General features: G+C 39.5%; 2 protein-coding genes and 1 long non-coding RNA gene across 3 annotated transcripts; 1 reads left to right on the forward strand and 2 right to left on the reverse strand.

Annotated features, from left to right (window-relative positions):
* Positions 1-42,151: 42,151 nt before the first annotated feature.
* On the reverse strand, positions 42,152-43,498 carry LOC129456765 (uncharacterized). The gene is made up of 3 exons (XR_008648925.1): positions 43,410-43,498; positions 42,798-42,881; positions 42,152-42,214 (listed from the first exon to the last, which is right to left on the reverse strand). It is a non-coding gene; the product is annotated as an uncharacterized LOC129456765 (long non-coding RNA).
* A 1,011-nt stretch (positions 43,499-44,509) lies between these two features.
* Positions 44,510-46,835, reverse strand: LOC129456756 (CD209 antigen-like protein D). The gene is made up of 6 exons (XM_055226196.1): positions 46,746-46,835; positions 46,164-46,247; positions 45,836-45,898; positions 44,919-45,058; positions 44,718-44,818; positions 44,510-44,642 (listed from the first exon to the last, which is right to left on the reverse strand). Exons 1-6 carry the CDS (start codon positions 46,768-46,770, stop codon positions 44,510-44,512), a joined length of 546 nt encoding a protein of 181 aa, XP_055082171.1. The 5' UTR covers positions 46,771-46,835.
* A 53,614-nt stretch (positions 46,836-100,449) lies between these two features.
* zgc:172282 (leucine-rich repeat and fibronectin type III domain-containing protein 1-like protein) lies at positions 100,450-235,598 on the forward strand. The gene is made up of 9 exons (XM_033977052.2): positions 100,450-100,545; positions 131,499-131,715; positions 135,198-135,349; positions 137,395-137,648; positions 138,912-139,155; positions 142,536-142,693; positions 144,929-145,312; positions 221,279-221,919; positions 235,338-235,598. Exons 2-9 carry the CDS (start codon positions 131,523-131,525, stop codon positions 235,343-235,345), a joined length of 2,034 nt encoding a protein of 677 aa, XP_033832943.1. The 5' UTR covers positions 100,450-100,545; positions 131,499-131,522; the 3' UTR covers positions 235,346-235,598.
* The last annotated feature ends 52,760 nt before the right edge of the window (positions 235,599-288,358 follow it).

The following is a 288,358-nucleotide window of genomic DNA, read 5'->3' on the forward strand; positions in this document are numbered from 1 at the left end:
CCTCCATATCTCCCCAGCCCTTCGTGCACCCTAGAGCGTTTGCACCCAGGAGCCAGGACTTTTGTGATCGTCGTCTTGTTATGAGAATTGTTAGAAAGCTGTGGTGTTAAGTGTGATTTTCTGGTTTCTGGCTGTGGCACCATACCGTTTTATATTCTAACCCAGTAAATATGCCTTTAAGATGTCCCCATGTTGTCCACTACAGTAGGGGTTTAAACGCTCCCAGTGCACACATGCCTGCGTCGAGTGCTGGCTTTCTGTGTATCGCAACAGATGCAGGTTCAGTGGCGCAATCCCACCTCACCAGGGAAGAGCCGGCGAGCGAGGCAAGGGAGCGAGGGGGGAGTGAGAGAGGTATCGCAGGCCGTTAGATGAGAGCAAGAGGGAGCCAAGGTTATGAGCTGAATGCTAAGGAGCAGGCACGAAGAATACTGCTGTGTCGAGTAGGGCTCAGAGACTTTGGAAAAAATAATGAATTGCGAATTTTCGTCTTTGTGATTACGGTTCCATTTTGATTCGATTTTGAAATTTATGGTTTGAAATTTATATTTTGAACACGTCCAGAAGATTTAACATTTTAAAGAAATCTGAATTAAAGGAATAATACAAGAATCCTATGCCTACTTAATAATAATAATGATGATGACAATAAGAAAATGATAATTATGTGTACAGTAAAAAATATAATAATAATGACAATAAAAATATATTAATAATGACAATAAAAAATATAATAATAAAAAATACAATAAAATGACAATAAAAATATAATAATGATGGCAATAAAAATACAATAATAATGACATTAAAAATATAATAATAATGGCAAAAAATTATAATATAACAATAAAATATAATAATAATAATAATAATAATAATAATAATAATAATGACAATAAAATATAATAATAATAATAATAATAATGACAATAAAATATAATAATAATAATAATAATAATAATGACAATAAAATATAATAATAATAATGACAATAAAATATAATAATAATAATAATAATAATAATAATAATAATAATAATAATAATGCTTTGTCTTACATATGCATTATTCATTCATTCCATACCCGTAAGCTACTGTTTTAGCCACTACTGCCCTGGGACAGACTGCCAAAAGCGAGGCTGCCAATATGCACCATCAGCCCCTCCGACCACCGACACTCACAAATTTCATACTAAGTAATGTGCATGAAGTGTTTTGCCTAAGGACACAGAGCCAGTTTTTGCCACTGGCGCCCCACTGTGGCACCTGATTTTTCCTCGCGGGCTCCCGTCCAAAGTACTAACCAGGCCTGGCCCTGCTTAGCTTCTGAGATCTGACAAGATCAGTCTTTGACAAGGCCACGAATACCTCCAAAATCAAAACCTATTCTTAAATTCTTGTGTCAGTAGATATATTTTCTTTGACCAGAGACAAATCTAGTCACTGCTGGAGTTTTTTGCTGTCAAACTGAATTTTAAAATGCATTGTGACTAGTCTGCAAAAGAAAGTGATATCGTACAGCGAGAATCCAGGCATGAACATCACAATAGGAGGTGTCTGTGGTTGTAGCTATGGATACCACAAACACTGTGGAGTAATGTGGGTTTCTATTTTTACTGGCCTATGATCTACCTTTCGGAGATGACTCGTGTTTAGCAGCAGCAGCCCGCTCCCAATGTTTTTCGACTAGGGATAGAGAAGTGTTGCTTTCGGATTAAATGTGTGAAAACTTTTGAGATCTGCTAAATTATGGAGGGCGGCATAAAAAGGCTTTGTTTGTCATGTTTTATTTTGTGCATGTGATACTGAACAAACTTTGTACAAATACACAGCTAATTACCAGAAAAAGAAACAAAATCATGACCTTTGCAACTGTGTGTAATTACTTTTCATTTAGAAATATTTGAAGATTGTTTGCCGTGGAGGAAGTCTGGAGGAGCTGAGACCGTCACCTTACTTGTATTAAAGATATTGAGTGCAATGCAATGTAGTGTGAAATTACCTCTCATAGATATTTTAGGACTCATATTCAGCTATTTACAAATCTAAACACTACATTTTGGTGCATGCTGCGATCCATAAAACTGAGCTCTGAAGCAAGCAATGTTTTGTTTTGCTAAAAGACTTAAGGTGCGCTATGCTTGTCTCCACAGATATTATTGCTTTGAATAGAATGTTCCACAGTTTGACATTAAGCATCATCATCTTTATGGAGGTAAGGCCGTGACACACATCGGACCAAGTTACAGGTCTGGCGGGAATTCGGGAATTCTTAATGAAAGTATACGTACAAGACACAACACAAACTTCCATAAATGTTCAGGAGTTTTAGGACCGTTTTGCTCAATTCTATGCAAAGTCTTTTTATAGATCACAAACTTACCGTGGTACGTCATCGACCCCTCCGACCACCACCAATCATTCACGCACACCACTTTAATACTAGGCAATGTGGGGATCTTGCCTTGTCTATCACTGAATGTTTTGTTCCAGGCCTGTAACCAGCTCTGGACACATTTTCTGGGATAGACTCCAACCAACCTTGACCCCAAACACAAAATGATGAATGAACACGTTTTAATTGTTAGCCATTATTGACAGATAAGGACACACTACACAAAGGTCAATTGATCTATGCAAATGTATCACTCCCACAACCTGCACAATGCCAAGCCTTTTCATTTATGAAGCTCTAATAGGAGAAATACTTGTCTGTGTATGAATTTTACATTAAGCCATTACCATTCACTTCATTTCCCACCTTCAGTCATTTGTCAAGCGTGATTGCTGTGCAGATTGCCAGTGTGGGTGCTAATTATCCATCATTGCTTTCTAAATACCCAAATGAATGAATATGGGGACCTTAACCAAAACATTACCCATGCCATAGATTTCTTAAGATCTCTAATAGCCGTTAACTAGTCAATGGCTGGTGTCTCTCTGTAATTACATCCATTTCCTTTATGGATCCCGACACTGAGGCAGATGCGCTGAGTCTGTGCTTGTATAGTGCCTGGCAATCAAGACAATCTGTGAGAATGGAAGCGGCCGACAGAGTGTGTTTAAATATTAACCGTGTTGACACAATGCTTAATTCTGGATATTACATAAATAAACTCATAAATTATGCAGTAATGCCTGTTATATTTTGCCCCCAAGAGGAATACAGTGTCCATTCACTCCTCTCTAGTCTCTGTGCGTGGCTCTGCTCATTAGCGTCTGCGTGTACCGGTGTAGCCTATAATTGTGGCGGTCTGGAGGTGACAGAGGAGGCGAGCTCTGATGGCGCGTGCAGATAGATAAGGGAGGAGTGTCTGCTCTCCTCTGTATCTCTCCTGATCTATTACTCGTGTCTGACAAACGCAGGCCCACATGATGGATGGGTGCCGAGCGCGTCTCCCTCCACTCCGGACCCTGTCTCTGTTTGCAGTTCACTCTCTCATTTCTCATCTCAGCTTTCATCTTGCAGTCACTTCCTGCTCTGGAATTGTGTTATGTCTTTTCTTATAGTCTTTCCGAGTGTCATTCATTTGATGGGCTCCCGTTGTCAGGAGTCTCTCAGGTACTTTAATGGGGGCTGGATCCATTTGGATTCAGTGACCAGGGAATGTAACCAAATGCGTTTTATTGGTTCGTATAGTGTTAAGGTGCTGACTAAGGGTGTGGTCACACTTGCAAAACCCCAGATTACAATTGGAACTGAACTGGGACCAAACCTGGAACTAAACTTGGGTTAGGTCAGGACTTAACCACGAGTAGAACATGACCAAACCAGGTCAACATCAACTAAACTAGGACTAAACTAGGACAAGCATGCACGCAGACGAACTTATATATGTATCAATTACAGTTGTCCCTCACTATAACGTGCTTCACCTTTCGCGGCCTCACTGTTTTGTGGATTTTTTTACTGCAGTTTTACATGCTTGTTTACAGCGTATGAACGTGCATTGTGTTCTGCGTCCTGATTGGCTAACGGACTGTAGACCATTGTCAATTAGTCTCCTCTGTGCAGTGTCTCTTGTACAGCACAGAGTGCATTCAGGCAAATTTTCTTAAATGTTCGATCGTAGTGTGACTCTGAAGTGCTGTATGTTTGCTCTTGGAAAAAGACACCTGCAACAAAGGCCTTCAGCTGAAAAAGACGCTACAGCGGAGCGGCACCAGGATGATCAGAGGAACTGTGAAATACGAATGAGTCACTATGAATAATTTCTTGTGTGTCCAACATCGTAGGTTGATCATTAAAATTAAATTAGCTAAAGTATTTCTAAAAGCTATCATTTTTATTTACAGTATAGGAAAATGTTTATATTTTTATTTCTCAAACAAACAGCAACAAACAGCGGAAAACAGTTTTGGTTTCATTTTATAATACTATACTGTTCTGTATTTTTTCAAATCTATGGAGGTTTGAACTTTGACAGTGTTTAAACAAAAGAGAAATGTGAGAAAATGTGAATGCTTTTCTGAGGAAAGTGTATAAAATGTGTGGGGAGGGGGTTTTTACAGCCTTAAAACATATATAATAATTGTAAAAAATAAAGCTGACTACTATTGTGGGTTATTTTTAGAACGTAACCCCTGCGATAAACCAGGGACCACTGTATAATTAGTTCAATACTATTTCTGTTTTGGTCCTTTATGTTACCATTATTGGCATTATAGTTTGTTCCATTGACTCATTCAAACACGCTTGGTGGATGAAGTGTTTTACCTGAGGACATGAGGACAGGGGTCAGAGCTGGAACTAAACCTCCACCCAATGTACCATCTGAACTTTCCATTGATGCCCCATTACCTCTTCCCTCCCTGGACAACATTTATGCAGAGATATTGTTATTTTCAGATAGTCAAAATACTCAGTCTCAAAATAGTAGTGGACATCATTTTGAGATCACACTCCATTCTCTTTCCTTCTAAATGGGTATTTATTATATCGGGCTAGAAGGATACAACCTGCTGAGTTGAAAAGCTCCACTTGATGTGCCTGATCGTGTGTGCAAGATGGCGTGGGAAATAATTGGACTTAAGGGGGCAATCCATGGTAATTATGCTCTTAAGTCCAACACAGTAGTACCAGCAATAGTAATGTGTACTCAACAGTAGATCAAACATATTGCATTCTTAGCAGTTATCAAACGCTAGCCTAAGTGAGTTATGTAAAATGTGTACAATGAAAACTGTTCCAAATGCCTAGAATCCAGAATACACACTTTCGGTCATTAGTGAACCTCCCCGAATTCAGATGGGCATGATTGGTAGGTGGTCCATATCAAAACATATATGGCTGCTTATGAGGAAAAACAGAAGGAAAAAATATCACAAAGGACTGAAACATTGTGGATTTCTGTTGGTATTCAAAGTGCTTTACAAAATAAAGACATTAAAATCACAATACAAACAAATCAACACAAAATCATCTTAAAATTAACTGCACTAAACATGCATCACTGAAATAAACAAATCTTTTTTTACACCAGGACTGACCAAACTATGGCCCAGGGGCCAAATGTGGCCCTCAGACCAATTTTTGTTGGCCCTCATGCCTCCTCCTAAACTGGCCCGATTGATCAGGAAGTTTTTTGTTTTTTTTTTACTACAAATTGAAGATATTCTACCTCTATAACCTGAATTAACATCACATTGCATTATGACACAGACCAAAAAATAATCTTCCAAGTCTTATTAACGCTACAATGTCTTAGTCAAACCTGTGTGAGATGCATCATGTGACTCCCTGTTTTGATACTGGTCTGTGGCGTCTGGAGGACGTGGGGATCGGACTGACATTCCAGATTTACTAGGCAAGTATCGCAAAGGACAAGTAGCCAATAAAGCAAATTGATTCTATTTCTACTAACTAAACTAACGAATGAATGACGTGTTATTTCAAGGACACATACCATAGCATTACCTATTTATTACAGTAAGTTCTATAGTACTAATTGCAATACCATTCCACTGTAGGAAGTACCTGTCAATGTCTTTAACTGCATTATCTGATTTTTTTTCTTCCTTCTGGCATAAAGTTTAGTGTTAGATCAATGTGCATAAGCAGGTTAAAGAATCCATTACACTCTCAGCAAAAATTCAGTGAAATTGATTACATTTTGGCAGCTTTTTCCCAATATTTTCTACTATCTTCTTTTATTTCCGTACCTTTCGAAAAAAGTTAAGAACGCAGCAGTCCAACCAGAGCTGAGAGAGTTGAGAACAGTCAGATACGTTTACTTTGAATGGAGATGCAAGACTATGAGATTCAGTCAACTTTCCACTGAAAATTGTCTTAACATACACTCAAAACGCACTCCCGATCTCTGTAGACGATAGATTTAAGAGGTGTACGTGAACAGAGGGACAAGTTCACCGTGACAACATCTCCTGGCGCATTTTTGATCATTATTGGACTGGCAGTTGCAGAGACATTGTCGGAGCTTGGCAAATGGTAGGAAAACACTGGATTTTCCCAAAAGGCAGATAGTAGTTTGCGTAGACTGGCAGAAAAACAGATTCAGAAGCGGAGTACCTTGTATACAAGGCCTTGGTGTCTTTTATCACTGCAAAGTCACGGGGCACACCGCTTATCCCTCCAGAGCAGGCGTGTAGAGCCGCTGTCTCTGTTCCACCGTGAGCTCTAGGCTTCAGCCAGATTACTTGTCCCGGAGTAGACTTAAGGAGTTGAACAGGAAACAAAGTCATATTCTTGACAGAGGTGGGAGTTGTGTGCAAAAATTCATAATGCCGCAGTTGTTGTTTTGGACATATAAAAAAAAGAATATCGAGTTGAAAATGAAAAATATTACTACTACTACCACTGCTACTAACTACTACTAACTACTACTTACTACTACTTACTACTACTACTTACTACTAACTACTATCCTAAAAAGAGATCTACCAAACAAGGGTACAAAGTAATATCTCTGTCCTTTTGTAGTACTTCTACTTCTTCTTCTACTTCTTCTAACTCTTCTACTACTTCTTCTACTTCTTCTACTTCTAGTCCTTCTTCTACTTCTTCTTCTAGTTCTTGTACTTCTACTTCTTCTAACTCTTCTACTACTTCTACTTCTAGTTCTTCTTCTACTTCTACTTCTTCTTCTACTTCTACTTATTCTACTTATTCTTCTTCTACTTCTTCCTCTTCTACTTCTATAATAATAATAATAAATAATAATAATAATAATAATAATAATAATAATGTTTTCTGCATGATGATTCTTCTTCTGAATAGTCTCGTCTAGTCAGTCTAAGCTGGTGAACTCGACCACTCACGCCCAAGACACTCCCTCCAGCGTGTTCAAGGAAATCACACAAATTACAGGGCTTTAAATTCAGAGCTATGATTGTCTGAGACGACTGATTGGGGAAGTGGAATGAAATGGTGTGGGAGTCAAGTGAGAGGAGGATGCAGTGAGCAACCTCCTCACCAGTTGTTCATTATGAATTAAGTCTTTGTTTATGTTTTATTAAAGCTAATTAAGGGGTAGTCATTATGCATTGTTCAGTGGTGGAGTGTAACAATCTAAAAGTTATAAAGTACTGTACTTAAGAAGGTATTTGTACTTTCTACTCCACTACATTTTTTTTTTTTTACTTGGCCGATAAGGTTTTTTTTTTTTTTTTTTTATTGTTTGAGACCTACTGAAACTGTACTTAAGAAGGTATTTGTACTTTCTAATCCACTTTTTTTTTTTTTTTTTTTTTTTACATGGCCGATAAGTAATTTTTATTTATTTATTTATTTATTTATTTTATTGCTTGAGACCTACTGAAACACGTTCATAATTTGAGCAAACAAACATATACAAATAAAAACAGCCAGGCAACAAAATTTAACACATATCTTTATCAGAATATCTACATTTGATGCTATATTAGACCTCAAAATCTGCATGAAATACTTTTACTTTTTACTCTCTTAAGTACATTTTTAAACCAGTACTTAAATACTTTTATTATTACCTGAGTATGTTTTTGCTCTGGTATCTGTACTTTTTCTTAAGTACAAAATTGAGTTCTTCTTCCACCACTGGCAGTATTAACCAACCATTTTAAATCAATTTTTGTGTAAACTTCCAATATTTGCATAACTCACCATGACGCTACAGTTAGTCACTAGACACCTCCTGCACTGTCTACATCTTTGTTAATCCAAATGAGTGTGTTATAGTGGAGAAAAAAATGGATCCTGGTGCTAATAAATTAGAGAGGAGCTCATTAACTCTTTATTGGACCACTGCTCACTAAGATCTGACATCTGTTCCGAGCTCCCCACCAAGACTGCTCCGTTTCAGCTAAACTCACAGAGGTGCCCAAAGCTGCGAGCTGTTTTCCTGGGAAGAGCCAAGCACTTCATAAATCAGGTTACAGAGAAGCGCAAACTACTCCAAAACTGCCACGGGCTACGAGCGCAGAGCCAAAATGGCCGCTGTTAATGACTACAGTGTCCAAATGAACCCTGATCACTCTTGATTTGTGTAGGATTTCTTGCGTTATTGCATGTGTCCGACGTTTGTTTTGTTTTTTCTGTCTGTCTCTCTTTTCCCGTCCCATCAGTTCTTCCTGGATGTGCTTTAGTCCGATGGCAACCAATACAAATGAACTTGATAGTGTGTGGGATACTTTGCACATGTATGGCATCTGGAGTCCTGGCCCCAGCTGTTGCCAATACGCTGCCAAGGCAACAGCGTGGCATCTGTTACAATATAGTTGCAGCGCGCCTTATCTGTGCCATCCCAGAATAATCCACTGATGCGGTCGTACATATACTCCACTTTTATGGCTAGCATTTGTTCTGGCTCGCGTGTTTACACCTTGTTGGTCCATTCTGCAGCTTGCCAGGAGGATTGTAATTATATATTGACTCATAAAAATCTTTTAATTGGCGTCGCACCCCCAAGGACTGTGAGTAATGAATTTAGCATGTTATATAACCAATAAATAGGGCAGAATGTGGAGAAAGCAAAGTGCTGTTTAGAGGAGGAGGTTTATGTGGTTCATCATGCTAATGGTGAACCACACGGTAAACCACCCATAATAAAACTGTAAAACTGAAAAATTACTGCCACTACTGCCACCTCTACTACTGTACTGCTACTACTACTACTACTACTACTTCTACTATCACTACTACTACTACCACTACTACTACTACCACCACTTCTACATCACTACCACTACTACTACTACTACCCTACAGCATTACTTACTGCACTACTATTACTACTGCCACTACTACTACCATTACTACTACCACTGCTGCTACCTCCACCACCACCACCACCACCACTACCACTACTACTACACTACTACATTACTTACTGCAGCTACTACTGCTATTACTACTATTACTACTATCACTACTACCGTACTACTACCACCACCACTACTACTATTGCACTACTACCACCACTACCATTACTACTACCACTACTACTACCACTACTACCACCACCACAACCATCACCATCACCACTACTACTATCACTACCACTATTGCTACTACTAGACTACTGCATTAATACTATAGTAGTAGTACTACACGATTGAGTCAAGGCTCATGGTTTAGCGTACCTCACTAATAGGGTGCACGTGTACCATGTGTTTGGTGCCTGTGCAGTGTATTGTATTTTAATCAGGATTGAGATTCCATAATCTCAGATCATCGATTATGTCTTTTTGTTTCATTTTTAATCAAGATCTACACAGTCAAATCTTCTGGCTGTGTGTGACTGTGCCATTACTTTCACTTGTGCGTACCACTTTAATATTTCCTAATGTTGTATCCAGGAGTTTGTCTCTGTCTGCTTTCACAAGGTATTTAAAACAGCTGTTTTTTTTCTCTGCTGGTTACCCAAGCCTCGTCTAGCAGTTGCCTAATTGTTCTTCCTGTACCTGTGAGATGGAGTGACAACAGTGTGAAAAGCAGGTAGAGGCAGAGATTACATTCACCACAAACCATTTCCCCTCTTGTACCTTATATTAATCTTGTTCTGAGTGGATTTACTACTGCCCCATGGTCCACTCATCCACCTCGTAGTTTGCATAATCCCAGAGAGAAGCAGACAGACTAATGCATCACTAGTGGACTGTGAGGCATTCGTATTATAATCTCCCACAGTTCACACTTTAATTAATGCTACTGAGAATATGTACATTTTTAAAGCCCCTGTCTTCAAATATGACAACTGCGAGTTTTTGACATCCCAGTGTAATCTAGAAGCAGCAGCTGTAAGTATATATGTGTATGTATAGAAAATGCAGCCAATACGGTGATTATTTACCATTTAAGTATTTTAGTATAGGGATTATCCATTTGATTTAAATTGCAGTTGATGGTCTTGGATATATTCAACCAACCAAGAAATTTGATTTGTTATTTACTTGATTGTGACCTTAAAATGTGTAGTGGTATTTGTCAAATTAAACTGAAGAATTAAAAAGCAGTACTCTGATGTTGTTGAGGTAGAAGCAGAACTGAAGCAAAGATTGTTCACAGTAGGAGCAGTATTAGTAGTAGTAGTGGTAGTGGTGCTGGTACTAGTAGCAGTAATGGTGGTAGTAGTTGCAGTAGTAGTAGCAGCAATAGTGGTAGTAATTGTAGTAGAAGTAGTGGTAGCAGTAGTAGTGGTGGTGGTAGTAGTAGCAGTAATGGTGGTAGTATTTGTAGTAGCAGCAATGGTAGTAGTAATGGTAGTTGTAGCAGTAGTAGGAGCAGTAGTAGTGGTAATGGGTAGTAGTAGTAGCAGTAATGGTGGTTGTAGTTGCAGTAGTAGGTGTAGTAGCAGTAGTAGCAATAGTGGTAGTAAGAGTAGCAGTAGTAGGAACAGTGGTAGTAGTAGTAGCGGTAGTAGCAGCAACAGTAGCGCTAATAGTTGTAGTAAATGTATAAAATAGTTACTTGTTGATACATGTTTGGCCCCTTTAAGTTGAACTAGTAAACATCTCATTTTATTGTATTGTAGATGGACAAGTTTTTTGGATGCTGCTGTACTTGTACTCTAAGCCGGTACATGTGTAAGTGGAGTATTGCACAGTTTGGTGAAACAGCCACAGAAGTGCTGACGGCAGAGGCTGAAGCTAAAGCACTTTAACTGGACAACAGTAAAGGCTTTAGCGGCTGTTTCCTGGGCCAGCCATGTTTTAGTGTAAGATTTACATTTATATTAGAAAGAAAATGGCCTGACAGTTAACACCTGCTTGTGTGCAGTGGAGCCTTTGGAGGACCACAAAAATTGCTCTAGTTCAGATCACAGTTTTGCACATCCAATCTTCTCTCCAGACACCAGTCCCAGGGGCCGCAAACTACCACCGTTTTTTGTTCCTGTCATATAGCATAAAGAAGCCGGTCTCTCTGTTACTTAACATTTAAATCCACTTTCAAGATGAAAGTCGCAGCTAAGTGTTCATTCTATTCCCAGTGTGGCTTCCTTTTAAGAACATGAATTTTGCAGCATTTAGAAATATGTTTTTTCTTTTTTTTTTAACCATCAAACTTATTAAAGACAGTACTCTCAATGAGCCGCAGTTGAATGGGGAATTTTAAATGTACAAGAAGCATTATGTTTCTGTGGCCATGATTAAAACCATTATTAGCGCCAGGGTAAATGCTAAGAAATTGTAACTCACATTAGAAATAAAATCGCAAATTAGGACCAAATGTTTGTAGAAGAAATGTGTTGTTTTTTTGTTTTTTTTTTTTGTCTACAGATGCTATAACTCATTGACATAATTTAACCGACTTTGGTAACCCTAACCCTATTTATGGTATTTTACATTTTTTATTTTAATAGATTCTTTTTCCAGACCATGATTTAGTTTGTTTTCATACCTAACATTTTTGACTGCTCACTGGCGGTAAAATACGAAAACGTGCCCACGGGACTATAAACTGGGACAAAGGGGCCTTTTCACTCTCACACACCTGGGATACTGCCCTGAAGAAGTCGGACTGTAGATGGCACTGTCGTCTTGCCTCCACCAATAGGAAGACAGCGCCAAAACTTGACACGTCACAGCAACACCATGTGACCACTCTGAGGAAAACAAACTAAACCTTGGTCTAAAAAAAGAATCTATTGAAATAAATTAACGGAAGACCATATGGACCTCATTGGGCCTTTTTGTGGTAAAAAATCAATTAGTCAAACCAAACTATCATATTTAATTACATTGTTGTATGTTGTACTTCAGAATAAAATTATGGTAAATCTGGTAGTACATTGTGCTGGTTTCAGTAACACATTATATTAACTACACGTTAATTACCCTTAATAAAACATGAACATGAACAAGACTTTCATTCATAAAGATTATTTATTCTAATCTTTATCTTTATAATTATTATTATTTATGATATTATTTATTTAATGGGGCAACTTTTCTGATAGGGGCTAAACGTGCTAAAATGTTATTGCTTTGCCTGGAATATTAACCAAAATGACATTAAACATATCCATCTTGCATCTTTATTCATTTACAGGTGTTTTGTTTAAAAAACAAAAAACTTGAAAACCATTGTTACTTCTCCACAGATCTGACCTGTAATATGGCCTGTTTGTGCCATCTACTGTGGAGTATTCTAGGGAAAGCAATAACATTTTAACAGGTAGCAGACCTTTAACCAGAAAAGTAGTTCCTGAGCCTAAATCATTCTTAGTAAACTATTAGTTCATTATGAATTAAGTCTTTGTTCATGCTAATTAAAGTGTAAATATAAAGCAAAACAGTTTAGCTTGCATCACCTTGTTTTTCGTTTCATCCACACAAACTGGACAGCCTTGACAAACTTGACCTAATCTTCCCGACTAATTGAATGACTTAACCTGCCCACACAACAAGTACGAAGTGTACCCCGCTCTGCTTATCTCACATCTGTGTTTACGGGATATATTTTTCAGTGTAAGACGCGCTCCAAATATTCGCTTCAGGTGCGAAAAGATAAACCAAAGTAATATGGACTTTAGGGAGCGAGAGAGGGAAGGTTATCTCTGAAACCAAGGGATAATTATTTTATTTGGGAGATAAAAAGTCTTAAGGCAAAGCTGTATATATGTTTATCCGCATCTCCGCTGTGTATATTCTGATCCTGTTGTATCTTTCCTTAATGAAGTGTATTCTGCAAACAGTAATTAACCTTGAGTCATTAGATAATGCTTGGTTTTCATGAAATTGCAACTGTACTACAAAAATGAGACCTTCTGATGGATGATTCACCACCTGCATGGGATTAAACATCTATATTGCATTGATTCAGTCTGTTTTATTGTGCAATACCTCGAAAGACGTGCCTTTTTACTGTGACTGGGCTCGCCTCTCCACGAATCTGACCTGTAACTAGGACTTCATAAACAGGTTTAATGCCATGTGGAATATTCAAGATAAAGCAATCTCAACATCTCAGTGGAGGCAAGCAAGTGAGAAGTTGCATAGTAGACCTTCAAACAAACTGTGGACATTTTGAAGTTCACCTTTCGCAGTCTCGCTCTTTTGCTGTTTCATTCTATAATACTGCACTTATTTTTTTAAATCTACGAAGGTTTGAACTTTGAGAGTATTTAAACAAGAGCGAAATGTGGTAAAATGTTAATACCTGCCTGAGAAAAGTGTATAAAGTGTGTGGTGAGGGGTTTTACAGCCTTAAAACATAATAATCGTAAAAAATAAAGCTGACTACTTTGCTAATTTTGCCTATTGCGGGTTATTTTTAGAACATAACCCCCGCGATAAACGAGGGACCACTGTATATCATTTTTAACTCGGCGGCCTTTGAATGCGTCATGGTTTTCTCTAAAGTTCTGCTGTGGATACATTGGCCGAGGTTTAACTTCATTTCCATCGTCGGGCTGTTCTATAATGAGTTGCCAACGCAGTTATTGCTATAGATAAATCTTCCAAACAAGTTGCATACACAGAATCACAATAGACGACTTTGAACAAAAAGTTAGTTCTGATAAGTTTGCGTTGGACGGTGACTCAAGTGTCACTTAAGGACGACGCGCCAATAGACGAACGCCAATGTACAGCACCCGTGGGAATGCGAATGGGCTTCGGTAATGACATATTTGTCTATCAGAGTTGTTCGGCTACTGTTTATCCTTAAGGCACTGTCTCGTCTCGGGTAGATAGCACCGATCAATCTTCAAAAAAACAAAAAAACTGTGACTCTGGCTCAGCAGTATTCGGCAGGAGTAGTCTGAAGTAAGAACTAAGTATTCGTGATTTATCATTCGTCACTGTATGAATGAATAAGATGCTGCGTTAGGGCTGAAGCGTTTCATTTATGCCTGAAGGAGTGTTTTTATCAAATGTATGAAGTAGTGATGAAATGAAATGTGGAAACGCTCGTCTAACTATAGAGGTATGGATTTTGAAATGGAAAAAAAAAAAGGCTTGAATGTTGTATAAAGTGGCGCTGCTGATGGTCCAATAGTGCGTTATGGTAAAAACATTGTACAGGCCAGTTTAAAGTGTCTGTCCTGTGTTGGTTCATGGATTGAACACTGGTCAATACTAAATTTATTGTCTAAGTTTTTTTTAGCTGATTTAGGTTCATTTTGATGTGCTGAATCCAAAAATCACATTGGTTTTGCTCAATCAGGTCAACCTTCTGAACTAAGCTACATATTTGTTTTCTGACAATTTTGTTTACATTTATGAGTATTTGACTTATGATGCAAAATTCTGTTACATTTCTCGCTATAAACAAATTCCAAAGATTTTTTGCATGTGCCAACTTATGACTAATTGTTTTATATTTATATATATATATTACAAGTAAATGAAATGGCTTCGACTAGAACAGTGGTTCTTAACCGGGGTTCGATCGAACCCTAGGGGTTCGGCGGAGATCAAGACACGCACCCAATATGATTCGGGACATTTGGGCGTGTCCCAATTCAACAAATGCACCCTTCAATATGCCTATCAAAGTACCCGCCCGACTTAATTTAATGGCGCATTTAAGGACATTTAAGGGCCCTTGAATTGAGACACGGCATGAGACACGGCCAGAGTGATGCCCCGGCATTGACTGGGAGGTGACCAAGATGAAGCTTGGGCGCCACACATGGTATGCAAGTCATGCACCGAGCATCTGTGTCAGTCGACTAAAGGCAAGAAGAGTTGTCTGAAGTTTGGAATTCCCATGGTTTGGAGAGAACCGACAAACCATGTCACTGACTGCTACTTCTGTACTATTGATGTGACTGGGATCAACAGAAAGAACCGAAGCAGCCTCAAGTATCCTGATCTTGAATCAGCACGTCGTCCTGTAGCTCACTGTGATGAAATTCCAGTACCTGTCTTTGGAGAAGTTCCTGACATCAGTGTTCCTGAAGAAGAAGTGTTTTTTAATGATGATGCTCCACATTCTTTTTCCGAAAAGGAGATAAATGTTCAGGTTTCCTGAGAATCTGGGATCACTGAGTGATGAGCAGGGGGAGAGATTCCATCAGGCAAGGCAAGGCAAGGCAAGTTTATTTGTATAGCACAATTCGTACACAAGGTAATTCAAAGTGCTTTACAGAATAAGAAAGACATTAAAATCACACAAATCAAACATAAATAATCACAAATAATCATCATAAAATCAACATTAAAAGAGAAGAGTGCAGAATAAAAACCTGTCAGTCATATGCACAGCTAAACAGAACTGTTTTGAGTCTGGATTTAAACATTGTCAAAGTAGAGGCCTGTCTCACATCTTCAGGAAGACTGTTCCAAGTTTTAGCTGCATAAAATTTAAACGCTGATTCCCCATGTTTAGTCCTGACTCTGGGCACCAGCAGGAGGCCGATCCCTGAAGTCCTCAAATTGCGAGATGGTTCATATGGCACTAACATGTCGGAGATATACTTTGGACTTAGGCCATGGAGAGACTTATACACAAGCAGAGCTGCTTTAAAGTCTATTCTTTGAGCTACAGGAAGCCAGTGCAGAGACCTGAGCACAGGACTTATGTGCTCATACTTCCTGGTTCTAGTCAGGACCCGAGCAGCAGCATTCTGGATGTACTGCAGCTGTGTTAACAGCTGCAGTACATCAGGACATAAAAGAGATGGAGACCAGGTATCAGGGACGCTGGGATGCAGTCATGATGGCTGATTACTGTTGGACTCTGAAGAGAGACATCCCTGCTGCTGAGCATTCAAGGGGTTCATAGAAACAGAAGTTCACAATGATAACGTAACGTTCCAATTTACATGTACTTACCTTTATCAATTAAGATAACGTAACAACATTCTGTTAGAAAACTATTTTACATTTTTTGGATGAGAAATATTAAAGAAAATCAACTGATAATGTCACAAAATTGTAATCAATTTAGTCAGAAGATTGGATTTTTCCAAATCAAATTAGCATAAAAACCTGACCTGATTGAGAAAAATTGATATCATTTTTGGATTCAGCGGTGCAAAATTCAGTTGAAAAAACAGACAACTTTCAAAAATGTTTTTTTTTGTAACCCAGTGTAAACAGTGCAGCATGTAATTTACCAATTGATCGTCATCAGCTTCCATATGTGAAACCTTCTCCCATGTCCATTTTTCCACATTTTCATCGTCTTTTGCTATTACTTTTTATTGTTGGTCTATTATGATGTTTGAGTCATACACTGAACTGAACAAAACAATTCTAAAGTAAACCTAAGATGTACTTTTCAAGGTCTACACCTTTTTATATAACCTATTTTATTACGTTGAATCAAGAAATTCAGCCTCTAGTCAAAACAAGGAAAACAGTCCTTTGGCAGACGCGGCCCTGTTGTATTCTCACACTTTATTTAATAAGTTAAAATATCTAAGTAAAGCTTATTTATTCCCAGACTATGGAACAGCGCCCTCTGCCTGTCAGGTCCTCTCAGTCTTTAACACAGTTTAAGATGAAATTGAAAGCCCACCTTTTCTCCCTGGCATTTAATACTAGCTAGACAGGATATGTTGGTGTTTTATTGTACTTTTCCTTTGTATAGTGTGATCTGTATTGAGCTGAATTGAAGTAGTCGTCCTGACCAAACTCTTCAGATGAGTGCCCACTGCTCCTGACAGATTTGATACTCAATACTGACTCCAATACTACAATGATAATTAAAAAAACACTCTTTCTTTAGACAATAAAATGTAATTTTCAGTAAGTTTCTTTTCTGTTCCCATGTGGCTTTATATCTGTGTAATCCAGTTGGTGGTTCCATAGTGGCAGTAAACTAGTGTGGTCTTATACTTGTTCTGATACAGCTCAAGATCATTCTACAGCTGTTCAGGAAAGATTCATTTCTGTTCTGTGAATGTGACATTTTTAAATACCTGCACAAATGAGTATTTAGTTTCGATACTAGTTGTAGCGTCTATCAGTGTCTGACTTTTGATACTTTTAACCCTAATACCTCATAATTATACAAAACAACACTTTTATTCTCAAACAAACTTTTATTTTTAATTTTTTCAATGCTCATCAAAGGTAAAGATGGTCTCTGTGTGTTTACGTCCTCTGCTTCTTGTCGTTGGAACTCTGAGACCGGTGAGAACAGTAAGAGAAGGACTTTCTCTGCTGGAGGATTATTCCTATTTTTACAGCCTTAGCAGCGTACCAGCCTCTTTCATCCTCAGATAGACGGTCCCACTGTGGAGAACACATGCAGATACATTTGTTAATATAATTTCATGCATTTCTGCTCCCTCCAAGTTTTGCAGTCAATGCACTTTGAAAGTGGGACTAAACACCTAAACTCCACCCACAACCACGTTTCAAACAGAGCTGAGGGTATAAGGAACAGGTGTGATACAGGAGTCCACACTTCAAACCTCGCTCCTGCAGAGAGGTGTTTGTAACCAGACACTCCTGGCATAAGTGTTTAGATCAACTTTAAAGGCCCTGTACCTGATTCTTTTCATGTATTAGAGCAAAATTCATACAGATATATTGTTTGAGCAGCTCTTGAGGTCAAAATAAGTCTGCTGTCTACTTATCTATCTGCATCTAATTATAAAGCATTATATTATCTGTTAATCAGGAAGTACACAGTACACATGCTAGTTGTTGTTACCTTAACTGTGATGGTGAAACTCTGCTCTGGTCTCTGAGAGTTGTGAAAAGCGGGTATAAATTCATCGTGGTGAATAATTAGGATGTTCAGAAAGTATAAGGTAAGTGAGGAATAACTTTGGATCGCTGCAAACTGTTTCAAATGAATTAGTTCTTTTTTTCTTGTTTTTGGACAGTGAAAATCAGGTACAGCGCCGTTAGCATTTGTCTTTAGGTTAAGCTTGACTCATCACATTAAGTTTTACATAAGGCTCTTCAACACTTTGAATTATTTTGTATTAGCATGTTAGCATTAGCAAAGGCATTTTATAGGAAGAACATAGAAAAGACTCTTTCTTGCAGCACAGCGTTCAGGACCATTGTGTTTTTGGTTCGGAGCTCAGTCTTGACCCTCTCCCACTGCTGCTTTTTGAACACATAAAAGGCTGTGGGGGCCTCAGCAAGAGGTGTGGGGCCCATGGATGCAGGAGCAGGGCGCTTGAACACATTAGCACCACCCATAGGAGCAGGGGCTGGGCGCTTGGAGTCCAGCCGTGTGGGGTGGGGAGGGGTGTGAGGCATAGAACCTGTGGGCTCCAACGCAGTATCAGGGGCCTCATACAAAAAGCCAGGCTCCTCAAACATAAAGTCAAGGACCTCAAATCCAGGGGTCTCAAACACAAGAGTAGGGTCGATGGACAGAGGAGTGGGGTCCACGAACACAGGAGGAGGGTCGATGGACACAGGAGTAGGATCCACGGACACAAGAGGAGGGTCCACAGAAGAGATGGCCTTAAACATAAAGTCAAGGACATCAAATCCAGGGGTCTCAGACACAGGAGTGAGGTCCATGGACACAGGAACAGGTGGAGCAGTAGGTGGAGAAGATACATATGTAGCCGGACTGTCCTCTGTACGTATGGCCATACCATTTCCTCTATCGTCCATCGCTCCTCCTCCTCATCAGCAGGCGTAGTGGTAATGCGTTCCAACCAGGCCTCTTCATCCTCGTTAAGGTCTACCCATGGGTAAGCTACAGGAGTGTATTTAGTAGCGCGGAAGATGTCAAGCAGACAGTCTTCTGCCACCTTGGGTTCGGCCAGTGGTACCTGAACATAGTCAGGTACCGGGTTTGGTTCTGGAGGACATGGGGACCGGAAATCACGGTCCACCTCAGCTTTGAGGGAGTCCTCGATGTCCAACCAGTGGTCCAACTCTGTGGTGGACTCAGTGTGGGCCATTTCTGAGATGAGTTCATACTCTCGCGGGGCACTCAGGAGAGACATGATCTCTAACCTCAGGTTGAAGGAGGCCATGTTGGGCTCTTTGAGTGACAGACAGAGGTGAATCTGGAATGGAAACAAACGCACTTTAATACTATGTTTAAAGTAAAGACGATGTTGATGTGTTTTGTGCTGTTTTAAGGTCAAACTAGTCGTAGTTTATTCAAGTTTAAGTTAAGTTAGGGCCAGGCTACAGTTAGTCCTTTTAGCTTTAGTGCATCTTTTGATCTCAACTTTCTGCAGTACTAGATTACTGTAAACTAAGTGAATTTTAATGAAATGTACTGCTATGAAATTCCTAAAACCTGCCTAAAAATGTGCTCACAACACTGTCAACAAAGTTAAAATTGATTTGGCAAAGAAATATCTGAGAAATTTGCATTCACGTCTTCGGTACACTTCAGATCATGGTTAACAATTTGCACTAACTCAACGTGTCTGTGCATAAACAAATGCAAAAATCATATTCACCTGTAGTACTCAAAAATCTGTTTAGGAAGCTGAGTAGTTTTGGAGGAGTTTTGAACTAATGCTGTGTAAAGTCAGGAGCTGACAGAAAAGGTGCGTGCAGTTCGCAGACTAGTTGAGAAATGAGCCGAGTCCGTGCCTTTTACTGACTAACTGACTTACTACTCAACTAGGATTCTAAAATCCCATGTCACTACTGAACCTGTGACACACGCACATCACCATAGCAACCCCCTGACACGCGTGTGACATGGGTTTTACATGTTTACACACACACACATGCGCACACCCACGCACACACACACATATATATAATCACACACACATATATAAACACATAAAAAAATGTGTGTGTATGTATGATTTGAATGATTTAGATTTTATTTGAGAACAGTGGGGTGCAATTACACCTGCTTTACAGACACCAGAGGAGGCCAGCTCTATTGCCTGAAATGAAATATGCTGATTTGTGTTGACAGACAAATGTTGACACGCCAAACTGCAATATTGTGAGCTGATTTATTTTGAAAACATTGCATAGAAAGCAATATTTAAATATTACACAGTTTTATTTGTTACATGACATTTGTGGTGGAGCATTCTTGTAGCGTAAATTGTATTAAATAGAAAGAAAACATCAGGTGGGATATGAACTATTCTTGAGTTTCCTTAATGAGTTTAAAGATGCACTACGTAACGCTTTGGGTAGAAGGTCACCACCTGTATTGCTTTGCCTGGGATGTTTCACAGTATGTTTTACTGTAGCTTCCCTTCACTGGCTGCCTGGGTGTTTTAGAACTGATTTTAAGTTTTTACTGATAACTTTTAAAGCTCCTTTAGGTCTTGCAGCAATTTTCATTTACACAGTTTATTGGCAACCAGAGAGTATACAAAATGAAAGTACAATAAAAAAGTCCATATTAGGTTTTCTGAATCACCACAGGGGCTAACTACATTTAAACTTGTTTAAAACAGCGAATCAAACATGGTAGATGGAGGGGAAGCGCTCGCAGCCATATAAGACTATAAATGAACATGTTAAGTCAGCGCCTCCATCGAAGAACTTAGCACCTGCATAACTCCTCCAACCAAAAATGTCTGGCGCCGCCCCTGCCTGCGAGCCCTCCTGCAGCTTTAGATCCTCAGGCAGGTCTCTGTAGCTGTTCCAAAGTCAGATTTGAAACAATCTACCTGAGGAGATGAGGCTTGCACCATCATTATCATGTTTTAAATAACTTTTTAAAACTCACATTTATTGCCAGGCCTTTTTATAAATTGTCCGGTTTTATGTGTGCATCTTTTCTTTGTATTTCTATGGTTTGTATTTTATTTTCTGGGTATGGATTGTGTTTTTTTTCATTTCGCCATGAAGCCCTTTATAACTCAGCTTTTTTGGGATGAGACGAAGCCATTGACGACTTGGCCGACATGCAAACTTGTAAGATCACTCCGACGTGCATTCATCCTTAATTACTCATAATAAAGGCAGTAATGATAGCACGCAAAACATGATCGTATCCATCCCAAATCCTTTCATGCATTTTAGATTAACAAGTCTTATGTTTGCCACGTTCATTTACAACCCAGGAAAATAATTAAATAAACCCTCAAGCTTTTGTGTTATGACAAATTGCGCGACACTGGGAGACTCCCATGGCTGAGGTTACTACGGATTAACAATTGCCATGTCTTGCGTCTAATTTATTAAGATTACTTATGCAAATGTGTTGTTTTTCAATTACAATAGTGGAGGCAGCCCTATAACCCCGCACAGGGACGAGTTATCAGTGCAGAAGAGTGGTGACGGGCACATGATTTCCCATAACGTTCAAGTCATAGGCCAGTGATGAATGGTTGTTCTAACACCATCTGTCTGGAGTGGGATCTGTATTACAACAAACAGCCGATCAATAATCACAAAATAAGTCATGGATATTAGCTTTGAATGTCACTTGGCATTTAGCTTCAATTGTGGGAAAATAACTTCTGCCTGCCCTCATTTACTTTTTGTTATTTGTGTAGCAAAGTCTTTGAATAAATTAAAAACAGAAAAACAACATCAGTGGATATGACAATGAGTCTTATCGCACGCACACAGAGGAAGAAAATAGGCCTGCTTAGCAATCCTTAAACGAGGCGATGAAATAAAGCGCGTTCATGGATGGATTGTAAAAACACTCTTAAAAACTGTATAATGCTGTGGTTAAATCTATTCTGAATTGCATGGGAGGGATGCATCTGAGGGGCGTATTATTTCAGTTTTATTGTTGAGAGTTAAACTTCCAATAATGCGTTGGACCTGTCCTAATTGATACTTCGCAGCTGAGGTCATCGAAGTTCTCTGGGGGTGTGATGCTAACTGAAGGCACTGCTCTGTTTGAAGCTCTTACTCGAGTTAGACTTTAATGTGAGCTTTGTTTTAACACAACCTGACCAGAAAGAAATGATTTAGTCGGAACTACAACAGATGAGCTGATTTCTGCTGTTAAACAAGTCCTTCTCACATAATATTACGCAGGCTAGCTAGCATTAGCCAACTGTTTTTCAGTTAGTCACTCTCACCTTTTATGAAACACCTAAATGGGACCATGACTGCTCATATCCGTCATAGGCTAAAAATAAATTTAGTCTTTTTTCTTGAGTTTCCAGACATGGATATTAAAACTTATTTGGCTGTGTTAGCGAATATGCGGCTTGTGTCACCATGGTAACTGCTGAACATTCCACCGTAGACATTCATGCAGTACACCCTCAGCATGATGTCACTGCAAAGTATCAATACAGAATCCGCAGAATCATTTGTGGTTTTAGTTTTTTTTTTCCCCATTTCCTGATTTGTACTATATAAATACTGTACCTCTTGGTCGACCCTGGCTCAGGTGGTTAGCGCACTCATCCATTATAGGTTTGTTCCTAGTTTTGTTGTACTCTTGAGCAAGACATGCCACCCAATTTGCCTACGTATGAATGTCGAGGTGTTTGTGGTGATCAGTGGTCGATGGCGCGGGTTAGCAGCCTTGTCAAACACAGAAAACAAAGCAACTAATGATCCAAAACTTGTGAGATGGACGTAGTCAGTTGGTGAAGGAGAGGGTTTTTAGAATTCAAAATATCTCAAACTCTTCTCTCGTCATTAGGTGTTAAATTGCACAAACATATTCCATTTAGTGATAAGCCTGTTTCATATTTATTGGCATGAAAAAGCTGCTTTTATTAGTCTCTTGAGTGCAGGTGAAATTGCTAAGATATGGATATGTTTTATTGGGGAATAAAGTGTGTCCTCGTGAAATGAATATTGGTGTTTGGGACATCTGGGACCAGGCTGTACCGGTTTATTGGATTTTCTCCAAATGATTCTGCATCTTCTGGGACAAACTGTAACAAAAACATTATGAAAGGCATTTTAGCATTTTAAATGATTGCAACAAGCGAGACGAATAGTAGGCAATAGTGTCAAAAGTTGGACCTTAAAGTACAGAAGAGGATAGGTGAATGTAAGTAAAGTTTGATGTAGTTTCAGATTACTATTTAAAGTCCCCCCACACAAATGCCAAGCTAAAACTGCAGAATTCTTCCACTGAATGCAGTAAAGAAGTGAATATAGGTCGTATGGGTTACTCAGTGGTGAAATAGAAACATAGCAGGTCCCTAAAGAAAACACTGCAGTTACCCAAATATTACTCAAAATGTACAGTGTTGAAAAAGGTATTTGGAACTATTTTTCTGTCATTTTTGGTTATTTGGTAAATTTATGTTTTCAATAACTACCTCCTTTGGTCACAAATAGGCCTATATAAGTAGCAATATTGACGCCAACAATCCTACACCTTTATTTGTTGCACAATGGGGAAATTACAGTGCTGCAACACAAAGGTCAAGAACAGCAGGAGAATAGGAAGCATGCAGTCAAACTCAAAAGACTCAACAATAGACATAAAATATAAGCTATAAGGATGCTAATTGTATGTAAAATAAGTGACCATGAGTGTGGTTATGTATATGGACAAGAACAAGTAGTAATTAAAGCGACTGCGTGGCTATGGCTTTGACTATCAACATCGTTAACTGTAATTTAAACCTTGGCACATTTAAAAAAACACACTGAATCCAAGAACGTTTGTCTGTGCTTTTTACCCCACGAACAGCCTGTGGTTGAACCTAGTCGTAATGACCAGAGTTTTGTTCCAGTGTAAACTCTAAATGTTTCATATATTTTATGCCCTTAAGCAACTGCTTGAGGTACTTTGGCTATAGTCTAACCATATGGCCTGAAGCGAAAATCTGGTGAACTATCTGAGCCTAATGTGTTTTAAATGTCTTGTGAAATGTAAAAACAAGTGTTTCTCCAATTGTTTCTTCCACTTGTGTTCCAGATGAAGCTGCAAAGTATTCATATAATGTTACCGTAAGTAGTCACATACACTGGTGGTCTATTGTAAAAAGAGGATGTGGGTGTGGGTTTTTTGGGTTTTTTTTGGTACTTTTCACAGTTCTCTAGGACTTTTGGGTTTCTATGACTCAGACATGGGACACCAGCGGTTATATCTTTTGCCTGCACAAAATCGTTGGAGAAACCCATCTGAAAACAGGTTTTTTTATGCACAATGAGGTCTTCGAGATGTGTAACCCTTATACCAAGTTTGAGTCATGAGTTTATGCCCTATGTTATGTCATTGGGTGATGTTTTCTGTATTCTAATTAGTACAGTTGATAATACGGGGCAGGATATTGTCAGCCCACTGTACTGTCCCATAAACTGTCCTTATCTTGATGGCCTCTTTGTTCCAGTCTTGCTATGTTGTGTTGTCCCCAGATGTGATTCTTTTCTGGCTTTGTCCTACTTCATTATTGCGTTTCCACTGTCAGTGATTTCAATAAGCCTGCTTTTGTAGTTGCTGCATTAGCAGTTTCTTTTGTGTATTCCTTTGTTTCTGCAGTCACGGCAAACTACAGTACGTTACTCACAAATATTTATGAACATGTAAATGAAGTCTATCTCCGTAACATAACATGAACGTGTCTGGATGTAGGCCGCAGATGCTCAGAATATAAAGCCGTCTTCACACATGATCCTGATTTCTTTATGTTGTACAGCTGGTGTTCTTTTGGGCAATCTCTTCATCTGTGTCAAAGGCACAGATATAGTTTGGGCTGTGCAAATATGATCAAATTATCAAATCGCAAACACTGCAATTACTTTGATAATGGAGTGCCGCCCTTTTCATCGAAATATCTTGTCTTACCTGTAGCTTTATACCTCTATTTTCTAAAGTTGATTGGATTACAAATACATGTGCACTCTGAACAGGATCATTTTTAAACTTGCATATATTGCAAATCGAAACACAATTGCAATACCATTCCGTCCCATCCATTTTCTTCTGCTTATCCAGGGTGGGTTCGCGAGGGCAGCGGTCTAAGCAAGGACTCCCAGACTTTCCACACCCCAGACACTTCCTGCAGCTCCTCAGGTGGGACCCCAAGATGTTCCCAGGCCAGCCGAGAGAGATGGTCCCTCCAGCAAAAAAACAAAACAAAAAACAGCCCTAGTTTTAGTACATTAGTGTGTTATTTGCCAAAAGAGCATTCTGCGTCTTTCAATCATCTAATATAACGATTCACTGTTATGGGAAGTATCATTTGACATAACATTAACTCAATGAAATGGCCCATGTTCCATATCGCAGAAATGTGTTTTGGAGTAAGTACAATAACCTTTAATGTTGTCTCTTAACAGCAAAGCATCGCCATCATTTCTAACCACAAAGTAAAAAAAAAAAAAAACTTTGCTGCTTGGATGAATATCATGTTTATTCTTTAAATAATTATTTTTGACACCCCCTAAAGAGGCGCTATGAGGAAAATTGCTGTATTTATTCTGCTTCACAGCATGCTCCTGCTCGCCAGCAACATTTAGAGGCGCCCCAAACTATAAAAACACACATAACCATCGCTTCAAAAACATGCTTCTCAATATCAGCTTGAGCTTCGTCACAGTTGAGCTGGTAGGACTACGAGCTGACCAAAAGCGTTATGTGTCACTGTATTTCTCCACTGTTAAAGACACAGTTAGTGGCCTGGACATTTTCCCGCTGAGCATTTCAAACCCAGCCCAGTCGATGGTGAAGAATAGGCCCAGACGTCGATACTAGAAGCTGCGGGCATTGCTCTTATCGCGTTGATGTTCTTTCTTTCATTCTTTCTGTTCTTAGCTCTTTTTTAATGCCTCAGAGTCTATAAATAACCCCAGTGTGTCACCATCTGGCTCCACAGCGCCAGCTCACCTCTGCGGGTTAGTCAGTGTGCTGTCGGGGTGTGCTCTGTCATGGGGACTGGGCTGAACCCGGGAGGCGGCAGCTGCTAATTTAGACCTGCTACTGTCACAAAAGATTCTCAGTCTTGCTTTGTATAACTATTCATGTTAATTTTTCTATTTTTTTTTTTAAGCTGAGGGGACTGTTCGTTCTGCTGCTGCAGTGATGAGGGATTTAGTTGGCGTAGTACAATAACAGAAGGGACAGGGCTTGAGAGGTTATGGATTGAGGGGCTATGTCAATATATAGAGCTTCATAATAGTAATGCAATGCAATGTGAGATAGGGTCAATGCCATATATTTTAACAGTGTCTGTATCTATACTCCTGTTGCTTTTTGCACACACTAAGTTGCTACCCATTATATTTGCTAGATGTTAAAAGACGAAGTTTAAATCTGTCAACTGGACAAATCGTAGGAGTGAAGACATTTCACTGCTCATCCAAGCCGCTTCTTCAGTTCTGGTCAGATCGCTGGTGGACACTGCCTTATATCTATCTGAAACGAGGGGCTAACTAAACTGAAACCTGTAAACAGCTATTGTCTCCAGGTTCGGCTTTAACGACCCTATTCAACCTGTAATAGTCCTCATATTGTTCTGTTTGTTTTTTGTTTGCTTTGAGTCTGAGGATGGAATCATAGATCTAGGATTCAACATCGAAACATCTTCACTCCTACAACGATTTGTCCAGTTGACAGATTTAAACTTAGTCGTCCAGGTCTGATCCATAACAAAAGACGGAGGAGTTACACAGACATTTTTGCAAGATGAAACTGAACCACGCAAGATCTACCCAATTAATTATGGGTGTTTTAATTGCACTAAAATACATTGAAAAACATGTATCATTATTCTGAGCAGGTTTGCCTCTCCACAGACATGATTCAACTTGGCCAGATGGATTGTAGCTTGCTGAATGCCTTCACCGAGATGTTAGATGCTGAGATGCTTTACTTGAAATGTTCCACAGAATGGCATTAAAATGATCACTGCAATTAGAAATGTTACCCGGTGCTGCTTTAAAAGATACAATCCCAACCAAATACTGTCACTGTAGCCTGCTAAAAATTGACCCTTATTCCTACTCAAATGTTCCAACCAATTTATTTTAGTTTGAAAACTTCCACTTCGGCCAAACAAGCTTGTGCCTTTTTCTCAGTCCTCGGGTATTTGGCAACTTCATCCAGTAATGAAAACAAGGTGAATGGAGACCTCTGACGTTGTTGCTATTGAGTCTGGGCTTACCTGATAGTGTTGCAGCAAATCATCGGGTGCAAAAACCAAAGCAAACAACTTTTTTCAAGTTTTGGATTTGGCAGGATTTCATCTGGTGAATAGGTACTTCTTCCTCAGCAAACAGAGACCTTTGTCGTAATCACAAACTACCAAAACAGGATTTCGAATGCCCATTTTCCTCAGTGTACTCTAAAATTGCATATGGCAAGTTTTGGTTTTGGGGGGACAGTATCTATGGTATACGTTCATGGTACTTTGGATGAAAAGTTGAAAACAAAATTATGAAAATTACACGTAGAATCCGTCTATGGTGTCAGTATTCAAATATCCATCCAAAAATTAAGCCAGTTTCTGTTAAGTATGTTTAAAGAGCCAAGATTACGCTCTTTTCTGATCTATGTTATGTTCTTTCCTCATCACAAACATAACATGACATATCTGGAGTTGCGTTTTGTTTCATTCACACATTTTTAACACACAATCCTGCATATTTAGGCTGAGTTTAGGCTGAGGCTCTCAAACAGAAAACACTCTGTTCCACCTTGTGATGTCATGTGGTAATACAGGAAGTGCTGCACTTTTAAACTCTGTGCAGGAGTTCACTAGAATCATTCAGATAATTTCAGCCCTGGAATTGCCAATCTATACTGAACTAAAAGTAAATGGTAGCTGTTAACTTGAAAACTACAACTTCATGACATCACAAGGTGGAACTGAGCGTTTTGAGCTTTGGAGATGTAGACAGACTAAAAATAAACATGTGTGAATGAAACTAAATACAACTCGAGGTATGTTTTTGTGGAGGTAACAGCATTAGAACATGGCTTAAAGCTCACAATTTCGTGTAATATAGGACCTTTGATTCCAGTTTTTGTCAATTATTTTTAGCCGTTAGCCGTTTGGCCCCTTCTTTATATTATTTTTGCTAGTTGCATTACCTTTATGTATGTCATCTCTACTGGCCATGTCCAACCAGGAAATAAAATTACAAACTTAAGATGTTAAAGCTAGGGAAAACTAAGTAAAATCTTTAGCAAAGTCTTGTTGCTTGTATGTATTTAATGTATTGTCTGGTCAAACCTGTTACACATTACTGTTCTACTCAACACTTGGTGGCATCTAATAATAATAATAATAATAATAATAATAATAATAATAATAATAATAATAATAATAATCATACATACATACATTTTATACAGTCTATTCCAACTAGCTCAAAGACGCTTTACAAAGAGCACATAAAGAGACAAAAAAAACAACAACTTTATATACACCGGTAATTCTTTTCTCAATATTTAACTGACAAAACCTTACAGTTCTGCGACTCTTTTGGGATTAGCCCTGGCTCCGCTTGGCCTAGGGTTAGTGTGTCAGAGATGTGCTGAACACGGGATTAAGCTAAGCACACCCAACAGTGAAACAGGTGAAATAGATGGCGGGATGAAGAGGGTGGGAGGATAGCGAAGAGGTGATGGAATTGTGTTTTGGGATTAACACCACAACGCCCTGAATGTTTCGCGGAGTGCTTTATCGATCCATTTCCCCGCCCATTAATTCACCTGTCCAGTCAAGTGTGATGTCTTTTTTCAGGACGCCAAATGAATGGGATGCACGGGACAGTTTTAGTGATGGGACAGTCGATAGATATACATTAGTAGTCATTTTTCAGTCTCCATTGATGTCAAAATGCAATCGATCTCGGTTGTGGCATTAGGCGTGCATTAAATTCAGATCCAAAATAGAATGGGCTATACTTCGCCATCGGAGTACGGGGACAGATAGAGGTTGTCGGTAGGAGGAGGTGAAGAGAGAGACAGTTGCAAAGGCTGAAAATAAAACTGGAGGACAGGGACAGCCAGGCGAGACAGGCAAAGAGGGTGTTATGTAGCCAGCTGTTACCCCATGATGATCCCTTGTCTTGCCAGCCTGTCACTGATACTTGCAAACAGTATTTATCACTGCAGGACCAGCTATCATGCTAACAATAGTCACCAATTGAGGAGGTCTTGAAGAATTGGCTTTAATTCTATGGTATTTCCATGCTACCTGTTGGGCAAAGCAAGTTTGAGATTTTGTGTTTTCAGATCGCTTTTCACGCAATCAATACGAGGTTAAAATGAAGTCTGATTGATTTTGTTTTAGAAGAGAAGGTGTTTCATCCATCATCAAAGAGGTTTTGTCAATTGTGAAGAAAACTCATCAAAGTTTGGCTATTTTTTTATGTCTATGTCTGTCCAGATACTAAATCCTATTGTCAGCGATGCAGTCAATAAGTATTTGTGTGTGCTGAATCAATGACCTTTAGAATAAATATAATTATAGGACAGTTTATTGGTTCTTTTCACATGGCAAGTGTCAGCCAATCACAGCCTATCTTTTTCTCTCAACCACTCACTTATTTTTGACAATTTTAGCTGGGAACGTAACAGTCGAAAGTCAGATACTTATCAATACTAAAACCATTAAAATACAGTTGTCCCTCACTATATTGTGGTTCACCCTTCGCGGCCTCTGTGATTTTTTTTTTTGCGCAATTTCGCTTTTTATACAATATGTTTGCAAGATTTCTCCCTGACAAAACCCACAATATCGATGAAACTTTCTGCACCGACAAAGGCGCCTACGAAGGTTTGAACGTTGACAGTGTTTAAACAAAAGAGAAATGTGAGAAAATGTTAATGCCTGTCTGAGAAAAGTGTATAAAATGTGTGGTGAGATGTTTTACAGCCGCAAAACATATATAATAATTGTAAAAAATAAAGCTCACTACCCCGCGATAAACCACTGTATTCCACAAACATGACCAAATGTGAACTTTTTTGAACAGTTTCAGTGAGAGTAATCTTAAACTTTATCAACACCAGTCTGGAACCACATGGTAACTCCATTGTCTGACTTTTTTTTCATCATTGTGGTATCGCAATTGGTATCAAATATCCAACCTTTTCCTTACTATCCAGTTTGACAGTTTGAAATTTTAGTATTGTGACGGCACTATTCCCAAACCTCCTTCATCCATCTTTACCGCAGCAGCAGAACCATCAGCTACTTCAGCCTCTCCATCACCTCTTCATATAACTCTAACGTCAAGTCCCAAGGCAGCAAGGGAATATACATCACCACTCTGTCAATGCCTTGCGCCGTTTGTTAAATTTATGACAGCTACGTTGTGAATTATCCACGTCAAAGCTAATTTCTAAAGCCACCGCGAGTCCTTCCCCTGTGTTCTTCTTTCATTTTTGTTCTGTCATCAATTCCATTTGCTTTATATAGCACTGTTCTCTCCAAGAATGTGCAGTAAAGGATGGGGACAGTTAGGGCTGAGCCTGAAGAAAGATCTAATTTAGCTGGTTCTGCTCTGTTTCTCAGTATCTCCGAGGTGCTTCGCGATGTCCTACTGGGAGTGTGGAGAGAACAGCTATCATATCAGCTACGTACACACAAGCTAGCTCTGCACACTTTAGGTCAAGAGCCAAAATAGCCACGGATCAGTCCCCAGAGTCCCTGCCCCTGAGTGTGCCGCAGTGCTGTAACATCTCTTATATTCAAGGGAGTACTGAACTTCTAATTGGGAACTTTACCGCAACTTTTCAAATGACTTTATTAGCAGAATTAGAGCAGAAATAATGCTGGAAGTTATAGTCACATCTTTCTTTCCCGATGCCAGATGTGTATTCCAATGTATTACAAAATGCAGTGGCTCAGTTGGTAGCGTTTGTCCGTTGATCCAAAGGTCTCGACATTAACATCATCGGTAGAGATCGGTCTGATCCGCTAATCGACAGGTTGGCGGTGCGATTCCAGCTACCACGGATGAATGCCGTCGTTGTGACCATGGGGAACAGGGCCTTCAGACGCTCTGCCTTCCAGCTTTGGAACTCTCTCCCTCCTGATCTCCGCAACTTAGACTCTCTCTTCCACTTTTCAAACCCAGACTCAAAACTCACCTGTTCAGACTGTCCTATCTCTTGTAACCAATCACACATCTTTTATCAATCAGTTTTTGTCATGTTTTATTGTATTTGTATGTTTTTATCAAATTTTTATCTTGTTCAGTGTCCTTGGGTGTTTTGAAAGGCGCTTATAAATAAAATGCATTATTATTATTATTATTATTATTATTATTATTATTGTTGTGTCCTTGGGCAAGACACTTAACCCACCTATCTCCCAGTGTCTGCGTAAACTGGTGTGTGAATGGGTGAGTGGTTCCTTGATGTAAAGTGCTTTGAGTGTGACCATTTACCATGCCTTATCTCGCAATCGTATCAACTAGAGTTTGTTTTGTTCATGGACAAACTAAGCATGGATTATTGATGAGTTATTTGGACGTTAAATTGTCGGCAAATTACACCAGTTTATGTACAAAACAGGTAATTGTAAACTAGTTTGTTAACATATAGAAGTATATAATGTATTCAGTGACTCATTGTAAATTATGTAACACTAAATCCTCGACACCTGACTGGGAAACAGGTGCGTTGGAGGAAAGGGACTTGACTGGCACTTGGTCTCTGAACTACCTGAGGAAGGTCAGCGGAACTTAAACGTTGTACTAATAAAAGTGAATCAAGAGTGAGACATTGTGCGGGAGGTTTCCTAAAACCTTTCAGCGTATAAGAACTGCCCTTAATGAGTCAACTGAAACACTTTCCTATAGTTATAAAAAACACTACTGCCCATTTGGTAGACACAAGTAGTTGACTGGTATTAGCATGATGTCTTCTATATTGTTTGTACTAGGTTAAAAGGGTGTAATCATATTTTTATTACTCCTTAAACGACCCGTTTTATGAGGTGAACTATAAAACCGAACTATCAGCCCCAACCTCAAGCAGTCTCAAAGTAAAGACATCATCCCCACAATTACTTACAGCTATCAAACTATCCACAGTGAAGCGGCACCAACTGAAAGATGACACCCTCCTTCCAGCTTGTACCAGATGAGTATATATATTTTTAAAAGTACATCTGTGATAAAGCTGTATTGCATTTCATGGCTTTTCAACTTTTCCAGCCGCTAGAGAAAAACACATTTGTCAGCTAAACAATGGTGGCAGATGCGGTTTCAGACAAAAAACAACACAAAAACAAAACAGATCAAATCTCTGAAACATTTCCCTGCAGCCCGAACGGTGCGACGCAGCCTGGATGGACTCCTAAATTGATATGATCGCAGTTATTTTTAATCTTTGTGTCAGATGAGAGTTGAAAAACTTCGGAAAACATTAGTGTTGTTGTTGGGTATACTCACTGCTGCTGGGTCTGGAGCTCGACAAGTTGTGCTTTTTAACGCAAAGATGTGTTGTTGTGCTGGAGGACACTGAAGGAGACTGATCTGGTTTATTCTCAAACATAAATATAAATAAATATAAACGTTTGGGAACATCTGGTCACAAGACAAGTGTTTTTGTAATACTCATTTTTATTTTAACATCGGCTGAACTCTGCATTGTTGTTTGCTCCCTGTTCACTGATGACTTATTAATGTTGATGGAAGTCATTGTCTGGTCAAGGCACAGAAAGATGATTTGACAATACCAAAGCATGACAGGGCCACTATGTTACGCTGAATAATTTACACAATATACAAGTGGGAATGAGCACGATGTAGGAAGTCATTAAAAACATCAAAGTTCAATAAGAGGTTGGAGAAGTTATTCCACACTTATCTTATGCATTCCGAGCATCCTAATTATTCCTCGTGATGAGTTCATAAGCGTTTTTTCACAACTATCAGAGACCAGAGTGGAGTTTTGTCTGTCACCGTCAAGCCTAAGCCCAACAACTAGCATGCTAACACCACACTTTCTGAATCCCGGACAATAAAACGCTTTATATATAGATGTAGACTGTACACAGCAGAATTATTTTGACCTCAAGAGCTGCTTATGCAATATATCTGTAATGGGGCAAGACAAATTTTGCTCAAATGCACATACAAAGCACAAGGCCGGTTAAAATGCCTAGAAAAGTATTCACATTTACAGTCTATTTTCTGCTCTTATAAGTTTGTGCATCCTCAAACAGGATACCACTATTTTCCTGAGATGTATCTATATCTCTATATCTATTGCTGTTGTGTCCCTGAGCAAACTTGTGCCAATCTGCTCCAGTGTGACTGTGTCTATAGATACATTTTTCCACTGTATTGATCCAACAGAACAACCAAGCAACAATCCTACCAGTATATCCCCATTCATCGAACCTAATTATGACTATTGCACGCCATGCAATTACATATACATTGTTTTTTGTTTTGTTTTTTCTTATAAATGCATTGCAGTTCGTAGTCTACGTTGCGCGATCAATTTTAGGATTTAATTTTGAATACCACCAAATGAAAGAGTAACTGTACCGGACTCAAAGAGCATCTGGATAGGTATTTCCGGTATGTAGAAACTGTCCATAGGTAGTAATAAAAATAGACTATGTCATATGGGAAACGTGACAGTGAGATGCCAGCTCATTCTAATGACTTTCACTATGGAACAAGGAGAAAAAGCAAAACAAATAAAACCGGTGTCACGGCAGCACGGCCCCGCAGGCGATCACGTGGTTGCTAGGGAGAAATGACATTTTGTGTTCCTCTTACTGTGAGAGAGGAGGGAGAGATGTCAGTTGCGTCTTCACTCAGAATGCAGTCTGGCAGTGCATATTTAAATAATGCACACACTCACACTTGAGCCAAATGACACACTGGAACTGTCAACCTCCCCCGCTCAAACTCTGTCCCTCAGCTGCACTGTAAAACATTACAGTTACATTCATTACAATGTGTTAAACTGGAATTACACACGCCAAGCCTCTCGTTAGTGTGCAACATCATCCACTTACTATGCCACTGCCTTGTTGAGGTACTTCTATACTTGGAGCTGGTCTTGAGAAAAATGTAAGAAACAATAACTCTAAGAACTAATATTTTTGCTCTTTATTAGTAGTATTACTGTACACATTGTTGAAAGACAAACTGAATAGTTAAATGATCTCAAATCAGTTTAATTAATCTCTTGATGACAACACTTATTTTCTTATCTGTAATATTTGGACCAAGTCTTCTAAGAACCGAAACATGAACTGTACGTAGCATGCACTCTTACAGTTTTGGTTTTTTTTTTTGGGTTTGTTTTTTTAAGGTACTACAATCACAACTGAACCTGGGTTGGGTTGCCAGTGCCTAAACCTCCACATAGAGCAGTGGTCCCCGTACCGGTCTGTTACACATTTGCTACCGGGCTGGACAAAAACAGTAAATAATTCATGAGCGACCGCATCTTCTCCGACGTAACTTTCACCCGTCCCTCATGACGCGCTAATAAGCTTGTCCGTAGATATATAATGAAAATCCTGATAGGAAATCACCACAGAAATCCATTATATTATATCTGTGCTGGATGTATCACGTATAAGGCATCAGACATGTCGCAACAAAAGTAGACCCACAAGCTAGTGAAAATTAGCCAGAAAAAAAAGTCTTTGGAGCACTTTTTTGCAAAGCGGAAAAGGCCAACTGAGGAGCCAGAAGACGAACCTACAACCACCAAGAAAAAAAAGCTAAATTTAACAGACAATACCAGGAGTCCTACTTAAAATATGGGTTTGTCGCTACAAGTGACTCTCACACGCCGAGTCCGCTCTGCGTAATATGCGGGAAAAGCAAACGAGGCAAAACCTTTAAAACTGCTTTGGCACATGGAGACTAAGCATCCTGGATTAAAAGATAAGCCTTTAGAGTTTTTTGAAAGAAACAAACGTGAACAAGAAGAAAGAAGTGCAAGGTTCCCATTGATTCAGCGGTATAGAGAGTTGTATATTATATTTAAAAAAAAAAAAAGAAAATTTAAACCATCTGCCACGCATAGGCCGGTCTGTGAAAATAAAACCTACATTATTCCGGTCCGTGGTGCAAAAACGTTTGGGGACCCCTGACATAGAAGACACGTACAAGTTTTAGGGTGCACTCACACTAGCCCAATCAAACCATGCCCAAGCACGGAAAGCCCCTAAAGCGGAGTTTGTTTGTCTAGTGTGCAAATGAACCGAGCTTTAGTATACGAGCCCTGTCAGATGCACTGATATTACTCATATGAGGAAAACGGCAAATAAACTCCACTCCAAAACACAGGCTGAATCCACGCTTACCTCCAATAAGGACTGTGGACAGAGACAAAAGTTTGCAGCCTCTCGCCTCCAGTTGTCCTCACTTTTCCGTGCCGTTATTACATCCATAAACTCACGGAGGAGCGTATCACAACAGGACTCATATCTGTCTCACTATTTTATAAATACTTCATGCCGCTGGACTTATTTTCACAGCTAAAGCGATAGAACAGCCGCGTGACATGTAAACAAATGACAAATACGGGTTTTGTGATGACGTCAGCGGGCCGTCGTTTGGTTCGGTTGTGCAGGTCTGAGTGTGGGCGTCGCAGTAGTGGTTGAGCGCAACACGGTTCAAAATCCCTAGTGTGAGTGCACCCGTAATCACTTTATGAAATTTAAAATCAAAATCTGACATACAGTTCATTTAAGTGTGTAATATAATAACAAAAATGCTTCTATCAACTTGATGCACCTATAAAAACGCTTACTGCTAACTTTTAAGACGTATCCTTTCTTAATAATGCACCATAGTGTCTGTCTAGTTTTCACTCGCTGCCATTCTAAGCACTTCTACATACTTACTGTCCCACTCTCACTTCCACTGCTTGTCTCATGGTATATTACACTGACACAGGAGATGGCAGCTCCCTCAGTGGCACTAGCTCTGTCTTTAAATCTTCTGGGAATTGGGTCATTTTAATCGCCATGGTGACAGTTTTAACAGCTGTGCCATAGAAACCCTTTTAACACATTTGAAGTTCTATCAAAGACCTAATTAGCCACCAGTAAATTCAGCAGCTCGCCCCATAGACGGGTGGGTATGAGTAATTGTCTGCATGTTGTTTTGCACCAGAGGACTTGGCACCATTTCTGCACCAGTTAAGTTAAAATACACAGTTAAGCCGCGGAGAGCTTTGCCATATTCTCCTTGGATGAACACTGATCGCATCAATTTGTGTCTAGTTGTCCTCCAGGAGTCCCACATTAATGTGATGACAGGCGAAGAGTTCATGTTTTGTTTTATTTTTTTTCTTTTTGCTACGGAAAATGCTTAAAGCTGCAATGATTCACCAGTGGAAATGTAATATTGGGATGAATTAGTGTATTTGAAATTTTGCTAAAGGCAGAACCCATTTTTGTTCCAGTAATGGTGCACAAAATGGCTTGAAAGCTTTACCAGGTTTGGCAAATGGGCAACTACACCTCCAGAGCCGTTTTACATAGCATTTATCAGATGACTCTTCAAGGCAATTATACAAAACAGTTTACCATGTTACACCAAGACAAACATATAAAATGCAATGTTATCCTGTAGTTGCTATAGTATTTGTACTTTTAGCTTGCATTGTATACTAAACTGTCAGGTGTAACTCAAATCACATGGTGTAGATAAGTAAGTAAGGCGTTTTGGAAAGGATTACACACCAATCCCTCATTTACAGTTTTTAATTAACCATAAGTAGAAAATATTTTCTGTAACCACTGAGCACAGTTACCATTTTGAGATGGAAACTAGGCTTGCTTAGGTACTGTAAACTGCCTTCTGCTTGTACATCCCATAATATCTCCACATATTGCCATGAGTACATGTACAGAAATGGTGCCCTCTATAACTGCTTCCTGATGTTCAAAGGCTTACTGTGGCAGCTTCATCATAGAGATGATAGAGCTTAGGAAAGTGCTGATTTAAGCCCTTCTCATCTCACTGTAATTTAATGTAATGGCCCCTCAATATTTCATATTGCATATGTTGTGGGCTTTAACACTGGGGGATTTGATCCTGCAGGTCATCAGCTGTCCCCCTTCTGTTTCTGTCCCTGCATGTTTACCCTCTGACCCAAACGGACTTATCAGCGTCAAAACCTGCTCTCACAAAGCATTGTGGGTACACAACTAAATGTTGCCGAGATTCATACATGTACTGTGGTAAATGGATGTATACAGAGGGCACAGCTACGCCCCTGGAGAAACAATGCAAGTGTGTTCTATGAAGAAAATATGAAGAAAAGATCCTGTCACAATATAACATTATGTGAATGCTGTTTAGTGTAGTTAGTTAAAAAATAAATAAATAAATAAAATTAATAAAACATAAAACATTGGAGTTTGTCTTTACACAAAAATGACCAAATCAAATGAAGAAATTAATACATAAAAAAAATATTTATTTATTTTTACATTATTTTATATTTCTTCAACATTTACTATTACTACTGCTCATTACTGACATGAGATTTCACAAAGCATAGTGATAGCGTCACTGAAAATAAAACATCCAAATACTATAACATTTAGGATTTGGTCAACTTGAAAGCTTGATTATTATTTAACAAAAGTAAAGTCTTGAGTTGTGGGTGGAGTGCAATATTTAACCATGACGATGGAGCTCACAGTGATTCATTAAGGTGGGCTCTGGACCTGTATTGTTGCATTACCTTCTCTGTCCACACCCCCGCTCTCTTAACGCTGTTTAATTTTTCATGACTGCATAATCAAGACAAATACGTAGCATACGCACATATGCACATATTGCTAATTTTAAAAGGAGCTAACCAATAATTCATTTACCTCCGCTCTGCCTCACCCTTTGCCTCTGCTATAATGACGACAGCACAACTCATTATAACACACCTGTCCCACCACTGCAACTCTCACTGGGGCTGTACATACATTTAAGAAGTTTTGTAATTTTATTTCTTTTAATTGTCTTTATGAAATACACAAAGAGAAGTCCAGATTATGGGATTTGAATTTAAAATTCCACTGCCTACCTTGATTCATGTTTTTGGATAATTGCAGGTCTAAAACTGGAGCTGTATAAAGGAGTATGATACATACATGCCGTACATGCAGGACTTACAGCAGAGGATTAAAAAGATTCATTTCACAGTCTCAGGCAAAATTTGAATCTTGGCATAATTTTTCAGTAGGATCCAGTTTACTCAGATACTACATGAAATATCTCAAATCCACTCTGTATAGTTCTTGTATCAAATGTCAAATGAAGCAAGACATTTAAACCTTGTCCTGTCCATTTTTACACATAAAATTGCTTTTTTAGTAAATGATTATTAAATCTGCTGTATTAGTGATATTTGAATGATTTGGGATTACAAACCTTAATTTAATGTACATTTTCATGGATGGATGGATTTTGTATCAGCCTTTATTACAGGATTTACAAATTTGCCGCCATTATGTTCTTTTTTGCCCCTTCTTTGCCCCTTTCGGACAGCTGTAAAAAAAAATAATAATAATAATTTTATATATATATATATATATATATATATATATATATATATATATATATATATATAGTACTACAGCTAAACCACAAGAGGTTTTTTTATGTTTTGTGAAGGAGCAAGGTTTTTTTTTCTGATTTCCTGCCTGATGGTTTGTGGTTTAACCTTTTTAAAAGTAAAGTAAATGCATGATATCTAGTTCACACACCATAGTTTCCCCATGCTCTTTAATGGGGCTCTCAGGACGGGTGTGTACGTGACCATTTTTAGTAAAAAAAAATACATAGGAAAACGTGTACAAAAAGCACATTAAAAAATATTTAAAAACAGCCACATAGACAAACATTGAACATAAGTTACAAGAAATAGGGGTGGGGATATATGGTGGTGCTATTATCTTTGATATATACATACATTCAGTTCAGGGCAAATGAAAGCTATTTATTAAAACATTGGGCATTTGTTGTGGAGTATATGCAGGACTTACAGCAGAGTGTTAAAAAGCTTCATTTCACAGTTTCAGGAAAAATTTGACATCAATTTTCAGTAGAATCAAGTTTACTCAGATACTACATGAAATATCTCAAATCCACTCTGTATAGTTCTTGTATCAAATGCCAAATGAAGCAAGACATTTAAACCTTGCTCTGTCCATTTTTACACATAAAATGGCTTTTTTAAGTAAATGATTATTCAATCTGATTGTTTTTGGCTGTATTAGTGATATTTGGATGATTTGGGGTTACAAACATGTAACATTTTGTAAAAAAAAAAAAAAAAAAAAAATATTTTAAATTTTGTATAATCCTTTATTGCAGGATTTACAAATTTGCCGCCATTATGTTCTGTTGGGGCCCCTTTTGTGCCACTTTTTGACAGCTGTAAAAAAAAAAAAAAAGTTTTTTTAAAAGTATTTTTACAATTTCCAACTTTTTGCCTACATCAGCTAAACCCCACATCTGTCCAAAAAATTCCAAGAAGCAATAATGCAGGCACAGAAGTTGACCAGAAAATGAAACACAAACCAGACAGAATATGCAAAAAAATAAAAAAAATAAAAAAAAATAATAATAAATTAGCATCATTTCAATGACTCTCTATTGATCATCATCTGCCCCTTCTCCACCAAACAGTCAGCAGGGTTTTTTATTTTTTCCTACCTGGCCATTTGTGGTTTACCCTTTTTAAAGGGTGTAAAATGTGTGATATTCAGCCCACACATCATTGTTTCGCCATGCTCTGAGGCAAACATTGAACATAAGGTACAAGAAACAGCAGTGGGGATATATGGCTCATATAGTGGGATTAATTTGTCATTGATATACAAACATTGAATTCAGGGCAAATGAAAGCTATTTATTAAAGCATTGGGCATTTGTTATGTAGCATATGCAGGACTTACAGCAGAGTGTTAAAAAGCTTCATTCCATAGTTTCAGTTCACAAATACACCCAATTTTTAAAGAACAGGGCATATCATTCCAGCGTTTAGGTTTAGCCAAATTTCCAACACAGTCTTCTTTACCATATTCATCATTTGGTTCTCCAGACCTCCAAAAACTAAAATAAAAAAAAAGATAGAAATCAAATAAAATAAAAAATTAAAAAAAATAAAAACGATAGAAATCATTAAAATGCTGTGTAAAACAACAAAATGGCAAAGGAAGTTACATAAACCTTATAGTGAGTGGGGATCCATCCACCCATTTCCAAACTCCTTCAGTCTCACGATCACTCAGTCCAATCCATTTGTCATCTTCAGATAATTTAACAAACTCCTGTCCAATGTCAAAACAAAATTACTGGTAATCTTTTTTTTTTCTTTTTTTTCCGTTTGGCCACTAGTATTTGCCATAAACTGTAGTTGTGTAGGACAAACCTGCTCCTCTTTGCTGTTAATGACAATGAGATCACCCCCGTATTCCTGACAGTAGCTCCTGCTCTCCTCCCAGGTACGGTTCATCTTGGAAGCATAATAGAAGCTTCCGCTGAAGTATGCCGCTTTCATGTTCTTGGCATCTAAATGTATCAAGAATAAACTATTAAAGTATATTTAAAAAAACACACACACAAAAAAACACATGTTGTGTAGGCTACTTACCAAAGTGATGCAGTTTGGCGAGGAGATTTCTATTCTCGGTTTGAAGGACTAAGGAAGACAACAGCATACATACACTTAAAGGTCCTACACGACGCCAAAGTGACTCACGTGAACTTGTCATGTTGGAATGTTGTTACCATCAGGAAAAACATTCTTGGAGTTGAGTTTTGTTTCATTCACACGTCCTGAGACGAGAAAGCTCAAAAGGCTCTGTTCCACTTTGCAATGTCATCTAGTGATACTTTTAAAGTTCACTAATTTGAGATATTTTAGACATTAACAACTGTGAATCACTATCACATTTATTGGCAGATTGAGAATAGACCTGCAGTAAATGATCATGATCTAACAGCATAAACATGAAGACATTTTGTGTAACTCGCCTCTTTCTTCAGGTTTTGTTGACTCATGTTAAGAACTGTCAAAACTGGCAACGTGCACATGTGAGAAATGATTATTAACTGTGTCAGGTCCATTTACAACACTTGAATTATGCCGTTTTCTGATATATCTTTTAGTGCTGTTTCTTCATCACAAACATAGCTGGAGTTGTGTTTTCATTCCCACATGTTTAAAACACAAATCCTGCATATTTAAGATGAGTTCTTCTCTCGAACTGAAAACACTTTGTTCCACCTTGTGATGTCATGTAAAACAGAAAGTGCTCCAGTGTGTTTTTAAACTCCATTCACTTTTACTTTGTTTTAATAGCATTGTTTACTAATCTGAGTCCTTTTTTTTTTTTTTTTTTTTTTTTTTTACAATTTTAGTGTGAATTATGTAAATCTGTAGCTTTGTGTTAAAAAAAAAAAAGTCAAAAACTGAGTGTTTGCTTTCTCCTGTGGCCCGTGCAGTTTCAAGTACTATGTGACATCACACAGGACTTTCCTGGTTAAAGCCAGGTGTTTCTGATCACAAACAAATGGCTGTAGGGGTGAAGTTTGAAGTGTGGGTATCCATTAGACCAATCACACTGATGTCCTTATAGACCCAGAGTTCTCCAGGTACTGCTCAGTTAAGCAGTGGGTGGAGTTTAGGTGTTTAGTCCCATTTTTAATTGAAAATATGGGAGTTGCAGCTCTTTTTGGAGGCTAAATGTCATTATTAGCGATAGTGGCAACACTGGCAGAGTGTTTCATACCAGCTCCAAATTCTACTCTGTCCTTGGGCAAGACATTACACATTTTTGTTACACTTTCTACTCACTGGAATTTAATGTCTGTAGTTAATTTTTCTCTTTTAGCAGATTTTGGTTGTTAGCCATTACGACTATGAAAAAAAAAGTATTAGGCCTCTGTCACATGTGTAAAGATTAGAACCAAGATCTATTGTAAATCTTACAATTTGCACAATGTCATTCAGTTGTACTCACGTGAATACATTTTGTGTAGCTCATCTCTTTCTTCAGACAGGTTTTGGTGACTCATGTTGAGGACTGTCAAAATTGCCAACATGTACTTCATTAAGTGTAAGAAATCAGCAATCATGATCTACACATTGTGCAAATTTGTATGTTCATATTATTTATTTATTTAGGCTTCAAATGTAACTGTAACTGCTGCTCATTTCTGTCTTCGGACAGGTTTGTTGTGGTTTCAACGACTAGGGCTGACACCATAAGGCAGATTTGTCAAATACATTTTCACCAAGGGCCACATCAGCAAAATGGCTGCCCTTAAAGGGCCAGATGTAAAATAAATCTAACTACTTTTTTAACAAACTTTTTTTAATTAACCGTTTCTGTATTTATTACTTCGTTACAAATATTGCATATGCATTTTCTTAGATGTAAAAATATGGCTGTGTCAGTGCGTAACTCCTGATAAAATGACATTTCAATACCATCATACCTTTTAATTTACCCTGTCAAGGGCCACATAAAATGATCTGGAGAGCCACATTTGGCCCGCGGGCCTCGAGTTTGACACATGTGCCATGAGGCTTTCATTATCGTCAATGACCGAAATTAATTGGAATATTTATGTAAATCTTTGTTCTAACATTTAAAGAGTACTCACATAGACGTAGACCGACATTGAGAGACGCTTGTAGCATGCACAGGACTCCGAAGCTGACTATGACCAGTGTGATCGCTCTTCCTCCTGTGAATTAAATTAAATTCCATAAACATGGCCTCACTCTCCCCCCAGATATAATGTAAACATGTTCAAATATAGTTTTTACTCCTAACAACTGTAATACTGGTTTATTTTTAATTACAATAAAACAATGAACATGATGGCCAAGTCACATTTATGTTATAATTTCGTGTCTTGCTTCTCAAGACAATTATTATTATTAATTAATTAAAAAGCAAAATGTGCCTCACATGAGTCTCATTTGGGTTGCAAGTTTCAATGCTGAAATTCAGTTAATTTAAGTTTAATGTTCACTCCCTAAACCCCAGCACCATCAGCTCATCATTAGTGAGTGCTAGTGCAGCCTCTAAGCTTTCACATGAGCCATGGTCATGTACTTAAAATGAGAAAAACTTGTATGTGTCCTCTATCTGCAGGTTAAGGCACTGGTCATCCAGGTTCAGCTGTGACTGTAGCACCATTTTTCTTAAAACCTCAAGAGTAGAGGCTACATACACTTTAATAAAAATCCAAATCTGATTTGACTCTGACCTGTGTCTGCAGCGTTGGTTCTCATGGTTCCTCTGGATCTGGTTCTAAATGATGTTTCATCCTTTTGGACACACTCAAGTGTGTCTTCAGTGACATCCATCATTCAAACTGCAGCTTCTCGTATGCCTTCCTTTTTAAGTAGTAGTTCAAGTATTTCTTTTTTTGTTGGTGCAGTTGTCAAAAATAGATAGTTGATCTTTCAGGAAATGTGATGTCCACACTGACAACATAAGCACATAAAACTAATTTGGGTCATACAATTTCCTCATAATAATAAGGTACAAGCAAAGTTACTGAAAAGTTATAACATTTCTCAACCAAATAGAAGTTAGTGTATTAGATATATTTTTATATATTTGAAATTTTCTATCAACCTTTATTGCAGGGTTTTCAAAGTTTGAAATGCCATTATGTTCTGTTGTGCCCCTTTTTGAAAGCTGTAAAAAAAAAAAAAAAAAAAATATATATTTTTATATATATTATATATATATAATATATATATATATATATATATATATATATATATATATATATATATTTTTATATATATATATATATATATATATATATATATATATATATATATATATATATATATATATATATATATATTTTATTTTTTTTTTTTTTCAAACTTTATTTGCCGACATCAGCTAAACCACAAGAGTTTTTTTTTAGGTTTTGTGAAGGAGCAAGTTTTTTTTTTTCTGATTTCCTGCCTGGTGGTTTGTGGTTTATCCTTTTTAAAAGTAAGTAAAATGTCTGATATTTAGTTCACACACTAGAGTTTCCCCATGCTCTTCGATAGGGCTCTGAGGACGGGTGTGGATGTGACCATTTATAGTTAAAAAAATACATGGGAAAACGTGTACAAAAAGCTCAAAGTGCACAGTAAAACATATTTAAAAACAGCCTCATAGACAAACATTGAGCAGAAGTTACAAGAAACAGCGACGGGGATAAATGGCTCATATAGTGGCATTATCATCATTGATATACAAACATTCGATTCAGGGCAAATGAAAGCTATTTATTAAAGCATTGGGCATTTGTTATGAAGTATATGCAGGACTTACAGAAGAGTGTTAAAAAGCAAAATTTCAAAATTTCAGTTCACAAAGACACGGCTCTTTTTTATCACAGGGCAAATCATTCCATTTTCTAGTAATAGCCAGAATTCCAATGCAATCTTCATTATCATTACCATCATTTGGTTCTCCAGACATCCAAGAACTAAAAAAAAACAACAAAAAAAAGCATTAAAATGCTGTATAAAAAAAACAAAACAGAAAAGGAAGTTACATAAACCTTATAGTGAGTGGGGATCCATCCACCCATTTCCAAACTCCTTCAGTCTCACGATCACTCAATCCAATCCATAAGCGACCTGGAAATATTTTAACAAACTCCTGCCCAATATCAAAACAAAATAAAACTGTTTTTTTTTATTTATTTTTTTTAAATAGCCACTAGTGTTTGCCATAAATTGTAACCAAGTGTAGAACAAACCTGCTCCTCTTTGCTGTTAATGACAATGAGATCAGCCCCGTGTTCCTGACAGTAGCTCCTGCTCTCCTCCCAGGTACGCTTCATCTCGGAAGCATAATAGAAGCTTCCTCTGAAGTATGAGACGTTCTCATTTACGTTATCTAAATGTATCAAAAATAAACTATTAAACTATATATAAAAAAAGAAAAAAACACACATGTTGTGTAGGCTACTTACTCATTTTCTTCAGTTTGGCGAGGAGATTTCTATTCTCGGTTTGAAGGACTAAGGAAGACAACAGCATACATACACTTAAAGGTCCTACACGACGCCAAAGTGACTCACGTGAACTTGTCATGTTGGAATGCTGTTATCATCATCAAAAACATTCTTGTAGTTGAGTTTTGTTTCATTCACACGTCCTGAGACGAGAAAGCTCAAAAGGCTCTGTTCCACTTTGCAATGTCATCTAGTGATACTTTTAAAGTTCACTAATTTGAGATATTTTAGACATTAACAACTGTGAAAATAACAGTTCCACCACATTTATTCCATCACAAACATAGCTGTAGATGTGTTTTGTTTCATGCACATGTTTAACTCACAAATCCTGCATATTTAGGCTTAGTGCTACTCTCAGACTGAAAACACTCTTTCCCACCTTGTGATGTCACGTGACAGTTCAGAAAGTGCTCCAGTGTGTTTTTAAACTCCATACACTTTCACTAGCACCATTAGGATGATTTTAGCCCTAGAACTGACAAAAAAGGTTACCTTAAAAAATATTGCTTCATGACATCACAAGGTGGAACAGAGCATTTTGAGCTTTGGAGATGTAGATAGACTAAAGAAGCAAGATTACAAACGTGTGGATGAAACGGAACAACTCCAGGAACGGTTTTGATGAGATAGCAACATTCTAACATTACATAAATTACGTGAATACATTTTGTGTAGCTCATCTCTTTCTTCAGACAGGTTTTGGTGACTCATGTTGAGGACTGTCAAGATTGCAAACATGTACTTCATTAGGTGTAAGAAATCAGCAATCATGATCTACACATTGTGCAAATTTGTATGTTCATATTGTATTTTTTTAGGTTTCAAATGTAACTGTAACTGCTGCTCATTTCTGTCTTCGGACAGGTGTTATGGTTATGGTTTCAAGGACTAGAGCAGACACCATGAGGCTTTCATTATCGTCAATGACCAAAATTAATTGAATATTTATGTAAATCTTTGTTCTAACATTTAAAGAGTACTCACATAGACGTAGACCGACATTGAGAGACGCTTGTAGCATGCACAGGACTCCGAAGCTGACGATGACCAGTCTGATCGCTCTTCCTCCTGTGAATTAAATTAAATTCCATAAACATGGCCTCACTCTCCCCCCAGATATAATGTAAACATGTTCAAATATAGCTGGTTTATTTTTAATTACAATAAAACAATGAACATGATGTGAAAGTTATATTTATGTTATAATTTGATCTTTTGATTCTCAAGAGGATTATTATTAATCAGAAATCAGAATGTGCCTCACATGAGTCTCATTTGGGTTGCAAGTTTCAATGCTGAAATCCAGTTGATTTAAGTTTAATGTTCACTCCCTAAACCCCAGCACCTGCAGCTCATCATTAGTGAGTGCTAGTGCAGCCTCTAAGCTTTCACATGAGCCATGGTCATGTACTTAAAATGAGAAAAACTTGTATGTGTCCTCTATCTGCAGGTTAAGGCACTGGTCATCCAGGTTCAGCTGTGACTGTAGCACCATTTTTCTTAAAACCTCAAGAGTAGAGGCTACATACACTTTAATAAAAAGTCAAAATCTGATTTGACTCTGACCTGTGTCTGCAGCGTTGGTTCTCATGGTTCCTCTGGATCTGGTTCTAAATGATGTTTCATCCTTTTGGACACACTCAAGTGTGTCTTCAGTGACATCCATCATTCAAACTGCAGCTTCACGTATGCCTTCCTTTTTAAGTAGTAGTTCAAGTATTTCTTTTTTGTTGGTGCAGTTGTCAAAAATAGATAGTTAATCTTTCAGGAAATGTGATGTCCACACTGACAACATAAGCACATAAGCACCCAAAATTTGGGTCATACAATTTTTTCGTAATAAATAAGGTATAAGCTAAGTAATTTTTTCGTTTTTACTTACCTCCCCGTAAAAAAAAAAAAAAAAAAAAAATCCTAGCTATGCCCTTGCTTTTGCATCCTCAGGCCAATGTCTCCTAAACTATTTATAAGTATCTAGCTTTGAGCTTCCCGAGATAGTCATTTTACAATAGTGGACACTAGTCACCAGTAAAATAAAGCATTTTATATCATGCAAACTGATAATACTGAATTCAAAATCATTGTACTCTTAAACAGTGTTCTTTATGTGGACATCACCCCATAATATCTTGACGTCTTGACACAACAGCTACGTGGACTCATACGACTGGAGTCATCCGTTATTTGTTGAGTGAACATTTTTTTTATTGGTTTTGAGTTCTATCACTTTAAAACATATTAGCTCACTGTACTGTTCAGGTTTACAGTGCATAGTGTTTGGCTCCAGTCAAATGAAGCTCATGGAGGCTAGCAGTTATACGGCAAATTTGGAGCTTTGGAGCTTCCCTTTTAGGAATTCCGACCACGAGTATCATAGCAACCAAAGAGCCAATCTGGAGTGAGGCTGTTGAAGGTAACGCCCTTTCCTGTCCTTCCTTTTAGCATGGAGCAGGCTGTCAATCAAGCCTGCTGCTAACGCTAGAGGAGCAACCTCGGGGAAAGAAGGCGTCTGATTTGTTTGTTATTAATGTTCATATCTTGATTTACAGACACAATACTGAAATAAAAATAGCAGGATCATGTAGAATGGGTTAATATGGACATTTTAAGATAAAAAAAGAGTAGACAGCGAGAAAGCAGCAGCAACAGTTTTTCAAAAGAAAGAGTCAGAGCCGACGGAGCCTGAAGCACGCCCATGATCACTTATCACCTATTTGGAACGCTGTGGCTAGCAGGTTAGCTATGTCCGTTTATATGAAGTCGATGTACGAAATATCAGAAATAACAATTATAAGTTGGTGAGCTGCAACTATTTGAGAGGTAGTGCTATACAAGGACAGCAAAATATGAAATTTAACTTAATCAAATTGTGAACTTAACAACACTGTGTATTTATTATCAGTTATGTCGAAATATTGTTTTATCTCGTTCTTGTCGACCAAATTTCATGTCTTGTCTTGTCTTGTAGGAGTTGTGTCTTGTCACGTCACTAGTTGTTATAAATGCTAATATGGCTTATAAGTTTTTAGGATGCAGTAAACAACAACCTTTTTGCTTGACTAATGATATTTTGAAGGGACAGTTCATGGTATAGTATCAACTCAACAATAAATACATTTAGATATTAAAGCCCTCATTACGCTCCTTGTGACCTACTTTTGGTCAAACCCACAAGTTGAAAATCACTTCACTGAAATAATCCATGATAAATATACAGCGCAGTAATTGGCTGCCTTTATTGATCTGTTTGAATCTGACATCAATATGCCCTGGGCTTTATGGACATCAAGGGCACCATTTTTTATCTGGAAAAGTAAAGTTGTTTTTGCTGAAATGCTGATTTAGCTTTGACTAATCTGCTCTGATTAGAAGCCTGTTTTGTTTTTGTCAAACCTTGCCATTTAAAAACAGATGTTCCGCGAAGCTACAGTGTCCCCCACAACTACTTGAATTACTGTGTGTTTATTCCAAGTCTATTTGCAGGTTTGTTTTTTCCCAAATATATAACTGTAGCATACTGTACCAACTGGTCATTTTTTGGAAGCCAGAAGGGAGTTCTGTTAATTGCAACCTCCTGAGGTAATATTTGGCTTCCTGAGTACCACCAGATATAAACCCGTACTGCATAATGTCCAGGTCAGGCAAACAAAAATGCTTAGTTTGCATTTACCCCATATTGTTGCGTCACAGGTAAAACTCTTCTGTCCAGTTTTTATAAGCCATTTCCGTACTCTGTGTTAATGTTGGCTTTATGAGTATAACCATGTTTTCTAAGGTCTTCATTTGTTTATTTCTCATCGTTTATTCCAGTTGCTGACGGCAGAGGAAGCTGCAACACCTAAATGACTCATTGGGAGCAGAGGTGAGAGGAGTTTGTACATTGTGTTTTCCAAATGTAGACATTTCAAGTTATAGAATGTGAAATGATAAACTCAAGGTGACCAAAAGCATGTTTAAAGGGGAATTAATAATGCATAATGTGTGGTCTTTAACAGATGAAAGTTACTCAAACAGCAACACCAGTTGTATACACACTTCAGTGTGAGAAACACTGGTTTAGTCTATAGAGCAGCTGATTGATACGCTTTAGTTCAAAGCATGTCCCTGGCACTTCCAGCTCTTTTGGCCTGAGGTAGTTTGCCTGCTCCGTGTACAGTCAGGTTTAAGTGTGTACTTTACAGATTTTGGCCAGATGAAGAGTAAACTGATTGAGTGGCCCATCAATCCAGAGTGACCTTGTCCAATGCCATCTTAGAGCTGCACACTGTCAGAGAAAGTGAGGGAGGAAGAAAGAAGGAGAGAGAGAACGATCGAAGGAGAGGAAGAGAGCGCTTATGTAAGTGGTGTCACATTCAGACAAGTTAAAAGGCCTAGTTCTGATGGCACTTGTCTGTATGTATTGCTTGGTAGAGAGGATTCCAAGAACACCTGGTTAGTTTGAGAAGTTATTGCCAAAACTGTTTAAAAAATGTCTTACTATTGTTTGTTGTCGTGCCCTTGAGCAAGACATTTTATCCACACTGTATGCACGTGGTGTGGAAAAAAGCTTTATTGGCAATGTTAGTAAGCAAAATTCAGAAACTGTGCTTTGGCAATATATATAATTAATAGTATTAGTAAAATATGATAAAATAAAAGGGATCCATAGAATAAGTTAGAAATAAAATAAATATGATTCCAAAATAAACTGTATGAACAGAAAGACAATGCAAATAGAGCAGCTACAGAAGCTTAGTTTACCCTCACATAGTATGGTGAGTGAAAGAAAACTGCCAACTAATGTGCTCATAGTGTTTTAATGGTCTTTATATAAATTAAGGCATTAATATATATTACTATTGTAAGTTCAATCATTGTAAAAAATAAAAACTTTCTACTTTGCGGATTTTGCTGGTTTAATTTTTTGGAATGTAAACGAGGGAACACTGTAATACATATGCAGTATTGTGGCACACACCGAATGTTGGCACACATTTAACACACATTATGCATTATTTGTATTGTTGGCCTTGAGTACTTTTGGTTTGGCATTTTGTGTTTTTGAGCTTAAAGCAGACCTATTATGCAAAATTGACATTTTAGAAGTTTTAACCATGTTATAGTTGTTTCCCCTTCTTATGTACTTTCTAAGTTGTGTTTGGAGTGATTGGTGCATGTTTGAACAATCTTTAACCGCTTATTTTCAAAACGCCATATTGCTGCTCAGTCCCTGTGTGGCAGTGTCAAGTAATTTTAGATGAATATTGCAATCTAAAATGTGCAGATTATAACATAATAATCCAACATCCAACAAAGTTAAATACAATTCCAGATATGTTTTTGATGAGGGAACAAAAGTAAAGTTTGCACAATATGCATCCTTTAAAACAAATGTCCATTGTGCTTAAAATTAACACTGAAAATATCGTGCCAAAATGTGAGGCCCCACCTGTCTGTGCCTGTCTGTTTGTGTGATAAAACCCAGAGAAGCTGAAGGACACCTGGTTTGTTTGAAGGATTGCACATGCTCCGCCGTATGATTCATTTTCAGGGTTTGATGGAGATGAGTTTCCAAGCTGCCTGTAGACATGAAGAACCGCAAAGACATGTGCATGAAAAAGGGGAAAATGGAGAGACAGAGATGGCGGGGATGGCATCTAATGTGATTTATTTGTGTTTGTAAAATGGTTTCCCTAGACCAACATCTTTCATGTGTATAGCTTTGGGTTATGGGTCCACAATGGTGTTTTGCTGGTTCTGAGTAAGTGACTATCGTTTTATCTGAAAGCATTTTGGTGGTGTAGACTGAGCCAAAGTGAAATGTGAATTAAGATACGCAGAACATAATCAGACATAAAAAAAAAAACGAAACAAAATTATGTAAAACTGTAATTACCATGTACGCACAGGTTTTGTACAGTGCCCTGGCCATATTTACAAAAATGTCTTAAGCAATCCTAAGTAGAGCCTGCCCACTAACTGAAAGATCGATGGTTTAATCCCAAATAGCACCATTGCAAACTGTTACTGTGTCCTTGGGCATAGCACTCCAACATGCCTTTTTAAAACGTTGGTGTGGTTGGAGTGGTTGATGTAGCAGAATGGCTGTCAGTCACGCCTGGTACAGCTGTGATTAGTACAAGTATAATTTACCACCAAATTTGACTGTGTGATATCCACCTTATGTTCTATGTTCACCGGCATTTCAACAATTCACCCTTTGTACATCCTTTTTTTGTCCGTATATAACTTATTTGCTGTTGAGTTTGGCAGCACTGGGCAAAACCGTACAACCACTAATTCAGAAAAGCTAATTGTCAAAGTGTTCAGCTAAAGTAAGGCCTTTCTAAATCAAAAAAATGTTCTATCTTTTAACTCCCACTGCATTTTCTAGGAGGATTAAAGCAGGCATCTAAGGACACGACAGGTGCTGCTGTGCCACTGTACTGTACGCAGTAGTATTTTGGGGCAGCTTAGAGCCAGAAAGAAACAGAAAAGCAATTTAAATGTCTACATCTGTTGTGTCTTCCTTGGTCCCAGTGTACGCACATGCAGGCTGAGTCACAGGTCTTAATGTGAGCCCGATTCTCCTCTCTTCTCTGACTCTCCGGCATTAGCACGGCCTCCTGCATGCATTTGTCACAGGCACGGAGCCATGGGGAGTGTGCGATCTGCTAGCCGTTATTCATGTACACAACCTCGAAACGCACCTGATGTCTAGTTTGGTTATTTATTTTAACTGCACTGTCCTTTATAGAAAAAAAAACAACAAAAAAAAAACAAAAAAAACCATGGGGGTATAGAACATGGGATTGTGTTATGTCATACTGTAATGGATATTTAAATACTCAAAAGCTAGCGTAGCCTGAAAGGATTCCGGCAGTGTGACGGATGTATTTACCAGTAGTGACTAAGAAGTTAAAGCTACCATCTGTACGTTTTTGTTTTTTTTTTGCAATGTTACACAGGCTTGCAATGTGTATAAATCATTTTAGTTTCTCAATATTTCATACTGAAGTGTACACGCTGGGTATTAAACAGTCACTTGCGAAATTACATTTGAATTATTTAAGTTATGTCCTGTATAGAAGTAATGATTTAAAACATGCATGTGGTGTGGGCAGTTCATTTCCAATTATCTCCCCTGCATGCATTCATTTATAGGGATATTGCTTTAAGAAATTGGTTGCATGTCATTATTTGGCCCAAAGGCTGCTGTATAGGGAGACCAGCTTGACAACACAATGTTACTGCCACTAGCATGGAATAAATAAAATATATAGTGTACTCATGACTCGCCTCTGCCACGTATTAATGTTAGAACCTCATTAGTGGGTGTTATAACATAGTGCCAGATAAAACAGCAAATCCTTAAAGCCTTTATAAAGAATGGATCATACTATGGGGACATGAAAGCTAATAAGAGTTACCTTTCTGTTGTTTTTCGAGCTGAATATACATTTCTATTCGTTTCGTCATCTAGGACTGTTTCCATCTTTTTTTTTTAAATTTATTTTCCTTATCTATATGGACTATACCTGCCTGTGTTGACCAAAGAATTTCCATTTGGAAGTACAGCACCGACTAATTTAGATTCATGCATATCAATATAATACTTTTTTTTTGCTTTTTTTCTTGTGCATTCGTCTTGAATTGAGTTGAAAAGGGACGTTTCTCATTTGCAAGATGGTTAGAAATATACACCAAACATGCACAGTATAATCCCTAGTTGCTACTACTGACAATCTTTTATCCCTAGGTCTGGAAGAGGGTCCCCCAGCACAGCACTGCAATCACCCAGTGCTCCTGACAGGTTGCCCCAGCAGCTTTGAGGAAATGGACATGAAGATAAAATATTCCTTGGGGAACATTTGGAAATACCTTAATTTAGTAAATCCACAACTCAACCCAGGATTTGACCTAGGATAGCCCCACAAAAATGGTCATTCCCAAAGGAAGGCTTGTGGCAGATGTTTTAGGTGCGACAGAGGCTCCTGGGGGAAACTGTTGGAGGTACAGGGAGAAAGGGCCTCGTCCACTTGGGAATCAAACCTGGGATTTAACTGGGACTTGACACTGGACTCTGGACACCCATTGAATATGTGGATTTACCTGCAGGGATTTAAAATTCTTGAAAGCGAATGGTTAAAACTCATCAGTGGCTGCTTCTTTGTTGGTTAGTAAATATTTTCATTCTACTATAACCTGGTCTACGTAAGTGCTGCTGGGGATGTTTGTCTCGCTGACCCCACTTCCACCTCCAGTGCAGAATGGTAAAAGGCAGTTTGGGGTGAAGCCCAGATTCTATCAATCAGTGCACCCGGGCCTATCAACCCGACCAATAAGTAATGAATAATGAAAAAGGCAGGCTGAGCTCAGCACTCTGGAGGAGCAGACCTGCACATGAAGTTTGATGCTTTCTTCGTACTGACTTCTGTATAAAGTGAAGTTTGGGAGCCACAGGCTAAAGAGTGGAGCGGTGCAGTTGTGTTGCCTCCAGTTCACATGCAGTAAGAGAGGGATTCTTCAGTGGGATATTGCTCCCTCTGGCAGTCCCTTCAGACCCTGTGAGCTGGGACAGCTGCTGCCGTGCTGCATCTCCTTGATATCTCTATTGCTGTTGGGAGCAGGGGGAAAATAAAGTGCAAATAACCTTGACTTACTACCACACTTAAAGAAAGGCTAGAGTAAGTGCTGGATTACAGCAGCAGCCTTGTGACTATAAATCATACAGAGGATGGTGGCCCCATTAGGGAAATGTGCTGTGATTTTTGCAAATTACCCTCATGAAAATGAAGGGTTGGTTTTGCATAGACAGGTATTATCACAAATAGGTTTTAATATACCATTTTACTGTATCAAAAGACTTTAAAATGTGTTATCACGGATCATTAATCTATTCACTCTCTGTAGTTGGACTATTTGGCTATCTGCTTTTCACGGGCCAAACCCTGGACAAAACACAGTTTGTTGCATAGCTGATGTGCCAGAGGGAGAGACAAAGAACACAACTCATGCTTTAGTCCCTTATCACAATTCACTGTAAAAACAAAATCACAAAAACATAGAAACACAGAATCAGGTTATTTGGTTTACACACACATATGTTTCATTGCCATTGCCTTCCATAAGAGCAATAAAGCAAGCACTACATCTTCACATCTTGCACAGCACCAGCACTATTTCTCAAGAATCCACACTCCATTTGAAAACGTGGCTTTAATTAGTCTCCAAAAGGAAGTAGCACAATTGTCTCTGTGGATGTTTTGTCATGTCTGCCTTGCCTCCGCTGCTTGTGCGAGCTTGTATGCAAGGGTGGCAACATCATGTCCCGCTGGAATTGATAGATTTTCTGGATGACAGGCGGCATACAACTGACACACAAGCACATGCTCCTTCTTCTACTTGGGGAATTTCATCCACTTGGCGCTGACAGGTGTTCAGACTTGGAACTCGATGCCAAATCACACCTGCGAGCATGTCAGGTTGGCAATCGGCTTTGACCAGCAGGGGTCCCGGCGAGCTATAACCCTAATTGTTTGTTTTTCAACATGTTGTAATGATCATTTGAACCGCTTGTCTTCATTTTCTTCTTCATTGGTTCCCTAACATACATCTGTTCGTTCTACTCTTCTCCGTGATTGCTACTGATTCCTAGTCACTTTTTTTTTTTTGTATTTGTATTTTTTTCTTCTGACCATATTTTTTACTGTTGGAAAATAGACAAGGCAATCTTATTTGTATAGCGCCATGTGTACACAAAGTATTTCAAAGTGCTTTACAGAATAAGAAAGACATTAAAATCACAATACAACAAATAAAAACATAAATAATCATAAAATGAACATTAAGAGAAGAGTGCAGACTAAAAATATTGAACGACAAACATCACGGCCATATATTTCAAGTAGGAAGTCACTGCCAAAACAAATAAACACATTGTCCCGAGATTTAAGGTGTTTTGCCATAGAAATAATTTTGTCTTTTGTAGATTTAAAGGGCCCATATTACGCTGTTTTCTGATCTGTTATAATGTTTTTGCTCATCACAAACATATCTGGGGTTGTGTTTTGGTCCATTCACACACGTTTAACACACAAATCCTGCATATTTAGGCTGAGTTCTTTTCTCAAACAGGAAACACTCTGTTCCACCTTGTGATGTCATGAGGAACAGAAAGGTCTACTGTGTTTCTAAACTCCATACACCTTCACTAGAATCATGTGGATGATTTCAGCCCTGGAACTTCCAATCTAAAGGTAAAAGCTAGCTGTTAACTTGAAAACTACCACTGCATGACATCACAAGGTGGAACAGAGCATTTTAAGCTTTGGAGATTTAGGCACACTGATAATAAAGGATTACTCAAACATGCGTGAATGAAACAAAACACGACTAAAGGTATGTTTTTGATTATGTAACAACATTATAACATAGCTTAAAGCTCACAAGAATCCAATTTGTGTAATATAGTATGTTTAACCACAGCCACATCAAATCAATCATCATCAGCAGCTTCTTACCGTCTAAAAACATTGCAAAAATCAAAGGTATACTGTCAAAATCAGACTTGGAGAGGGTTATTTATGCTTTTGTCTCAAGTAGGTTAGACTACTGTAACGGCCTGCTCACTGGCCTCTCCAAACGAGCCTTAAGACAGCTGCAGTACATCCAGAACACTGCTGCTCGCGTCCTGACTAGAACCAGGAAGTATAAGCACATAAATCCTGTGCTCAGGTCTCTGCACTGGCTTCCTGTAGCTCAAAGAATAGACTTTAAAGCAGCTCTGCTCGTGTACAAGTCTCCATGATCTAGCACCAAAGTACATCTCTGACATGTTAGTGCCATATGAACCATCTCACACTCACACAAGACTACAGGGGCCGGCCTCCTGCTGGTGCCCAGAGTCAGGACTAAACATGGAGAATCAGCGTTTCAGTTTTATGCAGCTAAAACCTGGAACAATCTCACTGAAGATGTGAGAGAAGCCTCTACTTTGATAATGTTTAAATCCAGGCTCAAAACGGTTTTGTTTAGCTGTGCATATGACTGAAAGGTTTTTATTCTGCACTTTTCTGCTTTAATGTTAATTTTATGATGATTATTTATGTTTTGATTTCTTGCAATGTGATTTTAATGTGCTTTAATTCTGTAAAGCACTTTGAATTATCTTATGTATGAATTCTGCTATACAAATAAACTTGCCTTGCCTATTGCGCAACCAAAAATATAGAAAAAATAACATAGATTTCCATTATAGGTGTTTTTATTGCTCTAAAAACCTTGGAACATAAGCACCCTTACTGTGATAGGATCTTCGCCAAAGCTGACTCAGGAGGTCCAGCTGATACACCACCCATAAAAACAACCATGGAACCGACTGTAAAACACTGACGCATAACCACTGGCATAACCAAAGCACGTATCTCTGTCTAGCTCCTGTATGTCAAATAATGATAATGATAGTGGTCGGGCTATAATAGAACTCGATATTCATACTGGGGAGGATGACAGATATGAGGCCACTTCCTGTCTACTCTTTTTTCATGCGAGAATGGGAAGTGAAATCCACACCATGCAGCGGAGGAAATAAACAGTAAAATGCTGAGGAGAAAATCCAGAGGCCACGTGATGGGAGCGGTGCAGTTATAGCAGTAATCGATATCTGCTGGAAACTGATCAGGAAGTCCGAGGGAAGAGGAATTTCTATGAGGAGGAGAGGCAAAGATCTTGGGTTTTTGTTTTAAACTTTAGCACATCTTAAGCCTCCGTGATATTTGTGCTGGTTTGCCCCCATCTATAACCCAACGCTATTTGCTCTGTGTCCCATTTAGACAGATGGAGGTGAGGCTTGCGAGAAAGCGAGCAGTAACCTTTAATAGGGTCTAATGCGATTTGTTGACAAAAGAAATGGAGAGTGGTGCTAAAAGCCTGCTGCAAAGAAAATGAAGGAAATTAGACAGAACGGAGAGAAAAGACCACCACCAAGGCGGAATCGGTGCGATGCAATCATTAAGGTGAGCAAACCAGGATGCAAACAGCTTATATAAGAGCGTTATATAAGAAAAATCCAACACTTTTGTGATTATACCTTAAAAGTGTCATAAGCTAGTGCAAAAAAAATGTGTGATAGTTGTAATTCTGGACGTATGGAACCAGTCCCCAAATCTATGAAGAGTTAACGAAAATCACTACTAATAATCTGAAGTGGAACATAATGAAGTAAAAGTGGTAGTACTGTGCTTTATTTACGTAGATTTTAATGAGGATACTTTTTACTTTTAGTTTACTACATTTGAGAGCAAGTATCTGCACTTTCTACTCCACTGCATTTTTGAACTGGAATGAAAAGTAAAAGTATATTTTTTATTATTGATTGAAACCTTCAGGGGATTTATTTTTAACATATTTATGGATTGAGCAACAAAAATATATAAATAAAAACAGCTACGAAAAAGATGATCAATTCAGCTGTTTCTGCTGAACAAAATTCAACACAAATCCCTAAATCAGTGAGAAAATGTACTTTAAGAGTAAAAAGTAAAATGGGTACGGGATACTTTTACTTAAATAGATATTTTCATGTGACACTTTTACTTTTGCTTGAGTATATTTTTGCTCCAGTATCTGTACTTTTGCTTAAATCCTTCTTCCACCACTGATAATAATATACAATTCACTGGCAAAGTACAAATGGTATACCTTAAAGGGCAATACTTTCTAATAACTAGACTTTCAAACAGAACAAAGATTGAATTCATAATGAACAAATCGTCAACTAATCCTAACTCCTAAACCTTACACCTTACTTAGTTACAAAGCCTGACTCAAACTATTCGTTCAGTTTCATTCATTATTAAAAGCAGTATACAGTTTTTTGTTTAACTCATCCAACATATAACACGTGCCATATTCCACTTGGACAGGCATCTGGTTTGGGGCTGTAAAAGTACTGGGTGAAATAACCTCATCATTACCTTTGCAGAAGCCCTGAGCGACTGCAGTGGACACATCAGAGATATAGGGTTTTACGCATCTTCAGGAGGGCTCCATTCTCCCTAATGCATGCTCTTATACAGCCCTCAGTGTATATGGCCGCCATTAATTCTCCTGTCAATCTGCCTCCACTATCTTCCATTAGCACTGCAGGGGCAAATTAGAAAGGCTTTGAAAGACCAGATTGGAACACAAAAGTTTATCGGCCTAGGTGGTGATGGGATAATGGTGCTCAAAGATGCACCTGACAAGCAAACCGAAGCATACAAATCGTGTTGTGTTGCGAGTATAGTGTTGCCATGGGAATATCTGATCATATAGATCATAAAATGCACGTTATTATGCAAGGTCTTACAAGGTCTGTTCCCGGGATTATTCTCATACAGGATTTGTTTAGTGTTGTCTTATTTGTTTCAGTACGTTTGCTAAGAAGGTAGAATCTTTCATTGCAGGATTTCAGATGGCATTGCAAAATTAATATGGTTAAATTGCAGGTTTTTGGTTTAATATAATTCTAGGGTTAGTCACTAATAGATATGATCAAGTTCAGTGTTTGTGCATCTACCTTTTTGGATATTTCATAGGAACTTTCCCTCTATCTGGGAGTATGGCATCATCATGTTTGAGAATCTGAAAACCACCAATATAGAGATCCTGCAGTTGTTGACACGCAATCCCAGCATGCACTTCAAACCCCATACTAGCAGGGAAAGTAGCAGAGCTCACTATCCCTGCCATTCCCATAGAAACGAACAACATCAAGCGTAATGGACAAATTTAATGGGAGTTGTGGATTATTGTGCACCGGGATGTATGCATTATCAAGGGTAGAAGAAAGCTGGTCGATTAATATTATAGTCTATTGATTTGGCTGAGAGAGAGTAGTTTGAAAAGAAACAATCCCAAATGCTTTTTACTAAACACTGTTAATTTCCTTAATGTTAATTGGCTGCTTAGAAATGTTGACCAAAGTGAAGTTAAATCAGTGTTTTTTGTTTGTTTATAACATTGACATGAGTGATTTAGCTGCTAATAGGCTACAACATCTGCACATTAGCTAGTGTGCATCATGTTTTTGCAATTTCATCAGTTTCACTATATCAATATCAGGTCCAATGCTTTGTTTTTCACAAACATCTCCAGGGACAATTTTTGATTATATAAGAAAAGTAAACGAGATGTCTAGATATTGCAGAGTTAAGGCAAAATCTATGCAATCTATACTCTAAAACAGGGGCGTCCAATTTTTCTTTTTTCACCAAGGGCCGCATATTGAAACATATTTGAAGCGAAGGGCCACAAACCAGTGTAAAATGGTGCATTTAACACAGTTTTGAAATAACCGTTATAAGACTTGAATTATTATTTTTAGGTCTGTGTCACAATGTAGTGTGATCTTATTCAGGTTATAGAGGTAGAATCTGTTCAGTTTGTAGTAAAAAATACTTCCTGATCAATTGGGCCAGTTTAGGAAGAGGCATGAGGGCCAACAAAAATTGGTCTGAGGGCCGCATTTGGCCCCTGAGCCGTAGTTTGGACATCCCTGCCCTAAAATAAGACCCGTGCCAGGCAAGGATCACAGATGTTTAATTGGATTAGTTTTAATATAAATCATTGTCTAGGATTTCATTTAATGACAAACAAAACTCCAAAAGTGGACTCGGTGCCATTTATTACTGCCATCCCTGCCAAATTTAGTCATATAGAAACAACAAATGTTCTATTTACTTCAGACAATATCCAGCATATCCAGTAATGAAACATGTATTTTTATAGCCCCAGCTTATCCTTGTGTCGCCCTTAGCACCAAAAGCACGTGTCCACCACAGAAGTCGTTATGGGTATGAATCATGGTTCGAAACGAGCTCAGAATACGCTACACAAATGGATACTCCAGGATAAGCACAAGAACAAGCACAGCCTTCTAGTGCACTGGTTCATACACAGAGGATTTAAAATTAAAGTCGTGTCTCTCCTTCAGCTGAGGAAGTCTCTCACGCTGCATACAGAGCAGGGTCATGAAAGGGTGTGAGGGTAAAAAAAGAGGCGTCTGTGTGCGGTTGTGTGTTTTACCGTCCTTTTATCCTTCTGAGGACCTGAATGCGCAATGGACCCACTGGGACACGTGCTTTTAACCCTACCCTAAATAGTATCCATCAAGGGTTAGGCTTGGGTTAGCATTGGTTAGAACAAGGCTAGAGGATAGAATAAGGACACGGATGTCAGCACAGGAAAGGGTCCCCATGGCAATGCACTACGGTCCCTTCTAGGCTCTTGACAGGCAGCCCCTGAGCCATCGGATGAAGGGTCCAGAACATTTAGCAAGTGTCTTGGTACAGTGAAGTGTCCCTTGAACTTAACCTTAAACCAGTATGTAAACTTAATATATATATTTTAAATGTACAACATAAACTACACTTTTTTTGTACTGCAGTATTATTTTTTGCATTGCAGTTTTATTTTAATGGGCACTTAAATGTAGGTAATCAAATATAATGGATGGCACACACTGTCTATAGCACATGCGTCAAACTCAAGGCCCACGGGCTAAATCTGGCCCTTTCACATCATTTTACCCTCAACAGGGTAAATTAAAAGGTACGATTGTCTTAAAATGTAATTTTATCAGGAGAGACACAGTTACACAGCCATATTTTTTACATCTTTGCAAATGCATATGTAATATTTGTAACTTGAAGAAGTAATGAATACAGAAACAGTTGATTAAGAATTTTGGAGCAAGTAAAGCTACATTTATTTTACATCTGGCCTGTTGACGGCAGCCATTTTGTTGATGTGTCCCTCGGTAAAAATATGTTTGATACCTCTGGTCTATAGGTTTATTTGTTAGTCCACTTTTTATGCAATCTATGTTCTAAGTCAGTGTGACGTCACCCATAGCATTCGGCTCCAGTCAAATGACGTGCATCGAAGCTAGTGGTTACAGGGCCAAATGTGGAGCCGATTTCTATATTTGGAATTCTGGCCGTGAGTCTCATACAACCAAAGAGCCAATCCAGAGCGAGGCTGATGTAGGTAACGCCCCTTCCCGCCCGCACTGCTGTTGTAGCATGGAGCGGGCCCTTGGCAACGTTGTCAATTAAACCTGTTGCTAAAGCTAGCAGGAGTGACTTCAGGGATAGAAAGTGCCTGATTCGTCTGTTATTAAGGTTCATATCTTAACACAATAGCAAAATTAAAATTCCAGGATCATGTAGAGCGGGTTAATATGAACATTTTACGACCAAAATGACGAGGCTCACAGCATCAGGTCGATGGAGCAGGAAACGCACCCATGATTACTTCCTATGTCCATTTATATATAGAGTCTATGTTTAGGAATGAATCTGTCTTTTGCTGTCTGGGTATATTATGCATATTGATATTGACTCTACGTAGAGCACTTCAGTTGTAGGAGCTCACAAACCACTGTATATGAAAGGGTGTGTTAACAATTGTGTTTTTTACAGTGGAACTAAACACTAAAACAACTTAAATCAATGTTTTGCTACTAAACCCTGTATATGATGTTTATTGTCCTTAGTCCTTTCATGGCAATTATAATGCAAACTAGGTAAATTTGCAGATTTGTGTTCAGATTTGGGTTGTGTGCTGCCTCCAGTGGCCACTGCACTTTCAAGTACTAAGTTGCATCACGCAGTACTGCCCTCATTACAACCTGGTGTTTCTGATTGCACCTGGCTGTTCTCACTTAAAGTATACTACTCTTACTGGGAGTTTGGTCCTGCTTTTCGCTCACTTTAGTCTTGATGTAGACCTGGTTTGATAATGTCCTAGTTACACCCTGGTCCAGTGCAGTTAGTTCCAGTTTTAGTCGAGATGTCGCATATGTGTCTGAAAGTGTGAAGATGTTGAATAGTGTTATACTGAAGCCAGGCAAATCCAAAGGAAGAGTCAGATAAAGATGAATTCAATTTGGTTTGCTTTGTTCCAACTGCTCCAAGTCTTGTGCAATGAGATGAGACAAAAGGGAGTCAAGTGCACTTTTGAGTAGACCGTGACCTATAAAAGTAGTCACATGCCACTGCCAGAAGGTAATGTACTCATTTGCAGTTGATTACACTCTGAAACTGCCTACACAAAAATCCAAGTCCACGCAATACCCCTTTAACCCTAGCCCACTTACAAGCTGACTTTTTATTACTGCTTTCACAGTAACAGCGAGTTCACCCTTTGTTATAAATGCTCCATAATTTGTTTTCACTAAGTTAGAGCTCGGAATGTTCCAGTGCTGAAATTTATAATACCGATGTAACGCTTGTTCAAAGACCAAACACAGCAACACGAACACTCTTGCAGATGTCAAAAAAAGTATTAAAGAAACTTATGAGCTGATTGCCTTCTCCCGATTAAATCATACTAAAATGTCACCATATTTTTACTTTCTACTCCTATACAGTAGCTAAATGATTGACATATTTGATGCATTTTTTCAAGAACATGTAAGTAGATTAAAACAAACCACTGTACCCAAACAAGTACAGACTTCTCCATTCTGATAAATACTGTTTTGTTTACTTATTACATAGAGTACTTACCCCGAACTAGAAGATATCCACTGCAGAGAAATTCCAGTGTTAAAACTATGGCTAGGGTATTGCTATCTTAAAGCTGTCTCGAGTTGGATTAGTCTCCACTCACTGGTACTACAGTTCTCCCTCACTATAACGTGGTTCACCTTTCGCGGTTTCAGAGATTTTTTTTTAGTACAATTTTACATGTTTTTTTACAGCATATGAACATCCAATGTATTCTCCGTCCTGATTGGCTAAGGGACTGTAGACCATTGTCCATCAGTCTCCTCTGTGCCGTGTTTCCTGTACAGCACAGAATGCGTTCAGCCAAATTTACATGTTTAAATGTTCGATCGCAGTGTGACTCTGAAGTGCTGAATGTTTGCAAGTTTTCTCCTCAACAAAACCCACAATGTCGATGAAACGTTCGCACTGACAAAGGCGCCTACGAAGGTTTGAACGTTGAGAGTGTTTAAACAAGAGAAAAATGAGAAAAATATGAGATAATAGAAAATGTTGATGCCTGTCTGAGAAAAATTTATAAAGTGTGTGGTGAGGGGTTTTACAGCTGCAAAACATATTATGTTGCGGGTTATTTTTAGAACGTAACCCCCGCGATAAACGAGGGACCACTGTACAATGAAAAACTCCCTCCTGCCCTGAAAGGATTTTTCTCGTAGAGCTCTATGTAGTCACAAACTGCTCGTGTTCGACGGACAGGGACTGACAGGGACTGACCGGGCACCTCCAGCTTTCACAAAAGTTGAATTTTGTGGTGATTTTGACCTATTTTTAAATCATAAACTTTTTCTCAGCTCTAAATCTTATTAAAAAAAAAAAAAAAAAAAAAAAAAAAAAAAAAAGCTGTTTAATCGTTAGCTTCAACTACACTTAATGTCCGCTCCAGCTAAGCTTAAGCGCTGATTGGCGGTCACGTGAACGAGCCTAACTGTCAAAAACGAGCCGCAGGTTTAAAACATGGTTCAGAATCTCCTGGAAACATAAACATTATCATTTATAATGTATATTTTATTTATTCTTCCATCTGCTCACTCTTGTAGCTCCACTGCGCATGGTCGATAGGCAGGGCAGGATCGGATGTATGTAGCCGCTAAAGGTTAATTAGCGACATGCGCCATCGAGCACGGCCCAATGACTTCAATGGACGGCCATGTTTAGGCCCCGGGGCTTGGTTAAAACGCACAGTTCAAGAACAACAAGAGAATAGAAATAGGCGCTCAAAAAATAAAACAGACTTAAATTTAACATTGTGGAATTATAATAAAAATATAAGACTACAGAACTATTAAACCAACACATAACACAATCAACCGTTTATGCGGATGTGTGAGGCGTTGGTGCTATCTGTTTGAATTCCGTTGTTTTCTAAGCCTACATTCAGTGCCAGCTCTTCATCTTCATTGTTCTCATTATTTGCACTTTTGTTCCAATCTCATCTTCCCTGTGGCTATTAGCATCGCTCAGCATATCGACATAATCACCCTTGGTTTTGCCATCTCTGCAGCATTTGCACAGTTTATTGAACTTTTGGGGCAGAAACAATATTGCTAACAGCAGAAGTACCAGCAGCACATTATTCTTGTAAATATTTTTGTCAAAGTGTGTTTGTTTACCCTTTAGACAGATAGCTTTGCTTGCATTTACAGAAAGCCCCAAAGAGCCCAGAAGGATTATTGGAATATATTGAGCTTCAGAACAGGTGAGAGATGGACAGTAGTGCAATGGAAAGTAGATCCAACAGAAGGTGGGCTTAAAAATGTGATCGTTGTACTTTTTGTTTTAGCTGATTTCGACTTTTCTTTGACACAATCTTAATACATCTGCTTAGGAAATAGTATTCATGGGTTTTTAGCTTTCTTTTACATGGTGCCATCTTGCCAATAGATTTATGGTTGCGGACTTTCCATTACCGTAACTTCCCAACCAGTTGTGCTATCATGTAAATTCAAACGGCATCTCAAAACAGAGGCATGGGGCTCTTAAAATATGTTACTTATTTTACCAAAGATTACAAACTCATAAGCTGCAGAACTTGAGAGATTCTTTAGTAGACGTTCTAAAAAATACGGCCAGGCAAAATCAATGTCTTAGGTGCATAAATGCCTGACTTTTTTTTTTTTTTTTAAACCTAACCCTACGTACAATATGCATAATCTTTTGTATAAATGTTGATTACTGTTCATATATGTAATTTAAAGTGTTTCTGAGCTGACCAGATAGCTTTTTCATTGTTTGCTTGCATAAAAGTTACTCAAAAGTACATTCGTTTTTATATTTTTCTTCTACTTAAACTGGTATTACACCTTTATTTGATGTATCAATGGAAAAATAAGGATGGATTTGTAAAATAAAGGTAGTTGTGTGAAAAAGGGCAAAAGATCATGTTGATGCCTCCTTTAACATGATTTTTATGGCTAAAAAAAAAGAAAAAAGTGTAGGCAAGCTATAATGTTCTATAATGTGAAACCCTTGGATAGACAGTACAAATAATGTAAACTACCAACTAAAAATCATGATGAAAATTCCAGCATATTGTCATTAAAAGATCACAAAACAGCGGTGGTACAGTTTGTCAAATACATCTGATCCAACAACACGTGAGCACAGATGGGCCTCATATTGTTTAATTAATCGCACACTGTATGTCAAGTCACATTGGAAATCCTTCAGCTGAAATATTGGCAGCAAACCAACAGCAGAGTGGATGCAAATGAAATTGTCCAATTCCTCTTGGAGACTTGAGCTCACTGGAGCCCAATCAAGAAGACTGAAGGAGCCAAGCAGGCGGGGATCTTAGCATGTTCGTGAAATTTGTCAGAAGAATGCTGCTAATGACAAAGAACATACAGTTTTAACAAGCAGAACACTGAGCTAGTATTCAGTTTGCGTTGTGCGTATTTGTTTGTAGCACCCATCTCATGTAGCTCAGGTATTAACTCTGTGTTGATATGGTTCTAGTACTACAAGCGGGGCCCTCGGTACTTTTACTTTGAAGTAATACAGCGTGGTAAGCAGGAGATACAGCAATAAATCTAATCCTTGAGTGTCTATTAAAGTTTTGTGTGGCAGTGCCTCTACTGGAAGCAGCGATGTGTAAGTTTTCTTTGTGAACCAATGCAACTTTGCACAAATGTAAACGAATAATACATATAACGCACACATAGACTGCTGCAGAATATAAACAGAGAAATTTTGTCAGTTTAAAATGAGGGATAAAATAAATGAAATGAACTTTGAATTTCAATACATGTGAAAATAAGTAACAAATTTCTGTTTCTGCTCAATTTTGTTGCAGGTCTGATGTTGCTCGGGTGCTTCGGGCCTTAAAAACATAAAAATGGCCTCTTCAGTTGCTAAACAAGCCAAAATAAAAGCACCCGCACAGGTTTTTTTTGTTTTGTTTTTTTTAAATAGTACTCACGAAACCTTGGTGTCAATCAGTGGTATAAGTGACGTGTCCCTGTCCATGAGCTTGTCCAAATGGCGGGCTACGTCTGGCCCATGCAGGATTTAGGTGGAACGAGACAACTGACGCCCACAGGAGGGTCCAAAGAGAGTGGCCTTGGTCTGCTGTGCATTAGAAATTCTCTCTTTAGTACATTTATCCACATAAAATACAGAATTTACTATAAGAAATACATACATTCAAACCTCACTTAACATCAGGTAACAATGGTCCCACACAAGACCTGTCGACTCTGTTTTTGTGACTCTTTTACCAGATCGACTATGTTATCGTCTGCTTCTCTTCACTCTTTACAGCCAAGTGCCAGTCGTATCGAGATGTTTCTAACGTGCACGATATTATAACACGCTCCTCGCTGATTGGTATTGTCCAATTAAATTACAGAAAACAAAAGATTGACATGAAATCAAGTGAGGAAGTGCACGGACCACGCTATGCTTAAGTACAGTTCTAACAAACTTGCTCCAAAACAAAATAAACGTATTTAATAAAATTGATAAAAACCTTTAGTTAGCTTATAACATTTTAACTATTTATAAGATGCTTTTTTAACTGACAAATCAAGTGTATTTAAGTCATTTTAGGGAGTTTTTAACACATTACCTATTTATTCAGATAATATTAACGTCAATTCAGTCCAAAGTGCCATTTTTACACTGGGCTACATATTGTTTTGCTACAGTTTGACGGCTGCTATAGACTAGACTATAGTGTAGTAAAAAATGACATTGAATTATATGGGTAAATAAGGGATTGTTTGAATTTCCACAGATTTGTGCATGGATTTATTACCATTACAAATCCATTACAACGATCGGGAATCAATGGCGGAAAAAGACTAATGCTTCTTGATTAGAATCCGAGGACCTGGTTCACGTTTCCTGCACGTCAGCATTTTAGCAAAGAAAGACCGTGCCGGGTCAGCATTTTACTGTCTGATCCACTTTTAAAGGGACATCTTATGCAAAATCAAGTCATTCAAAGTTGTATTTCAATCGATTCATGCCTGTTTGAAGAATCTTGTATTATCCTGCATTTGCGTTTTTACTTTCCCCTCATTCTCGCACACTGTTTCTTACCCATTTGCCATTATTAAAACAATTCAAACTCCGACTGATACTGGTGAGGTTAAAAAATATCACGTAGCAACTTTAACAGCATTGTAACATGGCTTAAAACTCAAGACAAGAGTCAATTTTGTGTAATATATGACCTTTAATCCTTTAAGGTTAGAGTTAGCAACATATTTAGTAGCATTGTTCCATTTGAATTTCTTGATTTGACACAATTCAGAGAGATGCCTGTATCAAGAAGCAGCAGGAAACTAGAAAAGGCTCAGATCTTGACTGCTACATCTTTACAATAGAGCTACTTGGATCAGGTGTGTTTGATTCTTGTTTGAAGCTCACCCTCTGTGCACGTTGTCCTTATAATCACTATTCCGTACTGAGAAAAAAGCCAGCTGCTGTTGTGAAAATAAACACGCCTTATTTTAGTGCTAAAACATATATAGCAAGGTTGTGTGTATAGACCTATTAGACGTTGTGCTGTGTGCGTTACCGTATCAAAGCCTGGTTGGCGCATTGTGAATATATCATACAAACCCATCCATTATTGAAGAAGTGTGTGGAAGGCGGGTGCGTATTTCGTTCTAGTCGAAGCTACTCCCAGCTCTTGCTTCATCCGGCTGCCGTATTCTCTCTAATAAACGTGCACACAGACTTTCGGGAGTCACCACTGAGGCCCAGCAGGAGGCCTGACAGCTCCACTGCCTGACTAATGATTTCTCTCCCGTCTCCCCGCTTCGCTCAGCCAGGTGTGGCCCTGTACGCCAACAAGCAGGCTCCCCGGTAAATCAGATGTTTGCCATATTGGGTGTTAAGGCTGATCCAGTTAAGCTGTTTACACGAACCTTTAAAACCTTTAGCAACCTGACGACGGAAGCTGTGAAAATCTCAAAGTCCAGGTAGTTTTGGAGACTGTGAGAAGCACTTTGACAAAGTAAAAGGGGAGGGCAGGATATTTGATTGTAAATGTTGATATAGTGAAGTTAATTTTGTATTTAGAATTTACCCCATTACACAAGGTTGTGATTATTTCCTGGGTCTTGGCTGAGAGTCGTTCTCACAGAAGCAAACTCTTGAAATGCATACTGGAGTTTATGGCAAGATACCTGGGACAGCCATCTGAATTTCTTCACAATTTCTATACAGACAAAGTCAGTAAGGTGCTTTCAGTGAATGCAATTTCAAGGCTGGGCGGAGAGGTTCAAAGTAACCCGTCAGAGTAACATTTGTACCTGTTCATTTTTGCTTTGAGCGAAGGTGGTAGACTCGCCGCTGCTTTTCCCATTCAAAAACAGAAGCAAAACAGCAAAACATGATCTAGTGTGGCAACGGTTTACAATTTTTCTTTTTTTGTTTTTGTTTAGTTTTTTAAATTTTTTTATTCTGCATAAAGATGTAGGTAACATCTACAAAAATGTATAATGTGTGGGGTCCTAAGAGTGCCCACAGCTTGCAGTCTGGTTGACAAGAATATGCTGGAATCTTGCCTGACCAGACCCTTCTACCTCCTGTTTGAATCCAGAAGGGTGTGGAGTCAGACTACAGAGCATGACAAACCTCTATGGTCTCAAATGCAGAGGACATCTCTCGAAAATTCTCATATGATTTAGAACAAAATCTGTGCCTTCTTTTACCTGGGATAAATGAGTTTTGTGCTTCGATTATTGGTTCAACTGAAATCTGTGCTCTTTCTCAGTCCTCGGTGTTGTTTTTTCACCCCTTTTTCCCATATGCTACCATATTTATTTAGACACAAACTGACTTTGTGTTACTCTGATGGGTTAATCCCCCTGTTAATCATGCTTTCTGAAATCGGGGAGAAAGGATATGCTTGCAGACTCACTTGTCTTTGTAAAATTTTGTCAAAGTGTGTGGTTTTGGCTGGCCAGGTAAGCTGTAAGCCACACTAACAACACCCACCTTTCCTGCATGAATTACTGAGCGTGACATGTGATTGGCGGCTGATTGGAGAATAGTAGCCATGTTTCCATCATAAATTTGTATGTAAAGAATGTAATTATGAATAGAATTTAATGTGCCACATTAGCTAATGGATTTTAGTACAAATTAGCATCTCAAAAAGCAGCCTGAATCTGAATAACCTTTAACCAGTTCCTTGATTTTCTTTGGTTCTTTTCCCAGGACAAAATAAGATATGAATAACATGTATGCTAGTTGAGTTGGCTTAGACTTTAATAGTAAATTGCATCATGTATTTCCATATATGCTGTTTTGAGGGAGATAGTCACAGGAGCCTTAGGCCTTGACATTAGACTTTCTCGTTTTCTTGTAATTATAATTTAATTAGATTCATCTGCAGCCCTCATTGTGACTAAAAGAAACAGCACAGAGCAACAATATCATACATGAGCTTTTCATGAGGTAAAATGTGTGGAAAACTGCTTTGTCCTAGAGCATTGGTGTCCGTCACTATAATAAGACAAAAACAAAGCTTTGGTAATGGGCAACAGTACGTTACACAGTGGAATGGTCCGTACATATGTGGCAAAACACTGAGTGATTTATATTTACGTCTTATTACAAAATTGTTTTCTGTCAAAACCCTCAAACTTTCTTTATTGTTTTGTGACTGTAATAGACTTAATCCCATTATGGTCTGAAATGATTTTTACAAGTCTGTTTATGCTTCTTTGAAAGCGGTTGCAGACGGGATGCTGGGGCGCGTAGGATCACTTCATTAGGACAGCTTGCTTCGCCACAGGCCAACTGGCTCCCAGTCAAAATGCTCCCTCCACTTTCTCACATACACTGTCTCTATCTGCCCATGTCTCCCTCATACATATTTGTGGGGCTGCCAGCTTTGTGTAGTGTGCGCTCCCAAGATGAAGTCGTACAAGTGATGGACTGGAAAAAACACAAGAATTGGCAAAGATAAAAATATCTCGTCTTTGGTCTAGAGGCAGCAATGGCTCAATGATAAGAGCTTACAGCTTGTCGCTTCAATCCCAGTCAGGACCAGTGCATGCCACAATTGTGCCTTAGAGCAAGACACTAATTGAATGTGTGGGATTGGTACTAATTTAAGGGGCGGGTGGCGCAGATTGGCAGCCTTACTTTTGTCAGTGTATGCCAAGACAGCTATGGCTACAGAAGCAGTAAAGAGTAATGGGTGAAATACTAAAGAAAGTCCTGGATTAGTCTAGTCCCAGTTTTCAGGTGGTGTATGTGCAAACCCTAAAGCATTATTACTTGGTAGTCCTTTTCTTAATCCTTTCCACCAAACTGAACCTCACCATCTTGGGCACTCCACCTCTTTTCTAGCACCTATTGCACATTAATTACATTATCACTGTTACATATGTCAGGCAGATGCTTAAACATTACAGTGTTGTGTAATGAAGCCTCAATGATGCCCCCAACTTGTATTTTTGTGCATTAACTGTGAGTATGAGTCAACTGCAGGCAGCTGCAGACAGTCAAGTGTCCACTCTGCAGTAATAGTTCAAGTGCAGGTGATTTGCAGTGAAGTGGTTGGTGGATAGAGATTTAACTAGTTTATTAAGCACGTAATAGGCTTACTGCTGCTCCCGTACAAGCAGCAGATAATACACTTTTAGAGTAAGAATGGTCTTTGTGGGATTAAAATAGTTAAATAATCTAGGACTTACTTTGCATTTATTTAGCAATCGCAGGTCCATTTAAGTACTTTTACTTTTACCAGTTTACACATGGGTAGTATAGCCTGTACTTAAACTGCCTTCAAAAATGAACACTTATCAACTCACATTCACTAGGGAAACACAACGAAGCAATAGATTTAATTATTTGATTTCACCCTTGAATTTAATTAATATCAAGCTACAGCATTTTAATAATATAAAACCAAGAGACTGTCTGAAAATGACACTGTTCAAATGGGATAAAAGCTAGTATTCCTGTGCTAAATCACTGAGCGCTTTGCTAGGTCTGTGGTGGGAAATGTTCTATTGCATTGTCGTACCAAGGACACCTCCAGCTTGCCCCCATGTTGACATGACATTTCACTGATGACCTGCATCATCATAGGCTATAACACATCCTACAGTGGGTCTGCAGAAGGATTAGCAATGAGTGTTCATGTCTCCAGGTCCTGTGCTGATGGTAAATAAATGTCTCCTATACGTTATACATCCAGAGTCTCCTGTCTCTGTTGATAACTCTCTGGCTAATTATTGAATAAATGTGGTCTAATAGAACGTAAACTAATGTCCAAAGGTAAGTTTAAAGAGGGAAGATGACACTGCCACAGACTTCATTGATAACATGTAATATCTAGATCAATGTATTAAAATGTTTGTTTCAGCTTTGTTTTTGATGCTCTGAGCCTTTGTTCCCCCTTGCTCCCTGTGCTAAGTCACTCCCCCTTCTGAGTGATATCACAACACAGCCAGTGCGAATTCCACGTATTAAACTACTGCATATCGCATCAGGTTTGTGAAGTTGTAGAGTATTGTTTTGTATCCTGTTTTAGTTTATTCATAGCTGAATAAATGCAGTTATGTTTAATGCCATATAGAACATTACAGACAAAGCAACAGTATCTCCATGGAGACAAGCAGGTTGTGAACCACCGACCAGAAAAGTTACATCGTCCTTTAATGGCAGTAAATGACTTAACCTGCAACATGGGGAGGGTATGAGTGCTATTTAAATCAGCGTTGCCATCAGCAATGAGTGGTTCGAGTGTGCTGATGCATATCCACTGTGTCGCCCACTCACAAAACATCAACATTCAGCAGTGTTGGCCAAAGTGACAAAAGATAAAATCTCGGAGACTGCCATAGAGGAGCTGAATGTGAGAAACCTGAGCGAGAATGCACAAATAAATCCGGATGGCGTTCCCGAGTTATAGAGCTGGATTCTGTGCACATGGCAGACATTATGGCGGAACAGAATTACATCCACTAGATCTTGGCTCAAATTCAGCAAAAGTGTAAAAACGCCTGCAGCTTTGGAAACAGCACACAATAAAATGAAGCAGTAAATCGCATTCAGCCCCCTCAGATTTGCCATTTCTGCACCTAGCATCACATCGACTCCATCAATTATGAAATAGCATTTGGTCAAATATTAAGCTTAAACTAAAGTGACCGTTTGCCTGAGCTAATCGGGGGCTTTGGGTTTGATAAAAACAAGTCATGAAGGCCAAATCGATTCATGATTAAACATTTAAAAGGCCAAAGTGGCTTATGTGAAATTTTAAACCACCTCTGTGACTGCAGTGTACACTTGAAGAAAACCTTCACATCTTCTCATTCAAGAATAGTTTGAAAGGGGGCCGTTTAGGTTATGTTTGTTCGGGCCAAAATGTCAAACTATAACATTCTAAAGCTTACTTACTGGTAGTACGTGGGATTCTTCTGATGGTAAGTCATCTAAAGTTCTAGTGTTTGGTCCATTTACAGTGTGTTTCAGCTGAGGTTTTGTACTTTTATGTTCTTGGTTAGAGCTACTATGGCATTGGTATAGCAGTAGTTCAGCTGACCTAGAACATAGAGTGAATTTAAATGATTGAAAATATAAACATTGCATTAGCTGGTGCAGTGGGTGTGGCTTCATAGCACCTGCATAACCATGGGCCGGTCAGTGGTTATCAAAGCCAGGCATCTGAAACCTATAGCGAATTGGTAAACTGTTTATTTATCGTATTGACACAAAAAGGTGAAAATTACAGTGTGCATACATCAAGATTTGAAGTCGGTGATGGAACAATAAGAGTGTGTGCGTGTGTGTATGCGTAGGTAAGTAATCAAAGAAAAATAAATGGTAACGTTTTTATATAGCACTTTTTCCACCTTCAAAACGATTGAAGCTCTTTACACCAAGGAACCACTCACCCATTCACGCACACATTCGCACACCAATGTACGCAGACACTGGGGGCGAGGTGGGTTAAGTGTCTTGCCCAAGGACACAACGACAGGATTCATCTGTGGAAGCTGGAAGCGCACCGCCAACCTGTGGGTTAGTAGATCTGACCGCTCTACCGATGATGCTTATGTCGAGAGCGGGATTCAAACCGCCAATATTTGCATAAGCGGGCAAACACTCTACCAACTGAGCTACTGAGCTACTGAGCTATTGAGCGAGGTTCCAGTTTTTTCCTTTCATCTTCATCTTTTGTGTTGGATGTTTTGTTGCCATAGTTACTGGATGAACGCTTGATCCACTGCACCCAAAACTAACCAGTCTTCGACCACTTCCCTAAAAAACTAATACACATCACCTACATTGGTAAAAAAAGTAAAAATGGCACAGGTATTTAAGGACAGGCTTGTTTCCTCACCCCCTCTTTATGCTCACTGTGGAGTCCTGGCCTGCTTTCCTGTGTCTTAGCACAAGCTGGGTATAGATTGTAAAGAAATCCAAACTGCTCCGCGTGGATTGTTGGTTGAGCCTGGAGGGAACAGGCGACAAAGCGCAGTGGGTGGCAGTCTCACAACAGCCAGGAAGACTTCTCTTATACCGCCTGCTCCTTCATTTGAAACTAAGGCTGAGTGACAGGTGAAATTATACATAGTTTTATGAAGGCCCACACTGCGTTTGGAATAAAATACATAAATTAAGAGAGAAAGCAACTGCGTAACTCGAGAAATCAACTTATCACTGTTATCTTCCCATTGGTCATTACGTGACTGAAGATGTAGCTAGTATTTACTTACTTTATGGTCTGATTGCTAATAATTCTGCTCCAACTGAATTTCAGATAGGCTAATAAATGTACAAACTGGCCGCGCCCTTCATCGCAATGTCTTCTGTCGAGCGCCAAAGACAACTCAATATTAAATAAAACTTACTAATACTTTTCTTTCGCATCCATCTGAGTCTTATACAATAGCCAATACATGCTAATACTAGTGATGTGACGTTCATAAATGAGTCAGCTCTTTATGACCGGTTCCTGAACATGAATAGTTAGAACCGGATCACAATTTTTTAAAAACTAATCTTTTTCTCACTAATTTGTATCCATTTTTACACTGATTAACACTGAACCAACATAATAATCAGCTCAGAAGCAGAGCAGGCGACGCAAGTGAGTGATTTGGGAACAAAAAAACATATTTGGCATCTTAATAACAGTTACTTTTTAAATTATTATTACTGTAGTGCAATGTTTTACTTTTGTTTGTGCATAATTTGAAAGGGTAAACACTCAGTTTGACCCATTTTAAACCGATCCGAGCCTTGGTCATGTCTCTCAGTGTTTAGTTTGTAGATAAAATGAGTCCTCACATTGGCTTCTGTCATGTATATAAATACTTAAAGAGCCAGTGTTTTGACCGGCTCTTTGAAAGAAAAAGATTCGGATCCCACAAAGCTGCCGAAAGTCCCATTACGAGCTAATACCACGGCTTTTGAATAAAAATAAATGGCTTCTTGTATTGATTTGAACAGCAGACAACTGTCAAACTAGAACATATTTATAGAGACACAGTTCAACATTTCAGTTTGTTTTCATTTTGTACTTTTCCTGATAATGTGATATTTCGTTCGCTGACTTCAGGCACCTTACACATACCACTGACTTTGAACGGATGACATTAATACTCAGAGATGCTCCCTCGAACTAGATAGTCGGCGGTTCAAAGCCTTTGCTAACTCGACCCTCCTTACTGAGCTTTAAATGCATAAACACAGTACATATCACCTTTTCCCGTTGTAATCGTTTGAGAGATTTACTTACTATGCAATTCAATCTACCTTGACCGCCATTTTTGTGATCGCATCTGTTTCAAACTTGTATAACCATGCAGCTCTTGATATCTTGATAATAGACCAATTCTACGTAGACCTCAATGTCTGGGTCAGGGGAACGCTATGTAATTTGGAAGTCTAGCCTTTTACGGACAGCTATAGCTAATCATCTTCGCTCCTCCTTGGCTAAAATGCATTACTGCATGCTCATGTATAATGTCTTGATCATCAGTATTTTCTCATTCATTAGCTGTGTAATACAATTTTTTAGCCCTTTACAGCAGTGAATGGCATTATCCATTGCTCTAATTTGAAAATGGCTGGAGGCTTGAGAGGTTCCATGCGCTGAATACAATATCAGTTGGAGTAAATTAAATCAAATTGTTGTCTATATTGCAAAGGCTGAATGGAGGTCTAATCGAAAAGTGGCTGTGGCTCCCGTTCCCTTGGCGATTCCATAACTAAAGTGGACACCATTTTGGAAAGCCAGCGCCCATTTGAAGTGAATTGGTTGTTGTTGTTTTTTTGTTTTTTGGGGTTTTTTTTGTCTGTGCAGCCTTGGTGTGGTTCTAAAGGTGTATACGGTGAGCCAACACTGACATTTGGTGTGTAATAAAGGTCTATTATGTTGTTCTTATCACAACCATGATTGAGGAAAAGGCAACTCATTTTGTCCTGGTAAAAACAGCCAAACAATGTCCATGCCACAACTGAAGGGATTTAGGAAATTAATTAAAAGTCAAGTTGGACTGAGTAAATGGAGTAAGCGGGGTAGCTAGCGGATGTAGAAAGAAAAAAATGAAATTAGATAACAGATTTGTTTCTTGATCTTGGAAGGAACACGCATCAACAATAACTAAATAACTCATTTATTTATCACACTATTCATGGGTATCATTTTCTCATTACGGACGCCATTTTGAGGACTTGTTATGATGGTGACGGGTCCAAGTTGTTGATGGGATTTGTGGAAGTCTAATGTGATGGTTGATTCTCTGTGCTCCTTTTAGAATTCATTGTTAGGTTGTGGTTAGCTTCCAACATGTAAATTATTTTTTGTGAAATTGTCTTCATGGTTAATACATGAGGTTGAATTTCATTTTGAATGTTGGTGGACATCTTTTCACCAAGGGGAAGCCACATATTGAAGCTGTTGGGTCAAGCCTAAAGAATAGGTTAACTAGGAAAATGATAGAAAATGAATGAAGAATGAGTTCTGTTGTTCAAGGTCAGATTCATTATTCATAGAAGAGAGCGGTCTCTGTGGGTGGGAGGAGCCAGTAGACAGTAGACATCATGGAGACTATGGTTTGGCTCCTTACACGCTGAAATGAAACACAAAATGAAATACATTTTAAGGATTATGGGGTGAATATGGATATAGAAAATCGCCAATACTATGTAAAGAACTTATGTAATAGGCGTTTCTTTCTTTCTTTATCTTTATTTACACAGGGGAACCCCTTGGGAAAACTTACGCTCTCTTTTTCATGGACGCCCTGCTTGAAATACAACAGAAAAACAATCAAAACAACAGTATACAAGTGCATATACGACATTAAAAACAGATGCAGGTTTGGTTGTAAAAGTTTGTTACCAGATCATTAAATTGCGATTGTATCTCCAACGAATCCAGTTTTGCTTTCCCTTGGAGTCTATTCAATTTTTGTGAATATTGTTAGTGTTTTTATGCTCGTTTTAATATTTATAATGTTTTCAAATCCACCCAATTCAGCGAAAACCCCGTAGGAATATAACGGGGGTGGAAATAGGGTCGATAACATTGTTAGTGACCAGAACTTGCCGACCGCTGTGCACAGAGCCAATTGAATCCCTTTTCTATCTTCCAGTCCATCTATTCACACTCTCAAATAAATTCTCCAGACCAAAGTACTGTACATGAATACATGCAGCTTCCTTTTCGAGCATCAGCATATATATTGCATTTACTGTTGGCCAATTCACTCCTGGTCAAATCTTCGCTAGTGTGGATGGCTGCAAAGCTTTCAAAATAATAGCAATACAATATAAAACAGGGTTATGTTGTCGGGGGGAGCGAGGACCAGCCGGAGATGCTGGTTGAAACAGTACCACACCATATTCGCTTGTTAAATCGCTTGGTAATGGGGTCCGGGTGAAGTCAAGTGTTGAGGAATAGACCACAGGATGTATGGCGTGTCAGAGCAGCCGTTGCATTTGTAGCTCTGTGGGGATGTGTGTTAATAGGAGTTTTTTTCTTTGATTAGCGAAGGTTGATTGGGTCATATTGCAAGTTCAGAACAGCCAGTCCGCTCATTATCACGCACCGCACGCACCCGAGCGCACACACACATATAGCAGGATAAACAGATAAATGAATGGGCACTAAAGAGATGGGGGGAGGACGGGTGGGAGGGAGAAGAAGAGGGGTGGGAGTGGGGGATGGGTGGATTACATGTGTGAAATGGTGATAGAGGGTGGCAAGAAAAATCCCGAAGAAATGGAAAATCATAGCGATATAGTGGGTAATTGCAGGGTGGGCGTAGAGGGAAGAGATAACTAGAAACACTTAAGGAAGACCCATTCAAATCAATAAGATAATTTTCACCCCTTGAACTAGTGTTTCAGTGGATCTGATTGTGTGACCCAATTTTAAGCTTTTTACAGTTTTTTAAGTCATTGTGCGGGTGCGCGAGAGAGATTTTTATTGGCGAATTGGGAAAAGAAAAATATATTTGGTAAATCACAGGCCTCAGAGCAAGAAGTACTCTAAAATGAAAAGCCCAATCTTTCATTTTAGCTGATTTCCTTTTGAAATAATCGCAATACTCAATGTTTTTATGATGCAACGTGACGCAACTCTTAAGAAGTACTCAAGAATGGAATTCCAAATCGCTCATTTTAGCTTTTTTCATTCTAAAAGACACCCCAACTTGACCGAGTGCTGTCCTTAACCATTTTTTCCCAATCATGACACTACCGCAAAGACTAAATTAGCTTTTTGACTCCAAGTGATTATAAGCCAATGTAAAGCTCTAACAACAGAACCTGTTTAGCCATTGTACAAGCTATTACACCGTTATCCATTTGAACTAAGGGACATGAAATGGACTGGGGCAAATTGGAACCAGGACTAGTCTAATGGAACCAAGTGAATAGAAAGTAGACGAGTTGAAAAGGCCGATCCATCACTGGACTGACAGTTAAAGAGAGTTAAAGGACCAGCCGTGATAAGGTAATGAGAGGTCATGTATCCCCAGGTCCTGCACTGCCATCAGCTATTGCCCCTGGCATTAGACGACCGTAATGAGCACCCAACATTAAACACCCATATGTCTTAATGCAGTCTATTAAGAGGTCGATTTTAGAGGTATAGACCTTTACAATGCACTGTCTCCATTTGCGGTTGAAAAGTAGCCTCGAAATGTTTGGAGTCAGTGATTCTGTAATAAAAATGGGCCAAGGCAGGATACAGAATATAGAGCAGTTAGTACAAGAGCTTCTTTGACCTTCACTATTCCCAGAAGTGATACAGTAAAAGTGCACTACCGGGGCTTTCAGGACAAAAGTGCTTAAGAGGGCTTGTTGTGATTATAAAGATAAAAAGTAATATAGCAACTGACTCTGTTGTTTATTTAATGTTTGGCTTATAATAGTCTCAAGGTTGCTTGGATTTTCATGTAAACTTCTTTTCCTCCCAGTGGATTCTAAGAACACTTAAGTTTTTACCACATATTAATCGCTAACTAAGCAGTAATTGCTTTGTTAGGTGTTAAGTAGTATTTATAAAGCGCGTAGTAATGTACAGTTATGTAATAGTTAAAGATACAGTATGTAACTTTAAGGAAGTTGCATGTCAGCTGCGCGCTTCCATGGAAATAGAAAGTGAAAACCATACTTCCGAACATTCTGCATGGTTTTATGACATACTGTGGAATATTATAGCCAAATGAAAACATGTCCATGGAAACAAGCAGAAGGAGACCCTCATCCAGGTCAAGTAAGAGTCAGGTTTGTGGAGATGCAAGCCTGCTCACAGTAAGGACGTACGTTTTTCAATGCAATAACAAAAACATGCTTTTATTTTGGCCAAAGTTACATACTGTGGCTTTAAGATAATGTCCAACAACATCTATATGACCCTAAAAACTATGATAAGGAGCGTTAAAAATAAGGTAATGGTTAAATACAGTCATACAGAACCAAATATGAACTTAGTGTCCCTATTACTGTTAGCAAACCATTAAGATGTGATCCCTAAACTAGCGTTACCACCATTTTAATGCAGTATCTTGGGATGCCATCCAGTCCAATTTATCTCTGCAGACCATTCACTTCAGATTCATAGTTTGTGTGAAGAATTTAATTACTAGAATGCCTCCATAAAAAGTATAAATAAATCTAACTAAATATTGCACGCTTCTTACTTTGCCTGTTATCCTCCTTGCCAAATTGTTTACATGGAATCTTTAATAGGCTCAGCTTGAACAAATTGACAAGCTTTTAGTAGAGTTAAGATTAATAGCTCCCGGGGTGTCTAACTGTGATGCCATATGGATCATTACATAAATAAATACAGTTACAGCTGGTGCAACACTCCAGAGACTCATGGGAGGTGTGGCGCAAACTCCAGGCCAATCATGTTGTTGTTGTCTGACTGCCTTTATAGTCCCATTTCCACCAACAAACCAACCATAATGTTATGAGAAATTATGTCCGTGGTACTGGCCAATACAAATCAGGCTTTCACTGCACACATTTTGACATGGCCAGAATTGATATTGTGTGCGCTCACAAGGACACAGACCGCCATCAAGATTTCATTATCGCCATCTCGCAGAGCCTGACAGTCAATGAACTTGCTACATGACTTTTACCACCCAATTTGTGCAGGGCTTTCATGTGCTGAAAGGAACGCGGGCAACAATGGCGGTGAAGTGGAGCCAGTCTATAAAGTTGCACTCATTCGAAATCACTTCAGAATGGTGAAAGATGGTGCGTTGGAGACACAGGAAATTGAGACGCTGTAAGAAGATTAAATGTAGTGATATACACTTTTGGGAAAAAAAAGGGGGAAATCAATGAATCGGAGACAGGTGGGCAAGGTCAATGTTAACTGCTTTGGTTCAGAGTTCTCCCCAAGACCTATCACAGCCTATCTGTCCAGTGTAGCGGAACACATAGAGCCATACGCAGCCAGCAGAGTGGACTGGCTAAATGGAGAGGGATAGCAGGGCTGTAAGTGGTTGCTGGACGGAGAGAGGGATGACGCCAGTATCTCAGATGAAAAGAGCAGGGAGAGATTGCTCTGTTGAGTCATGGTGTGTTAGAATGATTGGAGCTATAGCAGTGAACAATGGTTTACTTATTCGGCAGTGGATGTGGTTTTGTTAGATTTCTTCGCATTCAGACTTAAATTCTGCTCATTGTTTAATAAGTTTCTTATTTCTGAGAAGTCTTTATGGGAGCTCGAGCATGAATAAGCTCAGAAAAACAGGAAATCTTTTGGCAAATTGTAGCAAATCCAGTTTTGTTTAGGATTTTGTCAATGCTTGTGGTATGTGCTGTGTTTCAGAGAATGGATTGCAGCTTTATGTATCATCTCAATGCTGCCAAAAATCTGAAACTGTTTAGATTTTTGTTGCATTAAAGGGCGTGATTTTGAACCGTGAGTACAGAACATGTTTGCATGTTTGAATGAAGTGTTAGCCCTTCCCACTTAGTCTCTTCTCTTATGTATGTTGAACCATGACAGAGAAACAAATGGGATAGTCACATGACAGTTGTTTCTCCATGGTTTCCATCCAACAACAACAACAACAACAACAACAACTCTGACTGGATAAAATCTGACCACTCTACCAGTTTGTCGAGAGCGGGATTCGAACCGCCAACCTTCGTATCAGTGGACAAAAATACAAGTTAGATACAGGCTGTTGAAGTAATGATTGTCCAATAGACATAGAAAGATTTGTTACTATACAACGAATAAACCGAGCAAAGTAAATGTGTATAGTTTGTCCTAATTCTATCCAAGTTTGGCGCTTATTTCACCCAGAGACCAAACCCAGGATAAATTCTTTGCTATGGATATTTGCTCTTTACCCATAATGGCTCGGTGTCATGGGATGTTTTCGGGATCACTTCTCCTGAAATAAGAAGTTCAGCTCCCATCCTTCACAGCCACTCTTGGTGATTGACAGAATCCCCAGCAGAGCGCGGTCTGACAGAACGGGAGGAATCCTGTTTATTTGTGCTAACTTCCCTCTATACTCACCTCCCCGCTGCTTATGAGGATGGAGATTTCTTATTTCTCCTCTGCAGACATCTTTTTATTACCTCCGACAGTTGCTTTTCACTCTGCACTCTGTATGCTTTACTAAAACAGCATTATTCTCTTTGCACTATTGCCCTGATTTGGAGTTATAAATTGGATGATATCTGCCAAGGATTGTTTCATCTAAGTGTTTTGACATACTGTTACTACTGACTATGGAGTAAATCGTTTTTATCTATTTATATTTTTTACCCTGGCAACTATATGAAACATGGGATGCATTGTATTAGTTAGTGTTTTTTCAGAGACAGGTAGACAACCACCCATTCTTGCTTATATGGACATCTCTGTATGTGTTCAGCCAAATTTATATAAATGTTCAATCGCAGTGTGATGGGCTCGACACACGGGGAGTGACGTCGCTCGCTCTCCATTTATTTTCAATTATCTCTGTGCGACACTGCGAAAATCGCTCATCTCTCTCACCTCCGCGACAGGCGAAAGTCGTGCACCTAAAAACCTCGCGCTTGTGCATGTCGACGTGCACACGCGGGCCTGCGACGCGACTAATGAAAGTTGAAAAATTTTGTACTTTTATCGCTGTCGCCTGCACAACAGCCAATCAGCGAGAGTTTGATTGACGAGCCAATGCGCTGTCCACTTCAGAAACATCATGGAGGAGAAAATTATACTCATGGTGTCGGATTTCCCAATTCTTTTTGACATATCTCAAAGAGACTACCGAGATATATCAAAAAAAGCAGCTGCCTGGGAACTCGTTTGTGCCAGGGTGAATATGAGTGGTAAGTTAATTTGTTAATTTGTTAATTCAGATAAATTTATGGAGGCTAATAACCAAATGTATTAAAGACTGATTCAACATTAAAATAATATATTTATTTAAGGTTTTTACATTAAACAGAATTAGCTGCAGAATAGGATGGACCCAGGATCGCTTTTTTTTTTGTTTTGTAGAGTGCAACCAATTGTAATATTTTAGTCAAATGAAGCAGAACTTTACGAGATTTCATTTTAGTGTCTTTTTCCCATCTACCGCTATTAACCTCAAAATTCCCTCCAAATAAACAGCCAATCAGACGTGTAGGAGGCTCACGATTTGCTCTGGAACAGAGCGTGACGTGACAAGCTGCCGCTAGTCGCTGCAGTTTGTCGCTGCCCGTGTGTTCGATTTTAAAGCCTATGCGATGAGTGTCGCTGCACGCTGTTGTTAGTCGCTCCCCGTGTGTCGAGCCCATCACTCTGAAGTGCTGTATGTTTGCAAGTTTTCTCCCTAACAAAACCCACAATGTCGATGAAACGTTCTGCACCGACAAAGACACCTATGATGGTTTGAATTTTGAGAGTGTTTAAACAAGAGAGAAAAGTGAGAAAATGTTAATGCCTGTCTGAGAAAAGTGTATAAAGTGTGTGGTGAGGGTTATTACATATAATAATTGCAAAAAATAAAACTGACTACTACTATTTTTAGAACATAACCCCCGCGATTATGCATATCTTTTTTTAACTTTATGCATGCCCTTATTTGTACTTATTCAGTGTTTTTATGTTGCATTTTATCACCAAAGAGAGTTCCTAGTTTGTGAGCTGTGTTCACTGACAATGGCAAAAAAAGTCTTCTGATTCTGATAAACGAGGGACCATTGTAAAACATAAAACATCCTTGCTCGAGCAGCCATTCCAACTCCTACAAATGAATGTTATCGTGTCCTTGGGCAAGACACTTAACCCACCTCACCCTCAGCGTCTGCTTACATTGGTGTATAAATATGTGTATGAATGAGTGAGTAGTTCCTTCATGTAAAGCGCTTTGAGTGATTTGACAGAGAAAAAGCACTATATAAAAACATAACCAGTGACCATTTATTATTTACCATAATCCTAGAGTTCCATAATTGGATTTCCGAGTGCGTATGTCCTAGCAACCAAAGAGCCAATCAGGAATGAGGCGCTTGTTAAAAGGTACTCGCTGCTTCCTGCCTATACCGCAAGTTTAGCAAAGTGTGAGCTTAGCAACGCTGTCAATCAAACCGCTGGCAGGTACAGTCCACGGGGAAAGAAGGCGCCTGATTGGCTTGTTGTTAATGTTCATATCTTGAGCTGAGTTGATGTCGCCATATCGTGCCCATGCTCACTTCCTATTTCAAACGTGGTGGCTAAATACAGTCCACAACAGCTTTACTGTCTCTGTTCCTTCTGTTTTACATACTAAGGTTTGTGTGTTCAAGGCATCACAAGGTCCAGTGTAGCTTATAGTCATTTATACTTTCCCAGTATTTCCATTCATCTAATTTGGTTTTATTTGAATACATTCCAAAACTGTGCGTAATAACTTATCTGACCTGGAAATTGTATTTGAACAAAATAAGAAGAGTAGCTATTGTCAAGGGAAAGATTAATAGATTCAACCAACCAAATAAACAATCCAGACGACCTCCTTGCTGCCCTACAAATGCACCAGCCCCTCCACTATTGCATCACTACCCTATCTTGTTTTCACATAAATCTCCCAGTGTCCTAAAAATAAATTTGTTGACGGCAGGAAGCCAAGTTTAGCTGTTGAGCTGTATCAAAAACATCTGTGGTGTTATTAACATGCACAAGATAGAGTCCGGTTCACCACATGTAATAGGGCAGGGCCTTCTTCATAGCCCGTTTAACGCCCATAAAAATAAAATTACACGAGGAGAATGCATTGCAACCATAGACACTATAAAGAAGTGGACTAAGGGAGTGTGATGTCGCTCATAGCGTTTGGCTCCAGTCAAATGAAGCACATCGAGGCTAGGAGTTATAGGGGCAAATTTGGAGCCGAGTTGCATATTAGGAATTACGTCCACGGGTATCATAGCAACCAAAGAGCCAATCCGGTGCAAGGCTGTTTAAAGTAACGCCCCTTCCCGTCCACACCTCTAGTTTAGCAGGGAGCGGGCGCTTAACGACGCTGTCAATCAAACCGGTTGCTAACGCTACCGGGAGCAGCCCTGGAGAAAGAAGGCGCCTTATTTGTCTGTCATTAATGGTCATATCTTGTGTTATGGACATAATAGTGAAATAAAAATACCAGGATCATGTAGAGCAGGTTTACACAAACATTTTAAGAACAAAATGAGGAGCCTGACATCAGGAGTTACATAGAGAGACGCGACAGTTTTCCCATGTGAAGTGAATTGGAGCCAGAAGGAAGCCCATGCTCGCTTCTGATAATATAACACGGCGGCTAGCAGGTTAGCTATGTCCATTTATATATACAGTCTATGACTGCAACTCATTATATTATGTCGAATGTTAATGCTGCCAAAAATCTAGAGCAGTTTAACACTTTTTGCATATCTGTGGACCAGTATCGTTTTTAACTGCTTGTAGTTTCTTCTCTCATATTTGAACCATGACAGAAAAACTACTGTCTGAGATAGTCACAGGGTAGTTGTTTCCCCGTGGTTCTTATCCAACAACAACTCTAATTGGATAAAATTGTCTGTCTGTAGCAGCGGCTTCTTCATGATTCTTATCCAACAAGATGTCCTTAAATATATATACAGTTGGCAATATTACCCCCATGTGTTTCCCATGTTTTCTTGAACTACAACAAGTATAAATCAGGTACAAAAAATCTTCCTGACCACATTGGAAGACATACGCAGATTTGCTAATTAACTGAGCAAAGATACCTGTAATCTGCCCTTGTCTACAGCCTGTTTAACGCCCATAAAAGATACAACTACACTGACTTATCTATGTTCTTATGTAGGTTAACTGTCTGAAGATGTACCATGTGCCGCTCTTTACGGACTGGTGTGTGTTGGTTGAATCACCCAGCTTTTCCCTTCTAATCTCTAATCCTGTGCACAGCTGGAGCTCCCACGGCCCGGATATGTGTATGTCTGTGTCTGTGTATTTGTGCGTGTCTGTGTCTGTGTGTGTGTGTTTGCTAGACCGCCATGTACCTCCATATGATCTGTCTGGAGTATTCTTAGCTCGTCTTGTATTAACGATGCGCATGAGGCGTTAGTTTGCAAACAAATCATTAGCAATGCATTCGCTATAGCTACTAGGGCTGTATGATATGCTAAACCAAGACCGAAACACATTACATAGAAAAGCCTTTATGCAGGGAAAATTTAAATTTCTGTCGGCTGGAGAATGGCAATGTGTGAGCGGAATTTGTCTTGCCCTAGTACAGATATAATGTACAAGTTGTTAGTGTGATTAAAATAAGTCTGCCATGTACTGTCTGCATCTAATTAGAAAGCGTTTTATTGCCCGAAAATGTGGAAGTGCTTGGTTAGCATGCTAGTTGTTGTTAGTAAAACTTAATTAGGATGCTCTGAATGTATAATGTAAGTGATGAATAACTTTGGACCACTGCAAAATGTTTAAAATGAACCAGTCCTGTTTTCTGTTTTCAAGATGTAGGAATTTGGTACAGCATCTTTAGTCTCTTGCTAAATATCCAGTGTTGCATTATTCATATTTTTCCTATTTATTCTGCAGACCTACTGACTACATAGTATTGGTAAAGTACATTACATTCATAATTCATAAATCAATATAAGCTGTGGTGGAAGGTAATGAAGTACTGTACTCAAGTAGAATTTTGATGTATCTGTACTTTACTTGAGTCAAATTTACAGTGGATACTTTTTACTTTTACTTAACTACATTTGAGAGCAGGTATCTGTACTTTCTACTTCACTACATTTTTTAACTGGGCTGAAAAGTAAAAAGTACTTTTCATATGATTTGAGTGGTTATTACTACCATGTTTGTGGTAACATACTGACTTAAGTTTTCGAGTTTAAGCTTTGGGCAAACAAAAATAAATGCACAAAATTCATGAGAAAACTTAACAAATTGATTCATATTGCAACTTTTCGCCAAAATATGTATACGTTTTAATCAATATCATGACATTTAGCACTTGACGACACTTGAATGAATGTACTTTTTACTCTTACTCTTTTTTAAACAGGCACTTCAATACTTTTACTTGAGTAACTTTTTACCTCTGTATCTGTACTTTTACTTAAGTAACAAAACTGAGTACTTCATCCACCACTGATTATAAGTAGGCTGTTCATTTTCTTCATTTTCAAGTTAACATGGATTTCCTTATAGCTATTACAACAAAAACTCTGGTAGAAAGACGAGGCAAAAACATACCGAAAGTGAAAATTCTCAGGACCCAATCTTTATTTCACATTTAAACCCGATTACGTTCTGGATTTTGTGTAATTAATCATATTCTTATCTCTCTAGCCCGCAAAATAATTCCGCACATATATAAATTCCAAGTCAAAGTCTTGATCAAAAACTTGTGGTTCGTGCTTCATTGGTTCGTGTTTAAACCCGATCAGATCTCATTAGAGTTATGTTAATCAGCTCTTTTGATGGGAGATTACATGCATATCTGTTTGTTGCTCTAGCTTCACTGCCTCCACCGTAACTGCAAAAAATAAGTCATTTTCGATGGAAAACTTCTATCTCACATCTTGCAGGCGCCTGTAGTGACTGCTCCTGTACCTCTCCATTAACTGTCCACTCTAGTGAGGATCCAGGTGTCCTTTACAGTGTTATAGCTACTGTCATAACATGGACACAGATGACCATATTACATAATTCATCCGTCACTTCCAGGCTTTTAGAGATGTTTCCATGGTGACAGTTAACTGTATGGAATTGTCTTGGGATTTTTGCACCTTGTCAATCCAACCAATGATTTTAAATTTCAGTGGCATCTAACCGTCAGTTTTTTTAGGCTGCGTGTTTGTAGTGACCTCCTACCAAAAGGTTTTTAGTTCACGTCTTGACTTTGAGCAAACAAACTTCTCAAACCAACCACTTTTTTTTTACCTAAGTAGAATTTTGAATGTGATATTTTTGGTTAAACGTCCTACTGTATATTACACAAAATAGACTCTTGTGAGCTTTAAGCCGTGTTATAATGTGGTTACCGCATCAAACATACCTGGAGTTGTGTTTTGTTTCATTCACGCATGTTTAAGCAACCTTTTATTATTAGTCTGTCTACGTCTCCAAAGCTCAAAACGTACTGTTCCACCTTGTGATGTCATGAAGCGGTAGGTTTCAAGTTAACAAGTTAATTTTACCTTTTGTTCAGTAGAGATTGGCAATTCCATAGCTGAAATTATCCAAATGGTTCTAGTGAAGGTGTATGGAGTTTAAAAACACACTGGAGCACTTCCTGTATTACCACATGACATCACAAGGTGGAACAGAGTGTTTTCTGTTTGAGAAAAAAAACAAAAACTCAGCGTAAATATGTAGGGTTTGTGCGTTAAACATGTGTAAATGAAACAAAACACAATTCCAGATATGTGATGAGGAAAAAACATTAAGTTTAACATTTAAGTAACAAAAAGGTACTTCTTCTAGCACTGGCAACCAATTTCTTTGAGGGCGGCGGATGAGTACTGCAGGTTGGGTCATTTATATTGTGGTAAGAGAGGAAAAAAACGTTGTTAGCTACATTGTTAATACTGTTATGTCAAGTGTCCGATGCCGTCATGTCTTCAAGTTCTTTTCATTTGGCGGTATAAAGACGTACATGTGATCTCGTGTTGCCATGCCAACTCCCCCAGGACATACTGTAAGTAAGCCTCGTCGCAATTTAGCATGCATTGTGCTTTCTGTTCAAGTTCATTTCCCCAACGCATTTAAAACACATATAAAGACAACAAAATTAAAACAATAAATTAAAAACTATGGTAAAAGTAAACAAAAGAGCGTTAGCAGCTCAGATACTGTGCCGAGTCAGCATTAATGTAGATAGAATTGGTGGATTTAAAGGGTTTATATTGTGCAAAATTGACTCTTTTGAGCTTTAAGTCGTGTTATAATGCTGTTACCTCCTCAAAAACATACCTGGAGTTGTGTTTTTTCATTCACACACGTTTCAATAACCCTGCATTATTAGTCTGTCTAAATCTCGAAAGCTCAAAATGCTTTGTTCCACCTTGTGATGGCATGTAGTGATAATTAAATAAATAAGTTAACAGCTAGTTTTTACCTTTTGTTCTATAGAGATTGGCAATTGTAGAGTGTAAAAATGTTTTGAGTGAAGGTGTATGGGGTTTAAAAACACAACGGAGCACTTCCTGTATTACCACATGACATCACAAAGTGGAACAGAGTGTTATCAGCCTAAATATTCAGGGTTTGTGAATGAAACAAAACAACTCCGGGTATGCTTTTGATGAGGAAACATTATAACAAATCAGAAAATAACCTAATATGTTCGCTGTAAACTGTAACCATTTAAGCCCTCATTGTGTAACTATTGCACAATAACTTTCCATGCTAACAGTTTTGGTGAATACTCACATTTGTCAGGGCGATTAAAATTCTACCAGTGCAGATTGCTCCTGTTTGCCAGTTTGCCAATCACACAGCACCATCTGGAACAGCTCTCAGATACACTTTCAGAACTTTCCCGTAGTCTTCCCGTCTTCCCCCTTTGTTTAGACCAAACTGAAAATTAAACTGGGGGATTATGCATTTTGAATGGTTGATAGCTACAACTTTGGTGTGTGCTCACTGGATACTAATCCTCCTTTGGATTTTTGAGAAGCTCTTCCTATGCCAAGTTTAACCATTTTGTCCATAAAGGTGGGGTATCTGGTACTCAAAAGTATTTAAACCCATCTACTCATTCTTACTTTGCACTGTGCCAAATGCAGCCTAATGGAATCGCCTTATGAATTTTTCTTTCCAAAAACAAAGGGAAGTAGGGGTGAGCCGCCAGAGCACGGTCCACCACTATCACCACTAGTTTTCAGCCTAAAACATATGTTAGTGACCTGTCAGGTAGGCAATGTATACGTTTAATTTCTTGGAGCCGGATCACAATTTAGGTTTTATCACAATGCATGTACACTTCATATCTTTATATTGCCTTTAAGCTGTGCATAAAGTAATCTGCTTGTTCGTACTTAGTCACCCTAAGGTAGACGAATGTGAAGTGCTTATAGAGGTGAATTAAGCCTTGAAAACAATATATAGTTACATTTTGAGAGGATTATGTATGACTTGGAGAGACCGTCCTGCTCACTGGCCTCTCCAAACGAGCTTTAACACAGCTGCAGTACATCCAGAACACTGCTGCTTGGGTCCTGACAAGAACCAGGAAGTACGAGCACATAAGTCCTGTACTCAGGTCTCTGCACTGGCTCCTGCAGCTCAAAGAATAGACTTTAAAGCAGCTCTGCTCGTGTACAAGTCTCTCCATGGCCTCGCACCAAAGTACATTTCCGACATGGTAGTGCCAAATGAACCATCTCACACTCTGAGGACTTCAGGGACCGGCCTCCTGCTGGTGCCTAGAGTGACGACTGAACATGGGGAATTAGCGTTTCAGTTTTATGCAGCTAAAACCTGGAGAAGTCTTCCTGAAGATGTGAGACAGACCTTTACTTTGACAATGTTTAAATCCAGGCTCAAAACGGTTCTCTTTAGCTGTGCACATGACTGAAAAGGTTTTTATTCTGCACTCTTCTCTTTTCATGCTAATTTTATGATGATTATTTACGTTTTGATTTGTTGTATTGTGATTTTAATGTCTTTCTCATTCTGTAAATTACTTTATGTACCAATTATGCTATACAAATACACTTGCTTTGCCTCGCCTTGCTATCATCACCATACCCCAGGCGCATGATCAAGCTCTTCATTCAGTTTACATTGGACAGCTCTCAGTAGTTGGATTTTGTGCTGCTTTTACACTGCGTAGTTCTCCACCTTTAAATGCATACACTGTCATACTAACACATTCTCCGCAAACAAAGGCAGTACTTGTCTCATACGTGGTTTACTTTTGAAATTTTGACATCCCGCTGTGTACCTCATGAGATTAGTCCCGGCGTCTTTCTCTCTCCCTCCACATAATTACAGCACACCAGTCGCAATGCTGTTGGAAATCTAGAGGCTCCAGTGATGAGACAGCAAGAGGCCAGGGGAAGGGGGCTGTGTATGTGTGTGCGGGCGTGTAGTTGTCACCAGATCTGGGTGAGGGGAGCTGCAGAGCAAGGCCGAACAGATGGGTCTATAATGAGGAGAACAGAATGATTTTGATAATGATGACCACATAATTATGGGGTATCCGAGGAAGGGGAAGTAGAGGGTAAGATGTAAAAAACACTGCACCCATATGTGCTGCAGACTTTATTTGTAGAGATAGAAGTCAAATATGTACTCAAGTGGAATTCAAGTTTATCAATACAATAGGCGTTATACAGTTTAACAGTACAGCAATGAAATGAACTTATACTAATATGAGTAACCACAGAACTGTAATGCCTCTGCTACCAAATATCTATTGTCTTATTAAAATGTTTCTTTTTTTTGGCATCATGCAACCCTGTGACGGCCCCCTTGTTGTAGAGTTGTATCTAAGTTCAACAGTTCATATAAACTATACAACTCTTACCTGGCAAATCCATAATAATATGTCTCTATTTTTTATATACTCTAGATCACATATGTCAAACTCAGGCCCGGGTGCCAAATCTGGCCCGCGGTGTAATTATATTTGGCCCGGTGAGACCATATCAAATGTGCTTTAGTGCTGGCCTGCTGGTATATAGCACATGCACCACTAATACTACAAATCCCAGAATGCTTTGGCAATGGCAGAGTAAATCCGAAAGTAGCAAATTGAGCTTGAACATGTTTTCTCTATGCACTTTCTTTACTCCAAGGCTGGACTGTTAATAGGTGATAGTCCAGTTGAAATTTCGGTGAATGAAATTTTTGTTTGTTGTGTTTCAGCAAAACTAAACCTCATATGAAAAGGTTAAACACTACATATCAGGTGCTGTCAGTTTTTCAGTAAATATTTATATTGACTCATGAATTTGTCTCAGTTTTTGTAATTTTGTCCCACTGTGAATTTGAGTTTGACACCCCTCCTCTAGATTGATATCAGTCTGGTCTCCACGTCCTCTTTTGTCTCAAGCCCGGTCAAACGTGATCGTCCAATCAGATCAGTGTTTTTCCGTGACTCATGTGAAACGAAGGAGCTCATTGGCCACCTCTGATTTACAAATAAAATCAAATTTATCTCACCTCAGATTAGCAGAGATTAGTGCATCGCTCTTTGATACTTCAGAAATCTGTGATGTTTCTCAGCCCCCTATGATTTTTGTCCTTCCTTATTCCCAATATGGACAGACCGTGCGTGTCCCTGATTGGCTAATCCACCTGTCAATCATGCCTATTTGAAAACAAGGGAGATTCACCGGTGACCAGACTCAGATCTTCATAAAGTATTGAAGAAGTGTGTTTTTTCTGTATCCGAGGCAAATAAAACCCTTTTCATTCTAAGGGGATGAAATTAGTAACAAATAAAATCCTTTTGTTTTTTTCAAATCAATAGAAAAAAAAATTGTAGCAAGAATTCCACATAATTACACTTATGATATGATGCTGAAAGGCTGACCAGTAGCTCATGTTTTTTGCTTCTTTTTTGTTGCAGACAGCGCGAAGCCTTCAGATGTTTACTCCAAACAGAATCAATATGTTTGAGAAGGTTACACATTAAGCAGAGTATGAAATATGAAGGTCTGTGTGCTGCTGTGCCTATTACGCTCCCTGATGTTTGGAGTATGCAGCTAATGATCTCTACCACCTCAGAACACAGCTGCTGTCAGTCAACATGACCACCAACCAGTAAACTTCTACAAGCTTTTTAATCAAAGACGCTATGGACAGAGTGGAATGACTAAAGCGTACTTCATTTTACAAGGACTGAGCTACAACACGAATGAGATATTGCATCTATTTAGCATATTGTTAGTCCCTACAGTCAGTAAAGTCTCAAAATGTCATGTCAACACACTTTACAAACAGGTTTTTAGATGGTATTTGTTTTTCATTTGCGCACCGAATGCTCATGCTAATATGCTAAATTCTGCAAATAAAATGTGTTTCATGTGACTATATTCAAGCAAAGGACCAAATCAGAGATGCATTTTTACACTGCCACCGAATGCCAGCGAAACAACTAGCATGCTAAGTCCACACCTCCTGTTTTTCGGACAATAAAGTGCTTTATAATGAGGTGTAGACACCGCACTGCAGACTTATTTTGACCTCAAGAGCTGCGTATAACCATATATCTGTCCCGGCAACTTTTGGAGAAATACATGGGCAAAAATTGAAAAAAAACCAAAAACTTGCGGTCTCGCAAATTTTTTTTTGTGCAATTCTGGAGTGTTTTTTTTATTTGTTTTTACAACACATGAATGTACATTGTTTTCTGTGTTCTGATGGGCTAAGGCACATATGTCAAACTCAAGGCCCAGGGGCCAAATGCGGCCCTCCACATCATTTCACGTGGCCCTCGACAGGGTAAACTCAAAGGTATGATGGTCTTAAAATGTAATTTTTTCAGGAGATATGCAGTTACACAGCCACATTTTTACATCTAGGCAAATGCATATGTAATATTTGTAACTTGAACAAGTAATAAATACAGAAACAGTTAATTAACAAGTTAAAAAAGTAGTTAGATTTATTTTACATCCGGCCCTTTGAAGGCAGCTATTTTGCTAATGTGGCCCCCGGTGAAAATATGTTTGACACCCCTGGGCTAAGGGATGTGCTGTGTTTCCTGTACAGTGCAGAATGTGTTCAGCCAAATTTACATAAATGTTCGATCGCAGTGTGACTCTGAAGTGCTGTATGTTTGCAAGTTTTCTCCCCGACAAAACCCACAATGTCGATGAAACGTTCTGCATCGACAAAGGCGAAGGTTTGAACTTTGAGAGTGTTTAAACAAGAGAGAAATGTAAAGAATAAAGCTGACTACTTAGCGGATTTCGCCTATTGTGGGTTATTTTTAGAACATAACCCTCATGATAAACAAGGGACCACTGTAGTTGGGAGGCAGAGTAACAGATCCTCATGTACATGCAGGTGTCAGATCGTACCGCGTTACATATGAGGCGCTGATGCTGGAGGTACCAATCGTGAGTCGTGCATAACCTTATTTGTGATTCCCATGTCTGTTAATAAACTTCTCAGGCTTGTTCTGAAGTTTGCTTGTGTTTATCCAATATTTGTAAAGTAATAAGGTTCTATCAGATTATGTTTTTGCTTACAGAAACAGCCCGCGGCAAAATTTCTTTTACAAACTTCTTAGCACATCCCAGCAGGGTTTCCGCTGGTTTCAACTTTATTACAATCTCTGATCTTTGAAACATTGTCAGATCATTCACAATAGGATCCAAATGTTCATCTGTTCTTATACCAAAATATATATCGTGTCTTCTGTCTGTGATGTTTTGCTTTTTGGAGTTTTATAATGGAATGGAATAGGGTTGTATCAGTGTAGTCTAGGTTAAGGTTAGGAACAGAGAAAGCATTGTTCTTCCACTTTACTGGCTGCATGCATTAACTTTCACCAGGATCACAAAGAGCTATACTTAAAACGCACACAGACAAAACAACAAAAATGGAAGCACCCAATGTTCCAGGATGTACCAATTTGATAGTCCTTCAACTGAGATGTACAATGCCCTGTTTCTGTACTAATCATATGCACTGAGGTTTTGGTAATAGCTTTCCTTAGTGTAAGTTGCGTTCCCAAGTGATGGTGCGTATTATTGTTCAGCTAAATCACTGCTTAATGAACAAAAGACTTTATAAGCGGCCATACTGAAAAGATACTGAGCTGTAAATTTAATAACTTAGTCACTTTTACACCTTCAAAGCGCTCTACATCGAGAAACACATTCACACAGTGTCTGCGTACACTGGGGATCAGGTGGGTTGAGTGTCTTGCCAACGGACACAGCAACAGTATTCATCTGTGGGGGCTGGTATCTCACCGCCAATCTGTGGGTCAGTGGATCTAACCGCTCGACCAATGGTGTTTATGTAGAGAGCGGGATTCGAACCGCCAACCTTCGGATCAGTGGACAAACACCCAAGCAACTGGGCTACTGTTGCTAATTTAGTTCAATAATATTCAAAGATTAACTCAAAATGCATAATGAGCATCGATTTGAACCAAAATAAACTACATGTTCTGTCTGACATGTTAATGCAGTGACAGTAGTTCAGTTGGTAGACTACATAAGCACCATTGGTTGAGCGGTTAGATCCACTGACCTACAGGTTGGCGGTGCGATTCCAGCTCCCAGAGATGAATGCTATCGTTGTGCCCTTGGGCGAAACACTTAACCCGCCTCATCCCCCATGTCTCTGCGTACACTGACGTATGAATGGGCGAGTGGTTCCTTGATGTAAAGTGTAAATTGTGACCTTTTAGAGTTAATAATGTCAACCGTGTATCAAGTAATTTTTTTTCTTGCAAACTAAGGGAATCACTTCAATAAAAATGCCAGTTTCAAGACAGTTAGAGATTTATAACATAGAATATATGTTTTTCAAAGGATTTTTGAGCAATATAAAGTTCTGTAATAGTGTACAGGTGTCATGGTATAGTGGTCGAGTTTGCACACAGAACAAGTTTACAGTGAAAACCTTGTAAGAGAAGAGACTGCTGCGAGAACAAAGGCAAAAGATGAAAGTTAAAAACAGAGAGAATAAAAAGTGGGTTGTTTGGATGAAAGTGCAAGGTGTTGCAATGGACGCTCGGGACAGAGCTCTGAAGAGGTGTGGGGTTCAAAGCGTTCACAGTGACAGTGATCCAGCAGTGACAACAGGTCAGAAATTCAAAATGGTGGAGTGGTGCGGGAGTGTTTATTTTAAGCAAGGGGGCTCTGAGGTGCCGCTTTAACTCCGCTTTATCGGCAGAAGTGGTACTCACTGAAGATTGTCCGTAAAAAACCTTGGTCCACTGCACAATTTGTACTACTTCTTTCTCACGCACACTGGGGCCTGGGATCACAAGGTACTTCATATGTGATACATGACTCACAATACTTATAATCGCCTCTTGTAAAGTACATAAATGGTGCAGTTGCATAGTTTGTTGCATTTGACCCAACTTTCAACTTGTCAGGAGCAGTGGGAACCATCTCCAGATCTTGACCTGTTCAGGACTACCTAATTGGAGATTTACGTTTTATCCCAGAAATCACTTTTTTTTCCCCAAATAAACAACAAAATGTACTTCTGGTAGATATAGTAATAGATCAATACGTGAGTGTGTGGTGACGAGACTGATTATACTATCAGAAATACTAAAAACTCAATTTCAAAATAGGCTCAATAGTCTGATTTTAATACCACAGTGGAATGTAGTTTTCAACCTAAAATAATAATCGGTTCTTTAATATTTCCCTGTGGCCGTAAATGTCTGTTATAGATCAAAACCACTAAAACTATTCAGGAAAGGTCCAATTCTGTCCTGTTTTTTGTCAGTTTTCATACTAGGCATTATTTTGTCCCACATTTTGAACACACACACATCTAAATACTACACCAAGAGATGGTTTATTGACAGGTCAGCCCAGCACATTCTAACCTAGCTGCACTGAGGAAAAACTATTGCTAAATATAGAGCCGGCAGAAGCAGAAGTCAGTGCGTGGAATACCAATAGCATTTGTCATAGCATACATCAAACACTGTGATGTTCAGAACAGGCAATAATCCAGACTTTTCCAGAGCTACATTGGTTCAAAGAGTAGGTGGGAATTACCGGAGAAACATCCTTAATTGGTAAAATCATGTGAAATAGCTCAAGTTTGCCAGTGGGAATGTTTGCTATAAGTGCCTTTTGTCCAGTGATGGAACGCTCCCAAATGCAAGCGCATGAGCCTGCACATAAATGAATGGGGCAAGTGGAAGTGAGCTGAGTATCAATTAAGTAAAGTGTTACACAAATGCAACAATAGCTTCTTTGGATATTGCATTACAGGCTTTACTAAACTTTCTGGAGAGCTAGTGCATTAATGTCTGCCAAGTGGTTTATTAAAATATTGTTTGGGCCAGTCATCCTAACTTTGTTTTTTTTATTTTTTTTTGTCTCTCTTGCTTCATGTTTCCATATTGTAATTGTATTATGTTGTGATATACATTACATTCGTCAACACTCATTTGCTCCAGGTGTCTTTAATTGGGACATAAGATAAGACCAGTATTTCTAAGTAGAGGCAATTGTACACATTAGCCTGTCATTTAATATATCAGTTTGTGTAATAGTGTTTTTGTTTCTATGATAACGTGTTTCAAAAAATTGTTATTCAGTCCAATAATTATGGATAGGAAGTACTACTAGTGCACTATGTCTGTCACAATTAATCCAAAACAGGCTGCAAAACAAATAACTTAGTGTGAAAACCCCCTAAATTGCGGTATATTTGTCCAGAACGGGCCAAAGTACGGCATGGCTGCTCATGTACATGCACACACGTGACTTCAGTATACGAGCATTTATTAAGGAAAAAGGCCTGCGGTCAGCTACGTGTGTGGACCACCGTGACACCTCCAGCAGCAGCTCCACTGCCCTTTGAGGATAGTCTTCTCAAATTCTCATTAGTTTTAGTTATTTTGAATTCTTACAGCCACTACACCGATGCTGCACCACACACATTCTGACCACAGCACGGATCAAAAAGTGTACGCGCAATCTTGTACGCACAAAACTGAGTATCTCAAGTAACTCATCCTTTTACCAAGCAAGGCAAAAGGAAGGAAAAAGAATGGTAACTACAAGTGTAATCCACAGTAAATACATCAACCGGATGCATCTGTCATATTGTTATTTCATGGTATGATGATATCCTTTTCCATTAGAAAGACTGTGAATTGACAGAAACATGGTTAGTGTTTTCTTCTTAATCATAAACACAGTGATCATGTGCTTTTATCTGCTGCTGTCCCAGTTACTTGCCATAGTAATGTGCAAACACTTCATGTACACATTCCTGCCAGTTCCTCCAAAGTCTTGTTTTGCAGTGTCATGGGTGTAGCATACATGGAGCACAAGGCTGACTACAGTTCTCATTTAAAACTCACTCTTTACGTTTTGAAAAGGAACCCTGACTGCACAAAGCCATTAAAACATTGTGGAAAGGAGAATTCCATTATCGCCAGCTTTACTTTCCACTGGGGACCTGAACATAAATGCACATCCTCCCTTATAGCAAACAGTTGTATCCTCTTGTGCATTATTGTTTTGATGCTACACTTTTTGAACAAGTGCAGAGCTTACATCCTCTCGTAAACACAAGCGCTGACAATTAAGTGTAGAAAATATAATTACCCATCTTTTTCGCGAGTCCCGCATGTGAAAGTATGTTGCATGTTCTGAAGCCCGCGGGTGTTTCCTCTAAGCTCCAAACTGACATTAATTGCATATGGGAGACAGTCTGCTTCCACCTATGCTTTAAACGCCATGTTGACTATGAGTATATAAAAACCCGTTGCACTGCTGTACCATTTTAAAACAAGAAAACGTAGCATGAGCAGCGCTGTTAATGATCGCCTTGATAGCATGCAGCTTGTTAGTACAGATAACCGGAAAACTCCCTGCCAAAGTGTCAGCATTTTTCTTTTCCTAAGCATACGTACTTTGTAAATCTTTCACTACAGTGTAAAATGTGGACTGTTGCGTCCCATCCGATGCCACTTTGATCTGTGTTCGATGGGTTGTGCAAAGAGGTGACATCATTTTTGCGTTAGTGTCTACAATTTGAGATGTATTTTCGGAGTAGGCGGTGCTCTGGTTTCTCTGGTTATGAGCTGAACAGCTGCGTTGATGTCTTTATATAGTGCCGTGACTTTGACTTTAAATGCAGAAAATGGGGCATCAAAGCTACGCAGTACAGTGAAGTCGTCGTATGGGGTGGTAGCAGGATGTTTTCATTGATTTATGCAAGCTTTACCCACATTGCTTGCCCTTGTGCTCCCGTAGTAAATATAAGGACTATTTTTTTTCTTCATTCACAAAAGTCGTAATTGTTTCTGAGATGTTTTTCTTCCAAGCAGCAGCAGCAGCAGAAGATTTGGTTGTGAAGTCTATAAACCATCATGGGGCTTGTTCTGCAAATGTCTGGACTCGCATTACTTTCACTATGATGACATCTGTTTGTTTGCTTGTCAGTCGCTAAAACAACTGCATCTATTTGGTTTCCTTTGGTCCGTTGCTGTTAGCAGTGACACATAAACTTTTAAGGAAGACTTATTGTGCTTGTGTCTGCTACATAGTTATAATCTATGACAGCTCTGGATCATTATGTTGTAATTTTCACATGTTCAATCGCAATATTCAACTAAAACGAAATAAGACTGACCGACATCGCCGTAAACGTTATCACAACAAAGAGCCGTGTAGCTGCAGCTCAAACCAGCGAGTGTCGGATTTTTTTTTCCATTTCTTCATACCAAAATGACTATGCAACACTGCCGAGTCCTATGTCTATCATATATTAAGAAAATAAAACTGAAGAACGCAGAGAGCAGTGGGCGAATGCCGGTGGTGCTGGAAACGAGAATTGATTTAGCATCGTGAAAATAAGTGATTAAAGATTGCTCAAACATGCACAAATCACTCCTAAAACAACTTCGAGAGGGTAAATGAGAAAGGGAAGCAACTATAACTTGGTTAAAAGCTCTGAAAGTCCATTTTGCATTATATGGGTTTAAATGGAGTGCTTAGCAATTGTATTTTGCGTGATCCACATTTTATTTTAAGTTATAAAACGTGCCATACCAGTACAAAAATACCTGAAAGCATCATTACCTGCACCCCGTTCATCATTACTCACATTCATACAAACAAGGCTGATGTAGTGTTGCATCAGGACACAATATAGAGTATGTAAAACTGAAACTGAAAGTGGCTAACAAATGCCACCGGTTGACTAGTTGGCACAGATTTCCGCCAACTTTGCAAACGCACACTCCCTTGAGGCTGATGTGAGTTTGGACACTTCACGGTACAGCAGCCTGGCCAAGAACAAAATCTCTCATAGAGAACAATGTATTTTCTGTGAAATTGGACTCGTGTTTGTCTGACAAGGCATCTGCAGCTTTCACAAATGTTGGATTGTGCTGGATTGGTAGGGTTTCTTCTTTAATTCATAACACAAATATTTTCTACTTTTAAAAATCCTCAAAACACCTAAAAGTTATCTTTCTAATTGTTAGCCTAGCCTTCCTCTTGGCCCATGCTAGCTACGCTCTTGCCGCCATCACACTGATTTGTCTGAACTGACCACAGGCTGTATAAAGAAGTGGATTAAGTGAGTGTGACGTCACCCATAGCGTTCAGCTCCAGTTAAATTAAGCTAATCGAGTTGTAGGGGCAAATTTGAGGCTGAGTTCCAACCACGAGTATCATAGCAACCAAATAGTCAATCCGAAGCCAGGCTGTTGAAGGTAACCCCTCTTTCTACCCGCACCTCCGGTTTTGCAACACTGTCAATCAAACCTCGGGAAAAGGCACCTGATTTGTCTGTTATTAATGTTCATATCTTGATTTACTGACAAAACACCAAAATAAAAACATCAGAATCATGTAGAGAGAGTTAATCAGAGCATTTTAAGACCAAAACGAGGTTCACTGCAGCAATGTGAAGTGAATTGGACCCAAAGTCAATAGAGCCAGAAGTGAACCCATGCTCACTTTCTATTTTGAACATGATGGATAGCAGGTTAGCTATGTCCATGTACATATACAGTGTCTATCGTGGTCACATGTCTGTTCCTCGATTGACAGGTCTGTGTAGGACATAAGCTAGGGTGATTAGACTTCCCTGATTACCTGGTACAGTCCCAGCTTTGAACCCTATGTCCCTTTTCCCAGCATATTTATCCAAAACCACAGATTTATCCCAGTTTTATAAAATAAATGTCCCAGTTGTCCTTATTTTTGCCCAATTTGATTCCCGACAACAGTAAAAATGGGGATATATTGTCATTTATTTAGTGAAAATACAGAAAAAACATGCTCGACACTTATCAAAACACACTCCACTGACTGAAGTCTCTCAGATTATCTACTGACTGACAAGTGAGTCGTGAATAAGTCATAAATGGACGATGTGCAAAACAAGTTTCCTTAATTTCGCTCTTTTTTTTCACATTTTATTATCAGCAAACACTCCAAACTTGTGGCGTCTCAGCATTTTATTTTGAAAATCTGGCCACACTAACATAAGCCAAGGTCATTGAAACCAATACAACTCTCCTTATATACTTCCTTACTTTAAATCCATCCACAAACCAGTTTTAAACACATTCTATATTACTTCTTATGGCTTACTTTTGATACTGTACTGATGTCCTCTGCTTATCCTCTTTTTCAGGTGTGCAAGTCCATCTCTCTTCTCCACCGTCTGAGCCCTCAGCGCTGGTCTTCATGTTGAGTCTTACCGCCCCACAGGACTGCAGATAGAGGTGAGCCGTCCACTGCTGTGACCGTGGACTTCACAATAACACAGGGAAGTACCACTGGGCCTAATGGGAACTGTGACAAGTAGCTTACACAAACAAATCTTAACACTTATTGGCTATTAGGCTTAATACAACTTTAATGAAACCCAGTGGGAAATAAGTAGCTTCTTACATTGCATATTGATATTTTGAATTGCTCGCATGCATATAGCTCTACTTGAATATTTATATGTTCTGAATAAGACATATGTTATTATACTTCGAAATAGAACCTACCGTTGTTCTGTGATGAATGGTATGAATGTATGCAACAACGGCATGCGTTCAGCTACTTAATGCATTTCTATAAGGGTCCCCGACACTGCTAACATGCCAGGATGTACAAGTGTTACACAGCATGGCGTCTATTTATGGTTGTGTAACTAAGGATCCAAGTGTGCGTACCATTCCCTGAAGATTAGAAAACTGCAGCCTGTGAAAAGCTTGGTTCACAAATGAGAAATCTGACCATTTGCAAGTTGCATAATTTCCTTATTCCTGTTGTGGATTGAATGCATTTTCCATTCGAGCTGACGGACGGAAATGACAAAACATTTTAAATTCTAATCGTGTTGCTTTTAGTCAAGAGTTGTTTTAGATTTTGCAGCTAAGTTATCATTTTTTCTTTGACAGCTCCTGAAATGCACATAGTGTGGGTTTCCGTACGCAGTGAAAGCAAGACTTGACTGTTCTAGTTTCAGTTCTATATAACCTAGTGTAGGTCAAATGTTGCCGAGCAAATCCAGAATGATATCTCTGCATTTTGTATACAAAGGGATGTCAGTCTGGTCACCACGCCCCTCCATCGCATCCCGACCCAGAACCAGACATGATTCAATGATGCAAGTGAAACAAAGCAGCTCATGGGTCACCTGTCATTTTGAATAAAAATTTTGAATTTCTCTCACCTCAGAATAACAGAGTTTATAGCTTTGCTCATTGATTCTGCAGAAATGTCTTTCAGTCCCTTGTGATGTTTCCTTTCTTTATTGCTCGGAAGCAGCCATATTTATTTTGATACGTGATTGGTCAATCCACCTGTCAGTCACACCCATCTGAGCTGAGATTTACTGGTGACAAGATTCACATCGTTGTTAAGTATCAGGCAAGGTCAGACGCCCAGTTTTCTTGTAAATAAACATATATCTATACATAAAGTTACATTAAATTAATCCAGTAAGCAGTGAGAAATTTAAACATGCTCTCTCTCTCTCCTGTTTAGTGACCCGTTGCTATTCCATTCTCTCTGCCTTGTTAAACATTGCATGCATGCTTTGGCAATATTACGCTACGCCAGGAAAACATTCTGCTATGAACAGAAAATGTAGTTTCTAGATCTAGTGATATCATAAATGATTCTGTTTGTCTGTGGCTGTGGTGGATTCCTACATATGGCTTGACAAATACAAAGAAAACACATCTTTTGTTAACTGTAATTTCAAATGTTAACAACACTAACTCACCCGATAATACTAGGGTGTTTATCTCTTAGAAACTAACACCACCAACACATGAAAACAACACCTTTAGAAATAATAAGTCACCCGCTCCAACACAAAACAGCACAACAGTGACCTATAATGATTCTAATGAGGAAAGTGCAGGTGAAATGCAACTTTAGTGATTCTTCTTGTACTTTCATGTCATTGTGAGGTTTTAGCAGATAGATGTTATGTAGACATAATCAGAAAAATGACAAATCACATTCACTCTAAAATGCATTACAACACTCCTTGCTTTCTTATACATCAGGAAAAAGTAGCATATTAATCACCTCTGGAACAAGCAACTCTGTCATTAAATGGACACTATAACTTTTTTCTGTTGTCGCCATGGAGATATAATTTATCCATCTCACAGGTGACGCCAACTTGCCCAGTTACAGGTCAGAGCTATGGAGATAAGACCCCACTCTTATGAAGGATGTGACAATTCCAGGCAAAGGAATAGCATCTCTACTGAAACAAACAACGTCACATCGCGCATACTTCCTTACATTACATTACAGGAATTAGAAAGATATTAATATAAACTATGATAAAATGAAATAAGGGCACATTACATTACATATTTATTTGTTTGCTTGTTTGTAGCCTCGGAGCTGTGTCTACACACTATATAGTTAATTCGCACCAATCAAACCCTTCCCAGCATACCCACGTCTTCACATCTTACACATGCTTTCCGATATGATGTGAAAAATGATTGCATTTTTGTAGCCCGGTTGTATTCTCCACTCTCTCGGGCCTCTCTTCGTACATACTTGTGTTGTTTTATTTGCTGCCCTAGAGAAACATGTGCCATAAGGGCTTTATTACGGCCTGCTAACCGGACCAAGTTAGCCTTTTTCCGATGTAAGTAATCATTTTTTTGCGCGAGTAATTGGAAAATCCTTGATGCCACATTCACTGAAAGTAATTAGAAAAGTGAGTGCTATCTCAAAAAAAACAAAAAACAACAACTCTTATCTGCCAAATGTCTGTTCCATGTTTCGTGTTATCCAAAATCTTCACTTGTGAGACCTGCTAAAGATCTACAGATTTGGAAATAGAAATATGATAAGATTAAGTAAGATTAGTTATCAGTTACATTCGCAGCAGGACCTGTGGGTACACTGACTTTTTATCTCCATGAGTGGGCGGCCATTTTATTTTATGTTAGGCTGTTTGTGAACATTCTGACTTCACAGCTGATGTGTTTAAACCAAGAAATAAGGGAAAGTGTGATGATTTTGAAATTTCTGCGATGGCTGGACGACTGACTGCGCAAAGAGTCTCTCCTCTGCTTTTCTGGCTCAAACTCTCATAGACTGTATATATAAATGGACATAGCTAACGTGTTAGCCGGTGGTTTCCAAATAGGAAGTGATCATGGGCGCGCTTCCAGCTCCATTGACTCTGGCTCCAATTCACTTTACACCGAAAAAACTGTCGCCCCTCTCTGTGTAACTGCTGCAGTGAGCCTCATCATTCAGATTGTAAAATGCATGTATTAATCCGTTCTATATGATTCTGGTCTTTTTATTTCCCTACTTTGTCTGTAAATCAAGATACATGAACATTAATAACAGACAAATCAGGCACCTTCTTTCCCAGAGCACCCACTTCCTGCTAAAACCAGTGGTACAGGCAAGAAAGGGCATTACTTCAACAGCCTCACTCCAGATTGGCTCTTTGATTGCTATGACACTCGGGTCAGACTTCCTAATATAGAACTTGGCTGATAAAAAAAGAAAAAAAAAAAAACAGCTAAAGCCTGCCACACACTACAGCATAATTAGCCTGGTTTAGTACCTGATCCGCTGCGGTGTCAGAGTGACTTTGAGCTGCTCTTTCATATCCTAACCACAAAACATCACTACGGCAACAGCCAATGAAAGAGATCACTAAGGGCAGACAGAATGATAGACACAGAGGCTCAAGATCAGGAAATTGTGAAAATAATTAGGTGACTTTATTACTCACCTCTGGTAAAGTTAAACTGCAGCGCTCTCATCCATCAGAATATGTCCTCTGCAAATAATGACACCCAGCCTTTATTTTAGACCTCATCCAACTTAACTTTGAACTAATTTAGCAGTTTAATATTTTAGGTTTATCTTGATTCTAGTGTTCTCTCAAATGTGGATTGCACTAGACCTTTTTTGAATACTATGTAACTTTTGTAGTTACAATAATATGGCTTGCTGAGAAAAAAACAACAACAAACTGCCTTGAAAAACAATTATTCTTAGTATGAGCGGGATGTCCTTTCCACAGATGTGACTGGTAAAGGGTCACATTTTTATATAGCGCTTTTCCAGCCTCAAGGCACTCAAAGCACTTTACATCAAGGTACTACTCACCCATTCACACACATTCATACACCAATGTACACTGAGGTTGAGGTGAGTAAGTGTCTTGCCCAAGGACACAATGATAACATTCATCTGTAGGAGCTGGAATTGCACCACCAGCCTGTGAGTCAGTGGATCTAACTGCTCAATCAGTGATGCTTCTGTCAAAAGTGGGAATCAAACTGCAAACCTTCACATCAGCGGACAAACACTCTACCAACTGAGCTGCTGTCACCCATGGTAACTTGATTTGAACATTCCAGACAATGTAATAACATCTCTGGGTTTGATCTGATAGGCTTTTAGGCCACACCCCTCCACACTGTGTAATAATCGTGATTACAAACATCACTGACAGACCACATTTATGAATCAGAACTAGTCATTTCAGCATGTTGTTCCCCCCCCTCAGCCTACGGCAACATGCCATCCCAGCCTCTTATGGTCTCACACACCTATAATTCCCTTTGTGAAAACAGGAGAGCTTTCATTTTGTTTGAGTGGGCAGCTGGTCTTGAAACGCTGTCCATTCTCATGATGTTGCCTGACGCTAATTAGCCACACAGCAAAATCACTGCCATAATGTGGAGGTATAAGTTCTATAGTGTTATTTAATGTTGTCTATATTGTTTAAAAAGGAGGTATTTTACTTACTGCGCGGCAATAACAGCTAACACATAACATATTTATATCGCCATGTTACATTTTATTGTTTTGAAAAAGCAGTGTTAACCGAAAAAAGTCCCCTCCTTCCCTTTGCTCCCTGGGCTAAGTCAAACCCCTTCAGAGCGCTATCACAACACAATCGTCGTGCAGCCCGCTAAACAAACTGCTGCGCATCACATACAGTTTTGTGTCATGTTTTTATATATTGCATGCATGGATGACATCTAAAACCTCTTCATTCATGTGTTTGATGAGGGAACGTTATAATACTACAGAAAGCTTTTAAAAAAAAAAATTATTAAAAAAATGCTTTGTACCACCTTTTAACGTTTGCTTGTCTATATTGTTTCAAGTACATATCACAGATTGGACTACTCATTCCAATAAAACATGGTTAACATCACTGTATTTAAGATTTTGAAGTTAATAATTTTACTTCCTGGTTAGACATGTGACATATGTAGAGGCAATTTCGTAACTGTTACCTAGCAACCATAATGCTAACAAGGGCCAAAAGTACACAATAGTTATGATTAGACTAATAATCCATCCATCCATCCATTTTCTTCCGCTTATCCGGAGCCGGGTCGCGGGGGCAGCAGTCTAAGCAGGGACTCCCAGACTTCCCTCACCCCGGACACGTCCTCCAGCTCCTCCGGTGGGACCCCAAGGCGTTCCCAGGCCAGCCGAGAGACATAGTCCCTCCAGCGTGTCCTGGGTCTTCCCCGGGGCCTCCTCCCGGTGGGACATGCCCAGAACACCTCCCTAGGGAGGCGTCCAGGAGGCATCCTGAGCAGATGCCCGAGCCACCTCAACTGGTTCCTCTCAACGTGTAGGAGCAGTGGCTCTACTCCGAGCTCCTCCCGTGTGACCGAGCTCCTCACCCTATCCCTAAGGGTGCACCCGGCCACTCTGCGGAGGAAGCCCATTTCAGCCGCTTGTATCCGCGATCTTGTCCTTTCGGTCATTACCCAGAGCTCATGACCATAGGTGAGGGTAGGAACGTAGATTGACCGGTAAATCGAGAGCTTCGCCTTCCGGCTCAGCTCCTTCTTTACCACAACGGACCGATACAGCGACTGCATCACTGCAGACGCTGCACCGATCCGCCTGTCAATCTCCCGCTCCATCCTTCCCTCACTCGTGAACAAGACCCCGAGATACTTGAACTCCTCCACTTGGGGCAGAGGCTCACCACCCACCCGGAGAGAGCAAACCATCTTTTTCCGGTCGAGAACCATGGCCTCGGATTTGGAGGAGCTGATTCTCATCCCAACCGCTTCACACTCGGCTGCAAACCGCCCCAGTGCCTGCTGCAGGTCCTGGCTCGAAGAAGCCATCAGGACAACATCAGGATCATCTTCTAGACTAATAATACTAATTATAACTTTATTTTGTTAGATAAATGTTTAAACTGCTAGAAAAAAATCCTTGTTTGTGTGTAAATGGTCTATACATTTTGGATGTCATTTTCAGTGTTGATGGCATAGATCGATGGATTCTGTTTTAAAACTCAGTACTACTGTATTTTAGTACTTTTTCTCAGCTTTTTTTTCACAAACTGCCACCTGTCAATACAATGATAAATATTTACCATAGGTACTATCCCACCAAATCAAAAGTATTAATATATGAGTCTACTAAATGAGCATAAAACAAGTAAAACGACATGCAGCAGTCCATCACTCTGACAGATATATATAATTACTGACAGTATATGCAACAAAATGTAAATTTTATTTTTATTTTCACACATGGAGTACATAATCCATATTTATAATGGCATGTTATAGTTTGATGTGCTTTTGAAGCCAGAGACACAATGTAGATATATGCATAAATGTATGATGTGGAAAGTAAAAGCATTCGAAACAACTAAAAACATGAAAACTGAAACATTTGCCATTCTCCTGCGTAGAAGAAGGACATGTCTCATATATGTCCAACTGTATCAGCAGGAAAACTGTGTTCATTGAATGTCTTGGGTTAGTACTGCACAAAAGTTAAAAAGTTACTCACCATTCCCTCACTAAGTATTTCAAAGGATTTTGTGATGGTAAACTTTGCAGTAAATGTAAGTACTGTTGGGAGAGATGGATAGAAAACAGGTTTGGGTTGTGAATCGTTAAAACATTCAAGTTATTATATAACACAGTCGTAAAAAAGCAAGCATTATTACCCCGATCAGATAGTTTGATTTTCTGCAGATTTGTATTGCTTTCCTGTGGCATGGCTTGTCCCACGCTGTTATTTACACTGCCCAGAACCATTGAACTGCATTATATAAGATATCGATCCAGTGCTTTGTCAAAGAAATAAACACATCCTTTGGCTTCTCTCTCTTGTAGCTTTCTACAGGGCTTTAGACCTAAAAGTATTTCAGTTTTAAATGTGTGCTTATTATCATTGTATTCTCTGATGTAATATGAAACTATGATTTCATCTTTTGATAAAAATGTGTGGTTTTAAATGGTGAATGACCCCCACCCTCTGCTCACAGCTGAGCTCTTAAGTGGCACATGCTGCAGGCTGGAGCGGAGCGAATCATATCCACTTATGAGCGCATCATTCTTCTTTATGAGCTGCAGGCAAAGAGGTGCTAACTCCTCTTTAATACTGACTTCTCCTAAAATAACATCTCCTCCCTCTGCCCATGTGGCATGGCTCCATTTGTGCATGTTTTACACATGGTCAGCGAAGCCTGCTCTAAATCAGGAGTAAACATATCCATCTGTGTAGAAACAAGAACACATCAGTCCTATGAGGAAGCACATAATGATGTAGCACTGTTCAGTCAGGCCATGATCTTAAAAACATTTACATTCAACCTCAAATGAATCTTAGGAATGCAAAATCATGAACTAATGACTGAATAGCCACTTTCAGAAAAGTAAATGTCTCTTTTGTCTCATTAGGACCACAAAGACTGTCTCTGGTCTGCTCTCCAGACCTGCACTAAACACATCTGTTATAGTGTTCTGCTGCCATCACTAAACAGCAGTGAACACACAGCATGTCTGTGCTTATCATGGCAAAGGTAAATAAGGTAATAGATTCTCACTTTCAGAGCCAAGATAAATGCAGTATCTAAAGATTCAGCTGACACACAGAACCATGACAGCCGTGTAATTCCCTGAGCTGCCTCTGAAAGCCGTCATATTCATATTTCTTCATAGCAATAAAAGCATATTACCATATGAAGGCCATATAATAATATTATTATGGGAGCGCTCTGTGTGTCTCTTTAGTGGCAGAAGGAGTTCAAAGCACAGCCCAGAGACGTGTGAGATCAGCCCCTGTGGCTACAGCTGCTGCTCCTCCTGAACAGAGAGGGTGCTCTAAGCACTTAAGTCAACTCTATTCTGTCTCTACCTGGGCCACACATCTGTTGTGTGTTCATACTGTCTGTCTTTACCTCAGCCTCACATCTTTTGTGTCTTTATATTGTCTTTACCTGGGCCTCACATCTATTCTCTCTACTCTACCTATGGCTCCTCTCTGACTTGCGATGGTTGTGCAGATTCTATTGCGCCCCCTCATTGGTTAAATCCCTAACCATTTTCCCACTGCCCTTTCCCTTGGATGCACCATATTATCAACTTTACTTAGCAGTGCTGTCACAGAAATCAAAGGAAGCTGATCAGAAGATCCAATGTTCATGACGCCATGTTTGAAGGTAGCATGTGTTTGAAGTCATAGATGCCTTAGACATCCTCTACATATATTTAACATGAAGTGGTCTTTCCATTAGCACAGAGTGTGCTAGTGCCATCACTGCAGTCTCTTAGCCTCATCAACCCTCAGGCCACTCAACTGTCTTATGATGTGCTAGGAGTTTTTACATGGTGGAAGGTGACTGAAAAAAGGGTTAGTTTTACACCTTTATTAAAAACCTACAGCCTCAGACCATCCCTTCTTAAAGTGTTTATCGTCAAGGTCGCGGCGCTATAGCTGCTTTAGCATTTCAAACATGGGATGATCAAAAGGCACAGATCTCCATATTCCCAGAGCTGGAGATGTTACAGACTGTGTTGATAATGCTGCAGTTTTTGTCGCTCAGGGTCAAAGCGCTTACTTTTTAACCGAAATAGCACGTTTTGGAGCAGGGAAGCAGTCTAGACAGAGAAGGGCGCAGGGGAGAGCCAAGGTGGAGACGAGACATCGCTTCATCTGTAGTTTGGACGCATACCAAGGTCAAGTTCTCAACGACTGAGAATGTATTGCTCAGAGGCAGGAAGCAAACTTTTCTACCTTTGAAAAGAACAGTAAATAATTAATGGAGGATCTGGTATCTGCTTGTGTCTCCATGGAGATGTTATTACTTTACCTTAAATGCTCCAAAATGTATGGGAACAAACATATCTGTCGTGCATTTATTTTATCACAGATGTTTTTCATGCTCAAACATACCTTGAAAAACATGAATTTCTACTGTGATTTAGCTTGCCTCTCCGCAGATCTAAGCTTTAACTTGACCTAGTAGGCACCTGTTGAATGGAAAAGGCATATAATGTAACTTTTTCCACTCGAAGGTCAACCTAGCCAGCTGCTTGTTGCCATGGAGACTTAATTCCACAGTACGGCATTGGTTTATCTCCATGGCAACAAGCAGATTACTGGGCTGACCCTAAACCGAAGAAAGTTACACTGTGCACCTTTTCCATTCGACATTTTATTCCCAATAGTCTATCTTTATGTTGCTAGGCTTTGTATCAGTGAGGTATAGCGTGACAATAGAAATGCAACACCTGTCAACACTGGGCGCAAAAATCTGCCATAGAAGGACAGAAAGGTTTGGTTTGTGGACAGGAGAAGGCAATGATGAAACCTGGAAATAAACAGGGTAATACTCGAAATACATGACAAGTGTATTGTTGTAGCACTTTTTTTTAACAGAATGGGGCTAAAACAGTGACTGGTGAGCTTACGGAGACCAGAGTTGGTTCTAAAAGTAGCCTCAATTACTTTTCTATCTTGTAACTTGTTTTAATGGTAAGAGTAATTCAAAATAACAAAGATTTTACTACGAGTTAGGTGTTACATAAGTGGAGTTCACGTCACATTACAACTATCTAGAATCTGTTTCACTGTCGGATTGCAGATTTTTGACTTGGTTTGTGTTTAAGGTTAAGATACTCGTACACTTAATTGTCCCCGTAGGGAAATTTGTCCTCTGCATTCGACCTACCCTTCAAAGCCACTGGGGTTGGCTGTCAAGAGCAGTGGGTGCCACAGCGAAGACCCATCTCCAGATATTGAGCTAGGTTTGGCCAGGACTACATTAGCTTGAGGATTTTACCGATGTTTTGGGTTGACGGAGAAAACTGGAACCCACCCAGACAAAGGGAGAAACATGGAAATGCCACACAGAGCAGCCTGGGAATGGAAAACAGAACCTTCTTGCTATGAGGCGTGAATGCTAGCCAATCAGCCACCACTCTACCATTTTTTTGGTTAAAATGTCTGGTCTGGGAACGCCTTGGGGGCCCATCAGAAGAGCTGGAAGACGTGTCTGGGGTGAGGGAAGTCTGGGAGTCCCCGCTTAGACTGCTGCCCCCGCGACCTGGTCCTGGGCATGGCCATATGAAACGAAAACTGGGACAAAGTTCAATGTCTTCTCTGTCTGCATAAATAACCAGAAGTGAAATTAGGTTTTCACAATAGCTCCAGGAAGTGGTGCCATTATTCAACCCCAAAGATGTAATTGATGTCAGTTTAAACGATTTTAAACCCTATGATTAATATGGCAAGTTTGTGCAGCCAATCCCAAACACATAATGATAATAATCTTTCAAAAATAGTGAATCTCCCATAGAGTTATATACAACGTGAAGCTATTATGAAGCTATTTGTTACAGATACTCTATTGGCAGAACTCTAACTAGGTCCACATGCAAAAAAAACACATGCAAAAATAATGCAGGATGACTAGCTGAAAGACACCAAAAAGGAAACAGAGGATGAATATGTCTCAGAAACAAGTAAATGGATCTATGCTAGCACAAAGGAGTCACGTAACAAAAGACCCATTAGCAACTGCCTGCGTTGTCCACTCAGCAAGTGAAAGGAGAGTGTTGCATACGTGTTTGGAAGTTCTACTGACGTATCATATCTACTGTAACGGTTGGAGGGCTGCCATGGCTACATGTCAGGAGCTGTGTTATTTTGGGTCACAGACGTCACTTCTCCGCTGTGCCTTCATAGTCCTATTTTGTATTCAGCTTGGTTTAGGTATCCATCTAATTACCTGGGGAAATAGAACAAGATAGACTGGCGGGTGAAGGCAATAGTTTGTCAGAGGAAGACACATTTGGCACTATGGTAAATGTGTCAGAATCAATATCATGATTTCGAGTTGCTTTGAGGGGAGAAAGTTCTTTGTCAAACATTACTGGGTTTCAGATGACAACGCAACATTCTATAGGACAATAATATTTAACGCAGATGGGGGCAGTTAAAGTTAATGTTGTTAAGATGCATTTTGTTGTTGTAATGCAGTGAGTTCTTGGGTCTAGTCATAGAAATGATCAGGTTCGATATTTGTGAATTCACATTTTGGATATTTTATGACAAAGTACAATGTAATCAACAGGGAAAATGAATGAAATTATAATATTGTGATGTTATTATGTATTGCATCAAAGTGTGACAGACTAGACAAGGGGTCACCAACACAGTGTGGTCCCCCAAGGACCACATGAGTTGCCCACAGGCCGGCTCTAAAAATAGCAAAAGTATTTATTTAGCTTTAAACATGACAATATCTTAAAAAATATGTTCATTATACGTAAAGTTTAGATAAGTTAAGGTGAACTCTGACCTACTCAGTTCAATGGTTACTATTGTGCGCAAGACATAGTGCTCCGCTCGCGAGCGCTGTGAAGATGCGCAGAATGCAATGTCTTACCCCAAAACATGGCAGAAAAAAAAAAATTTAATATAACTTTTACAACAAATTTTACGACTATAAAAGAAGCGACTGTGGCAACGGCAAAGCGGCACAATGTGGAGGGACACTGCACTACGTGTCACAAAGCTCCACGCCAACTACCCACAGGGACGCGCACTACGGGCAGAACAAGCCCAGAGCTAAAGGCAGCTTTGGGTAAGCTTGGGTCTTTTTTCATGAGATCAGCGAAAAAGTCACAAAAAGCAACCGAGATTTATTTTAAAATATGTAAGTTGATTTTTCTTTAACCTCGCATAAATGATAACTTTTTGAACCATAGTCCAACATAGTTTGTTTTGTTAAAAGGCTTGTCAGTGGCTTGTGAAAATGGGACACTTTTCTAATGAGATGTAGTGACGTAAGTGATCATCTGAAAATTTAACATTTACTAATATTAATAAAGTTAAAGTGCTGAATATCTGTGCCCCACCTTGCTGTCATTGTTGATAATTATTGTGAGAAATCATTAATGTGATCAATGTCTTCACATAGATGATTATCATTAATCATTATTAATAATGTATAACTAAATGCAAACTGAGCAAATGTATTATTTCAGAAGAGCGTATCAGACTGGTCACACGGGAGGAGCTCGGGGGAGAGCCACTGCTTCTACACGTCAAGAGAAACCGGTTGAGGTGGCTCGGGCATCTGCTCAGGATGCCTCCTGGATGCCTCCCTAGGGAGGTGTTCCGGGCATGTCCCACCTGGAGGAGGCCCCGGGGAAGACCCAGGACACACTGGAGGGACTATGTCTCTCGGCTGGGCTGGGAACACCTTAGGGTCCCTCCGGAGGAGCTGGAGGACGTGTCTGGGGTGAGGGAAGTCTGAGACTGCTTATACTGCTGCCCCGGCAACCTGGCCCTGGATAAAAAATGGATGGAAGATGGATGGATGGATCGTATCAAACTGGTAGCCCTTCGTACAACTCAGTACCCATGAAGTAGCTCTTAGCTTCAAAAAGGTTGGTGACCCCTGGACTTGACCATAGACGGTATAAAGAAGTGGACTAAGTGAGTGTGACGTTTCCAGTTTCAGTGTAGTTAGCTCCTCCCTTCAGGCAGTGTCCACCAGCAATCTGACCAGAACTGAAGAACCGGCTTGGATGTTCAGCGAAAGGTCTTCACTCCTACAACTTTTTGTCCAGCTGACAGATTTTACTTTTGGCTTTTACTATGGATCAGATCTGGACGACTGAGGGATTACACAGACATGTAATAAAAGATACATCAAGTCCATCATTTGCCCCTTTATTCACTTCTTGCGTGTGAAGTTAGTATTTTTGTCCCTGTCTCGCAATATTATGCATCTTTTTTTATTACAATGCTACAAAACAAAATTCTGTGTATGCAACATGTTTTTGACCAAAATGAATAATTCCTTCTATGACAACGAAATGAACTGTGGGCTGTTTTTCTCCTTCAAAATGTTTTCACTCTTTTGTTATCTTTGAAATGTTTTAAGCCAACACTGCGAAAACACAAAGATATACAGTTTGTTGGTCTTATGCAGTGGGAACAGCTTACAGAGGATCAAGTGTATATGAAGGGGTTTGCTGAGCGGGCATGTCGGTGGTCAGAGTAAGGTTATCATAAAACTGCAATGTACAATTTCACTATATTTCCCCACCAGGTATTAGAATATTTGTACAGTTTAAAGGTGCACTGTGTAGCTTTTCTGTGGAGATGTTATTACTTTGCCTGTAATGATCCACTGTATTAACGTATTTTTCTATGGAAACAATCACTTGAAGCTATCATCTGAATTACAGGTCAGATCTGTGAAAACGTGGCCGCATTTACAGTAAGAATGCATGTTGTCGTAATTTTTTATTTGTATTTTTTTCATTAGAAACTCAATGCATTATAGACAAGTTTTAGATTCAGTTTTTTCATGGAGACAACCAGGAGATACTTCCTGCTTCAGAAATGTTACATAGCATCAAAATCCAGATTCAAAAGGAAAAAAAAGGAGCTAAACAACTAATTGGCGCACCTTCTTGGATGCAAACCACATGCCTTGATTCATGACATTCTATTTCCTCTCAGCTGCTCAAACTGGGAATCCAATACTATTGACTTAGCATTCATTTGTCCTTTACAGTTTGGTCGTTGGGTCAGGGGTGGTAGGTGCCTATCCCTGCTGATTTAGGGCTGACAGCCAAACCCATGTTGGATTGTATTGATAGATGAGACCCCACACACCTTGTCTTGTCCTGTCTGCACAGAGAGAGCTTGACCGAACATGCAAATCCAGGAAAATCCGTGCTTATCTTGCTTATATTGTAGCTGGGATTAGATTTCCACAAACAGAAGTCAAGTAGTTCCTCTCTATTCGGGGATCACCCTAACAAATCATCGACTTACATATTGTCCTATCTTGTGACATCATACTCTTTTAGTCCACTTTTTTTTATACAGTCTAAGGGTACACAATGTAGCTTTTCTGAAGTAGGGTATACGCCATCTGCTGGTTTTTGCATTGATTAAATAAAAGTATGGCACCATAATTGACTCAAACTTATCTCCATGGTGACAACGAGGTGCCAAGTTATAGATCTGCGCTCACAGTCAGTAGGACGCATGTTTTCAGTGGAACTTTTTAGACAAAGCAATACCATCTTCATATACGTGATCAGAAAAGTTGCGAAATGCACTCTTAATTTCATTTGGTGATTTGCAAAAGACCACTTCACTGTCAGATTTGTTTATCGAACTCATCTATTTTATCTCATCTCAATTCCAAATAGACATAATGAAACCTGGAAGAATCAAAAGTGCAGGTTTGCAGTTACTGACAGACTGAATCCAGCAGTATCCCAACTGGAGCTCATGCTGTCCCAACCTGTGCACGTTCCTGTTATTGATTTCAGTGAACTTCAAGAGTGAACTGCAAGCTTCAAAGGCTGTTATGAGACTCACCTCCACTGCACACGGAGGGTCCTTTTTTCTTACTCGTCCTCCAAATTGAAGCTTTTAAACATGTTAGAATGTTCTCCCCTCATCAAAAAGATACCCGGAGTTGTATTTTTCTTCATTTACATTTCATAAATCCATTAATGCAAAGTCGGCATTTTCATTTTGCTTGTTGTGTCAGAGGTAAACATCTGAACTTCTCTCACGCAGTAATTCCATCACCTTACTTGTTCTGTGGTCAAATATTTTTTTAAACAACATTGCACATTTAGGAAATACTAATGTAGTTTCAGTGTTATCATTTCCAGTGTTATTTTCTTTAGTAATATGTCGGAAAATGTGACACTGAGGCAGGCCTAGAGATAGGTTCACTGCTTCGGGACATTTTGGGAGAGCATATCTTTGCTGGTTTGGTTTTCCCATGTCCTTTGTTGAATACCACTTTTCAACTCTGAGCCGTACATCTGAGCTTTGAGCGGATTGACTATTGAAAGATCAGAAAAGACTTATCAAAGATTTACAGTGGACTTTTCAAAGAGCACAGTGCAGATTATGGCGGCGTGCTTTTGATGTGGATGTGGTTGTGGTAGAGCATGTTGGAGAGAACATATGGTGGATTCCGCATGGACAGGCTATTAAGGGTAATGTGCCTCGTATGAATAGTGCGCTCAAGGTTACTGCTGGTAAACACTAGAATAACACAAAAGTTTGTCTCAATGCTTAAGGGCCTGCTGTGATTTTCAGATTGTAAAGATGCTGTGAATGGAGAGCAAAAATGATTCCCAGTCCCAGATTTAATACTGTGTTTCTTCGGTGAAAATGGCAGCGGGCTCTGTCTGCTTTGAACGCAGTCAGGGTGCTGTTAATACATAGACATATCAGAGTGGAATGCTCCAATTCATACTAGATTAATTCCAACTGAAATATTTTCGAGATGATAGAAATAAGACAGATAGTAAAACCAAAGGCATGAGATGGAAAATGTAGATTTGGAATGCTTCTGAAGGGCCACTAAACATAGTCATTTTATCTCTGAATTACGACCGTCTTTGCACAACCTTTTGGATAGTCTTTTTATTCATGGTTTGTAATGCAAAGGCCCATATGCTGACGCCAAAGGAATTCTCACTTTGCATATACACTTGCATATTACATTTTTAGGTGTAAGGTTTATGGTATATTTGGGGCATGCCATATGGACTTAAAAAAGAACATATACATCTACAAATAGTTGCCTCACAGAGCTACATAGATATTGTTTACAAGAATTCATCCGGCCCCGCTCCGGCTGTTGTGATTTCACCTTGGCCAGCAGTTGTTCAGACCAATCATAGCGCAGCATTGGAGTTTGAGTGGAAGCCAAAGGTGAAGTACCCAAACAAATCACAACAAACATAGCGACACCAGCAGACATACTTGAGTCTATTTTGTGTGTAGAACTCAATTCAGAAGACTATACTGGCAGGTTAGGTTGGATTCATTAATTGCTTCATAATTGGATTTATATAGCACCTTTCAAGACACCTAAAGTGCTTTATAGTGGATTATTCATACATTCCACACTTGGAATTCGTGGTGTTAAGCTACTGCTATAGCCACAGCTGCCCTGAGACAGACTGAGGGAAGCTGTGCCTTTGGTCCCTGTGATCACCACCAACACTCACGCACACATCTCTTTCATACCAGGCAAAGTGGGTGAAGTGCCTTGACCAAGGACACAACAGTTTTTGCCACTGGTGCCCCACTGAGGCACATGATATTCCCAGATGTACTTACCAGGCCCGGCCTTGCTTAGCCTCTGAGATCTTACGAGATCTGGCCTTGACAAACGGGTAGACTCTCAAGACACTCAAGACTAAAACAAGGACAATGAACAACATTACAGTTGCTGCGAACAGTTGCAGCTTCACCTGGATTGTATAAAACAAACACAAGTTTGACCAATAATCTTCAAATTAAGTGTTTCTGCAAACCCTATATATTGTTTACCATTTCTCAAAACCGTTCAAATGGTGTAAAAAATAGTCTCCCACTCTCCAAACACTCCACCCTGTCATAACGGTGGAAATAGGCTGCTGTCAAGTATCTGTCCATCCCTCCACCCAAACGTTTATCCACTCCCATATATTCCACAGCTAATACAATGCACCGTAAAGTGACAATCCTCAGTAATCACATTGCCACAGTTCCGACTAGCTCGCAGAAGTAAAGAGTTTGTGCTATTTCAGCTCACCACACCCTCCCTCTCTCTCCCCTCTCCCTGACAGCAGCAGCAGCCCTCCCCATTCATTACTTGTGAGATCTCTGGACCAATCTTGCACTTTCTCACAGCCCCCAGACACTCACTCTCACTACACCCCCACAACCATAACGCACCCTCTTCCCACCTCCTCACTCTCACCGTCAGCGCATCATTGGCTGTTGCTAAGTTACAGGCCCCCATCATGTTCGCTTTGCTTTATTTTGGTTGGTCGCTGATAACCTTGGCTTTACCAGTGTTTTTGACAGTTATGTAGGTTGTTGTTTGCGCATAATCTGTTTTATTACTGCGTGTGTATGAGTTGATTACAATTTGAAACTCGTTTGATTAGTTTGGGAGGGAGATTGATTGTTAAGGAAGCATGAGTGGGAGAGTACTGTCAGTGACTATTGACATAATGCTCAAGATATCTAAATAGTACATTGGATTAAAAAACACAATGAATACAAGATGTACACTATCTAATATAACCGTATAAATGAGCTGTCCTGAGGGAATGTCTGGCTATTTTAATTATGTATTAAAAATATTAAAGAAAATAGCTTGTGAGCGTTATTGAAAGCACCATCTGTTTCTAATGACTAACTTTCATTTCATTTAGAACTAAAATAAATGAAGTCAACTTTTACTTTGGATCAGACCTGGACAACTGAGGATTACACAAAAGCTGGAATCGCACCGCCAACCTGTGGGTCAGTGGATCTAACCGCTCAACCAATGATGTTTATGTCGAGAGCAGGATTCAAATCGCCAACCTTCAGATCAGTGGACAAACACTCTACCAACTGAGCTACTGTCATCTATTGTTTTGTATATGTGTGATACTGCAAATGCTCATTTTTTTGTGAATTTCTGCTCACTGACAGAGGTAATGAAGATTTCCTTCTGATTTGACCATATATTAAACAAAAAAAATGCAAAAAAAATGTACATAATTGTCACTGTATGTAAAATCCTTGGTCACACGAGAGGAGCTCGGAGTGGAGCCGCTGCTCCTACACGTCGAGAGGAGCCAGCTGAGGTGGCTTGGGCATCTGCTCAGGATGCCTTCTGGGCGTGTCCCACTGGGAGGAGGCCCCGGGGAAGACCCAGGACACGGTGGAGGAACTATGTCTCTCGACTGGCCTGAGTCCCACCGGAGGAGCTGGAGGAAGTGTCTGGGGTGAGGGAAGTCTGGGAGTCCCTGCTTAGACTGCTGCCCCCGGGACCCGGCCCCGAATAAGCAGAAGAAAATGGATGGATGTAAAATGCTTGTGTTCCTTTTTGCACAATAAAAACACCTGTAAAGACGGAAGATGAATGATACTGTGAAGGTTTCAGCCAAAGCAAGAACATCTCCGTGGAGACAAGCAGATGGCAGACACTTCACCAGAAAAAGTTACATAATGCAATCTTAACTTTTTGGGTGTTGTCATGCAAAATACAAGAAAATAGAAAACCTTTAGACACAAAAAAGCCTGTTTCAAGGTCCTATATTACATAAAATTGACTCTTGTGAGTGTTTTGCTTCATTCACACATTTGAGCAAGCCTTTATCATTAGTCTGTCTACATCCCCAAAGCATAAAATGCTCCGTTCCACCTTGTGATGTCATGAAGCAATAATTTTCAAGTTAACACCTATTTTTTGTTAGCTTTTGCGCTTCCTGTATTACCACATGACATCACAAGGTATCTGAGAGGATGCAGAATTTGTGTGTTGAACATGTGTGAATGAAGCAAAACACAACTTCAGGTATGTTTGTGATGAGGAAACGACATTATAACATAGATCAGATCAATAGCGTAATATGTGCGCTTTAATTGAAGGAAGAGTGGGATGTTCTGCAGCAGATGCATGTCTCTTCTCCCTAAATCATTAATAACCCACTGTTCCCTCGAAGGTCCACTCTGTAATAGAAGGAGCGCGTCACATGTTACAGGGAAGTCATTAGAATAGAATCCACACATCCGTTCATATGAGTCTGCATATATGAACAAGGAACCGTCATTGAAACTCAAACCTGATCTTAGCGAGCCCGCGTTCCCATACACACCGACAGGCCTATGTGTTCCTATGGAGATACTGTAAATTATACACACAAGATACTCTACAGTGGTTCGGTGGCTGGTTGACAGGGTAATCTATCTCCATTGCGAGGTGCAGTGTACTCTGGGAAAGCAGGCTGGATGGGATGTTGGCGAGAAGCGCACAAATTCATACACACACAATTGCATTTAAGAGTTATCCACATAGTACAATTTGGTTATCTAGAGCTAAATCCTGAGATTACGTCAAAAGATTATTTTCAATTATAATCTGAGGAATAATTGTAGGAGCGCTGGGATTGAGGTGAAAAAGTATATAAATGATCTTCACACCAGAATGACATGTCGTTCATTATCTGGACACATGCGACAACCTTAGTGCAGTGGTTTGATGTACTATGCTACTACAGTATGTGGTTTATAGTGTGGCCATAAGTTATCATTAGAGATGTGACAATATGACGATGTGTTGGTGTTATGAATATTGGGAGAAGAAAGGCGATTTTATGACCGTTCACAAGTATTGACAGTGATTCATTCGCATTTATGAAATCTAACTTTTCTGAAGGGTTAAAGTTACTTTTTTTTTTTGTGTGTGTGTACTGAATTGAAATGACATATTTTTGTTTCTAAAATTGGCACAAAATAATGAATTTTCTAGTTACAGTTGCAGTTTCTATTTTTTCTTGCATTCATATTGTAGCCTGTAAAATCATAAATAACCCCTTCATTTGTACTGGATTTAAAAGTGACTCACCAACACAAAATGTCCCTTTTTTCTATGTTATTCATTAGAGAGAAAGAAAATGTTTTTACACATTTTAGAGCTATTTTTAGTTAATGAATTCTGTAGCCATTTCCGTTATGATTATGGGTTCTGGCAAAGCCGTCTGATGGTGAGCATGTTTTAAACATGCAAACTGGAACGGTTAAGAGATCAGTGCATTTTTTATCACCTGTCTAATTAGCTCATCCCTCTGTGGACGATTCATGCTTTTCTGACTTCATTATAAAACTGGTGTTAAAATTAGCCAATATTACCATACTCGCTGTGAAAATAAAATTGTAATGACATAGCGGTTGATTTGGGAATAGTTCTTATTATTAATATTCCTGCATACTGCGCAACACAGTAACATCTTGAGCAGGTGGTGTACTTGACACCAGAAATGCCCCGCAGTGCACTTTAAAAGACGTGTGGTGTGTGAGGTTGTAGCTGCTCTTTGATGTTGAAAGCGTGTGATTGGTCTAAACATGTGTGTGTAGTTTCATTATGTATGGCCAGACATGAATGGGCGTTAAGTGACTTTGGGATGCTCTGATCCTGTGTCGTACTTGTGATTGGAGAAGTGTGGCCTCATCAGAAGAACGTCAGCTTTAATCGAGGCTTAGTCCCTCTTCAAACCATAAACAGCCATGTCCGCTGCTCACGATACACACATTTGTAAGGACGCCTTGTTTTCTCATTGATTGGCTGAGGAAAAATAGACTGGAACAAGCTGTCTTTAATCTTCTCAGGTGGGTCGATATGATCTGTGAAGGACATTTTGGGACTTTTACTAGCTGGATCATTGGGTTAGCTGATTGAGGGTTCTGAAATGAAGGATGCAATTTGTAAGACCTTCTGTTCGGGTGTATTCTCAGTCACACTGAAAAAAAGGGAAAAAAGAAAGATTTATCTGCAAAATGAATTTCAGAAATAGTTAAACAATTTGGCAAGTGACAATATTGTTATTTATACCTGTAAAGGAATATTTAGGTCTGCACAGACTGTATATTTAAGTGCACTAAGGGAGTGTGATGTCACCCATAGCGTTCAGCTTCAGTCAAATGAAGCTCGTCGAGGCTAGCAGTTATAGGGGTGAATTTGGAGCCAAGTTCCGTATTAGGAATTCTGAGTGCTAGTATCATAGCAACCAAAGAGCCAATTGGGAACAAGCTGTTGAAGGTAACACCTCTTCCAGCCCGCACCGCTGGTTTAGCATGGAGGGAGGGGGCACATAGCAACGTTGTCAATCAAACCGGTTGCTAACGCTTATTGAGAGTGACCTCGAGGAAAGATGACACCTGATTTGCCTGTTATTAATGTTCATATCTTGATTTACGGACACAATAGCGAAATACAAATACCAGGATCACGTAGAGCGCGTTAATTTTTAAAACCAAAATGACGAGGCTGACAGCAGCAGTTACAGAGAGAGGCGCGACAGTTTTTTAATGTAAAATGAATTGGAGCCAGAGTCAATGGAGCCAGAAGCGTGCCCATGATCACTTCTTATTTGGAACCCGGAGTCTATTGGTCTACATAAACCACATTCCGAAGTTTGCTCAGGCCACTCTGAAATCTCTAGTAGCCTATTGCATTAAATGATGTGTAAATCATTAAACTCAAATTATATATTTTCTCAAGACAGACTTGGCAACCCCTCATGACACAAGTGTTCCCCGGCACACTGGTCGAACATCAAGAATATACAGTATACTACAGACATTGTAAAACCAGCAATTAATGAAACCAGCTCATGCATGGAGTCTGCATTGTATCGATTGTGAAGCTAGGACGTGCTGGGATTTATTGCCGTTGTCTGTGGTTAACACTTCTTGTCAATCCGCATCAGACCGTGACACTGCCTTGTTGTTTTTTTCATGAGGCTAAAATCCTCTTTGCAGTCTGGAAGCTAGAAAACATTCATACAAATTGAAGCACGTAAGGAATCCGGGTGTGTAGAAGGGTTTGTGAAAGCTGGATGCAAGTTATGGATGTGGCTTACAATTGAAATCCAATGTCCTCCTTTTTGTCACAGTTTGAGAACAATGACCACATTTTCTCATGGTTGTTTATGTACTATAAGGAACAGAGTACTTTGTAGTTAATTGCTGGCGACACGGTGGTTGAGTGGTTCTCGCCTCACAGTGGGAAGGCTCCAGGTTCGATTTAGATTTTTGCACATTTCTTCCCGTGTCTGAGTTTCCTCCAGACACTTCGGTTTCCCCCATCAGCCCAAAACATTCAAAAAAATCCATCCAGCTAAGGTAGATCAGATGAAACCTAGCTCAAGGTCTGGAGATGGGTCCCTGAGCACTCTCCCGACAAGTGACAGACAGCACTGAAGGATGGGTCAAATACAGAGGTCAAATTTCTCGACAGGGTGTACCTTAATTGTTGACTCTTGTGTTTAGGATTGGGCTTGAATCCTTTGAGACACATTACTCAGGAAAGACTTATGGGCCATACTCCCAACTATTCAGATCGTCCATGCTTTGGTAGTTTCATTCATGTTAGAATTGGTAACTGTGTCGTGAAGCCTAAATCCAATGTGACACGCATAACATTTGGTAAGTCTTTTCTGGCGCAACAGTTTCACCCTAGAAACATCCAGACAGCTTCATTTTTAAATTATGGGTAGCGGGGCAACATTCCTTATTCACTGGTTAGCGGAGATTGAGTTTCACGGTAGCCCTTATTTTAATGATTCAAATCCGCAGAGACTTCTTGGTTGACTGACGGCTTGCGTTTCTATTTTGAGGTGATTTTCAGCTGCCCGTCTATACTGTTGAGTCCAAGCACGGTTACATCCTTATCTTTCTAAAACTACTATTCTGGGATGCACTTGCTCTTGCTGGTTGTGAACTGTTAGCTGCGCGTATAATTGTCATTCAGATTCAAAGCCAGTGGCTATAATGGCTAACAAGGCCATACTTCCTGGTGTTTTTTCAATGCAATTATAAAGCTTCCATCGGCGATTAAACAGAGCGGAGAGCAATGGTGGGTGACTGATCGCTATCATTCTCAACTGAATTATTTGAAATTGTATATAATTGAATGGCCTCCAAACACATAATCCTTTGATGGTGTTGAGATTCAAGTGAGGTGGTGCCAAATGTGACAGCTGAATAATCAATGAAAACCAATGAAAATTTTAAATGACCATGCTACCCATTTTGGCAACATGAACACATTAAAGATATACTGCCATGGAAATAAAATGTGCAAATTAAAATGACTACAAATGATTTTCTGAAGGGTTGTTTTATGATAGTACAGCTGGCGAAACTGATTGTACAGAATGCAAAATTGACAACATTTTATGGCCGAAACAGTTGAAACCACAAGTTTACATACACTATATAAAAATATGCATACGCTTTTTTTCTCACTGTCTGACATGATTTTTCCTGTTTTAGGTCAGTTCGGATTACCAAAATTATATTATTATTATTTGCTAAATGCTAGAATAATGAGAATGATATTTTTTTAGACAATTTCTCATTACTTTCTTCAGTCACAAGTTTACATACATTTCATTAGTATTTGGTACCATTGCCTTTAAACTGTTTACTCGCTCATTCATGCCTTTTCAGGTCTGTCCACAAACAGGATTGAAATCAGGGCTCTATGATGGTGACTCCAAAAGATTGATTTTGTTATCCTTAAGCCACTTTATAACCAGTTCGGCAGTATGCGTCGGGTCATTGTCCATTTGTGCCCAAGCTTTAACTTTCTGGCTGATATCTTGAGATGTTGCTTCAGTATTTCCACATAATGTTCTTTCCTCATGATGCCATCTATTTTGTGAAGTGGACCAGTCCCCCCTACAGCAGAACAACCCCACAATATGAGGCTGCCACCCCTGTACTTCACAGTTGGGATGATGTTCTCAGGCTTGCAAGCTTCCCCCTTTTTCCTCCAAAACGATGCTCATTACGGCCAAACTGTTCAATTTTAGTTTCATCAGACCACAGGACAAAATTAAGGTCTTTGTCCCTGTGTGCACTTGCAAAATGTAATCTGGCTTTTTTGTTTCTTTTGGAGTAATGGCTTCTTCCTGGTTGAGTGTCCTTTCAGCCCATGTCGGTATTGTATTCGTTTCACTGTGTATAATGACACACTCTTACCGACTTCAGCCAGCATTTTCACAAGGTCACCGAATTGTTGACCTTTGGATCAGAGGATAAGCAGACTAACAATTGAGCTACTGCTGACCCACATTCTTTTGTTATTGATGTGCTGACTTGTCTATGTAGCAGTACGAGATAGGTGAAATGCAAAATTTGGATTATTTTATTATACATTTTTGTAGGTTCCATTGCAAGATTTTTATGTTTTATTTTCAGACATAATGCCTCACTGGAGCATTCAATTTCCCAATAGACAAGGCTCCACATTTAAGTGTTGAACTTTTCCACACGAAGCAAGATTGATGTCTAGCAGCTTTATAGTTTCACAGGACATAAGTTGTTGTGATGGAAATTTTTATGCAATCATTTTATTTTCGAAAATGTTGAAATATTTTTTTAAATACGTATGAAACGCTGCCTCACTCATTAGGTGCATTAATGTTGTTTTGACAAAAGAAAATTGTACTTTTCTGTCTGCGCACTCACTTGAAAACTCAGTGAAGCATTCTATCAAGTTGATAAAACCGCATATTTGGGTGTTGCAGAAGTTAGTTTCGGAATTTCCATACAGTGAAATTTCAAAAGTAATGGAGACAAGTATTGAATGACAAAAGGTTTGAGCTAATCATTGTTTCTGCAGCTTGCCTTCTCTGTGTGGGTGGATAAAAAACAGAAATCACATATCGCATTACTGAGCTGCTATTTTTAGTAAAGCCCACTGGATTTGCTGCTTTTACAATGAGTTATATTTCACAGATCGAGATGATATGATAGAATAGAATTTAGAGTTATGACAATGCAGGGTGCCTTTATTTCATGTTGGAATGTGTAGCGCTATTTCAACTCATCTCTGCTGGAGGCTGTATTTTAATAAGGCACCATGACAGAGCTGCATCTGCAAGGGTAATTTGTAAAGGGTGGCATTCAATATACATTCAATGTCTGGTTGACTATTCACTTTTGTGTTACTGTGGATAGTACAGTGCATTGTGGAGGTCTTGGTGGAGTTGCTTGCTCTGTCTACCTTATACAATGTGGGTGGGATACAGTGGGTTGCCTTCTCCGGGTGGATGGAGAATCCCTGCCTCGAGTGGAGGAGTTCAACTATATAGTGGGGTCTTGAGGGAAGGATAGAGGATCGGTGCAGAGTCTGCAGTGATGCGGTCACTGTATCGGACTGTGGTGGTAATGAAGGAGCTGACTCGAAAGGCAAAGCTCCTGATTTATCGGTCAAGTCTATGCTCCTCCCATAGACTGTATATATTTAAATTGACATAGCTAACCTTCTAGCTGCCACTTTCCGAATAGGTGGTGATTATGGGCACGCTTCGGTCTCATCGACTCTGTCTGCAATTCACTTTACATTAGAAAATACCTCTCGCCTCTCTCTCTGTAACTGCTGCTGTCAGGCTCATCTTTTTGGTCTTAAACTGTTCGTATTGACCTGCTCTACATGATCCTGCTATTGTGTCCGTAACTCAAGATATGAACATTAATAACAGACAAATCAGGCACCTTCCTTCCCCGAGGTCGCTTGATTGACAGCGTTGCTAAGTGCCCACTCTCTGCAAAAACAGTGGTGCGGGCGGGAAGGGGCGTTAACTTCAACAGCCTCGCTCTGGATTGAGTCTTTGGTTGCTATGATACTCGTGGTCGGAATTCCAAATATCGAACTCGGCCTTATAACTGCTAGCCTGGATGAGCTTCATTTGACTGGAGCCGAACGCTGTGGATGACGTCACACTCCCTTAGTCCACTTCTTTACGCAGATTATAGTTCCTACCCTTACCTTTGCTTTGGGTAATGACGGAAAGGACAAGATCACGGATACTAGTGGTCGAAATGAGTTTTCCTCTGGAGGGTCCCTACTTAGATTGCTACTCCTGAGACCCAGCCCTGGATAAGTGAAGAAAATGGATGGACTGGGGGTTATCTTCAGTTACTTGTTGTGAGTACAGTCGGTGTAATCCCTCATTCGTCCTCATTTATCCATGGTAGAAAAGGTTTCAAACCGTTTTTGAAATTGAGATGTTTCAACTGCCATCAGGAAGTCATTTTCAATCTGAAGTTACTGGCCTGATGAGCTATAATTTATACTGCAACGAGGGAAGGGAGATAGATTAGTCCTGCCCTAAGGGAGGAGTAGGGCAGGACTAATCTCCCCTTCCCTCAGTTCGCTATCTGAAATTTGGTCGAAATGACTCAATTTTAAAAAACATTATCCAAATAGCTACCTTTTGAAACCGTAGGAACCTTGTGAGTACAGTTTTACGAATATCTTTTTCAATTAGCAGTCAATCCGTATACTCTTATGTATTCTTCTGCAGTACCAGAACCGTGTTGAACAGTGACCCTCATGCCTCACAGCAAAAAGGTTTTCACGATGATTCCTGCTTTTTTGTGTGGTGTTTGCATGTTCTCCCTATGTCCATGTAGCTTTTCCGTGCACTTACAAAACAGGTCAAGCTGGGTCATAGTGGTTTCTCAGAATTCGCAAAAACTCTGGGAAAACCCTTTATTTGATCTACGCAATTTTTGTACAATTTCTACTTTGACCTTAAAATAAAATAAATCCTTTGTGTTAGTCATTTGTTGTGAACCAGCAGCTAGTTCTCAGTCCAGCAAATTGTGAAACCATTTTTGAAGCTGTGTGCAATCCTGCTTTGTCAGGCAGACTACATCTCCACTATTGTAAACTAGACCATAATATTCAACAGCATGTAAATTCAATATCAAAAGCGAAGACCAGCATCAGCGCACCTGTTCGGTAATAGAGTGCATTATGTCCTCACAGCTTTATGTGATAGACCAGCTTCAGGCGTATTTTACTATATCCTTATTCCCATTGTCAAGTTAAAACATGAGCGTTTTACGAAAGCACTTTTGCTCTTTATTTTGCTGTCGAATTTAAATGTGTAAACCTTTTAAAGCAGAAATGCCTGTGAAATATAAAACTAAAAAACACTTCTGCAGCTATTGATTTGGGTTTTCTTTGTGGTAAGCCTGGATGTAAGCCTTGGAGATATATTTTCGTCCAATACCAGATAAACTGGGATATAATAAAGTCATACAGTCAAAGAAATAAACTTGTGTTGACTGTTGTTAAAACTGCAGATTAAACAAGCCCTTCTTCATAGCTACAACGATATCGACATTTACAAAACCAAGGTCTGGAAAATAGCTCACAATGTGGCCATGAAAAACAAATGGGCCCAGCAGTCTTTGGGTATTATATTGATGAGCAATGATTGGCCGCACAGCCCAAGGTTCCAGCCAATTACAGACAAGAAGTAAACAACAGCAGGGGCTCGACGCACAGGGAAGGGGGAGGCTGGAGGTAAAGTCGCACAAATGAGCAGCATCCGGGGGTGGACTATATACACATATGCGCTGTATTTTGAGCAACTGGAATCAATAAAGTATATGTATTATGCATATACTGTTTGCTGCTTTTATGATAGATGTAGCAATTATTCTCCAGTTGGGTTGAAAGGAACGAGGCAGCAACCGGAAATCAAAAAAATAATATGGTGATTAAAGGTGGACTATGTAACTTTCCTTTGCCTTGAATGCTCCCCTGACGTTAAACCTATCCATCGTACATTTACTCATTTGCATTTTTTTCCCTCAAAAAACCTGTCCCTGAGTCATATGTAGGTGTGAGATCAACCGTTAAGGGCCTGAACTATTATGCAAAATATGACTCAGGGACAGTTCACACTTGTAGTTCAATAGACCTAGCTAATAAAATAAATAAATAAATACATAAAAAATAAGATGAAATAAATTAAAATGAATGAATGAATGAATAAATAAATAAATAATAAAATAAATAATAGAATAAAATAATGTATAAATGAATACATAAATAAAATAATGAATGAATAAGTGAATAAATAAATAATAGCATAAAAAATAAAATAATGAATGAATTAATTAATAAATAATAAAATAAAATAATGAATGAATAAATAATATAATAAAATAATGAATAATGAATAGATAAATAAAATAATGAATGAATGAATAAATATATAATAAAATAAATAATACAATAAAATAATGAACAAATAAATAAACAAACAAATGTGTTAGTCTCAGTATAGCTAGCTTCTCCCTTCAGACAGATAAAAGTCAGTGTCCCACCAAACTAGAACTAGTGTTGGCAGGTACTTTGTTTTTTGGGGGTTTTTTCCACAGAATTGGGCAGGTGAAAAATAAATTCCACAGATTTGGCCAGAGCTATTTTCTACATAAAATGTCTGAATTTTAAAATTATTGAAAGTCCTGAATTTCAGTGAGAAATCTCTCAGTGAGAAATTCAGCCGCACTGCATGTTCCTCAGGTTTTGGATGGTTTTTCAGATGCAGTTGTGCATATTGGATCACTGAAGCCTGGCAACCCTGACTAGAAGCGAAGAGTCCGCTTGGGTGACTGATGAAACGTCCTCACTCTGCTGTTGTTCCGTGCTGCACCTCTTACCGAAAATAATTTATATTCTGCCAAATTTTAAACCTTGACTGACATTTGCTGCCTTAGAGGTTATTGCACTTGTACCTTTCTGTGTGGCATTTGCCTGTGTAGGGTAGGTTGCCTCCGGGTGTTCCAGTTTCCCCCACCAAACATGTGCCATCAGCTCCTCTCTGGGGCTGGGACTCTCCTGAAAAAGGAATTCCAAATCTCAGTGGAACTTTCCTGGTTAAATAAAGGACTGTAAATAAATAAATAAACCCCATGTTGTCCTTGTGTGTTTTGGTTCCTCTGGGTTTCCTCTATACCAGCATGCCCAGTAGGCTAACCCTCCTATAGTAGCTCAAGAACAGGAGCTTACATAACTAATCAAATATAGACAACTTATTTGTGTATATGGGGACAAAAGTGTACTTAATTAAAGGACTACTGAGAGCAGAAGTGACATTTTTAACCACCTGCATATTGGAATCAGCTATGTTATATTCAATGCGAGAGTGGAAAGCCCATTGAAATATGTGGCGTGAAAGAGCTGATTGATTCATTACTGTGGAATAGAGATTATACTGTCAACACAGACAAACTAAACAAAGAGTCTGTCAATATGTGTTTGTTGTGTCCTTTGAATAAAATCACGGGCTTTCCTGACTGCTGGAAATATATCTGGTATTGTATTGTTATTTGAGCCTATGCATATAATAGTGTGATAAACAGTCCAGCGCTGCCTTGTGTAATGAGCCTACTCACTGAGATGTGGCAGTTCTGTGATAAGTAATGGGAATTCTGCTTTGATATGTACTTAGTATATACTGAAGGGTGCGAGATTGGATAGTGCAGCTGTGTCCTATTTGATTGTGGGTGTGAAGCATGTCCTCTTTGTGTATCTGTGAGGTTTTGAGAATTCTTCTGCCCATAGCCGAAAAGTAGCGACCCATTCTTGCAACATAATCCTCTCATTTACAACATGAGGAACTGTTGTGTCTGAAAGATAAGGAACAATATGCATCGATGGTTATCAAAATGTGGTATAAGTGCAACTTTTGGAACAAAGACTTCAACTGATTTTACGCAGCCAGTGCCTAGAGCCCAATGATTTTTCTTTTTTTGCATTAGTCCCTTGATTGGTTGATAGAGTGATTGCAATGTTCTGTGTTCCAAATATAGAATTTATTTGGTAGGTGTTTGAAACATTAGCGCAGCCCCTAGGGATCTTGAGCTAGGCTTGGTCACGACTATTGGCAGCTGGAGTGCTGCTACTGCTCAAAAAATGAATATTTTCTTGGGTGGTGTTTGGTGTGGAATTTTGAAGATGCTTTCTTTGCTAAACTCAACAAAGTTTGCAATGTTCATGTCGAAGCACTAGATATTTTCAGATTTATTATAAAACGTGTTTTGCTCTAACTCACGGTGTATTCACGGTGCTTTTTTTTTTTTTTTTAGCTTTCTACCATGTTATAATGTCAAAAACATCCCTGAAGAAGTTTTTGATGTCATCCATGCATGTTTCAGTATTTTAGCTGTCTCTCCTAGGGCCTAGTCAAACCCTCCATGCGGTTAGCTGTAAGATTCTGTCCAAAGCTCCGCCCACAAGCCGACGTCAGCCATGCTCCCACACGACAGTTCTCCATAAATATACAAAAACATGATACAAAACAGTACACAACTTGACAAATCTGATGCAATGTGTTAAGAGTTTCATTAGGTAATGTGTTAGCGCTCTGAAGGGAAGGGGGGGGGCTTAGTATAGAGAGCAAAGGGAGGAGATACTCAAAGTGTCAAAAACTGATGAATTAAAACATGCTAATAGGTTGTTTTCAGCAAATATAGCAGTTTCAAAACAATAAAAGGTAACACGATGATCTAAATGTATTACGTGTTAGCAGTTAATACTAGTGATGTGACGTCTCTTGGCTCTTTTGAAGTTTTTTTTTTTTGTACGTGAACGGCTGGAAACAGATCTTAGTTTTGAAAGCAGCCAAATCTCTTTCTTTCTAATTTTTATGTATTTCTATCCTGATTAACGCTGATTCAACACAAGAATCAGTACAGAAGCAGAGCAGGCAACACGAGTGAGAGGTTTGTGCACAGAAAACACATTTGACATCATAACAATTGTATTATTACTGCAGCACAATGTTTTATTTAGATTATTCATAATTTCAAAGGGTAAACACTCTCCCACTCTCAGTTTGAACCATTTTAAACACGTCTGAACCTTAGTCGTTTCTCTCTGTGATTAGTTTGTAGTTAAATTAGTTCTCACATTGGCTTCTGTCGTATAAACAAATGGTAAAATCGCCGGTCTTTTGAACGGCTCTTTGAAATGAACAGATCCAAAAGATTCAGATCCCATAAAAGAGCCGAAAGTCCAGTGGTAAAAGGTCACATTTTTATATAACGCTTTTCCAGCTTCAAGGCACTTAAAGCGCTTCACATCAAGGAACAACTCACCCATTCATACACCAGAGTACGCAGACACTGGGGACGAGGTGGGTTAAGTGTCTTGCCCAGGGACACAACGACAGCATTCATTTGTGGGAGCTGGAATCGCATCGCCAACCTGCAGGACAGTGGGTCTCACCGCTCTACCAATGATGTTTACTGTATGTCGAGAGCGGGATTCGAACCGCCAACGAGATCGGTGGACAAACGCTGCTGTCGTCCATCACTAATTAATACCCCCGCTTTAATTACTGTCCCTTCTATCCCAAACACATCCCTTAATCATCCACGATATTTTTGTACACAGAGCACCAATGCGTCATCTCAGCACTGGTCATCTTTGTCAGTAGGTCAATGAGTCACCCAAGGTTATGCTCTTCCCTTGCGCTGATGATGTGAGAGCCCTCTTGAATTCACGGCTCATTGCGTTTCTTCCATGCTTTCTCTTTTCCAGTTGCCTTGTTCCCAGCGGAGGAGAATGGAGACTCTGTGGTTGTCTTTGCTCTTGCTAGCGGCAGTGTGCAGGGGCCAACCGTGTCCCAAACGCTGCATGTGCCAAAGCCTCTCCCCGTCTCTCGCCATCCTCTGCTCCAAAACCGGTCTGCTCTTCGTACCCGGGGCCATAGACCGACGCACTGTGGAGCTCCGACTGCAGGAGAACTTCATTACAGGTGAGTCGAATCTGTCGCCGTCTAATTAACCAATCAACGCTTAATCAGGGGCTGGCATTTAGATCGCTTGTGCTTGTCTCCGCCGGTCTTGTGTAGAGCGTGTTAATCGCTCCGAGTGAATGCAATGTTCTCGCTTCCATTATAGAATTAGTTTGCGGTTTATTTGAGTCAGGAACAATCAGGCGGTGGGCTAAGTATACTGTCTTTGTAGTAGGTAAGACCGTGTCATGTATAACTGTACTAAAATGCAACTGGGGTTTGAAACAATTACTAAAATGCCTATGCTAGCCTTCAGGCATTCAGTATTTCATTATTCAGATGCAAACGATGAGACCAGGCTTATAATTAGCTGTGTATTTATTGAACGCAGGTTGCTGTTGTCAGTGTTTGTATATAACGGCATGTTAATAAGATAAGTGCTATTCACAGTATTTGAAGTTCTAACAGCAAACTTCACGTATTATCAGTAGTGGAATGGAGAAACTTCGACTTTTACTATGGATCAGACCCGGACGACTGAGGGATTACTCACACAGTCGTGGAAGGTATCGAAGTACAAGTGGTAGAGTACGGTACTTAAGTGGAATGTTTAGGTATCTGTGCTTTTTAAGTGTTACAGCAGATCCTTTTTACTTTTAATTCACTACATTTGAGAGTAGATATCTATACTTTCTTTGATCCATCCATTCATTTTCTTCTATCCGGGAACACGTCTCGGGGGCAGCAGTCTAAGGGATTAGGGACTCCCAGACTTCCCTCACCCCAGACACTTCCTCCCTCAAAGTGTTCTCAGGCCAGTCAAGAGAAATGGTACTTTCTTTGATTTGAGTTTTTTTTTGTTTGTTTTTTGTGGTAACATCCTGAGTTCAAGCTTCAGCTTTGAGCAAACATAAATAAATGCACAAAATTCGTAGAAAAAATGTAAAAATGTACTTGTATTGTTGCTATTGACCAAAATATGTATCATTTTTAATCATTATCACTACATGTAACACTTTAACAAATGAACAACACTTGTGTGAAAACCGTGCTTTTTACTGTCAAAGTACATTTTTAAACAAATACTTCAATACTTTTACTTGAGTAACTTTTTACCTCTGTATCTTACCTCTAATTAGTACTTCTTCCACCACTGCTTATTATACACTTTTATGCCGAAAGCTTTTCAATTGAATCCAGATATACTTTAAATTTAAATTAAGTTATACACAGTAATTTGAAGTCCCAACTCAAGGCAGACGCTTAATCTTTCGTATAAGAAAATCATAGTGCAAAAAGGCATGCAATTTAAACATTGGTCTCCCCTATAATTTGTGCAAACATAGCTTCACTATCCTCCCGAGTCAGTTTACCCAATGCATCAATCGCAAATGAACGTATAGCATCTGGAAGGTACAGCCATGTGACGATAATGAAATTTGGTGTCACGATTATCATGGCCAGAATAATTGCGATTCATGATAATGTCACGGTACTGATTGATGAATGAATGATGTTATGGATATGAATAATTATAATTTTAATATTACAAACAGGTTTTCCATATTTAAACAGCTGTTATAGCATTGTACTGTGTTATCAGTGAAAACAACAATGATCTAACTGGGAACATTATGAATAAGTACAAAATAGGCCCAAAAGTCACTGACACTTTTAAATCTTCAATAGCTCCTATAATTCTTCAATTATACTCACCAAATTTTAGCATTAGGTAAACTGAACCTTGTGAGATTTTTGGCAATATATACACGGTTATAATTGTTCACTTACACCTGAACTTATCACTACTTATCCACCATTTTCGGTTTCACATTGAATGGCCCGATCCAACACACTTTGCATAACATTTGAAAGCATTTCCAGGCTTATGGCTCTTATTTGATCCTCGATATTACGTTTTAAGTAATTTATTGTCTGAGGTTTATTCACAAACACCTTTTCTTTAAGATCGCCCCACAGGAAGAAATCAGGACTAGTCAGGTCTCGAGAGATCACATACTGCAGCCTCATTATTCCTTTAATGGCATTTACGCTTGGGGCAACACCGCTCGGTTTCTGGATTTTGACCCATGTGACTCAAAGCACCACTGTACAATGAGGGTTCGTTCCTCGGTGCTGTATTTGCTCACATTAATGTCGAAAGGGTAGTTCTAAATGCTCTGAAAAATGAAAGAAAAATAAAAGAAAAATATTCAGAAACAAAATAGTTATGTTTTTTTTTTTTCTGCATATATAGGAAACAAAATGGTGATTATCTTTGTTGGTGATTTTTACGATTACATAAAATTAAATAAATAAATAAAGAGGCAATTCACATCAACAAAGTGCCCTGCTGAGATTGGGCCTTCACAGTTTTTTTTTTTTAATTTATTTTTTTTATTTTTTCCAAGATAAAATAAAACAAATGCGAATTCATAAGTGTCCTGTTTGAGAAAGTCACTAACTAGACCCCTTTTCCATTCAATAATTGTCTGGCAGGCATAAATAAGCTTTGCTTCAGCCTATGCCTTTCAGACACAATGAACAAATTCTATATATGTGTATGTGACTGTGACAATGTTTTATTTATTTTCTGTGTGTGTCTGAATAAACTAACTAACTAAAAAAGTCTCTTTTACCTGTAGTTGAGCTGTTCCATCGTGTAAACATGTCTGATTTTTCATATCCATCCGTCAGTGGTAGGTGGTTCAGGTTTCAAACAGTAGATCATGATCAGTATACCCTTTTTATCACGATTGTCCCATCCCTACAGGAAGAGGGCATCGGGTGTCAACTGAACATACTGGTACGATGAATTAAATTGGATACAACAACACAAAAAAGACAAAGATGTTTTAAAATCGCTCATAATGTTTGTGTTATGTGAAATTCGTCAGATCATTTCAGTACAATTTGGGCATACATGTTCCACGGTATGAAGAGAAGAAACCCAGACCAAAGGATATACAAAATGATATTTTTAAAAAAGTAAAAATGCTTGAAGTGAGGTTTTTGTCTAGGTCAATAATTAATGAATAGGTGGCTGAGAGCAAACATTTGCAAGAAAATCAGAGGCCAACGCACTCTTCGGGTATTAAAAGTTTAAAAAGTCATTATTTAACTGTGGTAAATCATGATCTTCTGTCTGCATCTAATTAGAAAGCATTTTTTTATTGTCTGACAACCAGGAAGTGCATATTAGCATGCTAGTTATCAGCTTTACCATCATGGCAAAACTCTCCCTGCTCCCTGAGAGTTGTGAAAAGCACTTGTAAACTCATCACCGTGAGTAATTAGGATGTTCCAGATGTATAAGTGAGGAATAACTGGTTCTGTTTTTCATTGTGAACATCACCACAAAAATCAGCGCCTTTAATTAAAAATATCCAGTACGGACCAGACAGATTGATTGTTTTTTCCATGTTGACTTCATGTAGCGTGCCATGTACTCTAGCCCGATCCAACCCACACTGACCCTGTTGCCATGGTTCCCTCCCCCTCAGCTGTTCGCAGAAAGGACTTTGCCAACATGACGGGCCTGCTCCACCTGACTCTGTCCCGGAACACCATCAGTCAGATCCTGCCCGCGGCCTTCAGCGACCTCCGCCGCCTCCGGGCCCTACACCTCGACTCCAATAGATTAACTGTGATCAAGGTGAGATGGATGGATGCGGGCTTCTCTACATTCATCAAAAGGAAATAAAGAAAATGGACGATCTTTCACTGCTCTGATAAGAAAATTAATTAAACTCCGGTTCGTGCAGCTACCCTTTAGGATCGCTCAAGTCTGTCAGGAGAAAATAGATGGCCTTATAATGTTTGTAGACCCAAATTGTAAAGTACGTAAACATTTGCAGAGATTTAAAATATAAGCGTAAGCATTTAGAACTGTCTCTCTGGAAATGTCAGGCAATATCAAACACACATAACTTAAAAACGCATTATGGGACTTTTTTGGTTGAGGGCCCACAACCCGTTTATCTCCATGACAATGTTTATGCTTCATGCTCGGAATGTTCTACAGTATGGCATTCAACATATCTATCCAAGGAGACACCAACAGGTCAAGTTACAGGTCAGATCTGTACAAAGGCAACCCCGCTCACAGTAAAAATGCATGGTTTTTTTCTGTCTTTTTTGTGTTATAACTACACCTCCAATTGAATAAATGCAAGATAGATAAGTATATAATGCCATACTGTGGAATAGCCCAGGCAAATGGATCTCTAAGCAGGTGACAGACTCTCCAAAATAAAAGTTCATACACTTTCAACATTTTTACTGTGTTGCAACGTAGCCATCAGAGCTATGTGAGCTTCCTATTGTCTTCAGCCCCGCCTTTTTTTGCCGTAAATGCGTGTAACCTGCTTTTTTTTTTTTTTTTTTTGTAGTGGCACTTCCGGTTAAGCCAAGTCCCTTTTATTTCAGTGGAAAACTTGGGAAAAGTTTGATATAACGTAGATTGATTTCGGTAAAATGTTCTACGTTCATGTGACTAACAATTCAACACTCCACCGATTGTCTAGAGGCTTTAAAACGACTCTGTAGAACTTAATTACTGCCAAGATCAGCCCCACGCAAAAAAAAAAATACAACCCGAATGATGATGGTGGAATAAAGTGAATACCTCTACTGAAATTGCAATGATTTTATTCACACTTAAACGCACCACATGTACAGTAACATTCATATAGGTATTTTTAGATAGCATATAGCTGTAAAGGTTACCGCAGCTTAGCAGAAAGCAGGCTCCAGGTCAGAAGAGCGAAAATCAAACCTTTACCAGCCTTTACCAGGGATCAAATGAGGCGAATGGCTTAGAAACCAGCCAGGTCAGCAGCACATACTCACAGAGCTCTGCCTTGTGCTGAAAACAACCCAACACAAAAGAGCAATGAGCGAGAAGCCAGGAGAGGTTTAACGCTCACAGATTATGCAAAATCAACGTTTTTGCTGCTTAAAAACATACTCACTGAAGAAGCAATGAAAAGAGCAACTGTCAAATGATAAGTCTTTCTTAAAATCCTGTTCTGATAATAGTGAAAATGCGCCTTAAGTTTTGGTAAATGTAAAATGTAGAAAATACAAGCCCCCCCTTGAGAGAAAAAAAAAAAGTCTCCAGCCAGTTAGAAACAAATGCATGCAAGGTTAAGAACATAATAGTTTGAATGTCTTTTTGAATGAACCATGAACAACAAAGGCTCGACTAATTCCAGGGAGTGTTTTGTTAGCACTTTGTATTACCTACACATAATTAGCCTTAAACGTCCCATATTACGTTAAGAGTTTTGCTTCATTTACACGTTTGAGTAACTCTTTATTATTAGTTTGTTTACATCTCCAAAGCTCAAAATGCTCCGTTCCACCTTGTGATGTCATGAAGTGGTAGTTTTCAAGGTAACAGCTATTGTACCTTTTGCCAGTAGAGATTGGCAATTCCAGGTCTGATATTATTCAAATGATTCTAGTGAAGGTGTATGGAGTTTAAAAACACAGTGGAGCACTTCCTGTATCACCACATGACATCACAAGGTGGAACAGGCTTTGTTACTACTTAATCAAGGAGTTTGGTTATTAATTAAGTAGTTACGAAGCCTGAATCATTAAGGTTAACACATAGTTATTATAAAGTGTATAGCAACTAACTACCATCATTCTAAAGTCTCAATACGTGACTTGTATATATATATTTCTTAATAGGATGACCATTTCAAAGGCCTGACCAACCTGCGTCATCTGATCTTGGCGAATAACCAGCTCCACTCCATTTCCCCACACGCCTTTGACGATTTCCTGGCCACGCTGGAGGACCTGGACCTCAGCTACAACAACCTGATAGAGGTCCCGTGGGAGACTATCGGGCGCCTCACCAATGTCAACACCTTAAACATGGATCATAACCTCATCGAAAATGTACCACAAGGGGTGTTCACCAATCTGCACAAACTGGCAAGGTAAGTGTTAGGTGTTAAAATGACACTCATGGATGTCTATGGGTAAAAACACGAAACTTGACTAATTAATATAGATACTTTCTCCAACGTAACCAAATTTGACTGAATCTTAATGATGTACAGCCAGAGGAGGGTAAGCTAGCCAAATGTTTTACTCAAGTAAGGTAATATTTTTCAGAGTGTAAGTCGCACCAGCCAAAAAAACGCATAATAACGAAGAAAAAAAACATATTTTTCACAAATAAGTCGCATCTGAGTATAAGTCGCACCCCCAGCCAAAGTATGAAAAAAAGTGCAACTTGCGGTAGTCAAGTAGAAGTACATAGTGGTCCCAGAAATAACTCAAACAAGAGTAAAAATGCATTTGGTAAGACTAAGAGTGACAGTCTGGACGCAACAGTTATGTTATGTTTGATTTAAGATTTACAGATAATGAACACAATCTGGTATTTTCAAATGTTAGACTTAAAACATGTGAGAAACGTAATCATATCTGAAGGAGCGCTGCAAGAAATCATTTGATATTGTCAACAGAAAACTTTTGTCACCGTTGACTTACTCACAGTGGGAAAAGTAACCAAAAAACTATTAAAACCAATTAAAACTGCTATTACTCAAGCGGAAGTAAAAGCACGATATTTAAAAATAACTCAGAATATTTGTAAAATACGTTCACATCACAATATAGAGAAATCAAACATAAATAAGCATCATAAAATTTGCATTAAAAGAGAAGAGCGCAGAATAAAAACCTTTCAGTCATGTGCACAGCTAAATAGAACCGTTTTGAGTCTGGATTTAAACATTGTCAAAGTAGAGGCCTGTCTCACATCTTCAGGAAGACTGTTCCAAGTTTTAGCTGCATAAAACTGAAACGCTGATTCCCCGTGGTTAGTTCTGACTGTGGGCACCAGCAGGAGGCCTGTCCCTGAAGTCGTTACAGTCTGAGATGGTTCATATGGCACCAACATGTCGGAAATGTCCTTTGGTGCTCGGTCATGGAGAGACTTGTACACGAGCAGAGCAGCTTTAAAGACATGTACTTGAGTAAATGCAATTAGACATGTGTTACCAAAATTAATTCAAACATGTTAATATATTCTAAAAATAGCCATTAAGGACAAGACAAGATTACCCACAAACTTGCTAGGTAGCATTCCAGGCCAAATCCCAAATCCACTTTATTACATTGTCAGCAGCTTTGTGTGTGTTCTATGGATGACTTCCCCTTTCCTCTCCTCACATAATCCTTTTCTTGCGCAGGCTTGACATGACGTCTAACAAGCTAAAGAAAATCCCTCCAGATCCATTGTTCCTCAGAATTCCGGTTTATGCCAAGTCCAAAGGCTCCCCTCTCTCCTCGCTGGTCTTGAGTTTCGGGGGGAACCCTCTCCACTGTAACTGTGAGCTCCTGTGGCTGAGGAGGCTGACCCGAGAAGATGATCTAGAGACGTGCGCATCGCCGCCCGACCTCAGTGCCAAGTACTTCTGGACTATTCCTGAAGAGGTAAAGACTGACATTATATCCCAAAATGTTGGAATGTGCTGTTTTAGTGAGGTGTTGAATGTGTGTATAGAATTTAAAAGTGCAGTCTAGTGTATTTTTTTCTGATACAGGATTATACACCTGCTTGTCTCCATGGAGATGATATTGCTAGGCAGGGGAGAAGACACGAGATTGGATCCAGGAAAATGAGATGACATTTTGACATAATTTATCATATATACATTTTGAAGCACAGTTCACAATTTTGGTCTCACTTTTTGATTTTTGGAGCTACAGCCTCTTAATCTCACAAGATCATTTTTATGTTTGTATGTACAAACTTGTGGCAGTTTTATATTGTGAGATTTTATGACCCTAGAGCAGACATGCCCAAACTGTGGCCTGGGAGCCAAATGCGGCCCTCAGACCATTTTTTCTAGGCCCTCAAGCTTCCAGGTGAATTGGCCCATATTACCTTAAACAGTACTTTTTACTTTATATTTCTGAAAATCTACTTTAACAAGCCCATATCAAATATTTAATGTGTCCCACTGAGGAAGTTAACATGAATGAAGGTCTAGTGCAGGGGTGTCAAACACATTTTCACAGAGGACCACATCAGCAAAATGGCTGCCGTCAAAGGGCCAAATGTAAAATAAATGTAACTCATTTTTTAAACTTGTTTAACTCTTTCTGTATTCATTGCTTCTTTAAGTTATAAATATTACATATGCATTTGCAAAGATGTAAAAAATATAGCTGTGTAACTGCGCATCTCCGGATAAAATGACATTTTAAGACCATCACACCTTTTAATTTACCCGGTCCAGGGCCACATAAAATGATGTGGAGGGCCACATTTAGCCCATGGGCCTTGAGTTTGATACATGTGGTCTAGTGGTTCAGTCTAACTTGTAATAACAACACACATTTGAAGTATTCAACTGGTGACCAGTCTATGGCCCTCAATCGGCCCTCAGCTTTGTCTGTGTTTTTATATGTGGCCCTTAATGAGAAAAGTTTGGACACCCCTGCCCTAGAGCAGTTTGTTCCATCCTTAGTTGTTGCTTTGCCTGTAATGGTCCATAATATGGCATTATATATCGCCATTCAGGTCAGATCTGTAGAGAGGTGACCGTGAACTTTAAAGCATTTTTCAACAATAAAAACACATGCAAATGAATAAATGAAACAGAGAAGAGAGTAAAGCCATGGGTTGTGTCCTATGTCCACACTATTCCCTAGTTAGGGCACTGTTTAAGGGTCACGCTATTTTTAGTGGTGTCCGAATGTCCAGTTGTTGAAAAAGTAGTGCACTCAAAATTTCCCACAATGCTCCTTGAAAATAGCGGGTATCAGTGGTAACTAGAACAGTCAATACAGACCAGAATGCATTGCGAGAGTTGGAAAAACAACAGCGAACAGTAACAGGTCTTTAACTGGACACAAACACAACTGAATGAAGCAGATAGAAGTGCTGGTTTATCGGCCTGTTGATCCTCATTGTCGTAAATAAACTGTTAGGGTGGAAAGGTTCTAGCGTTAGACGTTTACCTTAGCTCGAGCTGTTAAAAGAGTGATGATTTTCACATCTCAGTTAAAAAAATGAATAATCCAATCAGTTTATGTGAAATCCAGCTGGACAAAAACTTCTATGAGTCCATAAATATTTGTGTACCCGTCGAATCTAATCATTTATGACCAAAATCAAGTTTTATCAGCGCTTAGCCTTTAGACTTTTTTTCACCTTAATGACATAGTCACATGACCTGAATGTAGTGATCTGTGTGTCCAAATCGTTCTGTGAATGAGGCACTATAGAATCTAGAAGTTATCCTTTTATCAACGTTGGTTTACTTTGTGGACTGAAATTCTCTCTTCAGAACAGATCATTTGATTTTGCAGTATACTAGAATGCAGCTTACTCTGCGCTTTGCCCTTTTTACAAATTGGTCTGAGACGTTAAATCAAAGAAAGCAAAAATATCAAATCTCACAAGGATATTTTAAAGTCATTTCTCCATTTACCACACACTCACAGCTCCAACCATGTAACTACAATTAAATGACTTATAAAGACATAATATAAGTGGTATTCTACCCTGATATTATCCATCTTTCCCCACGTGAAAGCCTCTGATATGGAACTAAATTGTAATGTGTCAAAGGCATTCATATTGATAATAGGCTGCAGCTCTTAACACTTAAGATGGAAGCTGAAAGATTAACTGCTGATGGATATTTAATGATTTACTTTGACTTGTACTGATTTATTACTATTATTACTACTACTACTTACTATTCACACCTATGGATAAGCTAGGTAAGATGAGGTTAAGGCAAAGTGCAAGTCAGTGTGCACATGCAAGTGGGTTTTACACATGTACACATAGTTCCGGTTTCACGTTTGTCTTGCCCCAGTACAGATATATTGTTGCTCTATATAGTACGTAGCTCTTGACAATAGAATAAGTCAGCTGTGGACTATCTTCAACCGTTTTATTGTCCGATAATCAGGACATGCACTCTTACCATACTAGTTGTGACGGCAAAACACCGCTCTGCAAGAAAGTCATTGCTGTGAATAATTAGGATGCTCAGAATGCATAAGGTTCTGAATCTCTTTGGACCACTGCAAACCGTTTAAAATGGACTATTAAACTGTTTTTTTAGATTTTTAAGAATCAGCTTCAGCGCTTTCAACCTGGCATTTGGCGCTTTGCCTTCTCCCACACAGCTACTGCTATATTTACAGTGGAATGAAACCAAGTAGTGTCACCAGAAAAACAAATTGCATCGGAAGCATGTGTGAATGGAGCGTAAGATATCTCTAATAAGTAACAGTACAGTTCAAGATAATGATACAAAATAATAATAATACAAATTCCGATACCACTCTGCTCATTCTGTAGACACGAGCAGCCGCTGTTGACGCCTGTGGCTAATGGTAACGCTAACGCTCACAGCAGGTTAAAGGCAGGCTGTGGAGGCTTTGCAGACACTTAAAACATGCTAATAATAACAGAAAAGATATTTGTGTTACCGCTTTGATTCCTTCATTTAGCCTTTAGTGTGGAAGCTGAACACTGCGGGCCTCACTGCTGTTTTTATCCAGACTGTGAGGCAGAAAGCGACAAAGTAGAAAAGTAAAAGTCCTCATCAAGCCTGTTATACGTTTGACTCTTCAATCTCATTTATTCTTGTAGATTTTCTTTAGTGATTGCCTTTTAGTAGATGTATTTGTTGCTCTTGTACTGTAATAACATTGAGTAGCCTTAGAGTACTTCTTCACACTGTGGTCTGGTATCGGCAATTACAGTTAGGTCAAGTATCGTATTGCATCAACAAAAATGGTATCAAAAAAGACACTAGTTGTAATTGGATTGTTTGTGTTTTTTGTAGGAATTCATCTGTGATCCACCAGTTCTGACTCGTAAGTCTCCTCAAACGGTGGCGATGGACGGGCAGCCCGCCAGCCTGAAGTGCAAAGCCAATGGAGACCCAGAGCCAGAGGTCCACTGGATCAATCCCGAAGGTCGCCTCATATCGAACACATCCAGGTACCCTCACTCTCTCAACATTCTACACACTGTTGTACTGACTTCTGTACAGTTACTACCAAGGTTGCTAGATCTTCAGATGCAATGGTTCCTGAGAAGTCCGGGTTATCCCAAGTCCAAAGGCTCCCCTCTCTCCTCGCAGGTCTTGAGTTTCGGAGGGAACCTTCTCCTCTGTAACTGTGAGCTACTGTGGCTGAGGACCCTGAAAATGATCTAGATCTTGTCCCATCCTTCGTTGTCGCTTTGCCTGTAATAGTTCATGATATTGCATTATGTATCTCCATGGAGTTAAGGAAATGGCGTATTGGGCCAATGCAGGTCAGATCTGTTGAGAGTTGACCATGAACTTTAAAGTAGAGAGAGGGAAGTAAAGATATAGGCTGGGTCTGAAAGTCCGCACGAGGTTGCTGGATCTTCAGACAGCAACAACTGACCAAGCATTTGAAAAAAAGAAACAAAAATGGGTCAGGCACACTACAAAACTAAGCCAAAAAGTAAACAGTAACTATGGGTCACCACTCGATGATCACATACTTAACGTAATTAACATATTTCAAACCTTAACAGCATGTCTGATTGCAAAATATTTGAAGACAGAGGGCATGGTGACTAGACTAATATCTATATGTATAAATAATACAGAGAGATGTCATTCTGAATTTGCAGTCAGTCAGGCAAGCAGTGGGAGGAGAGGTTGTCAAGAAATGTTTTTAGATCAATATTGCGGTTTACAATGAGCAAAATGTACTGACCTGTTTGTGATGGTTTCGTAATAATCATACCATATTTTTGCACAATACAAGCAGTAGCGGGGCATTATGTGGACCAGGATGTAGGCCACAGAGATTGTGTTGGTGGGGTGAGACATCCATGTCATTCAAACGATCCCTTTGTGACCTATTAGAGGCTTGCCATCTGGTAACCTAGCTGGCACTACCCCTCAACTATACATGTGCTCCATATGCAGTATAATCACATATAAATATTGTAGTGAGGTCAATGCGGAGTTGTGCACAGGTGAGCCGAGTCTTCCACTTTAATTACCTCTACATCATGTGACACATTCTTGACTTACAGTAGAGAACTTACATACAGCACAAGCCATACATTTCACATAGTTTTAAATAAAAGGTAATCCAGCCACAAATAAAAAAATAATTGAATAAATCCCAAACTCGCATCAGCAAAATGGTTGGATTAGGGTGGGTGTCTAAGAATTGTATTTAATTTTATTATTTTTATATTTTTATATATTTGTGTTTTTATGTTATTTTAATGATTATTTTTTATTTTATTTTAATTATTTATTTTTATTTTATATTATTATTATTATTATTATTATTATTATTATTTTTATTTTTATTTTTATTTTTATTTTTATTTTTATTATTTTTATTTATTTTTTTAATTAATTAATTAATTAATTTTATTTATTTATTTTTTTCCACCAATTTTTTATTTTATTTTTTGGACCAGTAAGAAGTGTAAACATATCCTTTGAACACTGCTTCATGATGCACTTGATACACCACTGTTCCAGTTTCAGAAATGTATTGACTCTGAATGCCATTTCCGCTCTGAACAAGGACACTCAAAACGAATAAACTCAAGTGTAAGAGCTCAATAAACAGCAGAATCCATTTTAAAAAACACATGATTGTTAATACTAGTCATTCGGTTAACTGCCTGGTTTAATTCTACCATTACAATCACAAATAATCATAGAGCTATTGTGCTAAATTTTTTCAGCACTCTTATTACGCATTAGTTTTCTATGTAAGTTGAAAAGCACAAATTATGGAACTAATGTGTTGTATTTTTAACATGAGCCTGGGGTTAAAGACAGCCTTACTGATAATTGGTTCCCGCCCTTAAATTACCTCTTTATTCCAAGGTCAGCAAATGTACTCATCAGCTATTCATGTGAACGTAAGGTCAAGACCATGGGCAAATGAATCAGAAAACCTGGCAGATGTCTGTAATAATAATTTTACCTCCAGGACAGATTCTTGGTTCTACAAAAGAAAAAAAAAAAGAAAAATTCAAGGTATTTTTAGTAATAGAAACAGTTGTTATTGAATTAATGCCATTCTGCGGAAAATTCCTGGCAAAGCAATAACTTCTCCATGGAGACAAGCAGAGTGTATAACCGAAAGTATCTGCAGTGTGCCTTAATTGCTGCATTAAAAGTATCAGTATATTTTCCAGATATTATTTGAACTACGTGTGTTTCAGAACAATGGTTTACCCGAACGGAAGCCTGGAAATTAACGCCACAACTGCAAAGGATGCTGGGAATTTCACCTGCATCGCCTCGAACGCCGCAGGGGAGTCGACGGGCCGAGTGGAGCTGGTTGTAACCGCCGTGCCCCACCTGGCCAACAGCACTAGCCGAAGTCGAGACCCCTCATCCGACCCCGCCCCCTCGGACATCCTCACCTCTTCTAAGGCCGCGTTACCTAGCAACGAGACGCGAGGAGGAGCCGATCGGAGAGTGTCATTGGTGGAGCTGACGGGCAACTCCGCCCTCATCAGGTGGAGCAGTCAAACGCCCATAAACGGGGTCAGGATGTTCCAGGTCCAGTACAACAGCTCCGGGGATGACACCTTGGTCTACAGGTCTGTACGTTTGATTTATAACGGGGCGTTGAGTGTGGCGTTGTATTTGTGCATCTCAAACTCATTTTTCAAGGAAGATATGGTTGCGTTTGTTTTGAACTCCACGCTCTTTGTCCTGGTTCAGCTCTCGTTTATATTACTCTGTCTGCGGTTGGATAAATGTTTAAGGTGGTTGGTAATAGAATACAGAGCAGTTGTTTGTCAGAAGGATAAGTAGAAGACTTACTCCTTTTAAACATTATGGCTGCGCTAAACTGTGACATTTGGTGATATTGGTAGGTTGGTAGATAAGTGAATAGATAGGTAAGTAGGTGGGTGAGTAGATAGATAGACAGACAGACAGACAGACAGGTAGGTAGGTAGGCAGGTTGATAGATAGATAGATAGATAGATAGATAGATAGATAGATAGATAGATAGATAGATAGATAGATAGATAGATAGATAGATAGATAGATAGATAGATGATAGATAGACAGATAGATCGATAGATAAATAGATGGTTTAGTGGGTAGAAAGGTGTGTTGATAGGTAGGTTGGTAGGTAGGTAGATAAGTGGATAGATAGGTAAGTAGGTGGGTGAGTAGACAGACAGACAGACAGGCAGGCAGATAGATAGATAGATAGATAGATAGATAGATAGATAGATAGATAGATAGATAGATAGATAGATAGATAGATAGATAGATAGATAGATAGATAGATAGATAGATAGATAGATAGATAGATAGATAGATAGATAGATAGATAGATAGATAGATAGATAGATAGATAGATAGATAGATGGTTTAGTGGGTAGGTAGGTTGATAGAAAGGTGTGTAGATAGGTAAGTAGGTGGGTGAGTAGGGAGGTAGGTAGGTAGATGGGTGGTTAAGTAGGATCATAGGTGGGTCAGTAAGGAGATAGGTAGGTATGTGGGTAGATAGATAGATAGATAGATAGATAGATAGATAGATAGATAGATAGATAGATAGATAGATAGATAGATGGGCAGGTAGGTAGGATGATAGGTGGGTCGGTAAGGAGATAGGTAGGTAGGTGGGTGGGTAGATGGGTGGGTTGGTAGATAGAGAAATTCCTTTTCACAGACACTGTCAAACAAAATCACATAGATACAAACAGTAAGGACAAATACACAAAGGACACATACACACACACACGCACATACACTTCTTGGGGATCCAGCTTATCATAGTTGCAAATACTGTTGTTAAAATGTATTTGGGTGATTTAGTGCAGAATGCCATGTGCAATATATTTATTATCTCATGTAATATTACTGTATTGTCACCCATGTGTCATGTCTCATATTGAATTGTGAGGGACCCTGGTTAACATAGTAATTGCTTCTTTTAGTACCCAGGAACTACGCAAATAGTCATATCCCCTGTAAATTCATACTAAATACCTCTGTAAATTCATATTAATTACTCCTTTTAGCCTAAATTATATAGTTTTTCTTACAGTTTGTTGTTCTGGGGTTAGTTAATTTACGCTAATTATACATTGAGCTTATATTACTTAATCATGTGGTGCTTTTAGAGAACACTGTTAACCTCCCAGCCTTGTTAAATCAATTATGAAAGCTTTGGGTGTGCTGAATCTACTGTTTGATTATGTCTAAGCCACTGTTTCAGATAGGCCACCATCTCCCTGCCTGCTATGAAATCAGTTATTGCCTTATATCCACTGGAATCCCTGGTTAAGCTTTATCACTGTAGTGTTTCTTTGCTGATTCCTGAGTGAATCATATGTGTAAGTAGATGTGTGCATATGAGCCTTTTGCTATGTAAATCCCGCTTGTGCTGGGAGGATGAGAGCTCATGATGGAGGATACAAGAAGAGATTATGCTGCCATCAGATAAAGTCATGAAGACGATGGTAGTCTCAAGTCAATTACCCGTGTTATATGTTGGCACAAGTTTATACAATGTGCTTTGTTCATATGGTGCGTGTATGTTTTTTTATTTATTTATTTTTCATTTTATTGAATTTAGTTTGTTTCCTGCATTCTTTCTTGCTAATAATATTAACAAACACATGACTTTTCTAAATGATTTGTGATTCAGCCTAGCGTTAGATACAGCTAACTAAAAAAACTAAGCAAAAACATAACAAAAACTACACTATCCATGGGTTACAATAGAACTGTCACCATAGAAATTAACAAATGAAAACAAAATATTCAATCGTTTGAATGGCACCTTTAAAAATGAGCCTGAAACCCATGAAAACCCAGTCTATACATGGATGTTTTTTGTTTTTTTTCTGTCATGGATGCCATTTTGAGGACTTTCGGTCACTCAAAGCGTACAACATTTTTCATCTGTAAAACCCGTGGGTATACATACATACACTGTGCATTTAGGTTACCTTTATGTTGTGTCTATGAAGCAGACAACACAAAGTACCATTTATAGTTTGTGTGTTCTACTTCCATATTGAGCAGGTGTTCAAATGCTGATTCAATAAGCTTCCAACACTCTCCTTGTGTTTCTTACAGTAGTGTATACATGGTGTTGAAAAGAAACATGACTTATGTTATGATTTTCTGTAAATGTTCGCACTTTTGGGCAATATGGAGTCTCTGTGTGTAAAAAAACCCACATCACTGGCACATTACTGGATAAATATATGTGAAAGCCTGGGAAAGCCCGACTTATTTTCAGCTCCGAGTGAATCTCATATCTTCCGGAGTCGTCATAGCAACTGTTTGGGAAAGTCTCTTAGATCTGTGCGGCTATAACTGTCTCCTGGCACAACAGTAATCGCGCATTAATTGCATGGGCTATATGTTCAGGCTTTATTTATCTCTATAGACCCACTAGTGGTGTTTTCAAATCACTTGCATTCTTTCATCCGTGGAATAAATCTAAAATATAATGGTTCAAACTCCCAATTTAAAGTTTGCTAATGATAGTTTCACAATGGATTTTAAATGAGAAGAAGACAGATTTGATTCTCAGTAGGCCGTAGAGTTGGCTGATAGTGTTATAACGTGCTACATGTGTTTTAGTCACACTTTTGGGGTAGTATTAAAGACTAACAGGTAACACTTTATGAAACTAAAAACTTAATTAGATTTAATAAAGCATGAACAGACCTAATGGACTAATGCACTTCCAAGTCCACTCTGGCTCCAGAAGAACATTTTCCATTCATTTTTCTCATATGAAATTGAAATACAGTGGTCCCTCGTTTATCTCGAGGGTTACATTCTAAAACTAACCTGCAATAGGCGAAATCCACAAAGTAGTCAGGTTTTTTTTTACAATTATTATATATGTTTTGCAGCTGTAAAACCCCTAACCACACACTTTATACACTTTTGTACTAGGCGTTAACATTTTCTCACATTTCTCTCTTTTTTAAACACTCTCAAAGTTCATCCATATTAAAAACTTGTTCAGGCTTATATCCCCCTTCCTCGATGATCGCTTTCATTGTGTTGTTCACGTGTCTCTGCTCCAGCGGTATCCACAGAGGCGCCCTCTCCGTGCACAGAAACACTTTTGAGTCCAAAGCCTTTCTGAAATTTGTCAAACCAGCCCTTGGTGGCATTAAGTGGGCTTGGGACTGCATGAAAAGTACTCGTCGATGGCCTGGGCTCCGCATCATCCTGCTCCTCGATGTCATGAATGTCATCACTGTCAGCAAAGGTTTCAGCACTTCAGAGTCTCACTGCGACTGAACATTAATGTAAATTTGTCAAGCTGAACGCATTGTGTACTGTACATGAGACACGACACGGAGGAGACTGATGGACAATAGTCTACAGTCCCTTAGCCAATCAGGACGCAGAACACAATGCACATTCATATGCAAAATTGCGCAAAAAAAATCAGCAAAAAAGCAAGACGTGAACTGCGATATAGCGAGGGACAACTGTATTAAAGCAGACCTATTATGTAAATTCAACTTTTCAGAGCCTTTAACCAAGTTAGAGTGATTTCCCCTTCTCATTTACCCTTACCAGTTGTTTTTGAAGTGATTTGTGCATGTTTGAGCAATCTTAAATCACTTATTTTCAAGACGCCATATCCCCGTATTCCCGTTTTCACTGCCACGACATACAACCACTGCTCTGTACTTACTTTGTTCTCCAATTTTATTTTCTTAATCGATGATACGCGTACAAATCGGCATCATCGCATAGTCATTTAGGTACAAATGAAAAACAATCTGCTACTCGCTAGTGTTTCGAGTCCAAAAAGTTAAAATGATGGGCCTTGTCGTCTTTAGCTACCACAGAGCGGATTAGCCCTGAGCAAGCTTTCAAACTTTTAACATACATTTTTTGGTGAGGTCTATGGGAAATTTGAATGGGAAATGTCCTTACCAAGGGGTCTCACTGTTGCGCTCAATTCATAATGAAAAAATAGTTTATTAAGACTTAGTAACTACTTAATATCTGAACTCTAACCCCTTGATTAAGAAATTGACAAGTCTGAATCACTGAAGCTTTTCTTTGTGCTTTATGTAGGTTCAAAATAGTGTAGTAAATATTAAATGTTACCAAATCCCATGCTTTAACAAGACTCTGAGTAATAGTTGCCAAATACCAAAAGACACCTTCACTATTCCATACTATATTTCATGGCTAATACTACATCTACAGTAGTACATGACTCGGGGGGGAAACCCTTGAAGGATTGAAGGATTAATTGAACAAGTTAAATCTCTCCCAGTTGATGATACAACCAGAGGGCTCTTTATTTTGAGAAATCGACTCTTGTGAGATGTGAAAATGCAAGTCTCAGTTGATGGCTGATTATCCTTTTATTTTTAACTCAGAGAGAACTCTTGTTTACGCAGACACTTTCAGTTTTTTATTTTTTTTTTATTCTTAGCATGGCAACCAGTTGATCTGCATAGCAACTGTCCATGTGCACCTACAGGTTGAAGAGTGAATGTGTTTTGTGGGCGCAGTTACTCCGCAGGTAGAAAAACGCAGTGTTCGTGCATGGGTGGAGGGCATTGCGCATAGGTGGATTGGGTTTTTCAGCTTTGTGATCATAAGTGAGTAGTCTAGACGTTACTAATTACAAGTCACATTGCTTTGACCAAATTCAAAAGGTCAGTGTTGCTAAATGGAGTGACCACACAAAGAAGCAGACTTCGAACATGAGAGCTTGTTTTTGTGGGCTGCCAAAACACATGCTGTGGTGTCCAAATTAAGGATTATGGGAAAGTATTGACGAAAGGTGCACTATGTAACTTGTCTCCAGTGATGTTAGTCCTTACTGTGTGCTTATGGAGATGTTTAGTGCCACAATTTGGGAGATTCTAGGCAAAAAACCATAAAATTTCCAAGGACACAAGCAGGTCGTGCATGTTCCTCCAGAGATGTCACACCTTAAAAAAGTAAAAAATGAAACAAAAGCCTGCACATTCATTTGTTATGTTGTCGTATTGTATTTGTACTTTTATGAAGAAAAAAAAACTAACAAAAAACAGTGATGCATTAGCTTTTGTGAAATATATTCCTGGATCTTGGAGACTATACCAAGAGTCTGCACTCACACTGCACTTTCTTTGGTCAATATCCATTAGCACAGACACCGAGCCCAGAGAGGAGATGTAGGGCAGATAGGAGCACTGTGTTCATTTGATCTGGTGGTGGCAAACAAAAAGGTCTCATAGTTAATACATTTACTAATAATCTGCACTTAATTGTACACATTATAGGTAAATGTGTGCATCAAGGATGATTGGGTGACATTTTATCTATACAATTACTACATATTTTATATGACTTATTTATTGGTAATTATGTGGCCATACTTCAGGTCGTCAGTCTCGTCAGATTGTGGAAGCTAAGAAAAACTGAGCCTGGTTAGTTTCGATTGGAGACCTCAGGAAATACCAGGTGTTGCAGTGGGGCAGCAGTGGCTCGAGCGGAAACTGGTATTATGATGCTTAGACGCAATGCCTCGTATGTAGATGGTATGTGTGTGAGCGTTGGTGGTGGTTGAAAGGCCCGATGGCACAGATTAGCAGTATCACTTCCGTCAATCTGCCCCAGGGCCACTCAGTATGGGGTGAATGAATAATGCACTGTAAAGGCTCTAAATATAAACCCAATGCATTATTTATTTATTCATTATTATTATTATTATTATTATTATTATTATTATTATTATTATTATTATTATTATTATTATTACTATGATTTAATTAAACATTTATCAGAAGTACGTTTTGTGACATGTGGCTGCCCAGTTGCATTAGGCTGATTTATATGCCAGGTTTCCATTTCTATCTCAAACAACCATTCATTATTGGGATTGGAGTGGCAATGGGGTTGAGTGTCTTGCCCTGAAACACAACAATATTAAGTGCTCCGTCTGTTCTTAAAGTGACAACCCTCAATTGTCACCATCTGGATTTAAATCGTTCATTCCTTGCAGACTGACAATGCACGTGTTGGCAGTGGCTGCATTAGGTTCTGTGTGCTGCTTTACACCTGAATGCTGAGGCAGCTTCTCACAAATGCCATTAGTGGTTCACCCTATTCAGCATATCCCTCTTGGAAGGGTGTGCTCAAAGCACATTTGTAAAGATCGCATTGTAACTTCCCCTGTGTTTGAGGTCATGAAACATTGATAGTATCAGTCCATTAAGGACAGTTGTGACTGAATATATTTGAATAGCTTTATTTCTATACCACACATTGTGCCAGTTGTGACAGTTTCACAGATTGGACTGCCATTTTGTGCCAATGGCCTGGTATCATAAAACAGACAATAATATACACATGGGCACAGGTTTGTTGGGTGAGATGTTTTGATTGATGCATCAACTGTATATATAAATGGACGTGGCTAATGCACCAGCCCCCACGTTCCAAATAGGAAGTGACCGTGGGCGTGCTTCTGGCTCCATCGACATGGGTTTCAATTCAGTTTACATTCATAATACCTCATCATTTTGGTCTTAAGGTCTTTCCCAGTACTGTTAGCAACAGGTTTGATTGACAGTGTTGCTAAGCACCCACTTCCTACTAAACAAGTGGTGCGGTGCTGGTGAGAAGGGGTATTACCGGGGCTTCACTCCAGATTGGCTCTTTGGTTGCTATGATACACGTGGTTGAAATTCCAAATATGGAACTTGGCTTTAAATTTGCCCCTATAACCGCTACCCTCAATGAGCTTCATTTGCCTGGAGCCAAACGCTATAGGTGACGTCACGCTCACTTAGTTCACTTCTTTATACACTCTATGGCTTGATGAAACAATTACAGTATACGTTGATGTTATAGGCCAAATATTCTAGCATAATACTGGATAAAAGTTTAAAATGTACCGCTGTGTCCATTTAATTTTTCCATCTTTTAAGCCTTCTAATTCTAACCGTGCATCTCCATAAACTGCCTTGGGTTATTTGACTTTTGGACCATATTTCAGCAGTTGGTCAATTTAGAAACATTTCCTTTTTTTGCAAAGACCCCCAAAGCGGCGAGAGATTTCCGAAGTATAAAGAGGGCTTCCTACGACACAGCCTCCAACCCCCCTACTTACAATCAATGCCATTTTAGCTACTGTGTGTGACTGTATGTGCATGTGTGCTCCTCCTGTGAGTGCGGTGGGCTTATGGGACGTTGGGTGTCAGTGAATAAGTTAACCCGGACTCTAAGACATGCTCCCCAGCCCCCCTGTTTAATAAAATCGATGTCTATTCAAGTGTAGCTGGGTGTGGAGGGCATCATGAGCATGCTGAGAGGAGCTCGTGTGTGCTTCTGTGTGTATTCATGAGTGTCTACGGGCCCTTTGGCAGCGGAGATCTCGATGACAGGACTATAGCTGTCGATGGCATCAGGAGGGCTACAGGTCAGATCCATGGACAGGCAACACCACTCATGATAAGAATGCATGATCATGTATTTTGAGTATTACAAAGTACTCATGGAAAAAAATAAATAAATAAAAAATCATAGTGACTTAAAATCATTGTGGATTTCTGTCTGTGTAATCCCTCAATCGTCCAGGTCTGATCCATAGTAAAAGCCAAAGTTAAATCTGTCAACTGGACAAAACTTTGGCTTTTACTTTTGTGAGTTTCTGCAGATCGTGTCAGTATGTGGAGAAATGAGCAGAGTATTCACTGGACACAGTTTTCCGTCCAGGGACCTCCTCGTGTCTCCGGCTCCCCACCCTGTCAGTTGCAGCTCCAGTTTTTTTTTTCAGTTTTCCTCCAGGATTCCAGCTTTTCCCTGTATGTTCCTGTGCCGTCTCCCCGCTTCCTTCTGTGCTTTTTGTGTCCACCCTCACCTCTGGTTACCACCGACTACTCACCTGGAGCCCATCAGCAATCAACCTTCAACCTCTGGACTACAACGACTTTTCTCATTTCTCCACACACTGCCAGATTGTCAGTCGATCCTGTGATCCCGTCTTTTGGACCCACTGTTCACCTCAGCCTCCGACCCAGCTCCCAACACCCAGCCTTTGCATTTTCTTGGAAATGAACCCAGTTAAAGTTGTAGTCCTTTGATCCACCACTCATTACGACCACTAAAGGTATGTGTAAATTGTGTTTGACCAATGAGCTCCTCCATGTGTCACTGAAAAAAACAAATTTGATCGATTGATTGCACGATCACGTTTGACCGATCTTGAGACGCAACGGAGGACATAGGGACCAGACTGATATCAACCTGTATAAAAAAATACAGAGCAATATCATTGTGGATTTGACAGGCAAGAACATTCCAAGCAACGCAATAAAAACCTCTATGGACTCCAGCAATCATGAGGTGCCCCCACTTGACAAACTTTATGCATAAAAAGTTACATTTACATTACACTACTTTGGCAGTACTTGGTTATTCACCCCACAGCTGTCCAGGTCTGTGTACTTTGCGGTCTACCTCCTGTGCCGTTTGTTATGTCTGACTTCCCCCTGCATTAGTAATGCGCTTTGGGTTGTGCCCTGCATGTGTTGGACTATGCCTTCAGAGATCTGCCAACCGTGCGCTCTGTGTCATAGTCCTCTCAGCTAATGAGTCTCTCCTCCTCCTCCTCTTCTCTCCCACCCCTTTATTTCATCTTTCTTTTATCTGAAGACTTTTTCACCATACACCTTTGGGCCCTTGCCACCTATAGCCTCCCCCGGTTCCTCTCATCTCTGCCCTTGCGCCCTGTTTCTCTGACTATATTAAATCCAGTCCCAACTTGTTTGTTTCTTTTTTTTTTTTCTTCAACCCGCCCCTTCTCCTCACTTTTGCCTCTTATAATATAAAACTTAATGAGTAAAATAAAAGCGTGCACGCCTCTGAAGTTATTGCACGTCACTCCAAATCAGTGATCTAGTTGGACGCTTGGGATATGAAACTGGGACCAAAGCACAGACTGGATAGCTAACCTGCTAGCCGCTGCGTTCCAGATAGAAAGTGATCATGGGTGCACTTCCTGCTCCCTCAACTCTGGCTTCAATCGACTTTCTATTGAAAAACTGTCACCCCTCTCTTCGTAATTGCCACTGTCAGGCTCGTCATTTTGGTCTTAAAATGTTCGTATTAACCCGCTCTGCTTGATCCTGGTATTTTTATTTCGCTTTTGTGTCTGTAAATCTAAATATGAACACTAATAACAGATTGGCTCTTTGGTTGCTACGATACTTGTGGTCGGAATTCCAAAAATGGACGTCACACTCTCTTAGTTCACTTCTTCATACAACCAAAGGGGACAAACGCACTCATCGTTATATCTACTTTGTGTGCATTCAAGCTAAAATGACCAGAGAGACACAAAGCTAGATGTTTAAAGTAATGTTATGTTATGACAAAGTTAAACAAAAGTATCAATGTGACTCTGACAGGCTTAGGCAGGTGAACGAAAGTCTATTATATGTGTGGGCTGCTGACACTTCAATGTAACTACTATGTAAAGAGTGTAGCCTACACTTTGGCACATTTAATTATTAAGTGCCACATACATTTACAACAGCAATGACAGAATGACGGACAAGTAGAAACAATGGCATTTTCCAGCAAGTTTGATAATGGCATAGCACAGGGAGGTCATGTGACAATAAATCTAATCTTTACCTTACAGTTAAAGGTGACATTTTGAGGAGTTAAGCCTATTCAGATATTTAAATTTGAAACCCATGGATGATATGAGTTAGGTTCATCATATGCATTCATTGAAAATATTAATTCTATGTTTTGTAAGTATCCTAAACAAGATACAGTATGTCACTATTTACTATTGGTTCTTTATGTGTCAATCCAGCTTACGAATAAGAAACATGACAGAATGAAATTTGTTCACAATCTGTTACTCTTCTATTGTTTCTCCCTATTTATTTATTGAGAATCCTGGTTCAGTCATTCAGCCTCGCTTTGCTTTCCTATTGAATTGTTGTTTTTTTCTTTTGTATCTTGGCCAAGTGCAACAACAGCCTCCCAAAATAAGGCCAAGTAAACCAGTCCTGGCTCGTGTTCTTTCCGTGGATCAAATGAAACTCATGAGTGCACTTTAAAGATTAGAGGCTCTACTTTCTCTTGCATATACTTCTGCAGTAAACAGGAGCTGGTGGCCAATTGCATCCTTGATGTATTCATTAGCTTGTTTGCTTGGGTCTGAATGAACGTGTTAAGACATCAAAGGGAAGCCAATGCCACAAATTGTTTGCGAAATACTGTCTGGAGGTTGTGAGGTTTGGGACATGGGGCGAAAAGTTTAATTTAGTCACAACATTATAAATAGGCTGTTTAATTACTTCTCATGCTGATGTGGGTGTTTTAATATATTCTGTAGTGTGTATGGCACTGTATATGTTCTATCTTTTGCATAGGCTTATGTCCTTGGTCATATATTTTCCAGCGTTCGGGCTTTTTAAATTACATTAGAATTTCTCTCAGTGATGTGACGTTTGTGAATGAGTTGGCTCTTCAGTCCAGATCAATATTTTTAATATTTTTTTCTAATTCTTATGCATTTTTATCTGATTAATGCTGAACCAACACGAGAATCAGAAGTAGCGTAGGCAACACTAGTGAGAGCTTTTTGCACACAAAAAACCACATCTGGCATCAAAAACTGTTAGTTGTTAAATTATTATTATTGTAGTGCAACATTTTACTTAGATTATGCATCATTTCAAAGGATAAACACACTTCCACTTTCTCCCAGTGAGTTAGTATTTTGAATGACTCTTTGAAATGAACATACCCAAGAGATTCGGACCAGATAAAAGAGCCAAAAGCCCCATCACTGATTTCTATTTCCTTTAAAATAAAAACACCTAATGGAAAATAAGTAAAAATGTGATGATTTTTAAGAATAGCCCCGCTGTTGCCATAAGAGGAGCCAGCTGTTTAAATGAGGCACAAGCTGCTAGCATCAATGTTGGTTAGCTGTGCTGTGGTGGCAATTTGACGACGCGGAAAGACTGTGGACTTTAAAAACACAGGGGGGCACTTCCTGGATTAGCATGAAATTAGAGCTAAGTGTTTTGTGGTCTCAAATCTAAGTAAATGACAGAAAACACAATTCCAAACAAGAATATTGCAAGATCTGTCTCCAGATAGAACGTCGACATGTTAAAAGTAAATACACGGTTTTACTACGGATTTATTCTTAACTACAACAAACGTGAATCTTTGTTGAAACGTTAAGCACGTTAGCTACGTACAGTTTCACAGAAGACTTCAAATGAACGTGGCCGATCTCCACACGGCTCTTGTTACACTAAATATCAGAGGTTGTCTTGGTGACCTTCAGTGGTCTTCATTTACATAATGCAATACGCAAGTTCTGACATAAGGCATAACGACAAGATATTATTTATGAGTCAGTGCCGGGTTGGCATTTAGTCCGACGTTTCCTGTTTCGTGTAGATATGCACTATATTAAAATGTGTTAAACAAACTGATTTGCTCCCAGTGAGGTGTCCATAAGCTCTTTAACTCCAGTATCTCTTGTTCAGCTTATCTTCAGCTAATTCCATTGTGCGCTAATATTGTCGGGTTAAAAATACACAGCAATTATACAAATCAGGCCCTTTACAATTCATATGTAAAGCAGCTTAACCTCTTCCATGTTCAATCGTGCATCAATTGATTCTTAATGGGGTCAAATGGATTAAAAAGCAATTGACAGGAATGGGAGATAGAGCGAGAGGGACAGTGGCGCACTAATAGCACTATATTTAAATCAATGGGTTTTCGCAGTATGCATTCAAATGTATGGAGAAATGGTGTGACCTATTTACACATAACACGACTTACGCCACGCGCTGTACACGACCAGAGACGCATGTGTTGGGGTTATTTTTAGAGGGATTCTGGGATGGCAATCTACAATGGGAGAATCAAAGAGGGATAGGTTATTTGATGAGCGCATGAATAATGGAGTAATCAAGCCTGGCGAGTGACAGGAAGAGAGGACAGGAGACAGAGGCCATAACAGTGTTGGGTTACGGGAATAGAATGGACCCGGTCTGCCCATACGAAATCTATAAGAGAAAGGAGTGTTGTTGTAGTCGTGTTTCATACTCACTGCAAACAGAAACAATCGTGAGCCAGGGTCACGCGCGGTGTCTTATAAATTCAAGGGAGCACTATGTTACAAGTCAATGCGGTTTGCTACGGGTCAAGTAATGAACAAGCCCCAAGACTCTGACATTCAATAACTCAAGCTGGGGCTAATTGATTCTATTTATGTTTTTCATTTTACTTCACATTTAAACGTATGGACTTTCATCTTCAATAGAGATCGGAGCGTGTAAAATAATAGCCAGTTGTTTTTAAATGCGGTTGTAGAACATTCACCCACTAATTAGAGAATCTGCTGTTCAAACTCTGAGAATAGTGCCCTGGATATTTCAAATATTAACAGGAAAGGCATCTGGCATAAAGGAAACATAAGGTTGCCCCCTTGTTATTCCATGTAGCCTATATAGAAATGGACATAGCTAACCTGCTAACCGCCACGTTCCAAATAGGAAGTGATCATGGGGGTGCTTCCTATTTGGAAGACTCTGTAAGAAATTTTCTAGCGGTGCAGCACTAAATCAAACCGGTATCTTGATTTACTAATGCTGTGGTAAATAACACGTGGTGCAGACATATGGAATGCGTGGGACCTCATGAAAGACACTATGCAGATCAGTGTGGAGCTTACGAGGGCGCCATGCAGAGCAGAAGAAGGACCCTCCTCATACGCGCACACATACATTGGAACATACTATAAAAACTGTCAACATGAATATCTGAGGGCTTTCTATCCTTTCCACTGCTTCATTGTTCACTTTACCTGTGTAAAAAATGCGACTTATACTCCAGTGCGACTTATATATGTTATTTTCTTCATTATTACTTATTTTTTCAGTAGTGCGACTTATACTCCAGAGCAACGTATAGTCTGAAAAATACGGTACTCAATTGAGGTTTTACTTGTTGAAACAATGCCTTTACAATTAATGAGTAATAATGAGTGTTATTATCAACAAAGTTTGTGAGGTGAATGCTCCTGTTATACTGGCTAAAGAAAAGTAAATTCTATAGAAGATTGTTTTGCTTGTATTCCCTCAGTGTTTTTCTTAATCCAAACATAACCATTGCCAGTCTTTCTGTTAAACCTCAATCCACTGCCACTGATTGCTTGATATAAAGACTGGAAACAAGATGAGGAGTCAGCTGTCCAATCTAATAGATCTCCATATTAAAACAGATTATTGCAGTCGTGATGTGTGCATTCACCTCTTACCCTACTGTAGACGCAATCGGCACAAGAAGAAGCTAGTTGTTTACTAATCTCGTCCGGGCTTAATATGCATCTGGACAACACTCATTATATTGGATTTGGTTTCGGTGATTGGGTTAGATTTGTCTGTTTACTATTGATTCTGATCCTGAAGTTCTTTGCCGGTTGCCGTCCTCCCAACTGGACCGTGGATAGCAAGTGAGCAGTGATTCAGTATAAATTAAATGTTTTGTCAAAGTTAATTTCTCAGAAGGCCAGTGTAGAAGCTAACAGCCGCGGAATTAGCATTGTTTAGTTTGATTTGATTGTAACATTATCCCTGTAGGTTCAGACTAAAAGACTTGTACTGCCTTAAAAAGTGAGAAATGCAACTAGTTCATTTTAAACTGTTTTGCATTTTTTCCACACTGTGATTAGTTTGTAAGCTTTTTTCACAACTTTCAAGAGACCAGAGGTGAGTTCCTGTAACGCTAACAGCAACTAGCATGCTAATACACACATCCTGACAACAAAAAAAAGCAATAAAACGCTTTCTAATAAGATGTTGACCGCATCAGCAGACTTATTTTGACCTCAAGAGCTGCCTATGCAATATCTGTACTGGGGCAAGACAAATTTAGCTCAAATACATGAAAAAAAATTGCGTAGAAGCATTTAAATCTATTGCGTTGGATGCTGTCGTCGCCGATAGAGCACGGTTACGGACTTTTCGTTACCGTAACTCTGCAACCAGTTGTGCTATCGTGTAAATTCAAATGGCATCTCAAAGCAGAGGCATGGGGCTCTTTAAATATGTTACTGTCATTACGGTAATGTGCTTATGTTGACCCCAAGGAGTCTCCAAGTCAGTTATTTGATGCGTAAAAGGAAAAATAAGAATAGATATGTAAAATAGAGGTAGTTGTGTGAAAAAAGGCAAAAGTACACGCTGATACTTCATTTAACATGATTTTTATAGCAAAAAAAAAGAATAAAAGTCTAGTCGAGCTATACTGGTTTATAATGTGCTCAGTTCTTAAAGGGTTAAGTCATGTTAGAAGCTTTCCAAAAATAATTATTAAGCATAAAATACACGTGGTGCTGTGAACATATCTGACAGAAATGGTCACATCTGAAATTGTTTACGCACATTCAAAACACTCTTAAGAGACGCAATCCATCTATTATCCCTTCTTAGCAAACAAATCCGGCCCCTCCCCCTCCTACCCAAGATCCTTCAAACCATCATTCTATCCTCGCTCATGGTGTCTTTTAATTACTCTTCCCTCCCCGTTAGATCTCAAAAGGGACTAGGAAGCGATAGGAAGGCTAGTGAGAGGAAACTGGAGAGCAAGGCACTATCGAGTCAGAGGCGTGTTGCCGGATAATTAAACATTGATTTAAGATGATGGAAGCGTTAACAAGCCGGCAAATAGCAGGGGAAACATGGGGCGTATACATGGAACAGGACCCTACCGGCGTTCGTGTCCTTGAATATGTTCTGACAGGGCAGTTTGGTCTTGGAGAAAAAAAGCAGGTAGCAGCAGTTAGTGTGTGAGAGCGAGGGAGGGGCAGTGGTTTGTCATTGGGCCCGTAAGCTTATTAGTACGTTGTGAATCATTCAATTAAACAATGACCGGCAGCTATCCCACCAGTGGCTCTGTTGATGTCATGCAAGCGCTCATTAATTTGAGTCCCTAATTGGATTAAAGCCCTTGCAACTCTATTTAAACAATATTGACGATTTTGGGCAACTTGGCACCCATCAAATTAGTATGCAAGGCCAAATTACAAACTTGTTTCATGCAGCTAGGAAGAGTCGCCTGTTAGAATCATAACTATACCTTATCTCCTTATGGACTGTTATTGTGATAGTTTGATACGGCACACAAGAGTACCTAAAATAACATTTCTAACGCGTATATTGGCTTGAGACCTGAGTAGCAGTAGCAGTCGTAGTACTATGACCAGATCGTTGGGCTAGAATCAGAAGACCAAAAACGACTCATGGACAGTATGTTGCGTTTAAGTGGTACCATGTATTGAAAAATAGACAACAAAACAGACAGACAATGGACATTCAAACAAATAAGAACACAAAAGCAGTTCACAATGAGGAAGTACAGTTGGACTAGTTTGATTCCAATACCCCACAACCACCACCCTTGAGTTCAGTCTATGTGCTGTACTCAGTTTAGAAGTTCAAATACATTCACAGTTTATAAAGACGTTGGAGGTAAATTGTAGGCTGCGTCAATTTGACCAGAGGTTGCAAGATAAAGTGGAGGTGAAGTAGAGGTGGAGTAGAGGTGCGAGGCAAAAAAGACTGTCTACAATAAACCGCCTACCCAGCCCAACCAGAGCAGGTGCAGTTCGCTGTAGAGAACATCTTCAGATTTAGGCTCGAGGGTTATTCCGCAGCTCGCCAACCAAGAATGAGAACTTGGCCAATTCCTCTTTATATCATGGAATCAGATCTCATTCCTGATGTGGCAGGGACTCGATAATCGGTACCGTCTTCGCATGCTCCTCGCGCTAGCCTCGCACTTCCCAGGTGTGTGTAGCTGCTGGCTAAGATGGGGCCCGGATTGGATGCAATGAGTCACGTGAGCGGGCGCGTCAGACTTGCGAGGGACATAGCGGAGGGGGAGAGAGAAAAAGCTTATAAAATTGGGCATTTGCATTTTTCACCCAGGTTACACATTAACATAAAAAGCCTTGTTTCCACTGGTTTGTTTTGAAGCGGATCGGTAAAGGTGTCTCAACTCCCAGGGGGGGTTAGCGTGGTACAGATTGCTTTAACTAAAGTGTGGCTACACAAGTAATGACATGATAAGGCAACAGAGAACGTAGATGCAAGAAATAAACATAAAATAATAGTCTCTCACCAAACGCTGATTTGATGCCGTATTTCCTGTTATAGCAACTTTATATGTTGTGCTGATATCCGTCACAAAAGAAAGCAAGAATGCAACAGCTGTTTCCTGTTTATCGATGCACAGCACTCACGTATAAAGATTGAAAATATGATATGTCCAGTGTGTAATGCATCCAACATGAGCCAAACCCACTGCGTTACATAAAGAGAGGTTAAAATGGGGTGTAGAGAGACGCAGAGAACTGAAATAAATGCAGAAAAAGCTGACAGTAAACCAACAGTAGATTTGTGTTTATGACAGCTTCAGTGCCACAAACTAAACGTCTTTTTGCGAATTGCTGAAATCAGTCTTATAATTACCAGTATAATTCAAACGTGATTTTGATTTAATATGAAAACCTTTATAATGTTTGGTGACGTCGTGTCTCATGGAGCAGAGCCCTGCCCCTGGACACAGAGCTGTGCTTGGAGCATGGAAACACAACTCGGCTGGACCAAACAAACCCGCTCCAAGGCAGCCCCAAGCGACCCGTGCCAGTGGAAAAGAGGCTTTAGAGATGCACGTGTGAAGGCCAGTATTTATATTGATCCTGACTGACTTGGGTCTCTCGCTAAAAATAGGAGTAAAAGATTGCTCAAAAGGTCTGTAAACTTTTATAGGGATTTTAATGCATTCTCCTGTAGTTGAAGCAAAGATTACGCCACAGTGTTTCCGTTGCATTTATTTGTACGTGGCGGTCAGGATTCAGGTGGGACCCCATTAAAATTCACCTGACCTGGTCTCTGTGGAGTTTACAACAAACTCTGGATAGCTCGTGAGCCAGATATTTTAACATATTGGCCAAAGACTGACTGTTAATAGAGTGAGTCATTCAGGTGACTTGGAACATTTTTTTTTTTTTTTAACTCTATCACAATGCAATGTTTGTTATTGAGGTTATTGTAGTATAATTGCTGAAATTTGCAGTTTGCAGTGCCAGAGTTTGGACACCGCAGCTCTATTGAATCTTTTATTTTCACTTCTTATCCAGCCCTCAGTCTCTTTGTGGTTAAACATCTTAATAAAACAGAACTCTGAATGTTTCTTCCGGACTAAAGTGCAGTGATTGATTTTAGCTCTGAACCCTCTCTCCCCTTTGGTCTCTTTTTAAATGTCTCTCTGGCAAAGGTATCTGCGTTTTTCATGGAGTCGCATATCAGAACACTGGCTTTCTTGTTTTATAGCCATATGATTCATAAACTCTCTGCTCCTGCTCCCCCTGCCTGGTGGATGGGGTTGGACTATAATCAGCTGGGTTCATACAGGTCTGCTGAATCACACTGCTCCTCTAGCCTCTTTGCTGACTCCATAGAGATAGTGAGGTGAGCCCAATGTGATGGACCATTCTTTATCTGCTCTTCCCTTTCTAATATTTCCCCAAAAGACCTCTTTCCGTGGTGCTGGAAAGCCCAACTTCCTGATGAACTGTCCATCCACAGAGACCAGCAAATCTAACACTATAGAAACACGGACACAACAGAAGCAATAGATTTCAAACGACCTTGTACCGCAAATGTCTGGTAATGATTCAAATCTGGCTAGGAAGTTGTAATTATTAAAGAGGGGGTATTACTCTGGGGTTAAAAATGTCTTTAGATCACCCTGTTGCCTTTTACTGTTTTCAAAATGCTATATTTCTAGAAAAAAACGTATTAACATATTAAGTTTGTTTCGTTTTCCTTTTGCTCTTGGTGTTAAGTCCTGACCCAACTCCCTTCAGAGCGCTATCACATAACAATCGGCATGCATTCCGCTAATGAAACTACATGAATAATTGGATAAATTATGACCCAAATAATCTTAATTATGATTTTTTCCATAATTAAAGCTACCATCTGTACTTTTTTTGTTTGTTTCTTTTTTTTTACCAGTAGATGGCAGATGTAAAACTTGTTCCTGATCTTTGTTCGGGCTCTCCTGCGCTCTCTGGTCCTCTTCTGTCAGGCCTAAGCCAGTAACGTAGATAGCATCTAGTGGTGAAGTGTAAGAATAACACAAGGGTGGGTCAGCCAATCTAATTACAGATGGTAGCTTTAAGAATAGACATAGACCTGGTGCTACTAACTGGAGTGAAATTATTTTATATGCTCCAGACTATGTGAGTGAACTTTCTGAAGGGCCACAACCACTCGAGCACTTTGTTAATAAATGTAAAATAAAGTAGATAGATGCTGTATATCGTGGCAAAGGGCAGTGGCTGAGTATGTGTCATTCTGGTTCAGGGGCATACTGAAAGGTGGACCACTTGATCCCTAACCCTGTTTCTCGTTGCCCTTGGGCTAAATATTGAACCGTAGTTGGTGTGGGTGTGCGCAGGACAATAATGGCTGAATCCAAACATCCTTGAGGATATTTATAGTGACATTGAAAAAAATGTATAGATTTGTGTCATGTGTTAAATATAGAGGGTGTACTATCTAAACAAGAGGTGTTTTGTATGGAAATGAGGCCTGAGCAGGTCTAAAAATAAAGACACTTATAGGAACATTATGAAACTGTTTGTGGTGATGCTGAACTAAGGCTAGAACTGACATATTTTACATTTTTAAGCCTTTCTGGCATGTAAAAATGTGAAAATATAGTCAAGCTAACGATGCAAATTTGGTAAATGACTCAAATTGGGGAATCAAAGTCCTCAAAATGTCACCTATAATGGAAAGCTGAATCCTGTCATGAATAGTTTCAAATTTAGCTTAAACAGGTCAGAATTCTATGGGATAATTTCATGTCAAATTGCACATCTGTTGACCTGGTTTATGGTTCATATCTTGGTAATCAGGCCTCCATGTGAATCAGAAATGGCACAAAGTTCAGTGTTAGTATATATAAACAAAAGGGAAATAATCGTTTTCACCATAGCTTCCGAACGCGGTGTCGTTATTCACTCCCCAAAACATGATTGGTGTCAGTTGAAAGGATGGGAGCGTACCTCACGACTCTATGTTCCCACAGCCCTGTTTACTTGCAGAATTTCCATGTTGGCATCTCGAGAAAACTTGTAAGTACACAGACAATCTGCGAGGAAACGAGCGGGATTCCCTTGTAGCTAGTTTTGACTGTTTTCTATAGCCGTGTGCAACCGCAAGGACCACACAGACTATAAACACAGCCAACGTTTTCTCTAGTTCCCTCTGTGCATCTTATTTCCATGAGCAATCTACATGCGGAGTGTAAAATTCAAGTTTAAGACTTTCTGCATAATAGCTTGCGTTGTGTATTTAATCAATGTCTAAACTAAATGACAAAATGTGATGAGCTGACAGTCACTCCAGATGCGGTACCACCTGCTTCAGAGTCATTACCCCTCTACTCCCTGTATCTTCTCTCAGAAAAAAAAAAACAAATGCACACTGGGGCATTTCTTACACACTAATTTTACCTCATTCACATTTCAGCTTAATGATGCTTGACAATTTACTATTGACGTCAAATCAAGGCCCTAATGGTTTTCACCACTCGGACAGTTTTGGCTTAGTTTCTTCAGCAGAAAAATGGCGACATTTGAAAGAAGTGAAATTAATGAGCTGTTTCCTTAAAGCCATCTTAGCGGTTATTTAGTTAAGCCTTTCAAGCCCGGAGCCTGACAATTTTGAGACAAAAGTGTCAGCGTTTGTTGATATTTATGTAACGATAAGGTTAACGGAGGCCATTTTGTGAAGGCAATATAATGCGCCGCGTGTGTTTTTCCAAGCCCTTAAGTAATCATTACGAAGACATGGGGCCTGCTCCTCGGCTCTGATGCATGTTTGCAGTCACATCCTTAACAGCTCACAGGGGCAGATGCCATGTGTCTTTGTGCCCATTATCTAAGAGAGTGCACTCTATATTAAACCACGAATAGGTTACACTCAATTGGGTATAAAGCAATATTTGGCTTCTGGAATATGTCATGATAATGTGTGAAACAGGAAAGCACAATACAATTTATACTGTATGTATTGTTGTTATATCAATGTAGTTCATTCTGAGATTAGCTATTTGATGATTTGAACCAATTTCAAGCTTATTTACTTCTAACATTTTTTCAATAAACCTTACCACCAAAAAGTGTATATGTCCACTTTTGAATACATAATTACTTAAATAGGGCATGCCCAAACTGTGGCCCAGGGGCCAAATGCAGCCCTCAGACCAATTTTTCTTGGCCCTCAAGCGTCCAGGTGAATTGGCCCATATTACTTTAAACAGTACTTTTTCCTGTACATTTCTGAAAATCTACTTTAACACGCCCATAACAAATATTTAATGTGTCCCACTGAGGAAGTAAACGTGAATAATGGTCTGGTGTTTCAGTCTAACTTGTAATAAACACACAGATTTGAAGTAGTCACTGTATTGGCACCCGGTCTATGGCCCTCAATCAGCCCTCAGCTTTGTCTGTGTTTTTATACAAAGCTGACTTAAATGGTCACACGGTAAATGGTGATTGTTAAGTGTCTTGTCCAAGGACGTGATGGCAGTATTCATCTGTGGACTTGACCACTCTACAAATTATGTTTTTTTACGGCAAGTGTGGGATTCATCCCGCCATCCTTTAGATCAGAGTACGACCACGCTACCAACTGAGCTACTGCTGCACTTAAACTGCTCTCAATTTGAAGCGCTCACTCGATACATATAATCTTCAAGTCATTGTGAGTAGAATGTCTTGCTTTGAGGCACAACAGCAGAATGCACCACTGACCTACGGGTTAGAGGGTAATCATCCACCAATTTTCAGTGTCCTTAGCCTTTGCAAGACTTCAGTATGCAATTTAACAGTTGGCTGCTCAAACGTTAAGACAAAATCATCATCTTCGTCTGTGTAGTTGTGATATTCACTGTTTAAGATCAGTGAGGAAAGAACAAAACCTCAAATGATCCTGTTTCTAAACATATGCATTTGCTTTGTACCACCTACATGCAATGAGCTGTTTGTCCACTCCAGGATGAATACAGTACAGTACAGGCCAGACTGAGAAGTGTTGCCAATACAGAGGTGTGACTTCTAAAGTGGCTTTTCAAGAGAGGAAGCGCCTAAGTGTGAGGAAGTGGGAGGGAAGAGAAAACAAGTGCTGTGGTTCGTTTATGGTGTGTTTTAGGGGAGTTTATGCTGTCACAACATGCAGGTCACAACTCGACAAATAAAACTTTAGCTTATTCTGTAAAGCACTTTGAATTGCTTTGTGTACGAATTGTGCTATGCAAATAAACTTGTCTTGCCTTGCATAAAAGTACAATGCAATTACACTGGAAATAGTCAAATGGATGTGCGCTATTGAAAAAGCTTCAGCAACACAAGGTAGAATTGCAGGATAGGGAGAAAGATATAATTACTGAAGATAATTTTAAAGGAGACATATTATGTTTTTTTACATATTTGGTGTTTAACTGTAGTATGAGTAGATTATCATTTTGACTTGGATCAAATGGGAGTGATTACATCTTTGGTGAGAAACTGTTTCTAATGTTTTGCCTCTGCCCTTGTCTGATTTAAAGATTTCAACATTTAAATCACTGCCTAACTATAGCAGCATCATTTTCATTAGTTCATATGTCATTTAGCACAACTACAGGAAGTCTATGAAACCGACACTAGTCACTGTCCTTATACAGGTGGACGCATAGAAGCGGACTAAGGGAGTGCGACGTCACCCATAGTGTTCGATTCCAGTCAAATGACGCACACCAAGGCTAGCTATATGGGTATATATGGGTATATATGGGTGGGACATGGTGATGGAGTGGTCCAGAGCCTGTTTTGGTGTCAATCGGAGACTGGGCTGGAAATTCCGCAGCCCTTTGAGGAGGTTCATAAACTCCCTATGGTCTGTATACCCCTCCTCGTCATCTAAAGGGAATATCTGAAATGAAACAGTGATAATGGATAAAGTCATTTTCTGATTTTTGTTATTTTTCCAGTGCATCTTCAGTGTCTTCCCGCTTGAAGTAGTGCTTTGAATATGTTCCATATTTAAGCAGGTAGTCTGCAGGCATACCCAGCAGGTCCACCAGCATCTTCAGTGGTGCAGTGACACATTATTAGTGAATAATCCCAACAATCTACAGTGCAAGTGAAATGGAACTGTCTTAATAAAAGGGGAGTCTTATTGATTGATGATTGGATCGAGGAAAAAACTTTTGTCCGACATAGAGACAGGTCAAAGTATAGCCCAGGTCTCACATATTGAACATGTGACCCAAATACACCACTGGAGCCCTGAGAAAGTAAACATAAGAACACATGAGAAGTAGTAGAGTCGTAAAGTAAACATAAGAACACATGAGAAGTAGTAGAGTCGTCTGAGTTTAAAACAAAATGAATATTGGATGCATCAATGAGCTTGACTTGGTTAGATCCAAGTGGATAATGACGAGACCTTCCACCAGGAGCAGCCAACAGAAGGAAGACGATGACAAAGTTTATTTTATGTGTCAATCTATGTGCTTTTATTTTAACTGGGTTTACTATATAGAACTACTCAAGTGCACCAACTATATACTGTTCTAGTGCTATATTTACTAAGGCAAGCACAATAACGCCACATACCTGCTGACCTGTGGCCCGTAGCTCACACAGCATGAGTGAGTCCCCGTAGTCTATGTCCAGACTGATGTCCAGCTCCTCAAAGACAGGAGAGGCCCGAGTACACCATGTTGCAGTACTCACAGTCCAGCTCCTCCACTTCAACGTGTTTAATCATGTTCTGTGTTCATCAGTCTGGGCTTAGACAAAACCACAAATAAAGAGTTTCTTACTTTGTCTCCAGCCTCTATGAAGTCTACGGGATTCTGAATTATTTTGATAGCGTCCTTCTCTTTGACCTTAGTGTTTTAGATGTTTGTGACCCATCCAATCTTTTGGTGTTCAGTTGTTTTAAGTTCTCAACCTCAGTAACTGGGATTTCACTATTTACGATTCTTCCACTAGAAATGTGACGTATAACTGAGCCTCTACCTAACGACTGGGATTTCACTGATATGTTACTAATTTCTTGGGAGGAACTGATTACGATGTCCTCATCTAAAGGCCTGTGCAGAGGGACACATCTCCTCTGCTGCTTTAGAGATGCCGGGGTTGTTACTCAAGATCTAATAACCCGTAGTTCTGGGTGAATGGTTTGGCTAATAGACAAAAATGTGACTTCTGTGCTGGGTTTCTTTTGATAATGCTGTTGGTCGTCCTCCTTCATTGTCGATTACACTCACGTCATGACATTTCTGAACATCATCGCACAGAAAATGTAACAAAAAATGAATTAATTACTGCTACAAGAACATCATATTTAAGGTACTTTTACAGGGCTATTTATAGGACATCTAGCACTTGTTTGCACTACTGTTTGTATTGCTAGTGCCCGTACTGTCTGACCAGCTGACACTGCACTGACCAGTGTATCTTGGGGACACAGTGTGTGTACCCTGTGCTGTTGCTATAGAGATGTCACAGTGATACATGGCCGTGTGTGCGATCACTGTCGGCAAAGCAAAAAAGAGGAGGCCCTGTCGGATAATCACTGCTGTCAGACTCCTTCCTTCTCGAGTCTGGAGCAGTGCCCAGAGAAGCTGTGTCCTCTCTGCTCCAAAACATGTGCTTTCTGTTGCTTTGGACAAGAGAAAGCACCGTTTTTGTTCCACTGGATAACATGAGGGAGGGAGAAGCCCTGTGATGGACTGAAGCGGTCCCAAAACAGCAAAATACAACCAGCTAAAGAACATCATAATGTCAAAAATAACAAGCTTTTTGCCCATTGTCAGCGATGCAATGTGGGATATGCTGTTACACTCCATGCGGTGGTGTTAGATGTGGACTGAAATGAATACCTCAAAGCACTTAAACGAAGCCTGGACTTCTCCGAGAGCGCTCATGCAGGAAGTGGATACAAAGGCTGCATTCACTTTCAGCTTGGGATGCAGCCAGGACAATCACTATGACTATAAACAAGTAAATCAAACCAATTAAATGTTTAGTAGTTTGTTTTTTTTGTTTTTTTTAATCAATAAAAGATCCACTCTGTAACTTTTTTGGTTGAGAGTACATCACTTTGCCTTGAATGCTACAGAATAGTATTAAACCTGTCTATTATTTATGCGTTTATTCACTCAGTTTTGCTTTTTTAATTACTCCATCATACTTTGAAAGTGTTCTTACTCTGCTGAAGCAATAACATGTGCATGGAGACAAGTAGGTGGTGGCCCAGAATTCCCATGATTCTTTTGGTTATTATGTATTAGCTTTGCGTTAGACTATGTGGTAGAGATACATAGAGCACATAAAGCATTTTACTGGCCCAAATTTCCTTAGCAACAGCGTCTCATTAAATTCATTTTTTGTTTGAGAAAAGTAGCACAAAAATGATCTCAGTGCCAGTCTTTTTTAATTGGCTACAAGGAATTTGGAAGGGCATGTTCACCATCTTTATCATCTTCACACGTTTGGCTGTATCACTCACTGCCTAATCTCACTATTATTCTTTCCCTCGCACTATTTGTTCTGCTCATTCCAATCCTCTCCTAATTTGTCCATAATGTGTTCTCCCTCATTTCCTATCGGCCGTTTCTACCACTTCAACGCAGCGGGAAAGCTTCAGTAATGACTTTTAAATAAAAGCTAGCAAGCCGCATGCACATACACACACTTCCTTCTAGCGTTAGAGGTTATTGCTAGTTTATAGGTTTAGGAATAAAGCAGGCAAGGAGAGCGAGGACACAGCGGAGGAGAGGTAGGAACGGGACAGTCTTTAATAATCACTGTGAATTCCAGGTTTTGTGGAAGATAATTTGCACGTGTATCCTTGTGGCGTGCATTCCGAGGAGGGCGATTTGGGGGAATTATCGAATTACGATTTTTCTGACTAGTATTGCGATTTGATTTGTAATTTAAAAGGTCTGTATATATTATCCAAATATTATACGTTTTTGGCATATATTTTACTTTTTTTAATTTTATTTTTTTATAAAGTTTACATTGAACTGACAAACAGACTGAAATATGAACTGAAAAAATGAATACAATGATCACATATACTGTAGAACATGTTTGTACAGATGCAAACTACACAGCAGATTAAGACAGGATAGTTAGTTATTTATGGAGGCAAAGACTTGTTTATGCAAAACAACTTTCTCCAGAAACTCAAGTCATAGCCTTTGGCCCACAGAAACAAAGAGAACATGTCAGCAGTCACCTCCAGTGTCTCTCTCTAAAACCTTCAAATCAGACAAGAAATTTAGAGGTAATAATAGACTCAGACTTGAACTTTAACAGCCACATCAAATCAATAACATCTGCAGCTTTTTACCATCTAAAACGTTGCAAAAAACAAAGGTATACTGACTAAACCAGACTTGAACACTTCTACTTGGGTCTAGAACCAGGAAGTACAGGCTCATAAGTCCTGTTCTCACGTCTCTGCACTGGATTCCTACGACTCAGAGAATAGAGCAGCAGTTTGTTAATGTTATGATGATTATTTATGTTTTAATTTGTTTGTATTGGGTTTTTAATGTCTTTCTTATAGTGTGAAGCACTGTGTGTACGAATTGTGCTATACAAATAAACTTGCCTTGCCTTAATCTTCCAGCCCTAATTCCAAGTGACAGGTAGTAGACTTCTAATAGGCTGATGGGTATAATAGGCCATAGCTCACTGTCTCCACTCGTTCATGCATCAGTGCCTGTTTATGTGCTTGTAATGGTACATGAAATATTTATTAGCAAAGAGACAGCAGCTTTCTGTACTCTGTATGTGGTATATGTGTACATGCACACATTTTGCTGACACTGCATTTGCATAAAACAAGTAGGTGATTTGCGAGGGGGTATAACATGGAGGAATATGTAAAGAAGATACTGCAAGAACTTCATAAGCCTGGGGTACTTTTATCTGGATTTTAATTTGAGCTGTCATGAATTAGTAAAAAGACATTTACTCATCTAGTAGAAAAGTTAAAAATAGTAAGAAAAGAAAATAGTGGCTCAAGCCAAGTGGGTCAGTCAAAAAACATTAGAATTTTCTTTCTTTTTTTTGTACACTCACTGTATTAACACTAACTAGCCTAATTTAATTTGTAATGAACAAATTGTTTGTTAAAAATAATTCAGGCTTAGTAACCACTTGAGTAATGCCCTAACCTATAAATAAACTATTTCTTCATTATGAATTAACTCTTTATTCATGCTTAGTTCAAGATGTAGTTATTATAGTAACTAATACTAGTCAGTAGTAAGTAAGTGGTGCCTTTTTTCATCAGTCTACCCCAGGGCAGCTGTGACAAGAAGTAGTTTACCACCACAGAGTATGGAAAGTGAGTGAATAATGCATGAAATGTTAAAGTGACTATGGGCATCTTGTATAGCACAATCATAGACTGCATGTATAAATGGGCATAGCTAAACTGCTAGCCGCTGCGTTCCAAATAGGAAGTGATCATGGGTGTGCTTCTGGCTCCATTGACTCTGGCTCCAAATCACTTTACATTAGAAAACTGTCGCCCCTCTCTCTGTAACTGCTGATGTCAGGCTCATCATTTTGGTCTTAAAATGTTCACATTCTATATGATCTTGTGTTTTTTGTTTCGCTATTGTGTCAGTAACTCAAGATATGAACATTATTAACAGACATATCAGCTGCCCTCTTTACCCGGTCGCTCTCACTAGTGTTAGCAACAGTGTGGGGAAACTGGCTCGATGTGGTCAAAGTAAAAAAATTGAAAAAATTTATCTGAAGCACCGTGGTACACCGTGGATAAAACATAATACATATTTACAACAAAAATTAACTGTGCTCAACATAACAAAGCAACAGAAATGAAGCAACTAAGGAGAAACTCCACGTGTATCCTGGCTACACAAGCCTATAAACATGGCTGACATAGGGCGCGCCCCCTCTTTGTCTGGACCATGTGGAGATTCAAGTGGATTGTAGTATTGAACTGAACTGACAAAATAACTGAATTAACTACATTTAACCAAATAAAAATATCTTTAAACTAACAAGTATGTGTGGTGATTAAATTCAGGGTAAACTTAACTGAAAAACTAAACAAAACAAACTCAGGATAGTTCTATTTAGTTTTATCTTGAAAAAATTGAAAATGAACAAACGTGTGAACAAGCAAAATGATGGTAATATTAAAATATATTAAATATATTGCATAACTTTTATTGTTACATTCCAGGGTGACTGCTTCACCATCTGTCCAGGGACTACAGATGAAAAATAGCCTTTCTGGCTAAATCTGGTACATTTACAGAAATGTTGATTAATGTACACTGTCCCTGTCAAATAAATCAAATAAAAGAACAAAAGAAAAGGGACAAAGGCCCACTTTGTCACAAACAGGTTTGATTGACAGGGTTGCTAAGCACCCACCCTCTGCCACACTAGCGGTACGGGTCAGAAGGGGCGTTATCTTCAACAGCCTTGCTCCAGATTGCTTGTGTTAATGTAATACCTGTGCAAATACAAGATGGTATATGTTTTTTTCTTACCATAAGCATGCTAATCTGCACTGTAAACACCAAGATAGTTCATGCAATTAAGTTTGTTTCATTATCTATGTAAAACAAATGAGGTGCTATGTGAGAGCTCCCCTTTTGAGCACCACAGGGGTTCTTTTAAGTATAGGATCTAATCATGGTCCAACTTGTGAAGCTGCCAGTGTATATGTGTGTCTGCTTTCTACATCCCTGCCAACCTCTGTGCAGTCTTTGTGCTAAAACCATATAGATGTAGCGTGTTTTTTTTTTTTAATCTTTATTTTTGTCTTTCATTTTTGCTTGCGATTTATTCATAAACTTTGTGAATAGGATATTATAATTAGTTTCAAATTAAAAATAATTGAAAGAAAAATGAGAAATGCAAACTCAAAATGTCACACTTCAGTTTTAATTACATTTTTAAGTTTGTTTACAGTTTAAAAAGTGCCTGCGCTATTTTTTTGGGGAAAAAATAGATTGAGATTGTGGTTTGATTTGTGAGTTATGTTTTAAGAATCGAGATAAACCACCTTTTTCCCAATTACTTTCAGTCACTGACAATGCAGAACTCAACAAGGATCCCACACACTTAGAAAAGTCTAAAAGTCTCTAGGGTACATTTTATTACTCAAATTATTTTAACCTTTTTGATGTGATAACTAAAATTCAAATTCAGATTTTGATTCCATTAGAATTGAGTTTTTGTCATAGGCTGTATAAATAAGTGGCGTTTGGCTCCAGTCGAATGAAGCTCATCGAGGCTAGCAGTTATGGGGCGAATATGGAGCAGAGTTTTATATTTGGAATTCCGACTACAAGTATCATAGCAACCAATGAGCCAATCTGGAGTGAGGCTGTTAAAGGTAAAACCCTTTCCTGCCCGCACCGCTGGTTTATCAGGAAGTAGGCCCTTAGCAATGTCAATCAAACCGGTTGCTAACTCTAATGGGACCAGTTATGGACACAGTAGTGAAATCTCTTTAAATGCATTTGATCTGTGTCAGTCTGTCAGACACAGACCAGATATTAACAAGTGTGAAGGCTCTGTATCCATCCTCCAGGAAAGCCTTGGCAGTCTTGACTGTCCTCAGGTGTAAAAGTTCATTATCTCATGGGTATGAAACAAAAGTCACTGCTTTGAAATGTATGTAGCTTTGTCATTCTGGTATAAATACTCAGAGCTGAGATACTGGGGGGAACGGAGTAGGAGAGACTCGGGAAAGACGCTGAAAGGCTACCGGTCTGTGGCCAGGGCAGGCTTGGGCCCTGTCCTCACTTTATCTGCTGTAACAGATTTTCCTGTTTGTTTTTGTGTGTAGGCAGCACGGTGGCTGAGTGGCAACACTCATGCCTCACAGCAAGAGGGTTTGGTTCGATAACCGGGTCGTCCAGGCCTTTCTGTGTGGAATTTTGCGTGTTTCTCCCCGTGTCTGGATGGGTTTCCTCCGGGTATTCCGGTTTCCCCCATCAACCAAAACATGAACGCCCTTTGAGACAACTGTTGTTGTGATTTTGGGCATTACAAAAATAAAATGAATTGAATTGAATTAACAAAGAATAAACCTTTTTCAAAAGTCACCGGGCTTCACAAATGGACTACTTTTCTCCTAGAATTGTAATTATTCCACAACAAAATGAAAACACCAGGATCATGTAGAGTGGGTTAATATGTCAATATGACATTTTAAGACTAAAATAACGAGCCTGACAGGAGCAGTTACAAAGAGAGGGACAACAGTTTTTCAATGTAAAGTGAATTGGAGCCAGAGTCTATGTAACTGGAAGCATGCCCATGTTCACTTCCTATTTGGAACAGGGCGGCTAACAGGTTGGCTATGTCCATTCATATATACCAGGCATGCCAAAACTGTGGTCCGGGGGCCAAATGCGGCCCTGAGGACAATTGTTCTAGGCCCTTAAGCTTCCAGGTTAATTGGCCCATATTACCTTAAACAGTACTTTTTACTGTATATTTCTGAAAATCTACTTTAACAAGTCTATTTCAAATATTTAATGTGTCCCACTGAGGAAGTTAACATCAATAAAGGTCTAGTGGTTCAGTCTAACTTGTAATAATAACGCAGATTTGAAGAATTCACTGTATTGGCGACCAGTCTATGACCCTCAATTGGCCCTCAGTTTTGTTTGTGTTTTTATGTGGCCCTTAATGGGAAAAGTTTGGACTGATATATACAGTCTATGTTTTTTTTCGGTTCTGTGTTAATTTCACATTTGAATTACATGCATACAAGCATATAAAGAAATTCTTAATCCAAAACAATGCGTTGTGACTGTACTACCTCTTTAAAAGTGCAGGATTTAGCTAAAAACCCAAATCTACAGCTTTGACAGTATTTATCTTGTTTTTTCCCGAGCGTCTGAACCACCAGTGTGTATCAAGTACAAGATGTCATTGAATGCTAAGTCTACCCGAGCCTTTACAAGACTCTTAAGCCATTAACAAGCACCAGCCTCTGCCCCTCTCTCTCTCTCCCCCTATGGCCCACTTAGATAGATGTAAAATTAGGCTTTAATCCCCCAGCTGAACTAAATACATGTTCCCCAGTGTCAGCAGTGCTCTTACATAACATATTCCATCTCTCATTCAATGCCACATATATATCCTTTTTATTTATATCTTATTTGATATGAAAATGTGTGCGGCCATTTGAATATTTAAAAGAATTTGATGACAAGCAACATCGAAAGAGCAAGGCAAGCTATTTTACGTATTTGTCTGAATGGATCTCCTGGTGGTTATGGAAAGGAGGAGAAGGGGAGGCTGCGGTTTTTGCTGCTGCGGTGGAGATGGGAGGAGGACTAAGAGGTTGTGGTGCATACTCTAGCTAAAAGAGACAGATGAAGGCGTGGGATTGCATTAACAGGAACAAGGAACAGTCTTGGATGAGTTCAGCGTTATTATTCATATCGAAGGAGTAACTATTTAAATCACGTTTAAAGGGAGATTTATAAAGTTCGAAAAGCGAGTGGAATCAGCTGCACCGTGGAATCGTATTATACTAACACATAGTACATAAATCCAAATGGTCTATGTTGCTAGTTTAGCTTTTAGCGGCCAAATAAGGTCCTGCTCTGCCCATAGACAATGCACAGTTGAGCGACCGTCAATGAGACTTTACGCAACGAGAGTGAGTGTGAAGGAGGCAAGGGAGTAATAAATACATAATAAATGATAATGTTTATGCTTCCAGGAGCTTCTGAACCACGTGAACATGCTCAACTGTCAGGAATGAGACGCAGGTTTAGAACATCGCTCACGTTCTCGTTCGTGTCGTATCATGTCACCGACTACAAAGCCTTTTTTAAGACAACAGATGGATTTTGAGCTGAGAAAAAAGTTTATGATCTTAAAATGGGTAAAAATTGTCACAAAATTTGACCTTTGTGAAACCTATAGGTGCCCTGTCAGTCCCTGTCAGCCCCTGTCAGCCCCTGTCAGCCCCTGTCAGCCCCTGTCAGTCCCTGTCAGCCCTTGTCAGCTGAACACGACCCCTTTGTGATTACATTGCGTTCTATGAGAAAAATCCTTTCTGGGCACGAGGGATTTTTTCGTTACCAATGAGTGGACACTAATCCAACTCGAGACAGCTCCAAGCTAGCAGTACCCTATCCAGCTATTTTAATAGATCCAAGATAAATCCAAATGAGTTAGCGCTTAAATTATGAAATCTGTAAATATTTTAGTAAGATTTGTATCCAGTTCTTTTACCAAAACATAAAACAGGTACGTCTTTTTTAATCCAATGGCGATGGCGCGTACTGTAGTATCCCAACAAATACTAGCTGCTCCTCGTGTGTAATTTCACACTGCCTCCTAACCTGGCGTGGTTAATGTTCTAAATTTAGCCCGGAGTCCACATTTCATCGAATCCCCTCGTGTCAGCGTTGCGTCCTCTGTCTGCTGCCTCTGTATCATTTGCGCTTTGGACTGGGTGTGCGCTGGGTGCCGGGGTGGGCTATGTGTGCTGCTTGGATGGGCAGCTTCTGATAAATGAAATGGAATCTAGCAGCGGCCTCTTGAAAATACACATATTAGGGCTGCTTTAGAGAGAAACAGCTCATCTGTCTCAGCCCAAGTGTGTGTGATGGCTTTACTTACAGGCAACGTCGATGGGGTAGAAGTCCTGGATGTAGTACAGATACAGGTGCAAGTTTAGTCAAGTAAAAGTAAAGGTAAAAGCAATTGAGCAAGTACTGCATGCTCAATTTGGGTTATTTGGGGTACATCGTAGTAGTACTTTTGATTTTTGAGAACCAATAAAATGTGAAATAGTTATCATGATGTGAAAAAGTGGTGATCTTATGGAACTAAATCTCACTAAACTACAGAAAAGAACTGCATCCTGGTGTATTTATTTTACGTTCTCATGTGTTATTCTGCTGTATTAACGCCTACTTCTACTACAAGTACTACTACTACTAAGTCAATTCAAAGAAAAAGCATTTAATCCAAGTCTAAGTATGCCTATAAGAAACCTTTCTATACATTCCACTACTTCTACAGGATATTGGAAGATATTTTTACCTTAACACCATCATCACCTGTGGAACCTTGTGCTTTACGGACCCTTGCACCAATAACCAAGTGTAGCAAAGGTGACGCATGAATGGTTACGACCGGCACACTGAGCTACTACTGCATGGACGTGTGTTGCCAAAAGATACAAAGGCCATGCTGAGAACAGGATTCAATATGCAAGTCTGTAGTAGTTGGTAGGACGCTGTGGGGTACTGCGTGCATGTCTATGGAGCAATGTTCAGCAATAACTATGGTGACATAATGCACAGATTAGTAAACACTGCCAAATAAGTTTCAAGATGATCTGAAAACTTAAGAAAAAAAGGATTTGAACGACACATTTTCAGCAGCCTGTGATGAATACGAGCAGTTACGGTGCAGTTTAGGTGTTTGATTTTCAACAAAAAAGGTGAGAGTGACTAACTGAAAAACACTTGGCTAACGCTGCCTAGCTTGTGAGCTTCATACAAATGGTTTTGGGGTTTTGCTCATTGGTTAGACAGTTAGCCCACCAACCAAAGTCCATTGGTTCATTCCAAACCCAAACCAATGCATGTCATGGTGTCCTTGGGCAAGACACTTCACCCACCTTACCTATGTATAAATGTGAATGAATAATGCATCCTTGAATATCCAAAAATAAAAGGGCTATATACATTTACAGTGGTTCCTCGTTTATCGTGGAGGTTACTTTCTAAAAATTACTCGCAATACGTGAAATAAGCGAAGTAGTGAACTTTATTTTTTACAATTATTATACATGTTTTAAGGCTGTGAAACCCCTCACCACACACTTTATACACTTTTCTCAGACTGACATTAACATTTTCTCACATTTCTCTCTTGTTTAAACACTCTCAAAGTTCAAACCTTCATAGGTGCCTTTGTCGGTGCAGAACGTTTCATCGACATTGTCGGTTTTGTAGAGGAGAAACCTTGCAAACATACAGCACTTCAGAGTCACACTGGAATCAAACATTTATGTAAATTTGTAAAGCTGAATTCATTCTTTACTGTACAGGAGAAATGGCACGGAGGAAATTGATTGACAGTGGTCTACAGTTGGTCTCTTAGCCAATCAGGACGCAGAACACAATGCACGTTCATATGCCGTAAAAAAGCATGTAAAATTTCACAAAAAAATGTGCAAAACAGCGAGACCGCGAAAGGTGAACTGCAATATAGTGAAGGACAACTGTATTGCAAAGTATCAATTGGTGTTTTTTTTCTGATTTTAGAATGTGATGATTCTGTACTCCCAGATGAAGTGGGGCAAGAGTCAGTTGTCTCTATGTATAATGCACTGACCCACAGGTTCCAGCTCCCACAGATGAATGCTGTTGTTGTGTCCTTGGGCAAGACACTTAACCCACCTCACTCCCAGTATCTGCGTACACTGGTGTATGAATGTGTGCGCTTACATCAAGGAATGAGTGGTTCCTCGATGCTAAATGCTTTGAGTGCCTTGAAGAAAAAATGTGACTGTTTACCACGGCAACACTGTAGCTTCTGTTAAGATAAATTCAAAAGGTAAATTCACAAACGTTAACCCAATAATGACTAGACCATAAAACGTGCTAATGTATAACAAAAATTAGCATTTCTACAATATTAATCTAGCTTGCCCTCTATCTTTGTTAAATATTATTGGCCCAAGCTCATGTGATGTCACCTGGAACCCAGAAATAGTAGCAGTAGCAGCACCATCGTACATCTCTATTGCTCTGTTCAGTTTAAAGGTTTCAAAAACTTGCTATATTCAAAAGGGAATTCCAATTGCAAGTCATACTGTTACCGCCGCAGAGTGACATTGTGGGATAAATTACCCATGTCCCGGAATGTTGCTCCAAATTTGAGCGGAGACAGACAGCACTGCTAGGACACTTTGTCACAATCTAGGGCCTAAGTTTACCTGATATTCCCAATGGGGCCACAGTGGATCCAAACACCGAGGTAATTATTGTAGCTTACTTACGTTTCACTGCCTTATAGCGGATTATTGTGGATGTACGGTCTGCAGTCATTCTTAATCACGGTAGGCGGTTAAAGTCACCCACTGTGAGACACGATCTTGGCAATTACTTTACAAGAAATCTCCTCACCTTGACTGGACGGGGTGCTCCTTTCATCCAATTAGTATGCATCTCACATTATGCTGTATTCCAAGGTCAAAAACTAGACGGAAAAAGTGAAGGAAATGGCTGCGCGAGTAAACAAACAAGATAGTACGAATTATGTGCATTATGGTGGCAATTGTATGACGCTTTTGTGTTGCATTTTAATGAGCGCTGTTAGATCATTTTGTCATTTAAACATTGGAATTTGCTGGTGTCAGAATCAATTAGCGGTGAAGGCGGTGAAGTTAGCGTTAATACTTAGGGTTAAGGTTGTTTAAGGTACACTATGTTGTCCTTACAGGGATGTGTCTTCTGTATTTGACCCATTGGATTAGACGACTGCATGTTTTAGGTTTATGGGGGAACTCAGTGGAGCCAGTTTCTGTCTTAGCATGTTGACATTATTAAAACACATTAAAATCGAAAGTGGTTCATGCTATGGAGAAGAGGCCCACGGGAAAATGCATTCAGCACATTGCAGTGAAGGATGCAAGAAACTAAACAATAACTGCACCAAAGACTGTATTTACAAAGAGGCCATTCTGGTTCACAGTCTGCTGTTCATTTTGACAGTGAAGTGCGGATTATAAGGAGGGACCATGGTTTGTTTTGCAGGAAGGATGAAAGGGGCAGAAATTGTGGGTTACGGTATAAGCCTGTTTACAGCAGTCTGCTCAAACTAGAAATTAGACCAGTCAAATGTTAATCAGGCACTTAGAAGCGGTGAGTGCTTGGCCATCAGAATAAAATAGAGTAAAGTGACCCATGATGACAGGACAGTTCAAGTTAAAACTCCCTTAGGGCAGGACTAATCTAGCTCATAAATTGTAGCTTCTCAGGCGAATAACTTCAGACGGAAAGTTACAATCAAAAAGTCTCGAGTTAAAAAAACAGTGTCCAGATCACAACCTTTTAAACCTTGTCTACCTTGGGCCATTTGTGGAGGAATACGTCGGTGTATTAGTTTCAAAGTGATTTCAGATTTGATTGATTGATTTTTCCCATAGTAGTCAGCAGTCCAAAATGGTAAAAAGTTCTCAACATGACATCTCGTCAACAGGAAAGAAGTAATACAACTTAAACTCACAACTATACATAGACTTTTTGATCGGGATAGCACTTCTACTGCTAGTACAACTCCTCATTTGAGAGTGACTTTTCTTTTCCTTCCAAAAGTTCAGAGAATAGTGTAGCAAATGCATGCAGGATTGTTAACATTCACAGTGAGTTGAGCAAAAGCATTGATTACCCTACAGAACACTGCAAAGCACACGCCAATTCAGCTCTAATTGTTTGGCCCATTGAGCTTTGCATTCTACAAATTCATTCATAACAAGTCATTCCGTGCGTTTATCTGTAGTACGGGCTGCCGTGAATAACAAATGAGACATGGATGGAGTCGGAACCGGAGATAAGGTTGGAGAGGTTCTTTTCATTATTCGGCTGAATGACAGAGATCGAGATAAACCAGACGCCGTGCTATAATCCACTACCGGTATACAGACTCACTTCTGCCCTGGTGAAGTGTCCTCTTCACTAAGGCCAGGTTGGCGACAATAGTACCTGCCAGGCAAAAAACTGGGAAAATTATACTCAGAAAGACACCTTAGTATAATCACATGGAAAAAACAAAATATTTAAGGAGCTCTGAAGTGCGCTGGGAAATTCATAAAGTTGAACCTCCGCATGCCCACGCACAAAAACTATGTAGTCACGGCGACGCATAATGCATTATGGAAATCTGCAGCTTCACTCATTTGCTCATATTTGTATTTTTACTGGATGTTTCCCAGTGTGCTGAGTCATCTATGTTTGCTGCTCATACTTTGAAAAACTAACTTTTTGATCTAATACAGCAGCTCACAAACTTTCCACACCAAGTACCGCTTGTTCAATATTTAACTTCCTAAATATAACCTAGAATAATCTAAAGCCAAAATGGGTTTAAAGCGGCGCTAAAATGGACCTAAACCAAGATAAAATTTATGCAATAAACAAAACCCTGTTCTACTATTTAGGAGGCATTAGGAGTAATTATGCAAAAAACATAGACTGTATATATAAATAGGTATAGATAATCTGCTAACCACCACATTCCAAATAAGAAGTGAGCGTGCTTCCAGCTCCATTGATTCTGGCTCCAATTCATTTTACATTGAAAAACTGTCATCCATCTCTGTGTAACTGTTGCAGTGAGCCTCATCATTTTGGTCTTAAAATGTTTGTATTAACCCGCTCTACATGATCCTGGTGTTTTTATGTCACTATTTTATCCGTAAATCAAGATATGAATGTTAATAAGAGACAAATCTGATGTCTTCTTTCCCAGAGGTCCGCCTGCTAGCGTTAGCAACAGGTTTGATTGACAGCGTTGCTAAGCACTCGGTCCCCTGCTTTCGAAAAGACATTTTTCCCTTTGTCACCAACTGGAGCTATTTTATACATGTTAAGCTGTGAGAACAATACAATTACAAGTTTTTATATGGATTTGTATGAGGTTGTGGGTTTGATTCCTGAGTTGGATGGGGTGTATATAGGGCTGGTAGGACTTGGTATGTTTTGAATTGTGAACAGTCCCATTGTTCTGCTTCAGCCTTGATTTACTTCATTTATTTATTCATTAAAGACCTATAGTTTTAGCCAAAATAGAACATGTATAGACCTGGTTTCATCCTGGTTAAGTTGAAGTTGGTCTTGGAACTTGGACTTGGGAGGAAACTACTTAAGGTCTTCGAGAACAGGTACTTTCTAGCTGTCGGTTTAATACTTGAGAAATCTAGGAGTGTTACAGTAAATATCTTCGAGTCAAACTTAAGTCCAGATGACTACTTCTTAAAACCTTTGTTACTCTACTGGATAGTTCATAGAAAGGGATGAGCACCTCTTTAAACCACTCCTTTTGTGACGGCAATGGAACATGTCTCAAAATTCAATTGTGCACACTTACACCAGTGCCGCTCTCTGAACCTGGATCCATGTACGTGTGTGTGTGTGTGTGTGTGTGTGTGTGTGTGTGTGTGCATGTGGGACAGCTGAGGAGGGGATTAGATTTTGACTGTGGACTTTGTGAGGGTCTAAATCCAGAACAGAGCCGACTGACCTTGGGGCGGATGTGAAGAAATGAGTTCATCCTGAAGATAAACACACACTCCTTCTCACTCTTTCTCTCTCTCTTTGTCTCTCAGTCCTTCTTTTTCTCTCTCCCTGTCTGTCCCTCTTTCTTTTGCTGTCTCTCTTTCTCTGCCTCTCTCTTCGCCTCTTTGTCTGCCTCTCTCCCTCCTCTCTCTCCTTCTCTCTCTGTCCCTCTCTCCTTTTGTCTCTTTGTTTCTCTGTCTCTCTCTATCTCTCTCTGTCTCCCCCTCCCTGTCCTCTGTCTTTCGCTGTCTCACTACACCCCCCTCTCTCTCCCTATCTTCTGTCTTTCGTTCTCGCTGTCTACCTGTCTCTTTTCTCCCTGTCCTCTCTCTCTCTTCCTATTTCTCTCCATGGCTTTCTGTCTGCCTCTCTTTCCTTCTCCGTCTCTCCATTTCTCCCTCTCTGTTTTTATCTCTCTATGTCTCCCCCTCTCTATCCTTCTCTCTCTTTCTCTCTCTCTACACCCCTTCTCTCCTTGTCCTCTGTCTCTCATTCTCACTCTCTCTACCTGTCCTTCTCTTGCTGTCTCACTCTTTCCCTATCTCTCTCCCCATCTTTCTGTCTGTCTCTCGATTTCTCCCTCCCTGTCTTTATCTCTCTATGTCTCCCCTTCCCTTTCTCTCTCTCTTTCTCTCACTCTCTTTCTCTCTCTATGCCCCCCTCTTTCCTCCGTCTCTCTTTTTCCCTGGGTCTGTCTGTCTGTGGCCCACAAACACAGTGCTTTGGTAGAATAATGGCCCAGTCAGTGGCGTGCCTATGGGTAAAGCTGTCACTTTAATTGAATCCAGTATTCTCTCTTCTCCCTGCCTGCTAATTGATTCTGTCAGCCTCTTCTGCTTGACAAAGAGACTGACATTTCCCCGTGCCTGGTTACAACTGTCACAGACTGAACCACAGCGTTAGTGTGTGTGCGCATGTGTGTGTGTGTGTGTGTGTGTGTGTGTGCTGGTGCGTTTAGGCGTATTAGTCATAAGAGCCTGTTTACCTGTGTGCCTTTCATGATGAACATACTGATGGCTTGGATGTTTGAGTTTGACATTTCCCCCAAGTGTTATTCATGGGTTTCATCTTCCTGTTATATGATGACATTTTAAGGACAGTTGACCATTTAAACAATATTATGTTGTTTTGAATTGCTATGGCTAAAGTCCAAATTTTTCATCTTTCTTAAACATGTCTGCCAGTCTCTGACCACCACCACCACTCATTCTTTCTACCATCACATTCATATATAAAAAAAGGTAAAGTGTTTGCTCAGGGACATGAGGAACTGATAACCTTCTGGTTATAAGAACACTGCTCTACCACCTGAGCCACTGTTGCCTTTGGGTCATATATTGAAGTCTGTTGATCAGAGTAATATTTGAGCCCACCTCTGTTAGCACTAGCAGTCTCCAGTGCCTGACGTCCTATCTCTGTTCACCTTTGTGTTCATGCCTATATTTGGAAGATAACATATCTTAAAGAAAATGGCATCATGGGAACATGCAGAATTCACTCAGATCGTGGTGCATCAACTATCGGGAACTGAGCCTACAGGCTTTTTGCTGAGTGAGAGGAGGAACTCCAATCTCTTTTGCACCACACACTCCCATGTTTTCCTCTACAGCTTGTGTGGTTGACTGTGGTAGCTGATGATTCTTTTGTGTATAAAACACACCTGAGGAGTCCAAAAACAGGAATCAATTTCTCAGTGACTAGGCTCCTGCAAGAATGGATGAGATAGTACTTTATCTTGGACCCATCTATCAGTGCAGCCTGGCCTTAGCCAGTCTTTTCTGCTTTCACAAAGTTGTTACACTGGGAATTGCTCTAATAAAAAATACACTGGGAATTGCTCTAATAAAATCAAGCTGATGCAGTTTGTTTCTGTGGAGCACTTCAAACAATGGCCCAGCTCGATGACAGAGCCCTTGTACCTCTGCGCCCTGTGAAGGTCGCTGCTCAGGGACTAGATTGTTTTTAAAATACAGTGGCTTTTATGCTGCGTATCTTTGGAGCACTCATCTAATCAGTTTACAAGATGCTCCTCATCCCCCAGCCACATCCTTAAACATCTTCAAAGGGTCTTTGTACTCTGTAATGGATGTGGAGGACACAATACATAGTACACAGTTGTTCAAGTCACTCATCCTCTTCTGGTTCCCATGGAAAAACAGGCTTGAAATGTGGAAAGGAATACACTACATAAAAAACAATGGTCCAGCTACTTAAATAATACCTCCTAATCTCAACCCCTCAATAAAGTGGCTGTACCTGATTTGTTTCTTTATACTCGAGCAAAGTGTATATTTGTCAGTATAAATATATTGCATAAGCAGCTTAAGGTAGAAATGAAACTGCTGTGTGCTGTTCAACCTAATTTACCAAGAAAATCTTTTACCCTTCAAGAACCAGGAAGTCTGCAGTTAGCATGCTATTTGTTGTAAGCATTACTGTGACAGCAAACTATGATCTGGCTTCGGAAAAGTTTCAAAAGAGATTCAAAAGAGACTTACAGAGAGGGAAAAAAAGATTCTTAAGATCCCAATCCAAGAATAAAACCCACAACAAATTCCTAAAACACATTTGAAAAAAAAAAGTGTTGCCAATAAAGATCATTGTTCACCTTACTTAAATATTGAGCTCGGACTAAATGCTTGGAGGTTTTCTGTTTCACAAATTAACCAAGAATGGAACAAGGGCGCAGTGCAACCACCAGGATCAATATGAGAATTAGCCTGACACACTTCGTTTACTTCCACTTTGTTAACGACTGTTTATTATTTATTTATTGTGCTAACTTCAGTGCTTTGGCAGGGCTGTTGCTACAGGCTGGAAGGTGTTTTGCCAAAATGCCTCTACACCTATTTTGATTTCATTACGCTTCCACATTTGATGTATTGGACTGGATTCAAAGTAGACATGTTTACTGTGTAATTTTAGACTTCCGCTGGTGTAGAACTTTTCGTGGCATCACTTTAACCGTAATTAGGAAAGCAAGGAAAGTCTTAACTAATAATGAACAAACGATTCAGGCTTAAAAAGTACTCCAACCTTTCTCTTGGAGGGGCTGCTATGTTTTAGTTTCCATGGAGATGTTATTACTCTGCCTGGCATGTTCCACAGTATGCTTTTATTTTATTCCAAGTGTTTTGCTCAAAAATAGCTTGAAAAACATGTATCCTGACTACGACTGGGATTGCCCCTCTCCACCATAGACTGTATATATAAATGGACATAGCTAACCTGCTAGTCGCTGCATTCCAAATAGGAAGTGAGTATGGGCGCACTTCCAACTCCATCGACTCTGGCTCTAATTCGCTTTAAGCTGAAAAATCGTCACTCCTCTCTTTGTAACTGCTGCATTGAGCTTCATCATTTTGGTCTTAAAATGTTCGTATTAAGCCGCTCTACACGATCCAGATTTTTAAAATTTCGCTATTGTGTCCGTAAATCAAGATATAAACATTAAAAACAGACAAATCAGGTGCCTTCTTTTCTCTAGCATTAGCAACAGGTTTGATCGACAACGACTGACCTACTAAACCAGTGGTGCGGACGGGAAGGGGCATTACCTTCTACAGCCTGGCTCCTGATTGGCTCTTTGGTTGCTATGATACTCGCGGTTGGAATTCCAAATATTGAGCTCCAAATTGGCCCCTATAACTGCCAGTCTCGGTGAGCTTCATTTAACTGGAGCCCAACGCTATGGGGTGACGTCACATTCACTTAGTCCACTTCTTCATACAGGCTATGCTCTCCACAGATCTGACCCATAACTTGGCAGGTGACAGACCCTCCACCAGAAAAATGATATACGCCTTTAATGAACTGGTTGGTTTAAAATGCAATGATGTCATACTCCCAGATTGGGGACAGGAGCCACATTTCCATATTGATTATATTGTATTTTGCCATGAAATATCCAATAGGTAAATTCACAAATGTTCTGTATTACATATTATCGTCCTATAGAATGGTGTGATATCATCTGAAACCCACCAATACTCAATACATTGTTACTAAGTCTGCATTTGGGGATGTATACAGTCCTTATGTTGACACGTAACTCAAAGATGTGAGGAAAACCCTATGTCTGGAGTGACCTATACATAGAATCAGAGGGACATTTGCACAAAACCTAAGTTAGAATGTGGTATTTAGAAAAAGTCACATTTATCATACAGTATGTGCTTTAAATAGGATGCTTGCTAACAGGAATCGAAAGGTCAGTACGCTTTATGTGTACTGGTGTTACATGTTAGGAACTGTGTGCTTTTGCTGCATCAGAGCGCTAACTCCTCAGGTCAGGGCAAACATTACACAAGCCAAACAGGTGTCTCTGAGTGGGCAGGAGACTGGACATACGCTCTGCTTCATTTGACAGGGCCTTGTCTATGTCACTCACTGCTCTTTCCCATTGGTTGCTATAGACAACCGTAGACCAGGAGTTGGCAACCTTTAACACCCAAAGAGCCATTTGGACCTGGTTTCCACAAAAAAGAAAACACTGGGAGCCACAAATACTTTTTGACATCTAAAATCAAGATAACACTGTATATATTGTCTTTTTACCTTTACACTTTGTATAAAATAAACTATAGTATTTGCAAAATATCTGCATAAATATTTATTTTACCTGGTTAATGGAACTTCTGCTCCTGAACTACTGTGCACAACGTCTGCAAGTCACTTTCATCTTTACGCAGGACTGTAAGCTGTCGTCTGTGGTGTGAGCGGTGTTTATTTTTAACATAATTTCACGAGTGTGACACTTATTTTGATGAAAAATAATTAAAAAAATAAATTTATTTTAATATTTCAAGATCACAATAATCTTCCAATTTTGAACTACAATAAAAAAAAAAAAAAAAAACTAAAAAAAAACTAACACAAATAAAATACAATTCATGCCATAGACTGTATATATAAATGGACATAGCTAACCTGCTGGCCCCCCGCTTTCAAATAGGAAGTGATTATGGCGCTCTTCAGGTTCCATCGACTCTGGCTCCAATTCACAGCTGGCTTCCATTTACATTAGATAACTGTCGCCCCACTCTCTGTAACTGTTGCTCGTCATCTGGTGATTTATTTATTTCTTTGTTGTGATACCTAATTAAATTCATGTCTTTTTAACCAGGTTAATTTGATCCCCAGTATAATGGAGTTTAATGGGAGGCTTCGGGCAACTGTTTTGATCTGATCCCCCAACTCATGACACCAGTCCAAAAGTGCACCACTAACTACTGATTTACAAATTAGCCCTGTTTTTAATCCTTTCTAAAGTGGCTTTTCGTGTCAAGTACGGGAGAGGACTAGGGTCAAGGTAAAAGAAATAAATAAAACAATTATAATAATTCATGAGAAAGAAAGAAAGAAAACATATTTAGTATTAACTTATAAAACTAGATCATGATTTTACTTTTGTCCGTCTAGAAGGGCTCAATAATAAAAACAGGTCCACATTTTTGAATACATGACCCAGTGTTGTAAATTTTGGGAAAATTTGAAGTAGTACGGAGCAGTAGTGTTGTCACGATACTAAAATTTCAAACTCTGATACCACAATGATAATAAAAAACACTCAATAGACAATAGAATGTAATTTTCAGCATTAAAGCATTGTATTTTCTTTTCTATTCCCATGTGGCCTTATATGTGGTTCCACAGTGGTGAAAGGTTCCACAGTGGATACTAGTCTATGTCTTATACTTGTTCATATACAGCTCAAGATCATTCTAAAACATAAAGGTTCATTTCTGTCCTGTGAATGGGACTTTTTAAGTATCGATACCTGCTCAAATGAGTATCTAGCTTCGATACTAGTTTTAATATCGATTAGGATCTGATTTTGAATGCTTTTGACAACCCTACAGAGCAGTACGCGAGATAGAGGGAAGGTGAAAACACATTTTCTGAGCCCTTGAGCTTCAAATATAGAACAATACAGGATTGCTCAGACATGCATGAATCAATTCAATACAACTCCGAGTCAGCTAATAATGAGGGAACACTGTAAGAGCTCATAAAAGGCTATTTCAAATAATAGGTCTCCTTTATAGCCAGAATTCCGCAATTAAAGCCAAATTTCCGAGAAAAGGGTGAGAATTCTGAGGTTAAATTGAGAGTTCCAAGAAACAAATCAGTTCATGGATGTTTTATTATTGCACTTTTTGTATATATATATAAAATACACGTTCTCCTCTTTCCATCCTGCTCCTCACTGATGCACAGTCAACATACAGTGGAGTAGACACAAGTAATCTCACTGTAATCTGCAGCCAGATTATCTCTTCCTGTTTGTCAGAGTGATGGAACAGAATGGCAGAGTGGAGCGGAGGAAGGAGATGAGATTAAAGCAGTGGGGTCAGTCACTCTCCAGGTCGAACTAAGCAGACGTGTTTTATGAAACGCAGCAGCTACAGGACGTAAGGAGCATGGGAGGCCACACGCTGCACTTTGAGGCTGCATATGTGACCTACCTGCTTGTCAATTCCCAGTCTCGTCACATCTCGGGAGCTAAGCGAGGTCAGGTCTGGTTAACTATTGTGTCCTTACATAAGACCATAGACTGCATAAAGAAATGGACTAAGTGAGTGTGACGTCACCCATAGCGTTTGGCTCCAGTCAAATGAAGCTCATCGAGGCTCACAGTTATAGGGCCAATTTTGGAGCTGAATTGCATATCAGGAATTTCTACAGCAAGTATCATAGCAACCAAAGAGCCAATTCAGAGTGAGGCTGTTGAAGGTAACGCCCCCTCCCGCCTGAACTGCTGGTTTAGCTTAGCAATACTGTCAATCAAATCTATTGCTAAAGGTAGAGGGATTGACCTCGGTGAAAGAGGGCACCTGATTTGTCATGTTCATATATTGAGTTACGGACACAATAGCGAAATAAAAACATCAAGTTCGTGTAGAGCAGGTTAATACAAACATCTTAAAACTAAAATGATCAGCCTGATAGCAGCAGTTACAGAAAGTTTTCCAATATAAAGTGAATTGGAGCCAGTCAATAGAGCTGGAAGTGCGCCCATGCTCACTTGACATTTGGAGCTATTTGGGCTAGCAGGTTAGCTATGTCAATTTATTTGCACAGTCTATGTGTAAGATACTTCACTCATATTATCTAGTACAATCTGACAATTGATGCCATTGGAGGGGCCAATGGCATCACTTACATTATACAGCATTCCCCTTTTAGCCTATAACATAAATCTATAAAAAGGAAAAAAAAAAAAAACAAAACTACGATTTATATTACCAAACAGTGCAGCCGCAATACAGTAAAAATGAAATCCCACAATGTTTATAGTAGCCCTGTGTAACTTTAAACCATAAAAGACATTGCATATTGATTGTTACCTATTTATATCTCATTGTTAGCCGCTATAACTGCTAGCCTCGATTGGTGACACTCCCTTAGGGTCCACTTCTTTGTACAGTCTATGGACCATATCTGCTTCTCAATTCTCGTCGGAAGCTACGCAAGGTCAGACCTGCTTAGTTGTTGTGTCCTTAGGCAAGACACTTTACCTTCATTGCCTAGTAGGGAGTGGCCAATGTCATTACTCACATTATTTCTGGGTTCATTTGCAAAAAAATATTCATTGTTATATAATTTTGAAGGTATTTTTATATAGTAATCTTGGCATAATTATGTTCTGTTTCCGTATGAAAATCATTCGTTCAGAAACCTTTGTTATGAGGTAGTTTCTGGCTGTTGAGTTAACATCACTGATGCTACACTCTCATTGTATCACCGCTGCTGTTGCATCTCCCTGTTGCCTTCTGGGTCAGGATTACAAATTGGGGTTAAAATACTTTCTATATGCTTTAGTGTGATGCCAGATCAGAGGCCTACTTGAGTGAGTATTAATATGACAGACGACACCATTTAGTCCATAAAGGTCATTCATTGTCATCAGGAGCAGAGTAGAGGTCAAAGGGCATTACAGTATAGAGATTACTGTGCTATTCAGCAGATTGGACATTATCTGAAAGGCCAGGGACAAATATGCATGTATTCAGTCGTCTGCGTCCTCCAAACCCCCGTGTTTACAATGTCACTGCTCTGTAGATTACAGAGGTGAGTTCAGGTGATCTTTCAGCCAAACACAAGCTGTGTTCTTATTCCAATAATAATCCCAGTGGAAAGCCTTTATTTGAATTGTGGAATGAATGATCAAAAATGTAATCATGTAGTATGAGTTTTACAAATGAGTTCTGAAATGTAAGTGATTCTTACTTAATTAACTATTGGATTTATATAGTGTCTTTCAAGACACCCAAAGCCCTTTACACTGAATTATTCATTGTCTCCACACTCAGTGGAAAACATCGGCCCCTCTGATACAATGACTTCCACTAACACCCCACTGTGGTAGCTGGTTTTCTCAGCGGTCTCCCATCCAAGTACTAACCATTACCAGGTGCCACAGTGGGGCCACCACTGAGCGTGGAGTGAACGAATAATGCACGACATTGGAAAAGTGAGTTTGAGTATCTGTAAAAGCCCTATATAACACTAATGCATTATTATTTTTATGACTCAAATGTAAAATGAATTGAATTCTGAGTTACATTCATTGTGGAACGTCTTACACTGCCTGGCAAAAAAAAGAAGTTGGTGCTAAAAAAAACCCACACCCTAATATTTTGTTGCACCGCCTTTAGCTTTGATTACGACATGCATTTGCTGTGGCATTGTTTCAATAAGCTTCTGCAATGTCACAAGATTTATTTCTATCCAGCGTTGCTTTAATTTTTCAGCAAGATCTTGCATTGATGATGGTCGAGTCTGATCGCTGCACAAAGCCTTCTCCAGCACATCCCAAAAATTCTCAATGGGGTTAAGGTCTGGACTCTGTGGTGGACAATCCATGTGTGAAAAGGATGTCTCATGCTCCTGAACCACTCTTTCACAATTTGAGCCCAATGAGTCCTGGCATTGTCATCTTGGAATATGCCCGTGCCATCAGGGAAGAAAAAAATCCATTGATGGAATAACCTGGTCATTCAGTATATTCAGGTGTCAGCTGACCTCATTCTTTGAGCACAGATTTGCTGAATCTTGACCTGACCAACTGCAGCAACCCCACCCTATTTGCTTAGTTAAATCCAGGTGGCAACTTTTCTTTTTGGCCAGGCAATGTATTTACCATTATGTATACTATGCAGTCTAACATAACATACAGCTATGCAGTCTCTCTTTGTAGTATTTCAGAATGAGCATCCACTTCAGTACTAGAACCATAGTTATCGATAAAAAATAATATGCACGAAACAATGAAGGGCACATATAATGTAACCCCTGGTCTTGTAGCTCAGTGTTAACTCTGAAATCACATTTGTTGTTATTCCAAGCATTGCGTTAATCCTTGCTAAATCCTATCCATGCATAGGCCACATACAGTAGATTATTTGTGTGTGTTTAGCAGAGCTCACATACTCAGTGTGTTGTCTAGACCACTGCCTTTGTCCCCATAGACAATAGTTGCAGGAGGATTAGGGCAGCTCTTATGGGTTATCCACTGCCCTTTCACTTTGAGGACTAAAGGTTGTCAATCCCATATATTGAATAATAGGATGCCCGCACATTGGTATATTGATTTATAATGTACCGGTTACTAAAGAGGATTAACCTAGTCTGAGTATGTAACACTGATAACAGATTGTATTTCCAAATAGTCATGGAGTAAAGACAGTATTTTTTCTCATTCATTTAACATATTTTATTGTTAGATACTATCATTTTAAATACAGTATGTGTATTGTGAACTTGGAGCATTGTCTTATAGATGCAAGTAAGTGTTAAGTCTACTGTCCATTCTGCAGTATATTTTCACAACTTTATCTGAGTTTGTCATTTTTTTTGGGAAAATTAAATTAAAAGTGCACTATGTAACTTTTCTGTTTGGTGTAGACTACCGGATTGTCTGTATGTAGTTGCTATTGCTTTGAAATGTTACACAGAATGGCATTATTGCTTTAATTCAATGTTGTTTTATTTTATCTAATATATCTCAAAAAACGTTCAGGGTTTTTGGCCTCTCCACAGGTCTGACTCGGTGGCGTCAACTGCTTGGACATAGATGTGTTTAATGCCATACTGTGGAACACTTTCTCCATGGCAACAAGCAAGTGGCACACCCTCCACTAAGTTTCTTACTAAGATATCTGTGAATAAAACTGACACGGTGTGAGAGGATTCGTAATTGTCTGCAGGTCTTTCTTAAGATCTTTAAACCCCTGGCATTGAATTAAAAATAGTCACACAAATATGTAAATCAGATAGAAGTTACACAAAATGGACAAAAACACAACGTAACAAACCACAATGCAGGTTTATCTATACGTTTCACTGTGAACAATACTTCCCTTACCTGACCTACTTCAGTCTGTACCCCAGAGCTTATGTCATCATGTTACCTGGTCTACCTTCAGACGTAAATTTAAAAAAAACACACACTCGCAGTGACTTGGGGGCACTTCCAAGGACACTTATGCAACCACTTCACTCCCTTCACTTATGGTCCGAGTGAATCCCACTAACAAGCGTCCCCCGGGCCTGTTCTGTGCTGAGGAGGTGGCTGTCATCTTACACACAGGGTCACACGTGGGGATATACAGCCACATGCATACGCACCTAGACGTACTACGACGAAATACAGAACATTTAATTAAAAGTACTAGCTCGTTTTTACATGATTTTAGCACTTGAGATCATATTTTATGCACAGCTAGTTAATTAGACTGTTTAAAGGTGAATTATGTTGCTTTGAATACAAATCTGCACATTCTCTGAGCTCTGAGACAGCTGTACTTTTGAACAATCGGGACTCTCAATAACTATGATTGTAAAAAGTAGTAGTAATTCCATGGCAAGAATTATCCTCAAACGCAAATGCTAGTATGTGTTTAAAATTTACTCGCAAAAGTACAGCCAAAAAATCTCAAAAGTTATGTGAAAGTTATGGGAATACAGAGTGGAAAGTTGAATCTGTTTTTATCAGATGTGTAAGGATTCACACTGTTTTTCTTCACAAAAACATAAGAAAGAAAATCGATAATGTAAATAATGTAATACCATCGGTGAGCGCAAGAATCTACAGATCAATGCCTTTCAATTTTGTTGAAGAAACGCAACAACTAAAATAACGAATTTAGCAGCGATAATAAAAGCGTAGAGTGATGTAAGAGGAGGGATGTTACCGCATCATGGCAGCCATCTTAGCTGCGGTCAGACAGTTATCTTCAACCACGCTCTATAAATGATTCAACCAGAGATCGCGGCATTGAAGGAAAAAAGAACGCCTTGTATTCAACTCGGGGTTTTATTATATGATCAGGATACACATAATGCTGCAATTTTGTGTAATTTGGCATTTCACATGGGCGACAGTGGCTCAGTTGGTATGGTATGGTATGGGATGTTATGCTTTTATTTGGACAGGGACAGTGCACAATAATACACTGACCTTAAAACAACAGGAAAGATGTGTGGTGCCAGGTTATAGCATAAATACTAGTTTCCACTTGTAGTCCTTGGACAGGCTGATGTTAAGGAAGAGTAACAGTTTGGTGTAGGTGGATGAAAGACCTGTAAACATATGGTACATACATCTAATGCAACACATATCGCCCCTCAAATACGGCATTGCTAAAAACATTCAGTTCACACACACACACACACACACACCCCCACACACACACACATACACAACTATACCAATTTATTCACGCTTCACAATTTATTTAATGTCCGATATACAAATACTCTTTCTTTCATACACATTCACTAATGAGTGCAGACGTGCTTGTGACCATTTACCATTTTTTACAGTTGTTGAATATACAAACTTGGATTTTTTTCTTGATTTCTGTTCAGGGGTGCGCAAATATTTCACACACGGGCCACAATGGGTTCTAAAATTTGACAGAGGGGCCAGGCTCTATATATATTAGATTAGAGATTTGGCCTGTAACATGTAGCAAAGCATGAATATGCAAAGCTCACTGTACAAATTGTTTTCCAAATGCATTGATTAAATTAATAATTAAATTTCAGTTAAATAAACACAGCAGAAAAACTTGCATTCAGTTTTATCAAGTGCCAAAAGATCAACAACTTGTTGAAAAGGTAAATTGAACTATTTTAATATAATTTGGTCACGTTTGGTGGGCCGGATTAATAAGGTTTTAGTCCTGGTGTTAGTCCTGGTTTTAGTCCTGGTGTTAGTCCTGGTTGTAGTCCTGGTGTTAGTCCTGGTGTTAGTCCTGGTTTTAGTCCTGGTGTTAGTCCATGTTTTAGTCTTGGTTTTAGTCCTGGTTTTAGTCCTGGTGTTAGTCCTGGTTTTAGTCCTGGTGTTAGTCCATGTTTTTGTCTTGGTTTTAGTCCTGGTGTTAGTCCTGGTTTTAGTCCTGGTGTTAGTCCTGGTTTTAGTCCTGGTGTTAGTCCTGGTTTTAGTCCTGGTGTTAGTCCTGGTTTTAGTCCTGGTTTTAGTCCTGGTGTTAGTCCTGGTGTTAGTCCTGGTTTTAGTCCTGGTGTTAGTCCATGTTTTAGTCTTGGTTTTAGTCCTGGTTTTAGTCCTGGTGTTAGTCCTGGTTTTAGTCCTGGTGTTAGTCCATGTTTTTGTCTTGGTTTTAGTCCTGGTGTTAGTCCTGGTTTTAGTCCTGGTGTTAGTCCTGGTTTTAGTCCTGGTGTTAGTCCTGGTTTTAGTCCTGGTGTTAGTCCTGGTGTTAGTCCTGGTTTTAGTCCTGGTGTTAGTCCTGGTTTTAGTCCTGGTTTTAGTCCTGGTGTTAGTCCTGGTTTTAGTCCTGGTGTTAGTCCTGGTTTTAGTCCTGGTGTTAGTCCTGGTGTTAGTCCTGGTTTTAGTCCTGGTGTTAGTCCTGGTTTTAGTCCTGGTTTTAGTCCTGGTTTTAGTCTTGGTTTTAGTCCTGGTGTTAGTCCTGGTTTTAGTCCTGGTTTTAGTCCTGGTGTTAGTCCTGGTTTTAGTCCTGGTTTTCCCCCGGGCATGAAGGAAGACTTAATTCATAATGAACACATAGTTGATTAAAATGCATTTCTAAATCATTACATCTGAATTCATTTTTGATGGAGACTAAATTTGTAGCTATTTGGGAGGTTGGAGGCTGAAAAGTTTTATGAAACCAAATGGACAGACAGATATATTTGGCAGCTTTCCTTCCATAGCCATCATTTTGGACACGTTTTGAACCACGTTTAATCAGGCGCACCATCTGTCCAGTGATACACCTGAGTCTTAGGTCTAATTGGAAGCCTTGTTTTATTCTTTTGGAGAAAATTTGAACTTTTGAATTAGTACTACACGCCTAAACCAGAGAAAAACAGAATCGGTCAACACAAAATCAGTTCTAAACCAGAAATAAATGAGGTCTATATTAATTTTAAGGTGCCTTTTTCCCATGTATTTGACCAAAATGTTATCAAAATGTTGTTGTTAGCATGCTAGTTGTTGTTAGTATTATCTGTCTGTGTCTTGCTCCAGTACAAATATTTATAAGCAGCTCTTGAGGTCAAAATGTGTCCAATACGTGCTGTCTGCGTCTAATTCGAAAGCATTTGATTGTCCGGAATTCAGTAAGTGCACGTTAGCATGCTAGTTGATGTGTCGCCGCAGAACTCCACTCTGAAAAGCGCTTGTAAACTCATCGCTGTGAATAATTGGGATGTTGAGAATGTGTAAGGTAATTGGGGAGTAACTTCTGCAAACGACTGCAAACACTTTCTGTCAGTTTTTCCTGTTTTAAAGACGGTAAAAATCTAGTACAGCTACTTTAAAGCAACAAAGGTTTTTCAGTGAAACTAAATGGACTGATCTGCAAATCTGAGTTTGTAAAGCCAGAGGGAATAGGGTGATGTGTGAGGAGAATGCCACGATAATGTCACAGAACTGGACTCTCAGACTGGCAGCTGGGATTTGATGCTGCGCTCCATGTTCACTACACACTGACTATAAGACCAGGAAGAATATATATATGTGTATATATATATATATGCCAGATTATTACCCAGAAGCATTTCTTTCCAGACTCTAAACCTCTTTAAAAGCCCCCAATGCACAGGTGTTGAAAATTATCGCTTGTCCTATAAACGCTTCAAACAATACATCTGCTCTAATGTTATTGCTATGCCCATATTAAATAAATGAAATAAAAATAAAAAATATCCTTAGTCTAATTTCCATCTGCAGCCCCCCTGGCAAGTTGACGTTACAGAAAATAAAATATATGCATACATTGATATTAAAATGCGTTTGATTTACATTTTCACATACTTTTTCAGTGTTGAGCATAGACTGTATAAAGAAGTGAACTAAGTGAGTGTGACGTCACCCACAGCGTTCGGCTCCAGTCAAATGAAGATCGTCGAGGCTAGAAGTTACAGGGGCCAATTTGGAGCCGCCGCGAGTATCATAGCAACCAAAGAGCCAATCTGGAGTGAGGCTGTTGAAGGTAACGCCACACAAGGATCACGTAAAGCGGCTTAATACGAGTTAACTATGTCCATTTATATATACAGACTACGGTGTTGAGTGAATGACTCCACCTGGTGCGGAGACTGAAGGCCATTGACAGTCTGCGTTGTGTCTATCTGACCATCAATAACGACTCACACACCATGTTTATAGTGAAGTGTCTTGCCCAAGGACCAAGCGGCCGGGTTGGCGCTTGAATGCTCTAATCATGTAGCCATTGCCAACTTGTTGAAGCTACTAAATATACTATAAATGCCCTTAAACCAATTCACATATTCCACTGACAGATTTGTTTTGGCTTGAATAAGAAAAAGCAAAAGTATTAACAAAACAAAACAAAACAATGTAAAGAGGTTCTAACTGTGCGATATTACATTTCCATATTGTATTTTTAGGGGAGAAACATCTAAACTCTCAAACGGTTTGGAATGGCAGACAGACACAGAATAAATAGCAGTGTTATCTTTGTGTAACTTCTTGTCATGTGATGGGACTATGGGTTTTGAACATGAAAAATAAGCCTCTTAGACCAGACCTGCTGAGAATGGTGAGATCAAGTGTTCAAAAGTGGCATAATCTGCTCCACTGCATTCGAAACACAGCCCTATTTCCATGTAAATACTGCAGTGTATGGCATGTTGTTCGATTATTTTTTTCCCGTCACTATGGTAACTTCTTCCTTTTTATGAAATCGAGTGAAGATGTGCTATTCGTTCACACTTTCACTATACTCAAGAAACTTTCCCTTATATCTCTGCAGTATCTGCAGTTTCATTTTAAGTTGCTTTATTTGTTATTCAGTTTAAAGTTCAAATTTGGCTACCTGATTTTCAAACAATAAAAGGTGGAAGCAGGTATTTAAATCAATCTAACTTGTTCTTATAGCTCTCAAAATCCCTTATTTTACTGCCCGATAATCAGGAAGTGTGTTGTTAGCATGCTAGTTGTTGTTAGCATTATTGTGTCTGTGTCCTGCTCCAGTACAGATGCATATAAGCAGCTCTTGAGGCCGAAATATGTCCACTGCTTGCTGTCTACATCTAATCTTAAAACATTTTATTGTCTGATAATCAGGAAGTCTGTTGTTAGGATGCTAGTTGTTGTTAGTTTTACTATGACGACAAAACTCCGCTCTGGTTTAGTTGTATGTTGTATATGTAGCTGTTGAGGTAAAAATATGTCCATTGCGTTCTGTTGGCGTCCAATCAGAAAGGTTTTTTAGTCCGATAATCAGGACATGCCCGTTAGCATGCTAGTTGTTGCTGTTAGCATTAGTCGTGGCAAAACTCCGCTCTGGTCTCTAAAAGTTGTGAGATATATATGTGCCTTGCTCCAGTACAGATATGTTGTAAAAGCAGTTGCTGAGGTCAAAATATGTCCGCTGCGTGCTTTCGGCATCCAATCAGAGGTTGTTTTTTTTTTGTCCGATAATCAAGATGTGCACGTTAGCATGCTAGTTGTTGCTGTTAGCGTTAGTGTTGCGGCAAAACTCTGAAAAGCACTTGTAAACTCGTCACTGTGAATAGTTGGGATGCTCGGAATGCGTAAGGTAAGGGAGGAATAACTTAAGACCATAAATGATTAAAAAAAAAAATTAAGTATTGAAATCCTCTCAGTAAAGAAGTAACCTGACAAAACGTTTTTGTAGGGAGTGGACAAACTGAAACCATGTAAGTATACCATAGGTTTTGTTAGCATGTTGTACACTGCTCTGAAAATCATACAGAAAATACATTGATCAGAGCGGAGCATGCAGAGTGCAGTGCAAACAGGGAAGCCTCTCCCACTGTATGATCCATTCTGCGTCTCTTTCTGTGCTCTTTGCCATCGATTAGGCTCTATGTTGAAATGGTGTTCACGCCATAGGTCCAGACCCGGGACAGCTGGAGGTCACGCTCATCAATGCAACCACTTCAATTATGGCAGCACTGGCTTCTTTGTGTCCTCCTGTCGGACCTCGCTCACCAGGCGTGGATCCAGTTTCTCTTCAGTCAAGCTCGTATCGATGTGGGGTTTTCTGCTATTTTTATCCAAGAATAGCATGGGAGAGGTCCAAAGATCCAATTTAGCATTGACTTTGTTAGAACAGACCTAAAAGCACGCTTGCTCTACTGGGAGGTCACTGTCGACAGCATGTGGGGACACTCGTCATCAAAAGTGGTTTACATTTGGGTTGTAACAGGCTATACGAGCAATGCAAAAGTTAAAGACATGACATTGTTGGGGCGAACAGATAAAGCATCGAGCATCTATCTATCTAAGGGCGCGGGATCATGTAGAGCGGGTTAATACAAACATTTAAGACCAAAAATGATGAGTCTGACAGCAGCAGTTACAGCGAGAGGGGTGACAGTTTTTCAATGTAAAATGAATTGGAGCCAGACTTGATGGAGTCGGAAGCGAGCTATGGCTAGTCTGTGGCTTTTACCCATTGCAGGACAGCCTTTATTGTGAAAACCCTGACAATACATAGACTCAACTGTGCAAACGGGCACTGTCCAGTCCAGTGTTCTATTTAAAAAATTGCCTTTATTGCTTTTGTTCCTGGATTTGAGCAAAATATTGGCCAACATGCAGCAGAATACCTGAAGTAAGTCTTGTTCAAACAGGGAGACACAATGAAAAATCTAAAAATATATGCACATTTTTCCAACATGTCATTCATATTCACATTTTGTCCCACTTAAACAGAGGTACTGTCCACATTTGGTTGATTTTCCATATTGTATTTCTTTAGTTTTTGCTTTTTTTTCTCTTTAATATGCAATATGTAACTTTGCCTGGACTGGGCTCGTTTCAAGTTAAAGGTCAGATCTATGGAGAAATGAGCCCACTTACAATACGAATGTAGATTTAGCTTTTTTTTTTTTTTTTTTTATCTTTTTTTTAGCTATAACAATAATATAATACCTGCAATTGAATAAATGGAAGATAGATGGGTGCAAACTCTGTCTTTCATTAAGTATAAAGCTATGTTATATGTTATTGTTTTACTCTGTTGAAGTATTGTTAGCACTTTTTTGCTATGATAAGACACAGAAAATAACAAGGAAGTAAAAAATGTAAGTATATTAACTACATATTAACTGCTCACTGAAAAAAAAAAAATCTTATCCTATGCTATTACTGCTCCATAACATGACAATTTGACATTTTATTTTCCGAACTTTAACAGCATAACCGCCTCTTTTGTCATATTATTTTACCGCGCCAATGCTCTTCTTATTTTTGTATATTCACTGTAACTTTATATCTACTCTTGAATGCATATTTTGCCATTCCTATTCTAGCTGCTCAATAGCACACAGCACAATAGATAATACAAACAGTTATTGTCAAGGCTGCCATGTACATCTACTGAAAGGTTTAGATTGTTTTGCAGTCACAATAACATTTCCATATACTCTTGACAACAATGTAAAGAATTCTTATGTAATATAATGAGTGCTTTGTCTAAAGAGGACAAAGAGAAGCAGCTGGAGAGGTGAGAGAAGAGCTCGGAGAGGTGGAAATAATGCAGTCGACAAATATTTCATCGTATTTATCTGTGTTAATGCAGAAGTGTTTTGCCCTGTGTCCTTTAGTATATACATATATCAGGTAGTAGAACCTATAAAAATACTGATACAGTCTATGGCAAGGTAGAATTTTGAGACGTTTATATGCCCAGTCAGCTGATTTAAACAGGTTTTTGGTGCTGTCTTCTTACGGGTGGAGGCAGGACGACAGCGCCATCTGCAGTCCAAATTCTTTAGGACAGTATCTCGGGTGTGTGGGAGTAAAAAAGCCCCCTGGTCCGGTTGATAGTCTCATGGGCACATTTCTGTATATCACTCTGCGGAAGAGCGTTACTGAGCAGTCCAAACTGTCAGGTATGAAAACAAACTAAACCTTGGTCTGGAAAAAGAATCTATTAAAATATGGCAACCAATCTATTTCCAAGACAAGCACCTGGCAAAGTTACATGTCAGATCCACGGAGAGGTGACCCCCTCACAGTAAAAGAGCTTTTAGAGGGTTTTTTTGACGAATGTGGATATTTTATGGCTACATTTAATGCTCTACTGTGAAACGTTCCAGGCAAATGATGAATGATATTATTTTCTACACATTGAGACCACAGCAACAAAGTAATAATGATGAAATTAGCAATTCTATGTGATTATTTTTACATTCTTTTCATATCTGATCTAATCAAGTTGCAATTATTTTAACTCATGTATTTACACGTATCAGATTACCTCTATTCAAATTCCAATCAGCTGCCCCGTAACAGGACCCCTCATTTAGCCCATTTAGCTCAAATTGACCATCAGTGAGATTATGCTTTTGATAGGACCATGATAGGGCGATTATGAAAGTAAATTATCATCAAATGTGAATGCTGTCTCAATGTCCTCCAGCTACATGCATTTTAGATTGATTCAACAAAGAGTAAAAAAGAATAGTATTTTTCTGTTCTTGTGGGCCCTAGCAGCAAAATTTCCCATTTCCAACAAATGGTAAATGGTCATGGTCAATAGTCACATTTTTATATAGCGCTTTTCCACCTTCAAGGCACTCGTAACGTAGTACATCAAGAAAGCACCAGTTCACACACACACGCACACATTCTTACACCAGTGTATGCAGGCGCTGGGTTAAGTGTCTTGTCCAAGGACACAACAACCTCCGTAGATTTAAAAAAAAATAAAATAAAAAAAAGATGCCTTTGTTGGCACGTTTCATCAACATTGTGAGTTTTGTCGGGGAAAAAACGTGCAAACATACAGCACTTCAGAGTCACACTGCGATCGAACATTTACATAAATTTGGCTGAACACATTCTGTACTGTACAGGAGACACGGCACGGAGGAGATTGATTGACAACGGTCTAAAGTCCCTTAACCAATCAGGACGGAGAACACGATGCACATTCATACACTGTAAAAATAAACAAAAACAAAAAAAACATGCAAAACTGCACTAAAAAAATCCACAAAACAGCGAGGCCGCAAAAGGTGAACCCTGTTATAGTGAAGGACAACTGTATTTTAAATGTACTTTTTTTACTGCACACCTATAAGAGAGTGGTGTAGTCACGTTTTGTGCAGGTATCTCGTCATATTAAAATGTTAATATAAAGCTTGGTGTTTATTTTTTAGACAGCAGATCAGCGATGCAGAGTTTTCAATATATTTTCATTGTCTTTCTAGTGATTTCCAATAAAACACAACTGCAGCCGGGGCTTACATGTGTCATAGGTTTATAAATCAACACACCGGCTTTGAATGCGATGTCATTATATTGATCTGAATTGTTCTTGTCATGGCTATTCTTGGAGAACACGTAGACAGAACGTTCTCACTGTGCTGGTGTTTGCTTGTCTGTGTTTACCATCACTGTGAATTAGTTACTTGTGGCGATGTAGAAAGCCATTTTTTTTAATCGATTGTCAGGCATCACATCGAATCGGGAAAGAAGGCTCCTGATTTGTCTGTTATTGCTGCTCTTATATTGATTTCTGGACACAATAGCGAAATAAAAATACCAGGATTATGTAGAGCGGGTCAGTACGAAGATTTTAAAACCGAAACGACAAGGCTCACAGGTCGACGATTTCTTAATGTTTGGAACGTGACAGCTAGCATGTTAGCGATGTTCATTTATATATACAGTCTATGGATTCGACCCATTTGATTCAGATACATTACAGTATTACTATTTAAAGGAGACTCGTTATACCAAATAAACTATGCTTTTAAAGATGGTAAATGTTCCAACCTACTGCCGTTTTCGCCGCCTCCTGTACACGCCCATTTCTCTGTACTTACTTCGTTCTCCGATTTTTTTTCTTAACTGGTGATACATGTAGGATTTGGCAGCGTCGCGTAGCCATTTTGAAATACATAAAAGAAATGCGCTGCTTTCTATCCTGATCTGCAGATAGCCGTGGGAGCTTCTGACAACATGGCCGAGCGGTGCGGCGCTTTGTTGTGGTTCATGATGACATTTGACGACTTATAGTAAAGAAGCTGGTGGGAATCGGCTCCTATAGTACCTCACTGGGCTCACACGTTTAACACACAAACCCTGCATATTTAGGATGAGTTTTTCTCTCAAACGGAAAACAGTCCGTGCCACCTTGTGATGTTATGTGGTAATACAGGAAGTGCTATACACCTACACTCGACTAATTTGGATCATTTCAGCCCTGGGATTGCCAGTCTCTGTGGAACAAAAGGTAAAAGGTAGCTATTAACTTGAAAACTACCGCTTCGTGACATCACAAGACGGAACAAAGCGCTTAGAGCTTTGGAGGTGCAGACAGACTAATAATAAAGGATTACTCAGACGTGTGTGAATGAAACAAAACACAACTCCAGGTACGTTTTTGATGGTTTAAAGCACATTCCGTCTGTCCTTTAGCTCAGTTGGTAGAGTTTTCGTCCTCTGATCTGAGGGTTGGCGGTTCGATCCACTGACCCAGAGGTTGGCATAGCAATTCCAGCTACCACAAATGAACGCCGACGTGTATGAATATGTGTGTGAATGGGTGAGTGGTTTCTTGATGTAAAGCGCTTTTGAGTGCTTTGAAGGTGGAAAAGCGCTGTATAAAAATGTGACCAATAATGTTTCCTATGGCTTTGTCTTGTAATAGGATGAGTTTTACAAGATGTACCTAAACAGGGAACACTGCATGCAAAAATCCAACTAATGACATGATCAAAAATACAGCCATACTATGAAAGATGTAGATGTAGATGGTAGGACAACATGCTGCGTAGGACAGGCCTCAGATGGTGGAGGGTAATCTAATGCAGAAGCCGTAGCTAGAGGAGAGATGGGAGAGATGTGGAGGGATAAAAGAGCCTAAGAGGAGATGTGTCAAAACACTCTCTTGGTGAATATTTAACAGTGCCGGTCTCTTGGTTCTGCCTTAAAACTCCTGACTCAGATCTCAGGGGGCAGATGAAGAGAGATGCTTCACCTCTTAAAAGGGGCCAACAGGACAGGACCCTCCACCCGCCACACCCCAAAGCACAGGCACACACAGAATGATTCATTATTATTTGGCTTCTATTTTCATAATTAAATTTGGTAACATTAAAGCCGGGTCCCTTGGGTCCTTTGAATACCTAATGGCCTCCGTGCCCTGCAAAGTGACATGGTTGCTAAGTAGTTCAGCTCTAATATTTGCTTTTACTAATAAGAGAAAGTTTGTTCCTTTTTATCAGGAGAACTGTGTGTGGAGGTCTTTAAGGGGCATTTCTGTTAATTAAAAATGTGGTTTTAGTAATTAAATTTCAAAAATAAGTGAATAGGTTGAAACCGCAATGTGTTTGGTTGATAAAAAAATTGGCAAACATTGGCCCAAGAAAAACATTATTGTGAGATAATGAGCGGTACCAAAAGACAAAATTTAAATCTGTCAACTGGACAAATTGTTGTAGGAGTGAAGACGTTCAGACATAAGGCAGATATAAGGCAATGTCCACGAGCAATCTGACCAGAACTGAAGTAGCAGCTTGGATGAGCAGAGAAACATCTTCACTCCTACAACGATTTGTCCAGTTGACAGATTTAAACTTTGTCTTTTGCTATGGATCAAACCTGGACGACTGAGGGATTACACAGACAGAATGTGTGATACAAAGTAAACATGAAGTTGTATGGACTTGGAGTTGGAGGGCACCACCTTATGACATCACCAGGTGGAACTTAACATGTTACAGGTGGTGTACCCAGGTTACTACTTTGTAAGTAATAAAATATCCTTTATTTGCTTATCAGCTGTGTAGCAATGTGTGTTTGTGAGAGATGGAGACTGGTAATAGTTTAAACTACTCCTAACTACTAGATTTTCCCATAGTTGAAAATGGGAAACGTGAGGTACCCGGATTTTTGGTGTCATCAAGGTCCAAAGTCCAAGATTCAAGGTTACTTTATTGGCACCAACAGGTAAATATTGTTTGGCAGCTCATTCTTTCACTCACACATACACACATCTTCATCTGGAAAAGTGACAGCAGTGCATTGTGCAAACTAAAAGAACTAAAACCCCGTTAGAAACAATACATTAAAAAGAAGAGTACAAATACAGCACATGTGGAAAGGGCCATAAATAAGATAAATATAATAGCATCACTTGTACAGGGCACTTATGGCAGCTGGAACAAAGCTGCTTTTGCAGTGTTTGGTTTTACAGAGAGGCTCTTTAAACCTCTGTTGTGATGGGAGCAGTTGGAACTCATTTTTAAGCAGAATGGAGTCATCTTTTAAAACTCAGAGTGTCAAAAACAAAAGTGAATATAAGATTTTCAAAATAATAAAAGATATGGTGATTTCAATGTTATATGTTAGCAGTTAGTACCCCTCTTTAAACTACTTCTAACTAGTTTCTTCCATGGTTGGATGTAAGACTCAGGATTACTGAAAACATGTATGAAAAAGTATAGTTTGGTATGTGGATGGAACGTTAAACTAGAGCTCACTAAACCGCCTTTTTCCTCATTTATTTCTGCGTCTGTCTCTGTCAGACTGTCTTATGCACTGGAGGAACTTTGTGCTGTCAACCCCTGGCCCTGCACCGTTCCGTACTGCCTACGCTGAAGGAATAATTGCTGCATTAAATTATTTAAAAACACCCAGCCCACATTACCATAAATATTCACTTGACGTCCTGCTTGGATCAACAGTCAGAACCCTGGGCCCCAGAAGCCAATTCACCACATTGTGAGCAGTGACGAGCCAGTATGCATTTTGAGCCACCCCGGGCTGATTGATGGACAGTATTTACAAACAACCGTCCCAGCCGTCACTCAACATAACTGAATGCAGACGATAGGAAAATGTCAAGCTCGTGCTCCCAAACAGTGTGTGAGTAGACGTTTCTCTATGGGGTGCGGAAATGTCAAAGAACTGACCGCACTTATGCACAGACACAGGAGCTGGACTCCGCAGGGTAGTGCAGTGAGGCTTGTTAGGCCGCTGCTGATGGAACAAGCGCTCTTAAAGTGTACTTACAACGAGATGCGTCAAAGGTGTGAAGCGAAGAGACGCCACGTAAACGGGCAAATGAATCAGGCAGTGGTCCAGTAGAATAAATGTGGTGGATTGAATATACAATGCCTGGCCAAAAAAAAAGTCGCCATAAAAAAAAAAATGGTCACACACTCTGATATTTTGTTGGCATTGCTTCGATTTCGCTTCTGCACTGTCACAAGATTTATTTCCATCCAGTGTTGCATACATTTTTCACCAAGATGTTGCATTGATGATGGTAGAGTCTGACCTCTGCACAAAGCCTTCTCCAGCACATCCCAAAGATTCTCAAAGGGGTTAAGGTCTGGACTCTGTGGCGGACAATTCATGTGTGAAAATGATGTCTCATGCTCCTGAATCGCTCTTTGACAATTTGAGCCCGATGAGTCCTGGCATTGTCATCTTGGAATATGCTCGTGCCATCAGGGAAGAAAAAATCCACTGATGGAATAACCTGGTCATTCAGTATATTCAGGTGTCAGCTGACCTCATTCTTTGAGCACAGACTGTTGCTGAACCTAGACCTGACCAACTGCAGGAGGCTCATACTTATTTGCTTACTTAAATCCAGGTGGTGACTTTTTTTTTTTTTGGCCAGGCAGTGTATTTAATGGCAGATCTCCCATGAGTCTAGACACTAGTAATGGTGCAAATGAGAAAGAGGATTGAAACACATCCAGATACGCTTTACATTGTCGAAAAACTCAAGAAAAAAGATGGTTGTTATTTGAGTTGTTGTTGTTAACTTGTTTAACTGTCTGTCTGTTAAAACAAAGCTCAGATGAAACTCTAACTGGAGTAACAAACCCTCAGACAGAGCAGTGCCCCTAGTGAACTCTATTTAACTCGACCCCACACTTCCCAACGGTTGCTAGGTGGTGATATGGTACACGGCAACAAAATAGTTCAGCTGCATTGGCTATGATTGAGCAGAGGCAAACACTGAAGATTTTGCTGTGGAAGTTGTGATAGCCGAGAGTAAGATAGCTCTGCGGCTTAGGTGGAAAAAGTTGGGGAAAAAAGTTTGGGTTACTGAGGTAGAGATAAGGTTGAGGATACTGCAGTTTCAAAGTCAACACACACATTTGTTTACTTGTACCCCGATAAAATGAACAGTTGTATGTGGCAATATACAAGACTAACGGCAATTGATTCATGCATGGATGTCTTCGGCTCTGTTCACTCCTGTCGTCTCATGTCATCACTAAATGTGAGTTTACTGATGTTCCAGTGCGTAAAACTCACATTGGGGTTTTGCATCACTATTATTATGTAGTTAGATGGTGAATGGTGCAGTTAGGTGGTGCTTTAGTGCAGAAATGCTAGATATAACCTGGGGAAATTACAGCAATTGACAATAATTACCGGTCTCTATTGAAAGATGAAACAGCATACAGGAAGAAGATGGAGGCTGCAAACATGGCAGGAGATTTCTTTTACGTTTTTAGAGTTTCATGATATCATAATTTCAGATGGAGAGCATGGGCCTGTATCGCTCTAAACCTCTGAAGGTAACGCCCCTTCCACCTGCACCACTGCTTTAGCTTAGCAACGCTGTCAATCAAACCCGTTGCTAATGCTACCGAGAGCGATTTTGTGGAAAAAAGGCGTCTGATTTGTCTGTTATTAATGTTCATATCTTGAGTTACGGACACAATAGCGAAATAAAAATACCAGGATCATGTAGAGCAGGTCAATACGAACATTTTAAGACAAAATAGGCCTGACAGCAGCAGTTACAGAGAGAGGGGTGACAGTTTTTTAATGTAAAGTGAATTGGAGCCAGAGTCAATACACCCGGAAGTGCGCCCATACTCACTTCCTACTTGGATCATGGCTAGCAGGTTAGCTATGTCCATTTATATATACAGTCTATGGTCCAAACTTGATCCAGAAAAGTCTAAAGAAATTCCTGGTTGACTAAAAGCATGACAAAAGCTTCCAAAACAATTGCATATGGCTATGTTTTGGATCCAAACTGCACTCACAAGACTACACCAGCATAGGAGTTCATGCAAAAACAACTATATATGCAGAAAAAATGTATTATATAAAGACAGACTAAACTTGTGAATAATTACTTTAATCTGTTTTGTAACATAAATACCACAAAATACAAAATGTTCAGCTGTGTTACTCACTCACTAGCTTGTCCTTCCTCCTATTGTCAGATGTAAATCCTTATTCTGGTGAGGATTAGGCAAATTTTGGTAGACTAAGACAACACCGACCGATTAATCGATCAATTGGTTTCACAAACTTGCTATATACATGTCCTTCCTACTTAAACAATCTGAACTTTGGGCTGAACAAAGGCAAAATTATTTCACTTTGGTTTATCTACACGCAAAGAAGAGGTTGTACTTTGTGTTTTGTGTGGATAAGTCCAGCAATCACAGATATTAGCCATAAATTGGTCAACAAATTTGCAATTTCACAGTTAAACCGCAAATTTTATAACTCACATGACCTGTCCTCCAGCTCAGTGCTAAACTATAGGCATTCTAATGTAATGACGTCATGTACACCCAACCCATACAAATTTACACTTCAAACGTAATGGTACAAGGTGATGCAAGCTCACATACACTACAGAGGGGAAGAAAAGCCAAAAATATGCACGAGGTCCAAACATTAGCATAGCCATTGAGTATTCATGGGGCTTCTGTACATCTGCCGTGACAGACTGCACTCCATCACACCACATAGGGAGCCACTCTGCCCTAACCGGTCACTGTCTAACTACTGCTAGGAGATGAGCTAGGGTCTTAAAATGTGAGCATTGGAGGTGGAACTGGGTCATTTTTATACGGAAAGTCAAGTGGGCTAGAAATGAGAAAAGTAAAGCTGTAAGGAGTTGTACAAGGACACATCTGAGTACTTATTCTTTTCCTGAATTTGAATGATTTTCAGATTCTTCCACAGCGACACATAATGGCATAATGAAGCCCTAATGGTGCCTAGACAAACAAATCCAAGAAATAAGCAGGCGATGCACTTGCACTTTGTATTTTTAATTAAGCTACAAGGCGAAGGAGGTTAATGGATTTGAATTTCAAATACATCAGGCACTTTTGTGGAATTCAAAAGTAATACTTCCTTTTTGAAAGAATCAAGAATCAAACTCTGACTTGACACTCAGATGTTTGACGAATATTTGCTGATACTTGCTGTGGACAGTTGCAGAGTGGTTAGCTACTCCTCAGATGTATTACTCTATAGGTTCCCTTTATGTTCTAAAATGTGTTTATGTTATAAAATCAGATGGAGGACCGGAGCCTATGTACCTGTATGGAAGATTCACTGTTTCTGAACAAACTATCCAAGTTTTTTTTTTTTTTTTTCAACGGAATAGGAAGCTTAAACAAAGCAATGAATTTATGTCTTAAAGTTTTCTTCTTCCCACTTTTTGAGCTTATATAAGGATTAATTTGTGAAATGTACTTTAAGTGTACCTGATACATGTGCTTGAAATAAATAAAAAATAAATAAATAAATAAAAATAAAACTATCCGCAAATGTTTAACCTTATCATTATCCGTTAAGGAATGGCTACGCAAATTTGCCATATTAATCTTATTGCTTTAAGTCCTTTCAACTGACAATTAACAATCACGTCTTTGAGATTGAATATTGGTACCATGGTTTAAATACAGCTTCTTCAGTTCTGGTCAGATTACTGGTGGACACTGCCTTATATCTATCTAAAGGGAGGAGCTAACTACACTGAAACTAACACACCTTTTGTTTACAGTTTCTGTTCATTAGCTAGGTCTATTGAACTACCTTAAGTGTGAGCTGTGCCTACGTCATATTTTGAATAATCATTCAGGCCTCTAATGGATGCTCTCATACCTATTAGCATACTGGCTAGCCCTATTGGTTTCCTTGCTTAAATTTAGGTCTGAGATGGGGTTATAAATAGGAGAGAAATCAGATCAGAATCAGAAGACTTTTATTGCCATAGTCTGTGAACACAGTTCACAAACTAGGAACTTGCTTTGGTGAAAAAGTGCAACATAAACACACTGAATAAATACAAATACAAATACAAATAAGGGCATGCACAAAGTTAAAAAGATATGCTTAAAAAATCAAATGAAATACTTAATGATGTCTAAGGCCCCCATTCATTCAAAGATGGATTGTCTTTCCTAACCTCATTATCAAAAGGAGTGGTTAGTGATTTTGAGATGGAGCTGTACGGCAGATTGTTGCCCTGAGGAGCTCTTGTGACATTGTTGGTACATTCTCTTATGGAGTGGCTGTTTTGTTTCTCCAGTATAACGCTCACTGCAGCCTTCACCACACTGAATGGAGTCAACCACATTGCTTTGTTTGGGGCAATCTGACCAGAACTGAAGAAGCGGATTGGATGAGCAGCGAAACGTCTTCACTCCTACAACTTTTTGTCCAGTTGACCGATTAGAATTTTTCTTTTAGAATGGATCATACGTGGACGACTGAGGGATTACACAGACATACTGGAATATTTTGATGTATCTGTAAATAAATGTTTGCTAATGAATGTATGCCAATGTATTTCAGACATACTGAGCCAACAAATGTACTGTCTTTGCTCCATGTAAGGCCCCTAGCTGTTGGAATAGTTATTAGCCACAGTTGACCCCTTAAAACATGATATTCCAAGAGCAAATACACGTTGACAATAATGGTGCATGTTGGCATTTGAGCACCTTAATCATATCATTGTCATGCAGTATCTTGTTGCATAAATACACATTCTTTAATCACAAGGCTCATGCTAATCTGTTCTGAGACAAACATTGAAACGGTTTATCTGTTTGCGTATTTGAATGATTTCTGGATAGCTTGCAGCTGCCATCACCTGTTCATGAGTTCTGCATGTGGTACGAGTAAACATGAACGCTACCTAAAACGGCAATGGGTGTAGCTTTGTTTGTGGGATTTTTGAGCGTATTTTTGAAACTGTGCTCTGAATGACTCTACTTAATGTTAACTGGGCGTGCTGGTGGTTGAACCCATTACCAGAATAAGCTTTCCACCACCATTTCGGAGTCAAATGAGCTTGGCGATGTTTTTCTGCTTGGCCTGAGACAGATGCAAGGCTCGAAAGTCCAGCCGTACTCAATTATTGATCTCTTGGAAAGGTTTCATCAATCTCCTCATAACAACGCAAGCACAAAACGCAAACAGATGCCAAACAGGGGGCCAATTAAATGCCATATGTCCATTATAATATGTATAATGGAAGATGGTCGAATAATGTTTGCGCATATGGCAGCGTCAAAGCCTAACGGACAACTTGAATTTTCCCTCTGAGAGATCTAGATTCGGATTTGTGTGTTAGCAAACAGCGTGTTGAAATAGCCTTGGAAGAAACAGAGTGTGCTGCTACTACTGTGACCCTTCGAGGAGGGGGAGGGGGATTCAGTGAATGATGGGAAAATAGCCTTAATCCTTCAACAAGGGGCATGACCCATGACATACTGTACTATAAAAAAACACAACACTTTCCAAGGAAATGAGACCCTAACGTTTAACATAAGAGTGCATAGTGGCAGAGTGGTTGGCATTCCAGAATAGGGATGTCAAAAGTATCAATACAGTGGTCCCTCAATATAACACGGTTCACCTTTCGCGGCCTTGCTGTTTTTTTAGTACAATTTTTAGTCAAATATACGGAAATGTTCAATTGCAGTGTGACTTTAAAGTATTTGTAAATTTTCTCCCCGACAAAACCCACAATGTCGATGAAACATTCTGCACCAACAACGGCACCTATGGAGGTTTGAACTTTGAGCGATTTGTGAGAAAATGTTAATGCCTGTCTGAGAAAAGTAAAGTGAAAGTGTGTGGTGAGGAGTATTACAGCCTTAAAACATTTATAATAATTGTAAAAAAATAAAGCTTACTACATTTTCGACACATTATAGCTACTTTTAATGCGGATTTCGCCTATTGCGGGTTATTTTTAGAACATAACCCCGCGATAAATGAGGGACCACTGTACTCAGATACTAATCAATACTGAAACTAGATTCAAAATGAAGTATTCATCCATCCATCTCTTTTCTTCCGGGTTGTGGAAGCAGCAGTCTAAGCAGGGACTTCCAGACTTCCCCCACCCCAGACACTCCCTCCAGCTGCTCTGGTGGGAGCCCAAGGTGTTCCCAGGCCAAAAAATAACATAAACAGCACAAAATTTGACCTTTCCTGAATTGTTTTCTGATGGTTTTATTTGTATTAGAACAAATATAAGGCTACAGCACAGGACAATATTAAGGAAACTACTATTATTTTGTCATTTATTATCACTATGGTATCAGTATTATTATCAGTATTCTTCTTGTAGTTCATAATTGAAATTTTAGTATCATGGCAACGCTGTTCCTGATTGTGTCATATTGATGGAAACAGAGGTCCCAGGATCCTGCAACTGTTTGAAATTGGTAGAAGAAAACAAACAGAACACACAATCATTTTAATTATATTTCAAATCACTATTATTACTGTTTGCTCGTCTTGATATTGTGATTTTCCATCTACTTGGAAGGGAACAGAGAAGGGTCATTTCTAGAGTAGAAACACATGGCTGCAAATCTGAGCCTTTTAAAGTAAATTGCATCACCGTCTGGCTTGTTTTTTTTTCAGGAATGTTATTTCCACCTGTTCACAAATCCAAACCACCTCCAGCCAGTAGAGGTCACCAAACCAGGTTAATTAAAAAAACAAAAAACAAACAAACAAAAAACACATCTAGAGCTGGACAATTTTGGAGAAGAAGACGATCGAAATCTGACAGTGATTAGATTTGCGATTTATGTTTATATTTGGATTCTGCGAACTGTAAACAACTCCAACTGCTAACAACAACTAGAATGCTAACAGCGCACTACTGGTTCTTGAACAATACAATTTAGTGATATTTTGTTCTATACCGAGGAAATTCTGATAGGTCTTATCGTTTAATACATGCTAGATGGAACAATATTTTCTGGGGGTTAGTATTTATTGTGGTTACTTTTTCTTTGCAGTAGCGGAATATTTTTGGAATATGACAAGATTTGAGCTGTAGAAAGTTTTATAAATAACTTCTATGACTCATTATAGATACAAATTGATTACTAAAGTATTGCATTGTGTTATTTAGTTACTTAAGCTCATTTAGTATAGTTTTTTGAAGAATAATTTTGCTATATGCAGGGCCGGCCCAGCCTATACGCAAACTAAGCAGCTGCTTGGGGCCCGGGGCCACTAGAGGGCCCTCAAGAGCTCATGCATTTATACTGAAAATAATATATTTCACGTTTTATTGGGCACAGGGTTTGTTTGTTTACAGCAGCCTAAATATCCCTCTTAAACAATTACATTTGTTTTATATCGATAGCAGCAAAATATTTACTGCTGTGAAGATTTGTTTTTGAGTCGGGCAGAGGTGAGGGCAGCTATGTGTTTACACTAGCGCAAGGACCCTTTATAATGTAAATTTTAACCCATTGTTGCCAACTGGGACACATTAAAATCCACCAAAAACGAAGAAAAAATGTCTAAATTTTCTTCGGACTATGGTCATATAAATACAAATACAAATGGTCAAGGTGATGAGAGCAGAGTCATAATGTTGTCAAATATGAATCACCAATATCTGAGCCAGGAGGCATCCACTGTCAGGGGCCCCAGAGACAAATTCCCCTTAGGGCCCCCTGAAAACTAGGACAGGCCCTGGCTATATGGTTTGGTTTCAATATTTTCATTTATCGTCCATATTTACTTCAGCAACATATCACACCTCAAAATGTGTTATCGTGACAGGCTTGCATTCTGTCTCTAAACGATTGCAGCCATTACGATTTGAAAATTGCTCCAAGTCAAATTGCGATTTCGATTCATTTGCTATATCTACTCACCCTTATCTTTAACCCACATCCTAACTATGCACATCACGGCTGAAGTTCTTGTGCCTTTTAGCTTCGCCTCGGGCCAGTTTTGGTTTCCTGGTTTGAGCCCAATTCAGAACACAGCGCGCCAGCAGGGGACACTCCAGGAGATTATCCATGTGATTCTCTCTAGATGTGCCCTCCGTGACAAGCACAGGAGAAACAGCATTTGAAGGCACAGCTGATGGTTAAGAGAGATTATCCCGATCTTGTGAGGACTTCTTGGATGCAGTCGGAGCCAGTCTGCCTTGGATGTGATTGATCCAAAGCAGATCCATAATAGCATAATTGATATTTATGACATGCCATCTGCCCAGGACTCATCAGGAAGAGTTGCGTGTAGACCGTATAGATTAACGCAGTGACTTGAGACCCTATAAGACCACAGATAACAAGCAGAGCATGATGGAATTCACATTAAAATCGGTCTCAGAATCTGTCAATATTTGCACAAATTTACAAGTTAATTGAACAGCAAGAATGTGGTCTGATGAAGAAATGCCTAGAACATATTTGGAAGATATGGAAAAAATACGAAATATAAATAAGTATGATATAATAAGGTGTGGAGATTCCCCAATAAGCATGAGTCTATTGATTTAATGCATGTAAATTCAAATGACTGTGGTCTAATGGAATGATACAGATTCCTCATATGCCTCATATTATAGGTGTCAATCAAATATATCACGTGAATTTTGAATTTTCTAGATTTGTTTGAACAGAATAGCACTGCAAAAATGACTGCACCTCTACTCACATTACATTTCAAATTTCAAACTCGATTTTGATTTCGATACCACAATAAGTACAAGACCGCCATGTATGTAGAGTCCCGATAAAGCTCAAATTCATTCTAAAACTATTCAGAAAAGGTCCAATTTTGTCCTATTCACGTGATTTTGTATCTAGTTTTGGGTATCTAGTTTTGATAGTGGTTTTAGTATCAATATCTCACTTACAAAGGTAACAGCACCCTTCACTATATGCACTTTAAATTGCACATACACTTTAATAGCACACTGCACTTGGAACATTATTTGCACTTATAAAAAGGCAAATGCACACTAAGGATTTTAAAATATGTATTTAACTTGTCTGGTCTGTTCTTTTACCCAGTTTTAGGTCTGGAGACACTGTGGCACTTTGATTGAAGTTGCGTGTCCTGGAGGGAAACGCTGAATTAATTAATGTTAACTGATAATTAATAAAGTAATTGAATTGGATATGTGCAGTATTAGTGCAATGCTTGTTTTAGAACGTTTTTAAGTGTTTGTGTGTTTTGCAATTTGTAGTGTTTTAAGAATGCTGTGTCGTTGTGTCCAGAAGAGGTCCCCTTTGAAAAGGTTCTGGGGCAGGACCAAGGCAGGGAATGCGTGGGGGAGGAATGTTGGGCATTTTAAAAGTTTTATGGGTTTTAAGTATATCTGGTGTTTGTTTTTAGGGTTTATGGTTATCTAGATGTATAAAGTTAATTTGGTTTATGGATTTATTTGGTATTATGGAACACCCATTTTAAATAACACTAGTTTTATCCAGTTAGTGGGACAGTATAAAAGGCGCCTGATACAACACACCATATTCTGCTGCTGGAGGATACACTGCTCGTCAAACCTCCGCGCACTTTGCTAAATGATTGAAAAAGAAAAAAATGCTAGACCACGCCAATGCTGCTGTCATCTGTCTCACATCCTACTTCTAAACGCCAGCCTACGTCACACTCACTTTCAATTATTTTTGAAAAGAAGCTACAGTATGTATGGTCATGCGTTATATTTACAATGCAAAACATATTGTTGTGAGCTGTGCGTTCTATTTTATTGCATTTCATTTCACAGCCAAACCTTTTCAAACATAAGGAGACAGTAGACAGAGTTGGTGCTTCTTGCCAAGATATGCGCGCGTGTTCTTGGAGAAGGTTCAATACCATCGATGAGCGCTGGCACTGAGACCGCTCCGGCCAATAGTCTGCCCACTGCCCCTCCCAACCACTTCCCTTCCATCCTGCTCTCTCTCTCTCTCTGAAATACTGCCGCTAGCCTGCTGTCTCTGTGCATACAGAGGTGGGACTATTTATGTGAATGCAATGGTACAAAGTCTCGCGGTCCATGTGGGAGTCGCTGAATGAAATTGAAAGAAAATGTATTGCAGGTGACAAAAAGATAGGGCTGACTAATATAACTACACAGAGGAGGCAATGTTGTTTACCTGGTGGAATTTCCCCCAGGATAGAGGTGGCAAAGGCAATACACAGCTCTAGTATCCTACCCCGGGAGACATTGAGATTACAGGTGACATGTTAAGAATTAAGAATGTGTTTAATCGGATAGAGATTACTTCTGGAGCAGTAAGGGAGGGGGTGTTCTAGATATGTGTCAGATTACTGCAGAGCTTAAATGAATCCCATGTCTATAGGGAAATAAGGACCGATGTGGGGGTCTTATGCCATACGCTGCACTAAGTGGATATATATACAGCGTGTGCATGTTTCATCCTATATGGGACGTACTTAGTAGTAGTAAAAGGTACAGGGCGTATAAACTGAGGAACAAAGTGATTACAGACACATCTATAAAACAAAATGGCTGAGCAGAATTTGTCTTGCTTTGGTGCAGATACCTATATAATAAGTATATCCGCTGCGTGCTGTCTGCGTCTAATTATACATACTTTCATTGTCCGATAATCAGGAAGTGTGTCTTAGCATGTTAATTGTTGTTAGCTGTGACAGAAAAAACTCCATACTGGTCTCTAAAAGTTGTGAAGAATGCTTATAAACTCATCAAGGTGAATAATTAGCATGATCTGAATGCCTAAAGAAACTGAGGAATAACTTTGGACCATTGCCAACCGTTTAAATTGAACTAGTTCTGACTTTTTCTTTTTTGAGAGTAAAAATAAGGTACAGCGCGGTTAAGGGGATGCTCATAGTTTTGTTTAGAATGTGTCACTTGGCGTACAAATGCATTACAGTTAGTTTGTTGTATCCATAGACTGTTTATATAAATGGAAATTGAGCACGGGCACACTTCCAGCTCCATCAATTCTGGCTCCAATTTACTTTATATTGAAAAATTGTCACCCCTCTCTCTGTAACTGCTGCTGTCAGGTTTGTCATTTTGGTCTTAAAATGCTCATATTAACCCGCTTGTATATGATCCTGGTATTTTTATTTCGTTATTGTATCTGTAAATCAAGATATGAACTAAACCAACAGACGAATCAGGCGTCTTCTTTTCCCGAGATCTTTCCCGCTAGCGTTACCAACGGGTTTGATTGACAGCGTTACTAAGTGCCAGCAGTGTGGGGGCATGAAGAAGTGTTAAAATCATCAGCATCGCTCTGGATTGGCTCTTTGGTTGCTATGATACTCGTGATCGGAATTCCAAATATGTAACTCAGCTTCATATTCGGCCAACTGCAACTGCTAGCCTCGATAAGCTTCATTTGACTGGAGTTGAACGCTACGGGTGATGTCACACTCACTTAGTCGACTTAGTTTACAGTTAATATGCTGATAGTCATTCTATTGCCTGATCTGTTTAGGTGGACAGTTATTCTTCATTTATTATTATACCTATATATCAAGTAAACCCATGTTTCAGCATTTAGTCAATCACTTGTAAATGTGAGCGTGTATATTGTGTGTATCCATAGAGACATACAGTGATATATCTGCAGTACATGGATAAAAAAGCAATAGGAAGGCTTGTTGGTGTATGACACTGGTGCTGCTGTGGCGCCGTGCAGTGGGACAGGAGCACAGAAAGGGCTGCTCTTGGGCGGGTTTGTGTTGGCAGGAGCTGTGCACGAGCTGGCCTGTTTCTGATTCAACCCTGTGCCAAGCCCTGACAGCAGGCCCACTGTGCAATGTCACCTACAGCACTGAGCCATGTAGTGAAGCACAGTGAAAACATCATTCACACGCTGCGCTATAAGGAGGGAATAAAAGGTGTTTATAGCATTTTTTTTGTTTTTTTTATTTTTGTGTATTTATTTTGCACTTATGTAACATTTAACGATGAAAAGGACTCTATAGATAAAAAGTAGTGGCATCTCGTGGGCTGGGGGTGTGGGCTGGGGGCTTACAATGAGCTAATGTTTTATTATTGAACAGGTCAAACAAATGAATGAGTGAGTATAGTTGTGAAGTTAAAACTAGTTTTGACATTCAGTTTCAGGGTTGAGTCTCCATTCTTTTATTTATTCCTTTTCCTTTCCTGTCTACTTTTTTCCTCTTTTTTTCTCCCTTTCCTTTCTTTCCTCTCCTTTTTTTCTTTTTTCCCCTTCTTTATGATGTTTTTCATTCCTGTGTGATTTTTTTTTCCCTTAATTTTTTCCCAATACGGATTTACCATGAATGTTCCTAATTGGCTAATTCACCTGTTAATCACAGTCATTTGAAAACAGAGATTCACAGGTGACCAGACTCACATCTTCATAAAATATTGAAGAAGTGTGCGTTCTGGATCCCAGGCAAAAAAAAAAGTAGCTGAAGGAAGGCAAACCAAAAAGGGTTATATTAAAGCCTCCACCGTATAAATACATACAATTAAGCATCATAGCCATGCATTAAGTAACAGGGTGCACGATGTTATGATGACACTTCACGTTTGTCATACATTTTTATAAGACTATAGGAGTAAGTAACGTAAAGTAGTAATTTAGGTACTAGTAATCGTAGTAAAGGCAGCAGGGGCAAGTAGAATTTTTACAAGAGGTGGGAGATAAGATGAAAAATTAATAATATCACAACTGTTGCCTGCACTTTCGCTCAACTGCCCGTAGCAAAGGAAAGTTGAATCCTGTCAGCTGAAAAAGTGATGAGGGGCGAAACATTCACTCGAAAAACTTTTAAAAACTTTATAAAACTTTTGTCCAGATTTCAGCCTTCTGTTGCAATCACCATAGTAGTTTGAAGGTATGCAGACTTAGCATTGTTGTAGAAAGAATTGATTCATTTATCATCACAACGAGACGTGAACCCTCGAGACATTGGGATAGTATTGTCCAGTGTAGTGTTGTAGAGAGCATTATACCTCTGAGGATGTAAGGGCCAAGAAAACAAGGACCGAGCTAGAAGTGTATATTGATTATTGAGAGTTGAAGGCATAGTTTGCAGTTTTGTGGTTAATTTCACAGTCCATTTGTATTCTGTCCGATACTTGAATCTCAACCAAGACCTTTACAGACACATTATAGCTACTTTTGATGGATTGCCACACTATCATCTGAATATAGTCATTGAGATATAATCCAAAAGCTATGGACATATGTTATTTTTTGTCAATATGGCCCATCCCTCACTGGGACTTACCAGATTTGCTTTTTGGAGCTCACTTAGTCACCAGTAGAAATTCGTCTGAAAGTCGACTTGTTCTCAAAGCTATCTGTGCCACATGACCTTTTATAAATGTCACGGCAGTAAATATGTTTCCTCACTTTGTTTTGAAAGTTATGACAAATAATTCACTGTTTACCACCATTGTATCAGCACCATAGACTGTATAAAAAAGTGGACTAAGTCAATGTGAGGGACGAATTTGGAGATGAGTTCCATATTTGGAATTCTGATCGCGATTATCATAGGAACCAATGAGCCAATCCGGAGCGAGGCTGTTGAAGGTAACGCCCCTTCCCGCCCACACTGCTAGTTTAGTAGGGAGCAGGCACTTAGCAACGCTGTCAATCAAACCTGTTGCTAAGGCTAACAGCTAACAAGAGTGACCTCGAGGAAAGAAAGCGCCTGATTTGTCTGTTATTAATGTTATAAATGCCATATCTTGAATCACGGACACAACAGCGAAAATAAAAACAGCAGGATCATGTAAAGCAGGTTAATATGAACATTTTAAGACCAAAATAATGAGGCTCACTGCAGCAGTTACAGAGAGAGGCGCGACAATTTTATAATGTAAAGTGTAAATGGAGCTGGAAGCGTGCCCATGATCACTATTTGGAACGCGACAGCTAGTGTGTTAGCTGTGTTCATTTATATATAGTCTATAATCAGCACTCAAACACATGTTCTTACACAGTATTCACTTGTTCTGAAAATATGCACGAGATTTAAACAATTCTCTTATTACTCATGTGACTGTATTTGACTAAGTTTATGTAAAAAGTTTCATAAAATGTCCCCACGAATGCAATTATTCACACACATTGAATAACACCGCAGTAGTGATTAATCTGACAGCCCCGTACATGTATATAATGTGTGATTTTTGTTCAGCGCCTTCATATAGTGAGCGTTGTTAGAATTTGGCGCTTACAACCTCCTGTACAAGTTTGATCAGTGAAGAAAATAATCCACATATTTCTTCATTTTGTCCCTGTTAGTGGCAGGGGCATAACAATAGTGTTGTCCTTCAAAGAGAAATTGGTGCTTTTCAAACACGGGTAAGCAAATGGATTGTGGTAATCATGTTCAAGGAATGAACACGAGGGATTTGGAAAGAGGTGGTGTGTGTGTGGTCTGAGGAATGCCCTGCCTCTTTGCTTCAATTTGAGACTCATAACATGACAAAGAATACATAGTGCATGGTAATTTGTAGCTCGGGGAATGGATATCAGATAGTATAAATGCATTTGAAGGTGATGTGGACGATTGCGCTTCACTTAGACTTGAGCACTGGCACTGATATTGTGTTTTTCTGTTCTTGTCTTTACAGAATGATTCCATCCACAACCAACGACTTCCTTGTTCGTGACCTGGCGCCTGGGCGGAGCTACGACCTGTGCGTTTTGGCGGTGTTTGATGATGTGGTCACCTCCCTCACCGCCACTCGCCCTTTGGGATGTCTGTCCTTTAACACCGACACAGAGTTCAGCCAGTGCCAGGCCATCCACAGCCACTTCCTAGGAGGAACTATGATCATTATTATTGGTGGAATCATTGTGGCATCTGTTCTGGTTTTTATAATTATCCTAATGATACGTTACAAAGTGTACAGCCATGGGACGGGCCACGGGAAAGCCGCCATTTCTGCGGCCGCACCAAGAACACAGAGCAACGGGCAAGGAGGACAGGTACAGGTCCTCCCTCAATCTGCGTCCAAAGTGACTGATGGTCAAGAGGACCAAGGGCTGGGGCCGTCCCGAGCCGTGTCGCCTAGCAACACCCTCAGAGACACTGTTGCTCTGGTGGAGGAGGAGAGCACGAGCCAGAACATTATGTCTAGGACTGACTCTTTGGCCAGTGAAGAACTGCTCTCGCCTACTAAGGCCCGCTTCACCTCCCGAGTGGCCATCGAGATGAAGAACAGACCACCATCTGTCGCCAAAGAAGCAACCTCCCCTAAGGAACTGGCAGGTAGATTTAGACCGCAGGTGGGAGAAAGACATTAGGACGGCAGCTGAGCAGGGACGGGCGAAATTAAAGAGGTGCAAGACTGACGAATGCTAGGGACATAGATAGCACTGGCAGGCAGGGACAAGTGGAAGCAAAAAAACAATCAGAGATAAAGGAGGATGTTAGATAAGGTGCAATTGAGACTATGAAATGGAGTGAGAGAATAATGCCGTGCGTGCTTGAGTGTGAACGACTGAACCCGATGACATCCTTGTGGACCTTTGCCAGCTCGGAGCTTTAATCAAAAGTTTTAATTAAACTTTGATCAATGATGGATCAGGTGTTTAGGCCAAAGAGCAAACCTTATTGAAGAAATGACTTATTAAAATATATCGAAGCCTTCATCCGTCATTAGAAAGTGAAAATTATGGCTTATCGCAGTTGCATACTTTGTAGACCTTGCTTGCCTCCAAGAGTTACAAATGTCTTTTCTTTCTGCACAATCCATTATCTTGCATTAAGTCTGCTGGAGATACTTAGAGTTGAGTCAGACACAGAGCGCTTGTTAGCTATTTAGAATGACACAAGCTGAGTGCTACAGTGTAAAAGAGGTAACGTTTTAGCTTTACAACAAAAGATAGGTTCAAAACACTCCAACTTTCACATTAACGAGAAAAAGTTTTTGTACTTGTTAAACTTACCGGGGCTACTTTGGAAACAATGCATTTTTAGGAGACATTTTTATCCCCTTGTATATGCTGCAATCAAATTTTTATATTTGGTAGACTTGTGCGTTTGTATGTTGGATGATAGGATTTAATCATTGGAGTGATCGACCTTAATGAAAACAAAATTATATATACATGGCCTCCATAGTACTATGTCTTAGCTTTATTCCATGTAAATTGTGCCCCTTGAGCCATTGCCATGCCACTCTGCTCAGCAACCTCTACATTCAGATGGATTATAATTAAACCCAATGGGTACATAAACATATTCCAATATTATAATATGGGAAGCATGCCTGTAGTACATGAAGTAATGTCTTTTGCCACAAGGCACAACCGAAAGTCCAAGAAACCCAGTAACCCCAACTGAAATGAATCTTTAACTTCCTTCAACCAATTAGATTTACAAGTAAGTAGGTATGGAAGAAATCATTTTGTGTATGTTTCGGCACTATGTAACTATTCAGGAGATTCATATGTGATTGTTTTTCCTGGAATATATAACCTGCATTAACTATGGATTTTTTTTCTGTTCAAAAATACCTCAAAAACATACATTCTTACTTTGTGCGCTGTCACTCCTCCACAGATCTGTCTTGTAACGTCCATCGAGATAGATAAGTTTAACGTAGTACTGCGTGACATCTCCATGGAGACAAGCAGGTAGCAGGTATCCACTAGAAAACACTGCAGATTTCTTTGTCTAGCCATTTTTAAACCAATTTCTCAAACAGGCAATGACATTTAAAACGAGATCTGTGTTTTTCATTACGCACCAAAGGCCAATATTCACAAAGCAAACAAATATAGATTAGTAAAACATGCAGTCATTTTTGTTCCCAGTACTTACTTACGTTTTACGCTTACATTCAATACCCAACTCTAGTCCAAACCACACGCATCCAGGGACATGTACTGCTTCTTTTGGAGGTCAGGCTTTCTGTAATAGGTCTACTTCAGCGCACTTCCCCTTTAACATTAATCCACTCTGCAAACTGGGTTTTCATTAGAATGTATAAAAACCCCAGACACTATTTCACATGAGTGGCTTAAATAGCTGATTCACAATGCTTTATCAGCGCTCCGTTACATCGTTCAAATGGCCTTTGCGAATGGGTTGAAATTAGGTGCCATTGAGCCATGCACTGATAGCAGTAAGAGGAGGGGGATCTGCGGAGGGCTCAGGCTAGCTTAGGAGGTTCAGCCAGAGTTCCACCCCTGCCAACTCTAGACGAAGCCTGGAATGACATTTATTACACTGTTACAAAGCCAGCTAGGATTTTTATTGGATCAAATTACACTACAGGGGATGTTAATTGGTTTGAAGTAATGCATTTTGGGTTTTTAGGTCATGTTCTCAGTAGCTGGAAAGTGTTGCCAGTGAAAGATGCCTTCCATTGCGGCTGCTAAATCTGGGGTCTGGTTTAGTATTTGAGAACATTGAGAACACATACGAGCAAATGTGTCACGGTACGGCATTAAATTTATGTATCTATATGGAGACGAGTCGGTGCTACAGTTAAGTTAAAGGTGAGAACTATGGAAATTCAGAGCTTTTAACCATGTTATCATTGTTTCCGCTCAGCATTTAATCACCTGAGTTTGAGTTTGGAGTGATTCGTGCAATCTTTTTATCGTTTTCACCGTCTCTGATACACTCCCGCTGATCTTTCTCCAATCGTTCTCCAATTTTATCTTCTTAATCAGTGACACGTGTAGGATTCGGCAGCATCGCATAGCCATTTTGGTACAAATGAAAAAAAAAAAAAGATGTGCAGCAATCCATCGGAGGTGTCGATTCTTTGTTGCGATGACGTTTACGGTGACGTCAGCTTCCATTGGGCACCGCAGTTTTCTAATGCGTAAATCAACGGACTTGTTTCTCTGATTAAGTTGTTTTAGAGGAATATTGGGATTTAAAAAGTCCAAATTATAACATAACGATCCACAGATATCATAGATTATAGATTAAAGATTACTAGATTATAATAGGTGTTCCTTATGCCTTCTAACTACACAATAATTTGCAGCCCCTGTTCCTAGTTAGGCTTTTAAAAGGTGTTAGTAAAAAAGGAAACAGTTTATAAAAGGCATAAAACATGAAAAGTCCAAACATCCCAGGGCAGTTTAGTGTTGATTTTCCCTAAGACAGCTCAGTAAATTCAGTTTTGTCGAGAAAACAAATAAACTGCCCCAAAGTGCTGCATGTGTTGAATAATTCTGGATACACACACATGATCAAATAAAAAAAAATATTAAAAAAATCGAAAAGAACCCATCCCATTTCTGAGATATATAAAATAGATATCACAGAAATGTCTAATTCAGCGTGATTTAATTAGGTTTAATGCCAGACTATGGAAAGCATTAACATCTTTAGTACAGAAAGGTTAGTTGAATTAATATTGTATGTGGGCCTATATGTGGACTCAATTAGCACAAGATTATAAGAACTACTTCTCCTAATACTGTCTCTACTACTAACCCTGCCATAACTAGTAGCAGCACTTACCATAGAGCTAATTTGGCACATCGGGAGCTGTATAACTGAGAGACGACCGTATTCTGTTAAATGAGGCCTCTGTAGAAAAGGGAATGCTCATTAGTTGTGTGAAAGGTTAGATTTTGGTAGACATAAATCTTGCTTGAAATGTGTTTTTGTACCAACACTATAGAATACATTGTGAACTTGCCTGTTTTTCCCTATAGGCATAGTTAACTGTTGTAACCTCACATAACCTTGAACCAAAGTCTATCCAAAGAGCCCGAGTCGCAGTGTAATTACGATTTTGAGTTCCACCGGAAGAAACAAGTTGCCACTAGTTGTGTACTGTTGTTTGTACTTTGATTTCCAGGAGCGATGGCACTTTGAGGCCAAGCCGCAAAGACACAACTACAGTGTGCACAGCATGCTGGGGTTACAGCGGTTGGAGTTGTAGCCTGTGATGTGTTTTACTGGGTGGTGCATTGCAGAGAAAGGCAACATTGATCTGATCAGAGAGAGGCAAGTCGCCGCGAAAACAAAGCGCCCGAGGAACGAGGAGCGACTGGCAGAAAGACGCTCACAGAAAGCCCCATTAAAGACGAGCACTTCAACCGCGACCTCACCTGAAACTACTCTCTGTCAGTGTGTGTAATGTGGACAGATGAGTGGCATGTTTTGTTAGTGTACGCAGTTATTGGACGAAGTTAGAATATTGATTACAATTTAAACGGCATGCAAATTTACACAGGTTTGGTAAGCAACTTTCTGGTGTCTACCACTTTCTTTGATCGGATCTGTTTTTATTTGCCTAGAATGTTCAACTGTATGTTTTAAAATCTATGGCATCTGGCATTTATTAAACTAAATGCATCTTTATTGCAAAAAACAACAACAAACTTAGTTAAATTCAGTGTTGTCACCTCCTTGTTGATGCAATTCTGTGGAAAATTCATAGACTGTATAAAGAAGTGGACTAAGTGTGACGTGACCTATAGTGTTTCGCTCCAGTCAAATGAAGCTCATCGAAGCTAGCGGTTGTAGTGCTGCATTTGGAGCTGATTTCCATATTTGTAACTCCGACCGTGAGTATCTTAGCAACCAAAGAGCCAATCTGGAGCGAGATTGTTGAATGTAACGCCCCTCCTCTGGTTTAGCAGGGAGCGGGCACTTAGCAACGCTGTCAATCAAACCTGTTGCTAACGCTAATAGGAGCGACCTCTGGGAAGGAAGTCGCCTGATTTGTCTGTTATTAGTGGTCATATGTTGATTTAAAGTCACAATAGTGAAAGAAAAACACCAGGATCATGTAGAGCGGGTTAATACGAACATTTTAAGACCAAAATGGCTGACTGCAGCAGTTACAGAGAGAGGTGCGACAGTTTTTCAATGTCAAGTGAATTGGAGCGCCCAATGTGGAACACGGCGACTAGTGCATTAGATATGTCCATTTATATATACAGTCTATGGTAAAATTCCACATAAAACAATAGCATCTCCATAGTGGTTAGGCTTCAGCCCCTTTACCCGAAAACTCAGTGTGCCTTCAACTTACTGTAGGTTTATACAAGGACATAATCATTAAAATATGTAGAAAGTTTGATCTAAACCAGTCTCAAAGTTACAATTAGGTCTAAACACTACAGCTGCCAAAATCGTAAAGCAGAAAATAAAACGCAAGATTATGAAAAAGTGAAGTGAAATGTTTGTAAGCTACTGGCCAAAAACAACTCTTATGTTAACAGAATATCATCTATCTGTGTTATATTATTAGCATTTAGAGGTTTTTTTTTTCACTGATATGTGTGAAATGGTTCTGTTCTTTGAGCACGTCTGAACCTTCCCTGTTGAAATATATTATCACAGATCTATTCAAGTGACGCAAACTGCAGAAATTTCATAACAAGTCTCTATTATATTGCCCTTTAGATGCCCATGTAGTCATTTTTCACATTATTTTTGAAGAACCAAAGAAAATACTTTACACAGGGTTTATCGACTTTTCCATTGTGACATTGAAATAGTGCTTGAGCCTAAACTCAATTTTTGTGTCATTTGACGGTATGTTTAAATGATATGTATAGTATATATCAGAAATAATCAACCTAAAGATGTACTATATCATTTTCCTGTTGGAGAGTTGGCTACATACTGTATGTTTGTCTCCATGGCGATGTTATTGATTTGGAATATTTGACATTATAACATTAAACCGATCTATGTCGCTACAAACATCTAGATAATGATCCCTTACTGTTATGCTATACTGCCTCTCCACAGATCCAACGCGTAACATGACCCTGTAATCGCTGCTAAGATAACAATGCAGACACTCCGGCAGAAAATGTTACGTAGTACATCTTTAAAGGTCCTATATTACACACGAGATGGATTCTTGTGAGCTTTAAGTCATGTTATAATGTTATTACGTCATCAAAAACATACCCGGAGTTGTGTTTTGTTTCATTCAGACATATTTGAGTAACACTTTATCATTAGTCTGTCTACATCTCCAAAGCTCAAAATGCTCAGTTCCACCTTGTGATGTCACGAAGCACTATTTTTCAATTTAACGGCTACCTATGAGCTTTAGTTCAGTAGAGATTGGCAATTCCAGGTCTGAAATCATCCAAATGATTCTCATGAAGGTGCGTGGAGTTTAAAAACACACCGGAGCACTTCCTGTATTACAACATGACATCACAAGGTGGAACAGAGCGTTTTCCATTTGATAGAAGACCTCAGCCTAAATATGCAGGATTTAGGAGTTAAACACGTGGATGAAACAGAATGCAACTCCAGGTCTGTTTGTGATGAGGAAACGACATAACATAGATCAGAAAACAGCGTAACACGGACCCTTTAACTATCTGAAAACAGCCATGTTCAAAGGTTATTTTTAATATTATGAACCTACCACCTCAGGGAAAACGACTTAAACCGCATCATATCCCGTCTGTTCACGACAATGCCAGCGTCCAGATTAGCAGTGACATGGCCGCCCGTAGCCAGCGGTCAGTCGCGTCCCCGTAGGTTTTGCACGTACATTTGCACGTTTTGAAAAGCAAGGCCCCCCCCCGAGCTGTATTCACATGTTCTTATCAGATTAGGACAGCGCTATTGCAAAGATGTGTCTCGTGTACAGCTGTGTGTGTGGCCGCAAAATGACCCCATATCCTGTCTGTCCTCTGCGGAGATTCATCTATCACGCCTCTTCCTCGTGTCACCCAACATGGCCGACGCTATTCTTCACCCTCGTCTTCCTCTCACAACTCCTTACCATCAGCTTTTTTCACTATTTTTCATACACTGTTCTGGCACTGCGCTGCGTTCATGTGGGTTCGCGTGGCAATGGTGTGTGACAGTAGGGCTGCACGATATCCGAAGAGCGATGTGGTAACTAGAACTGATATAAATGATGGGTTTGGAGGAGTTTTAAGTAAACTAAGATGCGTGTCGTATTAAAATGCAGTACTGTGACAGGAGCGGGTCATTTCAGTGTGATTTCGAAGTGTCTTGCCCAAATGTCATGACGTACAACTTGCTCGACTATAAAATTTTAACCGACAACCCTCTGGTCTAAGGGCAACTGCAAACTGGGGCACGCTATTTACACTCAATCAATACAAAGAAACAAAGAAACAACAGATCAGTAATGGAAGAAGTACTCAATGTTGTTAAGTAAAATAATAGTATTAAAGTACCTGTTTAAAAATGTACATAAAGACTAAAAAGTAAAAGTATTTCACACATTTCGAGGTTTTATAAGGCTTCAAATGTAGTGTTTTTGATACAGATTTGAGCTGAGTTTTCAACAGAAACAACTGAATCGATCGTTTTTTGGGGTTTTTTCTACCCATTTTTATCTGTATATTTGTGTATGAAAAATAAACCAAATAAACCAGACTTTTCAGCAGATCTCAAACAGTAATAAAAAAATAAAATAAAATACTTTTAACTTTTCAGTCCTGTTAAAAAATGTAGTGTAGTAGAGAGTACAGATGCCTGCTCTCAAATGTAGTCAAGTAAAAGTAAAAAGTATCCACCTATACCTAAAATCTATACTTAAGTACTGTACTTTACTACTTTTACTTTGTTATCTTCCACTATTGCAAGAGATTCGCTAAAGATGCTCCATTTAACTTCAAAAGTAGGGTCTCCATGGAGATATTATTGTTTTGCCAAGAATGTTCCACAGTATGGCGTTAAACTTATCTCAACGCAGCCACGCAGATGACCCCGACAGGCTGAGTTAAATGTCAGATCTGTAGAGAGGCGAGCCCGCTGAACAGATGTCTTGCAAGATATCAGCAAAGTTACATAGTCCGTCTTTAAAGTTTAAAAAAAACAGATTCAAGTTGGAGATAGTATGGTCCACTTGTCTGTCAGATAAACATAGCCTGAAAACCAAAACTTTTTGATATATATTGCGCAGCCCTGTGTGTTTGTGTGTTTCATATTGCTTCTTGTCATGTCTCCACTCTCACGAATTGTTTTTTGGCTTTCCCCTCCCTCTCCGTCTCCCTCTCTCTGTCTGCCTTTCTCTCTCTCTGTCTCTCTCTCACCTCCCTGTCTTTCCGGACGCCTCCAGCAGCAGACAGCAGACGTCCTCGTAGTGTGGAGTGGAGGGCCTATAAGATCTGAAGCTCACTAGACCACAAAACTTCACTCTCAAAGTAATGACTGGCACTTAAACTTAAGTCTCCCTTCCCGAGATGCCTCCCCCTTTTCCTGCTGTCCAGTCCTTAATCCCTCCTGGCCCCCAATCCTCTGAATCCTCCTCTGAACTCTCTATCAAAGTCCTTTTCCTATTTCACCCAAATTAAATACAAAAATCAGATGTAACATAAAGTTCTCAAGTATCGGTTAGTGTCATAGTTCTGTTGCTTGGCGAGTCAGTCCCTGCTTTCTGTTTGAATCGTAAAAACTTTAACCACTGCCATTCATTTACCGTTTGTGTCTCTCAAAATCTTTCTTATATTCTTGTGTCTTATTTGATCTCAGTTACATAAGATTTAAGGCTGCGGTCAGAGCGTGTGATCTTGGCTGGCCTGGAAAATCATTTTGCATAAGATAGATAAGATAAGACAGGATAAAAAGAAGATAAGATAGATGTTTTCTGTGAAGATACAATACTTTTGCAGCCGTTAGTGCATACAGTACATCTACAGTATATGCAGTAAGCAGGTAAACAAGACTTGTGTTTAAGTTCATAATGGAAACATGGTCTATGCTGTCTTACTGTTTTATAGGAAATCTAAAAATATCTAAAAAAAAAAAGCTTGATTTTAGTTCCAGGTTCAAGTTAAATCACATTTTTTTATTTAAAATCTCAAATCTTGGCTACTTTCCCATGTGTCTGATTGCGATCTCCTCCTGGTCCCAGTATCTCCCAGACCAGCTTGAGACTGCACATTCTACATCATTTTATTTGGGTGAATGAATCCTTAAATCCCTCTTACTTCCCTGTTATTTTCCGGACAATAAGTCGCTCTGGAGTATAAGTCGCATCAGCCAAAAAAATGCATAGTAATGAAGAAAAAAACGTATATAAGTCGCGCTGGACTATAAGTCGCATTTTTGGGGGAAATTTATTTTACAAAATCTGAGCCCAAGAACAGACATTTTATCTTTAAATGCAAGTTATAATAATAAAATAGACAGGCTAGAACAGGCTGAATAGCAGTACAGCGCACTAACTTAACACATTCATATGTATTCAGCTACATGAAGCATAGACAATGACCTGAATACATGTCTGGTATGTTAACGTAAGATATTAACAGTTAATCAGATAACTAAAGGATAAGAAAACAAGCTAACGAGTTTACTCTTGACCACTAAATCCATTGAATTCTTCATCCTTGGCGTCGCTTCTGAACAACTTCGCCAACTTTGGAGGAAGTTCTGTTTTCTGCTTTCCGCTTCGCTCTTCTGCGTGGCTGTCATCAGACTCAGCAGAATACGATTTTCTCTTTAATCTCTTAAATTACCGTAATGTTGAAATTTTCAGTGGTACAGGAGTAGTAGATGCAGGTTGTCAGTGTGATAAATAACGAAGATGTGAATTTATATACTCAGCTGCGACTTATATTCCACATAAGTCGCGCCCCTTATAGTCTGGAAAATACGGTAATCGTCCTGCATTTAGTGAAGTACTCTACCCCTTTGCGCTCCTGCTGCTCGTATCTCTTTACCCACATTGTTTACCTGATGAGCCCTCCCTCTCCTCCCCTCTCGTCCTGATCCATCTTCCCACCTCTTTGTCTGGACCATCTCCGCCTCCGTTCCCTGTCCTCCGTCCATCTGGTCTGCCCTCTCAGACATATCTTATCACATGTGGTTTACGGCTCTTCTGTTCCGCGCACATCTCCTCCCATCCCTCAGCTCTGTGCTTTGGATTGATGGTGAGGGAGAACAGTGTAGCGTTATGGAGGGTACACAGCGTTCTTATAGTGACATCATAAACGCCGACGCTGGATAAAGATGCGAAGATGCTGCTTGCAAAAAAAAGTCACATGAAAAAAAGTTGCATGAGCTGAAATGACTTGGGGTGGTTTGGAATATTTGTCTTGATTTGACTTAAACTTGGTTGAAATGTTATAGTGCGAGTATTTCAGGATAGTTTTAATATTTTTTTAAATGTAATTATCTTTCCATGTTTTTTTGTTTTCTTTTTACTTAATTAGTTGACCTATAAGTGCAATTTATAATTTACTTTGAATAAAAAACAATTTGAAATACCTTAAAGATTCACTGCGGATGTAACTTTTGTCTCCTTGCAGTTGTTATTGCTTTGCTTGGAATATTTCACAGTATGGCATTAAACTTCAATCTAGTATTTATTCAGTTAGGGGTGTTTTTATTGCTTTAAGGTCCCATATTACGCAAAATGGACTTTTGAGAGCTTTAAGCCATGTTATAATCTTAAACATACCTGGAGTTGTGTTTTGTTTCATTTACACGTTTGAGTGATCTTTTATTATTAGTCTGTCTTCATCTCCATAGCTCAAAATGCTCTGTTCCACCTTGTGATGTCATGAAGTGGTAGTTTTGAAGCGGTAGTTTTTAAGTTAACAGCTACCTTTTACTTTTAGTTCAGTAAAGATTGACAGTACCAGGTCTGAAATCATCCAAGTGATTCTAGTTAAGGTGTATGAAGTTTAAAAACACAGTGGAGCACTGCGTGACATCACAAGGTGGAACAGAGTGTTTTCAGTTTGAGAAAATAACTCAGGATTTGTGTGTTAAACATGTGTGAACGAAACAAAACACAACTCCAGGTATATTTTTGATGAGGAAACAACATTATAACAGATCAGAAAATCATGTAATATGGGCCCTTTACAAAAAAAAACAAAAAAAACTTGTAAAACCTGTACTCTTATATTAAACGAATTCGCCTCTCCAAAGATCTGACCTGGAGATCTGGAGACATCACATGCTTATCTTCAAGGAGACTGACAAGTTAAATGCCATACTGTGGAACATTGGCACTGCAATAACATCTCAGCGAGACAAGCCCCACAAAGCTACACAGTGCAACTTTAAAATAGATCCTAAAACCCAATTAACTATAATCGCACCGCTAAGAAAAGCACTTTTGACAAACATTTCACATCTCAGCTCCATTTCTTATCCAACAAAATACCGCTGTTGTCTCGTCCTCATTTTTGTTAAAGTTCCGGTCCTGCACATCCCTGACAAATACGAGCCAATTTGGAGGAGGTAAAAGTTTGAAATATGGCTTTAACTTGGGCTTTTTAAACACCATAGCAAAGAAGCGATAATAGCAGCAATTAAGGGAACCTGGGTAGAGCGTCATGCTTTGTAAGGCAGCAGGATGCCGGGGGAAGTTTCACTGTAGTTGGCATTTAATGACGAAAAAGGCTGCAGTCTAAATGGTGAGATCCAGTGGCACAGCTGTCAAGGCAAGCTGACATTTCAAGCCTCCAGAGTTCCATATTGTTGCATCGTGTTTGTTCTGCCTTTTAACAGACAGAAAAACACAGAGGATATAGCGTAATGGGTAATGTGTATTGGGTGTAGCTTAAAGGGCCCATGTTACGCTGTTTTCTGATCTATGTTCTAATGTTTTTTTCATCACAAACTTAACTGGAGTTGTGTTTTGTTTCATTCACACATGATTAACGCACAAACCCTGCATTTTTAGGCTCTTCTCTCAAACAAAAAACACTACGTTCCACCTTGTGATGTCATGTGGTAATACAGGAAGCTCACCACTGTGTTTTTAAAGTACACACACCTTCACTAGAATTGTTTGGATAATTTCAGCCTTGGAATTGCCAATCTCTACTGAACTAATGGTAAAAAGTAGCTGTTAACTTGAAATGTACCACTTCATGACATCACAAGGTGGAACAAAGCATTTTGAGCTTTGGAGGTGCAGACCGACTAATTAAAAAGGATTACTCAAACATGTGACACAACTCCAGATATGTTTTTGAGGAGGTAACAACATTATAACATGGCTTAAAGCTCACAAGAGTTATTTTTTGCGTGTTATAGGGCCTTTAAATAATATAAACATAAAAAAGTTTCATTAAGTGCATTGTTTGCGGGGGCGTAAAAGCATTCTAAATACTGCAACCTGGGACCAAAAATACTGTGTCAGTTTCAAATATCTTGTTTCTTGAGATAAAGTGATGCATCTCAGACATCTTACCACAGGATAAAGCATTGTCCCCCGCAAATTACTAATACGTTACCAATGGAACCAAGTTATTTTACATGGTTAATGTTATAAGTAAGCATGGTTGGTTGCTAGAACTGTACCGTAAAATGCTGATAAAACTTCACAAATGATTACAGTACAATACCATAAAAGTATAAACCGATATATTGAACTGGTAATATTTTAGGCAGGCATGGTTGGTTTTACATCTGTACTGTAAAATGTAGATACACAGTAAAACGTCACATAATTTTACCGTATAGAAGCATAAAACTATGAAATATGTACAGTTGTTACTATACTATTGGCAGGTATGGTTGGTTGCCAGAATGAAATTACTGTGAAACTGTGATACGCAGTGGAATAAGGTGCGTTTTTTTAAAGTTTATAAAGTTTTATATTGCCGCCACACACAGATGCTTTTACTTTGTTAGATCAATACGTTTGTTTAGCTTCTGTTAATATTGCCTTTCATAAAATCACAAAAACAGCTACACCTGCTATCAGCACGACAAAGAAATAACACCAGAAGCAGCTGTGGCATCCGTCAGTCAATGTAACGTTATTGCATTGTCATGGATGTTCCACAGTATAGCATTAGCTTATCCAGTTTGTTCCTGTGAGTGGGGTTGCCTCTGCTCAGATCTGACTTGTGATTTGGCCCCATGGTGCTAGCGACTTGTAACCATGGAGATAGATATGTTTAAGGCATAGACTGTATACAAAAATGGACATGGCTAACCTGATAGCCGCCATGTTCCTGATAAAAAGTGATCAAGGGTGTGATTCCGATTCCAGCTCCATTGACTCTGGCTCCAACTCACTTAACATTGGAAAACTGTCGCCTCTCTTTCCGTAACTGCTGCAGTGAGCCTCATCATTTTGGTTTTAAAATGTTTGTATTAACCCGCTCTACATGATACTGGTCTTTTTATTTCCCAGTTGTGTCCATAAATCAAGATATGGACAATAATAACAGACAAATCAGGCACCGTCGTTCCCTGAAGTCGCTCCCGCTAGCGTTAGCAACAGGTTTGATTGACAGCATTGCTAAGCGCCTGCTCCTTGCTAAACCAGCGATGCGGGGGGAAAAACACGCGTTACCTTCAACAGCCTCGCTCCGGATTGGCTCTTTGGTTGCTATGATACTCACAGTCAGAATTCCTAATATGTAACATGACTCCAAATTCACCGCTGTAACCACTAGCGTCAATGAGCTTCATTTGACCGGAGTATGGGCGACGTCACACTCACCTAGTCCACGTCTTTATACAGGTTTAAGGTGACTTATGTGAAACCATGGAGACAAACAACTAGCTGACCTCTCACCAGAAAATGTACGCAATGCACCTTAAATTTATTACTTTAAAAGCCAATCTTCAAAGTGTAGCTATATATATACACCCCTTTCGAGATGGATGTTGACAGTCCATTGTCTAAAATCCTTCAAGTACAAGAGCTAACAATGTTGTCCTTATTTTCTCCTCAGCACCTTGTGACCTTCCACTTATTGCTGTCTGTTTTGTCTTCGCAGAGCCCTGATGTTGTTGTTCAAAATGGCGGACGTGGAGCGCACTCTGCACCACCAGGGACAGCCTAATGAAAAAGCCAGAAGAAAAAGAAAACACCCGGACTACCCATTCCTATGCCCCCTCTGTCACTCCCTTTTACTCCCCTCATTCTTTGTTTCTCTATAACACAGGCATATAGACCTTCACGCGGTTCTCAGAAGATTTGGAGGTTTTTATCACTTCACTCTGTTTAGGTGGACCAAGTTCTTTTCAAAGCAGTGGCACTTGCACAGTATATCCAAATATATGAAACGAAAACTTTTTTGTTGGAGAGATTGACAAAATGCATGGGATTTGAAAAAGTAATATGACGCATACATTTGCACTGGCTCAGCACGGGAACGCTGCTCCACGACGTCTGCCGATATACGGATTAACCTGGTAGACAAAACTGGAATCTCGAAAGCACAAGTAAAAGCAACGGAGCGGAACTTGTTTGAGCTTGAATTTGGACTATGTGAAATGAAACATGCTGACTTTTTGAACTGGACTGGTTTGGTATCAACTAGCAAAATCCTCTCTCCAAAGCCTTGGGATCTAAGGCTGGGATACCCCTGTGGATCGGTACTACAGGCCCACTTAAACAGGTGAGTGATCGAATGATGAGCTCATTAACCTCAATGAAAATGGAGCCAAGAGAAAAGGCAGTATTTCAGTGTCATCAATTAACATGACGTATTGTAACCCGCTAGCAATAACCTTGGCCGTCTACCAAAATTTGAGTTAAGTCTTGCCCCTTTGTTTAAGACCAACTTTGTCTATCTCCTCTTGCCCCGAGTGTTCTAAAACCTAATTAGGCCATGACTTTAACAACACCTTCTAATTGCTCTCTGTGAGACAGTAGCACCATGATCGACCATTTTGGATCTGTTGCACTAGACACTCTTGTTTTAGCGCCATTGCTAATTGTTTTTTAGCAGTTAGTTAAATCGATTTGCAGTTGTACCAATTGATACAGTGCTATACCTTAGAAGTGTTGGTTATTTAATGTCTCATGGTGCACTTTGAGCTCTTGCATATGCTTTTTTAACTACAAATGGCAAATAAACTAACCTAACCTAACTATAGTAAAAATCCATCCATCCATTTTCTTCCGCTTATCTGGGGTCGGTGGGGGCAGCAGTCTAAGCAGGGACTCCCAGACTTCCCTCACCCCAGACACATCCTCCAGCTCCTCCAGTGGAACCCCAAGGTGTTCCCAGGCCAGCAAAGAGACATAGTTCCTCCAGCGTGTCCTGGGTCTTCCCCGGGACCTCCTCCTGGTGGGACATGCCCGGAACACCTTCCTCTCGACGTGGAGGAGCAGTGACTCCACTCCGAGCTCCTCCCGTGTGACCGAGCTCCTCACCCTATCTCTAAGGGAGCGCCCAGCCACCCTCCAGAGGACACCCATTTCAGCCGCTTGTATCCACGATTTTGTCCTTTTGGTCATTACCCAGAGCTCATGATCATAGGTGAGGGTAGGAAGTAAAAATGATCTTTTATATATTTCACTGTTCACTTGTAGCCAGATTAATTATAGCACAGATATAAGTAGGAAAGTAGGATGACAAGAATGACTACGCACTAGCTAGGCCTACTTGTGCTACAAAGCGTCTCTTCTTGCTTTTGAAAGTGGCTAATAATGTAATTTGACTTAGCTGATCATAATTTGCAACTACACCTTTAGTACACTGAATACAGATTTGACAAAAAAAAAAAAAAAAATCTCCAACATCTGTCATGACTCTGAAGTCTTCGTCTCTCTCACTTCGTCTGAGTCACATGTGTCTTCCTGGTGCTAGAGTGAGACATTAACAGAACTAAGTTGAGAACTGAATAATATGGGTGAAGCTATTGCTGTGGTGGAAGAAGTACTCAATTTTCTTACGTAAGTAAAAGTACAGATACAGAGGCAAAAAAAAATACTCAAGTAAAAGTAAAAGCATCACACGAAAATATCTACTTGTGTTGAGTGTTAAAGTGTTGAAGTACCACTTAAAAATGTACTTACAGATGCAGATTTTGAGGTCTTATGAGGCTTCAAATAGTGATTTTGATACAGATTTGTGCAGAATTTTGTTCACCAACAATAATTGAACTGTTTTTATTTGTATATTTTTGTTGGGTCAAACTACGAACGTGTTAAAGATAAACCCCTCAGGCTTTTCACCAGGTCCAAAACAATAATAAAAAATACTTTCTTTTTAGTCCTGTCCAAAATGTAGTGGAGCAGAAAGTACATATACCAGCTCTCAAATGTAGTGAAGTAAAAGTAAACAGTCTCTACTTTAAAATGTACTTACGTTCCACCACCATAATGTCGCCTGCAGGAGGGATTGGAAAGGGGACTGGACTATCCCTTTAGTAACAGCGGCGGTTTGATACTTTTAACACAACTTATCCTGCACTTTCCACTCCCCAGTTTAATCCTAGTTTCACACATCTTAAAATATCGATTAAGTTCTGAGATTAAAATATATTTTCCGAAACATTTTCTTTCTTTTTTTATTAAAACAATGACACATATTTTATTTTGCATTCAGTAATGACAATAAATATGTATTTTTTATGGTATTGCTAGAGAAAAACATATAAATAAAGGTAAATAATTGCTTTGAGTATTATAATCCATAGCGACCAATCGTCACGTCACCTTTTTAGTCTGTAATCTGTAACCTTGAAAATAAGTTAACGTTGAAAATTGATGGATTGTGTGTTCTTATCATCCCAGCTACTATGTCCTTGTAAGGCTACCGTAGTTGATCAGAAGGTCTAAAAGGTTTTGATTAACAGAGTATTCAGTATTAACATGGCTGTATTCTACCGTTGTCCTCATGAAATTTCAACGTTGTACAAAATCCATCTAGTATTGCCTTCCAGGAATGTTATCTGAACTTTCTAAAAATGGTTGTGTTTGAGGTAATACACACCTCGTTTCTCTGTGTGTGTCCTCGCCAACGGTACAATTTTCTAAATCCGTGCGACGCCACATAAATACTGCATTTCCTGTTTGCTTGTGTCTTTGATGGCACCGCTTGGCCATCCTCTCCATTTAAAAGCATGAACAACAACAACATGAAAAATACACAAGTAAAATGCCAGTGTAAAAATAGAGGCGTTTAGTTGTGCGTAGAGTTCTATAGGTTGGTTGTGTTCAGAAGTTTTTAGTATAATATTTCAGGTTAGGTTTTTGTATAATATCTGCATTTTTATTTATTTTTTATTTTTTTCACAACTTTATCGATGTGTGTATTATGTGTTTCTTTCATAGACTGTATATAAATGGCCATAGCTAACCCGCTAGGGGCCGCGTTCCAAACAGGAAGTGAGCATGGGCGCACTTCCAGCTCCATCGACCCTGGCTCCAATTCACTTCACATTGAAAAACTGCCACCCCTCTCTCTAACTGCTGCTGTCAGGCTCGTCATTTTGGTCTTAAATTGTCCGTGTTTACCCCTCCCTGTTAAACCAGCGGTGCAGGCGGAAAGGGGTGTAACCTTCAACAGCGCTCTGGATTGGCTGTCTGGTTGCTATGATACTCGGAATTCCAAATATGGATATATAACGGCTAACCTCGATTAGCTTCATTTAACTGGAGTCGAACGCTATGGGTGACGTCACACTCACTTAGTCCACTTCTTTATACAGTCTATGATTTTTTTTACATCATATTATTTTTTTATAGCCCTCACTTTTACATAAAAAAATTACTTGTTCGTTTTACAGCGTTTGCAGTTATTTCTCACTTACTTTATGCATTCTAATTATCCTAATTATTCACTGCGAAGAGTATATAAGCCCTTTTCAAAGCTCTCATAGACTAGTCAAAGTTTTGCCTTGATGCTAAAGCTAACAATAAGTAGCATGCTAACGTGCACTTCCTGATCGTACAATAAAATGCCTTCTAATTAGACAGCACGAAGCAGACATATTTTGACCTCGAGAGCTACTTATACATTTTATCTGAACTGGGGCAAGACAGATTTTGAGGAAGAATGAAGTACAGGGCCTGTTTCTATGCTTTTTTGTTTTGTAAATATTCTGTAGTACTTTAAAATAGCGTGCTTTACATACATTTCAAGTAGTTTTGAAAAGTTAAGAGGTGTAAGAGTTGAGTACTTGCACTATCTACTTCTCCTTTGTTTGCTGAAGTGTTGTTGCTAGTTGTCATGGCAGCGCTATCACACTGAATATTCTTTGAACTTGCGTTTCAGTGCGGTGTTTGACATACATGGGATACTTACATAATGCATTTCACAACCACAAAGCACGGATGTAAGTAAGTGAAAATGTAATGCGCTGTGCTGATGTAGGTGTCTAGAATACCTGCCACTGACAAAGCCCTAATAGACTCACGTTGTATTTTTAGATCATTATCAAACGTGAGCGCGCCTTTTATGCCAAGAAGACTTCACACTGTAACTACGACGTGCCTCACCTGCTACGCACTTGTGTTTTTCCTGTGTCAGAACAGAGGCAGAGACAGAAGTGACTGAAACTGGTGTTAGCTTTGGATTTGCAAGCGTGTTATTTTTAACCTCTGCAAAGTATTGATCAGGAACTTGCGTCATAGAATCATGTAAGGTGTTTCGATTGCATTTCGGATATTTCTTACCAAAAGCTACCGAGGAGCTTTGTTTTTGGGGCTCTTCTGTGGCTAGTTCTTCACTATATCCCAGATTCCAGCGCTACCATTGTGTTCTTGAGCAATACACTTCTGTAGGCTGCCTGTGTGTGAGTGTGTGCTACTGTGTGTTTGGTAGAGGTTAACTAGAAGATCAGATTAACGAATAAGATCAGAGAAGATGACATAAAATAGCTAAGGTGACCTTTATTTGGCCCACAATGGGGAAATTTCAGTGTTGCAACATTTTTAGGGAGTTTCTTTAGGTAGACTTGATAAAAAAAATAATGATTTTTTTCAATTAATTATTTTGTGTTTATTTAAAACAATTGATTTGAGTAAAATGTATGTACAAGTCATAAACTATATATAAATGGACATGCCTGCTAACCTGCTAGCTGCCGCGTTCCAAATAGGAAGTGAGCATGGGCGCGCTTCCAGCTCTATCGATTCTGGCTCCAGTTCACTTTACATTGAGAAACTGTCACCCCTCTCTCTGTAACTGCTGCTGTGAGACTCGTCATTTTGGTTCTAAAATGTTCATATTACCCCGCTCTACATGATCCTGGGGTTTTTATTTCACCATTTTGTCCGTAAATCAAGATATGAACATTAATAATTGATTGGCAGCATCGCTAAGCGCCCACTCCATGCTAAACCAGCGGTGCGGGGGGGAAGGGGCATTACCTTCAACACCCTCGCTCTGGATTGGCTCTTTGGTTGCTATGATACGCACAGTTGGAATTCTAAACATGGAACTCGGCCCCTATAAGCGCTAGCCTCGATGGGCTTTATTTGACTAGAGCTAAACGCTATGGATCACGTCACGCTCCCTTAGTTCACCTCTTCACACAGTCTATGGTACAAGTCACATTGAGGCGACACTGAGTTTAATCTTTCCGTGTGTTTAAAAAGCTACGGCAACCTGAACTAAACTCTGCTAGTGGAGTGAACATGCAGCTGATCATGAATGAATCTGTGAGTATTTGTCAGTGTCAGCCTGGTGGCTAACTGGCCATTGTCCAGTTTGTACTGCGCCCGAGGCCCACTGTTTGCCGGGATACGCTCCAGCCACTCTCGACCTCCAGTGGGAATAAACACAGCACAATAAAATGAATCACAAAGTAGTAGCAGCAGCTTGGAGTTGTGCTGTTAAATTATACTCTAGATGTAGTCTCAGAAAAGAAGCAGGATTGGTTTGTTTTTTACACTAAGAGAGACATTTTAAAGAAATGTTCTATGTCATGTTCTCCCCAGCTAATTATTTCATGAGGCTCCAAATCATTGTTTTTATTACGTTCATTTATTTAAACCATCCACTTTTATTTAACAAAACATATTGAAATGGATAAAGATGTATTAAAAAAAAAAAAAAAAAAAAAAAAGGAAACATTTATTTTTTTGGGTTAACTACTCAGCCCTGTAAAAATGAAAAAAAATAGAAAAAAACAAAACAAACATTAACAACATAAACCTGAATAATTAAACTTGTCATAGAGCTATTGTTGCCTGTGCTCTGTAAAAAAAAACTATAAAGGTAAAGAGAGACATTACAATCATGCTTATTCAAAGTAGTAAGTAAAGTGCATAATGCAATTACACAGTAACTCAGTAACTGCAATTAATGTAAATCAGTGTAATCATACTACATTTAAACTGAGAGAAAAGTGCACACAAGACTTTACAGTTGTCATATTCAGAAACAAACTTTTTTGTTTAGTTTTCTACCATGTTATAATGTTGTTCCCTCATCAAACACATTCCTGAAGAGATTTTAGATCCATGCAAGTTTGACTATTTTAGTGATATCTTCTGGGCCCTATTCAAACCCTCTTTATGGTTAGCTGTAAGATTCCGTGCAATGCTCCGCCCACAAGCCGACATCACTCATGCCCCCGCACGACAATTTTCCATGAATATACAAAAACATGATACAAACTGTACACAGCCACTTGACAAACCTGACGCGATGTGCAGTAGATTCAGACACAGGATGCACGCTGATTGTGTTTCTATAGCGCTCTGAAGGGGGAGTGACTTAATGCAGGGAGCAGAGGGAGCATCAAAAGCAAAAGTGAAATGTATTACAGTGGACCCTCGTTTATCGCGGGGGTTATGTTCTAAAAATAACTAGCAATAAGCAAAATCTGCGAAGTAGTCAGCTTTAATTTTTACAATTATTATAATAATAATAATAATAATAATACATTTTATTTGTTAGGCGCCTTTCAAGGCTCTCAAGGTCGCCGTACACATATACACACATACACAATACAAATAGAACAATGTAAAATGATTAAAAATACATTTAAAAACAAATATAGATTAAAAGACAGAGCAGTTATATATGTATTAAGGTTGTAAAACCCCTCACCACACACTTTATACACTTTCTCAGACAGACATTAACATTTTCCCTTGTAAAACACTCTCAAAGTTCATACCTTCCTAGGCGCCTTTGTCGGGACAGAACGTTTCATCGACATTGTGGGTTTTGTCGGGGAGAAAACTTGCAAACATACAGCACTTCAGAGTCACACTGCGATCGAACATTTATTTAAATTTGGCTGAACCCATTCTGTGCTGTACAGGAGACACGACACGGAGGAGACTGATGGACAATGGTCTACAGTACCTTAGCCAATCAGGACGCAGAACACAATGCGCATCCATACACTGTAAAAAAGCATGCAAAATTGCGCGAAATAGCGAGGCGGCAAAAGGGGAACCGTGATAAAGTGAGGGACAACTGTAATAGGTTGTTTTCGGTGACTAGCATTTTCAAAACAACAAAAGCTAACATGGTGATCTAAATACATTATGAGCAGTTAATACCCCATAGACGTAAAATACCCCCTCTATAAGTGATAATGATGATGCTACTAACTAACAGTGGATCAGTTTAGTTCACAGTATCTGCAAAATACATAAAACTTATATAACCACATGTCTTGCACACATGTGGTAAAATTCAGTGGATTTCCTCTTCAGCACACTTGTTAATCTCCTTCACGTGCTCCTCTTTAAGTAGCATGATAAAGTACCACGGCATACAGAAGAGCTCTCAGTGGGAGGATATCCGCAGATCCCTTCATGAGGTAAATCCTGACTTTATTTTGCTTAGATAAAAGTGAATAAGGCCTAACTCCATGTTCTGCAGACAGTTTGACGATGATGATAAACCGCCCCTACACGATCCCGCTTTCACCCCTGCTCATCCCGTGTCCTCCCTACACAACTTTCGATGCAATGGTCAACCCAAGCACCCTAAAACGCAAGTGAATTATGCCCTTGTCTTTATTATTATGTCTAATCGTCATGGTAGCTGCTAAAAGCTTACACATCGTCAATTTGAGTTATATTGATCCCAGCCAGGGAAATCGTCTGTGTGAAATCTTTGCGCACACATCAGTAGTATTAATAATGGGGTATAAAACAGATTTAGTCGCGTAGATAATGGTGGGCTTGTTCTGACCTTGCAGTAAGATTTGAACAGAGCCTCAGACTATTTGCGCAGTCTAGGGGATAGTAACTAGTTTTAAAAATGCAATAAAAAATGTACAATAAGAGTGCATAAGGTCAGCAACTGGAAGGTTTTTCGTTCAACTTACTTATAACTTGTAATCATAGACTGTACAAAGAAGTGGACTAAGGGAGTGGGACGTCGCCCATAGTGTTCGGCTCCAGTCGAATGAAGCTCATCGAGGCTAGCGGTTATAGGGGCAAATTTGGAGCCGGGATCCATATTTGGAATAACAATTGCGAGTATCATAGCAACCAAAGAGCCAATCCAATGCAAAGTAGTTGAAGGTAACACCCATTCTCATCCGCAGAGCTGATTTAGCAGGGGGCAGTTGCCAACCAAACCTGTTGCTAAAGGTAGTGGGAGCAACCTTGGGGAAAGAAGGTGGCTGATTTGTCTGTTATTAATGTTCATGTCTTGAGTTATGGACACAATAGCAAAATAAAAATACCAGTATCATGTAGAGCGGGGTAATACGAACATTTTCAGACCAAAATGATGAGCCTGACAGCAGTTATAGAGAGAGTGGTGACAATTTTCAAATGTAAAGTGAATTGGAGCCAGAGTCGATCACTTCCTATTTCCTGTCAGACTGTACAATGAACACTGTTAACACTGAACATGTGTCATTCAAGCATACCTATGTGCAATACTCAAGTCACTTTACGGAGATGTTACATTAGAGTCTATTTTTAGTTTATTTTTTAATTATTTAAAGCTATTTATCTATTATCTTGTTTTATTGCATGTTACAATTTTCCTTCTGTTCTTTAACTGTGCGGTGCAATATTGGAATTTCCCCACTGTGGGACTAATAAAGGTATATCTTATCTTATCGTATTTGGAACGTGGCGCTTAGCACATTAGCTATGTCCATTTATATATACAGTCTATGAGTACAAACCAGAACTGAATTAACGGGCCTTAAAACAAATTTTTTTCCATGTTTTTGAGCAAAATTTGTCCTAGTACAGATATTTTGAAGTGTGCATGCTGGTATTTAGCATTACCATCACAGCAAAACTCCATCCTGTCCTCAGAAAAGAAAAATGCAGGGCTTATAAACTTCTTATGGTGAATGAAATACATAAGGTAAGTAAGGGATAACTTTGGACCACTGCAAACCTTTTAAAGTGAACCAGTTCTGTTATTCATGTTTTTAAGACAGTAAAAATCAGGTACAGCGTCTTTTGTCTCTTTATATGTACAGTCTAAGCTTACAATATTGCAATACGTTTATATAGCTCTTTTATTTTTGGATATTCGAGGATTCATTATTCATTCACATTCATACATAGGTAACATGGGTGAAGTGTCTTGCCCAAGGACACCATGACATGCTCTGGTTTGGGTTGAGAATGAACCGATGAACTTTGGGTTGTGGGCGAGCTGTCTAACAAATGAGCAAATCCCCAAAACCATTTGTATGAATGAATATGTGATTTATGAGGATGGTAAAATGAGATTGGGAAGAGATTTTTGCTGCTTTACCTGCTCGAAACACATAATTACACATTTGAATAAAATAGAAATTTCCATTGACAAGACCCACTCTGTTGTTGCACTGAGTTTGCACCGTGATTACAACTATTACAATGTTTTGGGAGACCGAGTTATCCCACGCTTAAAAGCAACTCATTTGAAAAAAGAAGGGGGAAAAAGCACTTCAACCTTGGGCTTTTCATGAGAATACAGAAATAGGCTGCTTCCATTGTACTTGACAGTTCTATCTCCGACAATTTGGCCATGGTGTGCATCTGTCAGTGGATCTGGTAAGTGGAAGAAGACGGGGGGATTGGAGCTGTTATTGCAAACTAAATACAGAATGTGAGCTATGGATAAGGTTTGTGTACGTACAGTGAGTTCTAGCTAAGCGCCGTGTCACATCTGGCGTCTAGTGTGGCCATGCATACGGTAATACGTCGGTGTAAAAACTCTGAGCGGTCCTGGAGTAAGTATTCCAGGAAGCTAAAGGATCGTAACTGTGTACATGGCGTACTCCATTCACAATTTAACGCTTCTCGTGCTTTTTTGAGTTGATCAGGCTATCCTAAGCAAGACTAAACCTATCCTAAAGTGGCTGTACCTGATTTTTCAATGTAGTAAAATTGTTTTACCCTAGTATTTACCACGGGACCACTCTAACCAATCAGCACTTAACGATAAAAAAAAAGCGTTTTTCAAGACAACAGACAGATTTTGAGCTGAGAAAAAGTTTATGATCTGAAAATATTTAAAAATCGTGATAAAATTCGACCTTTGTGAAAGCTGGAGGTGCCCCGTCAGCCGAACACGATCAGTTTGTGATTATATTGCGCTCTATGAGAAAAAAACTTTCTGGGCACGAGGAATTTTTTCGTTGTAGTACCAATGAGTGGCCACTAATCCAACTCAAGACAACTCTAAGATAGCAATACCCTATCCAGTTATTTTAATAGATCCATGGCATGTAATTATAGGGTTTTATCCTCCGAAAATCAGGATGTGCACTGTTAGCATGCTAGTTGTTAGCATTACCTTGATAGCAAAACTCAGATCTGGCTTCTTAAAGTTGTGAAACGCGCTTATAAACTCATTGTGGTGACTAATTATGCTAGGGTTGATGAACTAGATGTATTTTTATCATATTTTAAAGACAGTAAGAATTTATCAGACTGGAGAATCTTTATCAAAGTTTCCTCAAAAAATCCAGCAGTCACGGTTAAATGTTAGAAGTTCTGACATTGTAGCAGGGCTTTACTTTAGGTTCTTATGTAAAAGCCTTGATTTATTTAATACCTTGACAGTTTTGGGGTCAAAGTATGAAGTAAATAGGTTTACAAATAGGTTTGTTCATAGCCCTATAGAATCTAAAGTATAACCATAGCAGAGGACCTAAAGGACCTCATTGGAGTGATAGGGCTACAATAAGGTGCCAACGCATGTATGTCAAAATCAGTTTATTGCGATTGTAAGTGAACAGAATTCATTGTGAAAAAAAATAAATAAATAAAAATATTTACTGAAGTAGTTATTCTGAGTAATCTGCTTCGTTGTTCAGTGAATAAGTAATTTGCCCCTGTGTCTCTCTGTCCCTATCTGACCACAAATCTTTCCCTCTACAGATACCACTAGCTTACATTTGAGTGCAATCAATGGACCGATGTCATGTGACCTTTGTTGATGTAAGATCCACGTATTGCCCTCAGAGGTTGCCAGGAAAAGCACTGAAGAACAGAACATGTATGAAATATTGTGTTGAACTGGGTCAACTAAAAAGAACCAATCAAAACAGCATTTATGTACAGTACTCCCTAGCACGCATGTTTTCATTTTGTAGAAAGATGCTATCAACAGTCGTGAATTGCGCAGTTATGGAGTAAAGTCTCAGAGCTGGATAAGCCAACATAGAAAAAAAAATAAAGGGGGAATGGAAAGGGATTTGACGAAGGACTGGTGGTGATAAAGGAGTGAATAGGAGTGGGAGGGGCTGGAGCGGAGCAGTGAGTGGGTGATGAGGAGGATTACTCAGTGTCTTTTGAGCAGCAGCTGTATCTTTTCTATTGTGATGTGACGTGTGTTCGGTCCCCTCCAAGGAAACATGCTAGTATGAATAATAGATGACACAACATACATACGCAAGCAAAAAGGGAATATGTGATCATGTTTATTTTTGACCAGATCCCTCCTTCCATTTCCATGTTTGTGTTAAAGAAGTGCCATGGAGCTCAGGTGAAAATTTCCATGTTCGTACCATAGATAATATAAAGAAGTGGACTAAGGGAATGTGACGTCACCCATAGCGTTCGACTCCAAATGAAGCTCATCGAGGCAAGGAATTCGGAGCCAAGTTGCAAATTTTGAATTCCGACTTCGAGTATCATAGCAACCGAAGAGCCAATCTGGAGCGAGGCTGTTGAAGGTAACGCTCCTCTGATTTAACAGGGAGTGGGCGCTTAGCAACTCTGTCAATCAAACCTGTTGCTTACGCTAAAGGGAGAGATCTCGGGGAATGAAGTTGCCTGATTTGTCTGTTATTAGTGTTCATCTTGATTTATGGACACAGTAGCGAAATAAAAATAGCAGTACCATCTAGAGTTGGTTAATATGAACATTTGAAGAGCAAAATGACGAGCCTGACAGCAGCAGTTATGGAGAGAGGGGCAAATTTATTTCATAGGAATGTTAAAGTAAGTACCAACAAAACGAAGCTCTAAACAGAGTAATTCAATGTACAGGAATACAGCTAACAAAACCAGAAATATATCAAATCCAGAAACACATCCAGAAATCTCAGAACTACCCAAAGATCTACGTGTGTCTCACTTACAAAATCAAAATTAAAAGAATCACACAGACACAGAATGAATATGGCTGCCACAGGTGGGAGACCCAGGAGTAGGCAGGCTCTGGGATGTCGCACCAATCGCACATGGGGCCCAGGATCCAATCAGATGCCGGCTTGAGAGCAATCCTCCAATCGCAAGAGAGGTCTGTCACTTCAAAGCTTGCACAGGGAAACAGGGATCAGCTGCAGGGACTTGATGTATACGGCTGTAGGAGGAGCTGGATCTCTGGGTCCGTATCAAATGGTGCCAATGGAGTCAACTGGGCCAGAAGCGCGCTCACAATCACTTAGTATGTGAAACGTGGTGGCTAGCAGGTTAGCCATGTCCATTTATATATATAGTCTCTGGTTGGTACCTAGGCTTGAGGTGAAATTGTTGGTCAATGATCTTAAAATGAACCGAGAAAGAGAATAGGTCAGTAGGTAGGGTTTGCCTCAAATTGTCAAAATGATTAAATAGTAGGCAAAAAAATGGCAATAAAGCCAGAATGCATAAAAAATACATACAGTCTTCTCCCCTCCATCTGAAATTATGGCATTATGTTCTAAAATACTCCAATGGTCAATGTCCAGAACGTTAAATTAGTATTTTTAGATAACATTTCAACAAAAAACAATTTATTTTTTTTCCTTTTTTTCACTTTTAAGTCACTGCTCCTCGCATTTTCTTCTCTATAAGAACATCGGCGCGCGTTTTCTGTTTCATTTGATTCAGTTGTAGAATGTCATCATATTTTTAGTCAACATATTTTATCTCAGAAATGTCAAAAATCCGCTGTCTTAGATTTAGATAAAAAACATTCCAGGCAAGCTTACTGATAAAATGATTTCGTAATAGCTTTTGTTGTTTGCTTTTGATCCCAATCCCATGTCTTGTCTTAGTTATAACACTTTTGTCTAAGCCTTTTGAGTAAGAATCCCACCTAGTGACAAACTAGTTAACATGATTTGCATTACCATAGTTTAGTCATTCAAAACACACCGTCTATGTTTTATACTGCAAAGGTTACTAGCCCACCGCCTCTTTTGTACGTCTCAGCTAAAAGATCAGCCTTGATAACTCACCCATGATCTGTCCATTCTTTTAACAACGAACCCCATATTTTATTGATACAACCCCATAAATTCGCCTCATGGTTTACATTTTTATTGTCCCATTAAACGCACACCGGTAAAGCACATGCACACCTAGCACTGCGTTCTGATTTAGACCGGTGGCTTAGCACAGCAGAATCACACTTCATCAGCACCCAAAGGCACCCATGCAAATACGAGCCGGGCAATTATATTTATCACCCTGTTAAATATTAAACATGATGCTAGTGAACTGGCTGACATTTCACTCAAACACAAACTTGTAAAAGTCAGCTTCGTTGGAGGGGAAGAGGTCTGGCTACAGATGAGATACTATAAATGGATGCTGGCATTAGTTATTTACAGTGTATGTATTTTAAAGGTCCTACTTTACACAAAATGGACTCTTGTAAGCTTTAAGTCATGTTATAATGCTGTTAACTCCTCAAAAACATACCCAGAGTTGTGTTTTGTTTCATTCACGTCTCAGTTCATGTCTGTAGTGGTCATTTTCAAGTTAAAGGCAAACTTTTACCTAGATCGGAAATTTCACTGCTTCACTTCCTGTATTACCATTTGACATCACAAGGTGGAACAGATTATTTTCTGTTTTAGAGAAGAACACAGCCTAAATATACAGGATTTGTGTGTAAAACATGTATGAATGAAACAAAACACAACTCAACGTATGTTTGGCATGAGCAAACATTATAATATAGATCAGAAAATAGTGTAAAATGGGCTCTTTAAAGAACACATATTATACATTCTTGTGGCATTAACAAACTTTTAAATGTGCTTTTGGTCTCGTTGGGATTAGTACTTCCCATTTTGAAACTTAAAATATTGTCTATGTATGGAAAATGAACTTTATAAACTTCATCATTGTTTCTAATGAGGTGTTTAGTCACTGGAGCTCCCCCTGCTGTCAGCATCTGGAATTAACATTTAGAAAGTAAACAAATGAAGTCCTTATCCTCTGTGAATGCAAAGCTAATAGAGCCATGTATTTGTTGTGAACACAATTTGACCGCAGAATGAGTCCGGTGATCTTTACGAACTTAAAACAGCGTAGCAGAGTTGTATCTGTGATAACAATATTTTAATAAGGATTTCCCCTTGAGATGCATCATTTCTTTTTCGAGTGGGTCCTATGATGCAACTAAACGACCTATATGCGAATGGAGCATTTTTTAAGCGCTCAGAGAAGACAACTTTGGATTACTAAAACAAGCGTGAATGAAACAAATACCCTTGCTGTTTTAACGAGAGGACAAAATTATACCATGGTTAAAAGGTCAAAAACATAAAATTTGCATAATGTGTTCTTTAAAGTCACCACATTCCACGGCATATAAGGCTTGCTTGCTTAAAACACAAAAAATAGGGGACAAAAATCACACAAAGCAGCAGGTTACAAAATGATACAGCGAAATCGAAAATACCTCTGTCCATTTACATATAAATGGCTGTAATGGTATGCTAAATGTAAACGAGGATATTGAGACTGTATCGTCACGACATATGAGGGGCTTCCAGCTGAGAGTGAGAAAACAAGTGTGGGAGTGGATATGGGCTTATTGCATTTTGACTGTATGGTTATATAACATAAGCACCGTGGAAGTGTGTCTAAAAGGCCGTGCGAAGATGTGAGATCGAAGGTCAATAGAGAAAGACTGAGGCGTACACTTCTATTTACGTATTTGTTATGTTGAGTTCACATTTGTTCTGGTTCAATCCTGGTTTGAGCGCAGTTTAATTACAAGTTAAGCCCCAGTTTCATTCAGTTTTTCATGTGCTGCTTGTGAATGTTTCCTTGACAACCTCGATTTACTGTGTGTGTGTAATATTTCAAATTCAAGTTTCAAGTTAAACCATTCTTTGTATTGTAGTTCCAAAACACCCCACACATTATTTTTGTAAGCTTCTTGCTCTGATTCCTTTCCCTTAGATTTTGTTACCTAAAAGTACCAAAAACTTCTTCTTCAAACTAAAATATTACACGATTATGAAGAGCCATGTGTAAGTATTTTGTAACAGAGGACAGTGACTGATTTGGTGCAGTAAGACAAAGTTTCTTGCACTGAAGTCGGGGAAGTGTAGTGTCCAGGGATACATGGACCTTGGGTAAAGTAGGCCAGCGTCGTAGGGCTCATTACAAATAGCCTGTTCTACCTTGAGACTGCTTTGCATTTGTCAGCGCACAGGGCTAAAGGCACCGTTAGAGCTAAAAAATTACATCTTTGACATTGCTGATGGGTCCATAGGTGCAGGCTGTAGTCTAGACTCCACATCAAGTCCAATTTTGTTCTGTTTTCGTTTTGTCAGATAGAAACGTAGCTAGCTGTGAAGATGAATTCCATTTTAATTAACTCAATTCTCAAACTGTTCGCTGATAAATGGCGACTGCTGTTTACAGACCAGATGGGATGAAAACTGGAGGTTAACCCAGTAGATGTTATTTTAGTTTGTGAGTATTTGTCTCCGTTTGAACAGTGCAAAATTACTAACATGATCATAGCAAAGAACAGCGTCTTTAATAACTGCACGGAACCAAAGACTGTATATATAAATGGACATAGCTAACCTGCTAGCTGCTGCGTTCCAAATAGAGAGTGAACATGGGGCGTTTCTGACTCCATCGACTCTCCCTTCTATTCACTTTACATTGGAAAACTCGCCCTTCTCTGCACAATCAGGCTTGTCATTTTTATCTTAAAATGTTCATAATAACCCGCTCTACATGATCCCGGGGTTGTCATTTCGATATTGTGTCATAAATCAAAATATGAACATTAATAACAGACAAATCAGGCGCCTTCTTTCCGTGAGGTCGCTCCTAGTAGTGTTAGCACCAGGTTTGATTGACGCCGTTGCTGAGCTGAACCAGTGGTGCAGGTGGAAGGGGCGTTACCTTCAACAGCCTCACTCCGGATTGGCTCTTTGGTTGCTATGATATTCGTACTCAGAATTCCAAATATGGAACTCGGCTCCAAAGTGCTAGCCTCGATGAGCTTAATTTGATTGGAACTGAACTCCCTCAGTCCACTTCTTTATATAGTCTATGCAACAAATCTAGCAAATAAGCGACATGCATGAGTAAATCTGAATTTTTAGGAACTATTGTTGAGTGATGTTTGATTAAGTGCAATTGATTCAAAACTAAAAATTTAACCTACTAACCTCCTCTAACTTTTAGTCCATTTATGTCCAGAGATCCATTAATTAGTTTAGCAGTTCATATTTCAGTCTTCTACCATATGGCACTGCTCCTGAACAGGTTTCAAATGCACATTGTCAACTAACTGTTCATTTTAAAATTATAATTCGCGTATGAAGCACTTAATAAGATGTTAATTGTATTTTTCACCCAGAACATCACTGTCAGTCATGATAAAGCTATGACTTCTCTCTTTACAAAGGGCTTTTTACAACCCTTTCAGTGATCTTAGTCATCTTTGCAATCAGCACCATTTGCATCTTATTTCCAGCATGATTATTTTTAGTTGATTTGCTTGACAGTGACGCATTTGCACTTTGAACATCATAAAAACATCCATTGTAACGTTGTTTTACACATAACGCAGGGATTCAAAAACCGCATGCCTCGTCAGATGTGAGACTCTGAATTCAAACCTCCACTTTTTCATTCTCTACCGAAAATCCTATTTCCTTGTGCCGATGGGGAGAAAGGGGTCTATTGTTGGATTAGAATCTTGTGTAGGTTTAAGGTTTAAGCTTCAAATTGCCCTATGGCTGTTACATTGTCAGCAGGAACAGGGCAAAACGCTGATGCATTTTGTTTGTATGGGGTTGGGATAAGAGCAGGGCGAGATTGTTGAGGGAGCAGAATTTGGAGATTGGCATCTTTTGGGTGTTCAAGTGCACTTAAGGACTGTTATGTCTCAGACCAAACTATGCTCATGCAATGGCAGATGAAGGACAACTGGAATAAAGGGTGTCCTGGATTGTTATAAGCATATGCTATATCTCACAGTAAGGCTGCTAATAGTTTTAGTTCTTTTTGGCTTATGTTTATGACTGCTATCCTACAGGGCCATTTTTTTTATTCTGTGTGACCACCTTTTTACTATTGGACTGACTCACGATCAATCATAAGTGACACAGCTATTGCACACCAAAGGCATCACAGGCCTCTCTTGATAATGTCACATTAACATATTCATGGGTTTTAAGGTGGGTGTCCACAGCTCTATTTTGGCCGTCTGCAATGTAAGACTTCTGATCGTGGCTCAAAATCGTGGCTCATAGGTCTCACAGTGAGACAGAGACAAAGATCAAACTTAGACAATCTCCGACTGATGTCAAGCCTTTTGGAATCCTCTCACTGTGTTTACCATCGATCTTTATCAAACATGTGGCCAACAGTAAATACAAGCACACTGTCAAAGTAACAGCAGAAAAACTGCCATGAACTGGACCCTCTCTGCCCCATGTAGTGGTAGCTTCAGCTAACCAATATAACCAGTGAAACTACCACAGAGCCTAAAGCAGGATATTTGTTCCAACAAACGTTTTTTTATTGCTATAACAACAGAGGACCATTGCCATGCCATCCTTCACATAAGGAAGGAATTCCTATGTCTGAAATCCATGATTATGTAGTAGAAAAAGTTTCAAATGTAGACGTCTAGATATTGTTTTTAAATTGGACGTCTTGACTCTCATTCAGAAGTCATTTTCAGCCTGAAGCACTGGTCATTATCAGACTGAAAACGACTTCTCAACGGCGGTTGAAATGTCTCGATTCAAAAAATACTTTCTGGATGACTTTGATACCACTTCTACCATGGCCCACCCCTAGATGAATGAGGGATTATACCTGCTAATACAAATACATACTTATTATTTTGATTGTCATGGATGAGGGCCATGGTTTGCAGCTTAAGACAGTACTAAAGCAAGGATGTCTAGTTTTCCTCAGTTTCAAACCAAACTGTGCTTTTCCTCCGAAACCTCATCTTTCTCCATCAACCTAAAAAATCCACAAAGGACACAACCCTGGAGTTTAGACACTTCTGACCAAGCTGAGCTCTGGTCTTTACAGGGGCTCACATCACTGACTATTTTTGCTGCTTCTAACTCCATGCAAAATGTTATATGTAGTCTAGAATAGTTAGTATGTACTAACAGATACAGGCAAGTGATGAACAGGTCATCTTTGTTAATCACTGTACTTACTCGTAGCCTGATCTGAGTATGTCATTTTTATGGAGCCATGCGTCAGCATTAATCGGATCTCTCCGGTGACTTATGGGTGATTAGAGCATGCTTTATTGTAGCAGCTGTGAGTCTTATAGCGTAACATCTTTTTGTCTTATAAATGCCCACATAAAAGTGTAGATATATATAGACACTGATTCTAGACAAACCATGACAATATTATTCTCTGAGATCAAGAATCTTTCTTTGTGGGTCATGCATAGATTCCAAACAGAATTAAACATTCTGCCTTAAGAGTATGGAAATAATTGCGTGTTCTCTTTAGTATTCCCAGAAGATGTTTGTGTTTGTAAATTCATGTTTAAAAGGAACATTATCTGTGCTTTGAGGCATTCCACTGGTGTGATATATCGGCGCTTTGGGACCACGAAAAAGACTAAATCTGGGCTCTGCAATTGCTGAATGAATCTTTTAATAACTAATTTTATTTTGGTTTAAACACATTTAAATGGACACATATAAGTGGAAGAAAATCCCAGTTCAAGAGTTCAGTGCTACAGAGCCATTATAATTGCGGGTTAAAGAGGACATATTCTCCAAAATGGACTTTTATTAGCTTTTAATCTTGTCATAGCACTGTTCCGTCTGTTTTCACCGATCCCCTATCCCCACAGTCATGTACTTAGTTGAAATTATGTGACAAATCAACACTCCAAATGGTTCAATCTGCCATTCTTCAAAAATAAAAAAAACACTTCAATGAAAAAACCCACTCAGAAATGTTAGAGTTTTGAACAGGAAGTCAAGGATAACATTTCTATTACTAAGTCGTTTAAGATAAGAAAACACATTTACACCTACCTATGTTGTAGTAAACAAAAATCTAGCCTGTTCTTTCTCTTTAAAACCATTCAGCTTGTCTTGTACACGCTGGGATAGCAGAATTGTGGTGCGTATGTTCATAGTGTTCTGCACATATGAGTACGCACTGCTCTGGAGGCATTAATAAGGGCTTCTTGCTAAAGGCGCTGTCGTTATTGAGTTAGCTGATGACATCCATGTGCTCCAGTGACCCATATGTGAGCCATGTTACTATTTCATCAGCACCACCGTGACTGGATAGATATTGGCGGCCCATTAACTGTAGTCACAAATACTCAGCATCTCTGCGTAACTATGGAGACACGTCTATTTCATGTTATTCATCGCAGAATTGGCTGTTGCATGACTTTTTCCTGCTATGGATGCCATTTGGTGACTTTTCAGATTCTTTTTTTTAAACAACAGCCATCATTTTGAGACCACTATCCTTGCTGTAGCCTTGCCAATACTTGCTTTTACTACAAGGACATATTTCAAACCTTTACAACCAAAAAATAAAATGTTAAAAGGCATATAGATCCAACTAGAAATAGCGAAATCCACTCATACGAAACGTTAGCTATAGCCGTATCGCACCTTTATGTATACTTGTGTAACCATTTAACGCTACTCAGCCAGTTCTAACACATGAGTTAGCAAGTTAGCAGAAAGCAGCTGGCCCCCCTCGAGACGCATACCTCCAAAATGACAACTAATCACTCGGCGTGTTCACATTACGGCTAATGAGCCCAACAGCCGGAAATTTGTCCGAGTTTAACGAGGAGAGCGACGGTGGGCCGGTCCACAGCTTTCACTCTCACTCATAAATCCATAGCCAGGCACACATGCAACCTTTAATTAAATTGTTTTACAGAAGCATTGACACCCTGTTACTATGACGAGCGCTTAACGGGGGTAACGTATTCCCTTTGCACAGTACACATTATGCAGATCATGTGTACGTGCTGAAGGTCGAAAGCCTTCCGCTATATCGACCGAGTGAGATCAGCAATTCTTCTGCGCTAGAGTGATATCGAATTCGCTCAACCAATTGAATCAGAGGGTGTAGGAGGTCGTAAATGTGTTATGTGCATGAAAAGCGTTGCGTTTTCTTTTCCTTCCAGCTGTTTCTTTGCAGTAGGTTCTAATATTGATTTATATGGGTCATTTTAACCCTTTGCACCCCATACACCGCAGTATTCTCTTACTGACTATACCGCTCCTCTGTATCTGTCCAATATCAGTCTGGTGTCTCTACCTCTATCTCCCACACTACAGGAGCTGTCCCTTCTTGTCGCATGCTCAATTTTATTTTTGTCAAAGACCACATCTTCAGCTCTGACGATGTGCATTCAGTATTCATTTTACAAGGGAAATACGGGGTCGTGGTTTTGTATTCTTGTTGTATGAGGCTCAGTTTAAAGCGAAGTGTTGATCATGTGTAAAAAGTAGCTTTTCTGATTGAATATTTTATGTTGAATAAACATATACATTTAAATTCTTACTGAAAGGACAAGATCGCGGATACAAGCTGTCGAAATGAGTTTTATCTGGGGTGAGGAGCTCGGAGTAAAGCCGCTGCTCTTATGTCTCTCAGCTGGTCTGGGAACACCTTGGGGTCCCACCGGAGGAGCAGGAGGAAGTGTCTGGGATGTGGGAAGTCTGGGAGTCCCTGCTTAGACTGCTGTCCCGGATAAGTGGAAGAAAATGGATGGATTTTAAGGACATCAAATCTAGATTATCTGCTTTGAATCAATGTAAAACAATCAAAAGTACAAAAAAGTACAAAAGTTTTTCTACTTAAGTGACAAAAATAAGTTAACCCTAACCCTTACACCCTCATACTTATCTCTTCTTTTTCACATGTAAAAGTTTCTTTCACCAGTAAGGACCACGTCACAATGATGTATACGATAAAGATATTTACTGATGATATGAATAGATGTGATGGGTGGTAGAGACACGATTCAGGACCCCTTCCCTCTCTGGGTAATTAGAGGCGCGGCCGAGGTGAGCTGTGGTTCGCTGGAGAGAAGCAGGAGGACGTTGAGGCAGGGTCACATTAACTCCATTTATCTGTGTAATTACAATGAACCATGAAAGTATATGAAATGTGTTACGATACACCATAAACTATCGTTATGAATGAAGTCTTTGTTCATGCTTTATTAAGGCTGATTAAGGTGTAGTTATTATAAAGTGTTACTCTAAATCTAGTTCATAGCTCTCACAAACCCCATGACGCATCGTTAATATCAACATGCATTCATTTTTTGGCATGTGCACAGCTTTAGAATGACTTTTTTCAGACAGTGACATGAAATTGGGGAGATATACAGTACTGCACTCTTTGGAGAAAAATACAAAATGTGCTAATTTGCAAAAAAAAAAAACAGTACCCCAGTATACAAAAAATTGTATAACTCCTTTGGGAAACAAGAGCCAGGACTAAAATCTATACTAAAATAACTATTACTCGCTCCCGAAACACGATTTTTCTTCAATCTTTGTACGTCTGGTTCTGTTTTTGGAATTATTTGTTCAATTTAACTTTATCTTTTGAGTACACCACCCCGAAATACAGATCTATACTCTTATAACCACACAAAATGGCTGCTTTGATTGACGTCAGACCTTTTAAACTTTACAATCCTGAAATACTCCTCCCCCCTCCCTTGTCCTGAATCATGAAAGTCTATGAAAAGTCTAATGATACTTTGCCTGCTTGAAAACTTTTTGGGTAGAAGGTTCATTTTCCAGCACATATTCAAAAAGATAAAAAACTTTTGTCTACTTTACCTCAGGCTAGAACTCATTAAAGAAGCCATTGTTCACATTCTGGGAACCAATTCAAATGAGATTTCCAGTGTATTATTATAGCCACATAATAAGCATCTTAATCCATACGCCTTGTTCTTTATTGCAGATAACAAGAAAATAACACTGTCTTTTGAAGCCAGGGGTATTTCTACAACGCAAACAATTATTAACTCCCAGACTAATTTGTGGCACTTTTTTTTGTTTTTTTGTTGCAGAGCCAGTGATCAAAAGGCAAGCCACAAAGCACGTCTGAAGTTCCCAAGAAATCAACAGCTACAAGAGACAACAGAGGGGCAGGGCATCAATCACAGGAGTTATGTCACAACTTCATTCACGTCAATTATGTCACGGAGCATCATTATTAACATCAGTCAACGCAACTCTGGACAAGTTTGGGAAATCTGATGTGACAACAGCTGTAGTGTTGCGTTGTAGTGCCGGAGACCAAAGCAAATCCGAGAACTGTCACTACTTTCTAACGGCACAATTGAATTCGTGATGAGACACTGGGATGCGGTATGTCAATGTTTGTTTGGGTAATTTTGGAATGTTCTTGTAGTTTTTGTTATCTCCTGTTTTTGAAAGTTCTAAGTACTGTTTGAGTTAAAGATGGGGTACCTGATTTTCAAACCGCAAAAGGAGGAAGTAGTAGGTGTTTAAATCTAGAGCCAAATCTGTAATAACTACAGAAAGCATGGTGAAAAAATTCATTATGAACAAATCGGTTATTGAAAGTGACTTAGAAGGTCTGCAAACGATTATTTTAGTATTGAAAGTCTATTTGCAATTTAAAAATGTAATTACAAAGGCAGGTCATAAGATATATTAATTACTATGTACTATTATATTCCGGAGTATAAGTCCCACCAGCCAAAAAATGCATAATAATGAAGAAAAAAAAACATGTACTTCACCTATAAATCGTATCTGAGTATAAATCGCCCCCCCGACCAAACTATGAAAAAAGTGTGACTTCTAATCTGGAAAATACAGTAGATTTGTTCTATTGTACTCAGTGTTTTTAAAGGTTTTTTAATCACATTGGGGTCTGCATGTTTGTGAGTTCCTCAATTAAACATTTCCAGATCGTTGGATTGGAAGGGATGGACCAATTCCATGGTCACTGTTTCTTTCCATGGGGTTATGTTAAAGATATCGTGTTTCGAACAATTGAGGTCATTTGGAAACCAAAATAGAGTACAATAGAACAAGTCTTATCAATTGCCTTTGTAACAAACTTCAAAATGAATTAGTAACTGAATAAAAGCTGAAATATGGTGACTGAAGCCTTCTAAAGAGATAATATTTACGAAAAAGTCACTTGTTCTTTGTCCTGATATCGATTAAGATGATCAAAACACATTTTTAATCGGCAACTAGCCACAATTAGGCAATTACCTTTTCCCAGCACTCGGGTTAGGATATTCATTAAGTAAGACTAAACAATTTGTTTTGATTGAAGTCTTTGTTCATGCTTTACTAAGGCTGAAGGTTAAGATTAAGGTGTATTTATTCTAAAGTGTTACTCTAAATCTAGTTCATAGCTCTCACAAACCCTACCTGGCACATCATTAATATCTAGATGCATTCACTTTCCAGCATGTGCGCAGCTTTAGAATTTTTTTCAGACAATGAAGTAAAATTGAGAAGATATACAGTACTACACACAAAATGTACTTATTCACAAAAAAAAGGTACCCCAGCTTTAACAATCAGTATAACTCCTTTGGAAAACAAGAGCCAGGACTAAAATCAATACTAAAATAAGTATTACTCGCTCCCGAAACACGATTTTTCTTCAATCTTCATGCGTCTGGTTCTGTTTTGGAATTTTTTGTTTAATTTAACTTTGTTGTTAAAATTGAAATCTCGTAATATAATAGTACTTTTGCCCTGTGCTGTGTATGCTTTGAGAGTATCGGGTATCTCAATATTCATTCAAAAACAATGAATCTAAAGCATATTTATTTCAAGCATTTGAGCATTTCATCACAGCACTGGATGTCTTTTGAGTACACCAGAGCAACTTACAGATCTATATTCTTATAAACCACACAAAATGGCTGCTTTGATTGACAACAGATCTATCTTTTAACATTATAATCCCGAACTCCTCCTCCTTTTTCCCTGGTCCTTACACAGAAGTCCCTTTATACCACGATGGCAAGGATATCATCGGTGCTCTCATCTTCACTCTGACTGGATGTGCTTGACTCATTTACAGGTGCCATTGAATCTCTATGGATTAGTGTGTGTGTGTACGTGTGTGTGCATGTGTGTTTGTGTACGTGCGTGCGCCTGCGTGTATGCCCGCGAGTTCTGTCACATCATTTCATTCTGCCACTCTTATCGCTGTCACGGCCGCCGCTCCCTGCCGACATGTTGGAATAGTATCAAAAGACAGAGAAACCGATAACCTTTGACCCCAGCGCACACTCCGCCCCTCCCCTTCCCCTGTGCACCCTCACGATTTTTCTTTTGGCTTTATCTTTTGTAATATGTACATAAAGCAATTTGAAATCTTATAGTTTTGTACATGTAATTTTTATGGTGTGTGAGTATTTTCCAATAAAAGAAATTGTAAAAATGGATGTGTTTCTCAGTGTTTTGGTTTTTTTTGGCAGGTGGTTGTATTTTGTTTTGTCAATTTAGTCGTTTTTAGCTCCATAATCACATTGCGATAAACATGTAATTATGCAGGTCAAAGATAGCATCTGTGCCGAAAGGGCTTTCATTGTCTATACAGTGATACACAGCCAGACTGACAGTAATTACAGGTTTGAACACAAAGATGCTTCTGAGACTTCGAAAAATGTAGTTAATTTGCATTTCTGAATTGTACACACCCAAAACAAATTTGTATTCATATAATTGACTTTTCAAGAAATGGCACAATAGGGAATTAGGTAAACTACAAACAAAGTCACAATAGGAGGAGTCTGCGTTGAACCAAATGACAGCAGGTAAAGAATAACATAGAAATAGATTATAGCAAAAGATGAGGAAGAAGTGTCTGGGGAGGGGGAAGTCTGGATATCCCGCTTCAACTAAAAAGACACAATACGGACAAAAGGTCTCAAATATGCATGGTTTGTGAAAGGAGCCAATTAGGGCAAAACATGGTGAAGAAAAGAAAAGTTAGTGTAAAGGTGCATTATGTAACTTTTCTGGTGAAAGCTCTGTCACCATGGAGATGTTATTGTTTGCCTGGAATGTACTACAGTATGGCATTAAACTTATCTAATGTTAATGTATTCAATTAGAGGTGCTTCATTGCAATAGCCTGAAAACATGCATCCATACTGTGAGCAAGCTTGCCTCTTCACAGATCTGACCTGCCACTTGGCCTCATGGCATCACCTCCTTCTAAAGATAGATATACTGTGAAACATTCCATGGCAAAGCAACAGCATCTCCATGAAGACCAGTTACTTAGTGCACCTTTAAGATGTGACCTGCTGTTTCATCATCGCCCTGACTGTTCTGCTCATTATGGAGCTCATGTAGTGACCAATAATGACCCAACAATCCAACGGCCTGAAGTCCATTTACTCTAAGCAAGAGGCAGGTTTCATGTCTGACTCCCCTTACAATATTTCAGCTCTCACCAGCGACTATGTTTACATCCGCACCAACAATCTGATCATTATCTGATTTCTGGAGTTATCTGATTATTGGAATGTCATGCAGTTACATCGGATGAGAGTAATCTGATTTCTTTGTGATGGTTCAGCTCTGTGTAAGTTTTAACAAGGAAAATGATGCTAGAAAGAGCAAACTCATTTGACAAAGACAAAATTGAAAGAGAAAATGGTAAAGATTGAAAGATTGTTATTTTAAAATGAATTGCACTTACAAATACAAAAGTTATCAAAAAAAAATAAAAATCCTCTAGTTATCTGGCACACTGGCCACATTTCACAAGGGACGTACAATTAACCTGGGGTTTAAGAATTATCTCAGGGTTAATCTCCCCTGAGACAACTCAGAGTTTTGTTTTATGAAGCAGGTTTGGAGCAAAGTTTGAAAACTCAGAGAAAGTAAATCCCGAGTTTAGCACAGGACACAAGACTTTATCAATGAATCCCAGAAAAGAGCATTCACCATGGCAACGAAAAACCAGATGAGGCTTCCATCTTAACGGGACAGGAAGTCATGTGACTGTGGAACATGCGCTGGACAGATCAGTGTGGTTTAATATAAAAGAAAATGTGGAGGAGCACATGTTTAACCAATTTATACTATTTAAGTACAAAGATAAAAATCAGATTACTCTAAAGGCCTACATCATTTTGCTGAACATAACCCTTTAAAATGACATTTTTAATATTTGATTTCAGACTTTAAATGCAATTTACCATTTTTAAATAATTTAAGCTCATTGAGTTTTTAAATGTGTCCTACATAAATCTAATGATTTGTACTTCACAACACACTGAAGTGCAGAAGGGGATGAAAGAAGTATTTGGGAAAACTAAGTGAAAAGTAGAAATGAATCCAAGTCAAATCATTAAACTCGTTACACCTTAAGTGCACCTGGTCAGTGACTGACCAATCAGAGCTGTCCTTCAGGAGCAGACTCTGGTTAAACTTAGAGAAAGGTTAGAGAGGTTAGACAAATAAACCCTGCTCTGGACCAGGTTAGGTTCACAGACTGAGTTACCCTGGTGACTGACTCAGGGTTCAGGTTCACTCTCTTCCTGTGAAACTGAAAACTCTGAGTTGAAACAGGGCCATTAACAACTTTGTGTTTTTGATGATCAGATTCATTTTAATTCTAATTCTGTTTTAAACAGACCATGTAAATGTACTGTGTATTTCTTCAGCCACTAAAGCTTCCTGGATGAGAGCAAAAACATCTTCAACCGAGAAACTAGTTAAAAAGGATAACTTTTTGAAACGTTTTGTAACTTGCCTGGATGACTTTCCACTGACATATAATGGATAATGATATGCAGTTCTCCACACTTCAGAGTAAGTATCTTGTCAGATCTTTTCCTATGCCGTAGAGTCTCCATCTGATATATAGTGTCACAATGATGAGCCATTTGGAAGAACGAGGTCACTGTAACTTTTCCTTCTTGTATCAAAAATTTGGATAAAAACTTTTTGAGCACTACAGCTGTCATAATGGGTCAAACCTTTCATTCAACCATTTATCGTTTCTCACTGACAAAAACAAAGAACAAACTGAACTCTCACTGAAAAGTACTATCTTTCCCATCAGTAATGTTCAATCAAAACTCTTGTGACTCAAAATGGCTGAATACTGATAAAATTCTTCCTCTCACCAGCAAAAATATGCGTCTAATTATCGTCAAATGCAGCCGTGTACAATACTTAGTTCCTACCAATTAAAATCCCCTGTGAAACCATCCTTTAAATACATGCTTTGAAGATATTTATGGTAAGTAATACTGTACTCTACTGCACTCCCTGAAAGCCTTATATGCTATTTCCCTGCTTTATGGAAAAGTGTGATCTTGCGAAATGTGCAATCTTGTGTTGAATTCTTCTTCCTTCTTGTTACTTCCTGTATCTAACCCAGATCTGTCCTCCCGTCTACTATATATCACCCTATCACTGACTCTCTGCCCATTTCCCATAAGCCATTTCTGCTCTTTCATTGCAACAACCCCGATAGCCTCATCATCTTGTCTCTTTTTTTCTATCTTTCCTCTCTCTCAACTGTAATACCCAATCTGGTCTGTATAGCTCTCTCAGTCTCCACATCACGGCTTGCTTGCCTGTGGTCTTGTCTCCTTCTTTGGGTGGAGTTGGCAGGCAGCCAGCTCCAGATCAGTGGTAGCCTTCTCCTTTATAGTCAGGACTGCCACCTGTTAGTGTCGATTCTCCTGTCTTTTCACATATACACAGCAAGCTCAGAGGATTAGGCTGGGTATAACAGTAAAGAAAGTCAAATATATCTGAGAGAAGAAAAGCTTATAGACTGTATCTCTAGAGAAGAGGAGTTCAGAAAGCTGGAAATGTAATGGATTTTTGCAGAAGTACAGAGGTATAGAGAAGCAAAAAACGGCTTATGAAAATTAGAGCAGGGTGATATGGCCTAAAGTTTATATCACTGTATAAAGGTGATCATTAGCCAAAATATAATTGCCAAAATATTTGCAGAGATCATGACATAAATGTGGACTAACTTGCTAACGTGTTTTATTCAACCCAAACATGCACAATAGGTTAAATCCTCCAGGTAAGGTAGTCCTGATCAAGATAAGCTCAAGACCTGGAGACCCAGCTCGGTGGCGCCCCTGCTCCTGACAGGTTGCCCCAGCGGCATTGAAGGATGGGTCAAATGTAGAGGATACATTTCCCTACGGGGACAATAAAGAATACCCTACCCTTTTTAACACCTGCAGAGTCATTGTCTCAAGGATCACTGCGTACCTTTTTAGGTGGGGGTCCGCTCCTTGTTTTTCTCCATAAAGATGTTTTTAGTCTGCCTGAAATGCTCCTCAGTATGGCCTTAAAGGTATCTATCTTGCATATATTGGATTGCAGGTGTTTTGATTGTGAAAAAATGAACTTCTTACTATGAGCAAGCATGCCAGATCTGACTTACATCTTGACCTGGTGTTGCTTGTCTTCATCAAGATGAATAAGTGTAATGCCATTCTGTGGAACATTAGAACAAATAACATCCCCATGGAGACAAGCAGGTGGCAAACCCTCCACCAGAAAATTAACATATGCTGCAGCGTTGGCTCTATAGGTGTAAAGCTGCTTTGTCCACTCCAAAATATATTGATATTTTACATTGGCAATATGATATAAGCAGAACTCAAGGTTTGCATTGTGGCAGCTCAAAGCTAAGATACTTTTTACCTTTATTTAAACTCTCCTCTGGGTGTATCTAAACCACACTCAGAACTCCCTCAGAGAAACTCACAATTTTAGCTCTGCCTGTTCCTTCAATCTCACTGTTTTCAAACTTTACAGCACTGCAGCTCTGACTGGCATACCATGAATGTGTTCAATATATAAAATAAATATTTGCCTTTTTTTTTTTTTTTTTTTTTTTGTGATCAAATTTTTATTGTTTACATAATAACAACAGAGCAACAAAAATGCTGCTGTCAACCCTGCCAGTAAAATCTTTTAGTGAAAAAAGGACCAATTTGATAACATTGAAAAATCATTAATCAAAAAGATAAGTGGGGTAAAACAAAAATCTTTGTTTAACATTTTAGCTAAATAGGAATGTACAGTTTTCCAAAATATATTGACGTCTTTACAATCCCAAAACATGTGGATAAAAGTACCAATCACATTCTCTGAACATTTATCACAATATGGAGAAGAAGTGAGCTTCATCAGGTATCTCTTTTTAGGGGTTAAATAAATTCTATTTAAAAAGTTGAAGTGTAGTACCTGATGGTTTGGATTTTTTGATGAGTAAGTAACTGTATTCCATATTCATTTCCAGTTGTCATTCTCCATTGCTGCATCCAAATCCTTACTCCACATGTTTTCAATTTTCAATGGTTTATAATTTGCAATCAATAATAAATTATATATTAGTGTAACAAAGCTATTTTTTCAATTTAATATAAGGTGTAATTTGTGTGTGGTAAGGGGTTCAGTCCATGGAACCCCATAGGCTTTCATGGAGGATCTCAACTGCAGGTACACAAAAAAAGAAGATGCTGGCAGGTTAAAGACGGCACATAAATCACTAAAAGGGAAAAGCCCAGAATCACCAAACATGTCTCCTACTACATGAATCCCTTTCTCTTCCCATTGTGAAAATGCAAATGGTTTGGCCCCAGATAGTAATGAATAATTGTGGAAAAGTGGGCTGTTCTTATGCCATTTTTGTATGCTTTTAGATTCTTTTTCCACGTATCTCCAGACTGCTAGTAAATTAGTAATTATTGGGCCAAAACGAGTCTTTGCTCGTTTAAGTGGGATAGCAGAGTAAATTAGGTCCTTTAATCTATGAGGATGAACTAGATTTTCTTCTATGCATTTCCATGCAGAGTCACTCGTTGGGCAGAACCATGAAGACAGTGGACGTAAAACAAAAGACCAGTAATAGTATTTGAAATTGGGCACTGAAAGGCCTCCTGAAGATTTGTGCCACTGTAAAGTAGCTAAAGAGAGTCGGTTTCCTTTCCATAGATATTTTGAAATCAGAGTGAAGCCTTTCAAAATACCTGGGCGGTGGAGAGAGGGGAAGCATTGCAAAATAAAAAAAGTATACATGGTAATATATCTGTTTTAATAATAGAAATTCGAGTTTGCAATGTAGTAGGGAAATTATCCCATCGTTGTAAGTCAAGAGTTACCTGGTTTAAAATGTTTATAAAGTTTGTAGAAGCAATTACATTTAGTGATGGATAGATTTCCACACCCAAATATTTGAAATGCTCTACTCTTGGAATTATAGACGGAAGTGATACAAGGTTGGAATATGAATTAAGCCGATTTTAACCAATTTATCTTATATCCAGAATGTGAACCAAACTCTTTAAATGTCTCAAGTATATGTGGGATAGAGGTTGATGCTTTATCTATATATAATAAAATGTCGTCACAATATAGAGAGATGTAATGATTAGTATTATTAAAACTTATAGGAGAGATAAAGTTATTTTGTCTTATTTTTTGAGCTAAGGGTTCTAAAGACAAGGCAAAAAGACTTAAAGGGCATCCTTGACGACATGATCTAGATATATGAAGAGAAGATGACGTAATACTTCCACTTATCACCACAGCTGAAGGATCCGTGTATAGTAATTTTACCATATTGATGAAAGTATGTCCCAGTTTAAAATGATTCATAACCATCCAGAGATACTCCCATTCAAGCTGATCAAAAGCTTTTTCAGCATCAAGAGATAAAATAACACAGTCAGATGGGATATCAGTGGCGGCGTGGATAATATGAAGTAATAGTCTTATGTTATCAGACGCCAATCGATTTTTGATAAAACCAGTTTGGTCACAATTAATCAATTTTGACATATATGGGTCAATGCGATGAGCCAGGATTCGGGCATAAACTTTAACATCAGTATTAAGAAGTGATAAAGGCCTATAATTACTACATAGAGTTTGATCTTTATTTGGTTTAGGTAAAAGAGTAATTATTGCTTGATTCGCATCATTAATGAAGGAACCTTTCTCAATTGTGGTCCAAATCATTTTTAAATCATTCTACCTAAATCATTCTAATATTTGCCATTTCTAAGCAAAGGGCCTTCCATCTGTTTGAAGGCTGCATTCACATGTTTGTTTAAAAGTTACATTAGTTGTTGATATTCATAAAATATTTCAAATTTCAAACTCAGATAGTTGTGTATAATGGAATATGTTTAATGTTACACAAAGATTTATAAATAAGAACACGTTTTTTCTGCTCCCCCCCTTTTACTCCCCCCCGTCGTGGGGGAGTTTGCTTCCCCGAATGATCCTAGGAGCTCTGTTGCCCAGGGCATAATGCCCTGGTAGGGTCTCCCATGGCAAACAGGTACTAGGTGACCGATCAGACTAAGAGCAGTTCACAAAACCCTATGAACAGTTACACAACAAGTACCGTGACGTCGCCTAGTGGTCGGGCCTTTGCACAAGAGGCCTGGCCGAGATCAGCCTGAAAGGACGCATAGCTTGTGCTCTGGTACCCAACTCCTTGAGAGGGGTTGGCCCTCCACTTTCCTGGCTTTTCCCATGGGGAGAGGTGGCGAGCTGGTGTAGGCTTGCTTATAGCCCCACAGCTCAGCCGCCACGCATTGGAGTTCACCCTGGTGAACGAGAGGGTCGCATCCCTGCACCTTCAGGTTGGGAACAGGTCTCTCACTGTTGTGTCGGCCTACGGGCCAAACAGCAGTGCAGTCGCAGAGGCAAAAAACTCTGAGCTAGGAGGAGTTCGGGGAGGCCATGGAGGAAGACTACGGTCAGCCTCAAAGAAATTCTAGCAAACCGTCCGACGCCTCAGGGGGGGGAAGTAGTGCTTCACCAACGCTGTTTACAGTGTGGGTAGAGAGCTGCTGACCTTGACTGGGGATGTTGTTGAATGGTGGAAAGAATACGTTGAGGATCTCATCAATCCCACAGTTACCTCTTCCGAGGAGGAAGCAGAGACTGAAGACTCAGAGGCATCACCCTGGCTGAAGTCACTAAGGTGGTTGGCAAGCTCCTCTGTGGCAAGGTTCCGAGGGTGGACAAGATCCGTCCTGAGTATTAAATCTCTGGATGTTGTGGGCCTGTCTTGGCTGACACGCCTCTGCAACATTGCATGGCTTTTTGGGACAGTGCCTGTGGAATGGCAGATCCAGGTGGTGGTCCTTCTGTTTAAGAAGGGGAACGGGATGGTGTGTTCCAACTGCAGCTAAATCACTCCTCAGCCTACCTGGTAAGGTCTTCTGAATTCTAGTTGAACCTTGTATTCAGGAGGAGCAGTGTGGTTTTCGTCCACTGGACTGGATGAAAACAAGTGGATCAGATCTATACTTTCCATCTGGTGTTCGAGCACAGTGGGAGTTTGCCCAGCCAGTCAACATGAGCTTTGTGGATCTGGACAAGGCATTCGATGTATCCTGTAGGGGGTACTCCATGAGTACAGGGTCCAAGGCCCTTTGCTAAGGGCTGTCCGGTCCCTGTATGTCTTTCCAGACATACTGTGTTCGCATTGTCGGCAGTGAGTCCCTATCACCTGACCTGTCCTTATTGCATGTTTGACTCCGCCAGGGCTGCCCTTTGTCACCGGTTCTGTTCATTGCTTTTATAGATAGAATTTCTAAGCATAGTCATGGGCTGAAAGAGGTCTGGTTTGAGGACCACAGGATTGCATCTCTGCTGTTTGCAGATGATGTTGCCCTGATGGCTTCATCGAACCACGACCTGCAAAGTACACTAGGGCGGTTTTCAGCTGAGTGTGAAGCAGCTGGGATGAAAATCAGTTCCTCCAAATCCAAGGCCATGGTTCTTGACCAGAAAAAGGTGGCTCGCACTCTTTGGGTGGGTGTAGAGTTCCTGCCTCAAGTGGAGGAGTTCAAGTATTTCGGGGTTCACGAGTGAGGGAAGGATGGAGCGTGAGATTGACAGGTAGATCGCTGCACCGTCTGCAGTGATGTGGTCGAGAACCCTCACCTATGGTCGTGAGCTTTGGGCAATGACCAAAAGGACAAGATCGCAAATACAAGCGGCAGAAATGAGGTTCCTCCACAGAGTGACTGGGCTCTCCCCTATAGTTAGTTGACAAGCTCAGTCACATGGCCTACCTTAGAGTAGAGACACTGCTCCCCTATGTCAAGAGAAACCAGTTGAGGTGGCTCGAGCATCTGTTCCGGAAGCTTCCTGGTCGCCTTCCTAGGGGTTCTGGCATGTGCCACCGAGAGGAAATCCTGGGGGAGAGCCAGGACACACTAGAGGGACTGTCTCTCAGCTGGCCAGGGAATGCCTCGGGATCCTCCTGGAAGAGCTGGAGGGAGTGTGTGTGGAGAGGGAAATCTGGGTCTCCCTGCTGAAACTGCTGCCTCCGCAACCAGGGCCTGGATAAAGCGGAAGAAAATGAATGGATGGATGGACATTTTTTATGGCTTCTACATTTTGCAGTAAAGCTTCCCAAAAACTCCTATGAATTTTTCAAATATATTATGATATTCTTTTTTTTTCTTCACACACTGGTTAGTTTTGATCTTTTTTTATTTTTATTTTTTTAAATGATCTAAACTTCTTCAATTTGACAGGTTGTCAAAGAGGCCCCTGATAAACCCTGTACAGAACAAGGCCAGCTTCATAGTGCTGCTCTCTGGGGCCTGTCTTAAATTAGAGCAGTATTTGACAGTGTCTCTAATGCATGACAGGGGAACAGAAAGAGCAGAGCTCAGCAGCTGTGCAGTATATGGCACCTGGGGTCTCATTTCCCACAATCATCCCAATATTAAAATTTGATTCATGCTTCTCCTCTGGAGCTCACACCACACCAAGGAATGTTATTTTAATGAAAGCAGATCAACATCAGTGAGTGAGAAGACAACAGTGCAAACACCCTCACAAGTTACTTTTGTTAATATCATCAATTGATTTTGCATGCAAACTTATTTAAAGATGCACTAAGCAACCTTTCTGTTGGATGGGTCATTGCCTGGTCTCCATTACAATGTTACTACTTAGACATTAATGTTCCACAGTATGCTTTTAAACATATATCTTGCTTTTATTATTACAGGTGTTTTAATTGCTCAAAAATACTTTGGATAAGGATACAGTGCTTACTGTGAACGGGGTCACTTCTGCACAGATCTGACTTGTACCTTGGCATGGTGGTGTCACCTGCTTCTGTGTAATGCCATACTGTGAAACGAAGCAGTGAAATCTTCTTGGAAACAAGCAGGTGATGGCCCTCCACTTAAAAGCACCTTTAGAAATCACCCTTAACAAAGCCTAAAAATAAATTAAGCTATTTTATGCACTGGCTGATATTCTATTCTAATAAGCCAATCACTAATGCAGCCGAGTCCATTAATCAAGGCAAATATTTATGGAGGCCTTCTTTGCCAAGGTCTTAATGTGCAAAATGTCTCCCAGCTCGTGAAGTTACAGTAAGCCACTTTAAGGGAAATGATGTGAGCATTAGTATGGAAATGTATGCATCAAGGTGCCGCAGATTTAATCAGAGCCCTCTTATCTGCAGGGCCGGTGCAGGCACTTACATCGGCAATTCTTGTCATGTAGGCCTCCATGAGAGTTTTAACAGAATTAGGACAAGCTAGACAGACGCTGACAGACACACAGAAAGACAGGCAGACTTGGTAAAAACAAAAATATATAACAGGAAGCACAAGTTTTTCTCATTGTCCTTGGCTGTTCTGGGAGTGAATAGACTCAGGTAAGAATCAATACTTACTTTCTCATTCCTGTTAACACATTATTGTAGTGGGTGGAATGTGTGTGATTGAACAGGATTTCATAAGATGGTCTACAATAGAAACTTGCATTGTTTGTGAAGTCACTTACAACAATTCTCAGGACAACTATAGACCTGGTTTTGTATAAAGTGGCCTCAGCACACACAGCACATTGAGTTATTTGTTGATTTTAATCAATATGTCTCCATGGAGATGCAATTGTGTTGGCCATATTCCACAGTGGGGTGTTTACCTTATCTATCAACATTGAAAAGACCAACAAACCTCAGAGGGCAAGTTAACGGTAAGATCTGTGGAGAGGTGACCCTGTTAACAGTAAAAATGCAAGTCAGTGTCATCCCTCAGTTGTCCAGGTATAATCTATAACAAAAGAAAAAATGTATTCTATCAAATGAGCAACAAAAAATAATAATAATAATAATAATAATAATAACACTGGTGTCTTGCCCATGGACAACAACAAGGTCTTGAACCATGAGAAGAACAGTCTGACATTGATCCATTAATCATTTACCAACATATTTACATGCAACAACAAGTTTTCAAGTTTTTTTTTTATTTTTAATTTTTATATAACTCTTAAAGCTACAGTATGTAACTTTATGGAGATAGCACATCACCTGCCTGATTCCATGGAAAAAGAAAGTTAAACCCATACCTCAGAACATTTTCCATGGAGACAGATACATTTTATTATCTGTGGAATATTATAGTCAAAGAAACAATATTTATATGGAAACAAGCAAGAGCAGCCCCTACTCCGGGCCAAGTAAGAGTCAGGTTTGTGGAGATGCAAGCCAGTTCACAGTAAAGATGCATTGTTTTTCTATTTTATTTTATAATTATTATTATTATTATTTTTTATGCAACAAACATAACCGGAAAAAAACATGCTTTTATTTTAGTATAATTTTGTCTAAAAAGTTACATTGTTTTCCAGATTGTTATTTTTGTTTTGTTTCAGTTATTTTGTCTTTTGAATAATAGGAGCCAGAGTGCTGCGTCACAGTAACCTCTCATAGTTCAGGCGTGAATGGTTCAGCAAAACACCTGCAATGACTCAGGTGGACTTCAATGTGGAGAATAAATTGTGCTAACTTCAGACTTCAGAGGTACAGGAGAGTTTGAAAACAGATGCTCTTGGTTGGTCCCTTGAGAAGTCACCACAGTGAATTAACATGTGGTAGGACTAGTAGAAATAGCACTGGAGTCCATTTACCAGCACATCCTTGCTTAGTCTATTACAACTTTGGGTATATTTGAAAAAAATCTCTCACCTGACCAAAATGTACTGCAAAATAAGAGGCAGTATAGTTTTCAACCGCATTCAAACGTATTTATCCAAGTGCAACAAAGACAAAGTTCTATATGCACCCATGGTAATACTCCATCCAAAAATAGTTCAAAACCTTTTAATAATTTATCAAGGACTTAAAAGCAACTCTCACCCCAAATGGCATGATAACAGAAGCAAAGCACCATCAAAGAAGTCTTGCGCAGTGACCCAGCTACAGCACCAGAGTGTGTATTGAGTCACCATGGACGGGAAAGGTTAGGGTCTCCAGGAAACAAATTGAAGTTCATGCAATGTCCCTAAGAAGCGTGGAAACCCGCTAAGCATGTTCTCACAATATGGACATGTATGAGAAATATGAAATAATTTATATGACACTTCACAGATGTATGGTAAAAATAACACATGCATGATCAAAGGGGAGTTAGATTCTCAGAACATGAAATAGCACATGTATGGAGTGCTAATAAGAATTCTTCAGCCAATTATTTCCCTATATACATCATTCACGCAACTACCTTATGTTATTAAACTGTAAATTTTGGATGATTTGGACGATTTTGGATGATAAATTGCTACTTTTTTTCCCCATGCTTGGAACCCTGCGGCCTAATTTATAGATTTTTACTGGCTAACGACCACCAGAGAGCATTCTCTAGTAGTAAATGCAAAATTGAGAGACGTGGGGAAAGATTATGTGTTAAAGAATACACTTGTTTTGATTTTCAACTGTTATTTTGTCCATCTTGCACACACCCTCATCATGCAAAACACACGAAGAAATGCAGATGTAGATTTTAAGTTAAAGGCAATCGATCCGGCATCAAAGAAGAAAATAGAGCCACTGCACGTAAGCTTGGCATTAAGGAATCAATGGTGCGACAATGGAGGCAGCATCGGGAAGAACTTAGTCAATGTTAAAATACGACAAACGATTTCAGAGGAAATAAATGCAGTGTTGGTGCTGTTTTATTTTCTAAACATGCGGGTATGTTCATCCCGTGTTGATGCCGTGTTGGTGCCCATTTTCAGGCACAGTTTGAAAAAAAAGCATGTCTTAAATTAAAACTCACTCATTCTTTCTGTGTAAATATATAAAAATTTAGCTGGCCTATATTCAGGTAGGTAAGGTAGCACCCCTTCTCGCCCGCATCATTGATTTAGCAGGGAGCAGGCGCTTAGCAACACTGTCAATCAAACATGTGGCTAACACTAGCGGGAGCGACCTTGGGGAAAGACGGCACCTGACTTGTCTGTTATTAATGTTCATATGTTGACTTACAGACACAATAGCGAAATAAAAATACCAGACTCACGTAGAGCGGGTCAATATGAACATTTTAAGAACAAAATGACCAGCCTGACAGCAGCAGTTACAGAAAGTGAGGGGAGACCATTTGGCGGCTAGCAGGTGAGATATGTCCATTGATATATACAGTCTATGAGCTGTACTGGGACAAACACATTTTGGACAAAAATTGGGAAACAGCCACTTCAGTCTAGTGCTGACAACCATCATATGTGTTATAATAAGGCCAGTTCACAGTGAGGGATTGTCTAAAAACCCAGCTCTCCCCTGGTTTCCTCTCAGGTTGGATGCACACCACCAGATCCCATCAAGTTTAAGTCCAGCTAATTAAACCTAAACTCTCTCTCTCTCTGCCTTCTCCAAATTTTCCACATGAGAGAACTGCTGTTATAGAAGCCACAAAGGAAAAACATTGTGATGGCTGCTCGAGGAAAAAAAAAAAAACACTAATGTTCATGCAGAGGAGAGCCTAATTGGATGGGTGTCTTGTCAAGGCGAAGTGAAATTTGTCTACACTTGGCAGAAAGTCGTAAAAGGAACAGTGTGTCAACTAGTCTGATCACTGACACATAGCGGCTCCATCACTTTACTGAGCAGTACTAATTATACTGAGCAGATAACAGCTAACACTACATGTCCACTAGGGGCAGCACACAAAGGCCCTTTGAGTAACACTGACCACTGACTTTGCTTTATAATTCTTTGGAAAAATAATTGTCTTGCAGATCGTCACAGGGGTGTGGGATAAGAATCTGCCAGAAGAATGTGCCTGGGATTCAGAATACACACTTCTCAAATCTGCCACTGGTGCGTCTCCCTGAGTGCAGATAGGGATGATTGACAGGTGGTTTAGCCAATTAGTGAAACACTGAAAAACATTGCACCAACAAAGCACTAAACACTGTTAATCTGTGAGGAGAGAATTAGGCTTTATTAGCACAAAACCCATCAAACCTTTCATTTTTGTAATATAAAAGGTCAAAACTTTACATTTGAATACCGTACAATTTCCCAGGAAGTAATTCTAAAGGGATACAAACTCAAAAGAATCATCATATTTCTAACCAATGCTATAAAAAAGATTGTTACAGGTTTGTTTGCCCAATAACACAATGGAAACACTACATGTAAACGTACATAATCATAAAGAATACGTATGTTCAAGTATCCTGTTTAAAAGATCTTCTAAGCCATGAGTCAACAACACAACGCTTTTCTGTGTAAACATTGGTGGAAAATGTTTAATGGTTATTTTTTTTATGCAGCACTTTTCCACCAAAGCGCTCAAAGTGCTTTACATCAAGGAACCACTCACCCATTCTCACACACATTCACACACCACACATACACCAGATGACATAGAAAGTGGGTTCGAGGGTGGGTTAAGTGTCTTTTATGAACTCAACACCACTTTTCTTGATTATTAAATTGAACTTGTGTAAGGATCTGCATTATGTTATAGTCCATTTTTATTGCTTCAATCATCTAGTTTGGACAAATTGAGAATCGTATCAGAACAAGCCTCCAAAGAAAACAACTTTTGCAATCAATGCGCAAATAAATTCCACGTAAAAGGCTGACGATTTACGCTGGCAGTATTCAAAATATGACACTCAGTTAAGTCAAAATGTTATTTAAGGAAACTGCAAGTGAAGATAACTGCAGAAAAAAAGTGAAGAAATATTGTCATGTCTCGTTCCCAAATTATATATATATACATATTTTTTAAATGGTGTTATCACAAGAATCCAATCAAAGAGATACGCCAGTCAGACCAGAGATTTTCCTCGGTACAGAGACTCTATTTCACTTTCTGTCTTTCTATGTATTCCATGTGTATTATCAGCCATCTTTGTTCACCCTCATCTCTCTATCTTCTCTGTCAATCCCATCTATCCCACAACCCACTCACAAAAACACTCTTTGAAGCCAAGTCTATCATTTCACTTCATATTTGATTTTTAAAAAGTTTCCAAAATGTTGTTTCCCTTTTAATTAGAGTCGAACTTTTCAGCATGGATGGCCTCATTATGAAACATTGGTTGATAACTTTACAGCAGTCCACACACTTCCTCCCAGTGGTCCAAACTAGAGGACAACTTTAATCAGGTTTTATGAATGAATCAACATTATTGATTTGAGTTTTTGTGCTTCATCAAAAGCATCAACAGGTGAATTCTGGAGCATTTCAGTAACAAGATTCACACTAGAATAAGCTGAAATAAAACCCACAACTTGATTTGAGACCCATTTTGAAGCATGAATAACCCTGAATCCACGCTCCGAAGGCTTTTCAAACCAGTTTGCAAAACATAACATGTGTTTGTTGCTGTTAGATTTTGGAAAATGTATTGGGAGGGATTTGGGCCCCACAGGTATAATGTATAAATGCATGTATTATTTTTAATCTTCTTGGGACACCGGTTCTTAGTTGCCTGTCATGAATGTGAGTAGAGATCGGTCAAAAAATGTAGAGATTCAATGACCATTTAAATTTTCTGATTTTTTTGAATCTGTAGATTGCCTTTGAGAGCCACCTGCCTCTCCTAAGCATAAAAACTTCACTGTGATTGGTTAACTTCACCTGTAACTCACGATACGATGACCAGTAGGAGAAGTGGGTGATGAAAAGTTTGTTTGAGGAGAACAGTACTAAACAAAGTAGGTGTGAAAAAAAAAAAAAAACATGTGGAAAACAATTAAACTAGGTAATGAGGAACATGTCCGTACATGTTAATGGAAGAACGCTGCAATAATTAACACAATTTAACAACAAAAATGCTTATAATGAGTCCAGCTATGATTTATGGGTGTTTAGTGAGGCTTAGACGCAAAGCAATTTTTCTAGAAACCGGTGTAAATGAACCAAAATACAACTCCATACACTCCAAATACAACTGTTTTTAATGAGAGAACAATGTTATAACGCGGTTAAAAGCTCAAAAAAGTCAATTTTGCATCTGTGTTCTTGAAATGATGTCTTTTAAAATAAGTAATACGTTTTCAGCACAATCCATTTGTATAAAGCCACCACAGCCACACAGGAAGCATCACCCATTCGATAAACACATTTCACAATTACTCCTAATCAAATTAATCTCCCAAATATCCCGTTAGTGTTGTTGTTTTTGCAGTGGTCCAAAACTCTTCCATTCATTACACATTTACCGTAATGTGAAGTATTACATTTGACTGCTGTCAGGGACGTCTTCATTTAGCCGGCTGCATGAATAATTGTATTGATAAGCGGCACCTCTTCTCCATTATTCCCATCAGCACTGCCTTTTAGAGATTGTGCCTATTTTTACCCATTAGTGTCGGCCTTGGTTTTCCGGCCTGTTTCACCGCGCTTCGTGCCACAAACAAAGATTACCAGCACGCACACAGCCACGAGTCTAAGATCTGTCCTCCAAGTGCCACTCATTCCACGCTATGGCAGTGTTAAACCAGCGATTAGACAGAGCCCAAAATTCCCCAAAATGTAACAGTTTGGCTGAATGAAGGATTACTGAAAAGAGATCTTTATAAACCCACTTTTGGCTGTAGTTACATTGGAGTCAATATAGCAATGAACCATGTCAGTAGGTTTTTCTTGTAAGGCGTTATAAAATGCTCCAATTTCAATTTCCTCACTTCTCTAAATAAGAATGAAAAAAGAACCAGTAGACACAAGATATTGAACCAAAAAGCAACATCTCCCGAAAGACATCTGGTGGTTACAGTCAGGCCTGTGTAGAGGTGAACCCACTCACGTGTAAGTATACATGTTTTAAATATATTTTCAAGCCCCATAATGACATAAATGCTTGTGTTTTTGTCTAGAGCAGGCACGCCCAAACTCTGGCAAAAAAAATCCCCGCAGCCCCCGCACTCTCATTCATCACCTTCGAGGGACCACAGAGGCAGATTACCATAATGATGGTAAAATATTTAGATAAGTTTTGCCTCCGCTTTGAGACGCCATTTGAATTTGCATGAGAGCATGACTGGGCGCAAAGTTACGCTGCTGAAAAGTCCGCAACTGCGCTCTATCGGCGACGATAGGATCCGATGCTATAGGGTTAAGCTAACTCGCGCTTGTTTATGCGTGTGCAGCGCCCATGATGTGACCTAGGGTCAGGTGTAATCTGACTGGTTGTCCTGTATATTAGTCATGTGACTGAATGGATGACGGGACGTGATCTACCCAAAATGCCTTCGCGATCGACTGGTAGATCACGATCGACGTAATGAACACCTCTGCTTTAAACTGTACTTTTTACTGTAGATTTCTGAAAATCTACTTTAACAAGCTCATATCAAATATTTAATGTGTCCCACTGAGGATGTCAGCATGAATAAAGGTCTAGTGTTTCAGTCTTACTTGTAATAATAACAAAGATTTGAAGTATTCACTGTATTGGCGACCAATCTATGGTCCTGAATTGGCCCTTAGCTTTGTCTTTGTGGCCCTTAATGAGAAAAGTTTGGACATCCCTGGTCTAGAGCAGATGTTACATGAAGGTGCTTTAAATGCATGCCAATGGAAAGACTATTTGACAACCTGGCAAATAACACTATATGGACACTATAGATATATACAAGTTTGCTGCTTTATCGTGAAATACCAGATTGTCCAAACAGGTGTGGTGCTCGTGTGTGGACTAGGACAAAGCGTTACGATACACCACAGCACAGACACTGAACACATTGGCGCAGAGCTGAGAACAGACGATGATCAGGTTGGATGATGTGCGATGGTCATTGGCACGGCTACGGCAGCTGTTAACCAGGTTTGGCCACATTCAAATCAAATGCATCTTTAATTGTGACCCCAGGCATTCTGCCCACTCGTCCTCTGCCCACAACAGTGAGTCACCTGGCATCGCTGATACGTTTAGATGATGTTGTTTTCTGCTCAAATGGATCAAAGAGGCCGGAGAAGTGTGACAGTTTGAGTTTGTTTTGTTAAAGCAAATGTAATAATAATACTTTTGCACATTGTAATAAAACGTACTAAACCTAAACAATTATAATGAAAGTTACAATTGTACTAAATACTTTTTAACAGTGACTCAAGTGCAGCACTGTACTTCATCAATAAAGTTGTGTGTGAGACGGTACCAGAATAATTACCACAAGGAAACTTAAAATCTAATTTGAACCTATATTACTAATTAGTGAATGATATCTCACCATATGTATCAGATCTCATTATCCGCTAGATTTTGTCTATTGATAGAACTTGATATTTAACACTTGTATGTGTGTGCATATATGTTACTGATGGTGGGAATTAGAATTTATGCTATTTAAAAATGCAGCTCTAAAACAGTGAAACTCGGAGCTTTATTACCAGGTCCATTTCACACCAAAATGTTTGTTTGTGAGGTAACGATAAGATTAAAAAAAACTAACTTTCAGCTAAATAAATGGGGCCATTTGAGCAGAAAACAGCGTTCTGGCATACTGGTAAACTATCCACACACCCACACGCTGATGAGAGGTCTAACCCACTGCCACTCATCTGTATTTGTCCCCAATGCCGTTATAATGGAGTCTGTGAAGTCTCCACAGGGAACAGTCTCATTCTAAATCTCACCACGCAGTAATATTAAAGGCGCAGACTATAGTTGGCTAAAAATATGCAAGAAAATCTAAGAAATCAAAAGAGTTGCGATTTATTTTATTGGGGAAAGGTTGGGACAAATTGCTGGAGTAGGTTAAGTGGTTATTAAAGAGATAGAGGAAAGAGTGGAAGAGAGGCAGCCAGGCAGCGGAACATAACTCATTGATTCTGCCTTGACTTCAAGGGCACATGCACGACTCTACTGGAGAGAGGCTCAGGAAAAATAAGCAGTACTGATGAATAGGCAGCTATCCCACTCCAATCTCCACAAACAAGCCAAAGACACAGCCCATGACAACCAACTCAGCGAGCGCATAATGAGGGCAAATTGAGTTGAGGATTGTTGGCGCACACAAAACTAGCTTGCGAAATAATTCTGCAGGAATGTGGTAAAAAAAAAAAAAAGATAAAATAAATAAAAAACACACACACTCTGAAGGTTGAGGCAGCGAAAGATATGAATAATTACTTTGCCTTGACAGAAAGCGCATTACAGACAAGAAGAGGAATGGAAATTGAGATTGCCTCAGAATTTGTCAAACACAAAAGAGAATGAAAGGTGCTGTTGTTTCCGACGATAGGAAGTGGAAAAAAAACACAGAGACTGGACAACAGCACACCAGAGCATCTCTAGTAACGATGGATTTAAGGTAATTTAACAAAAAATAGTTGTGCAATTGACCAACCAAGAAAAAAGATCCAACTATAGCTCATAATCTACTAAATATACAGTGAAAGTTTGTCATGTGTTTGCTATGTTATGCAGGATAAATCAAAGCATATGTTTCTGGCGGAGGGTTAAATGTTGTTGTTTGAGCTGGAATTTTTCACAGTATGGCATTAAACGTACCTATCACCGTGGAGACAAGCAGGTGACACCACCAGACCGAATTAAATCTGTGGCAAGGTGACCCAGAATGCAAGTTTTAAGAGTACAAGTATTTTTCTAGCAATAAAAAACAACTTTATCAAGCCAGAAATGCTGATGCCAGGAAAGTTACATAAACCAGCTTTAATACGCTACAAATACCATGAGTTTTGCCAAATTTATTCATTAAAAATAAACGTTCTTTCTAATTAAAATTGCGTACACTTCGTAACTTTCGGCATACACACAATACGTTCATTATACAAACCTGTTCATTTTGCATTTGCTGTTGTTCCAAATGCAACGCAATGAGAGAGAACTGTAAGAGAGTGAGATGTGAGCATATGGTGTGGAGGCCTGTGCCAAGCAGCTGTTGCCTTATTTGCCTGGGCAGTCGGGCACGCACAAATGTGATGGATAACCCAGGTCAGGAGTTCTGTCCCCCTCTTCCCCTGTGCCTCCAACCCGTCCTTCTGCTCAAAATATGTTCATAGGTCATCTGAGCAACCCCTGAATTATGTATACGGATAACTACTAATCTTTGAGTAATAAAAGACCAAGGCTATAATAAGGACAGGATCATGAACGTGCTATTGGTCTTAAAGTGGGGGTATTATGCAAAATCGACTTTTTGGAGTTTTCTACCGTGTTATAATGTTCCCTCATCAAAATCACGCCTGAAGAAGTTTTATATGTCATCCATACAAGTAATCTAGTGATCTCTCCAGGGCACTATTCAAACCCTCCTTACAGTTAGAAGTACGACTCTGCCCATAAGCCTACGCTACCCATGTTCTCGTATGGCAGTTTTCCATAAATACAGTGGTCCCTCACTATATGGTGAAAAATTCCAATCTGGTTTTGGTGAAAAATTCCAAACTGGTTTTGGTGAAAAATTCCAATTTGGTTTTAAATCACAGCACAGTACCGAAACTGCCCTCTTAAGAGTTTTTAATGACCTGCTTTTAACACTGGACTCAGGACAGTCTGCTGTTCTTTTGCTTTTAGACTTATCGGCAGCCTTTGACATGGTGGACCACAGCATTCTTTTAGCCCGCTTAGAGTCATGTGTGGGCATGAAGGGTACAGTTCTCAGATGGTTCCAATCATATTTGTCTAATAGGAGCTTTTCTGTTAACTTAGGATCGTATTCTTCTTCTGTGTCACCCTTAAATTATGGTGTACCCCAGGGTTCTACATTAGCGCCTGCTCTTTTTGCTTTATATATGCTTCCCCTAGGTGCTGTTTTTAAAAAACACAAAGTGTCTTTTCATTGTTTTGCAGATGACATTCAAATTTATCTGCCTATGACGGCGGCCGATAGTCAGACCACAATTAAAACACTGCAGGACTGTCTCAGTGATGCACAAAATTGGATGAGCAGTACTTTTTAAACTTAAACCAAAGTAAAACTGAGATTGTGGTTTTTGGTCAAACTGAGCTACTCACTGGACATGACAGTGTGATTGGGTCACTGTCTTCCTTCTGTCGTCCTTCAGTGAGGAATCTAGGAGTGATTGTGGACTCCATGCTCAAACTCGACAAACATATCAGCTCAGTTATAAGAACTAGCTTTTGTCAGCTCCGGATTCTGGCTAAACTTAAGCCTTACTTGCGTCTGCAGACTGTTCAAAATGCTGCAGCTCGGCTTCTGACCAAAACAAAGAGACGGGAGCACATTACGCTTGTTCTGTGCACTTTACATTGGCTCCCTATTGCTTTTCGGGTGAAATTCAAAGTGTTACTGATTGTTTTTAAATGTCTTAACTTCATGGGCCCAGCCTATCTTAGGGAGCTGCTGCAGCCCTATACTCCTCCCAGAGCTCTGAGGTCAGCTGACCAGCTTCTGCTTGCTGTGCCTAAAGCTAGGCTCAAAACTAGCCCGTTACTACCGAGGGTCCCCCAAATGGGGGACTTTGGGAAATGTATTTTTGTTTCGCCATGAGCCAACACATTAATCACAGAAAATACATTAATGTGGCACATCAAATTAAACAGCACCGCTAGCGCTACAAGGCTGTGTAAACTATTTTCACCGTCCACAAACACAACTCAGATGACACCCAAGAGAACACCACAAAACTAAATCCTCCAAACTTAATTTGGCCAAACCACTCGCCGCATTTACGGCTCCACAACAGCTGTACTTCACGCTAGCCACACAAAGAAAGCCTCAAAAGAAAGCGGAGACTCTACCGATTCCAAAGATATAAGCCCCAGCACTGTACACCAAAGCATCGCGGAGATATAAGCCAGCGCATCAGATCACAAAACATTGCTTTTCAAAACCACATTAGTCAAAATTGTCTTACCTTTGTCGTCTTGCCATGAAAAGTATATTCCATTTGTAAATAAACGCTATTTCCTGTTAGCCCCGGCTGTTGTCCGTCACTTCCGCCACTCTGAGCGGTACAATAGTGATATATAGGTCATACCAAGCGCTTACTGTAAACCAATGGAGCAGCATGGCACTTTCACATGGCTTTCTTTTTCCCCTTCTGGTTGGCTGACTGTGTTGTCAATCTTGTATTGCAAGTTATAGCCTTATTCTATTGGCTTTCACGATTCCAGAGAGGTGTCACTCATGCATATTGACCAATCCGCTGGGGAGTAATGTCCGCGCGTACAGTAAGCACGCTTGTGTGCGTAACAGCGCCTTGACGCACAGGACACAGAGCGCACCAGACAAACTTAGATTTGCTTTTTTCACTAAATTCATCTCTAAAAAATCATTCAAATGCTTTATGCGGTCATTTTATTTGTAGGGGAAACATTTATATACACATATATTTATTATAATTATTAATTAATAATTATTAATTTAATACAAAAAAATTTAAAATGCCAAAAAATGTTTTCTTTAGGTCTACTGAACACCATTAGTGATATAAAAATGAAATATATAACTTTTACATGACAGAAATGCAAATGGCACTATGTGTGCCAAATGGTGCCAAATGGTGCCAAAATTGACACCTCGCCTGACATTCCTGTATTAAAATCTCTCTCTTTTTGATCTGCTTTATCTAATCAGTTTCAACCTTTGCAGAGATAATGTTCACATGTTTGGTTTCTATTTTATGAAATAAAAAGGCTATGTTAGCAACATTCCAAAGAGTTATTCATCATAAAACATGTTTTTTTTTTAGGCGAGGCTAAAAAAATCTAAATTTTTGCTGTGTTTCATCCTAATTTTCTCTTTATCAGTAACACATACATGGATAAATGACATATCAAATTATTCTGCCCAATGATCCCTTTACAATGGCACAAAAATCATTGAAATCCACCTTGGGGTTGCTGAAATAGACCAGTTTATAAATGGATATACATTTTTGGAAAATTTGTCTTCAAAATAGGCTTAGGTAGTAACGGGCTAGGGGTGACAGGGCCTTTTCTGTGGCAGCGCCCAAGTTGTGGAACAGTCTCCCTTTGTCTGTCCGATTATCTGAGTCTCTTATTCAGTTTAAGTCTCGGCTCAAAACTCATCTTTTCTCCCTGGCTTTTAATACTGTCTAGATAGAATGTCTTGGTACTTGCACTGTTATTGTATTTTATGCTCTTTTGTATAATGTAATTATACCTCATTGTGTGATGTTTTATGTGTTTAGTTATTTTATGTGAAGCACTTTGGTCAGCTGAGGTTGTTTTTAAATGTGCTATATAAATAAACTTGAATTGAATTGAATATCGCAGTTCACCTTTTGTGGTCAAATTTACATAAATGTTGGATCGTAGTGTGACTCTGAAGTGCTGTATGTTTGCAAGTTTTCTCCCCGACAAAACCCACAATGTCGATGAAACGCTCATGCTCCTGTGCCCAAAAGGCCGTAGAAGATGCTAATCATCGCAGAAAAAGTTGGACTTCTAGACATGCAGAGGGAAGGTAGTTATGGTTATAAGTTATGCGGCTATTGGTTGCCATTGTGGAATAAATTAATCTTCAGTTCGTCACATAAAGAAGGAGGAAAATAACATAGGGATGACAGCAGCAATAAGATTTAACAAAGATGCAAAGTGTTGTAATTGCCTGCAACAAGGCCACTGTAAGGATGGAGTCTGCTTTAGCTTTGTGGATCAGTGACTGCAGGAAAAAGAACATTACGAGACATAACAGCAGAGCAGCACCAGGACGAAGATGTGCGGTCAGAGAAACTGTGAAATATGCGTGAGTCACTATTAATCATTTCTTATGTGTCCAACCTTGTAGGTTGATCATTAAAATAAAATTTGTTACAGTATTTCTAAAAGTTGTCATTATTATTTACAGTACAGTGTAGTATTTGGTGTCGTTCTATAAGAGAAAATGTTAATGCCTGTCTGAGAAAAGTGTATAAAGTATGTGGTGAGGCTTAATAATAATAATTTATATATATATATATATATATATATATATATATATATATATATATATATATATATATAAAATTGTAAAAAGTAAAGCTTTCTACTTCGCTTCTACTTTCGCCTGTTGTGGAACCTTTGTACACTACAACTTCACAAACCAGATGCGATGTGCAATAGCGCAGTTTCATTTGCAGGATGCACGCTGATTGTGTTGTGATAGCACTCTGAAAGACTGGGGAGTGAGCGGACTCAGAGCATCAAAAACGTAATGTAAACTACCAGTAATTAAACATTGTAATATTTAATACTTCAAAAAATATCCATCCATCCATTTTCTTCCGCTTATCCGGGGCCGGGTCGCGGGGGCAGCAGTCTAAGCAGGGACTCCCAGACTTCCCTCACCCGGACACGTCCTCCAGCTCCTCCGGTGGGACCCCAAGGCATTCCCAGGCCAGCCGAGAGACATAGTCCCTCCAGCGTGTCCTGGGTCTTCCCTGGGGCCTCCTCCCGGTGGGACATGCCCAGAACACCTCCCTAGGGAGGCGTCCAGGAGGCATCCTGAGCAGATGCCCGAGCCACCTCAACTGATTCCTCCCGACGTGTAGGAGCAGAGGCTCTACTCCGAGTAGACCGTGTGACCGAGCTTTCAGCATTTTGTATCCGACATTTCAGCTGCTTGTATCCGCGACCTTGTCATTACCCAGAGCTCATGACCATAGGTGAGGGTAGGAACGTAGATTGACCAGCAAATCGAGAGCTTTGCCTTTGGGCTCAGCTTCTTCTTTACCACAACGGACCGATACAGCGACCGCATCACTGCAGACGCTGCACCAATCCGCCTGTCAATCTCACGCTCCATCCTTCACTCACTTGTGAACAAGACCCCGAGATACTTGAACTCCTCCACTTGAGGCAGAGACTCACCACCCACCCGGAGAGGGCAAACCAACTTTTTCCGGTTGAGAACCATGGCCTCGGATTTGGGCAAGCTGATTCTCATCCCAGCCGCTTCACACTCGGCTGCAAACCGCCCCAGTGCCTGCTGCAGATCCTGGCTTGAAGAAGCCATCAGGACAACATCATCTGCAAACAGCAGAGATGAAATCCTGTGGTTCCCAAAACAGACTCCCTCCGGCCCCTGGCTGCGCCTAGAAATTCTGTCCATAAATATAATGAACAGAACCGGTGACAAAGGGCAGCCCTGGCGGAGTCCAACATGCACTGGGAACAGGTCTGACTTACTGCCGGCAATGCGATCACAGGTCCTGCTCCGGTCATACAGGGACCAAACAGCCCTTAGCAAAGAGCCCCGGACCCCATACTCCCAGAGCACCCCCCAAAGGACACCGCGAGGGACACGGTCGAATGCCTTCTCCAGATCCACAAAATACATGTAGACTGGTTGGGCAAACTCCCATGAACTCTCAAGGACCCGATGGAGAGTATAGAGCTGGTCCAGTGTTCCGCGACCAAGACGAAAACCACACTGCTCCTCCTGAATCCGAGGTTCGACTATCGGTCGGATTCTCCTCTCCAGTACGCTGGAATAGACCTTACTGGGAAGGCTGAGGAGTGTGATTCCCCTGTAATTGGAACACACCCTCTGGTCCCCTTTCTTATACAGAGGGACCACCACCCCGGTCTTCTATTCCACAGGTACTGTCCCCAACCGCCACGCGATGTTGCAGAGACGTGTCAGCCAAGACAGTCCCACAACATCCAGAGACTTGAGGTACTCAGGATGGATCTCGAGCCTTGCCACCGAGGAGCTTGCCAACCACCTCAGTGACTTCAGCCAGGGTGATGGACGAGTCCGCCTCCGGGTCCCCAGTTTCTGCTTCCTCCTCGGAAGACGTGACAGTGGGATTGAGGAGATCCTCAAAGTATTCCTTCCACTGCCCGACAACATCCCCAGTCAAGGTCAGCAGCTCTCCACCCGCACTGTAAACAGTGTTGGTGAAGCACTGCTTCCCCCTCCTGAGGCGTCGGACGGTTTGTCAGAATCTCTTTGAGGCCGTGCGATAGTCCTCCTCCATGGCCTCCCCGAACTCCTCCCAACCCCCCTGGTACTCATCAGCTGCCTCAGGAGTCCCACGAGCCAACAAGGCTTGATAGGACTCCTTCTTCAGCTTGACAGCATCCCTTACTTCCGGTGTCCACCACCGGGTTCGGGGATTGCCGCCGCGACAAGCACCGCAGACCTTATGACCACAACTACGAGCAGCTGCATCGACAATAGAGGTGGAGAACATGGCCCACTCAGAGTCCATGTCCCCAGCCTCCCCCGGGATCAGGCAGAAGCTCTCCCGGAGGTGGGAGTTGAAGACCCCTCTGACAGACGTTCCCAGCAGACCCTCACGATGCGCTTGGGCCTGCCAGGTCTGTCCGGCTTCCTCCTCCGCCAGCGGATCCAACTCACCACCAGGTGGTGATCAGTTGACAGCTCAGCCCCTCTCTTCACTCGAGTGTCCAAGACACGTGGTCGGAGGTCAGATGACACGACAACAAATCCGATCATCGACCTCCGACCTAGAGTGTCCTGGTGCCACGTGCACCGATGTACACCCTTGTGCTCGAACATGGTGTTTGTTATGGACAAACTGTGACTAGCACAGAAGTCCAATAACAAAACATCACTTGGGTTCAGATCCGGGAGGATCATAATGTCACTGTCATTACCCACATGGGCATTGAAGTCCCCCAGGAGAACAACGGAGTCCCCGGTTGGTGCACTGTCTAGTACCCCTCCCAGGGACTCCAAGAAGGCCGGGTACTCCGCACTGCTGTTTGGCCCGTAGGCCGACACAACAGTGAGAGACCTGTCCCCGACCCGAAGGCGTAGGGACGCGACCCTCTCGTTCACCAGGGTGAACTCCAACACATGGCGGCTGAGCTGTGGGGCAATGAGCAAGCCCACACCAGCTTGCTGCCGCTCCCCACGGGCAACGCCAGAGAAATGGAGAGTCCAACCCCTCTCAAGAAGTTGGGTTCCAGAGCCCAAGCTGTGCGTGGAGGTGAGGCCGACTATATCTAGCCGGTAACGCTCAACCTCCCGCACAAGCTCAGGCTCCTTCCCCCCCAGAATGTCCCTCCTTCTGGGGACATTCCATGTCCCCAGAGCTAGTCTCCATGTCCGGAGATCTGGTCGTCGAGGTCCCCGCCTTCGACTGCCACCCAGATCTCTCTGCACCCGCCCCTCATGGCTCCTCTCGCAGGTGGTGGGTCCACGGGAGGACGGCCCCACGTCGTTTCTTCGGGCTGGGCCCGGCCACCAGGTGCTCGCTGCCGAGCACCCACCCCAGGCCTGGCTCCAGGGTGGGGCCCCGGTAACGCCAGTCCGGGCGACGTAAATGGCCTTGTTGTTTTTTCCTTCATGATGGGCTTCTGAACCGCTCTTAGTCAGACCCGTCTCCCAGGACCTGTTTGCCATGGGTGACCCTACCAGGGGCATGAAGCCCCCGACAACATAGCTCCCAAGATCATTCGGGTGCTCAAACCCCTCCACCACGTTAAGGTGGCGGTTCGGGGAAAAAAATAAATATGTTCTAAATGTGTAATGTGTTTGCAATCAACACCCCATGGAAGTGTAATACCCCCCTTAAAGTATTACTACGTGCTGCTATCACAAGTGTTTTTTTTTTTGGTTTTTTATGTGTTTTTTGTGAATCTCTTATCTACCCTACACCTCATAGCACCACGTTTCAAACAACACCTGCTCCAACTCAACTGTTAATGAAATGCAACTGTTTTGTTTAGAGCTAAAACTTGCACTTTAAAAAAAAAAAAAAAAAAGGCAAATCTGTCACCTCTGCATTCCCGTGAACAGCACATTTCTTTCACCTTTTATTTAACACAACTGCCGTACTGTTGTCCCAAAAAACGCTTTAATTAAAGGAGCAAAGACGTGTGATATATCCCTGTAACCTTTTGTGTCTTTACCCAATTCTTCAACCTGGTTTTCAACTCCCTCTCGGCACAGCCTTTCTCATTACTCACTCGCTTCAGCCTCCTGTCTCTGTATACCGGGGCGGCTGTTTGTGTGTTTACTTTGATAGCGTATTGGCTGGTACTTCTTCCCAAACACAGGGCAAGACTGCTAATGGAAAATAGGTCTGAATACTGTGCGATCTTTTATTCTTGCAAAAGTTAGACCCAAAATGGCCACAGATCGGTGTGTGAGTGGGTCTACAGCAAGTAAACATTCGGACAAGTTGACAGCAGCCCATCCTAGCTGTGTTTGTCTTGTGAGAAATGTCTAGATGTGTGTGTGTGT

The sequence above is a fragment of the Periophthalmus magnuspinnatus genome, chromosome 13, assembly GCF_009829125.3.
Source record: "Periophthalmus magnuspinnatus isolate fPerMag1 chromosome 13, fPerMag1.2.pri, whole genome shotgun sequence".
Taxonomy (NCBI): domain Eukaryota; kingdom Metazoa; phylum Chordata; class Actinopteri; order Gobiiformes; family Gobiidae; genus Periophthalmus; species Periophthalmus magnuspinnatus.

What these genes read in the sequence shown, in the direction of transcription:
- LOC129456756 (XM_055226196.1), bottom strand. Translation starts at nt 46,770, where the DNA reads ATGAGAACCAACGCTGCAGACACAG. An exon ending in GCTACACAAAATGTATTCAC is followed by an intron (nt 45,059 to 45,835) that starts GTAATTTATGTA and finishes TGATACATTTAG; the next exon opens with ATAACGTAAATGAGAACGTC. An exon ending in TTAACAGCAAAGAGGAGCAG is followed by an intron (nt 44,819 to 44,918) that starts GTTTGTTCTACA and finishes GATATTGGGCAG; the next exon opens with GAGTTTGTTAAAATATTTCC.
- zgc:172282 (XM_033977052.2), top strand. Translation starts at nt 131,523, where the DNA reads ATGGAGACTCTGTGGTTGTCTTTGCTCTTGCTAGCGGCAGTGTGCAGG. An exon ending in ATAGATTAACTGTGATCAAG is followed by an intron (nt 135,350 to 137,394) that starts GTGAGATGGATG and finishes ATTTCTTAATAG; the next exon opens with GATGACCATTTCAAAGGCCT. An exon ending in GATGACACCTTGGTCTACAG is followed by an intron (nt 145,313 to 221,278) that starts GTCTGTACGTTT and finishes TTGTCTTTACAG; the next exon opens with AATGATTCCATCCACAACCA.